A 202760-nucleotide genomic window follows, 5' to 3' on the forward strand; every position below is an offset into this window, starting at 1 on the left:
CCACAGCAGCTGGTGACAGGGATTTCCCATGTGTCCGGCACTCAGAGGACTGCTGGAGGCCAGACATTTGCTGAGTCTGAGTCAGATGACGAGCCTCTGGACTCAGTCATGTCACAATTACTGGAGCTGCAAAGGCAAGCAATGTCCTCTGCACTCCTCAGATTGCAAGGTACAATGGAGCAGTCCATCCACCTTCACTGAGGTATAGCGCTGGCATGCCAACACACCAAGGTCAACACTGGTAGGATGGCGGCTACCATGGAGACATTGGTCTTGCACTGCTATGCGTGTTCAACTCCATCGCTGATGTCACAGTTGGCCACCAACAATATGTACGTGAGAGGGGTGCCGGGCAGCTCGATCTCACTCCAGCCACCCCTTCTACTCAAGGAGTCAGCCTGGGGCCCTCAGGCCCCCATAGGGAGGAGGATCAGCAGATGCACAGGCCAGGGCCATCCACCAGGTGATGCCGGGAGTGTCCGGCCCATCCGAGTCCCCTCATCCTGTGACCTCAGCAGCTCCGACTCCACAGGCCAAGGAGGGTGCCACTGTCACACAGCAATACCCCGAAAGCAAGTCGGGACCCTCCAAGTCTAGACATTCCAGAGGATGCCTGCCAAGGTCATCACAACCAGTCTGCCTCCACTTCCACTGCTGATGTCCAGGGAGCATCAAGACATAGCGGCAGGGTTAGGAAAGGTAAGACGAATTAGTTGCACAGCCTGAGTAGGGGTGTTAATCACTTGTACATACTGTTCACTATTGTCAGTAAACTCCCAAAAATGTCTCCCTGCCAATGGCTCCTTCTTCTGATGAGCAGTGTTCTTGTCACTCAGATGTGAAACCTTTCTACATAAGATAAAGGCAGGTGTCTCAGTCCAGGGCCCCTTCCCTGTGCTCTGTGCAGCTTTCAGACCAAAGTGATGGTCCGACCTCATACTCCCTGGACACATTACTGATGCCTGCACCTCGATGGTGCTGATCATTGCTGCCAGAATGTAGTTCCACTGTGTGCTCTCGGGACCTTTAAGTTGGGTGATGCTGTGTTTCTGAAGGGCTCAGGTGGTGAAGGTGGACAAATGATCAGATGTTTCTAAAGTTTATGGCTGCATCTCTATGATATGACCCTGGTCACAGAGCGCAAACGAGTCCTTAGCTAGACAGGAGTCAGACATTCTCAGAGGCTATGTGAAGATCTATGAAGTGTCCTCACTGCCTGTCATCATCATCCTCCTGCAATCGATTGTCTATTAGGGTCTCCATGACAGGAGCATCCTCACAGAGGGTATGTGTGCTGCCATTAGCCAGACTGGAGTCAAACGTTCACAGATGCAATGCGAGGATCTATGAGGTCACCTCACTGCATATCGTCATCATCCTCCACGAATCCAGCAGCTATGAGGGCCTCCCACGTATAGCTAGTTTGAGAGCCTCATCCCCATTATTGTCGTCTTTGAGGACCTCCTCATCCTCATCCCTGTCGGCATCCTCCTTATCGGAGGAGACCTCCAGCTCCTCCTCAGCTAGCTCATCTCCCTGTTGCAGCGCCAGGTTGTAAAGGGCGCAGCAGTTCTCAACGATGTTTGACACCCTTTCCGGACTGTATTGCAGGGCGTTGGCGCAGCATTGGCAGAAGGCTGGGAGAAGATTCTGGGTTTATATTTTTATTGGTAACATTACTGCGAAAGAGGAAAATAGAGAACAGATCCAACGGAGGAGGGTAGAATATTTAAACTGCATGTCTGCCATGTCCTTCTGCACATTAAAAACTTGTGAACTTTGGGGATATTAGGATTAATCCTTAGTTGGTGTTGAACTGAACAGTCTCAGTCAGGCCTGTGGTGAGAGCATATGAATTATGGTGAACAGGGAAAGACCCTCTGAGACATCCGCCCTGCCCCACGGAACTGTGATACCTTTTGCAACACAACATGTGCACACCCCACCCAAAAGCCGTGTGATCTTCTGGGTGAGGGAAAACCCAGAAGGAAAAAACATTTTGGACCAGTACTCTTATTTCCCAGTTTTTACTGGTGTCCCATTTTAAGGTAAACAAGGCCAGTTCGGACCAGTAGTCTTATTTCCCAGTTTTTACTGTTTTTCTTTTCCTTCTGAGAAGCCAGATAAAAGCTCAGGCCAATTTGAGAAAATAAAACTTGGGGAATTCCTCTCCAACCCTATTAGGCAATTGAAACTAGTTCAGGGGATCACTCTGACCCTGATCAGTGTCATACGGTGCCTATTTTTTGTACGAGATAACCTCTGCCATAGCCAGCAACAGATCCAGCTCTTGCTTGAAAGAATTCAATGGAGCTGAATCCATCACTTGAACCAATAGCCTTTTACCAGAGGTCCACTGGGAAAAAAACCAGCTCCTGACATCTAATTTAATCCTGGACTTATATAACTTGACATTGCGACCCTGGTCCTCTCTAACCTATTGAGTTAAAACAAGCTTCCTACTTGTATAAACTCTATTCCCTGCATCATATTATAAATCTCAATCAAATCATCCCTAAGTCTATGTTTCTCTAACGTGCCACGTCTTTTATCCGATCTTGATAACTAAAATTCTTCAACTGGGAACTAGTCTAATGGCCCTCCTTGGTATCCTTTCCAAAGCCTCAGTATCAGCCATTGTAAGAAGACCAAAACTGGGCATAGTATTCTAACTGAGGCTTGACCATGTACCTGTATTAGAACAATATGATACGTTTTGCCTTCTAGGCCATTTTTCCCGACACCTTATTCGTTGTAGTTTTCATTTTGCCTCTCCCAACAGGTCACATGGTTTGGTTGAGTGTGGAACGTATATATTGCATTGTTTGTAAATATTTAAGATCTATTCATTAGAGAGCCTTGATCCCTTTCTTTCTCCACTGGCTTTAGTACTTATTCCTGAAGGATATATAGGTGTTCAGCATTCACCTATCCACAAACATTACATTTCACTTTTCACAGTTAAAGATCATTTGCCAATTAAGAGCCCAATCCCCAACATACCTAGATCCCCCTGTAGTATTTGAGCATTGTCTACACTCCTGACACTCTCACAAATCTAAGTAGCATTTTCAAACATGCAGAAATTCCTCCAAAATCTACATCGAGGTCATGAATAAAAATAGTGAAGAGCAATGGCCTTAACAATGATCTCTGTGGGACACCACTGGTGACTAGTCTCCAAACAGATCAAAATCCATCTGTAACTGCTGCCTTCAACCTTCCAGCCAGTTCTCAATCCAGCTCAATATATTGCCACTATCATCAGAAAATTCATTCTTGTAGAAAAGCTTCTTACAAGGTACCTTGTTGAAAACTGTTTAGAAAGCTAAGTAGGTTGAAGTCATGTTTGGTGTCCCTAATAGTCATCCTCTCTAAGTGGCTCCCCCAAGCACCTTCCTTATAATTTATATCAAACGAATAAGCCTATAGTTATATGGGTCTAGACGTCTAATCTTTTTTAAAGACTGGTACTACATTATCCTCCTTTCAATATAAATAAACTGTCCCAGTGTTCAGCAAGCTTATAAAGATGTGGGGCCATGTCCTATCTCCGTGAGGGCCCTTGGGTGGTTATCATCTAGGCTGACTGCCCTATCAATTTTAAGGTTCCTAGTACTATCAAAAACACATATTCTCAGTGTTAATGTTAATAGTTTTATTATTAACAGCATCATTAAATTTTGACAGTCAAGCATCATCGTCAAGAAAGATGCAAAATGCTTATTAACTATTTCCAGCTTATTCCGTGACTCCTTCATAAATTATTCTTGAAAGTTCTTCAGTGGCGCAGTAGAGTGACAATTCTCTGCATCTTCACATACTGAAAACACTTTTCATCACTACCACAATTGTCTAAGATCCTTTTAGTTAATCTAATCAAGGTCTTAGTTTGCTTTAGCCATTCCCGGCACCTATCTTAGTTTAGTCGGGTATTTAGTTTGCAGAAACATTTTTGTTTACATCTTATTTGTCTTTGTTCATGACCAGTCAGCCACAGTGGGCTTTTCTTACCACCTTCCCTTCCTTCTCCTTTGGTGACATATTTATCTTCCTCTTTCCATGCATATTTTATATCAGTTTCATCACCACCCAATAGAGTTCCACAATTAACCTGTGCCAAATCTTCTGCCATTTTAGTAATGTTTTCCCTTATGAGATCTGGAACTAATTGTAAATTTTCAGTACCTTTGGTTCTACCAGCCAAGTGAAGCCTTATTTATAATATTGTGGTCACTGTTGCCCAGGTGCTCCCTCACATGGAGGCCTGATACTAGGTCAGGCTTCAACGAAACACTAAATATAGGGTTAACTCTGAGTATCTCATTGACAAGTTGAATTAAGAAATGTTCTTGTATATTTTCAACAAATTTTTGCACCTGCACTCCTGATCACAATAGAGGGTGAAAATTACAATTGGCTTCACTATTCCTAGGCTATAAAGTGAAGATAAATCAGGTATGGTTCCTATGCTTTATCTCAATCCACTGGTCCTTGCTGAAAAATGCATGTGTACAGCTTTGAGGATGAGGATTAGACTCAGCTGGGGCTCTAGTACCTCATACCCAAGTAGCTACTGTTGAGTTAGTCAAATCAAGTGCGAGGGACTAAGACCTCACACTGTATTTTTATGAAATATAGATATGCTCATTGCTATTTCTAAAATTTTAAAACTGAGCAAAGACCTTTAAAATGGCTGAACCTATGTCTGCCCATGACTCCCGAACAAAAGAAGCTACCTGGCCGTTTCGGAAAAACTTGCACCCTGTTATGTCTGAGGAGCCACCAGCACAGCCCAAATTCAAAGAGAGCCCTAGAGAGCTATACGAAGGCAGAACACCTTCGGTCTGTCCACAAGCATGACCCAGGCCTCCCTGTCGCTTGCCATTTCAACACTCCACCCTGCTCTCATGCCCACATGTCCGTCCTTGGCTTGCTGCATTGTTCCAGTGAAGCTCAACGCAAACTGGAGGAACAGCACCTCATCTTCCGACTAGGTACTTTACAGCCTTCCGGACTGAATATTGAGTTCAACAACTTTAGATCATGAACTCTCTCCTCCATCCCCACCCCCTTTCCGATACCCCCCCTTTTTTTTCCCAATAATTTATATAGATTTTTCTTTTCCCTCCTATTTCCATTATTTTTAAATGTATTTCCATCCATTGTTTTATCTCTACCTTTTATTCCTTCCCCCCACCCCACCCCACCCCCACTAGGGCTATCTGTACCTTGCTCGTCCTGCTTTCTACCCTTAATTAGCACATTCCTTAGATAATATCACCACCTTCAACACCTCTTTGTCCTTTTGTCTGTGACATCTTTTGGTTATCTCCACCTATCACTGGCCCTCTATCCAGCTCTACTTGTCCCACCCCCCCTTAAACCAGCTTATATTTCACCTCTTTTCTATTTTTACTTAGTTCTGGTGAAGAGTCATACGGACTCGGAACGTTAACTGTGCTCCTCTCCGCAGATGCTGCCAGACCTGCTGAGTTTTTCCAGGTATTTTTATTTTTGTTTTACACAAAGGCCATGTGCATTTACCAACCCAAACTGGCCAATTAGAAATGGAGCTAGGGAGAGAGCGGCAAGACAGCTGGAATCTGCAAGGGAAAAATTCTCTCTACCCAGTAGCACCCCCCATCTCCCTACCCCAGAACCACATACTGGGAACCTCAGGTATGCTCAATTCATCCCCAAATTTGAAGAGAATGATGTGGAGTCATGTTTGCCACTTTTGAGAAAGTAGCAGGACAGCTAAAATGGCCATCAGATATCTGAACATTTTTAATTCAAGGGCAACTGTCAGGGAGAGCCCAAGAGGCTTACTCCATGCTGCCTCTTGATGTGTCTATGAATTATGAGTAGACCGAGGCAGCCATCTTAAGTGCCTATGAGTTAGTCCCGGAAGCATATTGGAACACTCGTAAGAAGTCCACACAAACCTACATCGAGTTCTAACGGCTGAAGCAAATCACGTTTGACTGATGGGTAAGGTCCTTAAGAGTCCCACGCACCTGTTGGCTGGGGGGGGGGGGGGGGGGGGGGGGGGGTTGGCGGGCTGCGTGAGTTGATATTGTTGGAGGAATTCAAAAATTGCTTACCCTCCAACCTGTGGAGTTATTTAAGGGAGCAGAGAACTCTCTCAGCCAGGGATGCAGCAGTCACAGCAAACAGCTACAATCTCATCCATAGGCCTGGAAAACTCAGGCAGGCCCTTCCAAATCATCACTGTGAACACTGGAACACTGAGCGGGGCGACCCAGATAGGAGAGGCCCCCCACCCAGAAAAGAAAACACCAAAGGAGGGTGCAAGAGGCCCTCATGCAGCCCGAAAGGAGAACCCCCAGAGACCAGCCTGTTCCCTTTGCAATAAGATAGGCTATTCCAGACCTGAGTGCTGGCAATTGCGAGGAAAACCTGTAGGTCTAATAGGGCCCCAAAAGAGTAGTTCCCCAAAGGATCCCCCAGTAGATAGTGTGGCAGAGCAGGCAGAGACCCTCACTGCAGAAACTTACCCCTTGGAGGGCGTGGCACCGTGTGTCTGAGCTGGACAAACTCCCAGAGAGCTTCCAGAGTTTTGTCTTTTCAGGGACAGTGTCCCCACCCGTCCCAAAATGTGAGCAAGTCCATTGTACTTCTCCAGGACACAAGGGCTATTCAGCCCTTAATTTTGGAGGGAAACATAAACCTACTCCTGAGTCCTCCCTGAAGACCAAAGCACTGACCGGTGGAGTGGGAGGAGGATTTGTGTTTGTATCCCTCTATAGGGTCCACCTAGAATGTGACCTTGTTTCAGGGCCTGTCACAGTCGGAATTGTCCCTGAACTACCAGGAGCAGGAATCTATTTCCTTCTCTGAAACAATTTGGTTGGCAGCAAAGTGTTAGCCGGCGAAAGAAAAGAGGCCAACATTATCCAGCAAAAAGCTGCAGGAGTGCAGAAGGCTGGGGAATGCTTAAGGGCCCACAAGGATGAAATAAAACCCATAACCACTGAGCGAAGGTTGCTTTAAGGTAACATGGCCAAAGCCAGGCCAGTAAAGTTAAGAGGCCCAGGAAGGGCCAATAGAATTAAAGTAGAGTCACAGAATATCCCAGACTTAAACAGGGGACTAGAGAAACCCCAGGGCAGGGGAAGAGATCGTGAGGGAGATGCCCCTCATAGCTGAAGAGCCTGAAGGAAGGCAAGTTATTAACTGAGCAAAGACCAAGATTAAGGATTACCTGAAGCATAGCTGACAGAAATCTTTTTTCCAAATTTAAACAGGGACAAAGGGAGTCCCGTACCCGATGAGCAGATAGGAAGTGAGATGACTCCTCCAAATGAAATGCCACAAGGCAGTGTAGCTGGAGCTGCACCTCCACTTGAGGGTAGTGGCATTTCAGGGGACAGGGAACAAGTTAGGAGAGCGCCCACTCCCAATCCAAAGGCACCGGCTAGGAAGCCATTGATTGGCCAGCTGGCACCTTCATGGCAAATTTAAGTAAGGACCAGGATTGTTCCCATATTGGCCCAGAAAGAGTGAGGGTGATGCCTCACTTAGTTGAAAAGCCACAGAGACGTACAGCGAGAGCTGACTATCCACCAGAGGGCAGTAGTGTTCCGGAAGACATGGGCCCTACCACCTAATTGACTAGTAGAGAGATTCCAACCAGATTGGATCCGATACCCACCCACCCTAGTGCAGAATCGTGAGGCAACCTGACAGGGCTACCACCTGCATTTAAAATGATCCACAACAACCTACCAGACTACAGCACTGTAGTCCTACCTGGTATGAATGCATGAGAGGCCCCTTGCAGAAACCAGTCCTCCTATCATCCATGTCCAGAGAGGCTGGCCCAAGTTCAGGAGCAGATTGCTCGCCTGTTGACATGCCAACCCATGGCACCTAGCAGCAGTAACTGGAACACACCCAGTGGTGCTTGAGACCAAGCCGGACACTAAACTGGAACCCCTTGGAGGAGGCCAAAGTCCCATCAAACACCCCAATCTCCTGCCAGTCAGCCTAATCACAGTCCTTGGGTTTGATTGCTGAACTCACAAGTTCCCAAGGTGGACAGGGAGAAGCTAAGCTGGACCAGAGCCGCTCAGCTCTATGATCAAAGGACCCAGTACTCACAGAATGAGATACCCAGCATTCCCCTGCAGATAGCCCTGAGCAGCTTGACCATTATACACCCGCTGTGCGCTAACCACCCTGTAAAAACCCCCAGAGCCTTTGGAGGGCACTTAAGCAGGAGCTGGACGGGCAGAGTTCTGAAACCAATGGCTTTGCTTATGCCTGATTCCAACAGAGGGAATTCAGAACTCCGCCCCCACTGAGACTTCCCATAAAGACAGATTTGTATCTTCTCAGGTCACCTAATCATTCCACATTCCAGAACAGGACAATGTTCTTGCTGATACATTAGCCCAGATTTAAACGGAAAAAAAATGCAGCAAAATGCCATTGCCCCTGCTAGCTATATCTCTGATGTACCAGTATGAATGAGAGAATGAATACATACTTCTTTATTTCCTGTTCTTTTTTCGTAAGACTGCATTAAAAAAAATGAAATAGAATTCATTTTTTTTTCTCCAAGGCCATGAGGGCTGTGAGGGACTAAGACCTCGTACTGTATATTTTTATGAAATATATATAGATATGGTCATTGCTATTTCTAAAACTTTAAAACTGAGCAAAGACCTTTAAAATGGCTGAACCTGTGTCTGCCTGTGACCCCTGAACAGAAGAAGCTACCTGTCAGTTTTGGGGAAACTCGCACCTCTTTGTCTCTGAGGAGCCACTAACGACCACCTATGGACTGCACAGTCCAAATTCAAAGAGAGCTATACAAAGACCATCTGCTTTTAATAACCAAGGCTGGCCAACAGGAGATGGATCATATGGATTGTCTGCTAAGACAAAGGCCTGCAACCTTCCTTTCAGTTCCTAATGGCTGAGACATTTAACAGTCTTTGAGTCTGCCGTTTACCATCTAATCAGCAGCCTCACAGACAAGGACCCCTGCCCAGTTAGACTACCTAGCTCCCATTTACACTGCTTCTGCTGGAAATTCTGTGCCATCACCAAACAAGACTGATTCATCTCTGCATGCCTATCTCCTCGTGTGAAGTCAACACCACTGGAAAAGTGAATTATCCAGCATCAGTTTTTAGCCCACTGACCTCCATGAATGAATACCTCATTGGACTTGATTCTGGAACTCATGTGAACCAATATTTACTTTCTTTGTGGTCTCTGCATTGTAAGTCTTTTCTCTGTTCCTGTCTTTACTGTCTGAGCGGGGAAGGCAAAGTTGCGAACCTCCTTTCGTGTTTTGAGTGTTTGCAAGTAAACTAACCCTTTTGAGTTCATCCTATCTCGAGTTTGATGTGGTGTTATTAATAGAAAATTGGATCACACAAAAACAGAGGAAATATGTCACCGCTTATAAAGTGGGAAACAAATCAAAACGCCCTTCTGTTTACAGATGGGTGGTGAGAGGGGCAATTAACCCCCCCCCTCCTGTCCATAGTACAAGCCTGCTGATAATCACACATCTTTGATCAGGTGCTGGAGGGCAACCCCGGGTAAATCACCACTTTATAAAGGAAGGAGTGAAAGAGTAAAGGAGTGAAACTGAGAAAAATTACTTAATCTATCTGTTTACTTGGCTCTGGCTCATTAGAATTGTTTGAAAAAAAGCATGAATTTTCAGGAAATATTACCCAAACCAAAAATTGTGACAGGTGACTAAATATTTCCTTGGAATCGCCTTTCCTCTTTGGTTTTGAAGTTCACTTCACGTTACATTTTTAAAACGTTTTGTAAACTGATCTAGTTTTACATTCCAGGAAGATACAAAGAGTGTCGGTTCACTAACTGGATTATCTGTCAAGTTGAATTGTAAACCAGCAGAACTTGTGAAAAGCTTTCTTTGAATGTGCAGTTTGAATGAAAACATAATACAAGAGTTTTCTTTGAATGCCTGCTAGTGCTATTTTATTTCCTCCTCCAGATTGTAGGCTTTCATATTTATTTTTCCTTTGAACATTATGATGTCCTTTTGCATTCCTTTGGTGTTGAAAATGTAGGGAGTCACCTTCTCACCTGAAACATTGCACACTTCTAATGAGTTTAGGAAACACATAAAAAAAGAGTTTTACATCGCATCATTATAGCCTACAAGGAGACCATTCAGCCCATTATTCCTGTGCGAGCTCTTTGAAACATTGTATGGAAGATATGCAAATACCACCAGGTCCTATTCTTACTGGGCCTTCTAGACTGCTAATCTTAGCATGCCCTGGAAAATAACATCTGGCTTGCAGCCAGCTGCAGAAGGCACAAATGTCCAGAACCACAACACAAGTGAAAAGGTTGCATAATTTAACAGCAGCTTAAAACAATTTATGTACGTTGTTGTGACTAGTCAGTGACAGAGAGAGGAAGAGAGTTCACCTGTCAACTGCTACGGTAGTAACAAGACAAGCAAGGACAGACTGTAAAAGACGCTATTGTCCATGCAGCCTGTCCTGCACAATTGTAATAGTTTGTGTATCACAATGGGCCCAACTTTAACTCTGCAACTGGACGGGTTTCGAATGAATTAAAATCAGGCCATATACTCTTCCACCCCAACCAGACATCATGTCATTTCCTGGGAGAGGCAGAGAATCTTAATTAAAAATGGAAGGCCAATTAGAAGAAAAAGTCTAGAAAAATCCTCTCTTGCCTCCTTAACCAATGAGAACTATTCCAGCGACCTCTCTGGCCCTCACTAATATTATATGCTATCTAGCTCTTGTACAAGATGATTTTGGCTTCAGCCAGAAATAGTTCCAGTTTTTGTTGAAGAAATTACTTAAACCAATGATTAAAAGGTGACAGTTTTAAAGTATAAGAGTGTAACGGGAAATCATTAAAATATGATACTATTGGAAAGACTTTTTTTAAACTATAGTTTGTAAAGTCAGTTCAGTGCTGGTTGTTAGAGTAAGAATACAATGAATTACAGAGTGGTAAGATGTGATCTTCTACAGGTTAATTACTGATCTCCTCTATGCCATTGTGGGTAGATGCCATGCAAAAACCAGATGCTTCTCTCAAGGAACACAATTAAGAGCCAGCCTGAATCACTGTTTTACCAAGTCACAGCAGCTAGCATTAGCGTAGCTTTGGGAACAGGCCACCCTGTCAAGGATGGCGCAGAGAACTCCGAGGAAAGATGATTAGGGAGAAAATACTTTAATCTGTAATGAATGCTAGTGCATTAATTGATGTTTTCTGTTGCACCAAATATATCAAGTGTTTAATGTTGTTTTTTTGCTTGCCAGTCATTGCAGTGAACATAATTGGAGCTCACCCACACGTCTTCCTGGAAAAGGGTCTATCTTCTCGTTGGGGGTTGAGGATGAAGCTGTAGATCAACAGCTTGATATTGAAAATTTAAACGTTCATAAAGCACAAGCACCAGAGGAAAACAAAGAAGAAACACCAGACAAGGCATTTCGAGAACCCGTGACAATACCATGTGATTCTAATATGGCAATTTCTATAAGTTCCCAGAATGAATCCTTAGCAATGAAGTCAAAGACTACAAAACAGAGAGAAAATGAACTGAAAGTAACAAGACATATGGAGACAGTCAAAACACATGCCTCTGTTTCCAGAGCAAACGCACATGTGGACCTCAATAAGGATGTCCAAGATGTGTTATCCAAAGAAATAATTCACTTGGCAGATAACACTGGAGTAAGCAGCAGTCAGACAAGTGACAACATTGGAGCCCAAAAGAATCAGCGGTTAGTAGATTCTGCGAATGTAGACACAGACGGAGGCACAGAAGGCAAGAAGGTGAAAACAGCAGTAAAAGCAGAGAGGAAGAGAAAGAAGAAGAAACAGGCACTGGATCAAGTAGTAGAGGTTGTGGAGAATCAGGTGACAATGTCTTCAACATCTGATCCAAGCAATTCAGGTGTGCTTACTGTTAGATTTACTCACCATGAATTTCTGTGTGTTTTTTTTGCATTATTGCTTGCCTTTCTCCTTGAGCTCCTCGCAGTGTATTTATTTGTACTGTAGGAGTGTAATACACAAACTGCAATGTATATAGCAGCATGGGTAAGGGCCCAATTTAGAACTCATTTGTACCAACCATATTTCAGATATAGTAATTTTACACCTGTTTATATTTTACCACAATATAGCTTACAAATTGAAACCTCCAAAAATCTCAATCCTTCAGCCTCTTGCTCATCCCTCTTCTCCCTTTGCTTAACCATTAGCGACTGTGGCGTCTGCCAATTAAGTATCACTTTGATTGCTTCCATAAACTTCTGTCCTTTCACTTTCTTTAAGACACTCCTTAAAACCCACCTTTTTGACCAAACTTTAGTCACCTCTCCTAATCTCTTCTAGGGAGTGAGTGTTTGTTTTCCTTAAGTCTCTTGGGAGGTGCCTTGGGAGATTTTTATATGTTAAAGACAAATACAAATGTTAAAGGTGATTTGCTTTTTTTTTTTTCGTGGAAGGCTACCGTTAAGCATACCAAAAATATAAGTCACAGATTTGGGCTCCGTAATACATGTAGCTTTGGCGCTATGGGTGTGTTTGGTGTGCAGTCTGCAGTGCATGTGCTCATTTCTGATGTGGCCTACACCAAGCTCCATCTCGCTGATGGAGTTAACACGAGCATTAAGAACATACACTGTAAGTATGCAAAGTAAGCAAATTGTGACTTCAGTCAATGTGTACCATTGATCTGATGCTAGCACTGCCATTTTAGATCTCACCATTCCAGCTCAAACTCTCTTGTAATCTTGCACAGCTGAACCATGCCTTCAGCAGCAGCGAGGACCCCTCCCACCAGCGCTATTTAAAGAGATCATCAGCAACTTGCTGGTTAGTTGCTGATTACTTTATATTAGTTTGTGGAAGTGATGAGTGTTTGAGGAGTTGCCTACAATTGGTGAGGTCTCCAGGGACTCCAGCTGTATTGTTATGACCAGTCCCCAGGCAAGGTTCCCCCAGTTTGTTATGTTCCCGGGTGAGGAGGGATGAACTGGCCCGCCCCCCCCACCTTCTTTATTCAACCCCCTCGCTGGTCGCAACAAGGTAATTTAAAAAGGATTCCTTCCCTCATGGATACCTTTTCCTAGTCTAAATGTATTTATGTTTTAGAAGGAGCCAATTTAAACAGACTTTCTTGAGTTAAAGAAAGAGTGAGTTTATTAGTTACTAAAATGCAAGAAAAAATAATAAAAACACAACACACAATACACACAGATTAGAAATGAGAACTGAGTCCAAAATTAAAGGTTTAAAAGATATACAAATCAGTCATTGGCTTGTCCATGAGGCGAAATGTTGCAGCCGTTAAGTTGGGTGATTCCGGTAGATCTAGCTTTGGAAATTGGTTTGGAAATTCCTGGTTCTGCAGGTTAGCTGAAGGAGTTGTCCTGTTTCTTTTCTGACTGTGGCTTTACCGACTAGTGACTTGCTTCCAGCAGTCACAGGGCGGCCTAGTTGATGTTCTTCACAACACACACTAGCGTAGTAGAACTAGAACGCCAGACTAGCGCACACACACCAGGATTGCAGGTGGGTTTTAACCCCTTTTCTTGCATAGTCCTGGAAGGGAAAAACAAGGGGGAGATGGAACTGAGGCATCAGATTCAATGACAAACTGCTAGAAGAGGGAGGAGGCGAGGGGGTAGAAGAGTGTTCAGCAGGAGGCTTTATCTACCTAGGGTCGGGGTGCACTTCACTCACTTGCACCAGGAACAGTGTGTGTACCGTCTTCGCTTCACAGAGGAGGTGCTCACAAAACTCTGCCATCTCTTGGAACCAGACCTGTAGCCTCAGAGGAGGGCAAGGGCAGAGCTGCCAGTGGCTGTGTAGGTGAATGTGGCCCTGAATTTCTATGCATCAGGATCCTTCCAGGTTGGAGCAGGCAAAATATCTAACATCTCCCAGTTTGCCGTCCAGTACTGCATGAGAGAGGTGACAGAGGCTCTTTAAGCCAGGAGAGGGGAGTTCATCGTGTTCTCTCTAAACAGAGAGAAGCAGGAGGAGTGTGCATGTGGATTTGCCAGCATAGTGGACTTCTTAATGATGTAGGCTGCCATTGACTGCACATGTGGCTTTGTGGACGCAGCATCTCAATGCTGAGATGTACTGCAACCATAAAGCTAACTACCACACCAAACCAAGGAGTGGCTGCCTGGTGGCAAGGATTACCACTCTACATCTGGCCCATGGCTGCACTCTGCACCCCAAACACACTTGACCAGCATGCATATAATGAGAGCCATGCTGCCATGAGAAGCATCATCGAGCAGACCATTGGGGTGATGAAGCAATGGTTCCATTGCCACGACCACTATGGAGGTGTCCTCTACTACTCAGTGGAGTGGGTGTTTAGATTCATGGTGGTTCCCTCATTCTCCACATTCTGACCATTTTCCACAGCCTTGGCCACCAGGAATTTGCTGAGTACCTTAGCAAGAGGAGGAGAAGCAGGAATTGATAAGGCAGCTGGCACATTCACGTTTCGGCTGGATTATCCATAAGCGCTTCATTTGACTCCAGTTTCCAGATCATCATTGTACAACAATCCTGTTCTGAACCACCACAGAGTCCCCTTGGCACAATACTGAAGTAAAAGCCACCACAAAGCAATCATTCCATATTAGCAACTTTATCTAACGAAACATCCAATATTCCATACAAAACTCAACAAATCCCCCTTATGCAATCCCCTCCACTGCTCTTGCAGCTGCCTTCGCCTGGCTTAGTTTTCCTATGCAGTACTCCCCAGTGGCTGCAGCCTGAGTGGTGGAAAGCTGCTGACTTTCAGTGGAAGAGACAGCAGGTGGCCTTGAAGGACAATGTCACGCAGCTGTAAAGCCCCAGCTTTAGACTGCAACATCTCAGCATGAGGACAATGGCAATCTGGGCTGGCTGACTGACAGGCCACTGCAGGGATACTGGTGGTAGAGTGAATGCTTTCCTCCTGAGAGAGGACAGAAGGTTCATGCTGCACTGAGCCACTGAAATCCCCTGAAGCAGTGACTCAGCAATCCTCGTAATTTGCTGGAGCACAGATTATTGGACTACAGCGAGACCCGGCAAGCCCCTTTGAGTACAGGCGTCCACAGCCATTGTGGAAGCAGTCTGACCCTGCATGACAATAAGCTGAGATTCCATGACTTCAGCTTGAGCTTCCAGTGCATCACTCACACATTGGGCAGCTCCTGCTTGTGCTGCAATGGAAGCTCAGCTATTGACTATCAGGTGGTGCATAATGTTCTGAGCTGGTGACTACGAGTGTGAGATGAAGTGACGGTGTTTCTTCATCATCAGTGCCCTGCTCCTCTTGGCCTTCCTGCTCCCATGCCATTGCCTGGCCATGTGGCTTTTCTTGTGGATTTTAAAAGGAGAAAGGCACAACAATATGGTTGTGAAGAGAGGAGTAAGGGTGCACTCTGGCATACATGCTGCCAGGATCTGGATATCAGCTTGCATGTCAGAAGAAATTGTAGTATGAGGAGGAAGTGTGATGTGAGAAGGTGGATCAGGTAGGAACATATAAGTTTCCAAGTTTTCCACCCCACTACAGGCCACGGCCTTGGTTACGACCACTCCAATTGTGGCGACCATCATCTCCTCCATGGAGGTGAAGACCTGCAGCTATACCTGTACTCAGCCGGTTAGCTGCTGCTGCCTCTGGCTGTTGCCACCTTGTCCTGCAAGAGAAAGTGAAGTCTATCAGTGACTGTGGTACAATGTGATTGGGTGATGTGGCTGTCATGGTTGAACAGTCGGCAGTCTGTGCAAGGTGTGAGATGTGAGTGTGCGACTAAGTATGTGAAGGTGAGGTGCAGCTATGAATGTGAGGCTTGATCCATGCTTGATAGAGAATCTTGGTAAGTGTGTGATGTGGCTGTATTGAGCAGTGCCTGAGGCTAGTGGCTCAAGTTGTAACAATATGAATAAATCCAAAGAAAATATGCATTGATGATGTTGAGGGAAGGGGCAGTGACAATATGGCATTTGAAGATGAATTCATTGACCTTGACCACTCGTGGGAGGTTTTTAGGCTTTTTTTGGCACTGCATTCAAATCCTCGGGGTGACACTGTTTGGGTTGACCTCTGTGGTTATCTACTCCCACTCTCGTCTAAGTGCTTGACTGGAAGCCCTCCTGGCCGGCACCTGCTAAAGTCAGAATACTCCTCCACTTTAAGAGGTGCAGGTTGGCTTTAAGCAGCGCAAGCTAGCTTCAAGTAACTTAACAAAACCTGGGTCCTCTAGGTGTGTAGCCACTCAGCAGTGCCTTTAGGACCAGGCTTTAAGAGTACAAATTAAAAATGAGTTTGAGCAATTTAAATCCAGCTCCCAGTGATTATTCTTTCCAGCACAAAACTTTCCATAATTAAGTACTAAATTGGCAGTCTTCAGACCATAATTACTCCTAGTGTGAGCTGTTTTAGCTTTCAGGTAAATTGTTGAGGTGGCATATGAGGTGCTTGACTTTATATCAAGGCTATTCTTTGACATGTGAGAGTGCTTCATGCTCTCTCGCGGATGTCCCTGGGTATCCTGACCAATTTTATCTCTTCTTAACTTGGGGAATCTGAAACTAACTGCAGCAGTCACATTCCACTCTTGTCGAGATTTAATACAGGCAGCGAGTGAAGCTGGGACTTTCTTTGCAGGATACAGTGTATGCACTTGTTGTTCACTTTGTAATCTCCTGGAGAGTTCCTGCTTCAACTTGCTTGACTGCTCCAGGAATTAAATGCTGCAGGAATTCTTGAGCCAGTATTGTGAGATTGAGATCTTGCAAATCTTTTGCACGAATTCCCGCCCACAACAACATTCCATCCCTTGGAGCAGCTCAGCAGGCAGGAGCCAGGAGTTGCACTGAAAGAAAAGACTTGCATTTATAGAGCGCATTTCATGACCGCCAGGCATCTCAAAAAGCTTTACAGCCAATGAAGGACTTTTGAAGTGTAATCACTGTTACGATGTCGGAAGCAAGTCGATATGAGGGGGTAAAGGTAGAATGCCAATGGGAATTGGTGGGGAAGAGGGGAAGAGGTGCCAGTGTAGCCTGGAAGAAGGGGCGATGGTTGCCAGTGTGAGATTGGGCAAGGATTGGGGTGGGGCAGAGTGGCAGATAAGTAACCCGAGGAAGTTTCTGTTGTGAACTGAGGGGAAGAAAGGAAAATCACTGCCAGCTTAAATTGGGTAAAAATTGACTGCCACCATGAAGAGTATTATCACCTTAAATTGAGGAATTGTTGCTCCTCTGGGGAGGGCAACAACCCTACTGATCTATTGGAGAGCAGTTGATGGGCTGCTGTGATGCCTGAAGACAGAGGGTGGCATGGGGCGAGCAGGGTGCATGGTAATAATATATGTTCCCTCTGATAATGGGGAGGTAGTTAGAGAGGGGGAGTGCTTTTGAATGGGATTGAGTGAGTGACTGTGAGGAAATGTTGGCCGGGGGTGGGGTCTGTTGAATATTAATAAATCCAAAGAAAACGTGCATTGATGATGTTGAGGGAAAGGGCAGTGACTGCTGGACATTACAGGGAGTGGCCCTGTATAGAGGTTACCTTGTATTATATTTCCAGGTAAGTTATCCAAGGGAAATAGATACCATTGACAAATTTGAGAAAGTAAAAAGAATTTGAGTGTGATCATTGACCACTGACTGAAATGGCCCAATATTTGAGGGGAGGTGCACAAGGGGCAGCAGAGTATAAGAACCTGGAGTAAAGCCGGCAAAGCCGAGGTCCTGCTGACAGGGCCTTGCTGTAATTTTGTTCGATTGGTTCCCACTCAGTGGCTGGCAGACTGGCTTGACGCACAAGACTGGGGTCATGGGACCATAGTCAGGGACCCTTGGGGAAGATGCCTGGCAATCAGGAGAGAGGGAGCTACAGATCAGGGCTTCTGGGTGTGGGGAAGGAGAAGGTGAGGAAGATTAGAGACCATGACCATTGTAATATCCAGCAGTTACTGCTCCTTCCTTCAATATCGTCAATTCCAAAAGAGCGATGTGGAGGGGGTGGTGGTTTTTCTAAAATGCATTCATGGGATGTGGGCTTTGCTGGATGTGCCAGCATTTATTGCCCATCCCTTGAGAAGGTGATGGTGCGCTTGTGTTCTCCCTGGTTCACAAAGAGTGCGGTAGCAATCAGTAGCTCCTATATCCAATTTTGGTGCCGGCTTTCCTGAGGCCTGGGAAACCAGTGCCGAAACTGTTCAATTTAAATCGGGCTACTACAGTGGGAGCCTGATTTAAATTTGTTAATGAGTGTCCCACCTCTCAAGGGAAGGATACTTGCATGCCTTTCAACTTACTGGCATCAAAACTGCATTGTGGCGAGTTAGGGAAACGTTCCTGTAATTTTATTTTTAAACTCCTCTCCTGCCTGATTGTGCGGAGCATCTGCTGAGTTTGAGGCCATGGGTGTTCTGGTGTTCTTCTTGCCCAGAATACAGGATCATCGTGCCTCACCCTTGGCCTGTCCACCATATCCCGCTGATGCTAAGGTTTCAAGTCGATAGATTCTCATTTCTTGCAGCACTTAGGACACCTTCCCACACTGGAAGAGCGTTCGGACGTTCCAAGTGCCAATGCTGGTGATGGGTTTGGCGTTGAAGATTGGGTTTATCAAGGATCAGATTTCCTTTCGACTTTCATCCAATCCATCACATGTACAATCTTGGATGTGTCATCCTTTCTTTGCTGGGGTTTGCTGGAATTGTTACTTCTTGCTGTTTCTGTAGCAGTAATGGGTTTTTACAAGGTGAAGGTGCCTAGCCCCATGCCCAACCACCCTCCTTTTTCAATCAGGCTTGGGACTGGCTTTGACAGAGAGACGACTGATGCTGGCAGAACATGTCCTTCACCTTCTGGACGCGCACCCCGCCAGAGTGGCAGAGAATGGAAACCACCAGGTGGAAGAAGAAGATGGGGCCAGTCCAAGAAGACCAGGTGAAGTACATTTTAAGGAGGCCCTCCAAGACACCACCTGTGCTGGAGCAAAAGAGATTGCGATGGCAGAGTCTTGCTGCTCAGTGTCCCGCATGGGACCAGAGGAGCTAAGTCTAAGTAAGTAAGTTCTGCTTGTCTTGGGATAAATATTGAGGCTAAAGCTTTGACTGAATGTGGAGCTGTTATTCATAAGGCTAACCAAGCACTGGGCTGCTGCCTTTTGAAGGAACTTGAACGTTGAAACATATTATTTGAACCTTAGTAGCTCACTGGTAAGGCCCACATGAAGAACATTTTGTGACGTTGCTGTAAACGTGTAGAGAGCAGAGTGCTGACATGGACTAAGGAGGAATAAGTTGGCTGTATAAAATTGGACATTAATGCGTTAGCAAGAGTTCAAAGAAAAGTCTGGGGTGGCTTAACTAATCTGCCTGACTGTGTCCTTGTTTCTTTTGGAGGAATGGTAGGAACACAGGTATCCTGTGGAGTATGTGAAGAATCCATTGAGATGGTCGGGGCATAGGGCTGCCAATTGTTTTTAAAAACATTCCTGGAGGTTTCATCACACGCTCCAGCCATTAGTCGGCAAGCACATCCTGTTGAAGGATGGCAGGTGGAGCGCTGTCATGTACTGCCTTCCTACGTTAAATGGAAAGCAAAACGACTCATTACTCAATCAGCTGATGCTTGATTATCAGCCAAACACCCTTCCCCCCCATTTTCAATATTTTTATGTCTGGTAAGGAGAAATGTTCAAAGAAAATTTTTTAAACCTATCTTTTTTAATGTACCTATAATTTTTCTCCAGGATTATGCACAGTGGTGTCCTGGAGATTGATCTCAAATCCCTGGAGACCCTAGGCCAGTCCTGGAGAGTTAGCAACCCTATCGGGCATCTTCCCTTTCGTCTGGGCAGTCAATCCAGGCCTGCAAAGGCCGCTTGCTGGTGGACCCCAATGCCGATCTGTTGCATCTGAGGACGCTGTGCTCGGTGTTGACTAAGTAAGAATGAGGGTGAACCAATTGGGAATCAAAGCTCGGCCAGGTCGATTCTGGTCCCAAATCAAGACAGACTCCCCAGGATGGAATGCTGGTGGTTCCTGCACCTTATGGTGGTGGGATGGCAACAGCCTGGTTTGCATGATAGTGATCCTGCTTCTGCCGGGCCCAATCCAAGTTGGTCTCCGTGCTACCTGGTCAAGAGTATGCAGGAGTTTCAGCAGCTGGGTATGTAAGCTCCTACCAATTAGTTGCTCCAAGGGAGCCAGACCATTGTGTTAAGGTGTAGACCAGTAATTAAGCAAGGTCAGGTCAATGTTGTTCTTTTTTTCCTCTAGCAGGGCCTTGACCATACAGATCTCCCCATTTGGCCTCGCTATTGGCCTGTGGTTATCTAGGTTAGCTGGTGACGTGTATGAAACCCTACGATTCAGTGAAGTGTTGGAAGGTGTTATTAGCGAGCTGTGGGCCATTATCCAAAATGACCATATCTGGGATGCCACATGTGGCAAAAATCTCTTTAAGTGTAGCGATAACCACCATCGAGATGGGGCTGTGTAGTACCTTGACCTCAATCCATCGGGAATAATAGTCATCGACAATGAGAAAATTTTTACCTTTTAAGATGAACAGATCTGTCTCGAGCGCTCCCATGGGCAAGATGGGAAAGATGAGGCCATCAAGGTTTCCTTGCAGTCTTGCCTATGGATAGCACACATTGGACAATTAGAGGCCTTCGATATATCAGGCCACCACGGAATTGCGGGCTCGTGCCCGGCACTTGGTAATGCCCAGGTGTCCCTGGTGTAAGTGTTTGAGAATGTCAGCCTGAGGACCCTGGGAATCACAATGTGGTCATTATAGATTAGCAGGTCATCCATAAGGCTAAAGTAACAGCATTATTTGAAGTGCTGCTTTAAAATACAATTGGCGGGAGCGTATGCAGGCCAGCCAGTGACGCAAAACTCCCGAATTTGCACGCATTCAGTACAGCTTTCAGAGCTGTACGAATTTCTTCCAATTTTTCAACAGTCACTGGGAGAAACTTGGTCGACAAAAAGGCATAGGACTCTACTTCTGCAACAAAGGAGACATCATTTCGTGCAGGCTTCCCCATAGGGATGCAGAATAAAACTTCAGCCATGGTCTGGAGTTTGCCCTGAACATATTAGTGTCAAAGCACTTCATGTGTAATCGGAACCCCTGGATTCTGGGTGGCACCTTTGCCAACTCCTTGGTATTGAGGAGGGTTACTAACGGCTAATGATTGATCTAAATGGTGAATTTGAATCTGAGGAGATAATCAGAGAGCTTCTCACAGGCCCATATGACTGCCAGGGCTTCTTTCTTGATGACCGCATACCAATGTTCGGTATCCATTAACACCCTGGAGGCATAGTAAACTGGCCGTTGGGAGCCACCACACTGGATTTGAAATAAAACCCCCCTAAGCCAATGGAAGAGATGTCGGCTGCAACAATAGTGAGGAGTTCCAGGGAATGTATTAGGCAGGGGGATAACTCTCCACTGGCTGGACACATACCTGGCACAAAGGAAAGGATTGTGGCTGTTGGAGGCCAATCATCTCAACCTTAGGACATCACTACAGGGACTCCTCAGGATAGGGTAGGCCTAAACACCTTCAGCTGCTTTGTCAATGATCTTCCCTCCAGCATAAGATAAAAAGTGGGGGCATTTGCTGATGATTGCACGATGTTCATTTGAGACTTCTTAAAGCAGCCCTTGCTCGCAAGACCTGGACAAAATTCAAGATTGGGCTGATAAGTGGCAAGAAAGTGGAGCTGAGGTACAAGATCAGCAATGATCTTATTGAATGGCAGAACAGGCTTCAGGGGCTAAAGCATCAGTCCCCCTTCCTATTCCTTATGTTGTTATGGCCTAATGTATTCTTCAATATCTCTGGAGGCAGAATGAGCAAAAGCCCAGCCACTGAGCCTTAAGCTGATTTACTTTATTGTAAAATTAACATACAGAAGAGCAATTATGAAGAGACTCACTTAATTCAATCAATATGACTTGCCATTTATGTAATGATATAAAATAATGAACACAGCACACCCCACCTCTGTAGATATCTTGTTTGACTTCAACAGAATAACTCCCCCACCCTGCATTCCAACATTCACATAACTTTTGCTGGACCTGCTTTGTTGGCAGCTTTCCATTTCAAAGACCTGATTGACTGCACAACCTTTGTTTCAATAAGGCCCTTGACTGCTGGCCTCTGAACTTTTATTATCTTTTGCCATTCCCAGACAGATAAAGAAGGCCTGGCCAAGTGCTTAGGACCAGCGATTCTCCAATGGGTGTGAAGAGATGATGCAAACTATGGAAAAATAAAATATCAAAACATCTAATATCTTAACTAACTTTTGTTTCAGAGCCACTTTCTTCACATGGGAATATACTGCGCTTTTTTAAAAAACCCAACATTTAAAATAACTCTTTATCTAAATCTTTTATGTGGGGAAAAATGTCAAAACATCTTGAAATATGACACACTCAAACCGCAATTTCCAAATATCTTCCTGTTCTATTGCCAACTCTAAGTATGCATCGTGACCTTTTTGAAACCTTTCAAAATTATGCTCATTCATAGTCATAAGTAGGGAGAATCGCAATCTTCGCTGTCCACTGGATCTATGGGCGGAATTTTATGCCAGTGGAATTTTTCCCGCCAAAGTCAATGGACCTTTAAATAACTTGCCGCATTTTACGGCCCTATCCCTGCCCTGATAGGGCCGTAAAATTCCACCCTACATGTGAGGACTATAAGTGACGTAATCAGCAACAACTCAAGAAGACCTTAGGAATCCACCCAAGTCGTCCCTGTGGTATGAGATTGGATTGAGTAAAATTATTACCACTCCCAAGAGATTATATGATTGGCTGGGTGGAGGAGTGATTGAGCAAGAGGGTGGTTTTGGGAGGGAGATGGCTGTGGAGGGTTGGGGCGAGGGAAGGAAGATTACAATAAGATAACAGCAAAATACTGCGTATGTTGGAAATCTGAAACAAAAACTAAAATTGTTGGAAAAACTCAGCAGGTCTGACAGCATCTGTGGAGAGGAAGACAGAATTAACATTTTGAGTCCGTATGACTCTTCACCAGAGCTAAAGAGATATAGAAATGTGGTGAAATATAAGCTATTTAAGGGGGGGTTGGACTGGATGAAGCTGGATAGAGGGCCAGTGATAGGTGGAGGCAAGGGAGAGATTTCCAAAGATGTCATAAACAAAATGTCAAAGGGGTGTTGACGGTGGTGATATTAGCTAAAGGATGTGCTAATGGTGACATTAAGGGTAGAAAGCAGGACGAGCAAGTGACAGATGACCCAACGGGGGTGGGGTGGGGGGAGGGGATCGAAATAGACTAAAAGATGGAGATAAAACAATGAATGGAAATAAATGATAATAGAAATAGGTGGGAAAAGTAAAATATATATATATATATATAAAAATATATAATAATTATTAGAAAAAAGGGATCAAAAAGGGGGTGAGGATGGAGGAGAGAGTTCATGATCTGAAGTTGTTGAACTCAATGTTAAGCCCAGAAGGCTGTAAAGTGCCTAATCAGAAGATGAGGTGCTGTTCCTCCAGTTTGCGTTGAGCTTCAATGGAACATTGCAGCAGGCCGAGGACAGACATGTGGGCATGAGAGCAGGGTGGAGTGTTGAAATGACAAGTGATAGGAAGGTCTGGGTCATGCTTGCGGACAGACCGAAGGTGTTCCGCAAAGCGGTCACCCAGTCTGTGTTTGGTCCCTCCAATGTAGAGGAGACCGCATTGGGAGCAGCGAATGCAGTAGACTAAATTAAGGGAAGTGCAAGTGAAATGCTGCTTCACTTGAAAGAAGTGTTTGGGCCCTTGGATGGTGAGGAGAGGGGAAGTAAAGAGGCAGGTGTTGCACCTTCTGCGGTTGCATGGGAAGGTGCCGTGGGAGGGGGTTGAAGTGTAAGGGGTGATGGAGGAGTGGACCAGGGTGTCCTGGAGGGAATGGTACCTACAGAATGCCGACAGTGGGGGTGAAGTGAAGATGTGTTTGGTGGTGGCATCATGCTGGAGTTGGCGGAAATGGTGGAGGATGATCCTCCGAATGCGGAGGCTGGTGGGGTGATAAGTGAGGACAAGGGGTACCCTGTCATGGTTCTGGGAGGGAGAGGAAGGTGTGAGGGCGGATGCATGGGAGATGGTCGGACACAGTGAGGGCCCTGTCAACCACCGTGAGTGGAAACCTCGGTTAAGGAAGAAGGAAGACGTGTCAGAAGAAGTGTTTTGGAAAGTGGTATCATCGAAACAGATGCGACGGAGGCGAAGGAACTGAGAGAATGGGATGGAGTCCTTACAGGGAGCAGGGTGTGAGGAGCTGTAGTCGAGGTAGCTGTGGGAGTCAGTGGGCTTGTAATGACTATTGGTGGATAGTCTATCACCAGAAATTGAGACAGAGAGGTCAAGGGAAGTGTCAGTGATGGACCATGTGAAAGTGATGGAGGGGTAGAAATTGGAAGCAAAATTAATAAATTTTTCTAGGTCCAGAGCATGAAGTGGCACTGAAGCAGTCACCGATGTACTGGAGAAAGAGTTCTGGGAGGGGGCCTGAGTATAACTGGAACAAGGAATGTTCCATATACCCATAAAGAGACAGGCATAACTGGGGCCCACGCGGGTACCCATAGCCACACCTTTTATTTGGAGGAAGTGAGACAAGTTTAAGGAAAAATTGTTCAGTGAGAGAACAAGTTCAACCAGACAGAGGAGAGTGGTGGTGGATGGGGATTGTTCGGGCCTCTGTTCGAGGAAGAAGCGGAGAGCCCTCAGTCCATCCCGGTGGGGGATGGAGATGTAGAGAGATTGGATGTCCATGGTGAAGAGGTGGAAGATTACAGTTTAGTCACAGTGCTCTGACCATCATGGCATAGGGAAGGCTTGATAAACTAGCTGGTCTTTTCGTATGTCTATATTTATAAGCTGAGCCTGCTGGGACACTGCCCCCACCCTCTTAACCCCTCTACTCACTGGATTCATAGTTGATGAGCATTTCTCTGCCACGTCCAAAGGTCTGTTGGTGTTTCTCCTTTTCCTTCACCACCTGCTTGCAGCGAGCCTCCACACCCACTGTGTCGATCTCTGTTTAATCCTTATCCTGCTGGAGCTAAATCTCCTTGTGCTGCTCCTTGGCAATCTCCAATTTAAGCTCCTCTATCTAACTGGTCTGCATGTTCTTTATCCTTTTCTCTAGTGGTCACTGCCCTTCTGTGACCTGGTGCTCATTCTTTTTTTCTGTTGCTTGGTTCTGGTAATTTATTTAGATTGACAACCTGTTTCGGTCATCTGAAAATATCATCTGATATTTTAGTCTAACTTAAATTGCTACAATTTTTGTGATTAGGGGTTTGTCTCCTGATGCTTTTACATGCTCTGCGAAAGTGCTGGTTTCCATAAGTGAGGCCTTTCTCCCTATGATCAGATACTTGACCTTCTATGCAAAATATCCAGAATCTAGCCTACCCAGTTTGACCAGTGACCTCTTTTATGGTTGGTATATATACTGGGTTATCTGAGAACTTCTCCAAATTGGCACAAAATAACTTGCCCGATGGATTATATGGTCCAATCTGAAAACTACTGATTCATATTTGTTCGGAGTTAGAGTAGGAGTTAGTAGGAATTAGACAGAATGCATAGAATATTTGATTTCTTACAATTATCAATCAGGTCCAAAAGAATAAAAGGACCGACCTCTAGCAGTAGTCTGCAGTAACTTTTATAACTTGGATTACACAATGAGAAAACTTTTCATGAGAAAGACACTTAATGGTACCCCTATAGCCTGCAGCAATAGCAATAAAGAGAGGACAGAACTGGAGAACCTAGATTGTCAGCCGGTTTGTATGCCTTTCCTGCCTTTCAAATCAAATTGGTTTAAAAAAAGGCTTTCACAATTAATCAACACTGTCAATCAAAATTAGGTTACAAAAGCATCAGGGCATTCTCTCAAAATCCCGACTAATAATTCTCTCAACAGCAGAAGTCCTGCTTACCCCTACTGACACAACTGCACAAATAGATTTTACCAAGTGTATGCAATTGATAGCTTGTGATCAATATAAACTACTTCTATTGCCCAAGTAGAATTTTGTCTTTCAACAAATAATTAACATGAACAGAAGTGAAGCATTACCCCTTTGAAGTGTTCGTCAACAACAGATCTTTCACTTCACCACCACCTTCGCTGATAACAGCCTGGGATCTTCCTGGCATCGAAGGTCAGTTCTGCAGAAAGCAGTTCATGCTACCTGAGCCATCAGGCCACTGATTCTTGGAGATTCTGCAGAAAATGAAGTAAGTTGGGTAGAGTTCATCATAGGATAAATAGTGCACAGACTGTTGGAGGTAACCCTGCAAAAGAAAAAGGGGTGCAAGAGTTTGCCACTTGCAACTAATGACCCCACTGGAAAATTTTGACATTGATTTTGCATTCGGTTGTACTCAAAACGATCGGTGCAGTACATCATTTGACTTCATTGGACATCAAAAGGTGTAATTTGGAATGAGTTTTGATTGCAGAAATGGTGCTCATTTGTCATCAAAGCGCTCAATTAGCCATCTTTTAACATCATGATCCTCCTACTTCAGGAATTATCAAAGCACTCAAAAGCATTCAGAAGCCATCACAATTGGTTAAATTTGTGGGAGTGATCATTAGGTATCAAAAGTGATCATGAGAATATCACTGCACCTTCATACATGTTGGGAAAAATAAGCAACAAATCTTACTTATTTTCAAAATTTTTCCCAAAAACTTCCCTCACCCCTTCCATTTCACCTGGCACGTTCCCCCTTTCTTCCAATCATTCTCTTACTGTCTCCTCATAGCCTCCACTGCTGTTGCCAACTCTACTGCTGATTCTGCTCCCTCCATTGCTGTTGCTGCCTACTCTGCGGCCACAGCTACTGCCTCCACCTCCACTGCTCCCCCAGCCCCACCACCATCAACGCTGTTACTGTTTTCTCCTCTGCTGCTACAGCTGCTGCCTTCGCCTCCACCGCTGCCTCAGCTGCCACCTCCACCTTTGTTTCTGCCTCCGCCACTGTTGCTGCTACCTTCTCCACCGCTGCCGTTGCTCACTCCACCGATGTTCCCACTGCCTTTGCCTCATCTGTTGTTGCCGGCTCTGCCAGGGTGACCAACCCGGGGGGAGAAAATAAGCGATGTTTCGCCAGAGGGGTGGGGGAAGGTGCTGACAAGACTGAAGGAGCAGTCAGTGGTTCAAACCCCACTTCCAGTTCTCCCCTTCTCTCGCTGGACGTCAGGATTACCCAACCCTCAGGCTGACCAAGACCTCACCCCTACGTTCCCCCTCAGGCCTGCTGGAAGTATACTTGCATGGGCCTGTTATCCTGCCCTGACCCCCCCCCACCCATCCCCACCCCCTGCTCCCCAGTCTCTGGTTTACATAGCCTGCTTTGACTCCTCCGCAGTCTCGGGCCTATACTCAATACTCAACACCCACCCCACCAACTCCAAGTCTCCCCACCCCTTCTCCCCAGACACCCCCTCCTGGCCCCAACTTCCCCAACTCCAATCCTCTGTCGCCATGACTGGTTCTCCCACACCGGCCATGGAGTGATGCATTCTGACCTTCCTTTGTCACTTCTGGTTCCGGCAACACCCGCTGAACACCTGACTGGTGCAGAGTAAGCTGCTGCAGGCTAGGGACAGGGAGAAAACTGCTGCAGGGGTGAAGGGGAGAGCACTGATATGGGAGAGAAAACGGGTGCAGGATTGGGAGGGGGAAAACTGCTGCAATCCAAGCTGGTGGGGTGGGGCTGGTGGAGGGGAGAGGTGCTGTGATTCATCGTTGTGGTGGGAGGGGTGAGGTGTTGCAATCTGGGTGGGGAGTGGGGGTAGGTGCTGAAATGCAGGAGTTTGGGGGGGTAGGTGATGCAGTCCGGGGAGGGTGGTGGGGTGGGGTGGGGGGCGTTGTTGCAATTTTGGGACAGGTGTTGGGAGCGGGCATTTGGTGCATCTGGTTGTCCAGGCAGTACAGCCCAGAGAAATTTGCAAAATGCTCGGTGGGTATAGGGTAAATCAAATCCTAATGAATAATAATGGAATAAAAAATAACAACATCTGTGATTGAGATCATGAAATAATCTTTTTATTGTCTTTGTGATATGGAATATTGCAAATGTGTTAGTTCTCATAAATACAAAGCTTATTCTCAAGAGCCTATTAAGATCAGGTAAACATTTCAACATGTACAAATCTCCATTGAAATTGTCACTTATGTAATTCTTGCAATTTCTGCACAAAAAAAAAATAAAAACGAGACAATGAACATGTCCCTCAAGTGGATTTTCATGAAGAGAACATGTTCAATCACAAGAAGAGACAGTTTAAAATAAAGGTTAGGTGTGCAGGAGCAGGGAGGGTGGAGACTGGGGCTGATAATGGTAAGATGTATAATGATCATGAATGCCTCTATGCATATGTTAAAGGACCACCTGAAATTATGTTTGGAAAGTTTGCCTAAATTTGTTTAAGGTGCTGTTTCTCCAGACCCTCACACCCCCATTATAATAATCACCATAATGATTTGTGCACTGACCCTATATTAAACAATTTACACACTGCATGCATATACTGCATCAGCTGAGACTAAGGAAAATCTGAAACTTAACCAGTTTTGCCGTGAACGCTAGAACTTTCCCTCACTAACCAGCTCCTTGATCACTTTTGACGTTAGTTGAATGCCATGTGAGCACTTAATGGTGCTAGATGATCACAAATGATGTTGTTTGAACTTTGTATGATTTCATTTCATGTCAGTTGGTCATCAATGATGTGATCTGATCGCTATTTGATGTCAAATATGGCTAAATGATCGCCTTTGAACACAGGTGATCGCAAATGATTATATATGAACATTGTTGATCGCAGAATGGTATAAAAGTTTTCTGGTAGTGGAGATCACTTGTAGTTTATTATAGTCTGAATTGGAGCTGCAATAAAGAATCTTGTCTCATTTTGGATATTCTTTGTATAGCAAATACAAATTGAGACACACAAATGAACATACAGGGGACAGTTTAGCTTGTGAAACGCACAATCTGAGCAACAAGTATAGAAAAGTGCAATGTAGTCTGGTTTGTAGCTCGATATCTGAGAGCAGTTTCATACCATGGTGCAAGTAACAATCCACCCTTTTGAAAGGGGTCTTTCTAGTGTAGTAAAACTGACCAGAACTAAGTTGACTAAAGAAAATTTTTTAACTGTCAAAATCATCTCATGAATTTTTCCCTCAGAGAGGCGATTTAGGAAGTTTTTCTTTGTATTTCTTGAATTGTTTTAGAGATTTCTAAATGTTTATCATGCAGCCTTTGATTTTGTACTTTCAGTATTGTGCATTTGCATCTTATAATGAAAATATGTTCTTTTTAATAGCTTATTTCTAAATTCAAAGATGAAAAATATTCTTGTTTCAAAAAAGGCAATCGAAATTTGATGAGTGTCTGTAAGCAATTACACAATTATACTTTTGATCAAATTATTGATTCTGGAGCCTTTTGTAAATAAAGTTGTTTACACTTTCTTCTCTATGGTTTGCATTTTTTTTTATAACTACACACTTCACCTTTGGATCATCACATTTTTTGCTTTTGTTTACTTTTACCATCTTTTCAGGGTGAACTTTTCTCTATTGTGTTGTCGTTGTTCTGTTTCAAAAGCTTACCATACATTATTGCACCAACTGTGTATACAGGGAGTAAGATAAGAGCCTACAAAGTGATAGCAACGTACCTGGCATCATCATTTTGCCAGTGAACCCTGGCTGAATTTGGGAAATGGCAGTGGTGTTTGAATGGGCTTTATCCATTGTCTTCTAGTCTTCATGGTCTTGTAAGTTGTTGTATTGAGAGGCGTTGCAACTTAATTCCTACTTTCATGGTGCATAACCTATGTAGGTCACCAGCAGGGCCGGGAACTGATTCAGCTTTGATGAGTAGGTGGTTTTCGAGAAGTGGGCTGTTTTAGATGGCATCTTTTGACCAGCAAGTTGCAACCAGCGATTCATCAAGAAGATGTGCAAAAATTGTAGCCTTTCCTCTACATCCTGTAAGAATCTGCCAAGGATTCTGAGTTCCACTTGTCCAGGCTAGTGGGGATATGGCAGATCCACAGGTTATGTGTAATTTGCTTGTCTTATAGCTTATTGCAGATTGAAACCGTGTTTGCTGCTTTTCTAATGGATTCTTATTCTTCACTGAATATGTTGGAACATCAATAGTGGATGAACATGGATGAATCAGAAGAAGAGACAGGAATATGAGGGAAAGTCGGTACATAGCAATAGCTTTACTGGGCACCCTTGCTGAAGGTTGGCACTGTCAGCCAACTAGTGGTTACTGTTGCTGTGGTGGACGGGCAAAAGAGGGTCATTTGAAGAACCTTTCCTCGAAGTTCATTTTCTAGCATACCCTTCAGGAAGACTGAGTTTACACTGCAAATGCTTTCCCAGAATTTGAGGACAAGGCTAATGCCTGTAGAATTGAGGGGGCAACCTTGACTCATCTCTGTGTGAAAGGTCAGGGTCTACTTTGTCATTTTATAGTTACCTTGAGTTTTGACTTGGTCTTGTGACGAATATAATTGGATAAAATGAGTACAAAAAAGGCTGGAAAAACTCAGCAGGTCAGGCAGCATCTGTGGAGAGAAAGTTAATGTTTCAGATCGATGACCTTTCATCAGAGCTTTCTGAACAGTTTCTCTCCATAAATGCTGCCTGGCCTGCTGAGTCTTTTCCAGCAGATTTTGTTCTTACCTCAGGTTTGCAGCATCCGCAGTTTTTTGCTTTGGAATAAAACAAGTATCTGGGAGCAGCTGGAAAAATAGTAACAATTTTAGTTGTGCAGTGATGCCTCAGCCATATAGTTAGCTAATTTGCAAGTGAAAATTTCACACCTGGAATAATAATATCGATCATAATATGATTGAAATTTACAATCAGTTTGAGGGAGAGAAGAGTGGGTCCAAGACTAGTATTTTGAATTTAAATAAGGGCAATTATGAGCACATGAAAGTAAACTAGCTAAAGTGAACTGGCAAATTAGGCTAAAGGGTAGGTCAACAGAGATGCAGTGGCAGACATTTAGGGGAATATTTCAGAATACACACAGAATAGATACATTCCAACAAGAAAGAAAAATTCCAAGGGAAGGACCCACCATCCGTGGTTAACTAAAAAAGTTAAAGATAGTATCAAACTTAAAGAAAAAGCATATGCTTGCTCAAAGATGCATGGCAGGTTAGAAGATTGGATAGAATATAAAAAAAAGTAAATGACCAAAAGATTGATAAGGAAGGAAAAATTAGAGTACGAGAGAAAGCTAGCTAGTGATATAAAAACAGATAGAAAAGAGTTTCTGTAGATATTTTTAAAATAAAAAGAGTTCACAAAGTGAGCATTGGTCCTATAGAGTCTGGGGAATTAAAAATGGGAAATAGGGCGATGGCAAATTAACTGAGCTGGTATTTTGCATCGGTCTTCATTATAGAGGGTACCAGTAACATCCCAGAAATCAGGAAATGGAAGGGAGGGAAGAACTTGGGAAAATTGTTGGAGCTGCAGGCTGACAAGTCCTCGCGTCCTGATGGACTTCATCTAGGGTCTTAAAAGAAGTGGCTAATGCGTTGGTTTCGATTCTCCAAAATTCCCTAGATTTGGTGAAGGTTCCATTAGATTGGATAATAGCAAATGTAATTCCTTTATTCAAAAAGGGAGGAGACAGAAAGCAGGAAACTATAGGTCACTTAGCTTACAATCTGTCATAGGGAAAACATTAGAAGCTATTATAAAAGATGTTATAGCAGGACACTTGGAAAATTCGGGGCAATCAGGCAGAGTCAATGTGGTTTTGTGAAAGGGAAATCATGTTCAACCTATATATTGGAGTTCTTTGAAGAAGTAACATGTTGTGGATAAAGGGGAACCGGTGCATGTACTGTATTTAGATTTCTGGAAGGCATTTGATAAGGTGCCACAACAAAGGCTATTGCAAAAAATAAAAGCTCATGGTGTAGAGGGTAACATATTGGCATGGATAGAAGATTGGCTAGTTGCAGAAAAGAGAGTGGGCATAAAAAGGTCGTGGTTGGTTATATTTTCTGGTTGGTACGACATAACAAATGGTGTGCTACAGGGATCAGTGCTGGGACCACAACTTTTCACAGTTTATATAAATGACTTGGATAAAGGGACTGAAGGTATGGTTGCTAAATTAGCTGATGACACAAAGATAGGTAGGATAGTAAAATGTGAAGAGGACACAAGGAGGCTATAAAGGGATATAGATAGGTTAAATGAATGGGCAAAGACCTCACAAATGGAGCATAATGTGGGAAAATGTGAAATTGTCCATTTTGGCAGGAAAAATAAAAAAGAAGCATATTATCCAAATGGTGAGAGATTGCAGAGCTCTGTGATACAGAGGGATCTAGGTGTCCTAGTGCATGAATTGCAAATGGCTAGTATGCAGGTACAGCAAGTAATTAGGAAAACTAATAACATATTATCGTTTATTGTGAGGGGAATTAAATACAAAGGTAAGGAGATTATCCTTCAGCTATATATGGCATTGGTGAGACCACATCTGGGCCAGAATGCAATGCTCGTCGGGCAGGCGCGCTCGACCTGGCCAAGTGTAAAATGATGCATGATGATGTTGGGCGAGTATCCTGACGTTATCGCATGCTCGTGCAATATTTCAGTTGGCGGACAGGTGTGGGAGTCAGCAGTGCGCCCGCCGACAATTAAAAGGCCCATTAAGGCCATTAAAGTTATAACTGAAAGAAATTTTTCGCTGCCCATCCAAGCTTGCAGTTGGCAGGCAGGTGAAAAAGCCAAGTGGCCTTTGCATTTTTTAGGAAACCTCATCCACGGGCGGGATGAGGTTTCCAACAGCAAATAAAAATAAAATAAAAGTTTTAACAATTCATTAATGACATGTCTCTGCTCATGTGACAGACAGAGTCACATGAGGGGACATGTTTTATAACATTTTTAAAACCTTTATTTTTAATGTTTAAAACTCTCAATCTCCCTGAGGCAGCTCTGTGCCTCAGGGAGCTTTTCCAGCATGCATGCGCGAATGTGCACTCTCGCCCTCCTCTTCACCACCCTCCACCCCTCCACCAATAAGCAGTGTTGCCGCACGCGTTTCACGCCAAGTGTGAAATCACAGTGCTGCCCCGATTGTGGGCGCCCTTGCCCACTCCCGATGAGGGCAAAATTCTGCCCCTGGGGTACTGTGTACAGTATTGGTCTCCTTATTTAAAGAAGCATGTAAACGTTTCGAGTCCGTATGACTCTTCAACAGAACTAAGTAAAAATCCTATTTTTACTTAGTTCTGTTGAAGAGTCATACGGACTCGAAATGTTAACTGTGTTCCTCTCCGCAGATGCTGCCAGACCTGCTGAATTTTTCCAGGTATTTTTGTTTTTGTTTTGGATTTCCAGCATCCGCAGTTTTTTGCTTTTATCAAGGATGTAAACGTGTTGGGGGAAGCAATTCAGACAAAATTTACTAGGCTAATACCTGGATTGGGCAGGTCCTGTGGAAAGAATCTAGTACTAGGCCCCACTGTTTAAAAATAAGGGTCATCTATTTAAGCCAGAGATGAAAAGAGTTTTTTTTCTCTCAGAGGGCTGAGTGTCTTTGGAACTCTCTTCCTTAAAAGGCGGTAGAAGCAGAGTCTTTAAATATTTTTAGGGCATTTGATGTGGCACCTTATCAAATGCCTTCTGGAAATCTACAGGTTCCCTTTTATCTGCAGCATATGTTACTTCTTCAAAGAACTCCCTACCATTTCCTGACAGATACTTGATAAGCAAGGGGGTGAAAGGTTATTGGGGGTAGGCAAGAATTTGGAGTTGAGGTTGCAATCAGATCAGCCATGATCTTATAGAGTGGCGGAACAGGCTCGAGGGGCCGAGTGGCCTACTCCTGCTCCTAGTTTGTATTTTGTAATCTGCCTGATACTGGCAACCCTGAACACTGTCCAGCCAACTAACTCTTTTATCTCAATGAATCAATGCATACAGCATTTTTTATTTGTTTTCTGACTGGTGATCCAAGCTAACCACATGACACTATTAGTCCCATGACTGGAAGGGACCAATTATATCTCATTCGAAAAACAAAATGCGTCACGAGTGAAATTGGAAAAAACTTGTCACAAAGCCAAAGAAGGAGATATTAGACAAAAAACACCTCTAACAGATTTTAATTAATTTGCGATAACTCACTAACTGCTGTAATAAAATAAAGATAGAATCCAATAACTGTAAGCACTTAATATTTCAGTTAGAACATGAATTTATAACTAGGTTAAGGGCTTAGGCATCTTAACAAGCCTGGGGTTCAATTTATCTGCTGGTATAGTCGGAGGTATTTGCTGGTGATGTCAACTTAATTCCAAAAGGTGCTTTGTCCCAACGACATCAGCACAGGAGACTAACCAATCACTCTGAGAGTTCATTTATAGCCCACAAATTTAGTGTTGGTGCAAAGTCAAAGCCCTCTTTGCAAACGTAGAATGCAAATCATGTGTAAAGAACTGATTTTGAAGTGAAATAGAGTTAGTCCCTGAAGCCCCAGTAATAACCAGCAGGGACAAATTAGGTTCAGGTCAGACACCTATATTACACTCTGATCATTTATATTATTCTATGAAGTCAATAAAGATTGAAATCGGACTATATGTAGAGTGAAGAAAAGCTAAATCTTTTACAGAGAGACCTGCATGGCTCAGTCTTCCCTTGTGCTATCAGTCCATGACACCACCAAGGGGGTAGTTTCACATTTTTTTCTGGAGTGGCTTTATTTGAAAGAAGGGACATGTGTTATGGCACAGTGGATGGTAAATGCCAAGCTGCTCAATTCTCAGAGGGCAGCTTGAAACAGCTGCCACAACTGTTTTGCAATTTGCATTTTATTTCAAAATATGGGCCTTGAATTCAGTAAGTCCACCGAGACTTAGAGGTTTTTTTACAAAACTAAATTAAACATTTATTAATAAAAGAAAAGATTTTAAGCACATATATAGGTCTACAAATTACTACTATAATAACTCCTATATCCCCTAATTAATCTGGCTCCCAGTTACACCTCCGTTAAGGCAACAGTAAAAACAAATAGAATTAAACAGACCCAAGCAAAGCACACAATACCCTGGACAGTGATATTCAAAGTGAGTTTTCTTAGCTTCAGTTCCTGTAGACAGAAACTTGATGCCTAGAGGCTGGAGGCTTTTCACACTTGTGTTAGATCTTAGAATGCCTTCTCCCTTCCACGTAAACTCATCTCCTTTATACTTGTTTCTCCCCTTTAATACAAATTCCATTGTTCCCATATGTTTTTGCACTTTACTTTTCTCATAATATAAATCTTTCATAGTACTCATATTATCATAACCTTTGGGAAAATGAACACACTGTTTGGCTTAGCTTCTTATGGCTAAGTGTAACCATCTTACCATCTCTTTGAAATTCAAACTACTCTGGTTTATCTAAAGGTGCAAATGTTCCTCACACCTCACATTCTAAAACTTCAGCCATGTTTACGTATTTAGCACTTCAAACCTAGCTTCCCTTTCAGTAACTCAAAAACTCAAGACGATCTCTCTCCAATTCAATTAAATCGCCCCCACACACACACCCACACAGAGAAACTAATCCAAACCCCACTATTAACCTACCTTTACAATAAATCACTATAATATTATGAAAATTATTATATTTTCATGACACATGACTTTAAACTGACCTGAGAGCCATCTGGGGCTGCACAAAGCTGGATACTATAGAGCTCGATTTCAATTCTGTGGGTGAATGGATTTGAAGTAAGCTAAATTCAGACACTTTTTCTAATTTATTGGTTCATGGGATGTGGGCATTCCCAGCATTTACTGCCCATCCCTAATTGCCCTTGAAAAGGTGGTGGTGAGCCACCGTCTTGAACCATATGGTGAAGGTGCAACTGCAGTGCTGTTAGGAAGGGAGTTCCAGGATTTTGATCCAGTAATAGTGAAGAAATGGTAATATAGTTACAAGTCAGGATGGTGTTTGGCTTGGAACTTGAAGGTGGTGGTGTTCCCATGCATCTGCCACCCTGTCCTTCTAGGTTGTAGAGGTGGCAGGTTTGGAAGATGCTGTCGAAGGGGCCTTGGTGAGTTGCTGCAGTGCATCTTGTAGATGATACACACTGCTGCTACTGTGCATCAGTGCTGGAGTGGGTGAATGTTTAAGGTCATGGATGAGGTGCCAATCAAGCAGGGCTGCTTTGTCCTGGATGGTGGCAAGCCTATTTAGTGGTGTTGGAGCTGTACTCATTCAGGCAAATGGAGAGTATTCCATCACAGCCTGGCTTGTGTCTTGCAGGTGGTGGACAGGCTTTGGGAGTCTAGCCTAATCCCTGACCTGGCTCTTGTAGCCATTGTATTTATATGGCTAGTCCAGTTAAGTTTCTGGTCAATGGAAACCACCAGGATATTGATAGTGGGGGAATTCAGCAATGGTAATGCCATTGAATGTCAAGGGGAGATGGTTAGATTATCTTTTGTTGGAAGTGGTCATTGCCTGGTACTTGTGTGGCGTGAACGTTATTTGCCACTTATCAGTCCAAGCCTGAACGTAGTCCACGTCTTGCTGCATACGGACATGGACTGCTTCAGTATTTGCGGAATCGTGAATGGTTCTGAACATTATGCAATCATCAGTGAACATCCCCAATGGAGGGAAGGTCATTGATGAAGCAGTTGAAGACATGTTGGCCTCGGATGCTACCCTGAGTGATATACTGGGACTGAGATGATTGACTTCCAACAACCATATTACTTAGTGCTAGGTATGACTCCAACCAGTGAGAGTTTTCCCCTAATTCCCATTGACTTCAGTTTTGCTAGGGCTCCTTTATGCCACACTTGGTGCCTTGATGTCAAGGGTAGTCACTCTCTCCTGGTACATGAATCACATAAAGTTAGTATGCAGGTACGGCAAGTGATTAGGAAGGCAAATGGAATGCTAGCATTTATTGCAAGGGGAATGGAATATAAAAGTAGGGGAGTTTTACTACAGCTGTACAGGGCCTTGGTGAGACCATACCTGGAATACTGTGTACAGTTTTTGACTCCTTATTTGAAAAAAAAATAACTTAAGAAGCAGTTCAGAGAAGGTTCACTTGACACATCCCTGTGATGATGAGCTTTTCCTATGAAAAAAGATTGAACAGGTTGGGCCTATACCCACTGAAGTTTGGAAGATTGAGAGGTGATCTTATTGAAACATATAAGATTGTGAGGGGACTTGATAGGGTGGGTACCTGGAGGATGTTTCCTCTTGCGGGGATACTAAAACTAGGGGACATAGTTTAAGAATAAGAGGTCTCCCTTTTAAGACAGAGTTGAAGAGAAATTTTGTTCTCTCAGAGGGTCGTTAGTCTGTGGAATTCTCTTCCCCAGAAAGTATTGGAAGCTGGGTCATTGAATTTGTTCAAGGTTGAGTTAAATAAATTTTTGATAGACAAAGGGTAGTCAAGGGTTATGGGGGGCAGACAGGAAGGTGGAGCTGAGACTGCAACCAGATCAGCTTGAAGGGCCGAATGGCTTATTCCTGCCTCTCAATCGTATGCTCCTATGTACCTCACCTCTGGAGTTTAGCTCTTTTGTCCATATTTGGACCAAGGCTGTAATGAGTTCAGGAGCTGAGTGGCCCTTATGGAACCTAAAACGAGCACCAATGAGCAGGTTATTGTTGAGCAAGTGCGATAGCACTGTCAACGATCCCTTCCATCACTTTGCTAATGACCGAGAGGAAACTGATGGGGCAGTAATTGGCCGAGTTGGATTTGTCCTGCTTTTTGTGTATAGGACATACCAGGGTAATTTTCCACATTGCTGGGTAGATGCCAGTGTTGTAGCCACTGGAGCAACTCGGCTACAGGTGTGTCTAGTTCTGGAACACAAGTCTTCAGTACTATTGCCAGAATGTTGTCAAGGCCCAAACCCTTTGCAGTATCCAGTGCCTTCAGCAGTTTCTTGATATCACATGGAGTGAATCGAATTGGTTGAAGACTGGCATCTGTGATGCTGGGGAGCTCAGGAGGAGGCCTAGATGGATCATCCACTTGGCACTTCTGGCTGAAGGTGGTTCCAAATTCAGCCTTGTCTTTTGCACTGATGTGCTGGGCTCCCCCATCTTTGACGTTGGGGATATTTGTGGAACCTCCTCCTCCCGTTTAATTGTCCACCACCATTCATGACTGGATATGGCAGGATTGCAGAGCTTAGACCTGTCCGTTGGTTGTGGGATCTCTTAGCACTGTCTATCGCATGCTGCTTCTACTGTTTGGCCTGCAAGCAGTCCTGTGTTGTAGCTTCACCAGGTTGACACCTCATTTTTAGGCATGCCTGGTGCTGCTCCAACCAGGGGTGGTGATGATGGTGTCTGGGACATTGTAAAGTATGATTAGCTGAGTATGACAATGTCAGGCTGTTATTGCTTGACTAGTTCTCAATCTCCAAATTTTGGCACAAGGACTTTGCAGGATTGACAGGCCTGGGTTTGCCATTGTAGTTTCTGGTGCCTATGTAGTCTTTCTGGTTTCATTCTTTTTTGTAGTGGTTTGATACAACAGAGTGGCTTCACATTGTTGGAGTTACCTTTTGGTCTGACCAGGTAAGGACAGCAAATTTCCTTCCCAAAAGGACATTAGTGAACCAGATGGGTTTTTACAACAACTGATGGCAGTTCCATGGTCAGCATTTGACTAGCTCCTAATTCCAGATTTATTTATTGAATTTAAATTGCACCAGCTAGCATGCTGGGATTTGAACCTGTGTTCCTAGAGCATTAGCCTGGTATGCTGGATTACTAGCCCAGTGACATTACCACTGTGTCCCACCCATTCAACCATTTAAGGACACATACCCTTGAAATCTGCAAGTAACTAAATTGACAATGTTTATTGTAAGTTTAGCTGTACATGCTTCTTCAGTGTGTGATATTGGGTGACATCTCAAACAAACATACTCCAGCGTAGATTTATCTCACCTTTAAAGTTAAGTGGTTTTAACTTAGGCCCCTTTAAAATAAGCTTCTCATTTTTGCCAATGCTTTGAGCCTTTGATGTTACAAAACACCATTACCCTTGCACATAAATTGCATAGCTGTTTAGGGCTGGGGCTGCTGCTGAACATCTGTGATAAATAAATAGTGGTTCAAAAGTCTTTTTTTAAATTATGCCTTTCCCCAACCTGAAATGATTGTCAGGTTTAACCTTGAAGGTAAATATCACACGTGGTGTCCTTCCTGCTGTAATTTTATATGAATCAGATGCACTTCATAAACTTTGACCTCCTACAGACATGCTAACATTGTTCTAACTCCGCTCCATGAAGCTAATGGTACCCTGACCCTAGTGGTGATGACTTGGTTTGATTAAAAGTTGTAGCAGGAGGCATTTTTCCAACAGAACAACACGGTTTCAGTTCATTTTCCCCATTGGAAGGTGACCACTCCCTCTTTCAGTTCAGGACCTATGTTTGCGTAATTTTAACCTTTCAAAAAAAAAGAGATGCTAGTTCCCTGCAAAGGTTTAGTTGGCAATTGTCCCAATTACCCCATTAATAGGCCTAATTGGCTACCTGCTGCTGACAGGTAGGTAGTCTCTGCCGCGTTGAACCTGCCTCCGGCAAGATCGCTTGGAGGTTGGAACACAGGTGGCCAACCCAATGTGCTATTTTACAACTTTGCTCCTGGTCCCGCCTCCTAACCTGCTTCCACAGGGCCAGGAAAATTCAGTCTGACCTGTTAGTTCCAGTGTCATCATTGGAAATCTATGCATCTTCTCCGATGCCTCTGTGTCCTTTTTATAATATGGAGATAATTATAATAATTAGCTAGGCAACGCCACTGAAAATATTCATGAATATTTTGTAATGCATATTCCTTGGCAATGATGTGTCTGCTCCAGAGACCATTCCTTGTATCTTAATATTTTGCAACTTGATCCTATTCTGTAATCTCAGCCTGACATGATACTACTTGTGCTCTTATATCCACTTTAACGATATAATTGCATCATTCAGCTGCTTCTCAGTTTGTCAATACCCAAACTATCTAATTTGCTTGACTTGGCACGTGAACATCCACATAAATTTCATTAAATGACATTTCTGCCACAGATTCCACCCACAGAATTTACTTGTTTTGCAATGTGCAGAGCTTGAATCAAAGTTATTTTAGCCACATCTAGGTCTGTATGATAATTCCACATGGTCCACACTATTTCCTCCATACCAACTCTGTTAGTTTTGGTAGATGGTATTTCAGAGTTCTGATTGGAATATTTCTTCATTCGATAATTTAGGATCTTGACAAAGCTGTCACTCGCATTACTTCAGAGAATTTTTCAGACTGCTTGCCATCAGGTCCTAATAATTCATTATCAGAAAATAACATAGCATAGGAGGAAAAATTATTCAACTGAAATGTTTACACTGTTGCGATAGAAATAAAGCTTGTAATGGGCAAGGGTGAAATACATGTATACATTTCACTGGTATGGATCATCTACACTGTTCACTCACAAATTGTTTGCTTGAGTTATGAGGTAATGTGCATGTGCTTATTATTCATAGCTCTGTGGTTCCCATTGATTGACATGCCAGGAGTTGTAATGAAGTGTAGGCTACAGAGGCATGACAATCTCTGGGTTTAACCACATTGTGCCAGCTCAGGTTTAACAAAAGCCTCGATAAGGCCCTGGAAATGAGATTTAACACGAGGTGACTGATACAGTATTATTCAAGAGTTTTAGTTAGTCCAGACATTTTTCCTTTGAGAACTGGATAAACCTGTTTGCCCAGCCCGGCCACGCCTTGCTATGGGTTGACAGTTCCAGAAAAGATCTGTGGGATTGTCATAATGGTGATACCAGGATGGCTGCTTGACCTTTTGGCTTTCAGCTTTTAATAATAATAAAAAAAGACAGTTTCTCCTGTCAACCCCTGACGCAACTGCTAAACCGACACGCCAGTCAAATGGTTGTGCCTCAGAAATCCCTCAGGCATTTTCAGATTTGCCTGGCAGTTATACAAAGGAATGTTGTTTCATTGTCAGCCCTGTTATTATGTATGACTCAAAGTTTTAGACAGTTTGGTTGAAAGAAAAGTTTAAACTCTCAGGAATTTGTTTTAGATGATTTTCAGTATACAGCATTAAAGTTTTCTTGAGACGTTTTACTACATTAAAAGATACCTATATAGATACAAATTGTTGTATGTTCTCATAATACCGTAATTTTTTTAGTACATCCTTCGTTTATAAGAGAGCCATGTTTTCTATATGTAAGCTCTAACTTCTTTTTATTCATTCATGGATTATGGATGTTGCTGGAAAGACCAGCATTTATTGCCCATCCCTAATTGCCCTTGAGAAGGTGGTGGTGAGCCATCTTCTTGAATCGCTGCAGTCTGTATGGTGTAGGCACTCCCGCAGTGATGTTAGGGAGGGAGTTCCAGGATTTTGACCCAGCAACAGTGTGGGAATGGCGATATATTTCTCAGTCAGTATGGTCTGAGACAAGGAGGGGAACTTGCAGGTGGTGATGTTCCCATGCACCTGCTGCCCTTGTTCTTCTGGGTGGTAGAGGTCGTGGGTTTGGAAGGTGCTGTCCAAGGAAATATATAATATAAAACCTATGTAATGCAGGGATATGTGAAACCATCTCTATTGAACTACAATCAAACTTGATTAAATACCATAGCAACAATTACTGGTTGGATCACCTCACCTGTTTGCTGGCTATGATACCATAGGTACAGGAGTAACTACACAAACTGAGAATGTGCTTCATATATCGAAGTTGTTGACTCTTGCCGAGGTACAGTCCCATATGTGTCAGCATCTCCCTAGCATCTCACCCAAGTTGCCATTTGTCCGGGGTGATTATTACCATTTATAGTATTTTATAGGAAAACAATTTGGGGTATTTGATGACACTGTTTTCTTTGTTGATGGTTTTTCATCAGTTCCTGTGAAGTTTCAGGAACTGTACCTTGTCAATATTCTGCCATTGACCTATTGGATTAATATATACCTTATTTCTTAGAATTATACAGAACAGAAAGAGGGCTAATAGGTCCATAAGGTGATAAGGTCAGGGGCAGAATTTTGGGGATGGTGGTGTTTCTCTCCTCGTCACCCAAAGAGTCAGCCAGGAACACATCCCCGCTGATACTGGCTGCCCTGCAGCCATTTAATGCTCCATGGAGCAATAATTGGCTGGAGCTGGGACTTCTGCCTCTCACGCGGGTGGAAGCCCCGCCTCAGAGACCTGTCAACTAACCTGATTGGCCAGCAAATCTGTCGTCCCAGCAGAACCATTGGCAGTATTGGCCAAGATTGGGACTACAAGCAGCCCCCAGATTCTAAATCCTGGAGTCCAGGACCAGGTAAGTGCAGGTGGTCTCACAGCGGGGTGGGGAGATGAAGCCTGGGGAATTGAGGAGAGAGGGGCTGGGGCTCTTGATGGAGAGGCTGGGTGTGGGGGTGAAAGCACCCACGGGGTCAGACCTTGGGGGGCACCCAATGTGGAAAGGAGGCTGCTGGGGGATGCGCCCCACCCACCTTCCTGCCCAAGGCCCAAGCAGGATGACTTGCTGGGCACCCCCCACCACCCCTGAACTCCTCCTGCCAGCCTGCAACTTGATGCTAGGTGGGAAACACCCCTTAATTGGTCATTAATTGCCCACTTAAAGGCCCCAATTGGGGCAAGGGTAATTGGCCAGCCCCCAGACCTCGCCCGTGACCTGTAAAAGTGAAGACAGGTGGGAGGGGTGGGAGGTTGGTGGGATAGCCACCTGGGGAATTTTATGGGCCCCCCAGCCTGTAAATCCACCAGTGGGGAACCAAAAAATTCTGCTTGATAAGGAATAGAAGCAAGAGTAGGCCATTCGGCCCATTGAGCCTGCTTGGCCATTCAATAAGATCATGGCTGATCTGATTGTGCCCTTAACTCCACTTTCCCCCTTGTTCTCCATAAGCTTTGACTCCCTTGTCAATCAGAAATCTGTCCAACTCAGCCTTGAATACGTTCAATGACCCAGTCTCCTCTGATCTCTGTGAAAGAGAATTTCAAACACTAACAACACTCTGAGAGAAGAAATTCCTCCTCATCTCCGTCTTAAATAGGAGACTCCTTATTTTAAACTGTGCCCCTACCTGGGGCAGGATTTTACCCTTGGTGTGCGGGCTCGGCGGGAGCAGGCGGGGGTGGTTAGGAATTCGACTGCCGCCCGCGATCGGCAGCACACCGTGTTTTAACGCGGGCGGGCCAGTTAAGGCCTGCCCAGTGCAAGACGCAGCCTTTCAATGAGCACGAAGGGGCGGGCGGAGACTTAATGTCCGCCGGGTCCAATGACGACCCGGTGGCCGATTCAAATGCGGCCTTGGCAGCCCCTGGAAAGCTGCCACTGAAGGACGGGGAAGTTGTGTGCGTGGATGCCTCAGCGGGTGGACGCGGCAGGTGGGAGGGCAGGTCGGCGGGGCAATCGTCCCCTTGTTTTTCGGACGAGTGTCTCGCTGCCCTCTTGGAGAAGGTGGCAGCCAGGAGAGAAACCCTCGTCCCCAGGGACGGGAGGAGGAGGCCCCCCCGAACCCCCCCCCCCACCTCCCCCACCTCACCAAAACGGGCTGGGAGGCCTGGGCATCCAGGGTCAGCAGCCATGATGTGGTGAGGCACACAGGGGTCCAGTGCCGGAAGCGTTTCAACAATCTCCTGTGATCGGGAAGGGTGAGTCCCGTGTTGGCATGGGTCACTTTGCAGGACAGGTAAGAGCTGCCCATCCCCCCATGGACCTCAGAGGTGTTAGAGTGTGAGTGGCAAATATTAATGAGGCAGGAACTGGCCAAGGGGGTGAGCCCTGGCTGCCTGGACTGCCTTGCAGTTCCAGGGTCACGAACGTGCTGAGCCCTGCGAGGTGTTCCTCAGGTGGGATTGGCCAGGCTGCAATGGTGCTGCAGGTAGAGGGTGGACTAATCAATGCTCCTCTATCCTTCCAGGAGAAAACATCCCATAACAAAGCAGAGAGGTCACAGACTGGCACGGGACCCCCACACCTCTTCATCCTTTTGCAATACGGGCAGGAGGCCCTGGAGCTGGACCTCGGTCAAGCGGCTGCGGTGAGGCTGGGGTGCCAGAGGGAGGTAAAAGTGCAGTGCACTGAGGTGAGAATATTGGTTATTGCTACCATTCCAGTCTAGTCTCTATATTGATGTGAGCCTTGAACCTGGAATCCCCATTGATAATGGAAAGATGAGGGCACCATGATGCAGATCTCTGTCTCATCAGGGTGCCAGGCATGCACAGTGACAGCGTCATGACTTAAAACTAATGACATGTCCTTCTTCTGCCTTTTAGGCTCACCAGCAGCCCCTCATTGGAGGAGCCTGAAGGCCCACCCCTGACCCCTGAGGACCAGCATGCTGAGCACGCACCAGCGGCACACCGTCTGTCAAGCAGGCACCAGCGCAGATACCAGCACCTCGGTGGGCATAAGATCGGCATCTAGTAGCTCGGTGCACGTTCGTGAAGGTACTTCACCTTTGCTTGAGGTGCAGGCAGAGGCAGGGAGTGCCCAGGGCACCGGCGGTCTGAGGACTGCTGGGGACCAGGACAATGATCAGTCGATAGCTGATGATGGGCCTCTGAGGAACACCTCACAGGGCTCAGCACATTCATGACCATGGAGCTGCAAGGCACTCAGTCCAAGCAGCCAGGGCTCACCCCCTTGGCCAGATTCTGCCTCACTGACATTTGCCTCTCACTCTGGAGTCATCCCTGAGACAGCAGCTGCTGGATGTCCAGCAGGGTGTGCTGGAGGATCTGGCAGGGATACATGAGGGAATGCGTGCCATGGTGTCTGTTGTGGAGGAGTCCATGTGGAGCATTAACACTGTGTTGACCCTCATGGCTGAGCAAAATGCTTCCTCCATGGAGAGAGTGGCGACTCTCATGGAGAGGCTCCTCCAGGAGCTGAATCAGGGGATCCCGGGGATGCGCTCGGACCTGCAAGCCCTCACACCGGCAATGACCTCAGCTGGTCAGTGTCAGTGTGGGAGATGGATGAGGCACCCTGTATCCCAGCCAGGGGCCCGTCCATCAATGGTGAGCAGGGAGGTCCAGAGTGACCTGATGTTGGTGCATAAGCTGCCTTTCCAGTGCCAGATTGTGGAGAGCGCTGCATGCAACCACTATCAGTGACACACGATCTGGGGGGTACAGGAGTGGACCCCCTGAACGGTCCAGGCATCGGAAGTGCATCGTGAGCAGACCAGACCTATGGTTCTCTCTACCACCGCTCTTGTGGTGCCCTGGCTCCTATTGTACCGCTGCTCGGCCTCTGTTCTTGGGTGGCGGAGAGGCATCAAGAGCCACCTTTTGAGGGGATAGCCCTTGTCACCCAGCAGCCATCCATCCAGCCAGGCTGGTGCACTGAAGAGCCCCGGCACGTGGGAGTGTTTCAGGATGTATGCGTCATGGGAGCTGCCTGGGTACCTTGCACAGACCTGCAGGATCTGCATCCTGTGATCACACACTATCTGCACGTTCATGGAGTGGAAGCCCTTCCTGTTGACGAAGGCACCGGGCTCACCTGCTGGTGCCTTGATGGCCACATGTGTACAGTCTATAGAACCCTGGACGCAGGGGAAGCCAGCAATCACTGCGAAGCCTCTGGCTCACTCAGCCTGGCTGGACTCGTCTGTGCGGTAATGAATGAAAGTCAATGCACACCTGAACAGAGCATCTGTCACCAGTTTGACACAGCTGTGGACAGCTGACTGGGAGACTCCACACAGATTCCCCACTGAGCTCTGGAAAGAGCCAGAGGCATAGAACGTTAGGGCCAATGTGACCTTCAGAGCTACTGGCATGGGGTGTCCACCCACACAGTCAGAGCTGATCTCAGGGCTGATACTCTGACAGATGGAGGTCACTGTCGTCCTTGAGAGATGGAAACTCCTCCTGCATTGTACCTCAGACATATTGAGGTCGCTGCATTGCCGCCTGTAAACTCTGGCAGCAGGATAGTGGCATCTTCTGCGGCCCCTTCTGCCTTGGCCTTCCTGTTGGCCCTGCGCCCCTTGTGCCTGCGCCTGTCCTCCCACAGGTGGCTCCCCTGGAGGATGAATATGGACACCTGGCCTCCTACCCCCCCCCTCTTCCTCCTCAAAAGAGGTGCCTCCAGCTGAGACCAAAACCCCCATTACCAGGGGAAGGGAAGGCTGTCTGATACCTGAAAGGGCCCACGTGGTATGAATCCTCCAGGGGCCTGAAAAACAACGCCAAGTCCTGAACTGAAGCCTCTAAATGCTCTGAATGCAGCTCTGAAGCAAAATGAAGCTGTCCTGTTCACAGAAGCAAGCAGCAGCAAGTGATATCCAAAACTACTCACTATTCGTTTTGTGAAGCCCACTGATCCCTCTTATCCTGCCTGTGGATGAGGTTTTACAAATTGTGGCCTGCTCGCCTGCCCGTTTTGCCCGTGCGACGGCCTGAAAATTGCACGGGCTTCGTAAACTCTGGTCAACTGGTCTCTCAAGGGCCTTAATTGGTCACTTAATTAATGGCGGGCACGCCTTCGTCTTCATCACGCGCCCGCCTAGCGAAACATCGTGAGATGAGAGTGCGCATTGACGACGGGACAACAAGGGTGAAATTCTGCCCCTAGTTCTAGATTCCCCCATGAGAGGTAACATCCTCCCGAGCATCCCCTTGTGCTCCACAACCAGGCACGCCTCAGCCAAGCTGTCCTTGTCCAGCTACAACGCTTGCATCTACCAGGCAATGTGTAAAATTGCCCGGGTACTTCCTGTCCACAAGAAGCAGGACAAATCCAGCAGACGATTAATGCACTCAATCATCAGCAAAGGCATGGAAGATGTCATCAGCTCACTATCAAGCGGCTCTTACTCAGCAATAACCTGCTCACTGCCACTCAGTTTGGGTTCCGTATTATAGCGGGTGGATGATAAATGCCAAGCTGCCCAAACCCCAGAGGGAAACTTGAAGCAGCTGCTATAATTATTTGCAATCTGTACTTATTTTGAGATGCGGGTTTTGAATTCAGTAAAAAGGCCACTGAGGCTTAGAGGTTTTTTTTTAGAAAACTAAATTAAACATTCATTAATAAAAGGAAAGATTGTACACCCACACATATGTCTCAAATTACTGCTACAATAACTTCTAAATTCCCTAATTAACCTAACTCCCAGTTACAACCCCATAAGGCAACAGGAAAACACATAGATTTAAACATCCCTGGCAAAGCACACACCCTGTACTGTGAGTTTTTCCTCAGCTTCGGTTCCTTATAGACAGCAACTTAAGACTTTTTACACTTATGTTAGATCTTACAAAATGCTTTCCCTTGCACACAGCCTTCTCTCCTTTATACATATTTTCCCCTTTGAATGCAAATTCCCAATGTTTCACTATGTCTTTGGACTTGACCTCTCTAATAATAAAAATCTATCATAGTACCAATTTTACCAGAAATCTTTGGGAAAGATAAACACACTTCCTTAACTTCTCCTGGCGAGGTGAAACATTTCATCCTCTCTTTTGAATTCAAGCTAGTCTGGTTTATTTAAAAATGCAAATGTTCCCTTTACACCTCACGTTCTAACATTTCACCCACATTTACCTACTTGGATGGGAAACTGGGTTTGAAATGCTGATACATCAAGGCACACAGACCAGCTGTCTGGCACACACACACACAATTATTCAATAAATTCCATTAACATTATGAAAATTATTGTATCTTCCTGACATCCACCTTGGCCACTCAGCTCCTGACCTCATTACTGCCTTGACCCAAACATGGGCGATAGAACTGAACTCAAGAGGTGAGGTGAGATGAGACTGACTGCCCTTGATATCAAGGCTGCATTTGACCGAGTGTGGCATCAAGGAGCCTTGGCAAAACTGGAGTCAATGGGGATCGGGGGAAAATTCTCCACTGGTTGGAGTCATACCTGGCACAAAGGAAGATGGTTGTGGTTGTTGGAGGTCAATTATCGTAGTCCCGGGACATCACTGCAGGAGTTCCTCAGGGTAGTCTCCTAGGCCCAACCATCTGCTTCATCAATGACCTTCCCTCCATCATAAGGTCAGAAATGGGGAAGTTCGCAGATGATTGCACAATGTTCAGCACCATTCCTGACTCCTCAGATACTGAAGCAGTCCTTGTCCAAATGCAGCAAGACTTGGGCAATATTCATGGCAAATAACATTCGCGCCACACAAGTGCCAGGCAATGGCCATCTCCAATGAGAGAGAACCTAACCATCTCCACTTGAACATTTTTAAAAAATTTATTCACGGGATGTGGGCTTCGCTGGCTAAGCCTGCATTTATTACTCATCCCTAATTGCCCTTGAGAAGGTGGTGGTGAGCTGCCTTCTTGGACCGCTGCAGTCCATGTGGTGTAGGTACACCCACAGTGCTGTTAGGGAGAGAGTTCCAGGATTTTCACTCAGCGATATTGTAGGAATGGTGATCTATTTCCAAGTCAGGATGGCGAGTGGCTTGGAGGGGAACTTGCAGGTGGTGGCATTCTCATGTATCTGCTGCCCTTGTCCTTCTAGATAGTAGCAGTTGTGGGTTTGGAAGGTGTTGCCTAAGGAGCCTTGTTGAGTTTCTGCAGTGTGTCTTGTAGATGGCATTCGATGGCATTACCATCACTGAATCCCTCACTATCAACATCCTGGAGGTTACATTTGACCAGAAACTGAACTAGACCAGCCATCTAAACACTGACTACAAGAGGAGGCCAGAAGCTGGAAATTCTGCTGAGAGTAACTCACCTCCTGACTCCCCAAAGCCTGTCCACTATCCACAAGGCACAAGTCAGGAGTGTGACTCCATTTGCCTGGATGAGTGCAGCTCCAATAACACTCAGGAAACTCAACAGCATCCAGGTGAAAGCAGCTCGCTTGATTGGTACCCCATCCACCACCTTAAACATTCACTCCCTCCACCATGGACACACAGTGGTAGCAGTGTGTACCATCTACAAGATGCACTGCAGCGGCGCACCAAGGCTCCTTATACAGCACCTTCCAAACCCATGACCTCTACCGCCTTGAAGGACAATGGAAGCAGATGCATGGGAACACCACCACCTGCTAGTTCCCCTCTAAGGCAAACACCATTCTGACTTGGAATTATATCTCCGTTCCTACGCTGTCGCTGGGTCAAATTTTTGGAACTCCTTCCCTAAGAGTAATGGAGGGTGTACCCACACCACATGGACTGCAGCTCAGTCTTCTTGCAGTGGTTCAAGAAGGGGGCTCACTAGCGCCTAGTCAAGGGCAGTTAGGGAAGGACAGTAAATGCTGGCCCAGCCAGCGATGCCCATATCCCGTGAACAAATAAAAAACAGCATCTATCCTGTCGAGCCACTTCAGAATCTCATTTGTTTCAATAACTTCAATTCTCATTCTTCTCAATTCCAATGATTATAGGCCCAACCTGCTCAACCTTTCCTCATAAAGCAAACCCTTCATCCTTGGAATCAGCCTAGTGTGCCTTCTCTCAACTGCAAGGCTTCCCTACCCATATACTCTATCCCCGGCCAACATTCCATTCGCCTTCCTAACTACTTGCTCGAAATGTATACTCACCTTTTGTGGTTCATGTGCAAGGACTACAAGATCCCTCTGTGCTGCAGCATTCTGCAGTCCCGCTCCATTTAAACAATATTCTGCTTTTTCTATTCTTCCTGCCAAATTGGAAAGCCTCGCATTTTCTCACATTGTATTGGTGCCTGTGCTGCCTCTTCAAAAGAGCTGCTGAATTAGTCCTGCACTACCACCAGCAGCCCCCTCTTCTTCCCCTTAGACCTGCACATTTTTCCTTTTGAAGTATGCATCCAATTTCCTTTTGAAGGTTACTGCAATCTGTTTCCAACGCCCGTTCAGGCAGCATTCCAGATTACAGAACAAGCTGAAGAAAAAATTCTCCTCATCTCCCCTCTAGTTCTGTTGCTAATCATCTTAAATGAAAACTGGTCCTCTTCTTTTATTCTAACAAAACCCCTTCATGGTTCACAGTCAACGCTGCACTGAATTAACTAGGGGTTTCTGCTGCTACATCACCATTTTCAATTTGGAACCTTGTTTAACTCAGACCAACCTTCTCCTCTTCAAGCTAAAGTAACAAAACTGTTTATAAATTACATAGTGGAAATATTAAATCTGAAAGGATTCAGTTTATACTGAGTAATACAAATCACAATCCACAGTGTGAAGCCTAGGAGATTTTAACTTCCAGGCTTCAACCATACACTTGTCGATCTCCTGCCCGGAACAAAACAATTATAATCTGGCCTTTCTGGGCTTCTTCTAGTGCTGGCTTCTGGGAATGGACTTGGTGGTGCCGAATGGCCTTTTTCCTGTGCTTTATATTCTATGAGCTCAGTCAAGTTTTTTGTTAATGATTACTATAAAGTAACCATGCGAGAAAATGTGTGTTCATGTTGGATGAGCTTGAGCGTAGCTGCCACTCACTATTGATTCCTTCATTTCTAAAATTAAGGTTATCCGTTTGATAGAACAATAGCATGTATTTATAAAGCGCCTTTAATGCGATCAAATGTCCCAAGGCACTTCACAGGGGTATAAACCAAAATTCCACACTGAGCTGTGTAAAGACATATTAGGGCAGATGACTAAAAGCTTGATCAAAATGGTAGACTCTAAAGAGTGTCTTAAAGGAGGAAAGGGAGGTAGAAAGACTGAGAGGTTTGAGGAAGGAATTCCAGAGTTGAGGATCTTCGTAGCTGAAGGCACAGCCACATGGTGGCGTGAACGATGTATGGGGTGGTCAAGCGGCCAGAATTAGAGACTCGTGTCAGCTTCTTGACTCCTGTACTCGCCCATCTGCTCAGGGTTTTTATATATCTCCGGTATCCCTCGTTTATTTTATGAGATTAACCATCTGTCCCTTCACACCTCCACAGGACCCAACTGTTGACCACTCAGTTGCCTCCTTTTACATAAGAACATAGGAACAGGAGCAGGCTATTAAGCCCCTCAAGCCTGTTCCACTATTCACTATAGAGATCATGGCTGATCTGTACCCTAATTCCCCTCACTCACTGTGGCCCCCTGTTCCTTCATATTGTTAGCTAGCAAAAAAATCTATCAATCTCACAATTGAAATTATTAATTGAGCTCGCTTTTAGTGGAAAGAGTTCCATGCTTCTATCACTATTTCTGTAAATTTCCCAACTTCTTCCCTGAATGACCTGGCTTTGACTTTAAGGCTAAATACTCTTGTCCTATCACCCACCTGTGGGAAAACCTGTCAACTCCTTTCAAAAGCCCAAAAACACAATGATATCACCCCATAACCTTTTGTATCCAAGGGAATACAAGCCTAGTTTATGTAACCTCGCTTCATAATTTAACCCTCGGAGCCCTGATGACACGCTGGTGAATCTGTGCTGTACTCCTTCCAATACCAATATAACCTTTCTAAGGTGCGATGCTTTGAACTCACACAGTATCCAAAATGTGGCCTGTACCCAGGACCAATACTTGCACTTGTCAGTAACTGGTCTCTTCGGATATTATGCCCCCATTTCAAAATGCTGGCACCACCTGTCCCTTGAGAAACCTACCCCTCGCTTAGCCCCTCTATTTCTGACAACTATTGCTCCATTTTTAACCTCCCATTTCTCTCTAATGCTTTTAAATACAGCACTCCCACTGTTGTCTGTTCAAATTCTTTTAGTCTTGTTCCTGTCCTGCTCACAATACCAACATCTTTGATAATTATGATGACTGATGACCGATTATGATGGGCAAGTTTTCCATAGCCCAGGTATGTGACACACTAAAACACCTTGGTACATTTTACTATGTTAAAGGCACGTGATATATAAACGCAATTGTTGTTCCTATTCAGCAATAGTCTTTATTCTTTATAAGACAAAGGGAAACTAATTCTGTGGGTTTCTCAATAGTTTTTTCTGTAGACTTCTAAAGATGGTGATGACTTCTGGCTTGAATTTTCGCTTCAGAGGCAGGAAACTGTTCCCATGTCCTGAACCTGCCCCGAAACAAGTGACTGACTTGGAATTTTGATGAGGTCATCCCTTAATTGGCCATTGAGACAGGTTCTCTGTCCAATTAAGGGCGGCAGACAGGCTCTTGAAGCTGGAGGGTCGATCAGAGGCCTTGAAGCTTGAGAGGAGCAGCAGCCTTCAATGAATGATAAGTAATTGAGAGGGCGCTTCAACATGGGGATCTTTCTATAGCGTTGTCTTTGACTGCACTCCCACCTGAGGCAGGGATGGCTTGTAGGCTTGTGTGGAGTGCTGGCACCCCAGCTTACCACCAGGCGCCCACCTCTGGGCAGTGAAACTATGATCCACTAGCATCATAGTGGATCAGGAGGACAGGCTTAAGGATAATATGGTTTCAGAGCAAAGTGTTTCCAATACAAGAGAATTTAGAGATAACTTCCTCATAAGTCTGTTGACCCCACTAGACTTAACTTCAAACAAGGAGCCATATGCTTTTCTAGTTTAGTATTTAACCTAAGGCAGTGTACTAGTAAATAAGAAGAACATGACTCAGTGTGAACCTGAAATTGCAGCATCTCTGGGAAATTGACTGAAGAATCCTGCCCTAACCCCACCCCATCCAAAATAGCTGGCGCCAACAACAGGGAAGGGGAAGTGGCACACTGGCTGGCTCTGGTATTTTCAAGTTCCATCCACCAGAAATTTCAGCTCCTTTTGTGTCTACAACATCTTACGGACTGACAGAAAAATGAAACCATACACAGCACAGGCAGCAGTAATGCTGAAATTTAATTTGACTAAAGATACCGGTCATTAATATCTCCTGTTTTGATATCTTGGGTTATGATCTCATTTGGACTATTTGATTTAAAGGGACAGTCCTGAAAATGTTTGCCAACCCTTTATTTTTCTCTCTACAAGCACCTGACATAACATTAGTTACATCACAATGTATGGTCACAATGACTGGCTCCACACCTACTTTCTCCCAAGTAAAAATAAGTTTGTTGAATATTTACTAATGAAGCCTACACCTAGTTGACTCACTCCCAAACGTTCACAATTACACACATGCTTCATAACTTTCTATTTATTGTTTTGAAGAGCATTTAAAGGGATGATTCCAGGCAGGATTCATTCCCAAAATGGTCATGAATAGGATGCTGTGAAGCATCTGTTCAATTGGACATCAGGCAAAGCTTATATATTTGCTGCAGTTCAAACTTACAACATGGTTTTCAGGTTTTATTCCGTTTAGGGAAATTTGACACAAAGGTGCAAATGTTCAAAAATCTTAGCAACAGACATGTCTGCAGTGTACTTTATCACTGTTGTTTGGTAGTACCCCTTTAAGAAAGGTTTTTATGACTGTCTGTGATCACCACTAGCATCACAGTGGATCAGCAGGACTAGCTTATGATAATATGGCTTCAGAGCAAGGTGTTTCCAATACAAGAGAATTTAGAGATAATTTCCTTGTAAGTCTGTTGACACCGCTAGACTTAACTTCTGGCAAGGAGCCATGTGCTTCTCCAGGTTAGTGTTTAACTTAAGGCAATGTACTACTAAATAAGGCAGACATCACACAGAATGAAGGCAGTGTGAAGCTGAACTTGCAGCATCTCTAGTCCAGGCTACATTGGGCTTACCATTAGAAGCCACCAGAGATTCATTAGCCTTTAGACCATAAGACGTAGGGGCAGAAGTAGGACATTCGGCCCATCGAGTCTGCTCTGCCATGCAATGAGCTCATGGCTGATCTGATAATCTTCAACTCCACTTTCCTGCCTTTTCCTCTTCCCTTTGATTCCCTTACTGATTAAAAATCCGTCTATCTCAGCCTTGAATATACTTAATGAGTCAGCCTCTACAGCCTTCTGTGGGTAAAGAATACCGTCAAGCTAAGAAATTCTTCCTCATCTCTGTCTTAAATGGGCGACCCCTTACTCTGAGATTATGTCTCCTGGTCCTAGGCTCTCCAACAAGGGAAAACAACCTCTCAGCATCTACCTTGTCAAGCCCCCTAAGAATCTTATATGTTTCAATAAGGTTGCCTCTCAATCTTCCATACTCCAATGAGTACAGGCCCAATCTACTCAACCTCTCCTCATAAGAGAATCCCTCCATACCGGTAATAACCTAGTGAACTTTCTCTGGACTGCCTCCAATGCCAGTACATCTTTCATTAGATAAGGGAACCAAAATTGTTCACAGTATTCTAGGTATAGTCTAACTAATGCCTTGTATAGTTTTAGCAAGACTTCCCTATTTTTATACTTCATTCCCTTTATAACGAAGGCCAACATTCCATTTGCCTTCCCTATTACCTGATGAACTTGTATGCTAGCTTTTAGTGATTCATGCACCAGGACCCCCAAATCCCTCTGTGCTGCAGCTTTCTGAAGTCTTCCTCTATTTAAATAATATTCAGCTCTTCTATTCTTCCTGCCAAAGTGCATAACCTCACATTTTCCCACATTATATTCCATCTGCCAAGTTTTTGCCCACTCACTTAACCTGTCTATATCCCTGTGTAGAATCTTTGTGTCATCCTCACCACTTGCCTTCCCACCTATTTTGTGTCATCCGCAAACATGGCGATAGTACATTCACTTCCCTCATCCAAGTCATTAATATATATTGTAAATAATTGTGGCCCGAGCACTGATTCCTGTGGCATTCCACTAGTTACAGGTTGCCATCCTGAAAATGCCCCCCTTATCCCAACTCTCTGTCTTCAATTAGTTAGCCAATCCTCTATCCATGCTAATATACTATCCCCAACACCATGGGCTCTTATCTTGTTTAGTATCCTTATGTGTGATGCCTTATCGAACGCCTTTCGGAAATCCAAATATATTATATCTACTGGTTGCCCTTTATCTATCCTGCTTGTTACCTCCTCAAAGAATTCTAATGAGTTTGTCAGGCATGATTTCCCCTTCATGATGCCATGCTGACTTTGCTTGATTATATTATGCATTTCTAAATGCTCTGCTATTACATCCCTTATAATAGACTCTAACATTTTCCCAGTGATGGATGTTAAGCTAACTGGCCTATAGTTACCTGTCTTTTGTCTCCCTCCCTTTTTGAATAAGGGTGTTACATTGGCAGTTTTCCAATCCTCTGTGACCTTTCCAGAATCTAAGGATTCTTGGAAGATTACTACCAGTGCATCCACTATCTCTGCAGCTACTTCCTTTAATATCCTAGGATGCAACCCATCAGGTCCAGGGGACTTATTGGCCTTTAGCCCTATTAGTTCCCCTAGTGCTTTTTTTCTAGTGATAGTTATTGTGTTTATTTCCTTCCTCCCTTTTGCCCGTTGATTATTTAGTATTTTTGGAATGCTGTTAGTATCTTCTACCATAAAGACTGATGCAAAGTATTTATTCAACTCCTCTGCCATTTCTGGTTCCCTATTATTATTTCCCCAGCCTCATTCTCTAAGGGGCCTATGTTCATTTTGGCCTCTCTCTTCCTTTTTATATATTTAAAGAAACTCTTACTATCCGTTTTTATATTACTTGCTAGTTTACCCTCAAAGTTTATTTTCTCCTTCTTTATTATTTTTTTGGTCGTCTTCTGTTGGTTTTTAAAACTTTCCCAATCCTCTGGCTTACCACTAATCTTTGTCACATTGTATGTTTTTTCTTTCAATTTGATACACTCCTTAACTTCCTTGGTTAACCATGGTGGGTTTATCCCCTTCCTAGAATCCTTCTTCCTCATTGGGATATATCTTTGTTGCGAGTCATGAACTATTTTCAACCACCTTTTCCGCTTACTTCTTTTCCCAGTCCACTCCAGCCAACTCTACCCTCTGCCTTTAAAATTATTGAATTGGCATTGTTAGAAAAAAATATTACCTGCAGACACAAACCTTTGGACCTTTCTTTATCAAGACATTGTAGCATTCAAATCAAGGCCCAGTTTGCTCTGGTGGATGTGAAAGATCCCATGGCACTATTTCAAAGAAGAGCCAGGGGAGTTATCCCCAGTGTCCTGACCAATATTTATCCCTCAATCAACATCAAAAAATAAGATTGAACTAGGTTGTTCCCACGTTACTGTTTGTGGGAGTTTGCTGTGTTTCCTACATTACAACAGGGATGTCAATGGCTATGAAGTGCTTTGAGTTAGTCCTGAAAAGCACTGTATAAATTCAAGCCTTTCTTTCTTTCTAATTCCCTGGGTGACCTTTTGAAAGCCCTAAACATCGCCTGCAAGGTACAGAATATTACCTTTTCTGGTGACAGAATGGCTCATTTCAGAGTGAAAGACTTATGTAGGTTGGTTTTCATCCTTGCCTAGGAAGCATTTCAGCCAAAGTAACTTTTGGGTTACTCTGCCTACAAGGATTAACAGGGACAGATGCGGCAGAAGTGTCCTGGCTGACATTGCAGCACTACCCTTGTCTATGCCAGTGGCTTACCCGGATACTGTCCTCACCATTTGGGATAGGGTCTACTGCCAATTATGAAACAGACAAAGTTTCCATTCCCCCATTCTTCTGCCAGCGGGGAAACTGTATGGAATTTGCAAGCTGTGAGAAAATGCTGGCCTAGCCAGCAACACCCCATCCCATGAAAGAATTTAAAAAAAGGAAGGGAATCAAGGGTTATGGGGAAATGGCAGGAAAGTGGAGTTGAGGATTATCAGATCTGCCATGATCTCATTGAATGGTGGAGAAGGCTGGATGGGCCGAATGGCCTGCTTCTGCTCCTACATCTATGACCTTATGGCCTTAAAATCTGCTCTAGAGTTCAGATAAATGAATATGATATTTCTGTATGATTACTCTTGTACTCCATGGGATTTAGAATGATAGCAAGTAGTGGGTGAGTGAGGATACAGGAGTGAGGTTTGTGCAGTCTGTGAACATATCAAGAATCAAAGACTATGCTGGACTTCAAACATAGTGAGGGCTAAATTGGATAGCCCTCGAAAATGGGTTGAGGGATTGTAATGGGCGATTAACCCCCACCTGCTGATTGTAATGCAGGAAGCCCACCAACTCCATGCTGCCTGCTCATTTAAATGATCACAGCATTAACATTAACATTGACAGCACTAACCACGCTGTTTATCAGCTGGTTATATCAGCAGGGGGCCAATATCGTGAGCGACTGGAGCAATTTAAAGCTAGCCTGCACCTCTTAAAGGGGGAGGTGCACTATAGCTGCATCAGGTGCTGGGAAACATGGTTTAAAAGAATCAGACCTTCACAATAGTGAGGAATGGAAGGGTATGCAAGAGGGAGCAGGCTTTTTGAACACTGTACAGGAGGTCTTGGTGGAGGAGGTGGATTGGAGGAGATGTGCCCTGTATTCACAAGGGAAGCAGGAAACCCTCCGGACCTAACAGTCAAATGGCAGTGGGAGCTGATCGCCGTGGAGGCCGATGCTAGGAGTCAAGGCCTGGATGCTGCACCACAAGAAGTGCAATGACCTTAGGCGGGTAGTCAATGTCAGTTAATGGATCTTCAAATGCCATATCCTATAACTGCACTACTAGCCTCAGACACTGCTCAATTCACCACACCTCACTTTTACAGCTTGGCTCTGCTGCAGGCCTCACCCCATACACTGCCAGCTATTCAACTATGACAGCCACGTGAGCTAAACTGCAGGACACTCACTGGCATACTTCCCTCTCTATTGCAGGATAGGGTGGAGCACAACTGGTGGCAGCAGGGGCTAACCAGAGGGTGACAGATGCACCTCCATGTCCTGACTCCCATGGAGGAAATGGTACTGGCCATTATTGAGATGGCCATTGCTGAAACCAAGATAACCTGTAAATGGTTGATGATCCCCTTAAATAGCACTGGTGGGGTGGTCGATCCCGCTGTGTGTTCAGTGAGGTTGAGAGGGGACATTCAGTGGAGTGTTGAGTTCCGATTTGACACTGCTGGGGTTAAACCAGTGGATGCTGTTTGACATCTTTATCAGCTGCTTTGCATATAACCACAGAGGCATTCACTGCATGCATGTTAATGTCGACATCACAAATGTGTGTGTGTGGCATGGATGCTATTTTGGAGCTCTGAGTGCCCATAGAACGATAGCTAACAAGCCTAATCTTTCACACAGCAGTTTGCGTTGGTCTGTTTGCTCAGTTGGTGGGTGTGCTGAGGCTATAGGACTGAACCATAGAGAATGAGAAGACACTTGGTCCTATATCTAGTCAATACCGAATTCACTCATCTCAGTCACAATGTTGTAGCTTGCCTCTGACCTCTAGGTTAGGAAGAGTTAAAATCTGCCACGTCTCCTGTTTCTAACCTGCTGCAATGACCCTGCCAGCTCTTCCGGCTCCCACACTGTTACCACTGATGCCCTTAAGGATCTATTCTTGGCCCCTTTCCATTTCTCATCTACATGCTGCTACCACCAACGCCCCCCCACCACCCCGCACAGCCACATTATCTGAAAAAGCAACATCATTTTCCACATGTACCCTTTCATCACCCAGCTCTAACTGACCACCAACTGTCTTGACTCCTCCACTTTCTCTAAACTGTCAGACTGTTTGTCCCACATCCAGTACTGGCTGATCAGTAATTTTGCTGCAACAAAATATTGGGAAGTTCGAAGCCATTGTCTTCGAACCACGAAATCACCACGAACTCTGCTCCCTGTTGACCAACTCCATCCCTCTACCTAATGAGTGTCTGAGGCTGAACTAGATTGTTCACAACCTTGGTGTCATGTTTGATCCCAGGATGAGCTTCCAACCACATATCCACACCATCACTGTAACCGCCTATTTCCACCTCTGTGACACTGGCCAACACCACCCTGCCTCAGCTCATCTGCTGCTGAAATCTTCATTGATGCCTTTTTTACCTTTAGACTTGACTATTCCAATACGTGCCTGGCTGTCTCCCATCTTCCATCTTCTGTAAACTTGTGGTCATCCAAACCTTTGCTGCCCCGTGTCCTTATTTCCACCAATTCCCAATTACCCATCATCCCTGTGCTACATTGGCTTCTGGTCAAGCAACTCCTCTAAGAGAATTTGAAAATTCTCTTCCTTGTTTCCAAATCCCTCCATGGCCTCATCCCTCCCTATCTCTGTAACCTCCTCTGGCCCTACAACCCACTGAGATATCTGTAGTCCTCCAATTCTGGTCTTTGAGCATCCTCGATTTTAATCACTCCACCATGGGCAGCTGTGCCCTCGGTTGCCAAGGCTGTCAATCTGGTATTCCCTCCTTAAGCCTTTTCACCTCACTGCCTCTCTTTCCTTCTTTAAGACACTCTGTAAAAGCTATCTCTTTGACCAAGCTTTTGGTCATCTGACCTAATGCTTTATGTGGCTCGGTGTCAAATTTTGTTTGATAAGGCTCCTGTGAAGCAACTTGAGATGTTTTACGACATTAAAGGTGTTATATAAATGCATGTTGTTGTTGCTGTTGTGTGTGAGTGTGTGAGAGAGAGATTATATATATATATATATTCACACACATCTATTGGGGAGTAAATCAGATTCTGTGGACGACACTCACTGTTGAAGCTTATAGATGACCCGTTGGCTGAGATATGAGAAGGTGATGACCGCAGCCCCAGGAACTGTACCCCAGTGTGGAGTCAACACCTATAGGCGAGTGGAGGGGAGAAACTTAACAGAAAAACAAAAACACTTCCGTGTTGTCAGCTGATTCTATTGCAACCTTTTCTGTAAAGATCCCTTTTCTGTTACATCACAAAGGCTATCCATCTGGTCACAATAATTTACCACTCTCAGCAAATCAAAGTAAGTGTCACTTAAGTAAACATTTTCAATTGCAAACTAAATTGCAATTGTGTACGAATTGGATTGGATCATGTATTTTGAGGCAGGGTCTAATTTCAATGAGCAGACATTTCTCATTTATGCTGTCATTTAGATGACTTTCCAAGATTCATTTGAAGTTTGCTGTTCTTTGATCTGAGGAATATCAAAGGTTTCTGTACAATTTGTATCGCCTCTTCAATACCTTTTCCTTTTGGAGGTGAATCATCTTCACAGCAGATTGTATCTATCTGATATCTTGTACATTCACATTGGTCTCACCAGGAAGTTCTCCATTTAGAAATAAACAAGCTGAGCTCGTGTTATGCAATTCAATATTTTTATGCTCACCATGTTTTCACATGGGCCATGTACACATATAGTTCTGGCTATAACAACAATTTGCAAATGCATAGCACCTTTAACATAGTAAAATATCCTAAGGTGCTCCATAGGAGCATTATCAAATTTGACACCAAGACATAAAAGGAGATTTTAAGACAGGTCATCAAAAGCTTGGTCAAAGATAAAGTACGTGTGCATGTTAAAGAGAAAGAGGTAGCGAGTTTTAGGGAGAGTATTCTACAACTTAGGGTTTAGGTAACTGAAAGTACTCCTCTTCACCTCAATCTGAAATGCCCCACTTTTGCTGAGTGAAAAGTGCTTTACTGCGCCCAATGGCCATGGATGCGTCATCGCCGCCCAGGAGCCACAGATGCTCTGACTTGTGATGCCTGCAACTGGCCTACCACCTTTTGGTGCCTGCAGGCCAGTCTGTTTTCCTGCTGTCTGTGTCTCTCCTCCTGATAGCTTAGCTGTGCCCCACCAACTCTCCTCAACACCCACCCCCCACCCCCAAAACCCCCAAGATGTTCTCAGTCTCTTTTACTGGTGGATTAGGTGTCCTCTGGCTTCCTGAAGGCTTCCTTCAACTCGACTCACACTCCTAAATTCCAAACCCAGAAAGCAGTAAGATAATACAATCTGGAGGTAACTTTGCATCTTCATCACCTGGGGAGTACACTGGAGAAGCAATAAGCCTTTTTAAGCAAAAGACAACCGCATTTCATTGACTTAGAAGTTCAACTGAGATGATGACCCAGTGATTAAGATGGTTATAAGTTGGAGACAGGTCTTTCAGAATGACAAAGCCGCTGCCAATGAAAGATGCTCAATGAACACTCCAGGAGCTGCTAGAGTAAACTAATCTCATCCTTCCCTTAAGAGAGGAACACACACAGAGTAGGATGAATATGACCTGTGAAAGAAATGCTTTAAAGAGCTGAATGACATTTTCCTTGCTTCATATTTTCATATGTTCTTGGGACTTCTTTTTAAAAAAAGATTGAGGGTTGGAATAGTGCCACATGAAATCAAGTAATGAGCATAAAATTTACATGTCTGAAGCACGTAGTGTAAAAAGTGTCATGAACATGTGGCATAGACTGTCAGATAGAAAAAGTTAATTCCATATTAATGCCTTTAAAAAGCACTGAAAGAATATCTGATTAGAAGTGGGATCGATGATTGCGAAAATATGTAGATGTAAATTAATGCTGAGCATGGAACATGAAGGTTGCTGGAGATATTATGCCTAAGAAAGCAATTGATTCAATATCTTTTATGTAGACTGTAAAATCATTATGTATCATGGACTTTAATTGATTCACCTTTGTGGGTCGGCTGGCCAGGGATCGAGTTAGCAGGAACTTTTAATTGGGAAGTGAAATAGCCTGGGCAGCCTCCACAGTGGAGATGAATTATAAATGATCTGCAGAAGGTGTTTGATGTGCTGAATGGCCTTTTATCATCCCATGCTTCGTCTTGTGGTTAATTTGAGCTGCATGGGAATTCTACATATAATGGCTGCTAATAGGGTGTTTGTCATCGTCAGAAAGTGTAATATTTAGTGCTGTACAACAACTAATATGAATGAAATTTTCTTTTGATGCTGAAGTTTTTCTTTAAAAAATATCATTTAGTTACATACTAATTTATACAGCTTTGTATGCGAGTCATCACAGGGCTCCTCTGAGGTTTGAATCAGTGCTACGCCAAGCTGGGCCTTATCTAAAAAGGTGGAATCTGTGAAAAACAAGCCACAAAAGTAATCATACGTGCGTCACTTGTGTTAATTTGAACTACTTTTTTTCTCCTTCTCTGACCCCGTGTTTTCACCATACATGCAAGGACATTCTGTACGAAAAAGTACCATACCATTGAGGACATCAACAATATAACACTGACTACATTTCAAAAGATTGTCATTGACTGTGAAGTGCCTTGGAATGTCTGAGGATGTGAAAACGTGTTATAAAAACAAAGTTTTAATTTCTTTAAACAAGAAAACTAATGGGACGTATAGGTATACTTGATCACATATTCATAATTATATCCTTTCTCTTCTCTTTAATTCCTCTTCTTTACAGTAAGGAAGTGAGTTTTGTTACTTTCACCAATGTCTCCAGACACATTTTGTAAACGATCTGCAGACTTTAACGTGTGGTCCCACTGCCACAAAGCTTGGTCAAACTGTGGGAGCTTCATAGACCCTTTGGCATCATTTGTTTGGTAGAATAATATCTCCAAAGGCACACAGTATATGAAATAGCAAATACTTGCAAGGGATAAAATATTTCATCTGGGACTTCTAATGACTGCTTAGACTCTTCAAGCTACACAGTCATGGCTTTTGACTTCATTAGAGCCCCTTTGATTTTTATTGCAATCTTGTGATAACAGAGCTGGCCATGACCTTCCAGCTAAACTCACTGATGTTAATGTATTGGAGCCCTTGTTTCTTTTGTTCGCAGTTATAAGACCACAAAATTCAGGCTATGCCCATTTTTGAGATGTTGTGCACCCTTGAGTTTGCTCTGTGTCTATTTATTTTGCTTTTCTAGCAATGCAGTGGAAACAAGTTTGTAAGTTTGGGTAGCTTTTGTCATTTGAAGAAACAAGCTCTAATCATTTGGAATAGAGTGGGGGGGCCGTTGGTGGGGTGGTGAATGCGGGTGGTGGACTTGACGTTATTTGGACTACAGCCCTTTAGTAGAGCTCATTTAAAGTTCCACTCAGCAACACTCAGCCCGTTTCCAAGGATTGAAACTTCCTTGGCCTGAGGGCAGTGTATCAAAACAGGTTAGAACCAGTTTATTAGATTCTACAAACTAAGTATGCGAAGGCTTCACTCATGAAATGTTATCATTATCGGGATGTCTCTACATTCAAATGTTGTGACCAGTTTGGAGACCAGTATGCCATCTTTTTTGGCTGTCCCTTGATTCAAGGATGATGTCTATTCAGGGTTGTGGGTATCTGCCATGGATCTTCACGTGACTAATTAGGCGATTCTTGACCCATAAATCGTTGACCACATGGGCCAGGATGCCCCAGAAGGTAGTGGAATCCTGAGTGCAGGATTTGCTTCCTTTTCTTTCCTTCTCTGTCGCCACTTTGCCTCATCATTAAGATGTTGGGACTCAAAACATGATGCAGCTTTATGGACAAGATGTTCCCATTTTGAACAATTGGTAGAAAGCTCCCTCAAGTCATTAAGGTCAATGCTGTTGTGCTTCAAGGAGAGTTTCAGAGTGTGTTTCAACCATTTTGTTTGTCCTCGCTTGGAATGCTGGCCATTTGAGAGTTGGGAAAATAAGACCTGGCGAGAGAGAGGCTTCTTGGCCATCTGGGCATAGTGACAATCCATTGAAGTTGATTTTGCCGTCGTTTTGCCTTAATGCTGTGGAGCTGGCTTGAAGAAGGACACTAGCATTTGTTTGACGTCCCCCCATTGAATCCGGAGGTTGTGGTGGGGGCATTGCTGATGGAATTTCTCTAGCATTCTAATGTGTTGCAGATACACAGTCCAGGTCTCACTGAGGTACAGGGCTGTAGCGATGACAACTGCTCTGTACATTTGGACATTTGTTGACATGCGGAGGTCTTTGTTGTCAAACACTCACTTCCATGGTTTGTAGAAGGCTGAGCTGGAACAGCTGATCCGGTGTTGGATCATCCTCATCAATGGTGGCCTTTTGAGAGATGTGACTGTCAAAGTATGGGAAGTTGTTATGGACAGGGTCAGGAGAGAACTGAAACCCTTGTACTCTTTCCCTTGCCGTTCATAATCAGTGTCTTTCGAAAAGGAAAATGTGTGTGTTTCTTAGCCCCTAGAGTGTGTGTGGTCAATTTAAATAACAGTAACACATTTTCATGGGTTTAACTAAAAAGGATTATTTATTCACACATTCACACGAACACGCAGGCACGCACACATGCCTGCACACACACACGTGTACTCATACACGTACACACACGTGTATATACACACACACACACACACAGACACGAAGAGGATACAGTTCAAGAGAATAGTGCACTTTTACAAGCTGTAAAAAAAAAGAATAGTTCATTGGTTTGACTTGTTAGGGGCCATTAAAGGTGGCATTTTCACTCCGAAAGTACTATTTAGTTGGGTTCAATAGCTGGAGCCATTTTTTAGGATTACTGCAGGATTTGAATTTGAATGCAGGATTGAAGAGATGGATGTTCAGCAGGTCACGAAGTTAGTCACTTGCAGTTTTTATTGCCAGGAGGTCAAGTTTCTTTACAGGTAGATTTGTAACAGGAATCAGGCTGGAAGACTTTTAGGATACAGCAGTCTCTAGGTTTAAAAAGGCATAGTGCTACTGCCTTTTTCTGCAGCTGGTATTCTGCAGTGGGTGTTCTATTAGGTTCTCTTTGGTTCTTGGAATAATAGATTTGTTTTCTACAGCCGTTTTTGGTCACATGATGGCAAGTTTCAGTGCCTTCCATTGCCCGCATGGTGGGTTGGAGCCAGAGTGCTTGATGCATAATGAGCTTATGATTGATAACCCATCAACATACCAGCTACGATTGGCTCACTGAACGCCTTATTTGATGTTCCATCCTCATAGCTCTGACACGTCTGGTTGTCATCATTTGTTAGATCTCTTCCACTGAGCTGGTAAGGATGGTCCCTTTGCATTTGAGAACTTTCCAGAGACATTTTCAGATAAGAGTTAATCCTTTATCTGTGCAGAAATTGCAAAAGTCATCTGTCTCCTGGCACCCATCTTAGCAGCCTGCTTAGTGTCCATTTTTTAAAAGAAAGATAGTTCCAGAAAACTATATACTAGATGCAATCCAAGTTTAAAGTTATGAATAGGACATGCCTTCACTGGGCACGACAGAAGTGCTCAACATATTCTAGGGTTTCTGCTTCAACACAAATGGAAGGTGGAATGTTTGGCTGACCCGGTATGGATTGATATATGAGTTTTGTTTTGACAACATTCAAGGATAGGCTGAGTTTCCTGTTTGCAGAAGTGAAGAGATAAAGAGTGGTTTGCAAATTGGGTGCAGAGTGGACAGCAACACTGCAGTCCTGCACAAAATGTAGCTCATGTGTGTCTATGGTGGTCAGTTTAATTTTGGCATGGAGGTGACTAAGGTTAAAGAACTTTCCATCTAGGCAGTAATTAGGCCTCTGCCTGGAGGGCAGTTGATCTTTTATGAGGTGAATAGCCATTGTCGGGTAGATTGTAAATAGCATGGGGGCTGTCATACAGCCTTGCTTGACACCTGTCTGGATTTTGAAGAAGACCATATCAGATCTCCCACTCAGGACAATTGCAGTCATATCATCATACGACACTTGTAGGATGTGATGAAGTTTCTTGGAGATCCAAATCTTTGGAGCACAATCCACAGAGTCTTGCAATTTACTGAGTCAAATGCTTTGGTCAGGTCGATGAATGCAATGAAGAATGCCTGGTTCTGAACAGTTCCAAAGAAGAGTCATATTGGACTTGAAACATTAACTGTTTCCCTCTCTACAGATGCTGCCAGACCTGCTGAGTCTTTCCAGCACTTCTTCATTTATATCATTGAAGAATTCCTGCTGTTGTTCTCATTATTTTTCCTGGATTTGTCTGGCAACAAAGACCATGTTAGGGGTTCCTTTGGAAGGCCTAAAGCCACACTGTGTCCCTGGGAGGATTTCCTCAGTGACAGGAAGTAGGCGATTCAGGAGAATGCGCGTCAGGATTTTCCCAGCTGTGGACAAGAGGGAAGCACCTCAAGAGTTTCCACAGCGTGATTGATCTCTCTTCTTGAAGATAGTTACATTGACGCATTCCTGAAGTCAGGGGAGACTTCTTTTTCTTCACAAGTCCGTATGATGAATGCAGGAGTCTTGATGTGAGCAAAAGCTTTGAGGACCTTAGTTGGAATACCATGGATGTCACAGACTTTCTTGTTTTTTCACCCATTTGATTGCTTGTTTCAGCTCTCCCACTGATGGTCGTTCATCCATGGTATTAGCCTGGAGAGTTATCAGCTGCCACTGTGGATTCATGGTGAGTATTGAAAAGGTTCTTTCCAGTGCTGATGGATGGAATTGTCGTCTTTAAGAAGAGAAAAAACTATCCAGTGAGCGAAGGGGATTTTGTCTATTTGACCTAGACTACACAAAGATAAAGCCCATTAGGGGACTTTAATTAAGGAATTAAGGTACAGATCAGCTATAACCTAAATGAATGGCAGAAGAGGTTTGAGGATTGAACAGCTTCCACCTGTTCCTATGTTCCTACGATTGACAGAATTGGACAGTAAGCCAAGATTTTGATCTGTGGTGTAGGAGAAATTTGGAACTCGCTCCCCAAAAAACTGTTGAGGCAAGGGCTCAATTGAAAATTTCAAAACTGAAAGCAATAGATTTTTGTTAGGCAAGGGTATTAAGGGGGTTACGGAACCAAAGCAGGTAGATGGAGCTAAGGTATGGAACTAAAATACAGAACATGTTCTCATTGAATGGTGGAACAGGTTCAATAGGCTGGATGCCTACTCTTGTTCCTATGTTCCCTCCTTGTTCTATAAGATGATGCATATAGAAGGTTTATAAGAAAAAGTGAAGCAGACCAACCTTTCCTGAGGGTTTTGATATAGTACTCCTGTAATGGATGGAAACTTCCAAAAGGATGTTATTGTCAGCTGTGATAGAAAAATGGTTACTTCAGACTCTAAAAACAGTTATTTCCACCATGATTAGTCATCCAAGTATTGGTAAGGGAGCTTCTTTCAGCATAACATGTGCGCTCATGGTAGCTGTGATAGTAACAATGAAGGTGTGTGCATGTCTTGTGATGGATAAGGGAAAATACTAGGGTTCTAGGGTTTGTATGAATTTTCCATGTCATTGGTTGTGAAACCCTTGTAGGTCAAAAGCCTGTCAACACCCACTATATGAATTAGGAATGAGGTGGAGTGGAAGCATAACTCAACGATAATTTTGGCAAGATCTAGATCTACCAGGTCCCTGCCCTTCTAAAGATCCACATCCAAATGCCAATTGGTGGCAATTTCTCCAGTGTGTCCCCATTATGTTGATCTCACATGACAAAACAAATTTGAGGCTTTTCCTGGGGAATCCCAGGAATTCTACCCCAGGTACCCCAGCTAGACCCACCAGTATCTTTATGTTGCCTGAGAGCAGTTTTACAGCCCTATTCTAGATCTAAAGATGAGCTCAACAAAAAATAAAACAAACGTAAGTGACCCTCGAGGGATGGGTTTAAGTATTTCACTATGTAATGTCCGAGACACAACGGACACAATTTCACTGCAAATCCAACCACTTTCATTAGGAAAAAGCTTAAACAAATGCAAGTAATTTAGAAAACATGCAGCTACCCCCAGGTAGTCAGTCTAGGTTGACTGTAGGTCGATTGGATCCGATCTGGCCAGGACCAATCCACTTCCAGCGGGACTTCTTAATGGTCTCACTCCAACAGCACCCTGTCCATGAGGGTTCTTAGCCTCATTTTATCCTTTGGCCTTGTGTCAATCCTGCTGTGCCCCTTGATTGGTTTATAGGGTGTGTGATCTGTCTCTGATCAGTCAACATGGAGAACTGTAGCATGTTCAGCTTATTTCCACTGCCCCTTTGCAATAAATGTAAGCATATCCTTACAAGTAGCACCTCTTTTCTCTAAGGGAAAAGTTAGAAAAACGATGGCATGTCGTTCTTTGTTCTTGAGGGTGTCATTCTGCATTCCACTGCTTGTGGTCTCATTTGCGATGCTACAGTTGTGATTCCTGTCCAGTTCTTTAAAATAACTTACCCACTCACCCCCAGGATTTGGCACTGGGCCATTGGCAGGTAAGGAGTGCTGAGCTGAAAACCCACCCCATTGCACTTTTGACAGCGCAAATGGCATCACAGATTTCCTTCCCTGCTGTTTCCTGGGCTTTCAGATGAACATGGTGCTGACTTTAAAATATTAAGCTTCTGTTAGAATTCATCTTAATCCAGGAGCAGCTGGAGTGCTTCCCCCAGATCTCTCAAGGTGTCCTTGGACCACTGCCTAACTTGGCTGGAACCCCCAGTCTCCTGCAACACCCTTCTTCCGGTGAATGCCGGGGACTGTTTCCATAGGTCCTCAGCTATGTTTTGAGATGTTTTATTTTGTTAAAGAGGCTATACAAACATTGTTGTTGTTGTGTCCTCCTGCAGCCAAATGCCTCTTTACCCCTATTGACCAGGCAGTCACTCTGGCTGGGTGTCAGACTGGAGTTGGTGAGAGATATTTAAATGAGGTCATATCATTAAAATCATCAGAATTTTCATGTCCCCACTACCAGGCTGCCTGCCTTCCTGTTATTACCAAAGCTGTGGTTCATTGCAAAAGGAAGAATTGAGGCACAAATTGCAAGGGGGCACTAATGAGTGGAAAAATTGGGGGAATTCATTTGAACTCCATGAAAAGTGGTTCCACTATCTTTCTAACTTAGCTTTTTAACTCTGTGTCTCTCTGAATTGCCCCATGATACACAGCACGGCCTTCCAGTACACAGTCTGAGGGATCTGACCGTGGAAGACGAGTTGGCAGCGCTAATCAGAAAGGAGACAAGTTCACCAATAGCAAGAAACAGGAAGAAAATCAAGAACAAGGACCTTTCTACTACATTGGCGGCACAAATGGAGTTGCACTGTATGTAAAAAGTAGAGCTTTATTATAAGTTGTTGTAACAATGCAGCTTGACACATCCTTTGTTTGATGAGTAGACCTACATAAGTGTATAATTTGAGTAGAATCCAGTTTTGTTCTCATATGCAAATACAGGCTAAACAGGTTTAATACAGGGACCAGAATTTATCATCAGCTTCATAACAAGGGCCGAGGTCCCGCATCCCTAGCAGATTCTCTACCCCCCACCCCACATCCACCCCCCCACCCCTACTCTCTCTTTCTCATGTGTATTTCTCACAAGGAAGGCTGGATATTCCCCACGTTATTGATGACACTTGCGTGTAGATTTTCTAATGTCTATAAGCATTGAGGAAACAGAATGAGCATAATTAAGTGTTTGCACAGCGATGCTGAACTTGTTCTGCAAACTTCATTATAATGGTTCACTACTAAATTTTAAGTATTAGATAATCTCTCTCAAACAATCTAATCATAAATTTGATCTACAGAGTGCAGTTGCATATGTTTACCTCCACTAGTATTTCCTTGAACCTGAAACTCTCCTGTTTGTAGAAATTCACAGTTAACCCTATTCTACCTAACACATTGGACGGAATCGTCCCAAATTTGCACCAAATGCAGTGGCGGGAGTGAAAAGTGACATTTACCTGCTGGCTGCAAAGGCGGGATTTCGTGTCGTATCGTGCCCTTCCCAGCGCACAGGAAACACGCCAGATCGCTGGTGGGCGGGCTTGGATTTGCCCGTCTCGCCATGAACCCAGAGTTTCCTCGCTCTGGGTGCCATATTTAAAGTGCACCAGAGTGCAGCCTACTTCACGTCTGCAGTCCAGGACTGCTCCAGGTGACAGATGGCCCCGAAAGCAAAGTTGACAGCAGCCCCCAAGTTTAGTGATGTCCCTCTGGAGTGCCTGTTGGATGCAGTGGAAGGCTGTGGCAGTCTCCTCTACCCCTGCTCTGGCTGCAGGAGGTCCAGCAGAGTTACCAATCAAGCCTGGGAGGCAGTGGCAGTGGTGGTCAGCACCACTGGAGCACAGAGGAGGTCAGCCATCCAGTGCTGCAAGAGGATGAATGCTCTGATCCATTCCGCTAGGTTAAGTCAACCACCTCACCACTCTCAACTCACACACTCACAAACCCATCACACATCCACAGGGATCTCACACCTCAAGGGACAACACCACTAACTCTCACGCACACCCTCACTTCTCCATCAGGCTCATATCTTTTAGAGCTCGCGTCCTCATCCCGTCCATGGCTTTGGTCACCACACAAACGTACCACACAGTGCCATGTGTCCTGCTCACACTCTCTCCATTTGTTTTCATGCAGGAGAAGCTGGCTCACAGCAGCAGGGAATGGCCCACATTAGGCCCCTCACTCACTTTGAGGAGTGTGCCATCACACTGCCTGGTGAGGACATGGACTATGCCTGTGGCGATGGTGGGGTCAATGGCAAACACCCGCATGAGGATCGTGCACCACATCATCCCTCTCTTAATGCAGCTGTGGGTGCTTTCTCTCTTGTTTTTGACTCTGCTGCCATGCAATGATATTTTCTACTTTGGTTCACAGGGATCTCTGCCAAGTGACCGACACCCTCAGCCAGCCAGTCCCTCAGCCCCATCTAGGTCCTCACCTCCAGCTAAGAGGACACAACTTTCACTGAAGAACTGGAAATAAGCAACCCAGAAGATCTGTTACAGCACTTAATAATAATATCCTTCATATTACCAATTTTAACACACTGTTTGGCTTGGCCTCTGTTGGCTAGGTGTAACATCTTACCATCTCTTTGAAATTCACTACTCGGGTTTATCTAAAAATACAAATTTTCCTTTTACACCTCACATTCTACAATTTCAACCATGGTTACTTATTTAGCATTTCAAACCTAGCTTCTCTTAATAGACATCAAAGCCTTTAGACCAGCTGTCTTTAATTCAATTACGTCGTCACACACACACACACACACACACACACCCACGACCCCACATTTCCTACCTCACAATAAATTCCAATAACATTATGAAAATTATTATATTTTCCTGATGCCCTCCACCAGTGCAGAGAGACACACCTCGGTGGAACCTAGGTCTAGAGCAGGCTCAGGTTCCCAACCTGGTGGTCACCCCACGGACACGTGTCCGCTGCAGGAGGAGGCAGGTTCAGCCAAGTTCCCCAGCACTCGGAGGACTGCTGCGGAAGAGGGATCTGTGAGGCTCGAGTCAGATGACGAGCCTCAGGATTCAGCCTTCCAACTCATCGTGGAGAGTCAGCAGAAGGCGGGGGAACATCACGCAGAGCTGCGAGAAGCCTTCAACAGAGTGTGTCCTTCTGCTCTCGCATGTGCACGCATGGAAGTCTCCATGGGAAGGATGGTGGTTGCCATGGAGGTCCTGGTGCAGCAGAATGCAGAGGTGCGCACAGATCTGCCTCCATCGTGGTAGCCATGAGTGAGTTCCTGCAGTGCCAACGTGAGAGGGAAACGGAGCATCTTGGCCCTCCCTCCAAGTGCTACTTCCCCTCAAAGAGTCAGATCGTGACCTTCAGGCACCCGGGTCATCCACTCAGAAATCTCAGAGGCTGTCTGTTCCCTCCGACTCCTCTTTGTCTGTGATCCCCTCAACCTCGTCCTCTGTCACAGGCGAGGGAGCAGCTGGCCCACAGGTGGACAGCCAAAGCAAGCCAGGGCCCTCAAGACCTCAACTCTCTAGAAGGCGCACACCGAAGTCATCAGAGGCAACATGGCCAGCCATTGCACAGGCTGTCTCCACCCCTGCTGCGGATGTCAGGGCAGCACCTAGAAGAAGTGGTAGGCCCAGAAAAATTAAGAAATTCTGATCACATGTGGTTGCACAGGTGAACACATTTTGTCACTTTATAATCTGAAAATATATTCACGTTCACTGAATAATGTTGTCTTTCAGCTTCAGACCGGCTTCGCAAGTCTTCCCATTGCATTCCCCACCCCCCCCGACCTTGCTCCACCCCCACTAGCAGTTCAGCTACATGCAGCCAGACCACGAGTGACTCTGGAGGGGGACGTGTGTCTGTGGCAGGGCCTTTTGAGGCCTTGTGTAAGCACTCTCCTGTGTACGCGAAGACTTCATCCATCACACTCATCTCACTGTCCAGAGCGTTTTCAGTGCTGCCTGCTGGGGTTCTCTTTCAGTTGTCCATCTGAGCCGACCTGCATCTCCGCCCACCCACTGCTCACACTCCCATGCAGCACCTGTGCCCGTCCAACACGAGGCTCCGCTCACTTTCCATTTCTGCAAAATGGCAGTTGTCAAGTTTATCATTAGCTCCCCCATCCATTCCCCTACCCCCTCACCCATGTCCGCTCCCACATCACTGTGGACCCATTTGGCATCATCTTCCATATCCCCACTGTCACCTACCAACCTGAACCCTTGTCATTCTAGGATGTTCAGGAGAACGTGTATGTTTCCTACCTTCCTGAAAATCCCATCCCATCCACGTTGACCTCCCCGACCTCCTCCTTCCCACCCCCATGGTCTGTGTCTGCCTCTGAATCCCCACCAACCATCCTCGCCATCCCTTCTACCATTACTGATGCATCCTCACCCTCCCACCCTACCAGCTCCCTCTGCCCCCTCTCACACTCACCATTTCCTCCTGCCATGCCCACCCTCAATTTGCTCCCCAGGAGGCAGTCATTGACTCTACAGACCCCTCCCTTGCATGTTCACCTGGACATCCCCACCCTTCCTCCGTCATCCACTCTTACTCCCTTCTCCACACTTAAACCCTCCTTCACTCTTACTCCCTCCTCCTCCTGGATACCTTCCCTTCTCTGAACTCCCTCCTCCCCCCACCCTGGACACCTTCCCCTTTCCAAACTCCCTCCTCCCTCTGGACACCTTCCCCTCTCCAAATTCCCTCCTCCCTCTGGACACTTCCCCCTCTCCAAACTCCCTCCTCCCTCTGTACACCTTCCCCTCTCCAAATTCCCTCCTACCTCTGGACACCTTCCCCTCTCCAAATTCCTTCCTCCCCCACACACCTTCCCCTGTCCAAACTCCCACCTCTTCCCGGACACCTTAACCCCTCTGAACTCCCTCCCTTACACCTGCCTTCCCCTCCCCACTTGCAGCATTCTCCCCCGTTACTCCCTTCTCCCCCCGGACGCCTTCCTGCCCCTCCCACCTCACTCACCGACACCTTTGTAGAACCTCTCCCCTTTCCAGTGCAAGATTGTGCAGAGCGCAGCATGCAACCACTATCGGTGACACACGATCTGGGGGGCGTACTGGAGTGCGCCCCCTGAGCGGTCCAGGCATCGGAAGTGCATCTTGAGAAGACCGATGGCTCTCTCCACCACAGCCCTTGTGGAGCCGTGGCTCCTATTGTACCGCTGCTCAGCTTCTGTTCTTGGATGGCGGAGAGGCGTCATGAGCCACCTTCTGAGGGGATAGCCCTTGTCACCCAGCAGCCATCCATCCAGCCGGGCTGAAGCACTGAAGAGACTCGGCACCTGGGAGTGTCTGAGGATGTAGGTGTTGTGGGAGCTGCCTGGGTACCTTGCACAGACTTGTAGAATCAGCATCCTGTGATCACACACTATCTGCACGTTCATGGAGTGGAATCCTTTCCTGTTGATGAAGGCACCGGGCTCACTTGCTGGCGCCTTGATGGCCACATGTGTACAGTCTATGGCACCCTGGACACGGGGGAAGCCAGCAATGGCCGCGAAGCCTCTGGTTCGCTGTGTCTGACTGGCATCGTCCCAGCAGTAGTGGATGAAGGTCAATGCCCGTCTGAACAGAGCATCTGTACCCGGCTTGACACAAGTGTGGACAGCTGATTGGGAGACACCACAAAGATCACCCACCGACCCCCGGAAGGAGCCAGAGGCATAGAAGTTGAGGGCAGCTGTGACTTTTAGAGCCACTGGCATAGAGTGTCTGCCCACACAGTTAGGGGAGATCTCAGGCCCAATCATCTGACAGATATAGTTGACTGTCTCCCTTGAGAGACAAAGCCTCCTTCGGCACTGCACCTCAGACATATTGAGGTAGCTGCTTCGCCGCCTGTATATCCTGGCAGCAAGATGGTGGCTTCTTCTGCAGCCCCTTCCGCCTTGGACAACCTCTTGGCCCTGCGTCCCTTGTGCCTGCGCCTGGCCTCCCAAAGGTGGCTCCCCAGAAGGCTTAATGTGCACTCCTGGCCTCCTCCCCCTTGTAACCTCCCTTGTTCCTCAGAGGAGGTGCCTCCAGTGGAGAGCACAACTCCCATTCCCAGGCTAAGGGAAGGCTTCCTGAAACTTGCAGGCCCCAAAACAATTCTTCACTGTATAGTGCTGACCCGAAGGTTGTGAGTCCAGTCCAAGTAGCTGGTATGCGTTTTGAAGTATTTCAGCTCACACAGGCAAGTATCAGTTACTTTCCAAATTAAATATTTGACAGAGCACACTCGTGACCCCACTGATCCCTCTTACCCCGCCCGTGGATGAGGTTTGTACAAATGTCTCCTACCTGCCTGCCTGTTGCGCCCGTGCGACGACCTGAAGATCACACGGGCCCTGAAAAGTCGCCGTCCATTGACGCCTCAAGGGCCTTAAGTGGCCCGTTAATTAATGGCGGGCGTGCATCGGAGATCATCACGCGCCCACCCATCCACCGAAATATCGCGATGGTGCGCGGTGACGTCAGGACGCTCGCCCAACGTCACCATACGTCATTTTACACATCGGCGTGCGGGTCCCGCCCCCTGCACGCCAACGGGAAAATTCTGCCCAATGGCATTTAACGTAGAGAATTGCTTCCTGGTTTAGTTTAATTAGACCCAGCCTTACCAAGGTCAGTGAGAGAGAGGTAATAGTGGAAATTGTGGAGGCTCGGGCCACAATCTTCCAATTCTCCTTAGATGTGGAGCTGGTGCCAGAGGATTGGTGGATTGTAAATGTTACACACCTTTTTAAAAAAGGGGAGAGGGGTAACCTGGCAATGACAGGCCAATCAACTTAACATCAGTGATGGGGAAACTTTCAGAGACAATATTCTAGGTCAATTTCAATAATAACTTTCTAAAGGGAATTGGATAAATAGTTGAAGGGAAAAGCTTTACAAGGTTGAGGGGAAAGAGCAGGAGTACGAAACTAATTGGAAAGCTTTTTCAAAGAGCTAGCAAAGGCATGATGGGTTGAACCGCCTCCTTCTGTGCTGTATCATTTTAAGATTCTATGATTATTACTACAAGTGGTACCTAAATAAGTTAATTATTGGCTTAATCTTTTTTTTAACAAAAATAAGGCCTTACGAAATCAGCCAGAAAATACAAGAAGCAAATTCCCTCCTTTGCCAGACCTACTTTCTTGTATCTATTCACAGGAAGATGCTGTATATATGTTTTAATTACCTTTTTACCTGGTCTGCTTACCTAATAGCAGGTGAGGGAAGACAATCACAAACATGTAAAAGGATTATATTTAAACTGAATACTAAAATGGTACCACTGTAAAAACTTTATGCTGTCACGTGCATATTTGTCAAACATCAGAAAGTTGATGATTAATTTTAGTCTCTAGTTTTTATGTAGGATGTAAATCTAGTAGTGGAGCAAATATGACCAATGATGTAATACAAAACCTAGTAGCATCAGTGTCAGGAAGATATAATCATTTCCATAATGTTATTGGAATTTATTGTAAAATAAAGCGTGCGTGTTTGTGTGTGTGTGTGTGCTGTAGGAAGAGAAGTTAGGTTTGTAATGTTAATTAGGTAAACATGGGAAGTTTGAACATGTGAAGTGTAAAGGCAACATTTGCATTTTTAAATAAGCTATAGTGACGTGGATTCAAATGAGGGGGTGTAATGTATACCTAGCCAGCAGAAGTAGTAAGAAATAGTGTTTTATTTATTTTTCCCAAAGATTACTGGTGGAATTAGGACTAGGATAGATTTTTTATTAGTAGAGAGGTAAAGTTCAAAAGACATAGTGAAACAATAGGAATTTGCATTCAAAGCGGAAAATATGTATAAAGAAGACTGTAAGGGAGGCAGTTTAAGGTCCATCAAGCGTGAAAAGCCTGCAGCCTGTCTGTACCAAACTGCTGCCTCCAGGGACTGAAGTTAAAATTGGCGGCTCTTTGCAGGATATACTTGAAATTCCTTGATTGGGCTGGAGTTGGTGAATCTGAAGGTTACAAGTATGAGAAGCACTACGAATTCAGGAGCTGGTGTGAAGTTTCTGTTCTGTCGTAGTGAGACTACAACATGGCTTTGGCAATTGCTAAGTCTTGTCTGGGGTTTGAAGTTATAACTTTGGCTGGTTTACAAAAGGTAACTAAAGTTAAGTTATTGGAATTGGTGGATAAATTACAATTGGGGTTACCTGCAGAGGTGAGGAAATCAGACATAATTGAAGGGACAGCACCACATTTGAAATTGGAAGGAATACCTGAGAGACTGGGTTCTCCAAGGGTTGGTTCACTGGAACAGGTTCAAATCCAGTTGCAAATAAAAAAAATGGAACGAGAGGCAGTAGGATAAGAAAAAGAAAAAGCATTTCAAAGAGAACAGGCAGAAAGGCAGGAGAGAGAAAGAAAACAAGAAAGGGAATGAGAAATGGCGTGGTTAGAAAAGGAGGAAAGAAAAAAAGAGAGAGAGAATTCCAGCTTAAAATGCAGGCAGTTAAAGAAGAGACACCAGTAGGTGAGGAAGGACTTATTTCCAGATCAGAACCCAATGGGGAGATGTTTAAATTTGTACATGCTCTTCCAAAGTTTGAGGAAAGAGATGTTGAAGCATTCTTTATTTAATTTGAGAAGATAGCTAAACAGATGAAATGGCCACAGGAAAATTGGACATTATTGTTACAGTCCAGGTTGGTGGGTAGAGCACATGAGGCTTATGCTTCGCTGTTGGGCGAGCGGGCGTCCCGATATCACCGCGCGTCATTTAGATTTTCAGTTCGGCCGAACTGTCAAAGGTCTATTAAGGCCTGTTAAAAACTAAGTTAAACAATTAAATCAGCTGCCCATCCAACCTTAAGGCTGGGGGGCAGGCGAAGAGCCCAGGCGGCCTTCGCATTTTTCATGGAACCTCATCCACGGGTGGGATGAGGTTTCATGAAGTGTTTAAAAATTCAATAAAAATTTAAAAAGAAAATCATTGATATGTCCCAGCTCATGTGACACTGTCATATGAGGGGATATGTTTTAAAAGTTTTCAAATACTTTACTTAGAAATTTTAAACCTAAACAAATCTCCCTGAGGCACCTCTGTGCCTCAGGGGGATTTCGGCACTCTTTTGCGCGCATGTGCGAGAGAGCGCACTCCCGACTCAGAGAATACCCCCTCGCCCGCACTGGGAGTGCTCAGCGCTTCCGGGCGAGCATCACGCTGGGCGGGCCTTAATTGGCCTGCCCATGTAAAATGGCGGTGCGCACCTGATTGGGGGTGCCGATCAGGTTTGCACTCGCTCCTGCCAGCCCCCGCACAACCCCCCCTAATGGAGGTCAAAATTCAGCCCGAAGAGACACGGACTAGTCAATCCTTAACGTTGTGGGATGGTGATGTTTGTTGTCCAGAGGGGGTATTGCAGGGACAGGTGATAATGAGTGGGGTTCATGGAGATGCTAAACCTATTCCCTTGTGGAAGGTAAATTTAAAGAGCAAATGGAAAACGGGTGAAGGGACTGCTGGAGTGGTGGAAAAATTGCCCATTGCAAGAATTCAATTTATCTTGGGAGTGATACAGCTGGATCATAAATGTGGGTGAACGACTTGTAGAGGTGTCTTCAACAGAAATGTTGCAGAGCGACCATCCTGGATTGGTTCCAGATTGTGTGATAACAATCACAGGCTCAAAGGTTGAAACAAGTAAAACAGGAAGAACAGGCAGTTCAAAGGCAGGGAAAAGGTTTTGAAGTCCAATTAGCTGACACTGTGTTTGATAACATTGTTCAGGAAGACTGGAAAACAATTCAGCTGAAGTGTTTAACTCAAGGCAGTTAGTAGAGTTCCAGAAAAAGGATTTATCAATATAATATTTATATTAAACAGCTAACTCAGAAACAGAGGCAAAATGTATTCCAGAATGCTATTAGCTTAAAGGTAATGTTTTAATGAGAAAATGGAGGCCGCATCATGTTTCAGCAAATGAAAGCTGGAGGGAGGTGCATCAGATTGTTATCCCAAACAAAAACAAAAATACCTGGAAAAACTCAGTAGGTCTGACAGCATCTGCGGAGAGGAACACAGTTAACGTTTCGAGTCCGTATGACTCTTCAACAGAACTAAGGAAAAATAGAAAAGAGGTGAAATATAAGCTGGTTTAAGGTGGGGTGGGACAGGTAGAGCTGGATAGAGGGCCAGTGATAGGTGGAGATAACCGAAAGATGTCATAGACAAAAGGACAAAGAGGTGTTGAAGGTGGTGATATTATCTAAGGAATGTTATAATACAGGTACAGATAGCCCTAGTGGGGGTGGGGTGAAGGGAAGGGATCAAAATAGGCTAAAAAGTAGAGATGAAACAATGGATGGAAATAAATTTTAAAATAATGGAAATAGGTGGGAAAAGAAAAATCCATATAAATTATTGGAAAAAGGGGGGATCGGAAAGGGGGTGGGGATGGAGGAGAGAGTTCATGATCTAAAATTGTTGAACTCAATATTCAGTCCGGAAGGCTGTAAAGTGCCTAGTCGGAAGATGAGGTGCTGTTCCTCCAGTTTGCGTTGAGCTTCACTGGAACAATGCAGCAGGCCAAGGATGGACATGTGGGCATGAGAGAAGTGTTGAAATGGTAAGCGACAGGGAGGTCTGGGTCATGCTTGCGGACAGACCAGTCTGCGTTTGGTCTCTCCAATGTAGAGGAAACTGCATTGGGAGCAGCAAATGCAATAGACTAAATTGAGGGAAGTGCAAGTGAAATGCTGCTTCACTTGAAAGGAGTGTTTGGGCCCTTGGACAGTGAGGAGAGGGGAAGTAAAGGGGCAGGTGTTGCACCTTCTGCGGTTGCATGGGAAGGTGCCATGGGAGGGGGTTCAGGTGTAGGGGGTGATGGAGGAGTGGACCATGGTGTCCCGGAGGGAACGATCCCTGCAGAATGCCGCTGGGGGGGGTGAAGGGAAGATGTGTTTGGTGGTGGCATCATGCTGGAGTTGGCAGAAATAGCGGAGGATGATCCTTTGAATGCGGAGGCTGGTGGGGTGATAAGTGAGGACAAGGGGGACCCTATCATGGTTCTGGGAGGGAGAGGAAGGTGTGAGGGCGGATGCGCGGGAGATGGGCCGGACACAGTTGAGGGCCCTGTCAACCACCATGGGTGAAAACCTCGGTTAAGGAAGAAGGAAGACATGTCAGAGGAGCTGTTTTTGAAAGTGGCATCATCAGAACAGATGCGACGGAGGCGAAGGAACTGAGAAAATGGAATGGAGTCCTTACAGGAAGCGGGGTGTGAGGAGCTGTAGTCGAGGTAGCTGTGGGAGTCGGTAGGCTTGTAATGAACATTGGTGGACAGTCTATCACCAGAAATTGAGACAGAGAGGTCAAGGAAGGGAAGGGAAGTGTCAGAGATGGACCATGTGAAAATGATGGAGGAGTGGAAATTGGAAGCAAAATTAATACATTTTTCCAGGTCCAGACGAGAGAATGAAGTAGCGCGGAAGCAATCATTGATGTACCGGAGAAAGAGTTGTGGGAGGGGGCCGGAGTAGGACTGGAACAAGGAATGTTCCACATACCCCATAAAGAGACAGGCATAACTGGGACCCATGCGGGTACCCATAGCCACACCTTTTATTTGGAGGAAGTGAGAGGAGTTTAAGGAGAAATTGTTCAGTGAGAGAACAAGTTCAGCCAGACGGAGGAGAGTAGTGGTGGATGGGGATTGTTCGGGCCTCTGTTCGAGGAAGAAGCGGAGAGCCATCAGACCATCCCGGTGGAGGATGGAGGTGTAGAGGGATTGGACGTCCATGGTGAAGAGGAGGAGGTTGGGGGCCAGGGAACTGGAAATTGTTGATATGATGTAGGGTGTCAAAGGAATCATGGGTGTAGGTGAGAAGGGACTGGACAAGGGGAGAGAGAAAGGAGTCAAGATAGCAAGAAATGAGTTCCATGGGGCAGGAACAGGCTGATACGATTGGTCTGCCGAGACAGTCCTGTTTGTGGATTTTGGGTAGGAGGTAGAAGCGAGCCATCCGGGGTTGGGAGACTATGAGGTTGGAAGCTGTGGAAGGAAGATCTCCAGAGGAGATGAGGTCAGTAACAGTCCTGGAAACAATGGCTTGATGTTCAGTGATGGGGTCATGGTCCAGGGGGAGGTAGGAGGAAGTGTCTGCGAGTTGATGCTCAGCCTTTGCGAGGTAGAGGTCAGTGCGCCAGACAACAACAGCATCACCCTTGTCAGCAGCTTTGATGACAAGGTCAGGGTTGGACCTGAGAGAACGGAGTGAAGCAAGTTCAGAGAGAGACAGGTTAGAGTGGGTGAGAGGAGCAGAGAAATTGAGACGACTGATGTCACGTTGACAGTTCTCAATGAAAAGATCAAGAGAAGGTAAGAATCCAGAGGGAGGGGTCCAGGTGGAGGGAGAATATTGGAGGTGGGTAAAAAGATCCGTTGAACAGGGAGAGGACTCCTGCCCAAAGAAGTGAGCATGGAGACAAAGGTGGCAGAAGAAGAGAAGAAGTGTTATCCCAGTTGGGTATAGAAATGAGATTCTGAGGACAGCTCATGAAATTCCAATTGGGGGGGGTGGGGGGGCAGCATTTAGGAATTAGAAAGACACAGGTGAAGATAAAAAAACACTTCTTTGGCCTGGATTGCATAGGGATGCAGTCAATTTCTGTAGAACATGTCACAAAGGCTAGGTGATAGGGAAACCACAAGTAGTGACTAAGCCGGCACCTTTAATTCCAATTCCAGCATTTGAAGAACCTTTTACAGGATCATGACTGATTGTGTAGGACTAAGGGCAGAATTTTCTGCCTGTCGAGCGGGCGGGCCCGAACCAATCTCCGGCAGACGGGGAGCCGATCCCCGCCGGAGAAGTGGGCCCCGCCGCCATTTTAAGTGGGCGGGCCAATTAAGGCCCGCCCAGCGTGACGCCCGCCGGGAAACGCCATGCGCTCCCTCTGCGGGTGGTGGGGGGGGGAATTCCCCAAAAGCGAGAGTTCGCTCTTTCGCGCATGCGCACAAAATAGCGCACATCACCCTGAGGCTAAGTGCTGCCTCAAGGAGATCACTGAAAGTTGTACAAACATTAAAAATAAAAAAAATAAAAATCCTTAACATGTCCCCCTCATGTGACATTAAATTTCACAAAAACTTTATTACACTTTTTTAAACCCTACATGAAACCTCATCCCACCGGTGGATGAGGTTTCATGTTTTTTCTATTCCCCCCCGGAGCTCCTGGCCTGCCCACCAACCTTGAGGTTTGTAGATCTATGTATGTATTTAAAATCATTTCTCCTATTAATAAATGTTTAATCTAGTTTTGTAAAAACCTATAAGATTTGGTGATCTTATTAATGCTGAATTCAGGCCACGCATCTCGAAATTTATACAAACTGTAAAACAAGTTCTGGCAGTTGTTTCAAGTTTCCCTATGGGGTTTGAACAACTCAACATTTGCCCTCGGCTGTGCCATAACAATCAGTTGGGTGGATGTGGCACAAAAGGGAGCTTGGGGATGAAGAGTTGGTTTGAAGAGGGACATGGAGAATGCTGTGATTTGGTCAGTTTTGGTTCATCTCTTATCTGATTATAAAAGATATCTGTTTGAACACTGCATTATGTCTTTTTAATACAGTATTGTCAGCTTCTGTGAGAGCAAGGGATGGAAACGAATCTTGGACAACGCTCGAGAGGACTACTTACTGAAATGGACTGACACTAACATACCTTCCATCCACCAAGTCTTTCATGAAGGTATAAAGGGGTGTCAGAATGGTCCAGATCAGTAGTTGTCATTATTATAATCTAACTAAGTGTTGCCATAGCGAGGTTTTAGATCTTCAGTAATATTATAGGATTGTTTTAATCATTTGCAGTGGATAGGAGAATGTCACTTCTTCATTTTGCATTGTACGTTGATCAAATTGAGGTCTAGGAAATTCCTTCTAGTGGCTTTTGTTGTGTGATTGTGCAGCTTTTATCTTTTATTGTTATCTTTTAAGTTAGCCTTTATTGCAAGGGGAGATCTTGTGACTCAGTGGTAGCATCCCTACCTCTGGGCCAGAAGCTCTGGGTTCAAGTCACATTTCAGGACTTGATAGCCAAGGAAGGTGTATTCTAATGCAGCCAACCAAAGGTTGATCGTTAATCTGTGAATCCTTCCAATACTCCTATGGCAGGCGGTAAGGAGAGTTTCATGGTCAGCCATCTACAGAAGGCAACAACAAACCATGCCATAACCATGGAACAATCACAGAAGTCCATGGTTGCCAATTGCCTTTCAGGGCATTGTACCTGAAGAGAGAGAGAGCCTTTATTGCAAGGGAATTGGAGTAAGAGTAAGAGTAAGGATCTTGCTCCAATTGTATATGGCTTTGATGAGACCACACCTGGAGTACTATATGCAGTTTTGCTTACTTAAGGAAGGATATATTTGCCAAACGGGGTGCAACAAAGATTCACTAGGTGGATTCCTGGGCCAAGAGGCCTATGAGGAGAGATTGAGTTGGCGAGAGGTGATCTTATTGAAATGTATAAAATGCTTAGAGGGTTTGACAGGGACAGAAATGAGAGGCTGTTTTACCCTGGCTGGAGAGTCTATAACTAGGGATCATAGTCCTAAATGACTGATCCCTTATCCTGAGACTGAGATGAGGAGGAATTTCTTCACTCAGAGGTTGTGACTCTTTGGAATTCTCTACCCTAGATAGCTGTGGATGCTCAGTTGTTGAAATAAATAGATTTTTGGACACTAAGAGCATAATGGATATGGGGACAGAGAGGGAAAGTGCACGAGGTGAAAGATCAGCTATGATATTATTGACTGGCAGAACAGGCTCAAGGGGCCAAGTGGCCTACTCCAGTTCCTGTTTTTATAATACTCCTGAACAACAAGTATCTGCACATAGTTAGGTCTGTGGGTGGTGCTTTTTCATTGAATTTTTGTGCACATTATGACAGGTATTGTTAATGTCAGCATCAAGCACTTCTAAGTGACGTACAGCAAAATCAGATGCAAAGTGAAGCGCCCTTTATCACTTTTTCTATCCATATTAGGCAATATTTACACAAGTTCCAGTAAAACCTGTCTTTATATAGCACTTTTAACACAAATTATTCCAAGATGCTTCACAGTGACAAAATGGATGCTTGATCAAAGAAGGATATTAGAAGAGGGGTGATCAAAGAAGGATATTAGAAGAGGGGTGATCAAAAGCTTGGCCAAGTTTTGGGGTTGCAAGAAGGGTCAGGGAGAGGGGTTTATGGAGGGAATTCTAGAATGAAACTTAGATATTTGAAGGGATTTAAACACAAGATGAGAATTTTAAATTAGAGTCTTTGGGGCATTGTACATCAGCGAGGATAGGAGTGATAGGTGAATAGGACTTGGTGCGAGATAGGATTTGGACAGCAGAGTTTTTAAGAACATCAAGTCTATAAACGCCTAGTTTATGAGTTATCAGTAAAAAACAAAAGCTGGTATATCAATAGGTTGTTGGTAGTTTGGGTTGTTACTGTGTGAAATTTCTGTAACATTACAGCAAGTTAGTGCAGTATTAAAGCCAAGGACATCCACTAATTTAGAGGATTGGAGGGCATTTAGCAATAAAAAAACAGTACAAGGTGTATCATTGATTAACTTTGCTAATCTTTGGTTTCTGTCATTCTAATAGGTAAACAGATGTTAAACCAGATCCCAAACACTAAGGTTCTAACCACCAAGTTTGGCCTCTGCTCTTCCCTTAAGGACAACGAACGTATAATGAATAAGTATGGCAGAATCATGTTTTCAAAGTAAGTGTACTTATAGCTTGCATTTTCCTCCAAGTCTTTTTCTTTTCAAGGTTTGATTAAAACAATGTTAGAATGCCTAATTCATTGAGAGTTGCCCATCGTATTTTGGTAAACATGCAACAAAACAGTAATTGCAAATCATTGGCATTAATTTTAATTTTAATTGGCCACCCCACCGTTTTGTTAAATCTCACTACACGATTGAACGGCAAATCAGCTTGAGCTATTTTAGCTCCCTGTGCTCTTGGCACTTGTCTGAATAAGTTGAAATAAGGTACACGAGGCAATGAATATAACCACTGTTAATATTAAAATGAAGCTCCTGCCCAATTTCGCTGTAAACTCACAAGGCTTGGCTTCAACCCAAGTGGAAATTTGTCCATGGAGCACAATGGGTGGAGATTGCCACTTGATTTTCTGTCTCCGGTGCCCATCGTTATGCAGCATCATCAATGACAATGACTGGAAAATCTCTTCCAGTGTGTTTCATTTTCTTGTACTGAGTTTGAAAATAGCTTCCTATCATGCAGGTCATTGTCATAAATGTTGCAGCTTTATACGTTTTCTGTCTCTTTTTTACAAATGCTACTTTTAAAGCTTTTCTTTCATTCAACTTTTTCATATTTCTGCTCAAATCATTTTAGTTAGTTCCTGCATTTCCCAGGAATATGGTTTCAACAGCGGTTGCTACCTAGGGCAGTCAGTCTCTTGTCTCTTGCCTGGCCATAGTGACATCTCTCTACTAATCCTGCAGGTACCTGATAATAAACATGATGACAAGTAATTGTTAGATTAATGGCACTCTCAGGAGGGAAGGGGAAGAAAAGAAGACTTGCTGAAGATCGTATTAAGCAATAATCAATAAGTGGCAAGGAACATTTGCACCACACAATGCCAAGCAATGACCACCTCCAACAAGAGAGACTCTAACCATTTCCCCTTGAATGTCAGTGGCATTACCATCGCTGAATCCCATGCCATCAACATCCTGGGGGGGTTACCATTGACCAGAAAATTAACTGAACCAGCCATATAAATACTGTGGCTGCAAGAGCAGGTCAGAGGCTGGCAGTTCTGCAGTGAGTAACTCAGCTCTTGACTCCCAAAGCCTGTCCATCATTTATGGCACAAGCCAGGAGCGTGATGGAGTACTCTCTACTTGCCTGGATGAGTGCAGTTCCAACCATACTCCAGAAGTGAGACAGCATCCAGGACAAAGCAGCCTGCTTGATTGGCATCCTATCCACCACCTCAAATTTCCTCCACCACCAGTGCATAGTCACAGCAGTGCATATTGTCTACAAGACACACTGCAGCCACTTGCCAAGACTCCTACAACATTACCTTCCAAACCCACGACTTCTATCACCTGGAAGGACAATGCCAGTAGACGCATGGGAACACCACCATCTGTGAGTTCCCCTCCATGCCACACATCATTCTGACTTGGAACTATAACACCGTTCCTTCACTTTCCCTGGATCAAAATCCTGGAACTCCCTTCCTAACAGTACTGTGGGTGTACCTATACCAGATGGACTGCAGCGGTTCAAGAAAGCAGCCCAACACCACTTTCTCAGGGGCAATTAGATGTCAATGATGTCCATATCCCATGAAGGGATATAAAAAAATCCTTCCTGTAAATCAGCTGGTGAAATGAAACAACTAACATTTTTCCTTAGATGCTAATTAACAGTTTGATGACTGGTTAAAAAGTCAGACTGAAAGTTAGCAGGAATAATCAATTGGCCAGACTGCATACACTAGCATAAATTTTCCAACAACTCTGGCAAGTGTGAACAGTTTCCCAATTTTGGTATGTAATATGCAAAGTGCCACACCAGGAGCATGCAATCAGAATATTTCCTGCCACATTTTTCCTTGCTGAGATGAAGTATTACCTGTGGACTGCAATTGGGTTAAATGCTGAAAGGCTGATATGCTGAAGCTTTTTTCAATCACCTTAAGGGATATTTGAAAGAATCTTCTCTTCCTGGACATATCCCCTGAGGAGACTAAGTGATTGAAGGTGCCCTTGAGACAGTAAATTGGACGGTTAAAAGGAGTGGATCAAATGGCATTTTCATGTTCTGTACTCAATCATTCTCTTTAGAATAATTACAGTATGCAAACTGAGCATCTGAAATTATTCTGACATTTTTCAGCCAAACTGTTGCTGGTGGTGGCAGTCGATTACGTTGCTTTATGTTTTAAAGATTAATGGCACATTGGAACACTGAAAAATGTAGTCGCTGTAGATGTAAAGACGTTAGCTACCTTGTATCTGTGCTTCCACCTCCACTGAAAGTGCCCTGGTATTGCGACCTGATGATGTAAACTGGGTGCTGTGTGTTGAAGAAAAATGAAACAGGGACACTTGCTTATATATAGCATCTTTCATGACTTCAGGATGTCCCAAAGTGTTTACAGCCAATGAATGAATTTTGAAGTCCATTGTTGTAGCAAACACGGCATCCGGTTTTCGCGCAGCAAGAATCCACAAAGAGCAATGAGATAATGATCAGATTAATTTGGCTGTTTTAGTAATGTTGGTTGAGAGATATTACAGTAAGTCCCCATTTTAAGTTGCCTCACACGGATATAAGGGAGCCAGTACACACACTTAGCATTAGGATTTCCACTTTAGCAGTTTTTGTGTCAGGGAGGGCATGGTGTCACCTGACCTGATCAGTGCCATTTTGAAGCGGCTCCTCCCACTTGCTGACCCTCACCCTCGCTGCCTCTCTCATTCACTGCTTCCCTCCCTGATCGTCCCCCTCGCAGCTCCTCTCACCCTCTCCTTCCGTCTTGCTACCCCTCTCCTGAGCCCTCTCTCGCAGCGAGTGTTTGGGAGAGTGAAGCGGGGCACGCAGCAAGCAGGAAGGTAGTCCAGCAGGAGAGGGAAGTGGCAAGAGGGAGGGTTGCCAAGCGGGAGAAGGAAGCAACAACCAGGAGGGAGAGGGAAGCAGCGAGCGGGAGAGAGTTGGCATGCGGGAGGGTCAGCCAGTGGGAGCGGCAGCAAGTAGGCGATAAGCAGAACGAGTTAGCATATATGTTTAAATTAATTTTATATTGAAAGGTAGTTAATTCACAAATGCAGGAATTTAGGAATGTACGGTATTTCACCTTACAGGGTATATTGTTTTAATGTTTTTTTCTGATGAGACGTCCTACAGAACCTAACTATAGCTTTTACGTTGGTTGTAATGGGAAAATCTGATTCGCTTAACGTTGCACTTTTCGGGAATGCAGCTACAACATTAAGCGACGAATTGCTGTCTTGGCTAGGATACCAGGGAGAACTCCCCTGTCCTTCTTTGAAATAGAAGGGATCTTTTGCATTCAGCTGAGAAGGCAGACAGGGCCTCAGTTTATTGTCCCATCCAAAAGTCAGCACCTTTGATAGTGCAGCACACTGTCAGTACTCCACTGGACTGTCACCCTAGATATTGTGCTCAAGGTTCTTGAGTGAGACTTGAACCCACAACCTTCTGCCGCAGAGGCAAAGTGCTATGACCTGAGCCACGGGTAGGAAGCAGGGTGAAAGAAGAGTGCTTGCAAACCGTGAGACAGAACTAAAGTAAGCTGGCTACTTTTGAAACAAAACAGATTGGGTTTTCCTTTTTGTTCTATCTTTCTTCTCTAAATAAAAAGCTGGCTACTTTCATTTGAGCCTAAACTGAAGTTTCTCACTTCCTAACATTAAGAATAAACTAGATAAGAATCATTGAACTAGATATGCATGATGCAAAAAAAAAACTCGTACTTCCTATTAATAATGAGAAACAGTCACCAGGCGATAAGAAACTGCAAACTGGTGGAAGTGCTCAGTGTAGCCAGTACAATCATCATTCTCACTGTGATGGTACTCCCCCAGCATGAGAAATGATTCCTGTTCTTCATTGAAACAGAACCTTGTATTATTTCTGCTTTTCAGCATGATTTCTGGGGAAGTGCAGGAACTTATTCTTCGATAAAAACCCTCCATCAATATTTCAAATTATTGGGTCAAGTTTTACTGTTTAAATTGATTTAAAGCAACTTCAGATTTGTATCAACACAGTCTGGACAGTGTGGTTTATTTATTTGTACCTGGATCTGAGCGACAATAGTAAGGGTCAGATTTATTGCCCATCCTTCATTGTCCCGAGCAGGTGACGGTGGGCTGCCTTTCTTGAATTGCTGAAGTCCTTTGCTAATGGTGCGTCCACACTGGCATTAGGTAGATGATTAAGGAACAGTGTTATATGTTCAAATTAGGATGGCAGGTGACCAGAATGCAATAGTTTTCCCACAGCATTGCTGCTTTTGGCTTCCTGGGGAGTAGAGGGAGTACTGCTGTTGAAGTACCCTTGGCAAGTTGTGGCAGTGCATCCTTTAGATTGTACATACAGCAGCTGCAGTGAGTTGCTGGTGAAGAAGATAGATATTGAGTCCAGGCACTGAGCAAATTGCTCTGCCTTGGATGTTGTTGAGCTTCTTGAGCTCAGTTGACCCTGCCAGTAGGTCCTCTTTATTGGGCTGCGGAATTAATCAGTCCTGTAGCTGTTAGGAGCAGATTTCTAAAATAATTACAGAAGGTGAAGTATTAGTAGCAACAGGTAAAAATACAATGGAAAATGCGGTATTTACCAGTTGGTGGCTTATTTGACACGTCAGAGAGCAATATCAGAAGGACTGGTCTGAAGTGTTACTGAAAGAATGGGGGTGATTTTGAAATAAAAACAGAAAATCCTGGAAAAACTCAGCAGGTCCGGCAGCATCTGTGGAGAGAGAAACAGGGTTAACGTTTCAAGTCCATATGACTCTTCTTCAGATCTAAAGAGAGGTAGAAATGTGATGGATTTTATACTGTTTAAGAGGGGGTGGAGCAAGTGGAGCAAAATAGAAGGTCAGGAATAGTGTCCATGACATCTTTGTCAATCTTTCCTCAGCTCCCACCTTCTATTTTGCTCACCTGCTCCATCCCCTCTTAAACAGTATAAAATCCATCACATTGCTACCTCTGATTAGCTCTGAAAAAGAGTCATACGGACTCGAAACGTTAACTCTGTTTCTCTCTCCACAGATGCTGCCAGACCTGCTGAGTTTTTCCAGCACTTTCTGTTTTTATTTTAGATTTCCAGCATCCGCAGCATTTTGCTTTTATTTTGGGGGGTAATTTTGACTTTGGTTCTTGGTGTGAGATGCCCAATGTTAAATCAGCCAACTGTTACGCACCTTTTCCAATTTCCATAATCGAAATAATAATCAGGAGAAATTGTTATGGGTGGTTGCTCCTATATCACCCATTTTACATCACCAGCCAAAGTCAATGTCACCCACATGTGCATGGGAGCTGATTTTATAGCAATGGAATGATAAAATTCAACTCCCTCACAATGTTTTACAATAAGAATTCACTTTCTAAACAGCCAAAAATGTTTTTTTTAAATGTTCAGAAAGAGAAAACACAAAGGAATCAAAGTCAACTCCTGAATTACCTATTTGAATTTTAGAAGGCTGTGCTGGTAGTAAGTCTCCCTCTATAGGTTGGGATGGGGAACAATAGGGACAATTTTCAATCCCAGACTTAGCACTGCGCTGAACAATCGGGAGGACCGAGACCAGCCTGAAATTGGGGGTTGGGCCACATTAACATTTTATGCCTGTCAGGCCCCCACAGGCACATCTGAAGAGGGCACTGCCAACAGCAGCCTGAAGTAAGGTCCTGAGGAGAGGAGGATTAAAGGAGGCATTGACAGGAGATGATGACTGCTCCTCCCCCTCTTGAATCCACAGGGTGATTTTTTGAACGTTTGTTTAAAAAGGTCTTATCTATAGTTGACAGTCGCTACAGAAATTTCTGCAAGAGGATCCACAATGAGCCTTAGGCTCCTCATCTGCATTTTTACATCTGATTTAGGCGGCCACTGAGGGTGATTGAACTAGCCTGACCCACTTTTGGGTTGGAGGTTTTCTAGGTTTCCATGGGGCATCCATGCCCTCATTGCACCCATTTTTCACCTGTAAAACAGATATAACAAGGTCAATTGCTACCTCAGTGACAGAGATTAGCATTTGATAGGAACTTGGCCCAGTAAATGGGTGCTACGGAATTTATAGTGAGGTAAGTTCCGGATCTCGGTCATAGACCAGAAGCCAGAGGTAGGTTCATTGGAGAGTGAGTCAACTCATGGCAACTAGCTGCCTCAAAAAGCAGCATTGGCAGAGGTCTGTGAGCAGGATGCCTGGTTGTCAGGCAGCAGTGTGGGTACAAAACCCCGTGAAAGAAAAAATAATGACATAAGAATGCAGATGAGAATAGGAGTCATATATCATCTTTGTTTTGTACTTTCATAGAATGGTTACAGCACAGAAGGAGGCCATTTGGCCTGGCACAGCATGGCTATATTGTTCCTTGATGTATCTTGGGGGGGTCTTCTCTATGATGAGCCCACATTTACATTTCTTTTTTAGCTGAGATTCAGTGTTATACAATTCTATGTTTAAGAAATAATTTGAATAGCACAAATCAAAATATGAAAAGACAAATTAAAACAAGGCAGTGGCAGACATTTAAGGGGATATTTCAGAATACACAGAATAGATACATTCCAACGAGAAAGAAGGATTCCAAGGGATCACCCCCTGTGGTTAACTGAAGTTTAAAAATAGTATCAAACTTTTTTTTAAAAAAGCATATAATTGCGCAAGGATAGGTGGCTGGTCAGAAGATTGGACAGAGTATTAAAAAAAGCAAAGAATGACTAAAAGATTAATAAGGAGGGAAAAATTAGAGCATGAGAGAAAGCTAGCTAGAAATATAAGGACAGATAGTAAGAGTTTCTATAGATATTTAAAAAGAAAAGAGTCAACAAAGTGAGTATTGGCCCTGTAGAAAGCGAATCTGGGGAATTCATAACAAAAAATAAGGAGATGGCAGATGAGTTGAACAGGGATTTTGCAGCAGTCAGGAAATGGAAGGGAGGGAGGAACTCAAGAAAATTACAATCACTAAGGAAGTGGTACTGAGCAAATTGTTGGAGCTGCAGGCTGACAATTCCTCAGGTCCTAATGGACTTCATCCTAAGGTCTTAAAGAAGTGGCTAGTGAGACAGTTGATGCATTGGTTTTAATCTTCCAAAATTCCATCAATTCGAGAAGGTTCCATTAGATTGGAAAATAGCAAATGTATTCAAAAAGACACGGTGACAGAAAGCAGGAAACTAGGCCAGTTAGCTTAACATCTGTCGCAGGGAAAATGTTAGAAGCTATTATTAAAGACACTATAGCAGGGCACTTAGAAAAATCCAAGGTAATCAGGCAGATTCAACATGGGGGAATTGAGTACAAAAGTAAGGAAGTTATGCTTCAGTTGTACAGGGCATTGGTGAGACCACATCTGGAGCATTATGTACAGTATCGTCTTCTTATTTAAGGAAGGATGTAAATGCATTGGAAGCAGTTCAGAGAAGATTTACTAGATTAATACCAGGAATGGGCGGGTTGTCTTATGAGGAGAGGTTAGACAGACTCAGCATGTATCCGCTGGTGTTTAGAAGAGTAAGAGGCGACTTGATTGAAACATATAAGATCCTGAGGGGTCTTGACAAAGTGGATGTGGAAAGGATGTTCCCTCTTGTGGGGGAATCTAGAACTAGGGGTCACTGTTTAAAAATAAAGGGTAGCTCATTTTTTCTTTCTTAGGGTCGTGAGTCTTTGGAACTCTTGTCCTCAAAAGGTGGTGGAAGCAGAGTCTTTGAATATTTTTAAAGGCAGAGCTAGATAGATTCTTGATAAGCAAGGACGTGAAAGATTATTGGGGGTAGGCGGGAATGTGGAGTTGAGGTTTCAATCAGATCAGACATGACATTATTGAATGGCAAAGCAGGGTCAAGGGGCCAAGGGGCCTACACTTCCTAATTTGTTTGTTCTTATGTACCTGTTACCCACATACAACAGAGAGAGTTTCTACCCATGGCACTTCAAATAAATGTAAAGTAACCACAGAAAAAGCAATCAGATCATCAGATAAGCTTTCAAAATGATTCCTTCTTCATATGTTTTGCTGAATATTCTCAAGGTTCATGAAACTGGAAGAATTTTATCCTGAAACATACCGTATGGATCTTAGAAGTGAACGTTATGCTTTCTATCAGGTCTTCCAAGGTAAGGTCTTCTCTCATTTTAAAAAGTTATTCCTTCTTTTCCCCGTCGGTGCTTTTTATTCCATGGCATTCTGCTTCCCCAGCCCCAGATTCCTGCAACTTTAGTTTAGTAACGCATCAGATTTCATTGGGTTGACTCATTCTCTTATTTACCAACTGGCTTGACTGCCTCCCTAAGATTGTCTGAATGCCATTCAGGTGGGCAGTTATAAGTTCTTCCTCTGTGAGGAACATGAAATTGCTACACCAGTTGTCCTGTTCCTCCAGCTGACCGATTTCAATCACCATGGACAAAGCTTTTCCCCCAGTTTTACAAAGGTTGGCTCTGACAGGGTCAGATATGATTCACATTCGATTCTTTCCCCTTCCATTTTTGAGCCATGGCTGATTCACCCCTCTCCAATGACCTCTGCCTGACATAACCTGTGTGGAATATGAAGTATTGCAGGCCAGCTGTGCACAGAGAGCAGCAAGTGATATTGACTTGGCAAAGGAGAATTTTTCTTCTTTGGGTCAAATGACCTTGGGACTTGGAAGGACATAAGAAGTCAAATAAATTCTTATGGTGGATTAAGAACTCGAGCCAAAGTCAGCATTATAGCTTGGAATTGTTTTAAGTTTCCCACATGCTGAAAGCACAGGTGCAAAATTTTTTAGGGAGCATTAAATTTAGATTTTTACAACCTCTGAAACATGCTTGTGTCATTGAATTATACAGAATAATTTAAACTAATGAATTTCTTATGATTAATTAGCCCCTCTGAAGTGATGTTTATTGTTCAGGTATTTTGGGTCAGCTGTTATTCCCAATATTTGAAGGTAGGTTTGCGGATGTAAGGAGAAGGTTTCAGGATATGAATCTGGAGTACATAAAGAACGCTGTGACAGTAAACAGTAACACAAAGCCCCAAAGTGGGGAGAAAGTACAGCATAACAGGCAATACTCTGCAAGCTGAAGGTCAGGAAGAGAAGAAGGTGACTGAATTATCAGGATGACCACAGATGATGACTCACATCTGGTATATTCCAGCGACAAAACCAGAGCATTGTAAAAGAAGTCAGCTGATATTAGTCAACACTATAATTAGCTAGTGCCTTAGGGAAGTAATTGTATAAGTTTTTTTTGATTGTGCTGCTGTGAAACATGCTTTACATCAGAAAATAATTTTTGAATTTTCTGGCTAAAAACCCCTAATTGAATTTTTGGAACCCCGAGACCCTGACTGAGAAAAGAATTCTCAGCTATGGTCTAATCAAATGGCAATTGAAATGCGTTGTGACCTTACTTGGGTCACTGGGCAGTTGGAGAGAGAAGGTCATGTGACAAGCCAAACCTTTGTGTGTTTTAAGCACCCTACTTTCTCTCCTGAACGGGACAAGCAACTGAGCCACTGAAGGAACAAGACCCTGAGTGGATTCCTTTTCTCTCTCTCTCTCGCTCCCCATCCAGTTTGCAAGTTTTTGAACCGTATCTGTTGATTTTGACCATCCAGGTTTAGCAGACGGACTTTAAAAGAATTTAGCCCAGTGCTGTTGTCTCCAGAAAAACAGATGAATCATCCATCTACACTTTTAAACAACATCGATGCCAGAAGCAATAGGACTGCCGCATGAGAGCAGCAGGACCTCTGAGTGAAAGCAGGGAGATCACCGAATTCAGCCTGAAGCTTGCCAAATTACCAAAATCCATGTACCCTTTTAATTTTACAGGACTCCAAATTACTTAATCTGTCCTCCCACTCTGCAATCTATTTGTGTGTGTGAATTGCTTTTGACCGATGTGTATGTGTGTTTGAGATTGACCTCACCTACGAGGACCTCAGAAATGTGATTCTCCTCAAGGAGTTCAAAAACTCCCTTCTGCTTTCTGTAAAGACCCGCGTGGAGGAACAAAGAGTCTCCAAAGCCAGACAGGCAGCTGTCATAGCAGACGACTTTGAATCAACACAAAAACTCCTAACTCAAAATAAACTGAGATCTTGGTAGCCCGTATAGGCTCAGGACAGTGGGGGGAGAAATGTAGATGAAGCTGAAACAGGCTTGAGAGAAAAGGGGATTAAAGAAGGAAATACAGATCAATCTCCAACTATTAAAAAAAAAAGGAACCAAGATAGTTAACCAGTAGGGGCCCAGTGTGTTTTCACGGAGGAAAGCTCGGACACCTGAGGGAGAATTGTTGGCTAAAAAACTCGCAGGCAGTGCTGCAGTTAAGACAGTGTCTGTGGCCAAGAAGGCCATAAGCCTGTGTTCCAACGTGGCCAATGGCCAGAATACCTACCAGGATTTTCTGTTTAAAGGGAAAGTGACTCTTAGTTTTTCTAAAAAGCCAGAGAAGGAGATCAGCACTCTTAGAGGTACTGGTTGTGGCAGGAGACGGAGATTTTCCACTTGAAAGCAGAGTGAACTCCAGTCTGCTGGTTAAGGGACTTACTGGAAAATGTGTCGAGGTTCCATTATTAAAAAATTACCCCGCAAGGAAAGCTGGTCTCTGGGGTAGTGATGGTTGGGCTAATTCCGAGCTTACCAATATAGGGGCTTGACCTCTTGCTGGGCAATGACTTAGCAGGATGTCAAGTACTGTGTCCAGAGCCGCTTACAGAGACTGGGGAAACTGATGGGAACCAGCAAAATTCTGCCCAGGTGCAGAGGGCGGAGGGGGTCCCAAAGATTCCACAGTAGACAATAGAGTCAGCAAAGATTAAGGAGGCTCCAGGAAAACCAATAGAATGTAAAGGGGCCAAGGTAGGACCTGTAGAGTTAAAAGAGGCCACGGTAGAGCCCAGGGGATTTAAAAGAACGAAATAGAGCCAGAGGAAAGGAATAGTGCTGGAACTGAAACAGCAGGGTTTGAAGGAAATGCACCAGAGGTTGGCTGGCTGGCAGAAACTTTCTTCCAGGATTTAAATAGGAACCAGGGAAGTTCCCAAGCTTGCCAATGGAAATGAGGGAAACGCCTCACCTAGTCAAAGTGCCACAGGGGAGTGCAACGGAGGCTGGGACAGCTACCGGCACGCAGTAGTGCCCAAGAGGACTTGGGACTGGCTGGGGTAAAACCCATTCCAAAACAAAAAGGGGAGGTAATACAACCCTTTGGAAAACACAAGGGAAATACAAGTGAAGTTAGTGTGGCACTGCCCACTAAAGGATCAAATGGTCAAGTTCAAATTTCAAATCTAACTAAACCCAGCAACCCATGAAGGTGCAGGAGGAAACCTCAGACACCTTACCGCAGTTTAAAAACCCTTTACCACCCACTTTCACCCGAGAAAGAAGATTTATCAAAGTACCAGACACAGAACCATTAAACCCATGGGTTGTGGACACTGCATTTAAAGGGTTAAGAACTTTACAGGCAGGGCAACGATGCGGAAGCAAAAATTTGCATAGTATAAGCCTGAGAAGATCACTCCAGAACAGACTGTGAAATCCAACCTCTTCAAAAACTCAGACATTGAACTTGAATTCCCACTAAATTCGAAATTCACAAAAAAAAACACTGTATGGACGCTGGCATTAAAATACCCAGAGCACTACCACCAGATGTTAATGAAAACCAAAGCCCAGTGGATGATACCTAACAGGGATTTAGACTGGAAAAGGCCAGAAGGCACCAGTTTTCTGAAACGAATGCCTTCCTTAAACCGGACCCCAACATGAAAAGCGATTCACTTACAACTGTGTCTCACCCAAAGAGGGTGATGAGAAATTCAACCTTAAACAGAGCAGAGCTATCGCAGTGTAAGATTGATAAGTGAGTGTTTGAGTATGAATGTGTGTTCATGGATTTTTTTTTGGAGCAACCTCGCAATGAAATGCTAACATTGTAGCACCTGCTGCCTCTGCAGAACTGGACAACCAACTGAGATGCTGAAGGAACAAGACCCAGGGCGGGATTTTCCAGCCTCGCCCGCTGCTGGGATCATCTGATCCCACCAAATGTCCATGGACTTTTGGCTGGGCCGCCAAATCTCCCGTGGCAGCTCCCTTTTACCCTTTTAATTTTACTGGGCTCTAAATTACTTGATCTATCTTCCCAATTCTGTAATCTATTTGTGTGTGCGTGAGAGTCAGAGCGTTGTTTATTATTTTGTCTTAGACCGGATTAAGTACAATAAAAACAATCCTGCTTTCTTAATAAAACCTGTCTGATCATGCCTTTTATGGTCATAGCAGGGAAACAGTTAAATACTCAAGGAATTGGCAAGTATACCCATTTTTTTGCAAAAAGAGCCTGTTGCGGTCCAATGAGGAGAGGGAAAAGAAGGGAGCCATTCGACCCCTCCTCAACTGATCACTGCACTGCCATTGAAGTGATAGACTTACCATTGGAAGACAGCCTATGCTGCTTTGAATATTGATTGTAAATTTAACATTTCCAAGTCCGTACTGGTATTTTGAACATCTTGCTATACTGTTCATAAGAAAAGCCTACACAATAGAAATTTCACTTTGCTGCACCACTTTTACGGACACAATGTGGGCAATTTTTGAGGCCAACTATCAGCGCTCCAAGGGCCCTGAAAGACTTTGGGCACAATATTGGTTTTGGTAATTTTTCAGGCATCCATGATGGCCACCTAAACCAGCTGTTAGCCCCCCCTGAATATGGTAATTAGTGATCATTGGCCTATTTTATGGCCCCTTAAGGAGGTCAGGCTGCCTTGAGTGTGCTCCACTCAGCTTTTCCAGTTGTGGATGTGGCCTAGTTAGCAACTACCATCAAAAAGGTAAGCATTTTGTTTTAAGCTTGAGGTGCTGCCACTGTTGCTGTTGCTCTGAACATCACAGCATTCCTGAGGGCAACTCCTGGCTTGCAACCGGCCAGTGAGGTAAATGCATCACCTGATGTCATGTTAACCCACATGGATCACGGTTGCGAGGTAGATCCATTGTTTTCCCAGGAGATTCAGGATGTTTTTCCACTACTGAAGATGCTGACTCATGTTGGAATACAATTCCTTAAGGTTCTGTGCCACTGAGTAGTGATCAGGCCTGGGACCCTTCACTGTCAGCCACTGACCCCCACCCTCGCACCCCTACCAGTCCAGGAAAATTACTGCATTTGCTGTTGGGAACTGCTTTTGCATGGCCATGCCTCCAACCATCTCAGATTATCAATAGCTTTGCAAATGCTAGCAAACCCTTCCCCTACATTCCCACTAACTGGAATAATCCAGATGGAGGTATAAAGTATGTTTGCCCTTGGACAACTCTGAGTGGCATTTTTGGGGAGACGGTGGCAATGTCATCGGACTAGTGGTACAGAGACCAAGGCTCTGGGACACGGGTTCAAATTCCACCACGGCAACCGGTAGAATTAAAATTCAATGACTAAATCTGGAATGGAAAACTAGTCTCAGTAATGCTTACCCTGAAACTATCATTGTTTGTTGTAAAAACCCATCTGGTTCACTCATGCCCTTTAGGGAAGGAAGTCTGCCATCCTTACCTGGTCGGGCCTACATGTGACTCCCAGACCCACAGTAATGTGGTTGACTCTTAACTGCTCTTTGCAATGACCTAGCAAGCCACTTAGTTCAAGGGCAATTAGGGATGGGCAACAAATGCTGGCCTTACCAGCGACACTGCCATTCCATGACAGAATAAAGAGAAAAAAAAATAGAATGAGCTGACCAAAACAGAACCAGTGTATTTAACTGCTTGTTGATATGCACAGTTGGTGAGCATTATCTCACACTGATGTTTGCTTCCTGTTCCTCTCTCTCAAATGTAGAAGGCCAGACATGGATATCTAAACCTGCTGAATCAAGTCAGGGCAGAGGAATCTTCCTCTTGAGGACTCTTGATGATATGGCAGCCTTTTGTGAAAAACTGGAAAGCGTGGAGGAGAATCCCTATTTCAGAATGTGTTTCTACGATTCTCCTCTTAACAGGATAGTGCAAAGGTGATTTAAAAAAAAACAAAGTCCAAATAAAACTACAGCTTATTTGCATAGAATAACTCAAAAGGCGATCTTAAATGATGTAACATGGAATAAAAGCCCTTGCTGGAATAGTGCCTTTCCACTATTACGCTTGTTGCAAGATTGCAGCATAGTCCGTACTTGATGTATCTTTCAGATTGCTCTGTGGGTGAACTCTACTAATCTCAAACAAAACTGCTTCAGTCATGTAAGAGGGTCGGCTGGTTAATGAATGAGAAATCTAGCCCAAAAGTTATTGACCATGGTGAAAATGCAGGGAGGAAGGAGAGCATGTCAGTCTTTAACTTCAACAGCAACCCTTATAAAACCAAGACAAATTGTTGAAGTACCAGAGTGATATTTTTGAAATTGCATAACAGTAACTGTCCAAAATTTAGCATCAGTTAACAATATCTCTAAGAATAGCTATCCAACTCAAAACACTATGGTATCATCATTGACTGTACAGACTTGGGCAACCATGTTATCACTACCCATGGCCTGCACTTATTGGACATTCTTATGATTGAGCAGTAGAAGTGATTGGCTTATCTCCATCTCTAGTGGCAAGTGGTAAACACCAGGAACAATCCACCTCATTCCCTTCTCTCAATGACAGAATATTTAAAAGAAGCATAAGGTTAAGGAGGAAGGAACACCATACAGAGATGAAAGGGACTCACTGGGACAAAGGACATTAAATGTAACGGCATCGGGCTCTATAAGGGTTAAAAAAAGGCAGACTGCCTAATCCCAGAATCTATTTTGATCTTTCAATATGAGACTGATCCGTGGATAGTGATGGGACTAAACCTTTATTTGGCATGAAAGTTGGAACGTCACGCATCAGTGGTAAAATGATATTAAGGATGTTTTGGACAATTGGAAGCTGCCTGATGGATGCAGCAGATTCATCAGTTCATTCAACAAGCAATTATTTTCTCTGACGCTCAATATGATCATCTTGTTCAGCTTCTTGCTGCAGGAGCTTTTGGTCTGTCTCAACAGGTTTCTTCAGACAGGCCCAGATAAGCGACCCTGACTCTGTACACACAGGCATCAGACATGTCTGAAAAGAGTTTCTAAGGCGTAGTGTCAACTGTGTGTAGTCCTCCTCTTGCTCTCATTCCCTCCACCATTACAGGAGAGTACGCATAGCTGGGCAGTAATGAAATTGCAGCAAGAAAATCACTGATAAACATTGCAGTGCCACTTTAAGAGGATATCAGGAAGGCTCCATTAAGCTGCAGTAACTTCCTTAGTTTCTGCATTGTTTTGGTCTTGATATTACAATCAGTTGCTAGGAGATTCAGCAATGGACCTAACTGAAGGGAACACACCTTTCTTGCCACACCTGTTTTGTACAAGGGTTGCCTATTGTGTGTCATTTCCTCCTCCTGATTAAATTATAGGGAAGGCTCCTCATTTAAATGAACTATGCAAGTACTTACTGTCAATAAGCAGCACTATTTGATTTGGGTATGGGTCCATTTCATGATTAAATAAGTAATTGGTGCTCAAATGTGCATGAGTGTAGTGAGCACAAGCCCCCCTTAACGCCTTCACTTTTCCTTTCTCCTATAGACTGCAGGCTTTGAACTCTAAGCTTGGACATATGCTTTTTCAAAGGGAATGTAGTAATTGAAGCACAGAACCATTATATCTTTTAAGGGAAGCGTAGATAAACATTGGGCCACAGAGGAGCATAGAAGGCTACGGGAAAGAAGTGGATTAGTGGGATTAGTTTTGCATTGTTCCAGCAAAGAGTTGCCCCAGGCAGGATAGGCTGAATGGCCATCATAGCTACTGTAAAATTCTTCTGGTTCTATGTGTCATTAGATGAAAAGGATATGAAGAAATCACTGATTGTTGTCAGTGAGGCCTTCACCCTGATAACCTGTCCAAGAGAAAACAATAGATGCACAACAGAGGAAACAATTGTTCCCCATTACTTGGGATGTTCTGATCAGAACATCGAGAAAATTAAGGAAAATGCAGAGGAAAACCTGTGAAGATAAACTGGAAAAACAGGGAAAATATGAGGGAAGACTACTTCCCCCCACCCCCACCCCCCAACTCCCAGTCAACACGTGCAACTTTGTGATAAACGCCACGGGGGGAACCAAATCTCTGTAAGTGGAGGAATAGAAAGTGACTGATGCCTCTTTAGATAGAGGTGCTGAGAATGAAATGTCTGTCCATAGAAATGTACCAAAATGTCCGTATATTTTACTCAAGCAGGTATGTTGTCGAGCCCTTACTCCTTGAAGGTAGAAAGTTTGATGTCCGCTCCTACTTTCTGATCGCTTGCACCTCCCCTTACGTGACTTTCTTCCGCCACGGTTACGTGAAACTGACCTGTAATGAATACAATCCAAATTCTGATGATCTGACGGACCACCTAACCAATCAGGTAAGTTGAATGTGGCATGAATGCCATTGCATCGGGTCACCTGTCACACACTCCGTCCATTACACAGTCATCACATGTTCATCTCCACGTCCAATTTCACCCCCACATGCTTGGATCAATAACATCTTTCATGCCTGCTACTTCTGGGAAGTGCTTTTATTATGTTTATTTTGGAATAGTTGAGTCTGGATTAATATCACATTGATATTATGTCATTGCCTTCTGAGATACCCATGTGTTTGGGGACAGCATTGCAGTGTATACGAGGCAGGTTATTTCGTTTCCTATCGCTGGAGGATAAGAGGTGGGGAGAACTGGCACAACTTGGCTTTTGGGTGCCATTTTATGTTGGCTGAGTACAGGGCAGCTGAAATCTCAATTTTACATGGCCAGTCTGTCCAGACCTTCTCCAATACAGTCAGAATCAGAGAGTTGAAAGCACAGCTTTATGGCAACTCAGCATGTCCTTGGTGTCTGTATCCAAATCCACTCTGCAGTGCAAGTTGGCAAAACAAAACAGAGTGATGAGCAGAATTTGTTTACTCTGTAAATTGTTGTGATCTGGAATGCAGTGCGTGAAAGGATGGTGGGAGCAGATTCAATAGCAGCTTTCAAAAATAAATTGGATATACGTTTAAAAAGGAAATGTTCGCAAGACTATGCGAAAAAGGAGAGTGGGACAAATTGATAACTCAACCCAGGCATGATGGGCCGAATGGCCTCCTTGTGTGCTGTCTTATTATTGCTTCACACTCGCATCTCAAGGTTTGTCACTTGTTAATTTGAAGGTAATTCTTTATTTGCCACATATTTTTAGAATAACATTAATTTGAAAGATTTTCCTGCAACCATGAGGGAAATAAACAGAAAGATTAATCGGATTTCAACAGCAATGAGATATTCATTTTTCAAAATTACACCTGGGAAAGCCTGATAAATACTAATAATAATTGTTCAAGTGGGGTTCAGTGAACAATTTTCACTGAGACTGAGGGTTTGAATTTCAGGGATACCCAGCTGATTGGATGCTGTTATAAGAGGTTACATCTCAGTCTGAGACAGGGGAGGGTGTGGAATATTGGCCAGAATTTTTCGCTCGGTGTGCGGGTGTGCGCCTGACAGGCTCGAGCGTAAAATGATGTGTGATGACGTCGGGCGAGTGTCCCGACGACATCGCGCACTCGCGCGATATTTCAGTCGGCGGGCATGCCTGGGAATCGGCAGCGCGCCCACTGACAATTAAGCGGCCTATTAAGGCCCTTAATCAATTAATTGAATACAATTTTTCGCTGCCCGTCCAACTGTTCGGTTGGTGGGTGGGTGAAAAGGCCAAGCAGCCTTTGCATTTTTGGCAAAACCTCATCCACAGGCGCGATGAGGTTTCGGCCAGTAATTTTAAAAAAATGTTAAACTTTTTGCACTCCTATTTAACATATCCTTGCTCATGTGACAGAGTCACATGAGGAACCATGTTTTCATTATTTTTTATTTATTTATTTTGAGTGCTGAAAATCTTCAGCTTCCTGAGGCAGCTCTGTGCCTCAGGGAGCTTTTACTGCGCACACCCTGTGCGCAAGTGCGAACTTCAGCACTCATGCTCCTCCAACGCCTCACCCCAGCGGTGCTGTGCGATGCAGCGTGTGTTTCACGCTGGCTGGCTGTTAATTGGCCAGCCAGCGTGAAATCGGGGCTGGGGCCCGATCGCGGTTGGTGGTCGGCTTCCCGACCGCTCCCAGGCCTGCACCGCGCCCACCCGACGAGGGCAAAATTCTGCCCATTAGTTATCTTGATGGGTGATGGGAATAGAACATGGTGGCAGAGTTAGTATGAGGGGCGGAAAAGCCAAATAATTGAATAAAAACGAGACTAAGGGAACCAAGGAACATGGATATAGGGTGGGCACGTAGAGTTGAGGTAGAAATTTAGTCATGATCTTATTTGAATGGCAGATTAGCCTTGAAAAGCTGTATGGCCTACTCCTATTTCTTACTTTCTTAGGCTAGTGCCCTCATGGTAGCATTGATTTTATCAAGCAGAAAACTTAATGAAGGAAACAAAAATATAGGGTGGAATTCTCCCATGCCCCCGTTGACAGGATCAGAGTGAAGAATTCAGTGAGACGTCCAGAATTTGGTTTCATACCAGTGTGAAATAACAGCAGGATCTTCCGATACTGCCCGCCATGGCGGATCACAATTCCCGCTAGAGGCTGGCGTGAAACCGATTTGCATCCCGCTAATGAAATGCAGACGCAGGCCTAACCAGAATCTTCCCCACCACGTCCGATTCTTCATGAAGCCAGCGGGAAAACAGGCCAGTCCAGAACATGTCTGGACCAACATGGCATTGCAAAAGTCTGGACTTACCTTAAGGGCCTTGGTCCACTTGTGGACATCTGATGAGAAGATGTAGGCCTCCAGCTACCGGACCCTGGAGCACTATGTGCAGCACAGGGTGGGTGGAGCTTCATCCATGTGGGTCCTCCACGAATCATCTTCCAGAAGGTGGGAGTTCTCCACACAGCAACATTGCTCAACCTTTGGACCTTCTTCCAGAGGTGTCACCATGGGACCAGACCTTCTTCCAGAGGTGTCACCATGGGACCAGACCTTCTTCCAGAGGTGTCACCATGGGACCAGACCTTCTTCCAGAGGTGTCACCATGGGATCTGACCTTCTTCCAGAGGTGTCACCATGGGACCAGACCTTCTTCCAGAGGTGTCACCATGGGACCAGACCTTCTTCCAGAGGTGTCACCATGGGACCAGACCTTCTTCCAGAGGTGTCACCATGGGATCTGACCTTCTTCCAGAGGTGTCACCATGGGATCTGACCTTCTTCCAGAGGTGTCACCATGGGACCAGACCTTCTTCCAGAGGTGTCACCATGGGACCAGACCTTCTTCCAGAGGTGTCACCATGGGACCAGACCTTCTTCCAGAGGTGTCACCATGGGACCAGACCTTCTTCCAGAGGTGTCACCATGGGACCAGACCTTCTTCCAGGGACCAGACCTTCTTCCAGACTCTTTGCCTTGGGACCAGACCTTCTTCCAGGGTCATAGCCATGGGATCGGACCCTCAAGCTATAGATGGAAGGCAGCAGGAGGTACTGCTGGATGGCGAGGGGCTGTAGGGGGGGAAGGAGTTTAAATAAGGTTAGGAGATGACTGAAGAGGTTGCGGGGGAGGGGTGAAGGCTTAGAGGGGTCGTTGATGGTTGGAGGTGCTGGAAAGGGAGTACAGGGATGTAGCAAGGCAGCCAGGGGGATGGAGGGGGAGGTTGGGCAGGGCTATGTTGGTTGCCGGGCTGAGGGGAGGGAGGGGTTATGTCCAGGTATGAAGGGGAGGGGCCTTATGTCCAGGAATGGAGGGTGGGGTGGTTATGTCCATGTGAGAAGGGTCGGGGGGCATTATGTCCAGGTCTGAAGGGGCTCACAGGGAGGGGTCAGTGGAGTCAATTGTTGATTCCTGGGGATTGAGCTCACAGTAGGCATGGTATGAGGCAATGGTCAGGGTTACAGGGGACAGAGGGAACCTTTAGGGTGTGAGGATTAGGATACGATGGTGTTGCTTGAAGGGGCAGTGAGGGTCGTTGTTGGGGACGCATAGATACACATGGACTTGGGGGTGAGCAGGAGGAGGGAGGGCAGGTCAATGTTTATGGGGGTGAGATTCTTGGGGAGGAAGGGAATGTGTATGTTTGCCTGGACATTATCAAAGGGAAAGGGAGTGGATTGTAGGGTGGTCGAAGGTAATGGGGAAAAGGTGGTCAATGGTAATGGGGGAAAGAGCGTGGGTGAGTGGTGGAGGGGAAACAGTGCCGGAGCGCAGGAAGAATGTCACAACCACCATGCTGGTCTGGTCGAAAATAAGTAGAGCCTTAATGAGGAGGACCCAAGATGCTGCATCAGAGTTGGGTCAGTGGGTGGGCAGAGATTCAGGCCAACTAAAAGGGAACCCCAGCAAGCAGTATTGACAATGCTAGGGTCCTGGGATCTGAGACGTGGACAGAGTGTGTATGGGAGACTGCATGCACATGGCTCGCAAAGGCCCTGCCACACACCCTTCTCCCTGCAGATTCACTCAGGGGATCAGGTGTCCACAGGGCTGGGTGAGGGGGGGTCATTCACTAAGCCTTAAGAACCACGCTGAAACAAGGCAGTACACATTACTGCAGTGGAAGTGATTATATTGACATAATTTATAATTGTAAAAATCATTTGTTCACCTATGCAACTAGCTGTGATCAAAGTTTCTTTATTTTCGTTGGCCTACTGCTTTTTCCATGTGCTCCCTTGACATCTGCAGCAGGGGTGGAGGCAGCCTGCAGACTAGTTGGCCCTGTTGCCTTTGATGGCTTTGGCACCTGTCCTCTGGAGGGCCTCCGCTTTCTTTGGCTATTCTCCTGTGGACCAGCTGCTCTCTCTGCGGTGACAGAGGACGGGGTTGAAGGGGTCACAGGCAAAGGGGATTCAGAAGATACAACCTCTGAGATTCCTGAGTGGATGACCCAGGGGAATTCATCTGCTGGTCGTCCTCCACTAGGGTGCCCGAAAGCCCTGGCCTGACTTCTTGAGGTGAAGGGGCACCTGGAGGGAGGTCAAGATGCACTGTGCCCGTCTCACATGCCAATGGCAAAAGCTTCCCCTATGGCCACTGTGGTGGAGTGCAGGTCAGCATGAATCTCTGTCAGGATCTGCTGGATTAGGACCTCCATGGAGTCCGTCACCCTCCCCATGGAGACCTCGATGCACACGCTGGTCAGCACCACTTCATCGTAACAGGTGGACGGAATCCTTTGACTCGCGTGCCATTCGGTTGAAGACCTCCAAGACCTCTGCCTGACGTTCCCCCACCTCTTGCTTACTCTCCACCATTGGGTTGGAAGGCCAATTCCAGAGGCCCATCATTGGACTCCGAGCTTGCAGATGCCTCTTCTCCACCAGCCCTCCAAGTGCCCATGAAACAGGCTTTCCCTGCCTCCTCCTGCTGCAGACACACGTCCATGCGGTGACCACCAGAGTGTGAGACCCTTTCTAAACTAGAACTAAACCCCACCCAGGTGTGTCTCTGGGATGGTGGAAGGTGCAGGTGTTTGCTGTGACACTTCTACAGGTGCACATCTCTCCCCTTGTCCCCTCTCCTGGTTCATCTCCAGTCTAGGGCTTCTCCTGAGGCCTGACAAGGGAGTCCTCAGTCTTGGGTCTTGGCCTCTTCCTGGCAGTGCTGACCTGTAAGTGAGAGGAGAGGGAGAGTGGCAGCATGAGCTGCCCCCAACACAGAGGTACACTTGGGCCTCAGGTTTCTATACCATGGATGGATCCTTACTGGGTGAAAGCCCAAGTCCAAGCTCCCCATCGCCAATTGCCCGATCCCACTCCAGACCTGCCAGCTGGCCTGCCCTCTCTCCCAACTCAGTGAGAGGCCTCCGATGTGGACGCCACCCCCCACCTCCCGTGCCTCAACTTCTCCTGCTCAAAGACAATAAAGAAAAGATGGATTGGGGAGGAATTGTATGTTGCATCCATTTGTACATTGCAATTTCATGGGAAAAACTTTCCCCCTGTCGGGGGGGGATTGTGTGGGGGTGGGGTGGGGGGGGCGGGGGCGTGCATGAACCCGATCGGCGCCCCCAATCGGGGACGCGCCACCATTTTACATGGGCGGGCCAATTAAGGCTCGCCCAGCGTGACAGTCACCCGGAAGCGCTCAGCACTCCCTGTGCGGGCGGGAGGGGGATTCCCTGAGTCTGGTCCTGCGCTCTTTCGCGCAGAAATCTCCCTGAGGCACAGAGGTGCCTCAGGGAGATTTGTTTAAGTTTTAAACATCTAAATAAAGAAATTAAAAACTTTTAAAACATGTCCCCTCGCGTGACAGTGTCACATGAGCTGGGATATGTCAATGATTTTTTCTAAAAATTTTTATTAGATTTCAAAACCCTTCATGAAACCTCATCCCGCCTGTGGATGAGGCTCCATGAAAAATGCGAAGGCCGCCTGGGCTCATTGCCTGCCCCCCGTCAACCTTAAGGTTGGATGGGCAGCTCAGTTAATTGAATTAATGACTATTTAAATGGCCTTAAGAGGCCTTTGACAGGTCGGTGGACGTGCAGCCGACTCGGCTGCGCACCCCCCGAACTGAATATCTAAATGACGCGTGGTGACGTCAGAATGCCCGCCCTACGTTACCGCGCGTCATTTTACGCGTCGGTGAGAGGGACCAGCCCCTGCTCGCTGATCGGAGAATTCTGCCCCATGGCTCTTTTCCCATCCTTCCGCTTTTAAGATAGCCCACTGTTCTGCAGCAGGGCATTATGCTCTGCAAGTTGCCCAGGAGGCTTGTGGGCCAGATCCCTCCAGAGCACGGAGCCCATTCACATGCAAGGATAAGGCTCAGAGAGGCATCTGATTGGCGGAGGCTGCTGGTGCCCTCTGTGCCTGAGCCCATTCCGCCCTACCCCACTGCCCCACCCCTGCTTTCATACATCATTTGATCTCTGTATGTGGAAGGGTGAAAGAGGCAGAGTGGTCTCTCCACGGCAGAGTGGATGAACTGCAGTGGGGCTATGAGGAACGACTATGCTGTTGCCATTGAGGCCCATGTACCCTGACATTCATTGGTCTCATTGTGGTTACTGCGAGCAGCTGAGGCTTTACTTACCCTGGTGCGAATGAGGTCGCTCAACCTTTTCCGGCATTGTATAGCTGACCTGTGTGGACAGCCTGGGCACTTAGCGCATTGGCTAGCTGCACTCATGCAGGGTTAGTTTTGTCTGCTCCTCCCATCAGCCAGGTCCAGTACATCCCTCCTGACCTTGACATGGTCCAGGAGGACGTGCAGGGAGGAATCACTGAACTTGGGCACTGGGACTTCACCTCCCCTTCCAGACATCTCGGTAGGTTGTATTGACAGTGAGGATGTCCCAGGGGCCTTTTAAACGTGACGCCCGGGTATAATGATGGGACACTGGTCACTCAGCCCGGCCCGGCCCGCAAGGCATCGGGAAACCCCTGACTGCATAATTAATGATGCCGGGGCTGCAAGATGTCATGGGATTTCCTGTGGACCTCCGCAGCAGGAAACACTTCCTGTCCCCACACCCCACCACAGGACTTAGTCCCGGATCGGAGAATTCCACCCACTGAGTTGCAGAGGCTTGCCAGGTTGTCTGGGGATGCAGTATTTTTCTCAGAATCATTATTTTAGCTAATAATTTGACGCACATCAGTCACTTTGCATGTTTGTTTTGTAATCAAATGCATCAACTTCTTCTGATATCATGCCTGGATGAGCGCAGCTCCCACAATACTGAAGAAGCTTCACACCATCCAGGACAAAGCAGCCCGCTTGATTGGCATCACATCCACAAATATTCACTCCCTCCACCATTGACACAGGGTGGCAGCAGTGCGTACCATCTACAAGATGCACTGCAGGAATTCACCAAGGCTCCTAAGACAGCACCTTCCAAACCCACAACCACTACCATCTAGAAGGACGAGGGCAGCTGATAGATGGGAACACCACCACCTGGAAGTTCCCCTCCAAGCCACTCACCATCGTGACTTGGAAATATATCGCCGTTCCTTCACTGTCGCTGGGTCAAAATCCTGGAACTCCCTAACAGCACTGTGGGTGTACCTACACCACATGGGCTACAGCGATTCAAGAAGGCAGCTCACCACTACCTTCTCAAAGGCAATTAGGGATGGGCAATAAATGCTGGCCCTGCCAGTGAAGCCCATATCCCATGAATGAATTTAAAAAAAGTAACTTCAAGCAGTCCACCCCCTCACCCCCAGCACAGAAGCTGGGCAATGAGTAAGAAAGAGCTGATCAAAACAGGGTGAAGTACGATGGGACTCCTTGTGTCCTGGGCTATTTTGGTTACTGTGAAGGCCTGTTAGGACCCCTAGAAATACTCAGCGGACAGGGCTCTGGCAAACAAGCTCTTAACGGTAGAATAGGCAGAGGAAGATGTGCTATCTGGAATATTTCAATGGTTGTTCTGGCAGACAAAGGCTGCAGCAGAGGGAAACCTCCAATCATCTGGTTTCCTTACCACTGGATCAAGGTTTCATTCTATCAAGGCACGTGTGGGAGCTGGCGTATACCAGTTTCTCCAACGCTAAAAGATGTCACGCGCAGGAGTCTTTATCAGCCATCTTCGGACTCATGGAAGACACTCAGCCACGCTGGCGATGGATAGCCAACATAACACATTACCTCTGTCTCTCCCTCCATGGATGCTGCCTGACCTGCTGAGTATTTCCAACACTTTCTGCTTTTAGATTGGGCATACTTCCTGTCTGAGTTCAGAAAGGTTTTGCACCATGGAGACATCACAGCACCACTCCCCCAATCTTGTCACACATGGAAAAATTCCATTGCATTCAGGTTAGTCAAAAAGTAGAAAAAAATAGGACATTATGGCACAAGCAACAAGGAACCCAACGCCAAGCATCAGGTTAGAGGGAGTACAAATTATACAAGGACTTAAATTGTGGGCTGCCTTTTACATGCCCCCACCGGGTGTGTTTTTGGTGTTGGGGCGGGGGCACATAAAATAGGGCGGATGCCCAACCCTCCATCTTCCCATCCACCCCCAAGCACACCCTCATAATAATGTGGGCGGATGCCAAAATTGGCAGCCTGCCCGCCATATTTAAATAGATAATCAAGGGTCAATTAGGCTGGTTAACCAGCCAATTGACCTCGATAAGATGCTGCCCATGCCATAAACCGGTTGCCGTGAGCAGTCGGGCAGGAATGGGCAGACCGATTTTTTTTTAAAGGGCTTCAAAGGGGCTGTTCTATCATTGGGGGCTGTCCTTGGTGGATCGGATGGCGGCCCCTTCCCTAAGATAGAACCCCCTTCCCCTTTCTGCCTTCCCTCTGGCTGCCTTAAACCCACCACACCCACCCCCTCCTGAATCTGCCCAAACCCTACCTGCCGAAGGCCCCGGATTTACCTGTCTCCGGGGATCCAATGGGCTTCTCCTGCTTTCTCGTTGCACTCCTGGCAGCACCCGCTAATGCACCCTTGGCGCTGCTGGGACTGACGGAGCTGCCGGCCAATTGGATCGGCTGGCAGCTCCCGAAGGCAGGGGGTCCCACGCTGGCCCTGTGTAGCCCACCCACAGCGCTTTATGGCTATGGGGTGGTCTGGGGTGGAGCAGATTGGCTGCATGCTGACTTTGCTTCCGGGGGTGGGGTAGTGGTGGTGGAGCGGGGGGTGGGGGGGGTGCGGGCGCAATGGGGGAGTGGGGAGCGTAGGGGGATTGGAGAGGGCATGTGGGGGGGGGTGGGGGGGGGGGGGGGGGGGTCCGGTGGGAGTCAGGGGGGTAGGGGGGTTGGGATGGGGAGCAGCCGTCCACGCCTCCCATACCATGCTGCCCTGTGTTTCATCATCTTAAACGTGCTCCATTGGACTTGAACGTTTGAGAATCCTGTATGCATTACTGCAGTTACCTCGAGGAGTTTGTTGTTTCTTTACTGCTTGTTTGTTCATGTAGTTCGGCAGTGCACAGGGGATTTTACCTGCTCAGGTGAGAGCAGGCAACCCAGCTGAATTCAAGGCAGGTGTTCATTAGCATTGTGTAAATTACCCAGCAACCCCTGAGAGGGGGCTAAAAATACCCCCCTGGTAGCTGTTGACTATCTTTTCTAAAACTCTGCCCCCAACCCATCCCTTGTTATTCCAAACCAATTTTTCTGTATTTAACCCTTCAAAAGGTTACCGCAGGACTTCGAGTGTTTTTCAGTAATATTAACAATTTTGTATCGATTTTGTTGCAATAAAAAGATCCATTCCAATGCTTTAGTATCATTTGCCGCTGACCAAGCAAATGTCTGCAAGGCATGGAGTTGAGGCTTAAATAAAAACAGAAAGCGCTGGAAAAACTCGGCAGGTCTGGCAGCATCTGTGGAGAGAGAAACAGAGTTAGCGTTTCCAGTCCAGTCGTATTGAACCTGAAACGTTAACTGTTTCTCTCTCCATTGATGCTGCCAGGCCTGCTGAGTTTTTCCAACGCTTTCTGATTTTATTTCAAGTCTCTAGCATCCGCAGTGTTATGCTTTTATTCTGGAGTTAAGGTTTGTTTGACGAGGGTAAATTTATGTGCACTTGGCCTCAGGTAGACATGTTCCTGGCAGTACTCAGTGCCCAATTTGAATATGAAGAACTAACACTGGCATCTCTTGTTTTGGTGCGTGTGGAAAATACGACAGGAAGGCTAACTGCAGTATTCCTATTGTCATCCCATCACATTGCTGACTCAGCACAGACAGGGAACTGAAGCTGTGACTGTTTTCCGCATTGCTTCATATTGCTGAGTCACCAACGGACTTTTGGCTGGGCCGCTGGCTCTCCCCTGGCAGATCCCCCCATGAGGAGTCTGGAAAATCCTGACCAGAGACTGTCAGTATCAGTGTTGGATCAGGGATTCTGAAATAGCTTAACTGAAGAGTCGCTTCCCAAAAATCCAGAGTGCAAGTGAATCTAGTGATTGTATTAATATTAATTAATCCTCTAATACCAATTTGACAATAATGTGCTGAACTGATACGATGTTGACATTGATGAATTGGCAACTCTCCCACAACGTGGCTCGCGCTGATTCAGAGAATCTGTAACTCTGTCAACAAAGTGTGGCACAAAGTGTTGCAGAAAGGAAATGCAATGTCTGCAGGAGTGCACACTAGATGCAATAGTTTTAATATCTATATAATTACTAAAAATCTCGCACTTCCTGCCCATAAACCATATTTTCTGTTGTCATGCTTTTCTGTCAACATTTCCCTTTAGGTTTTGCAATGTAAACTGTCACAGTGTCCACGCTAGTTAAGTACTTCTATGGAATAAGGCTCTGACATCTCTTTCGCAAATCTGTCGCAATATTTTATATATTAAAACGTGTATTCAGTAATGCAAAGGCAAGGGTAATTTCCTAGTATATAAATACTTAGACAGTAATGAGGTATAGTTCATGTTTAGAGATCTGAATTTTTTCTCTGCACTATTAGGAAGGTTAATTTGTGTAAAAAAATTATTGGACTGAAGAACAAAGCTTAGTGGTAACATGTGAACTGGTAGGGTCTCCTTTTTAGTTTCAAATATTGCACTACGGGTGAATACATAGAATTACATAGAATGTGCAGTATAGAAAATGTTCCTCTCATCCTTCTTCATCTAACCCTATCAGCATAATCTATTCCTTCCTCCCCATGTGCTAATCTACCTTCCCCCAAAAAGCATCTCTGCTTTTCACTTAAACTACTCTGTGTGGTAGCAAGTTCCGTATTCTAACCATTCTCTGCATAAAAGAGGTTTCTCCTGAATTCGCTATTGAAGTAATGACTGTCTTATATTCGTGGCCTCTAGTTTTGGACTCCCAACAAGTGAAATCTACGTCTATGCTATCAAGCCCTTTCCTAATCTTAAACACCCTCCCAACCTTCTCTTTTCGAGGGAAAAAGCCCCAGTCTGTTCAATCTTTCCTGATATGTATAACTTCTCAGTTCTGGTATCATTCTAGTAAACAGCACGCAACAATATATCGGCTTTATTGATTAAATGTTAATTCCTTTGATCTGATACCTCCTGTACCTAGACAGCGACTGAAAAGATGTGTAAATAAACAGAAGTCATGGCTGCTTCACTGATGTCTGAGACAACTTGTAGCAGCCTAAGCGCTTGTGGCTTTTACTAGAATGTGTGATACTTCATTAACAATGCAAAGTGGAGTTGGTGGGGGGGAGGATGGAAATCTGCAGTTTTGCAGGTGTTGTGTACTATTTACACCTATTTCAAATAAGCTTGTCAAACATCATCAAGGCCCATGTAGGACGGGAACTGACCTCTTAACCTGCAGCACCTGTGCTGTCACATGCCGATAGACAATGGGGTTTGCTTTCAGTGCAGCTCAACGGACAAGGATGTCGGATGGCACTAGAGGCAGGTTGCCCACAACTTCCAACATGCCGTCAACCTTCTCGACAGGGGCAGGCAGTAGCTGAGGAATACAGGTTGCAGAACTTCACCACCTGCTTTCACATAACCTATAGCCAACAGCACAGACCCTGCAGCGTCAGTAAGGGTCACCAATGCCCTCGAGTACTATCCCTCTGACTTCTTTCATCTAGCGCAGGCAACATCTGCCGCAACATCAGCCCCCCAAGAAGCCATTAGGTGATTTTAAAATAATCTGTAGCACGAGATTTAACCAAGTTATATTGGACATTGTTAAGTCCTGAATTCAATCTTGGTTATTTGGGAATGGTTCCTCCCCAGAAATGCTTTTTGTTATTTTCCTGACATAGAGTTTTAAGTTTTAAAAAGCTTCCTCACTTAAGATGTATTAGTTGCTTTTGCTCTGAACTAATCACCTTGTATTTAATCGTCCCTTCCTGTAATCTCAGGGCCTGGTGTCATTCCACCTGCTACCCCCCCCCACCTAACCCTTGGGAGATGGAGTTTTATTCCATTAATTGCAGCTTTGCACTATCTTATTCACAGTTTGTACAGAAAAAGAACCCCCTGTACAGTGAGATGAAGGAGGACACAGTCTGGTCCATGGAGCGTTTGAATGACTATATTAATGAGAAGTATATGGAAGCAAAGCATCTCCCAAAGGACTGGGTCTTCACTGTTTTTACGGTAAGCTTGTGCTGCTTCTAATTAACAGAACGAGGCTCAGTCGGAGCCCTCTCACCACTGGAGGATTGAGATACACAGGCCTACTGATTAAAGATAGCATGATGTCCCCATGTTACCATAGCGACATTTTGATTACAGTGTATTTGCTCAGATCAACAGGCTTCTTAACAAACATGATCACAGAGTATCATATCTCAGAAACTGATTAGTATTAGAGAAAGTGTCCATAATAGAATAAGCTTAGTTCAGAACTATGTACTCTATAATGCAACAAAACCTATAGTGATCAATAGTTTCTCAAGTCTATGGATTTAAGGTAATTTGTAAAAGAAGCAATGATGACATGAGGAAAAACCTTTTCACGCAGCGAGTGGTTAGGATCTGGAATGCACTGCCTGAGATGGTGGAGGCAGGTTCAATCGAGGCATTCAAGAGAGAATTGGATTATTATCTGAAAAGGAAGAATGTGCAGGGTTACAGGGAGAAGGCGGGGGAGTGGCACTCAGTGAATTGCTCTTTCAGAGGACCAGCACGGACATGATGGGCTGAATGACATTCTGTGCTGCAACCATTCTGTGACTGAAGAAAAACTTGATGCTACAGGGTTTTAATTTATTAAAAAATCAAAATAATTGCAAGATTTTTTATCAGGTTATACTTATTTTTCTTAACCTCCCCCCTAGAAGTTCTGACCTGACCTGTCATTTGCCTCTCCTGGGCTGAAAGACTAGGGGAGTCTTCTACTAGATCCGAGGCAGCCATTTTAATTTGGCTTGGTTTGCCCTTTATCTCTTCCTACCCCTTTGGGGAAGTCCTTCTCCACCTTTCTCAGCAAAGCCCGTGCTGGGTTACAGTTCCATGGGTATCTTGCTGAACCTCCTGTACTTCTCTGGGTAGCCCTAGACAGTGAGGCTGTTAATATTCTTGGATCTGCCTGCCCATCGATATTGCCCCTGTTCCTGGAGTCTGAACAATTTAATTATTATGGATGGGTGACGAAGCCATTTTCAGCATAACTTGAGGGGGGACTTTGCTGCGGCACTATATAATGGTCCCATTTCTTCCCCATGTATTTACTTTCCCTGAAACTCATCTGTGCTATTCTACTATATGTGGAAAGTTACACTTTCTAACCACTCTCGGGGTAAAGTAATCTCTCCTGAATTCTTCATTGGAATTACCTTATATTTTGCGTCACGTTTGATACTCAATTATATGGACCAGCAAAGACCCTTGATTTTTTACCCTCTCCCTTGACCCAGGGCCAGTGAGGTCAATTGTGATACCTTAGTGTTCCCTTAGTTAACATCAGGTAACGCAGGACAGCCCAGGAATCAACCCTTTGGGTGGAACTTTACCAAATTTGCACCAAGTGCGGTAGCGGGCAGGTAAAACAATGTTTTTAGCACCGGCCGCGATGGCGGGTTTTCACACCGTATTGTCCCGATCTCACCTCATTATTTATTGGCACTCCCGGGAAACATGCCGTTTCCATGGCAGGTGGGCTCTCATTCGCCCGCCCGCCCTCACCCTGCCGCTGCATCACGCCGGACACCATGTTTAAAGTCCAGCCACAAGCACACATCTCAGTGCTTCCAGCTCACCACTGCTGCACGGAAGACATGGCCCTGAAACTGAAGAAGACTGCAGCCCCCCCAGGTTCAGCGACACGTCTCTCGAGCGACTTTTGGATGCCCTGGAGGCTGCCGGGGTGTCCTCTACCCTAGCTCTGGCCGCAGGATGGGCAGCAACAGCACCAACCTGGCTTGGGAGGTGGTGGCAGTGGTGGTCACTGCCAAAGCCCTGCAAAAGAGGACAGCCACCCACAAGGACAGCAAGAGGATGAATGATCTCCTCCATTCCGCCTGGGTAAGTCACTCATCTCATCACTCAACTCGCACACTCGCAAACCCATCGCACATCCACAGGGATCTCACTCACTGCCGGTTCAAGGGACATCACCATTCACTCTCTCACACTTACCATTATTGCCCTCATCCCATCCATGGGGCCACTCAACACCCGCATATGCCAGGCATACTTGTTATCCGGCCTGACAAGTGTCCTGCTTACACTCTCTCCATCTCTATCCATGCAGGACAAGCTGGCACACAACAAGAGAGAGAGGTCGCAGTCTGGTGGAGGAATGCCTGAAATCAAGGTCCTCACAGACTTTGAAAACAGAGTCATCCATCTGGCTGGCGGGGATCTGGACCGGTCCTGTGCTGACGGTGAGGTCGGCGCTGCTCTACCAGGTGAGGATCCAGCAGTGCAACATCCATCAGACAACCATGCCGTGAGTGATGTGTTCTCTTTCACAGTCACTGCCATGCACTAATTATCTCCCCTTGCTTTCGCAGGCACATCTGCCAGACAGACGACAGAATCCATGACCCAGGGCTTCCAATCAAGCCCCGAAGAAACCTCTGAAGAGGAATCTGGAGGCACCCTCCCTGAAGATCCATCACAGCGCTCCCCCTTACCCTCAAAAGTCGCCTCAGAGGCAGGGCTGCGCTTGTCCCTTGATTCCCCCACCCTCCTCCCGCCCCCAATCGGGCAGGGCAGCAGTTGACTCTGACCGCCACCCCCCCCGGTGCCCTGAAGCCTGCAAAGCAACAGGCGACCCTGGCGAGCTCTGCAGAACGTTGCTGTGCACCCGCCTCCAGTTCACCCAAAGTGCAGGCCGCCAAGTTCACGTCGTCTCTGTGCTGTTGTGAAAAATGTCAGCGTGCTTTCCCGCCGACGTGGACGGACGATCCAGTGGGGATGCAAGGGCATAGCGGGATGGCCGGATAATGATATGCTGATGTATTACAATGAGGTTCCTGATGACCGATGGCAGGAAACGGGGCCCGCCATCAGCGGGCTGAGCGGACAATTGCCACCTGCCTTCCTGCCGTCGTGAAACCGATCGCACCATATTGTCCGCTCATGCCCCCCGCCGCCAACGGGCAGGGAAAATTCCGCTCTTTGTCTTTGCTGTTCTGTAAAATTCAGTATAACATCCGCGCTGTGTCATTGGGGGAGTGGTACATTGTTTCTGAAAAAAGGTCAACATTTATAATCAGACCCAGTGAACAGAGGCAGCCCTCACTTAAGATGGTTTATCTCCCAAAACCTGTCGTAATAAATGTTTCTCAGGTCCTTACAGGAATTCCTATTGATTGGAAATTTTGGTTTTCTTAATTTCTGCACACACTGCTCTTTACGATCGATGAGAGTCTTCGGCCTCGCTGGGGGTGTGTGCTGTCATTTAACACAACGCTGCACATAGATTTTCCCAGTTCTGATACAGGTCACAACTTCCTCATTTTGGTTCTTTGCTTTCTTGCTGGTATTTCCTGATGCCCTGATGGTGCTCCCGATCTGACAAGACCTCTTCAAAGATGAATATCAAAGCGAAATTCAGCGGATGCTGGAGATCCGAAATAAAACTAGAAATTGTGGGGAATACTCAGCAGGTCTGGCAGCGTCTGTGAAGAGGAAAACGGAGTTCACCTTTCAGGTCATGACCTTTCATCAAAACTCATCGTTGACCTGTAACGTTAACTGTTTCTGTCTCCACAGATGCTGCCTGACCTGCCAAGTATTTCTAGCATTTTCTGTTTTCATCCCCTAAAATCCTGTATTCTGACTTTCGCTAACTATGCAACTATTCTTCTACACTCATTCACTGATTACAATGATCCAATCAACTTACCGACTATCGATCTTCTTCAATGAGATTAAACTGCTTTTACATTTTAGAGAGCATTTTGGGACCAGTCTATGTATTTCAATGTTTGTAACAAAACCAATTCTTACCTAAAGCTTGATATATCCAAACTAACAATGAATCCTGATCTGTATGTTTACTTTTTGTGATTTATGATGATTTTAAATGGTGTAATGTAAGCTTTTGCTCAATCTGCTAGCATATTGGGTGCCCTTGAGCATCACTACTATTTACAACAGGAATTTTTGTCCTCAAGTTTTGCTTGGGCAATGAAATACTGACATTGTTCAACTTATGGGTTATCAGCGGCTAGTGGGTTATAACTGGTTGGTGGGCTATCAGCGACCAATGGGTTATCACTGGCCCTGCATTTCTGAGTGTTCAGGTTCAGTTGAGTGAAGCAAAGTTAATTCGGTCTCCTCACCGGGCTCTGGTGAGGCATGAAATGATCTCCGAAAATGTGAACCCAGTGCGTTAAAAACTGAGCCATAATATAAAAATGGATTAGATTCTTTATTGCTTGACAGAGTAAAATTTGAACTGAGAGATGTGGAACTAAAAGGACAGTAAGGGGAAGGGATTGGGGGAGCAAGAGGAATGTCTGTTGCACTTGAGCATTCCCTCAAATGAAAACAAAATTATAGACTGTGTAACAAAGAATCTTGTCTGACTGCAAAGGTAATTAATAGCTTTAACGTTTTCTTGCAGAAGAGAGTGCAACAGATCATGACACAGTGCTTCATTGCCACCAAGGCCAGGCTTGGTAATAAACTGGGCTACTTTGACCTTCTGGGTTTTGACATTATGATTGATCAAAATTTCAAGGTGACTGTATTTTTAATTCTCTTCAGCTATCCATTTAGTTAAGTATAGGTGTATTTGAATTGATCCGAAGATGACTTTAATGGTACATTGGGTACAGTAGCATAATGGCTACACTACTGACTAATAATCCAGAGAATTTGAGTTCAAATCCCACCATGGCAGTTTGAGAATTTTAATTCAGTTCCTTCAAAAAAAAGCTTGCCCATGTGTCTGGGCAACATGGTTGGCTCTTAGTAATCTTCTGAAATGACCAAGTGAGCCGCTCAGCTGTATCATAAGCAAGGCAACTAGGGACGCACAATAAATCCCGGTCTTTTTAATGATGCTCAGATCCCAAGAATAAATCTTCAAACATGCTTGGTATGACCTATATATAGATTACACAAAACAAATGTGTATAATACTGCAAATTTAGTACCAATTCAGTCACAGTTTGAATAAGAGTCAAGATTAAGCTAGTTCAGTTAATAAAGACAGTCACAAATGTGGATCTGAGCCATGTGTACCAGTAAAGGCTTTGATCCCAGCTGTGCTAAGTTAGCTTATCCTAAATCAGGACTCCGCCCTTTCGGAGAAGACCCTCCAAGCTGTCCCACAACACCCTGTGGAGGATTCCCTCGGCGATCCACCAACCATCAGCTCCCAGATTCGTTCCATGTATGAGCCACAGGTTGAGCAGATAGAAGAGAATTCCATCCACAGATTTGAGTCCAGATCTCCCAGTTGAAAGGACAGTGCACGCTCAGTTCCCCATTTCTTCAGTTCAACACTGTTAGCACTTGATAATAATGCCACTCCCTTGCGCTTTCCCTGTATTCCTGCCATTTTTTTTTCCTTTTCAAGTGTGTATCCAATTCCTTTTTGGAAGTTACCACTTCCACCACCCTGGCAGGAAGTGCATCTTGATCATAACATCTCGCTGCGTAAAATATTACTCCACATCTCCCACCTGGCTTTTTTGCCAATTATCTTAAATCTTGTTATTGGCCTTCCTGCCAGTCTCTCTCTTCTGATTTTGTCGCTAAGGCATGTTGTTGGGGGAGATTTATTCTGAACCTAATTACGTTCTTCACCTAACTACCTCTGACGTATCTGGAGAAGATGAGGCAATATTATCAAGTGCCAGCAGTAAACTAAAGGTCTTGAAGGTTATGGATATACACTGAGCTGAAGTGATACACTGAGGCTCCAACATGCTATGTTGTGGGCAAGGTAAGACAAGTACTTTTCCGCATAGCAGGTTGCTTACATTGGACCTCCTAGCATTGTAAAGTGCTATGTGTTGATGAGGCCCTTCAACTATGAAGGGACAGCTGCTTTTACTTGTTCTTGCATGGTTACTACCAACTGTTTGTGTGGTAACAACGGAGCTTTGGAAGCAAGTCACCTGTTCCTTAGATGGACATAGTGCAGAGAACTAAGAAGTTTATACCAGGTGTTTTACCTGCTGTTTTGCACTGTAACCATTAGGTGACCTTGGGTAAGAATGAATTACAAATGATCTTTCAGGGAAAAGGATTCTGGAGTTAAGTACAATGAATCATAAATACTAAGTGATTCACAGTGACACAGCTTCCTCATTGAGCCCTATAATTCCTTTATTTTTAAGCTGAACGGAGGTGTAGATGCATTAAGGTAATATAATCCAATAAGCCAAGGGATCCCCTTGGAGGAGGCTTTTTCCATTGATATTGTGCCTCTAGTGTGTTTTATAGATCAGTTACAATCCCAGTTTTGGATATGCATCAGTACAAAGCCAGTAAATATAAACCAATTTTTTAAGTTGGTGATCTGACTGTGGACCACATAATAGTAACAAAGGGCCATCCCAGCACTTTCTGAAGCTTATTTTGATTTTTTAAATGTTTTCTGATAACTTTGAAATGTAGCCGTCATTTAGAGGCCAATAAACAGAATTCCATCGCCTCTTGGCAGCGATTGACAATTAAAGGATCTAACAGTATAACTGTAGACTGCCGGTCTCAACTCATTCCATGGAGATTTGTAAATATACGATATAACTAATTCCTTCGATTATATACCACAGCCAACATTCTGGCTGTATGCTTTTTATGCTTTTTAAAAATGATTTCCACCTGCTGTGTCTCACCTTTGTCACAAATCAAGACAGATAAAAAACCCGCTCCCTCTTGTTCTCAATACCCTCCGAGACCTCTGTGCATTCCCAATTGTTAACGCTCCATCATTGCTGGCAGTGCCAACTAACTCTGGAATCCCCTCTCCATCTCTCTACCTCTCTCTCCTCCTTTAAGATGCTCTTCAAGACCTACTTTTTTGGCCAAGCTTTTGGTCACCTGTCCTAATATCACCTTATGTGGCTCAGTGTCAAATTTCTTTCGATGAAGCTCCTGTGAAGCACTTTGGGACATTTTCATAGATTAAAGGCATTACATAAATACTAGTCGTTGTTAGTGATTTTTTTCCCCCACTTTTAAATGGGGAATGCTTCAAGCTACATTTAATTTATTCCCTGCAAAGGACTTGCCAAAATTGGGATCTGCCAAAATTGGTGTCTCGCAGGTGACCACCTTTCTTCAGCGCCCACTTTTTACTGCACTGCCCCGCTATTCCATTTAAATTGGAGAAAAAAAATAAACCCTTTTCACAAATTCCTCGGCATTCTATGGTGGAGAGTGCCATTACTTCACTGGTCAATCACTAAAGACAAATGTGGGTGATTGGGTGAGGTGGTAGGAGATAGGAAGGGGGACTGTGCAATAGAGTGAGGGAGTGAGTGATTCAGTGGGGAGAGTGGAAGATTGGGTGTTGGGAGCGGGTGATGAGGTGGGGGGTGGGGGGAGTGCTGGAGACATACTCTACATCAAAGCATTGCACGTGATCCGATAAATATACAGGTGTCAAGCATCTTTCATGGTTCCAACAAGTTTCCAACAGTGTTCACTGTAAAAAGGTTACAGTCTCTACAACCTTCTTACAGTGACTTGAAAGTATTCAACACTTCTACTGCGTTTCTATGCATGACTTTAATGGAGCTTTACAGTTCAAATATTTTAATCTGAGGAATATTGCTACTTATTCTTGAAGAGAGTACAATATGTTACACATACATAATAAATAAATGTCACTTAGACCAGTGAACCTCCTGTTGTGTTCAGGAGCTCATGGTGTGTAATGCACAATATATTATTCTGCTACTAAGGAATAGCTCTGTGTAACCTGTCAAACCCCATTAAGGTCACAAGACCTTCCTGAGGCCAGTTAAAGAGCAATTGCTCCAGATGTCAAGTAAAGGTCAGAAGAACGGAACATGTGAACAAGAGGAAATGTATCTTTGAAAAAAACTTAATACCACTGTCATTGTGAAACTTTAATAGGATTTTATCACCATTTCAAAAAAAAGTGTTTATACTTCATAAACCCCAGCTTCTCATCAGCTTTATCTTTCTGTCAGTTTGTTGCATCATACTCTTGGCCATGTGTCATAATAAGTAATCCAATGTAACTGAACCAAAGCTGCATGGTTGCAGTGGTCTTGAAATGGCCTTGTTTAATGTACCTCTGTGGTTTACCTGCTGTGGTATATCAGCCATCAGGCTTTTATTGAAGGATTTCTTTTGAAAAGAAAATAATGAGACGATAGTTTGCGTTAGTCACAGTGATTTTCTTTTTGGTAGCTTCTAAATGCGTTGCCTAGCAGTCCCCAGACCAATCAAACACATGCAGATGGCAGCGTGTAACACAGCACTGACCCAGCCAGGATTTATTTGGATTGCATTAATGTATGCACAACACTGCACAATGCATACTCTTGTCATGTAATTGAATGGGAATAAAGGGAATGGCAATGAATTAGAAATGGAGCCCTCTCGTGTTTCAGTAAATTGCTGCTTGTGGTACTGGTATGTAAGCCCTGCGCAGTGAGTAATCCCAGAGTACAATGAAGGATCTGATACCTGTTCGTTGAAACATCCTTTCTGATTAATTAAAGGACTTTGTTCCTTCGTTTGCTTTTCGACAGTGCCAGTTTTGAAATGAGGGGCTGAGATTATTCCAATGTTTGATTAATAATTTGTTTGCCTCGTCATTAGGCAGAGGGGTGGGGTGAGGGGTTGTTGGGAGTGGAAAGGACAAAAGTATTGGCGTCCATTTTTACATGACAATTGAAAGAGACAATTGATAGGGCTGGGCTGGGTTAGGGCAGTGCTTAATATACCTGAAAGGCAGATAACACACACAGCTGAGTAGACCAGGAGTTAACTGATAGTCTTTCACACAAGTTCACAATGCCTGGCCAGACATTCTACCAGTGTGTGGCTTCTGTAAAACCATATCATGAATTTTAATGTTTAACTGATAAAGCCCAACCAAATACCCATAAAGGAAGTTGCAATTCTAAGGTAGTTGTTTTTTTTAAAAAAAGATTTGGAATATTTTTGAATTACACAGCGGTAGCTACAGCATGTGAGGGAAAATAAACCCATGTAAAAAAAAACAAATAAAAGCTAAACAGAGATCAGTGTCATACTACATACATCAGGAGACCTGATCTATTCTTTGCTGTCTTTCTTGGTTATATTTTGTTCGCATTACGATCCGCAGAAATTTGCATCTCTTAAACTCTAAGTGAGGATTGTGTGAGGACAGCCAGAGGTGGAGATCCATGGTGATCAACCACCTGGGAAGAAGGTGAGACCAACAAACGAACAAAATGCCAAATATACTTTATTGATAAAGAACCATCACCTAACTAATGGGATACCCAGGACCTCAATATAATACAATTGCCAGTCAGCTTTCCTCCGAGAACCTGCAGCGTTTTCAGTCTTCAGTGAAGCACTGCCTGATCATGGCTTCTTGATTTACCTGGTCATATCTCTTACTGTTTTGGCCTGCTGTCCTGCACTGTGGGCCCTAACTGGCACCTTATACATGAGTCTGGCTTTTGTTTTAAATGTTGTCCTCTGTTGGGTGTATAGGGATTAATATAGGTCCTGGTGATGTCCTGTGTGGTTTTAGATGCCTTCTAAAGGCACATTAGAACCACTGAGATCCACTAGAAATGATGCTGATGCATCAGATCACCAGTAATGGGTTTTAGGATAATCTCAGCCCTGGACTGTGAAATCATATAGGTACATAATACAATGGTTGAAGGTCTGTAGGTGACTGCAATACCTTTATAGGTAAACCCAGCGAATGTAACAGTTTATGGTGCCTATGAAAATCCTGTATTGCTGAAAGAAGACATTTTGTCAAAGCTTTTCATCTTGCACTCATCAGGACAATCACAAGAATAACAATGTCAGGGGAAGCAACAACTTTATACTGTATGAGAAGAGACTGCTGATTAGTTGGCAAGGGGACTCTGATTGGTAGAGGCGTTGCCATGGAGAATGTACCAGTTAATGGTGACTGACAGTTAGCTGTCAAGCATTGTTTGAAATTAAACCAGGCAGCTTGACTCTTGATTGTTCAAGGCATTGCCCTGAGGAACAAACCAGTGAATGGCTATTACTTATTTTGTTATCTGAAATTCAAGTGAAAGGCCATTGAAGCATGCACATAAATTCTGGGCCTTTCCCACTTCATGTAATGAAGTGTCACTGATACATGGTCCTAAATGCCTTCATTATGGCTACAAAGCAGTCTTTACAGGTGGATGATATAGGAAGATGCCTTGTGTAGCCCTAGCTGCCTTCTAAAGATGATTAGATCTTTAGGTACCTTCTTTATTTTTTTTATTCATTCATTCCTTGGATATGGGCATTGCTGGCTAGGCCAGCATTTATTGCGCATCCCTAATTGCCCTTGAAAAGGTGGTGGTAAGCTGCCTTCTTGCACCGCTGCAGTCCATGTGGTGTAGGTACACCCACAGCGCTGTTAGGGGGGCAGTTCCAGGATTTTGACCCAGCAACAGTGAAAGAACAGTGACATATTTCCAAGTCAAACTGTAGTGGCCTGGAGGGGAACTTCCAGGTGGTGGTGTTCTCATGTGTCTGCTGCCCTTGTCTTTCTAGATGTAAGCAGTCGTGGGTTTGGAAGATGCTGTCTAAGGAGCCTTGGTTAGTTCCTGCAGTGCATCTTGTAGATGGTACACACTGCTGCTACTGTGTGTTGGTGCTGGAGAGAGTGAATGTTTGTGGATGGGGTGCCATCAAGTGGACTGCTTTGTCCTGGACGGTGTCAAGCTTCTTGAGTGTTGTTGGAGCTGCACTCATCCAGGCAAGTGGAGAGTATTCCATAATACTCCTGACTTGTGCCTTGTAGATGGTGGACAGGCTTTGGGGAGTCAGGATGTGAGTTACTCGCTGCAGGATTCATAACCTTTGATCTGCTCTTGTAGCCACAGTATTTATATGGCTAGTCCAGTTCAGTTTCTGGTCAATGGTAACCCCCAGGATGGGTGATTCAGCAATGGTAAAGCCATTGAATGTCAAGGGGTGAGAGTTAAATTCTCTCTTGTTGGAGATTATCACTGCCTGGCACTTGTGTGGCACGAATGTTACTTGCCACTTGTCAGCCCAAGCCTGGATATTGTCCAGGTCTTGCTGCATTTGGGCATGGACTGCTTCAATATCTGAGGAGTCGCGAATGGTGCTGAACACTGTGCAATCATCAGCGAACATCCCCACTTCTGACCTTATGATGGAGGGAAGGTCATTGATGAAGGTGCTGAAGGTGGTTGGGTCGAGGACACTACCCTGAGGTGTCAGCCGTAGCTCAGTCGATACCACTCTCACCTCTGATGCAGAAGGCTTTGGGCTCAAGTCCCACTCCAGAAACTTGAGCACATAATCCAGGCTGACACCTCAGTGCAGTGCTGACGGAAGCTTGCACTGTTGGAGATGCAGCCTTTCAGCAGTTAAACAGAGGCCCGTCTGCCCTCTCAAGTTGATCCAAAATATCCCATGGCACCATTGGAAGACGATCAAGTTAATTCTCCCTAGTGTCCTGGCCAACATTTACCCCTCAACCAACATCACTCCAATAGATTATCTGCTCATCATTCCTTTGCTTTTATAAGAGCTTGCTGTGTGCAAATTGGCTGCTGTGTTTTCTATATTATAACAGTGACCTCATTGGCTTTCTGACATCCTGAGGTTGTGGGAGGTGCTATATGACTGCAAGTCAATCTTTTTCATTAATGTCTTGCCATTCCCCAATAGTAGTACTACATGGTTAAAGTTGTAATGAACCTTCAGGCAGCTGGCTGCCTAACCTTGGATATATTTCTTATTTTGGAATTCAGTACATCATGATATAGAATTGCGAACTAATTGATGAGAGAGAGAGAGATAGGTGAAATTAGTTTTGAGCATTGATAGGATTTGTCCTCAATGGCCACCAAACTAGGTTCCGGGGAAAGGCCAGTCAGTTCTTTTGTGGGAATGTTGTTCCTGTCACCATGGTGTTTAAATCCACGTATAACAAGTAGAGTCCAAATCTTCCATGTGCTATTGTATCTGTAATGTTTGGATTAATAAACCTGGAGACCATGACAATCTGTAGACTTATATAATATTTAGCAAATTCTTGAGATCTGGTGATCATTTACTTGTAGAAATGGTTTTGAAAATCCCAGTAAATATTTTTATTTACTGTTGGAAACCATTTGAAACCAAGTGACTTGCTTTTTTATTTTTGCTTTCAATCTTGTGGCATAATGCTCAAGACAATGCACTCAAACCTTAATGAGGATAAGCGACCGTGACTCTTCTGCCTTGTTGTTCCTAAATTCCAGCCTCAGAAGGCACCTTCCTTCTGCACCACAGCATAAAACAACAACAGCAAGTGGCATTAAGAGTCTTGGGATGTTTTACTACCCTAAAGGCGGCATACAAATGCAAGTTGATGTTATTGCATTTATGCAGATCTTTTAATGTGGCAAAAATCTCAGAGGTATTTTGATGGGTGGGGGGGTGGTGATGCGGGAGGAGATTAAATAAACCATGAGGAATCGATAAGGGAATGGACACAGAAACATGGCGGGAGGAAAAGTTTACTCAAACAGATGGATTTAGCATGAAGCTTTCCACAGAGAGTACTTGTGGTATCAGTCGTAGTACCACCATCAGTGAAGATACCACATCAATAACTTGCAACTCTTTGCAGTTATATAATGTCTTTTTTCTGTTCCTTGAGCTTTGAAAGCCATATCTGAGGAGCTTTTTCTTATATAAAAGCAAAATGCTGCAGATGCTGGAAATCTGAAACCAAAGCAAAAATTTTCTTATATTTGCCCTCAGGATGTGGGGAATGGAGCAAGGCTAACTACATTGCTCATTCCAAATTTCCCCGTAAAAGTGATATCACAGAATCACAGAATTTTAACGGCACAGAAGAAGGCCATTTGGCCCATTGTATCTGCACCGGCTCTCCAAAATGAGCTTTATGACCTAATGCCACTGCCCTGCCTTTTCCCCATACCCCTGTACATAGTTTCTATTCAAATAATCATCTAATTCCCTCACGAATGCCTCGATTGAACCTGCCTCCACCACACTTCCAGGCAGTGCATTCCAGACCCGAACCACTCGTTGTGTGAAAAGGTTTTTTTCTCACGTCACATTTGCATCTTCTTCGACAGCTGCTCTCGCACTGATGCCGCTCCCACGATAACGTTTGATAGGGATCCTTGCAACAATGAAGGTCACTGCCATGTGTCCCAATCTGACTGATGTGTGGTTTAGAGGTAAAATTTGCAGTTGATGATATTCCAATGAGGTGCTGGGTTGGATCTGATTAAATTCATCTCACTAAGTGCAGCAATCAGAAGGAGAGAGGACAGGTTTCCCTTTGGTTGGCGCCAGGTGAGGAGGTGGGGGGGGGGTGGGGTGGGGGGTCGAATGGCTCCTCTCTTTTCCTTCTCCTCATTTGACTGCAGGAGGTTCTTTTTTTTGCTTTGAAAAGGATACACTTGCTAATTTGGTGAATATTTAACTGTTTACACGCTGTGACTATAGAAGGACCAACTGGACAGGTTTTCTTGAGTTTAACATAGGAGGGGAGGTGGTGGTGGCATAGTGGTATTGGTACTCCAGAGACCCAGGGTAATGACCTGGGGACCCGGTTCAAATCCCACCACGGCAGCTGGTGGGATCTGCTAGATTAAAAGTCTGATTGCCGATTGCAATCTGGTTCACTGGAAATCTGCTGTCCTATCTGATAAACTCCAGACTCACAGCAATGTGGTTGACTCTTAAAATGCTGTTGGGCAATAAATGCTGGCCTAGCCAGTGACGCCCACATCCCATGAACGAAAAAATACAAAGAAAGAAGTAATTAAACTGAGCTAAGTAAAGTAATAAGTACGTTTAGCCCACACACACACAGAGTGGGGAAGGATAGGCTGAATATACAGTCTGTCGTTTGGTGACTTGGTTGCATTCAGGCTACATTTGGTGACTTTCCTTTGGTGTTCCCGATGCTTCCGATTTAAAGAGGTAGACGGCTGAATTGGCTGTTCCTCTGGAGACAGTAATGCTGGGTTGAATTCTTTTTAAAAAATCTCTTAAAGCGCGGGATGGCTAGTCAGCAGAGCTCAAAACTTGCCAGGTGGGTTGGGAAAGATAGTGGCAGGAAGGACCCCACTTGGGTCTTCTCTCTCTGAGTCTCAGTAGCGTGTCCCCAGTTTGGCAGAGAAAACGTGCTTAAAACATACAAAGGCTCAGCTTGTCATGTAACTTTCCCCCTCCAAATGTCCAGGAGACCCAAATAATGTCATTGTCCTTGTATTCCAGGGGTAGTTTGATTAGATCATGTCTGGGAAGCTCTCTTAGCCAGGGTCCCATTGTCCAAGTGATTAGGCTTAATGGTTCGTCTCCAACAGTTGAATACCTCTGACGATTGCCTTAATGCCTTGCTAATGGGACAGGAGACGTGGACAGCTACCACCACCCGGTGGCACTCACAGCAAGGAGGAGCTGCTGGCCTCTGATTGGCCGGCAGCTCTAAGGGGGGCAGGATACCTGCTCATGGGGTCCTTGATCCTGGGGAGGGCCCACTGCTGACCACTCATGTGTCTCACCGACACTTAATCTAGCAGGTCTTGCTGAAGGAGGTGACGCAGGACTCTCACCAACTCTCCAGCCAGTGGATGAGACCTCCATTGCCTGGATTGCATTCTGTCCCTTATTCTAGTAATTCCACTGGTGATCCAAAATCTTGCCGGAGAGGAAAAGCAAGCAAAAAAAAAAACACCAAGGAGACGATGCTGACCCTTCATCCATATTGGGAGTGCAAATCCTTCTTGAAAACTATAGGTGTATTGTCACCGCCGCACACAGGCATTCTGCCATAGTCCCACCTCCATCTTATTCTCTTGGTCTTGAATCTGAAAAAATCAACTCACCACAGATTGGAATTTTACAAAACATGAAAGAGTAAAGAAAGATCACAGAGAGGAGCAAAAGGCAAGAAAGTGGATAAGAGAGATGAGATTAAGAATGTTTTGGCAGTCCCGTGATCGATGCAGTTTACCACTTTCAACAAACTTTAAAAAAAGCTGGCATAACACCACAAAAGCTCAAAAGCATTCATGAATATCGGTCGTTCACATTGGATTGATTGCATCTGGTCTTGGGACTAGCCAAACTTTTTACCCGATATTCCTCTGGTCTGTTTCTTTTAAGTGATACATTAATCCATTGGTAGTTCCTAGCCTACGTTGCTCTTTTGAGCTGGTCAAAGTGTTTGGGCCTCAGTTCAACTACTTTATGGGAAAATTGTGGGTGGTTGATTTTCCGTGTGTGCAAGGCAGCTTGGCCATATTCCTGGAGGGTTCAGCATGTGACCTCCTACCTCCAGTCACCCCGCCCAGGAACCCTGTGCTTTCCTGGGGTTTATCAGGACTCTTTGGACAAAGTGGGGATGTTGCAGAAGGACAGTTTCCCTTCTGCAACCAGTCACAGGGTTTACAGTATAGAAACTGACCAATTTAAAAGCATCACACGTATAAACAAAAATTGAATTCATTGCCACTGTGATTTGCACCCACCCAGCGGAGACTTGCACAGTAACCATTTAGTGAATGTTACAGCATCGAGGTTTTAGTCCAAGGACAGCTGCCAGGAAATGCATATGGGAATCTAATGCTCATCACAAATATAGCGTGTGCCATCACATGTCTTCATTTTAGGCCTCACCGAAATAGGTTACTTCACATAATCGCCAAAAGTGAGCTAGGGGGGTCTGAAGTAGAAATAGGAAGCAGGCAGGAGTGGTGCATGGTCTGCTCAGCTTCACTGGCAGCAGGGCAGGCCAAGAATAAATTCAGCCCCAGCGGAAATGGCAAATCTCAATAGCCATCAGAGCATTTTAAAACTGCCTCATGCTCATACATGAGCAGTAATTTAAAAAGGGAATACCTCATTCTAAAATTCTCATGCTTGTTTTCAAATCCCTCAATGGCCTCACTCTCCCCTATCTCTGTGGTCTCCTCCAGCCTTTGAGATCTCTGCTCTCATCCAACTCTGGCCTCTTGCGCATCCCCAACTTTCATTGTTCCACCATTGTCGCATGTCTTCAGCTACCTGGGCCCCCAGCTGTGGGTATTCCCTCCCCTTTGACCTCTTCGCCTCTCTTTCCTCCTTTAAGACACACCTTAAAACCTGCTTCTTTGACCAAGCTTTCGGAGGCTTGACCAGATGTCTTCTTATTTGGCTCCGTGTTAAAATGTTATTTCTTAATGGCCTTCTGAAGCACCTTGGGATGTTTTACCCCGTTAAAGCTGCTATATAAATGCAAGTTGTTGCTGGCTGGATCTGAATCAACTGCCTTGACCTTGAACCCATATTGCTTGGTTCTTCCGAGCAGGTTCCAGGCCTACTTTTCAATCCATTTGATTGGTTGATTTTGACAATCTGGTTCTTGTGAAACAGTAACAAGCTGACAACACGAGTTTTGACCCTGTCAGCTTTAAACCGCTGACAGTTAGCGACGAGGTCTCTTTTAGCTGATTTTATCTTTTTCAGCAAAGAGATGCATGCAACTGATAGCTAAAAATCTCGCCCTGAGGAGCTGCTCACCATTGACTGCGCTGATGCTGGAATTGTGTGCTCGGTATAGAGGTGCATGAAGGAGGACAATGTGTTTGCCCGTCCAGGCCTGGGATAGGAGGCGGAGGAAGGAATTTTAAATTTGCTGATTCTCAGGCGCACGGTACACATTGCAGTTACTTGCTGCCATCTGGTGGACCTTCAAAGCATTAGCTACTCTGAAAGATTTGTAAGCCACTCGAGACAAAATAAATCATCATTGCCTATTCTGACGAACAGAAATTTAGCTTCCCTCCTATCTCTACCCTGTGTTAAATTCAAGGTGAATGTGCCAACAGCTAAACTGCCTCTTCTAATGTGGGATGTTTTAATTGCCAAATACAGGGAATCAAAATTACCATTCACACAAAAAAAAACCCTTCAGAGTGACCCAAGACACTATATTATATATGTTAAGTTTGATTTTCTAAATCATAGTTAGAGTCAGAAGTGAGTTCCAAGATTGCCTGATGGTAATATTGTGGCGTGATATAAAGGCGGGAGAGGGTGATATTCTTGTGGTCCCAAACATTCCAGCTTCCTGGGAGAATGGCCCAGAGGGATATTTGCAGGTCACTAATTGCTAAATATCCCCACCATTCCCAGCTCAACCAAACATTGCCAGGCGATTAATGACTTTACCAGATCAGTCAAAGGAGGAAAACAGCACCCTACATTGTCTGGGGCTTTTGATGTAGTAAAATGTCCCAAGCTGCTTCACAGGAGTTAAATGTTAGGGAAAACCAGGATTAGAATTTTCTTTTTTATTCTTTTGTGAGACATGGGCATCTGGCAAGGCCTGAATTTGCTGTCCAACCCTAATTGCCCTTGAGCTGAAAGTCTTGCTAGGGCCATTTCAGGGGGCAGCTAAGAGTCAACCACGTTGTTGTGGGTCTGGAGTCACATGTAGGCCAGACCGGGTAAGGACAGCAGATTTCCTTCCCTAAAGGACATTAGTGTTCCAGATGTGTCTTTAAGACGATCGATGCTAGTTTCACAGTTACCATTACTGAGACTAGCTTTATATTCCAGATTTTTTATTAATTGACTTTAAATTCCACCAGCTGCCATGGTGGGGTTTGAACCTGTGTTCCCAGAGTGTTAGCCTGGGCCTCTGGATCTAATGACATTACTACTACACCACCATCTGCCCTAATTGACGCATTGCTTAACTGGGAGTTACCGTAATTCAGCGGGTGCAGGGGTGAACAAAGCTTTACATGAGTTCTGATATGGGCAGCACAGTTTTGGAGGATTGAGCTGAAGTTTACAGATAGAAGCAATCACCGTCCCCCAAGAATCTACTGCACTCGACACGTCTGCCACTTACAATAGCCTCCCAGCACCCTGTGCTTTAATGGTTGATCATCAATTCCTGGATCCCCCTGGCCTGCACCTGAAAATTTATCTTCACTTTCTTTACAACGAAAAATATCACATCGAATATCATTGTTACATTCATCTGGCATCATACTCTTTAGTCTGAATGCAGATACCTGAGTTTTACCACATGTCATAGCGGCAAAAGGTAATTCTCACTGACTGCGTTCTTTTTCAAACAAAAGAGTCCCCAACATCAGAGAGAGAGAACTGTGTGGGTGGCGGCCCCTCTGACCTACCCCAGTGGCTTAGCAAATACCAGGGAGAGAAACCATGAAGGGTGTCAGGAATGGAGAAGTAACAGGGAAAGTTGTATTTCTGGGTTTATGATGAGCATCTATTTCTCTTCCTTCTCATACAATTTACCCAGCATCAGCAAACCGTGTTGTGAAACCTCATGGCACTTGTACCGAAGTTACATGTGAAGTCAAGTGATGATTGTGACCTCTCTTCCTCGAGATGTTGCTGTGGAAGAGCCAGGAATTGTGGCTTTGCAGACATCATGACTCAGCCCGTACTTCCCAAGCAGCACTTCAGAAATACCCACTCCGACAAAGCTAGAGAATGAGCCAGAGGGAAGTACACTTGGCTACAGAGTATGAATGAGCAAGAGGAACTGCTGGTGGCACAGGAGGAGAAAGACCTTTCAGGACAAAGGGTCAGATTGCCTGGTCTCTCTGCTGAAGAATCTGGAGATCAGGACCTTATAGGTCCAAAGCTTAATGCTTGCAGAACATTAACGCAGGCACTGGGGACTATACCAGACGGTATGCTGCTGATAGCTGGTCAGGAATAGGAATTGAGAAAAAGCCACCTGAATGAATCGAGTACCAATGACTCTTGCAGCATGTCAACCTTGGCTTGATGATACCACTCTAGCTTTCGAGTCAGATGGGTCACAGGTTGAAGTTGTAATCCAGAGATTTGAGCACATAATCTGGGCAGGTGCTTCACTGCAGTGCTGAGGGAGTGCTGGACGTTCAGAGATGCTGACTTTCAGAAGAGATATTAAATCGAGGCCTCGTCTGCCCTCTCATGTAAAAATTGAAGAAGTTTTGCTGGAGTCCTGGGATAAAAATGTATCCCTTGACCAAAATTAGTAATGTTGATTTACTGGTCATTTTCCTCATGGCTGTTTATGGGAGCTTGCTGTGTGCAAATTGACTGTCACATCTTTCTACATTACCACACTTCAAAAGTGATTATTTGGTTGAGAATCGCTTTGGAATATTCTGAGTTTGCAAAAGATTCCAAATGGATCAAAGTTCTTTCTTTCACTAATGGAGAGTTCTGTGCACCCTCTCTCTGATTCCTTTAATATTTGTGGGGTCCTTCCTCACTTGTAGTGTTTTGTTACTGAGAAAGCACAATAGATGGTGAAGGCTCACGGTGTGGGACGATACCAGGACTGAATGAAAGAGAAGGCAAGATATATCTCAAAATAATGAATGATTGAAAGTTCCACACAATGAAGGTAAAAATGAGCAAGAAGCAATGGAGAGATAGGAAAAAGGACCTGGCCAATATTTCAACATCTCTGAGAGACATAGCATTATCTATGAGAGACTGCACGGGTGCAAGCAACCCAGGATGAACCTTGCATGATACTTAAAGGGGTGTTCAACACCCATTTTGCCCTGCTGACTGATTATATATAGCAAGATTATCTATCGATATGCTTTACTTTTCAAAACACTTGTGCCATTTAGCACAGAAGGACAGTCTTTGATGCCCACTTTGCCAATGGTCAATCCTTATGGGCAGTATTTTAGCCTCAGCATGGGGGCGGGAATGGAAGCAGGAGGGTGTGTAATTTCCCGGTTTGCCAGCACCATCCTACCCCCAAGTTAATTTCCTGGAGGCCGGATCAGGGGTGGAAAGGCTACCTGTCCACGAGTGGCGACTAGCATGTTAGATAGTTCTAAGACCAATTACCATAGGCCGACTGGAATTTTTAGGATGCCTTTGAGGCTCCTCCCCCACGATTGGGCCACAGTTGTGGCTGTAGGCTGCTCCACAATGGTGGTCTGGCAGGTGTAGCCATTTTTTTATTTCAAATTCTTTACAGTTGTTAAGAGGGCACCTCAAGATGAAAGCTCCCTGTCTCCTCCCTTACCTGCAACCAGGCTGCAGCTCCTTCAGTGCTGGAGGGCCTCCTACCGGCCTGCAACTATTGAGAGCCCCCTCCCTGTCCTTACTTGGACAATGAACCTGTTCTCCGGCCAATAGTTTGTCCAATCTAGTTGAAACCCACGTTGGGTGACTACGTCTGACATGGTATAGGGTCGGGACCACATTTGACCCCAACGTCAGGGTCCTGACAAAATCCTGTCCAATGTGAGACTATGGCTTCACAATCATTGACAACTAAGCCAGTGCTTTCCTTATCGGATGTGTATACATTCCAGTAGGGTCAAGTGGATAATGATCAGGGGCAGGCGTTGGGAATCTGAATGAATTTTCCTTGAACAGCTGAAGGTATTGTGGTTGATTTACCCCCTACTATTGCCACCTGTTTCCCTTCCTGCCCAAACCCAACTGAGACCAGGTAATTCTGCACCAATGTTCCCTCTAAGTTTTCTTTGTACTCTCTGGCTATAAACTCCTCTGAGCATGACTATGTTTGTACACGGTTAGTTTACTTTTTAAAAGTCATGACTTACATTAAGGTGGAAATTTCTCCTGATGATTGATGAAAATGTGAACAGCCTTACTCCAATGCGCGGTACATTCCACGTTGCTGCGCGTCCCCGCACGCATTTACCTTAGCGGGAACGATGCTTTGCACTCTGAATCTTCTGGTTTGAAAGGCTCAGTTATTTTTTTCTTTATTCTTTGATGTGGGATGTGGGCGTCGCTGGCAAGGTCAGCATTGGTTGCCCACCCCCAATTGCGCCTGAACTGAGTGGCTTGCTTAGCCATTTCAGAGGGGCATTTAAGAGTCAACTTCATTGCTGTGGGTCTGGAGTCACATGTGGGCCAGACCAGGTAAGGATGGCAGATTTCCTTCCCCAAAGGACATTAGTGAACCAGATGGGTTTTTACAACAATCGATGCTATTTTCATGGTCACCATTACTGAGACTAGTTTTCAATTCCAGATTTTATTAATTGAATTTAAAGTCCACCAGCTACTGTAGTGGGATTTGAACTCATGTCCCCAGTGCATTAGTCTGGGACTCTGGATTACTAATTAAGTGACATTGCTACTGCACAACACCTCCCCTAGTAGTTATATACCTAAACCATTGGACGAGCCTCCCAAAAATATTTCTATGGTCTGAATCAGTACAAAAAATGCATCCAAAGGGTTAACATGCTCTGTTTGATTGCTTTGTAGGTCTGGTTGCTCGAGATAAACTCAAACCCATCCTTACTGATGAATTGTGAGATTCTCAAATCAGTCATTCCTAAAGTAACAAATGAAGCCCTTGGTAAGATAGTAATTTCTATCTTTATTTAGAGTTACAGAAGGATATTTGTACAAATTGATGACACCTCATTAAAATAAATATTTCTTCATGAATAATGGAATAGCTGTAATCAACAGAATCTTTTTCTCTACTTCTGCTATTAGGCTTGGTATTTGAGATCTTCACAAAATGTTGTCGAGGAACGGTCGCCATGCCATTTGAGACTCAGAAAGAATTTGTCCTACTTTATAATGGTTCCCCAAAAGAACCATTTGAGAAGAGATTTAAGGCAAGACTAGAATACAGGATATCAGAGAGAGCAACCATTCTTAAACGCCCTCAAAAGGCTGAGAACAGGCCCCAGGTAAACGCTGTGACGAGTTTAGAATTTATACCCACAGTGGATTCTGCTCCAACTCAAACTAAAACGCCTCAGAAGTTTACTCCACTGCTCTGTCAAAGGCCGCTCCCAGAAATTTCACTGGTACAACACCTGAGCTCCAGCAAGGCTAAAATTAAAAACAATCTGCAGGCAAGCAATCATTCAGCCGGAGTCTCTTCAGAGGAACAGAGTCAAACCAAACACGGCACAGATTCAGGTCTCTCCAAAGAAAGGATCACGGCTGCACAGTTAATATCCAAAAATCATTCTGCCAGCAATCAGCTGTGCAAAAGCTTGGAGAACAATTTGCTGACATTTAATTCTTCCTTTCACTCCTTGATCATCACCAGGACTCCACTGATGTCCAAGAAAGCCATTCCAAAACTATCTGAGATGAAGATTGGCTCCAAAGAGATCAACACCTGACATAACTTAGTCAATAGTGGCAGGAATGCCTATTTTTTATAGTCATCCCAGTATTGAAAGTAAACTTTATTCATGGAAAACCAATCATGCAGTGTTCTGATTCTTTAAGCACCTCCTAAGAGGTGAGTCAATGATTTTGTTCCATGCCTGACTGTGTGAAGTTAATGTCCCATTTAGGTTCACAAGTTACTCAGCAGTAATCACTAAAATTGTGGTGTTTACAATGCAATTTTAAGATACCTTGATACCTCCTGTGTCTAATCTGTTGTCCCATTTTGTGGAATTAAATCTATCCTATTCCTGTTGTGGTTTGTTTAGCATAAGTGGCTTCTTTTCTAGCATTCTGCAGCGGGTTCAATGGGCAATTGATGTGCAAATCCAGCAAGTTCTTAGAAATAATGAGGGGGCTAAGGGCGAGATGCCAAGCAAATGGTGGAGCCAGGTAAATCAGCCAGCAAGTATTGGAAATTCACAGCTCACACCTCTTAATCCCCTGAACTTGCTAGTAATTTTGAGCCTGCAACAGCGTGCAACACTAACATGCAGTAATCTTTACCGCCAATGCAGCTCCACTCTAATGAGTTTATCTGATTAATTGAAATGAGAATATTAAACGAGACTTCTTAATATTCCTTGCATACCCGTTTTTCTTAAGGTACTTTTATGAGACGATTCTGCAGATGTCAGGCTGATGTCAACTTATAAGATGGCTGCCTGCTCAGTGCAAGCACTTGCATGAACTTTACCAAAGAACCCCTTTGGTTCAGGCCATGTGCAACTATTACAGATCAGAGACGTCCCAGATTCCATCCTCACTCTGCATTGAATTAGTTGATCCCAACCTGGCCACATGCTACAATTGGCACCTGTGGCTCCTGAGCTAAGTAAAATGGAAAATCAGCCATGATTCTCCTGATGACCTGCCATTACGTCCTTCTGAGGGGTTTGTGTGTGACCAATGGATGAGCATAGGCGCAGGCTCGGCTGAGTTGGCCGCCTCCAGTGGTCAGGTAGCCCGCCAACACTAATTGTTTTGGCTCACACATGAAGACGACCAATTTGGGAAAGCTGCAGAAGGGCACCCAAGTGCCCATGGATGCATTGCCAAGCGGGAGTTGGTGTCCTCAGGAGGGGGGAGGAAAGAAAACTGGGAGACAGGGGAAGGCGAGAAATGACTGAAAAGGGTTTAATTGTAAATCAGTTCAACGTTACAAAAATAGGTCTTCTATTCAGTTTTCATGTGAGACTATTGCAGCAAACTCACGGTTAGAAAGTTTCTCCTACCCTTCATGAGGAGTCAGCACCAGAATTTAGATATTATTTATATAATGAAGCAATAAAATTGGAATTTAAAAATATAGCCAGGAGGAATATTTGAATTTTCTATTTCTTACAATTTCAATTTGTTACAGAATAGACTTCTCTTTTTCTTATCAAAGTGTGTGTTCGGACTGGAGGGAGGTTCACATGAAGTTCCCCAGGGGGCAATGTTAGACTGCCTGCTCTTTCTGAAAAATATTCATGACCTGGACCTCGGTGTACAGGGCACAATTTCAAATTTTGCAGATGATACAAGACTGTGAAGCATTGTGGATGGTGAGGAGGATGGTGTAGAACTTCAAAGTGACATAGATGTGTTGGTGGAATGGGTGGACAAGTGGCAGATGAAATGTAATACAGAAAAGTGTGAAGTGATTCATTTTGATTGAAAGAAGATGGAGAGACAATAGAAAATTAAGGGTACAGTTCTAAAAGGGATGCAGTAATAGAGAGACCTGGGTGTGTATGTACATAAATCATTGAAGGTGACCGGACAAGTTGACAGAGCAGTTAATAAAGCATATAGCATACTAGGATTTATTAGTAGGACATAGAATACAAAAGGAAGTGATGTTAAATTTGTATAAAACACTGGTTCAGCCTCAACTGGAGTATTGTGTCTAGTTCTGGGCATCGTACTTTAGGAAGGATGTGAAGGCGTTAGGGTGCAGACAACATTCAGAAGAATGGTTCCAGGGATAAGGAGCTTCAGCTGCCTAGATAGATCAGAGAGGTTGGGACTGTTTTCCTGGGAGAAGGTTAAGAAGAGATCTGATAGAGGTATTCAAAATCATGAGGGGTCTGGCCAGAATAGAAAGGGAGAAACTATTCCCATTGTTGAAAGGATCATGAACGAGAGGGCTCAGATTTAAGGTAACTAGCAAGAGAAGCAATGGTATTCACGAGGGAAATCTTTTTCATGCAGCAAAGTGTTAGGATCTGGAATATACTGCCTGAAAATGTGGTGAAGGCAGGTTCAATCGAGGCTTTCAAGAGGGAATTAGATTATTATCTATAAAGGAAGAATGTGCAGGGCTGTGGGGAGTAGGTGGGGAAGTGGCACTAGGTGAATTGCTCCTTCAGGGAGCCAGCACAGGCACAATGGGCTGAATGGCCTTGTTTTGTGCTGTAACGATTCTGTGATTCTAGTGTTGGCGAATAGAACTTTACACAGTTCAGGTACTCAGTGTCAATATTGGGTTTATCCAGGTGATATGCAGCACAGTCAGATGCAGAATAAAGTTCCCTCTGCTCTGCCCTAGCCCTATCCTCAAAAGATCGCTTCCTACTGTCCAATACTCTCCGGTATTATTCAGACAGGGAACAGAATGACATCAGTGTGTCATTTTTTTTTTCAATATTGTAATCCCAAAACAGTCTCTTTATGTAACATTACTGATTAGCAAGCACCAAATCAGAAGCAGCTTTATGCTGTAAACCATACACACTAGGAACTGGAGCAAGACTCATTCCGCCTAGGACTCCTGCAGCATCAGACAGAGGGAGACTTTCATCCAGTGTGGGTCCCACACTGATGAGTTCGAGGAATAAGTTTTTAATCAATGTTGTATGAGGTAGAGGTACCACCCCAGAGGAATTTCCAGCCATGAATATTTCTGCAATTAAAAAGGACTCTCGGCTTCCTTATTAACCCCAACGTTACTATGCTGATGTCTTTTATTGTGTTGGATCTATACTTTGCCCTACATTACAACAGTGACCAAGCTTCAAAAGCACTTCATTAGCTGTAAAGCACTGTGAGATGTCTGGTGGTTGTGAAAAGCACCAAATAAATTCAAATCTTTTTTTTCTGTCTGTCCAGGGACCAGGCATCCTCAGTAAGTAAGTACATGACCTGAATGCTTTATTGCAGTACAGTGCCGTCAGTAAGTGCAGCTGCTGCCTGAGTGTTTGCAGCAATTTCTGTTTTTATTTCAGAACACCAGAATCTTCAGTATTTTGCATTCGCCTTCAGTGAATAGTTGCACACAGCATTGTCTCTGTCATTCTGTGTTCTTATCCCTCACTTATGTAAGATATGTAATTGACTGCTCCTGAAACTGGGATAGGAAACAATTTCAGAACAAGTGGCAGCTCCATTCAGTTGGTAAAGCTGCCACCTGATACGTTAAGTTTTGGGTTCAAACCCTTATCCCAGGACCTCAGCGTGTAGGCCTAGACTGCCCCTTCACTGCAGGAGCGTTGGGGAGCCGTACTGTTGGAGGTGCCACACTTTGGATGAGACCTTAAAGTCACCAATTAAAAATGAACTAACTGGCGGTTAATCTCATGGCTGTTTGTGTGCAGAATGATTGCTGTGTTTGTTTAACATAGCAACAGCCACTGTATGTGAAAGTAATTGTGCATGCAAAGGACTTTGGAGTGTTCTGAGAGATGTGATAAGGCAGTATAAAGATCCAATTGAAGTCTTTATATTCTCCAGAATTTATTCAATTGGGTATAGGAAAAATGTAGTACAGTGAAGCTATTGAGCTAAACCTTAGGGGAGAGAACTCTCCCAACAGTTAGTGGCAAACATGGCATGGCACTGAGCTTACAGATCAAAAGATCCTAACTTTGAACCCCCGGCCTGTGCCCTGTTAGGTGATCTCCGACAGGATAGTTGGACAATGCGACTTATTCTCAGCACCATTGAGATAAGAAGTTGTAGGGGAGGTGGGTGAGTGGATGAGGTATAGAGCCAGGTCTTTGAGTCCTGATTGTTATCCCATGACTCTGCTTGGATAGAGTGCTTGGTGGAGCCTCAGTCAGATAAGATCATGCTAGGCTGTGATGCCCTCCCCAGTTGAATAGCCTACCAGGACTCATTGTCTAGGCAAATTGGCACTTGGCTGAGATTCTAATTATAAAAAAGATCCCTGACCACGATGAAACCAATCACTATCATTTGGCTGAGCAAAATCACAGTGTATAGTGTAAAACACTTTAAAACATGTTCCCTTCTCTTTTCCGTCTTCATGCTATTGGGTTTGCATTTGGGACTCAGTTCAGTTCGATAAGCTTAATGACTGTAAATCTGATTGGTCCTGAAAGCTTGTGATAATGAAGCATTTTGGTGGGAGAATCACATTGGGGTAGTTCTGATGAAGTCAGAGCTTTGAGTGACAGGTGCACTTGGGGAATTTGGATGCGGAATTCAGTGAACTCTGCAGAATTAATGGTTGGAATTAATTAATTTTAAAGGATGCAAAATTGTGCAGAATGCAGTGACCTCCTTGCCTGAATTCCTGTTCTGCAATTCCACCTGTACCAGGAGCAAAAATTCATGCATTCTATTAGAAATATATTGAAAACATTAAGAAAGCATTTTCCTTTTTAAAGTTAAACATAACATAAATTACTTAGCAGCAGTGCAATTTTAATGTTAATTTTAAAATATGTCATAGAAAATTTCCACCCCTGTCTGAATGTTCTTCTGGTGTGCCGGGAAACTTAGTGGGGATCTGGTCTGGGTATTACTGAAGACAAGTAGATGGTGTGTTTGTGGTGATTAGGGTCCAGTCAGACTCGGGGCCATCCATATAAAGGAAGTGGGATTTCAGCAATCAGCTGAAATCATTTCAGTGTCTGTAATATTGAGTGCATTGAGCTCAAAGCAGTGTTACACGATGCCAGCAGACTCCCACCTGATGTTTGAAAGGGTAAACTATGGAATAAAAGGGTTTTTTTTTTCCGAATGCTGGTTAAACCAGTTTGAAAGAAGAGCTTTGATGGGTGTGGTGGAGTGAAGAACTCTTTGTGGAGTTAATATCGATACCCTGAAGTTGTAGGAACCCTAATTAAAGGTTCATATTAAAGCCATTAAAGGCCCAGTCGTCTATGCATTTCTGGCAGCCGTCTATTTTTTGATTTGGCAAGTTTAAATTTAAACACCTGTTTCTTGCCACTCTGCGATCAGATCCAGAGTCTGAACGCTTTATGCAGTCACTACCCTACCTGGTGAATGAGTTGTGTAGCTAAGTGTTAATCACCAAGGAATATGTATTTTCTTCCTGAGAAAGTAAGATTTCTTACGTGGCTGTTTTGATATTTTAACTCTCCAATCAAAATGGAAATAGCAGCTATTTGCTCCCTTTGAAAACACAAATTTCATCGTGTTCACTCCAGAACTCGTGACTCAGCAGGACTCACCAGGCTGACACTGACCCAGGAAACTGGATTGGAATAAACACAATTTGGTGGAAGTGATCTTGTGAAGATTTTATGAATCTACACATGAAAGCCAACTCACCTAGTGCCTAATGTTAGCCATTCTCATCCTGTTCAACTGTTAACCCTTGCGACTTGGCCTAACTCGTGTTGTTAGCCCTTCTTGTCCATCTCAACTCCAACTGTGAGATTACCTCATCCAGACTGACGCTTGATGTCCACCTAATGCAACCACTGGAGATCACAACTTACAGATGTGGTCAGGCATGGAATGTATGGAAAGCAAAGTCATAAGTGTAATGATATTTAAGTTATGAATGAAACAAATGAAATACAAATACCTATGATGAGAAAAGCCATTGGCACACACCCCATTTCTTCTGGCCCCATCCCCATGCATCTACCCTTCCTCCTACAAATCTCCAAGGAGAGGAAAGAAATGCACAAGAACCTTCCCTCAAACATTTCTCTCCGATCCCTCAAAGATGAATTGGGAATTTTCAGGAGGTCCCAAACTTATTAGTTAGCTCCTAGAATATTTTATCAGTCACTTCCTCCCATGTTGCTCTTGTTCACGTTGTGTACGATGCCAGTTTGAAGGGCTGCAAGGAGTGAGCCCACATTCAGACCACTGGAATCCTGGGTTACAGGTAAATCCCCGGCTAAGAAAAGTAAATATCCAACCTCAGTCTCAGCTTTCTCAATTTGTTTGGGTTACGCCAACTTCTATGTAACTAGTGAATGAGGTATTGGCTGATTTTTCATTTGGTCAATGGGCAAGTGACAGAAATTCTCCAGAACCTACTTAAAGTTCCAGAAACCATTTTACCCTTACTTTTCAAAGAAACTCCAAGGAAACAAAATTTAGTCTGCACAGCCATTCTGAGCAGAAAATAGAAGTCCATCAGTCAAGTAAAAACCTGTTAACTTTCTTATTCCAGGAGCAATGTATTGGCAGAGAAGTGAAATATGTGAGGAGTCTGTTGACAGGAGTAAAGAGAAGTTTTGGTTCTGAAGAAAATTCCCTAAAAGATGATGTCGCTATAGTACGGATATGTAGAGAAGAGCTCGTGCCGATGAAGAATGTTCAGAACTGAACATGGGTCAGAGATAGAGCTATAGCACTTTAACCTCTGCTCCCTGGCCCTTGTTTGCATCTAGTAAGCCTCTGCACCATCAGTGGAGCCTTGCAATATTATCCCCGTTCATAGGAAGTGAGGGAGTGAGAGCAATGAGATTGAGTAAATAACCATTAATCTGTACAACTAGTTGTAATCCTATCTCCACCCGGACTTCCTCGAGCATGGCTGCCCTGCTGACATTGGGAACCCTCAGGTCCATTGGTAAGTTTTATTGAATGATTAAATTTAAGTCTGACCTGTGGTATTATCTGTAAACTCTCAGATCTCCGAGCGTGTGGACCCCCACCACTTGTTGCAGCTCCTCTCAGCATTTGGCACCTGCAGCCTCCCCTCCCTGTAGCGCAATTCTTCCTGGACCTTCAATTAGGTGGGTAATGCAGAGGATTTGGACTCCCCTTCCAATGGAACTGGGCCCTGGGATCTCTTTCCTCCCCCCACCAATCGAAGAGGTTCCAACACCAGAATCAATCGTAGTACCAAGGATCATTGTGAGTTGATAGTTGGAAGTTATATTCCTACCATTTTGACTGGTTAACTAGTTAAGCAATCATATCCTCCCCCACAGTACTTTGAAATCAAAGCTAGGACATTAGTAGTCTGTATGTCTCGGTTCCACCATATGTGGTGTTTTTAACAAAATAAGTAATTTAGTGGGGCGGCGGCGGGGGAAGCAGGAGCAATGCTGGATTGAGCTTTTATCCTCTAACGAATGTTTGTTTTTAAAATCGCTATATTTGTTTTCAAATCTCTCCATGCCCTTGCCCCTTCCTAACTCCGTAACCTCCTCCAGTCCTATGACCATCTGAGGTCTCAGCTGTCTTCCAATTCTGGCCTCTTGATTATCCCCAGTTTATATCGGTCCACTATTAGCAGCCGAGCTTTCAGTCGCCTAGACCCTAAGCCCTGGAATTCCCTCCCTAAACCTTTCTGTTTCTCTTTCCCCCTTTGAGCCATTCCTTAAAACTTCTCTGTCGCTGTCCTAATACCACTTTATGTAGCTTGGTGTCATATTTTGTCTTATTTCACTTCAATGAAGCACCTTGGGCCAATTTACCACCTTAAAGGTGCTACAGAAATGCAATGCCTTGTTTTGGGTGCCTCAATCTGCTGAATTGCAAATGCTCAGTTTACCCTGTTTACGTAGCAGGAAACCACATTGAAAACCCAGTGACCTAGAAATTTGATTATGCAAGCACAGGGGTGCTCGTGGGAGAGACACAACTGCAGTGCCTGCTTTAATGGTCCCAGGAAGCACGTTAATTTGGTGCTGGGACCTTATTAAATTGGTTCCAGTGTGCAGCCTGTGCTGTTTGTTGCCTACGTGCCTGTCTAGGGGTGGGGTGGAAACCAGGCTGCTCTGTCACCACATAAAGGCAGCCGGCAACACTTAAAGGGGAAGTGCACTCTGATTGCAGACTTCGGAGAATGACGCCTGAGTGCAGAAATGGTTGCACAACCTCCAGATCCCCAGTCTCTTCGATGCTGTTTCAGAGGCAATGTCCAGATGGTGGAGAGGAGGAGGGAGATCCTGTTCAGCCCCTGCCCCTCCTCCAGGGGGCAATAGCAAAATCATTACCTCAATAGTCAGAATTAAGCTTTAAAGTCAGACAATAGGCCAAATACCCAGAAATTAACCAGCAACTTCAAATGGCCAAGCAACAACTAATCTGCACATACGTAGTGGGTGAGCCCTTTAGATAGCAAAGCTGAATAATTCAAAACAGAGATTCATAAACAAGGGTTACAGATCAAAGGTGGGTAAATGGAGCTAAGGTACAGATTTTTTATTCTTTCACAGGAAGTGGGCATTGCTGGCTAGGCTAGCATTTTTTATTGCCTATCCCTAATTGCCCTTGAGAAGGTGGTGGTGAGCTTCTTCTTGAACCGCTGCAGTCCATGTGGTGTAGGTATACCCACCGTGCTGTTAGGGAGGAAGTTGTAGGATTTTGACCCAGCAACAGTGAAGGAACGGTAATATATTTCAAGTCAGGTTGGTGAGTGGCTTAGAGGGGAACTTGCAGGTGGTTGTGGTCCCATCTATCTGCTGCCCTTGTCCTTCTAGATGGTAGAGGTCACGGGTTTGGAAGGTGCTGTTAAAGGAGCTTTGGTGAGTCGTTGCAGTGCATCTTGTAGATGGTACACACAGCTGCCACTGTACATCGGTGGTGCAGTGAGTGGATGTTGAAGGTAGTGCATGGGGTGCCAGTCAAGTGGGCTGCTTTGTCCTGGATGGTGTGGAGCTTCTTTAGTGTTGTTGGAGCTGCACTCGTCCAGGCAAGTGGAGAGTATTCCATCACACTCCTGACTTGTGCATTGAAGCTAGTGGACAGGCTTTGGGGAGTCAAGGAGGTGAGTTACTCCCCACAGAATTCCCAGCCTCTGACCTGCTTTTGTAGCCACAAAATCAGTCATGATCTAATTGGATAGAGGAACATGCCTGAATGCTCTCCTCCTGTTCCTATGATTCTTATATCCTTTTGTTTGTTATCTACCACGAATTGCAAGACAAGTTTATCATATGGTGAGTCAGGGACTGGGGAAGTCCAATATCAGAAAGCTTTCCCACAACAAGTGTAGGATCCATATCTAAATATTATAATTAGCCATTTTAATACTTCTGCCATGAGCCCTACAAAGCAACCCAATGAAATATGATGGGTGGTAGACGCTATATTGGATCTATATCTTGCAGCTGAAAAACTGGATGCGATGCCTTCAGATATCTGGGAATAGTTCCTAATAGAAATGCTTTCCAAGTCCTTTTTGACATCTTAAATAATTATCTTTAATTGTCAGATTCAACGTCTATTTGATACAAGTGGTCCCTCAGCAGTAACTGAATAAAGTAAGATCACCATTTACAGTTCAAATGATTGACTTTTCAGGACCTCATTAATCTTCTTCACAAAGACTTGTGATTAGATAGGTATTCAATAGCTGGTGCTGCAATTATAATTACCCTTAGCTAACCAGCAGTTGTTCCCTGGTAACAGCCGTTGTTTACTGTGCTAGGGGAAATGACTGATCCTCATCAATTTGCCAAACAAATATCTAGTGTGTGAGCAGAATAAGTACTATAGTTCCTGATATATTTGTCTAGCGACGATTGTTGTAAGTACTTTGAAGTGCAAAATGGATTGGATGGGATAGTTTAATTAGCAAGTGTGTTATGTAGTTTATGTAGAGTTATGCTCAGTGTATAATTTGTTGGACTTAAAGAGACATCAGCACTTCTGCCGTTAATTACCTTGGGCTGTAACTCATGTGAGTCTTTTCAATATGTTTCGAACACTTCACAACTTTTTTGGTTTCTTCAGAATGGATCTCAAGCATGGCAATGTGTTTTTTTGTACGATAATTAAGTATGTGTCAGCTGTGGCACTTCTGAGTCTGGAGGTTGTGGGTTCAAATCCCACTCCAAAGACTTGAGCACAAAATCCAGACTGACATTCCAGTGCAGTTGTGAGGCAAATCTCATCTTTTGAATATTTCATATCTGATATGAAACCGAGGCACTGACTGCCCACTCAGGTTGATGTGAAAGATTATGTAGTTATGTTACGAGAAAAGTACATCAGACAATGGGATAGGTAATCAGAGGCTGAAAGTTCAGAGGATTTGGTTGTGGATGTAAATAAGGATGGGGATTCCTTTGCATATTCAAATAAATGGCCGAATGCACATTCAGTTGCAGGTCCTCAATGCCACTTCTTTTACCTATATTAATCTGACAAGCGATGTAGTACTGGCTCATAATGAATATGTGGTTTCTGCCTGCTTTTGAGGCTTAGGATACTGATTAGTGGCTGAAGAGTGAATGCGGTGGCATTGAATTCCTAAGCCTATCATAGTGTGTTGGGGAACCATGTTACTGTTGAGTTACTGATTTCAATTGTCCTATAGTGTGGAAATGTCAAGCAAAGGTCAGATACCTTCTTCAAGGAAGATTGGAAAACCAGAGAAATTTCATCCTGGTTTCTGCATTTGGTCTCAGAGTAACACTGAAGTCGGGCACGTAGCATAGGAGCATAAGATAGGATAAGGGAGGAAATAAACTTGATTAAAGTAATTAATTGCAAGCTGTGGGACAAAGGAAACAAAGTCTGCATTTTTATAAAGCCTTTCACTATCTTAGGATAGCACTTTGCAAACCAATTAGTTACTTTTGCAGTTCGGTCACTGGTGTAATGTAGGAAATATGGATACATAGAAAAATCCCACGAAAATAGTGAGATAAATGACCAGGTTATCGGTTTTATTATTATTGCTTGAGGGATAAACATTGACCAGAACACCAGGAGACCCTCATAATTTACTTTGCAAAGCGCCGTAGGATTATTTACATCTAACCTAGAAGACTGTCTGGGTTCTCAGTTTAACATTTCCCCTGAAAGACCGCACCTCTGACAGTACAGCACTTCCTCGATACTGCACTGGGGTGTCAGCCCAGATTATGTGCTCAAGATCCAGAGTGAGGCTTGAAACAACAGTATTCTGACTGAGAGTGCTGCCAACTGTGGCAAAACAGAATGAAATGAATGCCAGTGCATGAACTGACATGTTATTTTATGCAAAAATATATTGAATGTTCAATGTCATCTGTTTGCTTGCCAGTCATTGCCTTTCTGGAAAAGAAACATCTACCTTCTCACTGCAGACGAGGACAGGGCAGCGGAAGAAGAGGTCGATATTCAACATTTAAACCTAAAAGGAAAACCAAACGCTACATTGGGAGAAAACAGAGAAGACACATCAGAAGAAATATCCAGAGAGGCTGCAACAGTACCATGTGATTGTGCAAGTTCTCAGAATGAATCCTTACAGTCCAGTCAAACAGAGTGAGAGCGAACTGAAGTCAGTCAAAAGATGTGACTCTGCTTTCAGGATAGTCACAGATGAAGGGAGCCTTGGTGAGGATGTTCAAAAGGTGCCATCCAAAGAAATAATTAGTGTGCCTGATGACACTGGGATGGGCAATATTTGGACAAGTGACAGCACTGGAGCGGAAAGGAACCAGTGTTTACCAGAATCAGCCAATGCATGCACAGAGAGAGCTGCAACTTGGGAGGGCAAACCGGATACAACAGCAGAAAAACTGCAGAAAGAGAACATGGAGCCACTGCTCAACCAAGCAGCACAGGCTATGTTCTTTCGAGCAGTGGGATTCTCAAAACCCAGGAAAGGTGTGTTTCCCCTTAGATTCACTTATGATTTCCTCTGTATTCTATTTTCATCATTTCCGGCCGTTGTCCTTGAATTCTGTGCTGTGCCGGGAATGCAGTAGGAGAACAACAATGCACATTTCACCAGACACACAATGGCATGGGGACAGAGCTGTTGCACTCAAACTACAGTATGTTTTGCATTGACAAGATACAAATACAGTTGGCTCCGGTTAAATGTTTATATTAGTTTGCAGTTAAAAACAAAGTTCTCCACTTTGGATATCCACTCTTTTATAAATATTATAAAAAGGGAGAAGTGATCCAGTGATTTTTCACCTCTGCGTTCATGGATTTGTGCCTGTTCATGACTGGTGCCCCTGGATTAAAAGTTTTGTCCCTTTATTTATGTTTAATTACCGAAGACGGGGAATTGGCCATCAGACCCATACATGCTTTCCCTCATCCCTTAGCTAATTTCATGCACCTGCACCAACTACCAGGGTTTCCATCAAACTTCCGGCAAAGTTACAGCGGTGGAGTGGAGCAACTCCCAGGAAAATCCCAGCTAGGCGGTGCATTTAGATAGGCAAAAGGATTCCCACCAAGGTGAGTTGTGTCATTTTTACACCAATGGAAGAACATTTTCACCTGCAGAAAGAAAGACTTGCATTTATATAGCACCTTTCATGACCACAGGACATCCCAAACGCGGCAGCCAATTTGCACACAGCAAACTCCCACAAACAGCAATGTGATAATGATCAGACAATCTGTTTTTGTCAGGTTGATTGAGGGCGAAATATTGGCCAGGCTACCGGAGGCAACTCCCCTGCTCTCCTTCGAAATAGTGCAATGGGATCCTTTGGGTCCAGCTGAGAGGGCAGACAGGTCCTTGGTTAACGTCTCATCTGAAAGACGGCATCTCCACCACTACAGCACTCCCTCAAACACTGGGAATGTTTCAAGACATGTTTACGTGTGAATTTCCTGGGTCAGGTCATTTGCACATTCATTGGAGTGATGATTGGCGTAAACTGAGTGTAATCTGTTGCGTTGTGTGGAAGTTACTGTACTGCCTTTTAACAGGCCAGTTGTGGCTAATCCTTGCAGCAGCCTTGAGGAATAAGCAGATAAATAGAGAACAGTGCTCACTCACCTGTCTGTCAGCTAACTTGGCTGCATGTCTCATGAAATACTTTTCCTGCCACTTTTCCAGAATATCCACTTAGGAGCATCTGGCACACAAAGCTAAACAAGACAGCAAGGCCTGACACATGGCAGAAACTCGCCCTTCACTTCACTGACCTACATTGGCTCCAGGGCCTCAGATATAACATACCCATTTTTGTTCTCAAATCCCTTCATACCCTTACTCTTCCCTAGCTATCTAATCTCTTCCAGCCCTACAACCTGACCCGGAACTCTGTTCATATAGGCTTTTGTTCCCTTCACCCTGCCGTTGGTGGCTGTGACTTCAGCTGCCTAGGCCTCATGTGAGGAATTTCCTCCCTAAACCCTTTTGCCTCTCCACTTCCTCTTCCTTTAAGACCCTCTTTAAACCAATCTCATTGACTAAGTTTTGATCATCCCTCTTACCATCTTTTTCTTTGGCCTCAATGTCAATTTTTGTCTGAATATGCCTCAGTGAAACACCAGACCCTTTTTCTCCACGCTTAAAGGCCAAGACTTCTTTGACAGCACCTCCAAATCTGCAACTTCTACCACCTAGAAGGGCAAGCACAGCAGGCACATGGGTATACCTCACCAAGTGACAGACCCGTCCTGACCTGGAAATATACCACCATTCCTTCATCACTGTTAGGTCAATCCTGGAACTCGATACCTAAAGCACTGTGAGAATACTTTCACCACATGGACTGCAGCAGCTCAAGAGGCAACTCACCTCACGGACAATTCAGGGTGGGCAATTAATACTGGCCTTGCCAGCGATGTCCACATCCCATGAATGAATAAATTAATGAGAGGGGCTGTATAAATGCAAGTTGTTGAAATTATGCTGAAAATGGCAGGAAAGTTCTCCCCTGATGTGTTCAGAGAAGTCACTTTTGAGATGTTTGAGTGCTGTGGAATCAAAATGAACAACAAATTCATAAAATATATGTGTAAATGTTCCTTTTTTAAAAATTAACAACCTTAAGTAGAACGTGAAAGATCAAAGCAAGGAATCTTATTTTTGTGGTGTTATGAAGAGGAAGTGACCTACATAAATAAAAATCATGCGGGTCATGTACAAAAATGAACTATTTGGCACAGTCCTGACAGAGGAAACCCAGGGCTCAGCTGAAATAGCAGAAGGCAAGATCAGTAAACATAAAGAGCAAAATCAGGAGCATGATGGAACATAAATAAAAGTGATTGGAAAGAGGAGTAACATCTATTTTATCTAAAAGATCCGAAAGAGGAGTAACATTTATTTTATCTAAAAGGGAAGATGTGACAAGAGTGCAATAGATTAGCTGTGTACCGGCAAACGTAAGTTTGATTCTGCTTCTCCCCGAGATAGGATCGATGAGCGTGGCTTCAAGGAGGTTAAGTGGAATCCTGGTTGAATGTTCCCACGTGGTTGATACTCTGCTAGGAATGCTAAATTATGTGATCAGAATGTGCTGCTGGAAGCGGCACAGATACAATGAACTTGTAATTGGAATGGTTTGTTTTCAGTTTTTCTAAGAATCCGACTCTCCCCACGTACAAAGGGTTCAAAAGTTGTAACAGTAGGCATACTTTAGTGATGGGATTTTTAATCATTGCTGTGGCTACAAAGGTGACAAGTCCAGCAAAACCATTTTAAGCAAGGTCTTTATGACTGATGGAGGTCACCACTGGCATCATAGTGCATCATGAGGACTAGGCTAAAGATGATATGGCTTCGAAGAAAGATGAAGCCTACTTTTCCAATTTAATAGAATTCAGAACCAACTTCCTCAGCAATGCAAATTGCACTCTGGAGGCCCCCTCTCAAAAACAGCATAACCATTCTACAGGTTAGTGTTCAACCTTTATGTCACTGTGCTGCTGAATGGCAACCAGGTGATCAAAGTCATCATACATCTCTCTGCGATGTCAACATGCGAAACTCAAACTTCAGAATCTCTAGCCCAAGCTACATTGGGTGTACAGTTAGAAAGTATCTGGGGTTTATTCTCTTTGATTGAATTATGCTCAAAATTGAAGACGAGTTTAACCCAACCTATCCATCTGGAAACTAACGGGATGGGGTGGAATGTTGCTTTTGCACCATTCTCAATGTTAGTCTGCACTAACCTCAGCACAGAGTATGGGCAGATCTAGTGTTACACCCTGTGAGTTTCTCAATGAATGGGTTAGGTTAAAATTGCCCCCTCTTGTTTTGAGGGAAATTGCTGCATAGTCTGAGATATTTTCCATGATGCCATAACACACTGACTGAGACAAGTGACAGCTGGTAGAAGAGTCTGTGTCTGTCAAGGTAAAATATTTAATCTCACAAATAATACAGACAAATGACAACGCTATTCAGTATCAGTGCTTTTTTTTAACCACTGTACAGATGATTTAAGGTCTTGTTGGGAATCATGGCCTGAATTTCACATTCCCCTGCCGGCTGGGGGAGGCATGAAATTGAAGGAACGGGATTCCGTCTGGGTTCCCGCCCGCCCGACCTCGCCGCAGATTATATGGTGGGGCAGGCATGTCCTCGGACGGGATGCCCACCCTTGCCCCAGTTGAAGCCCTTAAGTGGCCAATTATCGGCCACTTAAGGGCCGTTTTCCGCCCAGCCTCAATTTTCAGGCTGGAGGGAGGATTGACCTGGCATGAGGGAAGCCCAAAGAAGAATGGGCTTAGATCTCAGGTGGGAAGTGGTGGTTGGGGGGGAAGCACACTTCCATCAGAAGCCCCCTTCTGACTGCAGGGGTCCCCCTCCCTTAAGGCTCAGTGGCCGCTGGACCTCCCTCCCCCCTCCCGGCCTCTACCCCAATCGCCCCCTTTGCACCCACCCCTCCCCCCAGGCCTTCACTAACCTCCCCACCCTGGGACCCCTTAAAGTTACCTTGTCCTCCGGCCCCGGCACTTAGTCTCAGGCAGCTTCCTGAAGTTCCTCTTCAGTCCACTGCAGCCTTGTCACTGCAGAGACTGAAGAGCTTCCAGCCAATCAGATTGGCCAGCAGCTCTCTAAGGCGGGACTTCCAAGTGAGGGCGGAGATCCCGCCTGCAGCAATTCGGAGTCGGCGGGGAAGGGAGACCCCATCATCTCAAAAATTCAGACCCATAAGTTGCTAACTCAAGATTTGAGAGGCGTGTGAATATCAGGAAGAACCCCTGACTCAGTTGCATCCTTGCAGATATTTCAACCATTTTTAAAATCTGTGTAATTAGGAAAACTTTCATCCTAGAAGCACTCTCTCAAAATTTTGATGGTGAAGTTTTGGAATGAAATTCACAATGCGCATGCGTGAATTTTTGAAATATTCTGACCAATGAACTTTCTACCGAGAGCACATACTATGTCCTCTAACTAATGCCAAATGCCAGTGGGGCCAACAGCTTTATTTGTATGGCTCAGTGTTGTTGGGCAGGATAAAAAGGATCACAAGGCACTTAAGTCACCTTGAACGTTGTTTTATTAAGTGCAACAGTTTTAATTGAACTTGACCATCTCAAGGGTGTAGGAGGTACAGTCATGTTACTTGGAGGCCCGGATCTGACATTGAGTCTTTCTTCAGCTTTCCAATTTTCTTCCAATCCCTCATCTCCTGAAGGTGTTGACTATTCACTGGAGATGATTCCTCAGATGGTTGCACTCTCCAGTACCTTTCTCAGGTGGCCTTTATTCATGTGTGATCTTCAACAATGAGTGTCAGCAAGCTACCTGGCTATAGACTGAGCCCTGAGCCTGCCCTCAACTGGCATCCACACAAATAGGCAGTTTCCGGTCACGTTTGTTGTATTGCAGTCAGGAATAGGACCTATGACTGACTTCACTTTCAGAATCCAAGGACATGCATGTCACAGAGCCAGAATCAACCTTCCTGGTCTATAGGCTTCTGGAATTGAGCTTTGCTTCTGAACTATTGAAGAGATTGTGGACAACAGGAGCCTTAAAACTAGCAAATAAAAGTTTCCTCCTATCACCTTGATGGTGCTACAGTCCTTCTTGTGAAGTCTTTTCCCTGTCACATGCTGCCTACATCACAAAGCCTCTTTGTGTCACCACACTGCCATTGATCCCTGGGCCTTGTAGTTTGATTGAAAGAATAAATTAATTAAGTCAGAGCATGGCGAGTCCAGGGGACAAGTAGCAGGATGGATAACTAGTTAGCTGCAAGATAGAAAGCAGAAAGTAGGGGTAAAGGGTAGCTGTTTAAGGAGGGAGACAGTGTAAAGTGGGGTCCCACAAGGATCACTGTTATTCACATGTTAGAAAAAGGATATAGAGGTCCTGGACCTACATAGTCTATATGTAGTCTAACCCATGGTCGACCAGGCCGCTCCCACGGATGCCGTGCAGCTGAAATGGGCAACTTCTGCTGTTGCTGACACTGGAGACAGTGTTTCACCATTGTTTCTATATTACTGTCCATACCTGGCCACCAGATTTAAATTCGTGCGGGCATCTTCATTTTCAAAATACCAGGTTGTGCACTATGAAGTGCTGTCAATAGTGGTTCTCTTCCTTGCAAAGAGATGACAACTTATGCTTCCCACAACAAGATACCACCTTGACAACTAAGTTCAGATTCATGGGCATAGAATGGTTTTAATTCTTCAGAGACTTGTGCATTTGACCATCCTTGCAATACCTATTCACGGACTCTTGGGTATTTGTCTAATTTCGCAGCCTTGTTCACAGTTAATTTACAATCTCTGCAGGTACGAATGGTTTGGTTTGGTTTCACTACAGGTACTATGGGTGCTGCCCATTCTGAAAATTGGACTGGCTGTTTTATTCCTAACTTCTCCAAATGACATAATTCCGCATCTACCTTTTCCTTTAGAATGTAAGGCACAGGTCTTGCCTTAAAAAACTAGGGTGTTGCTTCAGAGTCCACATATACTTTAACTTGTAGATCTTTGATATTCCCCAACTAATTTCGGAATACTCTGTCATACTTTTTCAACAACTCTGGAATTCCCCCTGTTCTGACCTGAAAATTTTCTGACCAGTTTAGTTTAATTTCTTTCAACCAATCACAGTCCAGAAGGCTGGGATCTTCTCCTGTTACAACAATTATTGGCTATCTGTTGCCTGTGGGTTACAGGTACGGAGGTGATGCCTCTCACCTGTATCGCTTCTCCTGTATATGTTTTTAACTGAGCAGCGGTTTTCTCCAAACTCAATGGCTGGGTACCTTCTCTGAGGTATTTAAAAATGTACTCTCCCACCAATGTGGTCGATGTTCCTGTGTCAACTTTCGTGACCAGAGGCTTTCCATTTACTTGAAGGGTAACAGTGATTGGTTCAGTTTTCCTGGCCTTCAGATTGTGCAGGGAATAATTATCAGTCTCAGCAGCTTCTGGTTCATCTATATTGTGCACTTCATTTAACTTTACCCGCTTTCTGAATGGCTGTCTTGATCTAGTCCTGCATTGTTTAACAACGTGCCCTTTTTTGTGACAGTAGTGGCATGCTGCCTCTTTAAATCTGCAGACTCCGCGTACATGATTAACTCACATTGGTAACACTTTAACTTCTGGATTACTGGTGAGCTGCTTCCAGTATTTCTTTTTTGTATTTTTAGCGGTGGGGACCATGTCCTGCTTCGCGGGTAGCCTCCCAAGTCTTCACGCCATGACCGATGGCAGGTTCCTGCCCTAACCGCAGAATGGCGCCATGTTGGACACTCTGCAAAGCCTGCGAGTCCCTCTCAGCACTCTCCATTGCTAGTACTAGCTCCATGGCGCGCTTCAGGTCTATCTCAACTGCTGCAAGCAAACGGCGCTGAATGGCGTCATCGTTTATGCCGCAAAGCAAAAGATCACACAGCATGTCGTTTAAAGTATCACCGAAGTCACAGTGCCCCGTTAACTGTTTTAACGTCACGATGTACGTTGTGATCAACTCACCAGGGGCCCTTACTTGAGAGTTGAACCTGAATCTTTGCATAATCACCAAAGGTTTAGGTGGAAAATGGCCTTTCACGAGGTCTACTGGCTCAGTGAACGATCCGGAATTTGGCACGTTCGGAGCTGTCAAACTACGGATTAGGTTATACGTCTTGCTCCTGTCGACACTTAGGAGAATTTCCTCCGCTGTTATTTCATTCACCACGAAGGAGAAGCCTAGGCGTTCTATGTATTGACTCCAGTCCTCGATGGATGAGTCATACGGGCCAATCCTGCTGAAGATAGGCATTGCTGATGTGTAGTTTTTCTCTTCTTTCTCTTAAAAATCGAAATACTCTCAGTCGCGAGGCGAGGTGCTGCATCAGCGCTATTTATCCTCATAGCCAATTGTAATAAACTTGGAAAGCAGGGCAGGTTTCTTGTAAGAAACAGTAAACTTTATTTACAGAGCTCCTGATGAAGCTACATGCTTGTTCTGAGACCAAGGCTAGAAAACTCTGCCTCTAAGAGTCCCCGTGCTTAGGGTTGATTCAACTGTATAGTCAGATGATCCCCACAGTAAGAAAAGGTTTAACTTACAATTACTACAGAGAGGGTGCGAATAAAGATTTACAAGGCTGATATCAGAAATACCCAAGTTTTATCTGTTAGGAAAGGATGAACAGGCTTGGGCTCTTTTCTCTTGAAAAAGGAAGGCTGAGGGGTGATCTACAGGGGTCTTTACAATTTTGAAATGTCTTGATAGAGAAGGCACAGTGAGTGTGTTTTCTACCTGTGAGGAAGAGAAAAACTTGAACATACGAATGAGGAGCAGGAGTAGGCCATTTGGCCCCTCAAACCTGCTCTGCCATTCAATAAGATCATGGCTGATCAGATTGTAACCTCCACTCCACATTCCTGCCTACTCCCGATAACCTTACACCCCCTTGTTTCTCAAGAATCTACCTACCTCTGCCTTAAAAATACTCAAAGTCTTTTTCCACTGCCTTTTGAGAAAGTGATTCAGTTCCAAAGATCCACTACCCTCTGAGAGAAAAAAATTCTCATCATCGCCGTCTTAAATGGGTGGCCCTTATTTTTAAGCTGTGACCCCTTGTTCGAGATTCTTCCACAAAAGGAAACATCCTCTCCACATCCACCTTGTCAAGACTCCTCAGAATATTAAAGCTTTCAATCAAGTCACCCCTTAGTCTTCTGAACTCCAGTGGATACAAGCCTAGCCTGTCCAACCTTTCCTCAATAAGACAACCCACCCATTCCTGGTATTAGTCTAGTAAACCGTCTCTGAACTGCTTCTAACACATTTACATCCTTCCTTAAATAAGGAGACCTATACTTTACACAGTACTCCAGATGTGGTCTCACCAGTGCCCTGTACAACTGAAGCATAACCTCCCTATTTTTGTATTCAATTCTCCTTGCAATAAATGATAACATTCCTAATAGCATTCCTAATTACTTGCCGTACCTCAATACTAATTTTATGAGATTCATGCACTAGGACATCCAGATCCCTCTGCACCTCAGAGCTCTGCAGTCTCTCACCATTTAGATAATATGCTTCTTTTTTATTCTTCCTGCCAAAATGGACAATTTCACATTTACCCACATTATACTCCATTTGCCAGATCTTTGTCCACTCACTTAACCTATCTATGTTCCTTTTGTAGCCTCCTTATGTCCTCTTCACAACTTACTTTCCTACCTATCTTTGTGTCATCAGCAAATTTAGCCTTCAGCCCCTTCATCCAAGTCATTCATATGAATTGTAAAACGTTGAAGATCCAGCACTGATCCCTGTGGCACACCACTTGTTACATCTGCCAACCAGAAAAAGACCAATTTATGCCTACTCTCTGTTTCGCATTAGCTAGCCAATCGTCTATTCATTCCAATATATTGCCCCCTACACCATGAGCTTTTATTTTTCACAATAACCTTTGATGTAGCCTTATCAACTGCCTCCTGGAAATCTAAGTACGGTACATCCACTGGTTCCTCTTTATCCACAACACATGTGACTCCTTCAAAGAACTCCAATAAATTGGCTAAACAAGATTCCCCTTTCACAAAACCATGTTGACTCTGCCTGATTGCCTTGAATTTTTCTAAGTGCCCTGCCATAACATCTTTAACAATAGCTGCTAACATTTTTCATATGACAGGCGTTAAGTTGACTGGCCTGTAGTTTGCTTCTTCTGTCTCCCTCCCTTTTTGAATAAAGGAGTTACATTTGCTGTTTTCCAATCTAATGGAACCTTCCCCAAATCTAGGGAATTTTGAAAAATTAAAAACAATGCATTGTTTAAATATATTCAGTGACTGTGGAGGCCAAGCCACTGAATATATTTAAGAAGGAAATAGATAGATTTCTGGACTCTAAAAGCGTCAAAGGGTATAAGGAGAGCGCGAGAGTACGGTGTTGAGATAGAGGATCAGCCATAATCATATTGAATGGTGGAGGAGGCTCGTAGGACCGAATGACCTACTCCTTCTTCTATTTTCTTTCTAAGTCACTAGCCGCTTCTTTTAAGACCTGAGGATGAAATCCATCAGGGCGCAGGGACTTGTCAGCCTGCAGCTGCAACAATTTGCTAAATACATTGAAGCTATCAATATAAGATAGTCACCAAGAAATCAAATAGGGAAATCAGAAAAAAATGCCTTTACCAATTAAGAAAGTGGTGAGAATGTGGAACTTGCTAAAACAGGGAATGATTGAGGCAAATAGCAATGTGTTTAAGAGAATCTAAGGAGAAGAAAATACAAGGTTATGCTGATAGAGATGGGTGAGGAAGGATAGGAGGAGTCCTGAGTGGAACATAAACACCCGCATGAACTGCTTAGGCCAACTGGCCTCTTTCTGTCCTGTTTGTTTATGTAATTCTAAGTAAATTGAAAAATAAATGATCTTATCAATTTTGACCAGCAGCTGGCCATACAATGAGGCTGCTGTTCAGCCTCGGGGTTCTAATGATCTTGGCTTTGCTTTTGTGCTCTTGGAATCCCTTAATTTTATGGAGAATAAAAAAATGTGTGTTTGGAGTAACATTTATGGAATACAGACGTGTCATAGGTTCAATTCTGAGCAGTTTGAGTATCTAAGCAGTTCGACCATCCATCTGAACCCTGAGAACAATAATGTAGTGGAACATGTCAGGAGTTGCACACAGTTAATAAGATCTAAATAGAAACAGGAACAGGTCATTCGGCCCAACTGGTCCATGCTGGTGCTTATGCTTCCACACGAGCCTCCTCCCAACCCACATCATCTCACAATATTGACATAACCTTCTATTCTCCCTCATTTGGTTATTTAACTTGCCTTTAAATGCATGCATGCTTTTCACCTCACGCAATCCATGTGGTACTGATTTCCAAAATCTCACTACGCTTTGAGTAAAGAAGTTTCTCCTGAATTCCTTAGTGGATTTATTCATTACTATGCTATATTTATAACCTCTAGTTTTACTCTTCCCCAAAATGGAAACATCTGTGATGGAGTTGTAGTGGGATTGCTATTAGGTGATAGACTATTGTTATGGAGAGGAGGGGTTAATTTAAACAGCACTAACTTTTCCTCTCACCACCCATCCATAAACAGAAAGGTGCTTTGATTTGTTTCCCCCTTTATAAGCAGTGACATATTTCCCAACCTCTTTGTTTTGTTGTGATCCAATTTTCTATTAAAACCCCACTGCAAACTCAAGATAGGATGAACTCAAAGGGTTAGTTTATTTGCACACACTCAAAACACGGAAGGAGGGTCACAACGTTGCTTCCTTTGCATTCATACAGTAAAACAGGGATAGAGAAAATGAAGATTTACAGTGCAAAGACCACAGAGAAAAAAATAGTATTTCACATGGGTTCCAGAATCAAAGTCCAATGAGATATTTCTTCACGGAGGTCACTGGGCTGAAAACCAATGCTGGATAATTTACTTTTCCGGCGGTGTTGACTTCACATTGTGAGATAGGCATGCAGAGATGAATCAGTCTTGTAGGTGAATTTCCAGTAGATAGTGTAGATGGGGCCTGGTGTTCAACCTGGGCCAGAGCTCCTTGTCTGTGATGCTACTAGTTAGATAATAAAATAGCAGACAGAGGCTGTGGAGTATAGCAAGGCAATTTTACTGATTCCACAAGCTAGAGGTTCATGTCACATGACTCCCACCTCTTCACACTGCCTTTGACAACAGACATGTATCCCTCATCTGGTCCCCGAGATTGTTGAATGCCTCAACCATTAAGAATTGAAAGGAAGGTTGCAAGGCCCTTTGTCTTAGCTGATAAGCAGACTCTTGTTGGCCAATCTGGGTTATGAAATGCAGATGACCTTTGTACAACTCTTTCTGAATTTGGTCTGTGCGGCCCACAATTTGTCGTTAGTGACTCTTCAGAGATTAAGAGGTATGAATTCCTCCAATACTGAATGGTAGCTTCTTTTGTTTGAGAGTCACATACAGATATGGATACAGCCACTTTGGGGTTTTTGTCCGGTTTTAAATTTTTAGAGTTAGCAATAAGCTTATCTCTATATATTTTATTTAAAAAATATATAGGGTGAGGTCTTAGTCCCTCACACTATTATATTTTGGGAGGAAGCAAGGAGAAGTCTTGCAAATAATTCATTATATATTTTGAACAGTAGATTGTTTTTGGAGAAACCAAAAGAGTTTGGGAGAAGAATGAAGATGCACTATTGTTTGCAGTAGCAGGTATTAATTTAAATATAAAAATATACAACACAGAAGGAGGCCCCTCAGCCCATCATATTCATACCGGTTGACAAAGAGCTACCACACTCTGGCTGGAAAAAAAATTTCTTCATCTCTCCTCTAATCCTTCTACCAGTTACTTTAATCTATCTCTTGGTTCTTTTACCCCTTTGCTAAGGTAAATTTGTCATCCTAATTTACTCTATCTCGGCCCCTCATAATTTTATACACCTCAATTAAGTCACCCTTCAGCCTCTGTTCCAAGGGAAAGAATCCCAGCCTATTTAATCTTTCCTCTTAGGTAAAGTTTTCCTGTCCTGGCAATGTTCACATAAATCTCCTTGGCACATACTGCGCAATCGCATCTTTCCTGGAATGTGGTGATCAGAACTGTATGCAGTACTCCAACTGGTGTAGTAAACCGTTCTAGAATAACCTCTAAAATAAAAGCAAAATGGGTGACTTGGAGTACAATGTAAATTATAAAAACTCCGATGGGAGTGATTGTTTAATTATCAAAGAGAGTTAGGATAGTAATAGCTGTTGAGTTTTGGAGTGACCACTCATGGAAATTGTTAGGACAGATGTATTATTTAATTATTTGAAGGCATTGCCTCTGAGTAATTTGAGACATGATGTGTGGTGAGTGCATTGTTTGGGAACCAAAAGGTGAATTTGGACCTGTGGTTCCCAAAGCTCTCCACTGCTGGGGGTTCTTCCACCTCACGCATGGTCCTATTATAGGCTTATTGATAGAGACTGATGGTTATGATTAGTCAACAGCTCCATTAGCATTGCATCGTGAGACTGCCAAGATGGTAGAAGGTGAACTAGCTCATTGGAATGTGTAAAATTCTTATTGGGCTTGACAGGATAGATGCTGAGAGGTTGCTTCCCCTAGCTGGGGAGTCTAGAACTAGGGGGTCAGAATAAGAAGTTGGCCATTTAGAACTGAGATGAGGAGAAGTTTCGTCAATCAGATAGTTGTTAATATTCGGAATTATCTACCCTAGATGGTTGTGGACATGTCATCGTTATTCAAGACAGAGGTTGATAGATTATGGGAACTAAGGAAATCAAGACAAATGGGGATAGGCCAGGAATGGAGTTGAGGTAGAAGATTAGCCATGATCTTATTGAATGGAAGAGCAGGCAAAAGGAGCTTTTTATTTATTCATTCGCAGGATGTGTGTTTCGCTGGCTGGGCCAGCATTTATTGCCCATCCCTAGTTGCCCTTGAGCAGGTGGTGGTGAGCTGCCTTCTTGAACCACTGCAGTCCATGTGGTGTTGGTATATCCACAGTGCTGTTAGGAAGGGAGTTCCACGATTTTGACCCTACTCTTGCACCTATTTCCTATGTTCCTATGTTTCTTGTGTAGATGGTCTTGGTCTTTTTGGTCTCCCAGTTCACTACTTGGAGATGGAGTGTACAACTTATTTGATGGTTTAAAGGGATTGCTGAAATAATAAAATAGTGAAAGGGCAGTGAAGGGAGGACAAGGTGCCTGTCAGTCAACTGTTTGCAAATTTATGTTTTCACCTACACATCTGGCAGCTTCCTTGGCCTTCCTTTCCCAATTTCTACTCCGTGTGAATTCAATTTTCCCTGCACACTCCACCATCCTGCCCACTCCCCTCACCTTCGTGAAGCAACTTGGGATGTTTCACCACTTTGAAAATGCTACAGTAGGTGTGAATCATTGTCTGGCAATATTAGTCAAACAGTCAGTAGATTGTGGAAGCCATTTGAAAAAAGGAGATTTAAAACTGCCACCCCAGAGCTGGGCATCTTTGTTGATATTATGGGGACTCACGTACATGAAGGTAGCAAGCTGATAAGGCTATTTAAAAGAAAATGCATGCTTGCAAACCTGTCCTTTACAATTATAGTGCACAAGCTATGCTTAGTCTTTATATATCGCTGGTAAAGCCTCAGCTGTAGAATATTATACCCAATTCTGGGCATCACACTTTAGGAAGGATGTCAAAGTCTTGAAGGGGATGCAGAGAAGACTTACTAGAATTGCAACATGGATGGGGGAACCTCAGTAATATGAAGAGACTAAAGATGCCAGGATTGTTTCCTTAGAGCAGAGACGGCAAAGTAGAGATTTAGCCGATATATTATGTGAACTCTATTGTGAGACGCCTTCTGTATGTACAAAGCTCGCAACACACTCTGTGACAACTATCACTTTTATAATACCTTCTAAATATTGTGTCAGACCTACCAGTGTGCATTTGACACGAGGTCACAGTGTCCCACCTCAGGATAGGTTCTCCCTCATTCATGAACTGAGTCTAATTGTTGGTGATTTTCTGCTTTCCCTTACTGGAGAAACGGAGACAGTATTGCCCAGAAGATACAGTTTTGATCCATACCCAAAGTTAGGGCATGTTATGTTTTGTGTGTTTGCAAGTCACATTGTGCAAAAAGTACAAACATATGAAATAGGAGCAGAAGTAGGCCATTCGGCACCCCCGAACCTGCTCCATCATTCAATAAAATCATGGCCGATCTGTTTGTGTTTCAAATTCTACATTCTGACTACCCCCGATAACCTTTGATTCCCTTGCCTAACAAGAATCTATCTACCTCTGCCTTAAAAATATTCAATGACCTCGCCTCCTCTGCCTTCTAAGGTCGAGAGTTCCAAAGTCGCGCAACCCTCTGAGAGAAAAAATTTCTCTTCATCTCCGTCTTAAAAGGGCGACCCCTAATTTTAAAACAGTGCCTCCTTAGTTCTGGACTCATCCACAAGAGGAAACATCCTTTCGACGTCTACCTTGTCAAGGCCGTTCAAGATCTTGTATACTTCAATCAAGTCACCCCTCACTCTTCTAAGCTCCGGTGGAAACAAGCCCAGTCTGTCCAACCTTTCCTCAAGACAACCTGCTCATTCCAGGTATCAATCTAGTAAACCTTCTCCACCTGTCCCCCTTTATCCACAGTGCATATGACTCCTTCAAAGAACTCCAATAAATTGGTTAAACATGATTTCCCTTTCACAAAACCACACTGACTCTTCCTGATTACATTGAGTTTCTCCAAGCACCCAGCTACAGCCTCTTTAATACTCGGTTCTACCACCTTCCCTATGACAGACGTCAAGCTGACTGGCCTATAACTGAGAATGTGAGTGGAATCATGTGACAAAGGTAAGATGGAGATTGGCAGCACCAATCACAAGGGAGTCGTGCCACAGTTACCACCAATGAGTGCAGGATGAAAAAAATTGGGAGTATTGTAATTGATTTTGAAGCTTGTGAAAACTCCCAGTCTTGTCAGCTTCTCCTAATGCTTCTTGCTCTCTTTCCCTCTGAATTGCCCCATCCTACACTGCAGGAACTGATGCCTCACAACATAAATTGGAAAATGCAAGATCGCATAACGGCATCTCTCATCTCAAAACACGAAGGGACATGAGCCCCAGGCCCAACAAATCCAGGAACGTGAATGACTACAAAGGTTGCAGGCCGATCTTCTATGTTTCAGGCACAAATGGAACTGACCTGTATGTATAAAAGTAGTTTCATTGTAAGTTATTACACAATGCAGCTTTTATTGAATGTCCTAGTGCAATATTCATAAATATAATTTCACATGTGTTGTTACTTTCTTGCTAATTAAGTGCCAGAAAGGTGCTCAAAACTTTAATTTGATGTACTTTTATCGGACCTAAATTGCTTTAGCACACAGTTACTAAATTTTTGCCCTAATATCTATCTGTTCCTCTCTCTCATTCCACAATCTCCCAGAACTGACAGGTTTTGGGTGAAGGTCCAGAAATGCATGGAGACGCACATCTGCTAAGAACCAAAGAGACAGAGGAGGGTGGGTTTCAAGTGGTCCCTGAGCATCATTATCCAAACTACTAGCACAGACGTTCCTGTTTTGTATGTTCACATATAGTCCAGTGTACCCTGTTGCAATTTACCAGAGGGAGTGAAGGGAGGAAATCGGGAGCAGCAAAACTGGAATTTCCTCTAAGCTGCTCCTGTTCTATCATAACTTTGTGGTGGAAATGCCATTTATGTACAAACAGGCCTCCTGCACATTACCAGTGATGTTACAATAATGGAGCAAGTGCAATCCCAAAGGAATTGCTGGCCCCAAGTCATTAGGCAGTTGCCTCCTGTCAGCCCAAGAGATGTGTTCGGCTCCTGGGAAAATGCTGACTTGGGAAGCAAGGTGAGGAGAGGGACAAATTATGTAACATATACAGATATTTGCTTTGTTCAGTATTGACTCCTGCACTTTAAGATATTAAGTTATTTCTTTTCAATGCAGAGTTGTCAGCTTTTGCGAGAAAAGGGGTTGGAAGCGAATCTATGACAATGACAGAGTTGACTACTTATTAAAATGGTGTGAATTTAATACATTGACCAGCTTCCAATACTTCCAAGAAGGTAAAGGTCTATATGAATGATTTAATACAGGAGATGTCATAAGTGTAACATTATATACTTGCAATCCCAAGTTTTTAAGTCCTCTTTTGTACGATCAATGTTGTAGCTTGGGGTTCTTTTTTTCATTTTTAGGAAAGGAAAATGCATGTCCTCTTTTTACTTTCTAAAACTGATCCTGTATGTCAATGGAAATTCTTTCTTTTTGCCACCCACTGATTTAATACATTTTATAATGGGCTTCTTTGCAAATTGAAGTATGGTATGAGACTCCCCATCAGTAACATGTGTTTGCCTCTAACCTTTCTTTTTCCTATCCTGCCCTGCCAGGAAGGCAGTTGAAGCATGATTCCATAATCACCGGTCTGGTATGTCCCTCCACTGTGTCGCCTGCCAGCCAACATTCAAGTGTGGGCCTTTGTGGTGGCTCAATTATTGGAGGGTATCCTTTTCTTTGCCCAATATCCAGGAACATGAGCTTTCCAGCCAGCTGCACTGGAGAGTAATCAACAGCCTGAATCCTATTTGATAGTTTTCCGCTTTTGCAGGCACATTTTACTGAGGCAAGTTTCAATGCTTTCACCATTATCCTGGGTTAAAAGCAGCTAACTTAGTACAGTTCAAGCGTGGGATCTTCCTCATGTACGTGGCTCAGGATTATACCAGTAGCATGCCTTTTGTATGCACCCCAAGGGCCAGACCTCCATCTCCCAATGGAAAATAGGAACATAGGAGCAGGAGTAGGCCATTCAGCCCATCGAGCCTGCTCTGCCATTCAATAAGATCATGGCTGATCATTCACTTCAATGCTTTTTTCCCCACTATCCCCATATCCCTTTATGTCATTGGTATTTAGAAGTCTGTCAATCTCTACTTTAAACATACACAATGACCAAGCTTCCACGGCCCTCTGGGATAGTCAATTCCAAAGGTTCACAACCCTCCGAGTAAAAACATTTCTCCTTATCTCGGTCCCAAATGGCTTCCCCCTTATTTTGAAATTGTACCTCCTGGTTCTAGGCGCCCCAACCAGGGGAAGCATCTTACCTGCATCTACCCTGTCTATTCCTTCAAGCATTTTGTAGGTTTCAATGAGATCACCACTCATTCTTCGAAACCCTAGAGAATAAGGTGCAAATCAGGTCACAAATTGCTGAACTTGGTTGTTTTTTTTACGCTGGAAAATCAATTTTCCTCTACCTTCCCGACCCTACATCATTTTCGTGTGGCTTTTTCATGGGTTGGGAAGGCCTTGGGTGCAAAACGCACATGCAACTCTTCCTAGGTCAGGGTCCCTATTGTGAGGACCACAGGAAAATACCCATTCTTCCTGTACATGATTTTCGTGTGGTGAGGATTTTGAAAGCTGTAAAAAAAAAAACGCATCTCCTTGGAGAGTTTGTGACCACTGGGAGGAGCTGCCTGAGGGTCGAGAACATTCTGAAAGGTAAGTATAAAATGTTTTGACATCTTCAAGTGTCACTATTAGGTGTTATATTGTAACATAGATGTGTTTTTAATGCAGTAGTTCAACATAGCGCTCTAACCAGCATTGTGTAAGTGTTGTCATGCATTACAGTACTTTTTGCATTGAAGCATCTGCTATAATGCATTAAAAATTGTAAAACAAAATATCCTGTCAGCCTCTGCTGTCATGTTTTGTGCTGTGATTTAAATGGGCTGACAGCTCTGGCTGTGAAAAAACCCTACCTTTGAAAATTGAAAAAAATCTCTACACCTGTTCCTCTGCATGGATTGTCAGGCATGCTGCATTGAAAAGGAAATGGGACACCATTCTGTCCTGTCAGTTTCAGGAAAAGTAGTTGAATGTTTTTGTTATGACATAGCCATTATGAATACTTGGCTGGATTTCAAAAGCTTATAATGGCTTCAGCTCAGCAGGTTGTCTATTGATCCAAGAATGATTGAAACTTTTAAGAGGCTGTAATAACAGGATATGCCTTTGATGTGGTTTCTTCTTTGATTACAAATATAATAGGTGTTGGGAGGGGGAGGTGAAGGGGCTGATGGATGAGGTTTAGGGGGCCTTTAAATGATGTTGGGAGCTGGACTGTTGAGTTGGAGAACCGAGGTGGGTCTTCTAACCAGCCCACATCCTGCACCCACACTTCTCATGTACTCCAATGTGGTTTGCAAAATGTACTGTGAACCTGACCCCTGTGTGAAAAGACTAAATGCCTGGCAATGTCACACAGAGGTCTGATATGCATTTTGGATGGTGCAAAAGTGTGCACGTCCGGTTTTCCCGAGCCCACAGGAAATTCCAGTCCCATGTTTTTGTATTTCTGTGACTGATATAGACATGACTGGACCACACAAAAACCAAGAGACCAATACATTGTACATACATGGTACATCAAAAGATTTTTCGTATGTCAGAGAGACCAATACGTTATATATCAAGCAGTGGCCAAGGATATGCAAAAATCTTGGGAATTTTGAGGCTTGTAAGCATTCATCATTTCCCAAAACTGTTATTTGTGTATTGTTAATTGGCTTTTCTAATGTGTATGGCTTTTATTTCTCTCATTCTGACAGGTAAGCAGCTATTAAACCAGATCCCGAACAACAAACTCTTGACCACCAAGGTTGGCCTCTGCTCCTCCCTGAAGTCCTATGAGCAGATAGTAGCTAAATCTACAAAGATTATACGTCCCAGGTAAGAGAAGTAATTCCCCGCATTTTTCCGTAACAAAAGCTACTTACATTTATATGCAGTCAACTTCAAAATAAATAGATGTCCCAAGGCTCTCCATAAAGATGTGAGGAAAATGGACATTGCATTAATAGAGTTTAAGTGGGGTGAGCAAAATATGGGTTAAGTAATTCAGTTTTAGGGAAGCAGAAAGGCATTGGTTATCGTGAAGGTATTCTAGAGAGTAGGAATTTGAAGGCTGATGACATGGCCACCATTGGTGGAGCAAAGGAAGAGGTTACATACATAAAGATGTGGTCAGGGGAATGGAGGTTCTTCAGCCTCTCCAATTAGCCTTCTCGCATCCTTGTACCATCTGCTTTCCCTAATTGGATGGCAAATGAGGAGGTGGGCTACTCATTAGCCGTCTCCCATAAAATTAAGCTGGGGGCCGCACTACTGAAATGCTCAGGCTCCGGACCCAGAAATGGTCCAAATGTCAGATTCCTGACTCCCGCAGGAAAATTCAGCCTTACGTTTTTCCCACCTGCCCTCAGATACACCTCTCTGGTCTTTCTGAAGGCAGACTGAGCAGAGCCTGGCCAGGTGAGGCAAGGCGCAAATCATTAAACTGCTTTATTTCATAGACTGAATGGGGACATACAGAGCAACAGTCAAACTAAATTTAACTTCTCTGCTGAAAGTGGGATGCAGTGGCTTCACTTCACTTTCAGACACCTTTTAACTACAAAAACTGAGTTTTTAGCTACCAGTTTTGAGCCAAGGGCTGTGTTTCACAGCCCTCTGTTCAAAACTGAATTGTCCCTATTGCTTTGCCCTGTTCTTTCTGGCTCTTGGAAGCAGACGTGCAGGATCTCTGACATGTTCCCCTTATAAGGTTTCACCAATGGGCCCATCCACCAAACCTCTTTCTCAAGATCTACATTGTCTTCCTACACCTCATTCCATGGCCCATGTGAATCAAATCATGCCCCCACCCCATGCATTTAATCAATTGTTTGGTTGTCTGAGATGAGATGACAAATTGCTCAACATCCCTGTCCAGAACGAGACAATTGTTGTCGTGGTTTTAAGTAAACTGGGAGTTGTGATATTCCCCAAACAGTTCGCCATTATTCCATATTTTACAATGCCTGCAACCTGTGGCTTTCTTTTAATCTGTGCAAATTCACTTTGTTTTAGAACAGAAACTGAAGCTTAACTGAATCCCAAAATCCATTGTATGAAAAATAATCACCAACACCCCGCACCATTGCTGTGAATTTTCTCCATGTGTTCTCCCTTTTGACTGCAGTAACTTTGTCCATCTGAGGTTTCTGTTAAGGTTCCGCCTAAGTTAGAGTGGCTGATCAGAGAAGAACCTGAGACAATTCCTGGTGAAAGACTCTCGCTGGTGTCATTAGTTTGAGGTTTGGGGTGTGTGTCATGTACCCAGCACGAAATGACCACTGGCTGTGCAAATCTGTAGAATGGTGAAGATTTACTGCAGCTGAAATAGGATATGGGCCATTCGCCTGGTTGTTAAAGCTTTGCTTTGATATTTTAATTGAAATAACATCTGTTCTGCTTTGTCCATTTAAATGGAGCATGTCTGTGACAACAGATGTTCTTGTACTGTTGAATTACGCAATTTCACCTGCAGATGTTTAAAATAATTAGTATGAGGTGAATCATTTATAGTCAATAAATAATTAAAGCACGATAGAGCATGTTATTCACTGGTTTGTGGTCCATTTGAATACAGGTGCAAGCTAGGTACTTCAGCAACGTCACTTTTAATGGATGCTACATGGCACTTATCTGATTGTTTCAGATTCAAGCGTTGGGCTCCTGGTGAAAATGTATCTCCCAAATTTGAGGATTGTTTCTTTCTTCCAGGTTTTGAGGTTTAAAATGCCTGCCTTGCCTAACCTTTGCAACCTTCCCTCCTTCCCCCACCCCACCTTCAGCCCTGATACTTCATTCACTCTCCCAGGTCTGATCCTGCATTTCCCTCCCAATCCTTGGCTTTCTCCCCATAGTTTCCTCAGTACCATTACAGAAATGTCATGTTTATCTGAGAATTAGGGTGAGCAGACGAATCAGTTTCACACGGCATAGAAGGCCTATTGTGTCGGCACTGGCTCTCTAAAATCCAATTAGTCCCATTCCCTCCTCTTTCTCTGTGGTATTTTTCCTTTTGAAGTATGTATCCAATTTTCTTTTGAGGTTACTATTGAAACTGCTTCTACCATCTATGCAGGCAGTGTATTCCAGATCCTAACGATTTGCTGCATCAACAAACATCCCTTCATGTTGCGTCTGGTTCTTGTGCCAACTATCTTAAATCTGTCTCCTTTAGTTACCAACCCTTCTGCCACTGGAAACAAGTTTTCCCTGTCTACTTTATCAAAATGCTTCATAATTTTGAACATCTTCATTAAATCTCCCTTTAATGATTTTGGCTGTAAAGTGCTTTGGGACACCCTGAAGCGGTGATAAAATGATATGCAAATACAAGTTCTATCTTTTCTTCTCTAGATTTCTGAAAATGACGGAGTTTTATCCTGAAACGTATCGCATGGATGTGAAAAGTGAACGCCTAGCTTTCTTTGAAATTATGGAAGGTAGGTACTCTTTCTTTCCACTATTTCCAACATTTTTTGTTCCCGCCCCATATAGCCACAACCCAACAGGGTAAACCTTGACATTGGTTTTTATGATGCATCATTGATGGGATGGTCATTGAATAATTGGAGTTCCAATTTTCCATTTCTCCTTTTTGTGACATGTCTTAACTGGGTTCTGTCGTCCCTTGGAACAATCCGTAGGAGCACAGAAACAGGAATAGGCCATTCAGCTGCTCGAGCTGGTTCTGCTGTTCAGTAAAATTGTGGCTTTTCATTCATTCATTGGACGTGGGTATTGCTGGCAACACCAGCATTTATTGCCCATCCCGAATTGCTCTCGAGAAGGTGGTGGTGAGCTGTCTTCTTGAACTGCTGCAGCTCATGCAGTGTAGGTAAATTTTTTTTATTATTCATTCTTGGGATGTGGGCATCGCTGGCTAGGCCAGCATTTATTGCCCATCCCTAATAGCCTTTGTTCAGAGCTGTGGGTCTGGAATCACATGTAGGCCAGACCAGGTGAGGATAGCAGATTTCCCTCGCTAAAGGGCATTAGTGAACTAGATGGGTTTTTACGACAATTGATTCATGGTCATCACTAGACTTTTAATTCAAGTTCCACCATCTGCCGTGGTGGGGTTCGAACCCAGGTCCCCAGAGCATTACCCTGGGTCTCTGGATCACCAGTCCAGTGACAATACCACCATTCACAGTGATCTGCAGTCTGAACTTCATCTACCTGCCATTGCTTCATACCATTTTATATGCTTGGTTAGCTTATCCATCGATTTCAGATTTAACATTATTAATTGAGCTAGCATCTGCTGTATTTTGTGGGAGAGAGTTCCACACCTGTCTCACCCTTTGCATGACAAAGTGTTTCAGAACTTCTCTCCTGAATGGCCTGGCTCTGATTTTTAATGTTATGTCCCCTTTGTCTCGACTCCCCCACCAGCAGAAAATGGTTCTCTGCATCTCCCTTCTCAATTTCTTTCAAAGTCCCAAAAACTTCAGTCAAATTCCCCTTAATCTTACATATTCCAGGGAGCACAAGACTACCCCATTTAATTTCTCCCCATAATTTAAACCTTGGAGCGCTGTTAACATTCTGGTGAAGGCACTGCACTCCTTCCAAGACCAATATAGCCTTTCTAAAGTGTGATGCCCAGAACTGTATTTCAGATGTGGCCTAACCAGGTCTTTGTATAGCTGCAGCAAAAGCTCCTCCCCTTTATATTCCAACTCTCTGGTTATAAAGGTTAATATTTCATTAGCTCTTCTGATTAGTTTTTATATCTGATTATGACATTTTAGTGCTCTGTGTACATGGACTCCAAATCTCTGCATCTCAACACTTAGGCTCTATCCTCTTTTGGTCCAAAATGGATGATTTCATATTTATCTGGATTGAAATTCAACTGCCATCGTTTTGGCCACTCACTTTATTCTGTCAATATTTCTATGTAGTTTTATGTTCCTCAACAGTATTGCTTCCTGTACCACCAATCTTTCTGTCATAGGCAAAGTTGGATATATGGCTGCCTATTGTTTTACCTAAGTCATTGATGAAGATAATTAATAGTTGAGGTGACAGCACAGATCCTTGAGGGACATCAGCAGTTACTTCCCTCCACTACACATCCATTCTCCTCACTCTCTATCTCCTACCATCTAAGCAATCTCCTAACCAGGGCAATGATTTGGCTTGAATTCCATGAGCTATCATTTTAGCTAACAATCTCTCATGTGAAATATTATTGAATGCCTTTTGGAAGTCCATATGAACTATATCCATTGACATTCGCTTGTACAATACTTTAGGTATTTCATCAAGGAATCCATTTAAGTCCCAACGGAGGACTCAGCACATGAGCATAGTGCTATCTCCTCCATGGCTTGGCCCATTGGCACCAAGGACCGCTGGGCAACAGAAGGTTACAGCCACTATCCAAATCACTATTTCCATGGACTTTAAAAGTTATTAACAAATTACAAAGGGTTAGAAAGAGGTGTAGAGGTTTGTGATTTGTGCAAAGTTCATTGTTTGCTTTCAAATCCCTCCATGGCCTTGCCAGTCATTCTCTCTGTATCCTCCTCCAGACCTATCTTTTTTTTTATTCGTTCATGGGATGTGGGCATTGCTGCCTAGGCCAGCATTTATTGCCCACCACTAACTGCCCTTGGTCAGAGGGCAGTTAAGGGTCAACTACATTGCTGTGGGTCTGGAGTCATAAGTAGGCCAGACCATGTAAGGATAGCAGATTTCCTTCCCTGAAGGACATTCGTGAACCAGATGGGTTTTTACAACAATCGGCAATGGTTTTGTGGTCATCTTCAGACTTTTAAATCCAGGTTTTTATCGAATTCAAATTTCACCATCTGCCATTGTGGGATTCAAACCCAGGTCCCCAGAATATTACGCTGGGTGTCTGGAAAACCAGTCCAGTGACAATACCACTATGCCACCGCTTCACCAACATCTGAGATATTTGCCCTCCTCCAACTCTGGTCTCTTGTGTATCCCTGATTTTAATTATTTCACCATAGGCAGCCATGGTCCCCAAGCTCTGGAATTCCCTCTGTATACCACTCTGATTCCATAACTCTCTTTCCTTCCCTTAAGATACTTCTTAAAACCTGACTCTTTGACCAAAGTTTTAATCATTGGGTCCTGATAACTTATGTAGCCTGGGTGTCAAATTTGATTAGATAATGCTCCTGTGAAGCACGTGAGGATATTTTACCATCTTAAAGGTGCTATATAAATACAAGCTTTTAGGAGCCAGGTCTATGAAATGTTATTCTTCATATTTCCTTTCCGGTTTTAAGCTGGGTCCAACTCCACCTTTTGTCTTCTCTATGCACACCTGAGCTTTCCTTTAATGTACTTTACACCTATTTGAACATTTTAAACCTGAACCATTGACTTGTACCTGTTGTTTTCCTCCCCACCTCACCATCTGTTTCCCTGACTTGTGCTTGCTCGTCGTTTAATGGTGCATTTTTATTATGTTTAGCAATGCCTGTGTGAAGTGGTGTCATTGCTTCAAACTAGCACTAAACTTGTGCAATGATAATCCAGAGTTAAGACCCATCCTCCTTTCTCTATTTCAAGGGAAGCTCCTTTTCTCTGCCTGGTGTTTTTCCCTGTGATGCCCCCATCGTTGCCCTGCATTGCCACCATCATGCCCTGCGTTGTGCGATATCATCAGGCTATTTTGTGGAGTTTTATGTTGTTTGAATCTTAGTTAATCAAATTCCAATTGTAGAAGCCCTTATCTTCCTCAGTTATCATTGTGTTTCACTTGGGTATTCCTTGTATCTCAAAAGCTTCCCTCCACCACAGCCTGCTGCATCATCTCCTGCATTACAATCTGCTGTGTTACAATCTACAGCATACTAATTGCTGTTAATCCGTATAGTCTTGGACAATGCAGAGGAATTCTTCTATTCAGCTCCTAATAGTGTTCTGTGGAAAGAGATGAACTAAGCAGAGGCAGATGTATTCAACTTTTTTGCTGATCACTGGGAAGGATTACTTCCTTCTGATAATGTTTTGTTTCCATGTGTTTCTCTCCACACAGATGGACCGATATGGATTTCGAAACCTGCCGGATCAAACATGGGCAAAGGAATCTTTCTCTTGAAGTGCCAGGATGACTTCCTAGACTTCCGTGCGAAACTGGAAAGTGTGGAGCAGAATGCTTCCAACAAGACGTATTACTATGGTTTACCCATCAACAGAATAGTGCAACGGTAATTAAGAGCAATCGCAAAATCAACCAAACTGCAGGTTATGTACCCAGCTGTTGAAATAGTATCACTCTTCTGTTACTTTGGATGTGACTATTCAGGATTGTCCTGTATAAGTATAAATATCAACTGTAGCTCATCAGAATCAGGAAGTTGTGGGTTCAAAACCCGCTCCAGAGACTTGAGCACAAAAATAGAGGTTGACTCTAAAGTGCAGTACTAAGGGAATGCTGTGCTAGTCACAATAAGTGCTTGTTGTGGAAAAATGAATCCAAAGCTAGTCTTATACCTCAAGCTGGTTTATTCTAAAGACAACTCTTCAGTACAGCAAACTTTCTCAATCCCTTCCGCATTGGACTATTACAGCTGTACCCATTTATACTATTTTGATAGATGAATCAATGCCCATCACCTGTTTTAACAAGCAGTTGTCTTAACAATGTAATTGCTATGCATTGTAATTGCCAGTCAACAAGAAGATTGTTATTGGACTTTGACAATGTAATTGCTGATACATTGACATGCTGCGTTGTCAGAAGTGTCTTCTTTTGGATGAGATGTTAAAGGTCCCATCTGGTGTCTCAGGTGGACATAAAAAATTATCCACCCAGCACCCTAGCCAATATTTATTCCTCAATCAACATCACTAATTACTGCTGTGTTTCCTACATTACAACAGTCTACAATCTAAAAGTACTTCAATGGTTGTAAAGTACTTTGGAACGTCCTAAGGTTGTGAAAAGTGCTATATAAATGTAAGTCTTTCTTTTTTATGTTACTATATCAGGCCTGATGAGGACATTGGTTCTGAAAAAGTAACCATTTGTTCTAATTTCTGACACTGACATAGAACCATAGAATCACATTATATTATCGCACAGATGGAAGTCATTCAGCTCATACTAGCTCTTTGATAGTGTTATCCAAATAATCCCACTTCCCTGCTCTTTCCCCATTCCCTCCTGTAATTTTTTTTCCCTTCAAATATTTATCCAGTTCTGTTTTGACAGTTGCTATTGAATCTACTTCCACCAGCCTTTCGGGCAGTGCATTCCAGATCTCAACAACTGATTGTAAAGAAAAGGTTTCTTCATGGGGCCTCTGGTTTTTTTACTAATCACCTTAAATTCGTGTTCTCTGGTTACCGACCCCTCTGCCATTGGAAACAGCTTCTCCTCATTTACTCTACCAAAACCATTCATGATTTTGAACACCTCCATCAAATCTCCTCTTAACCTTCTTTGCTCTAAGAACAACTCAAGTTTTTCCAGTAACTGAAGGCCCTCATCCGTGGTTCTGTTTTAAGGAATCTCTTCTGCATCTCGTCCAAGACCTTGACATCCATCTTAAAGTGACTCTCACACTATTCTCCGACTGAGACCTAACCAGTATTTTGTCTTGATGAGCTCAGTAAGACTTCCTTATATACAGTCATACCGTAACCACAAGTGTAAAGAGAACATTTATGATTTTACTATACAATAACTAGTGGAAATACTTCCCCTGAAGAATCAGCAGGTGGTTTCACTGTTCCATTTTTCACTTGGAGTTCTCAGGCACATTTCTGTGTGCAAGAAAACCAGGAAAAAAGGAATTGGAAAGAAAATCTTTGAAGATTGATTTTATGAAGGCACCTTCCCATTGGGCGTGTGTGCTGGATAATTGTGGGGTCGGTTGAAGCATTTTCCCATGCGGGCATTGTGCCTGCGATTTCCTGGGATTTGCTTCAAGCGGGAAATAATCTCTCCCTGAAACATTCATAACATTAGCTCACATTTAAGACGGAGATGAGGAGAAATTTTTCCTCTCAGTAGGTATTGAGTCTTTGGAACTCTCCTTCAGAGAGTCATAGAGGCAGGGTCATTGAATATTTTAAAGCCAGAGGTAGATAGATTCTTGACTAACAAGGGAGTCGATAAATTCTTGACTAACAAGGGAGTCAAAGGGTAAAAGCAGGTAGGCGGAAAGTGGTGTTGACGCCGCAATCAGATCAGCTATGATCTTATTGAATGGCGGAGCAGGCTGAAGTGGCTGAATGGCCAACTCCTGCTCCTGCTCTGAATTCATATATTTGTGTGTGGAGGGATGAAAAGTCCAGCATTAGTCCAGAGGAAAGCACTGGAAATGAAAGCTGCCTGATACTTCACAAACCTTTAGAGTTGATAGAAACATAGAAAAATAGAAACAGGAGTAGGTCATTCGCCTTTCGAGCCTGCTCCGCCATTCAGCATGATAATGATTGATCCTCTATCTCAACGCCGTACTCCCGCGCTCTCCCCATACCCCTTGATGCCTATCTTAGGACTGTGCTAAAATGCCTGTGCTTTTACCTAAACAGATATCTACACAAACCTTTACTTCTGGAAGGTCGAAAGTTTGATGTCCGCTCCTACCTCCTCATTGCCTGTACCTCACCTCATATGATCTTCTTTCGCCATGGTTACGTCAAATTGGCATGTAACAAATATGATCCATATTCTGATGATCTGACAAGTCACCTCACCAATCAGGTAAGTTGAACGTAGGGAAAATATCATCTTTTCCATTTCCCTTGTAACTGTCAGAGTTTCTGAATTAAAATATCAGAGAGTCACGAAATAAAATGAAGATGTTAAATTGATTTTTTCATGTTTTCGGGTCTCTTTAGAATCTTCTTACCCTAAATTATTAGTTGTCATACCTTAGGTCACTCACAGATGAATCCCAACTACCCAGACCTCCGACAGGGACCCCACCCCCCGCAACCCCCCACTTCCCTGAGATTTATGTAAGTGTCGGGTGTTTGTCTGCTTTCCTGTTCTATTTTGTTTAGTTACTTTACACACAGCTATCAGTGGTAACAACCCACAGAATCAGGTCCTCGTCTTTAATGAGCTCGTGTAATACAATGCAACATGAATACTCAGGCAAATCATACCACATGATTTCAGTATGATTGTATGATTCTTTATTATTGAGTTCACAATTCACTATAAGAACTCAAGTACTACAATTCACAATTCCAGTCTGACTACAGCAGACAGTGGTTTACATAAAACTCTTGTACCAATTTAAAATTTTGATCTCTATATTCCATGCATACTAACATTGAACCACAATCATCAAAAGATACACAATGCAGACGTCAGATATGGAGCATGGAGCCAAGGAAATATACTTAAGTTCTCAATCTTACTCAATAATTCTGTTACCATGGTTATATGGTCTACTTAAGCTCTTCAATCACTTTATTACAATAAACAGTGACCAAACAACTTGTTCCAGATCCTTAAGTCATGGGTGAGTGACCTTCCCATTCCTTCAGCCCTTCAACCTTGCCTTAAGCCTGCTTTGCAAAGCATCCCTGTTCAGCAGAATTGAAAGCTGTTCTAACTCATCGTGTGCTGATCCTACAAACAATGAGGTATATGAGCAATGTGAACTCACTTTGGGTCCAAACTCTACTTCATAATTGCTTTTAGGTACCAGACAATTTTATGTTTCCACAAGTTATCACCCTCGGTCTTTGAAAGTATCATATTAGACCTCATCTGAGGTGTAAAATATCAAGTGATTGCTTTCAACTAACCATGAAATAGTGAAAAATCTAACACTGATATAACACACTTTCACATTTATATAGTTAAATCCCTCCATTGATTCACCCTTCCCTATCTCTATGACTTCCCCTAGCCTTACACCCTTTCAAGTATCTGTTGTACTCCAATTCTAGCCCGCTATGCCTTCAGCTGTAAAAACCCTCCTTTCTCCTTTCCACTCCCAAGGTGCTGCTTAAAATTTATCTCTTTGACCAAGCTTTTGGTTACCTGTCCTGCTACCTCCTTTTTCAGCTCCTCTGTGCTATGTTAAAGGCACTATATAAAAGCAAGTTGTTGTTGTTGAAGTCTTTTATCTAACTCTTAAATTCAGCAAAATAATAAAAGGTTATAATTCCAGGAACAAAATCAATCTTCCAGAAGAGATTTTTAAAGGTGCGGTCTTTCAATGATCTCTTCTAGACTTTTAAAACAGCCTCTTTTCTTTTTTTAAGATTTGAAAAGTGCCCCCATTTTGCGATCTCTAGTCACCGTCCTTCATGAGAAACTGCTCCAATTTGAACAGAAACGTCTCTCTTACGTCCCACGCACAAGAGTTAACACAAGAGCTTGCTGGATTTTTTGTTTTCCACTTCTCAGGCATCTTTTAAAAAAACTTTCCACTTGTACAAATCAGTTACAAAATCCGTATGTTTGAAACTTGTGTTAGACTCCATCTTAAGCCTGTTACCAAGGAGACTATAACATACTTCACCACAGTGTACAGTCATAGATTTTGTAGGAGTTATTGACTTTGACACTCCCCACGCCCAATGACTATCTTAAAGGGAAGACACCAAAACAAAAATCTATTTAAAAAAAAATCAAATTTATAACATGGACTTTGTTATTATTTAAAATGCAATTTGGGGTTTTCTGCCCCTATTTCCTCATCCATTGACCGATAAATCGTTCATGAGATTTGTGGAGTGATATTGAGTGAAGGCAAATTTCAGCGCCTAACTTCATTGCTAAAGGTCTGGAAGAGCATCTCCCACCCTGTCAGCTAAGGATAGAATTCTACAACACAGGAGACCATTTGGTCCTTTCAACCCTCTTTGAAAGAGCCATCCAATTAGTTCTACTCCCCTGCTCCTTCCCCCCGTAGTCCTGCAAATGTTTCCTTTTCAAGCATGCATCTAATTTCACTTTGAACGTTGCAGTTGAATCTGCTTCCACCACCCTTTCAGGCAGTGCATTCCAGACCAGAGCAACTCGCTGCATAAAAATAATGGAAATAAACATCAGGATGTAAGGCGGGTTGCCAGCTTGCTATCACTTGTTTTGCAGTATCGCACCAAGTCAAAATCTACTCCAGGAAAAGAAATCACAGGAGTTTGTTGTTTCTTGTTTGTTCATGTGGTTAGGGAGTGCACAGGGAATTTTATCTGCTCAGATGAGACCAGGCTGCCTAGCTGAATTGGAGGTTGGAGTTCATTAGCATTGTGTAAATTACCCAGCACTCCCTAAGAGAGTGGAGGCCGGGGTGGGGAGGGTCTAAAAGCCACCTTGGCAGCTGTTGACAATCTTTTCCGAAGGTGCGCACCTAAATATCTCTTCATCTGTCAATTGATCTTTTTGTATTTTACCGGCAAAGATCTTTATCTTTTCGTGATTTATAGAATTGCTAATGATAAGTTTGCATCTATACAAATATTCTTATATAACAGCTGTCAGAATGCAAATCCCTTAAGACTTAGGACTCAGGCATGTTCGGGCAGAGTTAGTGAACTTTACTTTGAATCTCATCTCACGTGTACATCATCCTTGCAGTCATTGATGCTTGCATTGGATATTTCAAAAGTTCATAATTGTTTAATTCCCCAACATCGATGTCTCTCAGCTTGATGTAAAGAGTAGGAATTGTAGGAGCAAAATTGCAAGTCACTGAGGACTGAATAAATGAAGAGTGTATCATTAATAGCAGTTTGCATTTATGTAGTACCTTTATCATAGTAAAACATCCTAAGATGCTTCACAGGAGTGTTATCAAACAAAACAATTTGACACCAAGCCACCAAAGGAGATATTAGGGTGGATGACCAAAAGGTTGGTCAAAAAGGTAGGTTTTAAGGAGCATCTTAAAGGAGGAAAGTGAGTTATAGAGGTGCCAAGATTTGGTGAAGGAATTCCAGTTTAGAGCCTAGAAAGCTGAAGACATGGCTGTCAATTGTGAAATGCAGCAAGTGGTAGAGGCACAGGGCTCTAAAGATGGGATCTACCACATAGGGATTTAGTGAGGGAGTTGCAAAGATTGAGGCCAAGGCAGCTCTGTAAACTGTGCCAAGCTGTGGGCTAGTCTAAGTGGATGGAGAGTTGGAGAGCAGATGGAAACCTATAGCAATGCTTAAGATCTTCCAACCCAAACTACTGAAAAGTATTTTACATCGACTGTACTGATCCTCATTTGTTCAAACTGCATATTGATGCTGGGGGCTTCTTAAATGTCCACAGTTTAACCATCTAAAACTCTAAGGTGTAAAGCATTCTTGAAAAAAGGGATATGCTATCAAAGCTTTTCATCTTGCATTCATCAGGATAGCTTGCAAGATTTTTTCAACCATGACAGGGGAACAACAATTCATATTACAAGAGAAGAGAGTGCTGATTGGTTGGAAAGTGGACTCTGATTGGTAGAGGTGTTGCCATGGCAAATGCAGCATGGAACAGTTAACTGCTTGGTTTTGTTCAAAGTCAAACTGAGTAGGTTGACTCTGATTGGTCAAGGCATTGCCCTGGGGAATGAACCAGGGAATGACTGTTCCCCAAGCTTCTGATTAGTTGAAAAAGGTGCAAAGTGTGGACGTATTCCATCTGTCTGCAAAGGACAGGACCCTGTGTGTGAATATATGTGGTTCTAGCATACGTAAGTGAGCTACACTGACAATCTTAAATTGTTTTTCAGTGTAATTCTTAGCACAATCAGGATTGTTTAACAGGCGTTGTCCAATCATGGACAATTAATTTCTGTCCTGCGATCTCTTCCCCGCAATTTCCTCCCATGACCTCCCACCCCACTGTTATTTCTCCCCCCCCGATTCCTCCCCTGTGAACTGTCCCCCCCGTGAACTCTCTCCCCGTGAACTGTCTCTCTGTGAACTCTTCCCCCATGATCTCTCCCCCTTTGATCTCTCCCCACCATCTCTCCTCCTGTGATCTCTCCTGCTGTGATACCTCACCCTGCGAGCTCACTCTCTGTGATCTCCCTCCCATGTGATCTCTCTCCCCCTCTGATCGCTTCCTCTGTGATCTCTTCCCCTGTGATCTCTCGCTCTGGGATCTCTTGCCCTGGCATCTCTCTTCCTCTGTGATCTCTCTCCCCCTGTGATCTCTTCTCCTATCTCTTCCCTGTGATCTCTCACCCACTGTGATCTCTCGCCCTGGGATCTCTTTCCCTTGTGATCTCTCCCTGATCTATCCTCCTCTGATCTCTCCTCTTGTGATCTCTCCTCCTGTGATCTCTTCCTGTGCGATCTCTTCTCCCTCCCCAATCTTTCCCTTCTACTGTAATCTCTCTTCCAGTATTCTTTTTCCCACTTGATTTCCACCATGCACTCCACCTCCTTGATCTCTCTCTCTTTGCTGTTCACCCGCCCCCTGCAATCACCAGCCCACCAACCCCCCTCCCCACCATGTTCTGTTCCTCCTTTCCCCCGAAAATGATTTCCCCTTAGGATTGCTACCCCTCCCACCCCGCCACCCCCTACGATAACCTCCACACTCCAAGCCTCCTGTGTCAACCACCAACCCTCATTCTTCTCGATTGCTGAGGGCTACCCATAGCGGTCAGCAAAAGTCACCGTCAGTCAGAAGTGCCCCCAAGCCTCCACTGTTGGAGTCTTACTCCACTAATTTCACCTTTGCACTATCTTATTCAGTTTGTACAGAAAAAGAACCCCCTGTACAGTGAGATGAAGGAAGACACAGTCTGGTCCATGGAGCATTTGAATGACTATATTAATGAGAAGTATACGGAAGCAAAGCATCTCCCGAAGGACTGGGTTTTCACTGTTTTTGAGGTAAGTTTATGCTCCAGCTTTCACCTTGGCTCTAGTTAAGGAGACTCAGTTATGTTAGCATCAGAGGAGTAAGGTACTGTTTTTGTGGTAAGTTTGTGTTTCACTCAGGTTGGTTGTTTTCATATTATTATTTCTGATGAATTGTGGAGCTAAGAGCCTTCCACCATTTCCTCAGCAGAGCATGACAGAAGTCAGGTTGGGATCTACGTCAAACCTCAAATGGATCCAGCTGAGGATTGGCGGTCATTCTCCTGATGAGACCAAGCATACTGACCCACCCAATGGCAGTGGTCAGTTCAACCTGTGGGTCCTGGCTCGGATTATGTCCTGGACTCTCAATGAAAAGTGACCCTCAATGAATTCAGCCACTGGGAAAAGTTAACATGCTTCTAGGGAGAGGATGCAATACTCGTTTCCTCCATAACTGGCATGTTAAATGCCAAATTGGAGGGCAGCAAAGTATTTTCCCAGTAATATGTTGGGGGTGTGTTACAGTTCATTGAGGGAGTCTGAGTTGCTGTGGCAACATACTCTTTAAATACATGTTAAAGTTTGGAGCTATGGATAGTGACAGTAGAGGCTCCAACTTTCCATCATGTGGCTGACCAGGAATCTCTCCCACTCTTACCAACTGCCATTGACGTGTATTACAAAGAATTTCCAGGTTGACACCGAGCCTGTTTGACCGCATTATGAACACACCTTCTTTGGCCATCAAGTCCTGGGGTGGGACTTGAACCCAGAGCCTCTGGCTCAGAGGCAGGGACACTACCCACAGCGCCACAAGACCTCCCTCTCACTGTGATATAGATGCCCACAATTTATATGTAAGTCGGGGGACCTTCACTGAATTTTGATGGGAACAATGGCAGAGGTCCCTGGTTGGTGGATACTAGTACTTGTGTGGAGTTTTGGCCACTATAAGTCTAAACTCCCTCTATCAGCTTTTATCTGTCTGCTAGAAAATTAGACACACTTCTGTGGGAGATTTATTTGTGTCTGCCAAGCAAGAAACTTATTATGATGTAATTGAGTGTTTTTCCTCCCAAACTCCAAGGCAAGGCTTGCGAGTTAATTAATATGCAGTTATAATCCAAAAATCAATTAGATGTGTGGAAGTTGAGGAAGATGAACCATTTAGTTGGTGAGATTGTTACCTCTGGATGTCAGGGTTCAGATTCAGCTGAGGGAGAAGATATTAATTTTGATCTGTTCACTGATGTCTAAGAAAAAAGGTTTGAACCAGCTTCAGCCAGTGTTAGTACCATTGAATTGGTCGAGGCTGGAGTATTCCAGGTCTTCATGTGCAATGTCTTGCCTCAACAGAGTCTGATTTCTGAAATTGCAGAGATGTAGAACAGGAATTCTTACCTTTATATAGCGCCTTTCACTATCTCAGGATGTCCCAAAGTGCTTTATAGCCAATTAAGTACTTTTTGACGTGCAATCACTTCTGTAATATGGAAACTGCAACAGCCAATTTGCACTCAGCAAGTTTCTATGAACAGCAATATGAGAATGACCAGATAATCTGTTTTTTGTGATGTTAATTGAGGGATAAAGATTGCCCAGGACACTGGGGAAAACTTCCCTGCTCTTATCATAGAATCGTAGAATGGTTATAGCACAGAAGGAGGCCATTTGGCTCACTGTGTCCAAGCTGACTCTTTGTGAGAGCAACACACCTAGTCCCACTCGCCCACCTTTATCCCATAGCCCTGCAATTTTTCTCACTTCATATAATTATCTAATTCACTTTTGAAGGCCTTGATTGAATCTGCCTCCACCACAATCTCAGGCAGCATTCCAGGTCCCAACCAATCAATGCTTAAATTGTCATTACTTCTTTTGCCAATCGCTTTAAATCTGTACCCTCTGGTTCTGGATTCTTCTGCCAATGGGCAAAGTTTCACCCTATCTACCCTGTCCAGAGCCTTCATGTATTCTTCGCCACCGTGCCATTGGATTTTTTTCACACACTTGAGAAAGTAGATGGGGCCTTGATTCAATGTCTCATCCAAACGATGGCACCTCTGACAGTACAGCACTCCCTCAAGTACTGCACTGGAGTGAGGGCCTGGATTATGTGCCCAAGTCTCTGGAATGGGCTTTGAATTACAACCTTTTAACTTAAAGATTGATTGGGAATCCAGGAGGGGCATGGAGGGGGGAATGGATGGGAAACAGAGATAAGCTCAAGTAAGAGGTAGTCTGCCTGGGTCAAGAAAGATTAAGCCATGTAATTAAGAGCTTCATAACCTCCTTTCAGAAGAGAATGCGGAAAATCATGATACAATGTTTCTTCGCTGTCAAGGGGAAAATGGAATGCAAATTGGGCTACTTCAGCCTCTTGGGTTGCGACTTTATAGTTGATCAGAACTTCAAGGTAATTGTAATTTTCATTCTCTTCCACTATACAGTTTTGTTCATTATGAGAGTAAGCGGATTGACTGCAAGACAGCCGCTTTGGGCCATCAGTTCAAAAACATGATGCCCGGTGGCAGCTCTGTGTAGATGTTTCATTGGTGCCTTTTGTGATCCATATAAGTTGGAGGAAAACCTTTACATGATTTTTTTCTCTCCCATTGGACAAAAGAATATTGAAATAATCCAATATTTAAATACAATGAATACCGGAAGCTGTTGTGGACGTAAAGAGATAATTTAACTTGGACTCTAGGTATAGTACTGAAGGTTCAGAATTAACATCCTTGAGAAGGTGGGTATGTTTTTCTCTAGATACTGCTGAATGTACAAACACAAATGATTATTTGTTAATTAACTCCTAATAGTGGATGAATATTGGTAATGGGATTTGAAGTTAGAGGGTTATGTCTTGAATAAGTTAATCAGATATGGTCTGATTAGCTAATGTTGGGAGCAGATGATGAATATTGAATTTTCTAAGAGTGAAACAATTGCTTATGGATGTAATTTGTAATTCTACTTGTCATTAACATTAGTCTTGGTATAGTTGTTACAACCTGGCTATTCTACAAGGCTGTGGTTTCAAAACCCACACCAGTGCTTTGAATGCATAATCTAGGCTGACACTTGAGTGCAGTACTGAAGGTGTGTTACACAGTGCTGGCTTTCGGATGAGACAAACCAAGTGGCCTGTCAACCCTTGCAGCTGGACATCTATGTAGATAACTTAAATACCATTACACTGTTTGACTATCTGTAATTACCTTGTTGAAATGTCTGTAATGTTCATTGATTGTATTGAAGCACCTCATGATCTATGTGGAAAACTTGAATATGATTGCACTTTTTGTGATGGCCATTCTGAAATGTTTTGTAATGTTTTTTTCAGATATTTTATGAATAAAGTATATTTTTCCAAAAAAAAAATAAATAAAATACTAACATCCCATAGTACTAGACAAAAAAATGCAGAGGAGTTTTCTTTGTATATATCCTTGGCCATGGGAGCTTTGAGTCTGGAATAGTTGAGACTAGAGGTGACAGGCAGAGATGAGGTTTCATCAGCAGATGGTCTGAGACAGGGGTGGAGGTGGGTGATGTCATTGAGGTTGAAGCTCAGTTCGGAGAAAAATGTGACACTGAGGTTTTGAACCATCAACCTTAATCAATAATGGGAGATGGATTCAGTGGCAAGAGGACAGGAGTGGTGCAGTTGTGGAGCAGGGTCTCATCAGTGGACATGTGCAAGCCAACAACATGTCTGCAGATAATGTTACCAAGGAAGGGCCACTGATAAATCCTTGGGGGACTTGGAGGTAACTGAATGGTTATAGGAAGAGAAGCCATTGCTGGAGATGCTCTAGCTATGATCAGAAAGGTAATGTTTAAACCAACTGAGGGCAATCTCACTGAGCTGGGGAACAGAGGAAAGATGTTGGAGAAAGATGGTGCTGTCAGCTGCACAGCAGTTGAGAAGAATGGGAAGTGATCATGCACCATGGCCATGGTCACAGAAGGTGCCATTTTGTGGCTTTGGTCAGGACTTTTGCAATGCTGCAGATAGGATGGAAACCTGATTGGACAGATTCACATTGCAAGAAAGATGGGCATGGACCTGGGAGGCAAAACAGCTTATCCTTGGAGAGGATAAGGTCAAATAAGAGGACATAAGGAGGCTACAAAGTGATATAAATAGGTTAAGTGAGTGAGCAAAGACCTGGTAAATGGAGTATAATGTGGGCAAGTGTGAAATTACCCATTTTGGCAGGAAGAATAAAAAAGAGACATATTATCTAAATGGTAAGAAATTGCAGAGCTCTGAGATTCAGAAGGATCTGGGTGTCCTAGTGCATGAATCACAAAAGGTTAGTTTGCAGGTACAGCAAGTAATTAGGAAATCTAATAGAATGTTATTGCTTATTGCAAGGGGAATTGAATACCAAAGTGGGGAGATTATACTTCAGTTGTACAGGGCACTGGTGAGATCACCTCTGGAGTACTGTGCACAGTATTGGTCTCCTTATATGAGGAAGGATATAAATGCATTAGAAGCAGTTCAGAGAAGGGTTACTAGACTATTAGCAGGAATGGACGGGTTGTCTTACGAGAAACAATTGGACAGCTTAGGCTTGTATCCGCTGGAATTTAGAAGAGTAAGAGGTGACTTAATCAAAATCTTTAAGATCCTGAGGGGTCTTGACAGGGTGGATGTGGAGAGAATGTTTCCTCTTGTGGGAGAATCTAGAACTAGGAGTCACAGTTTAAAAAATAAGTTGACGCTCATTTAAGACAGAGATGAGGAGAAAATTTTTCTCTCATAGGGTCATGGGTCTTTGGAACTCTCTTCCTCAAAAGGCAGTAGAAGCAATATCTTTGAATATTTTTAAGGTAGAGCTAGATAGATTCTTGATTAACAAGGGGTGAATGGTTATCGGGGGTAGGCGGGAGGTTATAATCAGATCAGCCATGATCTTATTGAGTGGCAGCACAGGCTTGAAGGGCGGAGTGGCCTACTCCTGTTCCTAGTTTGTATGTATGCAATTGGAGGTGGGGTTGCAGTTTGCAAGGTGCAAGGACAGAGAGGTAGAGTGTGAACTTTTCGAGGAGAGTGTGATGTTGGTAGTTTCAAAAGAAAACAGATATTACCTGAGGACTATTTAGTGACTAATTACAATGTCACCTAGCATGGGGGCCATGGAAAAATGCTAGGTGTTCAGCAGCATAGTAGGAATAGGGTTGAAGGAGCAGGAGATAGTTCACATGGACAGGATAATAAGCTCAGAGAGGGCAAGAGGGAAGATAGGAGAACAACTAGAGAAAGATACAGATTTAGGGCTAGGATGGGAAGAGACGTGAATATTTGAGGTGGGAGATATGGCTTTGTGGGCAAGGGAATGGTGGTGGGGTCGGGGGGGGGCGGGGGGCGGTGCGGGGCAGTGGTGCAGCCAAGGCAGCTGAAGGGATGATCCTATACTTAGTGACAAAAAAGTCCACATGTTCCTCACAGTTGTTGGAGGTGAGGCTGAAGTGGGCAAAGGAGAAAGGTTAATGGGATAGTTAGTAATGGACTCAAGAAGCCAGGGTTTGTCTTTGCTCTCAGTGATGTTAAAAACATGAAATTAGAACACAGGGTGTACCACATAGTTTGTTCCCACATGGGATTAGAATGACAGAAGTAATCCTTACGATATACAAAACACATCAAAGGGCAAAGTGCAGTGTTTGAGTTGGCCTTATTTACCATTGTTTATTTACTTGTTGAATTGCCCACTTAACAAATCTAATTATCAGCCCTTTGTTACAGGGTATTTTTCAGCAAAGAATGGAAACAACAGTTTGTTGGTTTTCTGGTGGCTTCAAACCTGTTGCCTAGCAGTCCCCAGCCCAATCGAACACACACAGATGACAGCATCTAACACAGCACTGACCCAGCCAAAATTTATTTGGATTGTATTAATGTATGCAAAACACTGCACAATGAATCCTCTTATTACATAGTTGAAAGGGAGGGGATGGAATGGCAATGAGTGGGAAATGGACTCCGCTCATCTTCCAGTAAACTCATGGGGTAGAATCTTCAGCTCAGCATGCGTCCCGACATCACTTGGATTTTCAGTTCAGCGGGCGCGCAGGCGAGTCGGCTGTGTGCCCGCCGAACTGTCAATGGCCTATTAAAGCCAATAAATGAGCTGCCCGTCCAATTTTTTTAAGGTTGGCGGGCAGGCAAAGAGCCTAGGCGGCCTTCGCATTTTTCATGGAACCTCATCCACACAAGTGGGAATATTTGAATTCACCCATAATTAACCATCACTAACAAATCACCGAAAATGCATGGCTTTGACCCAGCAATTTCTGAGAATCTGACTTCACTACCAGGCTACAGATCATGAGGAAAAAAGAATCAACACTTCAAAGACCTTCACACTTGGATCTTGAAATTCCAATCAGGCCCAGTGGCACAGAGAAGGCAGATCAGCACAGAGGGGTACCAGGTTCCAAATGATTTGCCAAGCTCTCGTTCATGAAGGCAGTGCCCCTTTAAGGCTGCTGAAAAATAATGAGCCTTAAGCAAAAAAATGCTTAATCTAACATTAACATTTGAGTCAAGGGGTTGGTTAAGAAAAACACACAAAATCTAACTCAAAAACTATATACACAAAAGCCAAATACTGCGGATGCTGGAAATCTGCAAGAAAAACAGAAAACATTGGAAACACTCAACAGGTCTGGCAGCATCTGTGGAGAGAGAAACAGAGTTAACATATCAGATCAGTGGTCTTTGTCCAGCATTTTCTGCTTTTAGTTCAAAAATATATATACTCATTGTTAAACGGAAACTTTTACTTTTAGGGTATGCTGATAGAACAGAAAGAGGCCATTCAGCTCTCTGTACAGCAATCCAGTCAGTCTCATTACCCTGCTCTATCCCTGGAATCCTCCAAGTTAATTCCCTCAATTATCTAATTTGAGTCTGCTTCCATTATCTTTTCAGGCAGTGCATTTCAGTTCAGAACTCTGCATATTAAAAATTCTCCTTGTCTGGTTCTTCTGCTAATGATTGTAAATCAGTGTCCTCTGTCACCGATATTCCTGCTGGTGGAAACTTACATTTTCTTTATTCTTTCATGGGATGTGGGCGTCGCTGGCAAGACCAGCCTTTGTTGTCCAGCCCTAATTGCTTTTGAACCAAGTGGCTTGCTAGGCCATTTCAAAGGGCAGCTAAGAGTCAACCACATTGCTGTGGGTCTGGAGTCACACGTGGGTCAGACCAGATGAGGATGGCAAATTTCCTTCCCTGAAGGATATTAGTGAACCAGATGGGTTTTTATGGTTACCATTACTGAGACTAGCTTTCAATTCCAGATTAATTGAATTTAAATTCCACCAGCTGCTGTGGTGGGATTTGAGCACATGTCCCCACAGTATTAGTCTGGGCCTCTGGATTACTAGTCCAGTGACATCAACACTATGCCACCATGTCCCCCTTAATTTTTCTTCTTATTTACTCCATGGAAAGCTCTTGATTTGAAACACTTCTATTAAATTCCTTAACCTTCTCTACTGTAAGAAGAACAATTCCACCATTACATTAGTATGTTTGGAAGTGTTATTTATGCTATCAAGATGACTTTCTTATACTGAGCTCCTGGCATTCAAAGAATTTGAATGCACCCAGCATGATCTGGAGCTTATCCTGATGAACGCACAGAGACACAAAAGATGAACAGGAGTCACCAGCTCTACTGTCCATTTCTTTGCTTGTCATCCCACCCCACACCAGACCCCTGAGCGAAACATTTTTTTAAAAACAGGGATCCTTATCTGAATGTTTGCAGAAAGAAGAGGAAGATCTAAGGAGGGATATCAAGCAGGTCACACAGCACAAGAGCTGTGCTCATCTGTTAGTAGCCACCTCTAAACCACTTAACTTTGGCAGATGGTTAGTGTAAGTGGAGGCCCCCCCTTCACTAAGGAAGCTGTGTCAATTGATCTAGTGGCATCAATCAAATACGCGAATGTCAGATTAACCTGAATCTTTAAAGCATCTCAAATTATAATGTGTCAGTAGATCTAATAGATGCTATTACAGGTGTGCAGAGAACCCCTCTGATGTCCTGGCCAACAGTTCTCCCTCAACCAACAGCACAAAAAAAGTATCGGTCATTCATGACATTTGTTGCTGCCATTACCTATTCGATAACCACTGCACTTCAGAGAAGGGGAATTAATTAGCTGCGACAACCTGCCCTTCAGAAAGCCTCTCCTTACTAAGCCAGTGTGACATCCTCCCATTTCTAACACAATGGCATTTTCCACCTTCAAAATCTGTGGTGGTAAGTGACTTTTGTTATTAAATGGATAGAGATTGTAAAAAAAAACTAATTTCCTGTAGAAACCTTACAGCCAACAGACATAGGAAATGTATCTGAGCTGAATTTGAACTCCATAGAGGTGAAAGACTACTTGATCCATGACACCATCCAGTGCCATTGGAACTGAATATGGAAGGCATATATATGGATTAACAGTTCAGTGTTTGATCTATTTTTCAGATTTGGTTATTGGAAATTAACACCAATCCATCTTTACAGAGACACTGTGAAGTTCTCAAAACAGTCATCCCTAAAATGGTGTATGAAGCTCTTGGTAAGGTGATGATTGCTTGCATTACGTTGTTGCCGAAGGAGATTTGTAGCAACTATTGACATTTTTCAAGCAGTGAAGTGAATATTGCTTTTGTAAACTATCAAAGGGTTACTTTCAACAATATTTCTTTCTCTTCTTAGATATGGTAGTTGAGATATTCAAAAAATGCAGTAAAGGACTGCAGGCCCTGCCACTTCAGTCACAAAAAGAGTTTGTCCTGTTATACAGTGGGAGCCATCAGGAAAACTTTAAAAGGCCTATGCCTAGGACAGAAAGCAACATGTCAGCAACAATTCTTAAACAACCTTACCAGCTGGCTCTGGGTTGCATAAAACGCACTGAGAACAATCCCATGCAAAAGCCTATGGCTCCTTCAGGTCATGTAGTTGCTCCAGTAAAGGTGCTTCAGAACACGGTTTCATTGGTGCCTTACACAAAATTGCCAGCCATCTCACTTAAAGCGAAACCGTGCACAATGAAGAATAACCCTCCGGCAAGTCACCAATTGGCTGGAGCCTCTTCAGGTGAACAGAACCAACTAAAATCCAGCAGAAATGTGGATGCTTTCAAAAAGATACCAATTACTGCAAAGTTAAAACCTTTAGTCACCAAAAACTCACACACTAGCTCCCAGCAATACCAAAGTTTGGAGAGCAGTCCCATGTTGATCAGAAGTGCCTTTCAGAAGTACATCAACAAGATGGTCACAAAACCATCCGAGATGAAGATGAGCTCCAAAGAGAACAAGACACAATCTGGTGATGCGGCCTAGTCAACAAGGGTAGGAATGGAAAATCAAAAAGTTTTGTGTCGGGAGCCAATTTAGCTCCTAGCTAGCCAAAGTTGTTTTTAAATTCCTACCATCTTAAAAGACAGTTGATTCCATGCTTGACAATATGATCTTATTGAAATGAGTGTTGTTCCATAAAATAGGTTAGTGTTTATAATCATCTGTAAATCAATAGAAAATATCCTTAATTGGATTGTATTGGTTACATATTTTCTGGAATAAAAAGAAAACCTTCCTTCATGTTGCCATCTATTCATTTTTACCTTGGCATAGCAAGGATTTCTCCAGTTACTTTAAATGTGATGCTTACGTTATTCAGCTACAAGAAATCCATCCAATTAATTGAAAAGGATATTAACCGGGATTCATTAACATTCAGTACATCTGGCTTTTTACTTTTACTGATTTTTGTACAGGGAAATAAGGAGAAACGTCTTTACTCAGAGAGTGGTTAGAATGTGGAACCCATTATCACAGGAAGTGGCTGAGGCAAACAGCTTTCAAAAGAAAACTAGATAATAATCTTGTGCTCAGTGAGATAAGAGCCCATGGTGTTAGAGGCAAGGTACTAGCATGGATAGAAGATTGGCTGTCTGGCAGGAGGCAGAGAGTGGGGATAAGGGGGTCCTTCTCAGGATGACGGCCGGTGACTAGTGGAGTTCCGCAGGGGTCAGTGTTGGGACCACAACTTTTCACATTATATATTAATGGTCTGGATGAAGGAACTGAGGGCATCCTGACTAGGTTTGCAGATGATACAAAGATAGGTGGAGGGACAGGTAGTATTGAGGAGGCGGGGAGGCTGCAGAAGGATTTGGACAGGTTAGGAGAATGAGCAAAGAAGTGGCAGATGGAATACAATGTGGGGAAGTGTGAGGTCATGCACTTTGGTAGGAAAAATAGAGGCATAGACTATTTTCTAAATGGGGAGAGAATTCAGAAATCTGGAGTGCAAAGGGACTTGGGAGTCCTAGTCCAGGATTCTCTTAAGGTTAACTTGCAGGTTGAGTCAGTAGTTAGGAAGACAAATGCAATGTTGGCATTTATTTCGAGAGGACTAGAATATAAAAGCAGGGATGTGCTGCTGAGGCTTTATAAGGCTCTGGTCAGGCCACATTTAGAATATTGTGAGCAATTTTGGGCCCCGTATCTCAGGAAGGATGTGCTGGACCTGGAGAGGGTCCAGAGGAGGTTCACGAGAATGATCCCAGGAATGAAAGGCTTAACATATGAGGAACGTTTGAGGACTCTGGGTCTATACTCGATGGAGTTTAGAAGGATGAGGGGGGATGATTGAAACTTACAGAATACTGGATAGAGTGGACGTGGGGAAGATATTTCCATTGGTAGGAGAGACTAGGACCCGAGGGCACAGCCTCAGAGTAAAGGGAAGACCTTTTAGAACAGAGATGAGGAGAAAGTTCTTTAGCCAGACAGTGGTGAATCTATGGAATTCATTGCCACAGAAGGCTGTGGAGGCCAGGTCATTAAGTATACTTAGAACCGAGATAGATAGGTTCTTGATTGGCAAGGGGATCAAAGGTTATGGGGAGAAGGCAGGAGAATGGGGTTGAGAAACTTATCAGCCATAATTGAATAGCGGAGCAGACTCGATGGGGCGAATGGCCTAATTTCTGCTCCTATGACTTATGGTCTTATGGTAGATGAGTATATGAGAGAAGAGGGAATAGAAAGATATGTTGACAGGCTGAGATGAGATAGGTGGAACGGGAAGAAGCTCGTGTGGACTATAAACACCAATACAGATAAGTTAGGCCGAATGGCTTGTTTCTGTGCTGTATATTCTATGTAATCTTGTGTAATAATTCTGAAGATGCCATGATAGGTATCTTGAGAAGGGAAGATGAGTCTACCCTACTGCCGAATTTTCTTGGCTGACATAGATAGATTTGTTGGGGGAGTGTAAGGTTATCAAGGAATATGGATCAAGGGCAGGTAAATGAAGTTGAGGTAGCAGATGAGCCATGGTCTAACTGAATGGCAGAACAGGCTTGAGAGCCTGAATGGCATATTCCTGTTCCTAATGTCCTGACTTATGAAAAGAGGTTACCTCAGTTTGTTTGTTCAGTTGTAATTGAAATTTGGAAAATGGTTTTGTTTGAAATCATTGTGTTAACAATTGTAATATTCTTGACCATGTAGAACTGGGAATATAAATTAATTGTGAATAATCCTTCATATTTTGTACTGCCCCACCTCTCACACCAAGAGTTAAATGATGTTTAATGGGTACTTAGTACTTCCTCGGGATAAACTGTGATTGGATTATTTTAATGGAGTTGGTGCGTAGATGACAACTTAAGGGTCAAATTTTGCATCAGACATGAAACTCTTAGATACAAATCTAAATTCTCCATCACTGTCCCTCTTTCAATTACATTTGCACCATTGTTCCCAGAAGCCAAAATATCTCTAGGAAAGTAACTGTGCCTGGATTTCCACCTCTTGTACATCCTCAACCATTTTTGACTAAAATTTTGGGCGGGATTTTCTGGCCCCGGCCACTGTTAGGATTGTCCAGTCCTGCTAAAGGTCAATGGAGGGTCCCACCATGGGAGGGCTGGAAAATCCCAGCCTTTATAGAATCTCACAACACAGAAGGCGGCCGTTTGTTCCAATGTGGTTTTTCTGGCTCTTCAAATGAACTTTCCAATTAGTCCCATTCCCTTGTTCATTTCCTGTAGCCATGTAAATTTTCATTTTCATATGTATATCTAATTTCCTTTTGAAAGTTACCATTAAAACAGTTTCCACCGACCTTACCAACATCACATTCTTGATCATAACAATTTGCTGCGTTAAAAAAAAATCCCTCATCACTCCCTTATTTCATTTGCCAGTTCCTTTAAACCTGTGTCCTCTAGTTATTGATCCTCCTGTTAGTGAAAACAGTCTCTTATTTACTATATCAAAGTCTTTCACAACTGGTAGCATACCCTGTGCAGTGCAAGACATTCCTCTAAAATTGTACCAGTGCCTTTTTGTTTATCTCTTGCTCTTGAGAAGGTAGTATTGAGCTGCATCACTGCTGCAGTTGTGTGGTGAAGGTACTCCCGCAATACTGTTTTTAGTGCACTATCACTAATATTATCAGTGTACTTCAGGCTCATTAATCCACTGGGTCAATGAGGATTTAATACAGGTCTATGCTTTACAATTGGGAACCATTTCCAGCAGGGCACGACTTCTGCCATGCCAGGGATGCCCTTCCACCCAAGTCCTACCTCCCATCCTGAATCTGAATCATATTCCGACCCTGAAGCTATTTACATACAGGAGACAGGCCTGCTGCAGGAGGTAGATAGAGTCAATCTACCTGAAGAAATATCTTATTTTGTTGTCATTTTATCTTACCTTTGCTGATGAGGCCTGTCCGTTCTTGGCCATGCACTGGCCTGTTCTATCGAAGTTCTGATGCTCACTCAACCAATTGAATATTGGAAGCCAGGGCCTAACCGGCAAGCCCTAGACATGAGCAAACATGAGAAATAGGGCAAAGGCTGCGGTTCCTCATTATCTTGTGACCTACATGTACCTGATCACATACAGGCAAGTGCATAGAGGCTGGAGGAAGAGAACTGGAAAGCCTAGGCCATAATGTCGAACCATGTAGAAAATTCTCTTTGAATCTGTAGATATTCCCAAAACAGACAAAGGTTTGACAAATGCCACAAATATCTATATCCAGACCATTTGCTGGATGGAGGCTATGAGGAGGCATTTTGTGCAGATCCTTCCTCCACTCAATTATGACATCATGCAGTAAATATTGAGTGATGTCATGAATGGGGACATTGGGTTCTGGGAGTATTCCTTACCTGTGATAGAGTCATAGAGTCACAGAGGTCTACAGCACAGAAATAGGCCCTTCGGCCCATCGAGTCTGTGCCAGTCAAACAAGTTCTAATCCCATTTTCCAGCACTAGGCCCATAGCCTCGAATGCCATGGCATCGCAAGTGCCATGTCCAAATACTTCTTAAATGTTATAGGGTTTCTGCCTCTCCCACCCTTTCAGGCAGTGAGTTCCAGATTCCCACCACCCTCTGGGTGAAAAAATTCTTCCTCACATCTCCTCTAAACCTCCTTCCCCTTACCTTAAATCTGCGCCCCCCCCCCCACCCCGTTATTGATCCCTCCACCAAGGGGAAAAGTTCCTTCGTGTCTACCCTATCTATGCTCCTCATAATTTTGTACACCTCAATCATGTTCCCCCTCAATCTCCTCCGCTCTAGGGAAAATAACCCCAGTCTATCTAATCTCTCCTCATGACTAAAACTCTCCAGCCCAGGTAACATCCTGGTAAATTTCCACTGCACTCTCTTTAATGCAATCACATCCTTCCTATAATGCGGATTCCAGAACTGCATGCAATACTCTAGCTGTGGCCTAACCAGCCTTTTATACAGTTCCAGCATAACCTCCCTGCTCTTATATTCTATGCCTCGGTTAATAAAGGCAAGTATCCCATTTGCCTTCTTAACCACCTTATATACCTGTCCTGCTACCTTAAGGGACCAGTGGACATGCATATCAAGGTCCCTCTGATCCTTGGTACTTCCCAGGGTCCTACCATTCATCGTGTATTCCTGTGCCTTGTTTGTCCTGCCCAAGTGTATCACCTCACACCCATCTGGATTAAATTCCATTTGCCAATGATCAGCCCATCTGACCAGCCCGTCTATATCTTCCTGCAATCTAAGGCTATCCTCCTCACTATTCACCACCCCATCAATTTTCGTGTCATCCACGAACTTACTGATCAACCCTCCTACGTTCAAGTCTAAATCGTTTATATATACCACAAACAGCAAGGGACCCTACACCGGTCCCTGTGGAACCCCTTGATGATGTCAGAATGGAAAGATTATGATATCAAGGGCCTGCTAGACAGTCTCCAGCCCACAACTGGTGGTTGAGATGGACAACATCACAGATATTCACTGATTGGTGAATATCCTAAAATAACACCATCCATTATTGGACTAAACTAATCCTTCACAATGCATCTTTCGAGAATGATTTGTTTTATCACATTACTGGACTGACACCAGCAGATCCGTATCCAATATTACACTTCTTGTACCAAAGTATATCTTTGTGTCTTTATATTTGTAATATCAAATGAGCATAGTATTATAGTTAACTTCTAATGATGTTGATTGGTCCATGCCACCTCAAGGCACTGTGGACCTACTTATAGTTGGGGGGAAAATTAACGTGTTTCCAACTGGCATGATAGTTTCAGTTTCTCCTTCCACTATCACCACACCCTGGCTTTTATGTACTCGATCTGACTTAGGTCCCTTTCAGGTTCCAACCCTCAAATAACTCCAGCACTATTCCATCCCAGTTACCCGCCAATAAATAAAATATTTTTTTTAAAAGCAGTTGAAGTGTATTGAAAGCCCTGACCTTTCCAAGTATTTTGTGTAAATATGACGCCTTATCATTTCTCCCAAATATTTTCTGCTGATTTGTCATAGAGTCATAGAATTATACAGCACAGGAACATGCCCTTCAGCCCATCGTGTCTGTGCCGGCCATCAAGCACCTATCTATTCTAATCCCATTTGCCAGCAGTTGGCCCATAGCTGGTGCAAATGTTGTGCAATTTGCTGTCCTGGCATTTACAGGGGTGAGCATTGATAAATGACCCCATTGGCATCATTAAGCAAAATGATATACTGTAATGGTGTAACATGTCTCTTAACTAAAGATGGCAAGCTGGGGGTGTGTGGGGGATGATGGACAGCAATCTGGATGACATTTCTAGTAGCCTTGTAGTTCTATTATTCTCCTATGGTCCATTTTGTATTTTGTGTCATGACAGTATACTAATCTCAGGGCAGGCATTCAACCAGTCAAAATACTGGCAAAGTGAAAATGAATTTCAGATCATTGCAATGGAACAAAGGGGAAGGTTGGGTGAAATGACTTTATGCAGAAGCTGCTTAGGACATGGAAATGGTCCACTAGAAACACCTGGTGGAAGGAGAATCCATGATAGGTTTGAAGAGGGAAAAGAATAAATGTTTAAAAAAGAAACATGTAAAGGCATATGGGGAAAAAGCAGCAGAGTCAGGGTTGCCAACTCCGACTGAAGGTGTTCCTGGAGGTTTCATCACATGACCTTGTGCCACCAGTTGTCCTGTCCAGTCAGCCTTTCCACATCTCCAATATTTTTACAACAAATAAAAAAAAATGTGGGAACGAAATAGGGGAAACCACTTTCTTTAATGCTCCTCTGATATTTCTCTTGGGTTACTCACAGCAGTGTCTAGGGATTAATCTTTAATTCCTGGAGACTCCAGAGCAACCCTGGAGAGTTGGTAACCCAAAGTGGAGTGGAACTACATGCATAGCTTTTTCAGAGGGCTAGCACATGGAGCAATGGGTTGAGTGGCCTCCTGTGCTATAACGTTCCATGATTTGGTTTGTGTTTCACAAATTCAAATTAATACAGGGAAAATAAATGTCCCGACTGTCTAGAATATTAACAAAGAATACCATCAGTATGGAGCAGGGAGGAACACCACAACATGTTTCAAATTCAGATTTGAAACCAAATTTGTAACCAGGATTTTCAGTGATTACAAATCTCACATACCCAGAAAAGCCACGCAGAGCCTAGAAAGGGGTGGATCAGCCAGGGTTCCTGCTCCTTATTCCTCTCATTGCTCAGTGACCCAGGTTGGAAAGTGCAAGGGTGTGGATGTTAGGTGAGGAGGGGATTGGGTTTGCATCCAATCTTCTTTCTTTGAACAGCCTGCAAGGCACTGGGCAGCATCCTGCACCTGCAGGCCTATACCCAGAGCATGGGACAGCTTCCCTACATAAAACAGTGGCTGCACTTCAGAAGTACCTCGTTGGTCATGAAGCACTTTGGGATGTCCTGAGGTCATGAAAGGCGCTATGTAAATGCAAGTTGTTTCTGTCTTTCTTCGATGAGAGATATGGAAAAGGCTGTCTTCAAAAACGTCCTTTTTTTTTTGCTTTTATGATCCCTGTGCACTGTGCAGCGCAGAAAGACCCAGATGACAAATGTACCTCTCAGATCCCATGAAGCCATATTCAGTGTCCCTGTATCATCTGTTACTCCCCTTATAATATCCTCCTGCATGTTTTAATGCAGTGCTGACATTACAGTAACCCCTTGCAGTGTTGAATCCACATATGTTTTCTCCCCATAATCTTTAATGGCATCTAACATCGTATTTATTTGGTTAAGACCACTTTATCAAACGCAGCATACAGGTGGCGAATGAGGAATAATGCTGTCATTTGATCTCAAGCTTTAGACACGTGTCATAAACCACTCATGCTTTGCTATCTTTGGCTTATGACACGAGCTGAAGCATTTCATGAAAGGGACAACTTGGATAAACATGACATGGCTTCAAGTACAGTTGAACCTTATTTTTCCAACACAGAAGAATTCCAGAACACCTTCTTAAGCACTCTGCTGCTCTTCCCAGACGTTAAGTTGCACCAAGGTTTAACAGGTCAGTTAAAAATCCAAGCCGCTGTGCTATAATACTGGCAGAAATTGCATGTCTCTGTTTTGTCTTGGGTTTGGGGTCTAGGTGGGGTTTCTTTAGGGTTTGCCTGTTACCCTAAGAATGCCGCCATAGACCGTTACTTGTAAAAACCATTCTTGTTTATTTACAGACCTATGTTCATCTCAGTACTTTACACGAGGTTGTCCTACTGCTTCTCTCCAGATCGCAGTCTCTTAGTCATGTGACATTGCATCACAGTTACATCAGTAGTTACATCAGTATCAGGTGCTCCTGATGTTAACCCTTTACTCTACAGTCTCAACGTGTGCACTTATACCTTCAACATCTTGGCTTTGCTAGGCTTGCCACCAACCCCAGCCCCCACCCATATTTTGATTCTAAAGTTTTCCACTCCAGGACTCGAGCATGCAGACTGAACTGACAGTCCAGTTCAACCTTTAAGGGGGGGTCTTGACATGCTGGTTGCGGCGTTTACCTCCAGTCATTTCATGGCACAGGAATCTGTGCGAAGCTTTTGTAGGACCATTGATGGGATGAGGGGAAAGGCATTGTGCGTATGCAAGTCTTTTGTTTGCAGGGTGATTATTTTCATCTTGCTACCATCCCATGTTCTAGGCCTGAATGGGGCAACAGGGAGGATCTCCCAGAAAGTGTCCCAGGGATGTGTCACTGAATCGGGGGGCTGCACTCTTCTTGGCTTTTGGGGCCATATCTTCACCAGAGCAGTCCTGGACTGCAAGCATTAAGGACTGTGCACATGGCTGCAGTTTAAATATAGCACCCAGCATGAGGAAGTGGTGAGGTAGCAATGTCACAGTCAAATTTGAGGCTGCCCACAAGTGAGCCGGCGTGTTTCCTGAGGCTGCATAATCAATGAGACAGGGATGATACGATGCGAAAATGTGCCATTGTGGCTGGCATGTAAAATGTCTTTTCTCACGCCCGCTATCGCACATAGTGCAAATCTGGGATGATTCCGCCCTAGGTCTCCTTTGGAGTTCTCAAGCAGGAACTCTGCAACCAGCACCTATCTGGTGGTTTCCTCTAATAGGCCCCAGAAATAGTGTCCTGTGTGATAGTTCTGCATAACTTCTCACTGCAGTGGGGACAACGTGTGGAGCATATTAGACAAGTACCTTAACCACTATGACAAGAGAAAGGCAAAGATGGAAGGGATGAGTCAGCTCCTTCGCCTACAGGAGCGCTGGATAGCAGCTGGGAGGCCACCTCCTTTTACTTGCCACGTTTTGGTAACCGCTGACCAGCTGGAAAATTCCGTTTGGCATGGGAAAGGGGTCTCAGGCCTTAATGGAGAAAAGGAAATTCAAATACCTAAATACTCCAGTATTCTTTTGATAGATGCAAATGTTTGATTTTTTTTTCAAGTCTCTACATTCTAAAGGGGCTGCCAAATTTGGCTGGGGCCTGAAAGAACATGAGAGCAGGTTAAGATGAAGCATTTCAAGCTTTACACAGAATGCAGCCAAATGGTTATCATATTATAGTCCGATTGTTTGTGTACTACCATTAGGTACAGAAACATGAACACTAGGTTGAGGATGTAAGACACTTTTTGGATTTTGATGGCATTGACTGGGGTGATATCTGAGGAATATATAAACACTTGGGAAGCCAAAGAGGAGACAACTCCTGTTATGCAGCTAGGATCTCAAAACCATTTTTACAACTTACTGGGTCCAATTTTCTCTCCGGAGCCTCTGCTCACTAGAACCTGAAGGTCCCAATTGGGAGAGAAAAATTACGATTGTGGGGCCAGGAGCTAGGAGCTAGGTACCACAAAGAAAAACCTGTACCGCTACTGCCTGAGCTCCCTACGCCCCCCCTTACCCTGCAATCATAAAGCCTTCCGCTTCACCATCCCAACTCAAAAACCTACCTTGCTGCTGACTGGTCTTCTATAATTCTGGCCGATTTATATACTGGCCTGAATCTGGCGTGCTTCATTGGGATGCCAGCTTGGGGCTGGGAGCTCACCTCCTCCATTTAAAAGATGCCCGGACCCTTGAAGTGACCTGCATTTGGCACTGCAGCTCCTGGTTGATTGGCCTGCATGTTCTGTTGGTAAACGATAAAATATATTTCTCAATGTTGAAACATCCTTGAGCGCACTCCAGCTATTTTAAAATCTGTGACAAAGACAGTCCCTGTATTCTGTCGATGAGCACCTGTCTTTCCACTTTGCCTTTGAAAGTATATGCTCTCTGACAACTGACAGGAAGAAAGGGATTAACAGTAACTGCTGGTTGTGTCTTCTGGGCCGCTGATGCAGTTACAGCCCTTCTTGTAAAGGCCCCTTTTTCTGATACATAATGCTTATATCACAAAGTCTCTACTTGCTGTCACCCACCATTGTGACTGATCCTGGAGACCTAAGAAAACATTTAGAATAGAAATTACATTGTAAAACTTACTGGCTGGTGATCACCAGTCACCTGACCAGTGTCTTATGATCTATGGCTTTAGTTTCATCATTTTTGACATCTTTTGAATTCCTTGATTCACTATTTTTATTATCTACTCCATCACCTACACTGTCTCCTTCCACCTCCCTAATATCACTTGGCTCCAGCCTTCCCTCAGCCTCTATCTGCTGATGAAATGGTCAGCCAGCCTGTCATTAACGCCGCACACTCTCATTCTAACACTCGCTTGTCTGGCCTTCTACCTTCCACTGTCCATAAACCTGAACTCACTCAAAACTCTTGACACCCGTCTTCTAACTCACTCCAAGTCCCATTCACTCCTGTGCTCACTGACCTACATTGGCTCCCAAGCCAGTGCAATGCCCCGAATTTAAAATTTTCATGTTCAAAGCCATCCATGCCTTCTCTTCTCCCTATCTTTGTAACCTTGTCAAGCCCTACTAACTTCCAAGAACTTTGTCGCCCTCCAATACTGGCTTCTTCTGCCTCCTGGATTTATTTAACCCCCATCATTGATTGCTATTAAAACTCTAGAATTTCCTCCCCAAACTTTCCATTGAAGGAAAGATGAATTATTGGACAGTACAGGATGTATAACTGGAGGCCATTGCAATTCGGCTTATTTTGCACAGCAGCCTGAGATGAAATTCCATTCTTGGATTTGTCTTTAAAATCCCCTGTTACAATCTTTTTCTTGTGAGTACAGTTTTATCATGAACAAGCGGGGCAGTCTTCATGATAACAACTAGGTAAGGAGAGGAGCTTTTCAGCACAAATAAAGGAACCGAGGAACAGGAGTAGGTCTAGCCTCTTGTTCCGACATTCAATGAGATTGTGGCTGATCTGTGACCCAACTCCACATACCCACTTTTGCCCCACATCCCTTACTGCCTTTGGTTAATAGGAATCTAACAATCTCAAATTTGAAATATTCAATTAACCCAGCATCAATTGACATTTGTGAAAGGGAGTTCCAAACTTTTACCCTTTCTGTATAGAAGTGTTTCCTAGCTTGATTCCTAAAAGACCTGACTCTAATTTTTAGCGTGTGTCCCCAGTCCTAGAACTAGTAGAAATAGATTCTCCCTATTGACCCTATCAATTCTCCCTAATATCTTTCAAAATGCAATCATATCACTCTTTGACTTTCTAAATTCCAGGGAATACAACCTTAGTTTGTGTTATATCGTCTTGTAATTTAATCCTGAGAGGTGTCATTCTAGCTAATATACACCTCAGTCCCTCCAAGGCTTAACTATCATTCCTAAAATGTATTGCCCAGAGCTTAACTCAGTATTCCGGGTGTGGTCTAACCAGCTGAATCATGACTTTTACCCCTTGTATTATTGTCCTCTAGAATTAAAATCAAGCATTCCATTAGACATTTTGATTACTTTTTTGTACCTATTTAATTTACGCTTTCTTTATTTATGTATATGAACCTTTAAGTCTCTTGGGCCATCAATGATTTTAGCTTTGCACCATTTAGAAAGTACACTGTTCTATCCTTCTTTCATCCAAAGTGAATGATATCGCATTTGCCTCAATTAAAATCCACCTGGCACAGTTCTGCCCCATTCACTTCATCTATCAAAATCTCTTTATAATTTTATGCTTCCATCCACTTGTTTACAGTGCCCTTATCTCTTTAATTGCTCATAGCTGTTTCTTTTGGCAAGTAGGGGTCTTACTCCGTAGAGGTTCATTATCACATTAAGTTCTTTTTTGAACATCTCCCACTGATGTTCTGTCATTTTACCAATTAGCAGACTCCTCCAGTTAGACAAATTGGGGGCGGAATTTAATGCATTCCATGCCCCCACCCAAACCTGATTTAGTGCCAATCAAACTATTACCTAGTCAGGGTCGGGGTCCTTGTCATGTTCTGAGAGCCACTGGCCAATCAAAGAACGGTGCCACCGGGAGAGGTGCCCAATGTCGGTACTGCAATAGGCCCAGACGGCAGGGTCATCACTGGAGCCTCGAGTGAAGCTCCAGGTGGGCTCCCCAGGGCCAGTCAGGGAGGCCCCAATGAGGACAGGGGGGATTTAGTCTATAGGACTGAAAGGGGTCTTCACCCATGGGCAGCCATGCCTCCGGTGGGGGTCTCCATTGGGCATGGGCTTACCAAGTAGAAGAGACCCCTTCCCAGAAGGCTGAAGGCACACCTGCCAGGGATTAACTGGCAGGTGTTTTTTTTTTTTTGCAAAAATATACTTTAATCACAAAATATCTTCAAACAACATTCCAAAACATTTCAAAATCACCAACACAAAAATACAAACAGGTTCAAACTTTTACAACACATTTCACGAAATCCATTGATACATACAATAAATATTACATTCATTTTGAGCTGTACAGCCCAAGGGGATTTAAACAGTTCCCAGTCCCTTGGTGCACTTTGGCAGAAAGGTCTTAGGCAGCGACCCTTCCCCATTGCGCCTTTGCAGCGGCTGCCCCAAGCTTTAGTGCGTCCCTCAGCACATAGTGCTGGACTTTGGAATGTGCCAGTCTGCAACACTCGGTCGGGGACAACTCTTTGCGCTGGAAGACCAACAAGTTTCGGGCATGCCCACATAGCAGCATTCTTGGCCGCAGCTGGTTGAATACCAGCAGTGGTGGGATGAGGCCCTTCCATGGCCTCTGTTTTATCCCATTGAAGTCAACCTGACCTAAATCTAGAATCTTTGTAGCTGTTTCACATTTTTCCCTTTCAAAGACTAGATTGAATTCAATCATATTACAGTCGCTATTGGATCAATGTTCATTTAACATTTACTTGTTACCTAAATCTGGCTCAATGCTCATTATTAAATCTAATATTGCCTGCCTCCTTGTTTGTTCTCGGACACATTGTTACAGAAAACTATCCTAACATGAGCTCATCTGCCAGTCTACATAGAAATTAAAATCCCCATTAAAATCACTCTGCCTTTACTGCAAGCTTGTCTAATCCCTACATTAAAATGTTCTGCCTCTTCAGCTGCTGCCAGGGAACCTAGACACAACTTCCATCACAGTCATAAATCCTTATCTATTTCTTAATTCTACCCATAAAGTCTCCAGCGCCTACTTGCCTCTCATTATATCATCTCTTAACATGGGAGTAATTTCATCCTAGTCACATAAACTACTACTCCCCCTGCATGGGATTTCCTATTATTCCTGTAGACCTGATTGAAAACTTGGTAAATTCAATAGCCAATCCTGACTGTTTTGCAGCCATGTCTCAGTAATGACAACCATGTCATACCCTTTAAGCCGAATTGTGCCTGCAATTCATTCAATGTGTTCCTCACATTCTGACTTCCTTTTCATTTGGTTTGGCGTTATTATTTATTTGACTGTTTCCACCCCCATTCCCTACTTATCCTTTCCGCCTGGATCCTGGTCTCAGCATGATTCAGTTCCTTCCTGTCCTAATACTGGTGCCAGTATCCCATGAAATGGAATCTCTCTTTCTCACACCACTCCTTCAGCCATGTATTCACCTCCCTTAACCTTCTTATCCCAAGGGCAATTTGCATGTGGCTTGGGTAATAATCCAATGATTATGAC

At 44.0% G+C, this 202760-nt stretch overlaps 2 protein-coding genes across 2 annotated transcripts; both read left to right on the plus strand.

The window, feature by feature from the left end:
• Positions 1–11333: 11333 nt before the first annotated feature.
• Positions 11334–135229, plus strand: LOC144691133 (protein polyglycylase TTLL10-like). The gene is made up of 12 exons (XM_078559200.1): positions 11334–11970; positions 29811–29818; positions 68845–68988; positions 81770–81888; positions 83808–83928; positions 91994–92079; positions 97813–97984; positions 100244–100415; positions 112932–113072; positions 117496–117612; positions 134349–134442; positions 134586–135229. Exons 1-12 carry the CDS (start codon positions 11536–11538, stop codon positions 135227–135229), a joined length of 2253 nt encoding a protein of 750 aa, XP_078415326.1. The 5' UTR covers positions 11334–11535.
• A 26952-nt stretch (positions 135230–162181) lies between these two features.
• LOC144691169 (protein polyglycylase TTLL10-like) lies at positions 162182–189432 on the plus strand. Its single transcript, XM_078559235.1, has 10 exons — positions 162182–162327; positions 163104–163222; positions 165779–165899; positions 168417–168502; positions 172087–172258; positions 174594–174765; positions 179709–179849; positions 182119–182235; positions 188330–188423; positions 188564–189432. The coding sequence occupies exons 1-10, from the start codon at positions 162236–162238 to the stop codon at positions 189193–189195; spliced, it is 1746 nt and encodes a 581-aa protein (XP_078415361.1). The 5' UTR covers positions 162182–162235; the 3' UTR covers positions 189196–189432.
• The last annotated feature ends 13328 nt before the right edge of the window (positions 189433–202760 follow it).

Source organism: Cetorhinus maximus, chromosome 15, assembly GCF_964194155.1.
Source record: "Cetorhinus maximus chromosome 15, sCetMax3.hap1.1, whole genome shotgun sequence".
NCBI classification, from domain to species: Eukaryota; Metazoa; Chordata; class Chondrichthyes; order Lamniformes; family Cetorhinidae; genus Cetorhinus; species Cetorhinus maximus.

What these genes read in the sequence shown, in the direction of transcription:
- LOC144691169 (XM_078559235.1), top strand. Translation starts at nt 162,236, where the DNA reads ATGAGCCCCAGGCCCAACAAATCCAGGAACGTGAATGACTACAAAGGT. An exon ending in ATCAACAGAATAGTGCAACG is followed by an intron (nt 172,259 to 174,593) that starts GTAATTAAGAGC and finishes TTACCTAAACAG; the next exon opens with ATATCTACACAAACCTTTAC. An exon ending in AATGGTGTATGAAGCTCTTG is followed by an intron (nt 188,424 to 188,563) that starts GTAAGGTGATGA and finishes TTCTCTTCTTAG; the next exon opens with ATATGGTAGTTGAGATATTC.
- LOC144691133 (XM_078559200.1), top strand. Translation starts at nt 11,536, where the DNA reads ATGGCAATTTCTATAAGTTCCCAGAATGAATCCTTAGCAATGAAGTCA. An exon ending in CCACCAAGTCTTTCATGAAG is followed by an intron (nt 81,889 to 83,807) that starts GTATAAAGGGGT and finishes TCATTCTAATAG; the next exon opens with GTAAACAGATGTTAAACCAG. An exon ending in GGGTCTTCACTGTTTTTACG is followed by an intron (nt 113,073 to 117,495) that starts GTAAGCTTGTGC and finishes GTTTTCTTGCAG; the next exon opens with AAGAGAGTGCAACAGATCAT.